The sequence below is a fragment of the Panthera pardus genome, unplaced genomic scaffold, assembly GCF_024362965.1.
Source record: "Panthera pardus isolate Hobbes unplaced genomic scaffold, ASM2436296v1 HiC_scaffold_6, whole genome shotgun sequence".
Taxonomy (NCBI): domain Eukaryota; kingdom Metazoa; phylum Chordata; class Mammalia; order Carnivora; family Felidae; genus Panthera; species Panthera pardus.
Genome location: NW_026526991.1, coordinates 53,604,972 through 53,893,329, shown reverse-complemented (window position 1 = coordinate 53,893,329; position 288,358 = coordinate 53,604,972). Strand labels below are relative to the sequence as shown.

Genomic DNA, 288,358 nt, shown 5'->3' with positions numbered 1-288,358 from the left:
ATAAAATTAAGCAATACTCAAAACAAGATTTAACTACAAAATAAAAAGGCAGATGTCCTTTTAACATGTATTGAGTAATTGCAGCAGGGTTGAAATGTGTGCAGCCTCCAGGGGAAAAGATTTTCAAAGATATCAATCATGTTTATTATACATTCAGGAACTTTTGTGTTTTAAAAATTCCTTGCTATGGGTATTTGTAAATTTAGGTACCTAGGAGACAACTGTCCCCATATTTCTCAGGGTTATGTCTCCCAACTTGAAAAATATCCATGACTGGCATTACCACAAAAGAATTTTAGAAAGAAATTAGTTTACCTTTCAAAATTTCAAATAGCTACATAACATAGGAAAGAAAGAGAACAAATTTAAACTTGAATTTTAACCCTGATTTATCAATTTATTTTGACTAACACTGAATGTTTACTCTCTTCTAGAGACTGCTCTGAACACATTGAACCTATTAAAAAAATGCATCTTGGGGCCTGGGTGGCTCAGTCGGTTAAGCATCCAACTTCAGTTCAGGTCATGATCTCGTGGTTCATGAGTTCAAGTCCCATGTCAGGCTCTGTGCTGATAGCTCAGAGCCTGGAGCCTGCTTCAGATTCTGTGTCTCCCTCTCTCTGCCCCTCCCCCATTCATGCTCTGTTTCTCTTCCTCTCCCAAAAATAAACATTAAAAAAATTTTTAATAAAAAAATTTCATCTTTACAAGACTACTGTAAAATACATCCTCTGGTTAGCTTCATTTTTAAAATGAAGAAACTCAAAGTATAGAGATTTAGAAACCATGCATACTTGTGTTTATTGCAGCATTATTTACAATAGCCAAGATACAGAAGCAGCCCAAGCGTGCATCCACTGATGATTGCATAAAGAAGATGTGGTATATACATGCAATGGAATATTACTCAGCCAGAAAAAAATAATGAAATCTTGCCATTTGCAATGACATGGTTGGATCTAGAGTGTATAATGCTAAGTGAAATACGTCAGAGAATGACAAATACCATATGAATTTATTCCTAAGTGGAATTTAAGAAACAAATGAGCAAAGAGGAAAAAATAAGAGAGAGCACCAAATCAAGAAAGAGCCTCTTAATTATAGAGAACCGATAGTTACCAGAAGGAGGTGGGTGGGGGTGAGGGGATGGGTAAAACAGGTGATGGGGATGAAGGAGTGCACTTGTGATGAGCACAGGGTGATGTATTGAAGTGGTGAATAACTGACTACACCACACCCCTGAAACTAATATAACACCGTATGCTAACTAACTTGAATTAAGATAAAAGTTAAAAAAGAAAAAAAAAAACACTAAAAATCACACAGATCAAAAGAGGTAGAGCCGGGACAGGAACACAGGCAATTCAATCTAGATCCTGTTCTCTGAACTACGGTGATATAATTGCTTAGAATATTGGCCAAATTACTACAACAAATTAGAAGAACATGTGTTTCAAAGGTATTAAAATTTGCAGGAATGAGGAGAAATAACAATAAAAAAAAAACCCAGCCATTGACAGGTTTTTCTCAATTGCCCAGGTTTCCAAATGCTGTGGATGGTTTTAAAAGTACCATCTATACATGCCTACCTACCCCCGGATCCCAGGCCCCAGACCTTGTAGGCCAGACTTTGCCAAGGTATCTCAGGGGCATACTGAAAGTGTGCGGCTTGCACACATGTAGAAAACATTCTTACCTAATCATACCTACAACCACAAGAGTATCATATGCATGATTCTATGAGAGGAAGAAATACAAGGTATTTAGGTATCGGGCACTGGGTTAGGCACGGGACTGCACCTGAGAGATGGAATTACAATTGCCAGCCTGCTGGAGCTCACATCTTGAGGGGTAGATGGTCATGAAACAGGCAAACAAATTAAATGCTATTTGACTTATGAGGGAAATAAACATGGCACTGTGGTAGAGAATAAAGGGAACGGCTAGGAAAGGTCTAGAAGACCAGGGTCAGGCCCTTTAAGGCCAAATATCACAGCAGTAAATCAAATGTCATGGCACAGCAAGAAATTACGGACCTAGCATCCACATGTGAGTGGCACAGCTCAAATGAATTTTTTTTAATGTTTATTTATTTTTGAGAAAGAGTATGAGTGGGAGAGGGGCACAGAGAGAGAGAGAGAGGGAGAGGGATACACAGAATCAGAAGCAGGATCCAGGCTCTGAGCTGTCAGAACAAAGCACAATGTGGGGCTTGAATCCCCAATCCGTGAGATCATGACCTGAGCCGAACTGGGACGCTTATCCACCTGAGCCACCCAGGCGCCCCCAAATGAAATTCTTTTAATAAGGCAGAACCTCACCCTAAGTTGGTATGTCCAACTCTCACACTAGCCTAAAAATGGTTAGAAGGCAAAAAACCCTTCTGCCCTGTAGGATCCGTCACAGCTGATTCTACTAAATTTTGGGTGTGCCTCTGAAAAACACAGGAGGTTGAGGAATCTGTTCCCTCCTTGCCATTGTGTTTGTTGCTAAACTCACATGTACCCTTGCACTGTTTATTTTCCGATTCATAGTAATATACAAGAACACTAACAGTACTCAAAGATCAAGAATTCTTTTTTGCAAATCCTCAAGCTTGAACCAGTCTTTGCAAACTGGCCTACCCCAGAAAGCCTCTCTAAGGATGTGATGTTAAAAACTGACATCTAAAAGGTGAGAAGGAACCCGTTATGCAAAGCCCCAAGAAAAAGAGCCTGACAGATCTGGTTCAAAGAGCAAACTTTACAAAGACTGGTATTAGGAAAATGTCTCCCTGTATTGCCATTGCCATATCTTTCTTAATACCTTTGTATGTGATCATTCCCCACCACCATTAAACCAGCATCCCATGATAAGTTGTGGAAGCTATTATCAAAAAAAAGCAGAGTGTGACTTTGGATTCCCTTCTTTGGGGATCTTATCTGTTCTTTGTACCTTTAGGTACAGCCCAACATCACAGATAGATCCAGGGACTCCTATCTGGATGCCAAAGATGTTGCTCAGACTGAGATGTGCTCCTTAAAAAGTCAAGCATCCACATATCACTGAAATTACAAACACTAAAATCATGCAAGTATCATCGAGAAAACAGGGGAAAGTGAAGAAGGCCTGCTTAACTATATCTGAACCCAAAGGAAAGGGGTTTTGAGGGGGAGGGGTTCGTTAAAGCTAAGATAAAAAGACATGTAGCTCATCACAATGTGATCAACTCATGGAAAAGAAAATGTAAAATATTACCTCTAAAAAAACAGGGAATAAAGTTCATTTAAAAAGAGTAAATTTGGTACAAAGGATTATAATCCCAACTACAACTGTCCCCCTTTGTGTATGTATTCCCAGAAGGTAAATGATCTTTAAATTATTTTTAGGGAAAATACTTCCCAAGTGTACAATGCAATTTACAGTATTTCGATAATGATAACTCAGTGTTACAAACAAAGCCAAGTCTACCAGCGGAGAGAGTGTTGAAACACAGCAGAAATGGCTTAGCTTGTCATTCACAGGCAGTGTGCAAAGCTTTCCCCAGGCTGCTAAGCGGTCCTGATTGCCAGGCCTCCCCAGCGTCACACCGATTCGCTCAGGGGCGGTTGAGCAGGAGGCACGCGTGCGTATGCGTGTCCTCAAGGGACACGTGCCTGCAATCACAGAGCCCCACGCCCCAGGCGGCAATGCTGCTCAGTGTGTGTTTTGCATGTGTATCTCTCTCTGGCTCCACCATCGGAGTATCTGCTATAGTTTATCACCCCCTTGCTCCTTCTGTGCTCTGCACTCAGCTGCTGCAGCTGCTTGGTAGCATCACTACTCTCTTCCGGTTTCTTCGCTGATTATTTAAAAAGCATTCATTAAAAATTACGTCCCAAGCACTGTGTTGGGCACCAAGTGAACAAAACAGACATGATACCTGACCGCACAGGGCTTATAATGTAAAAAGGAGATAGACATTAAACCAACAAATCCATCCTCACAACTTAAACCGATACAATACTACTGAGGGAATACCACAAAGTCCAAATATACTTAGGTTCCAGAAGGCCTTTCTGAAGTAGTAATAATTAAATCAAGGTCTATAGGACAAATAGGAGAGAGCTTCGGGGGGAAAAAAGCAAAAGTGAAGACGTTTAATGAATAAATCGCAACGTGGGGAAAGACTAAGAAACATAAGAGCTTGGCGCATGTGCAGAATAGAAACTCCAGTCAAAGGGGTGAAACTGGCATATGACCACGTGGGGAAAGGAGGCGGAGCCAGACCATAGCTTATAGATCATGTTAAATATTTTTACCACAGGGATTGGTCAATGGCCAGTACTCACAAATCTGCTTGGTTACATGTTGAATGATCGATCCGTCTGTTCTGTGGTAATAATTAAAAAAAAAAAAAAAAAAATGGGGTGGAGGAGGTGTGGCACCTGGGTGGCTCAGTCGGTTAAGCTTCCGACTTTAGCTCAGGTCATGATCTCACAGTTCCTGAGCTGGAGCCCCATGTCGGGCTCTGTGCTGACAGCTCAGAACCTGGAGCCTGCTTCAGATTCTGTGCCTCCCTCTCTCTCTCTGCCCCTTGCAGGCTCACACTCTGTCCCCTTTCTCTCTCAAAAATAAACATTAAAAACTTAAAAAAAAAAAAAACAACTAAGATGCAAGAGTGGAAGACAGGAGGCTTGTTTCAAGGGCATTGCAATAATCCAGGTGGACTCCATCTCTTTCAATTAGGTGAGTTTCTTCCTTCTCCACCAGTCACTTATACCCTATTCTGATTTTCGTGGAAAAGCTTGAGTTATTAAAGGCCCAGATCCCTCTTTTCCTCTGTGTGGTAAATCCAATAACTAGCATGAGAAAAGTTCTGGCCCTTCCCTTCTCAGCTGTGTTCACTCTTCATGGAAGCTGCTTTGTCGTTAAAGCTTAAAGATGTTTTAAGCTTGGGAAGTCAATCCCCCAATAATAAAATCTTTACATTTCCCCATATTACAAGGAGATATTACCTTGAATTCTATCAAAGATACACTCTTGTCTCTCTAATAAAAAGAATTTAGTATTTTAGAAGTAAAAATTCGATGGGGCGCCTGGGTGGCTCAGTCGGTTGGGCATCCGATTTCAGCTCTGGTCACTATCTCATACTCCATGAGTTCAAGCCCCGCATTGGGCTCTGGGCTGACAGCTCAGAGCCTGGAGCCTGCTTCAGATTCTGTGTCTCCACCTCTCTCTGCCCCTCCCCAACTCATGCTCTGTCTTTGTCTCAAAAATAAATAAAAACATTTAAAAAAAATTTTTTTAAAGAAGTAAAAATTTGATTTCACATTTGATTTCCAATTTGCCAACATTTGATTTCAACAATGAATTGCATTATCTTAACATTTTATCACAGGGGCCTTAATTTGAAGTCCAAACTTCTAAGACACCATGAAGCCGCTCCCTGAAAGAATTACAAACACTTAGAGCTGTTGGTACTTAGCAATTTTCCTGCAGAAGTCTCTAACACTCGCCAGATTTGCAGTAGGGTTCAAGAGTGAATGACTGAGGTTAACCTACCTGTGCCTAGCAAACCTTCCCATCACCACCATCTGATCAGCCTGGCCAATGGAAATCTTCCCCCAAACTGACAAATGTATAAGAAGAGAATGAAGTTGTTTTTCCATTGGCATTGCTAAGCTTGGGCTGCAATGGTCTTGTGTCCTGCCATATGGAAAAATCCTTTCGAAACAGAACAAATATGTAAATAAATAGACACATGGGTAAAAAATAGAGATAGACTTCTGCCATCATTGAGTCCCTGGTTCTACTCATTAAAGTCCTACTTCTTGCATCACTTCCTCCGGGTCTGAGATCTACTCCCAATATTCATTGAAGCTACTTAGCCAATCAATTCTTTTTAAGCAAGTTTGAGTTGGGGTTCTCTGTCACTTGCAACAGAGTTAGTCCTGGCTTAAAAAATATCCCCCCAAACCTTAAGAATCATCTCTTTCATGTAGTGGTCTGATATCAGAATTCAACAGAGACTTAAAGATATTAAAATTGACCCAAAATACAAATTCCTATTTGATCAGTTAACATTATGAAGTATTACTAGGACTTAGAGACCTAAGTATATTTTAGTGGATTTAATTCTAGTGGCAGAAATTAAAGCCTAATTAGAAAGCTGTGGGAATCTTATTAAATTATATTTACACATTAAATGTTTGCTTAATAAATGTAATAAACCACAAGATCACTTGAGGTTACAAAGCAGATGGTGTATCTTAGATAAATTTAAAGGAATTAGGCAGCTCTCATAAAATTATTTCATCCAGTACATGTCATAAAAGACTAAAACTTCTATGAGAGAAAAGGATCTGTATGTCTTTTCAATTTGATTCTACTGGTAATGATGATACAAGGAACAAAAACTGGTAAATCACAAAATATAGAAACACTCTGCCTAATCAATAGTGTAAGTCTCTAGAACATCCTCCAAATCAATAAGATATATAATAAGGACAAGAACCACCTAAGAGTAAATGAAAAAAAAAAAGTGAATTGTAACACAGCCCAGAAACATTACCCAAACTATATTAAAAGTGCATTTAACACAAGAACGTTATCAGTCTTCTTAACTTCAGTAGCACTGGCAACAAATAAAATTTATCTTTCCTTCTTCATACTAGAGACTCATAACATTCCCAAAACCTCACCAAACTACAAAACAAATAGTTTTAAAGTATTCAGACCACCTTACCACTTTGCTAGAGACTCCCCATCTGCAGGCTTTTTGCAAAGTTTATAATTACTAAAGTCAATGACCGGTTATTGTCAGAGATGTGCATTATGAATTTAATTTCTAGTCAGAGAAAAAGCAATGTAGGGAAACCTCATTGAGAATGGGGTGTTTTAGATAAATAAATTTTAGGGGGCGCTGGATGGCTCAGTCAGTTAAGCAGCCAAGGCCATTTGAGGTTACAAGATCAGCTTGATTTCAGCTCAGGCCATTATCTCAAGATGGTGAGGTCAAGCCCAGCATGGCACCCCATGTGCTGAGTGTGGAGCCTGCTTATGATTCTCTCCCCCGCCTCCTCCCCTCCCCCCACTTTGTGTCTGTCTCTATCTCTCAAAATAAAACATAAAAAAAATAGGTAAATTTTGCCAAATTGGTAAGAAGGAGGCAAATAATATATTGAGCCGCACATGCCAGGCCCTTGCTGGCTGTACTTCAATCACAAATATGATGTCATCCGAGCCTCACAGCACCCCTGCATGGTGGGAACTATCATCTCTGCCTTATACAGAAGAAAGCAAGCTGAAACTCACAGCATTAAGTACACTTAAGCATAAGTGGCAAATGTGGAATGAATTCAGTCCAATACCAAGTCCTATGTTTTTACCGTGTCATACTGTCTTCTCTTAGCTACCCAAGTTTTTCTTTTTTTTAACATACTTTTATTAATGTTTTTATTTGAGAGAGAGAAAGAGCATGAGCAGGGGAGGGGCAGAGAGAAAGGGAGACACAGAATCTGAAGCAGGCTTCATGAGTCAGCACAGAACCTGACATGGGGCCCGAACTCACAGACCATGAGAGATCATGACCTGAGCCAAAATCAAGAATTAGCCGCTTAACCCACTGAGCCCCCAGACACCCAAAGTTTTTTCATTTAGACCATGTTTTAGATAATAAATGATCATAAAATGGGAATGAATTTTAGAGGTAAATTTCCCTTTTAGCACAAAAAAATGGAACATATTTTCTTAATGTCTCAGAGATAATCATCAATATGGAGATTTTGTTTTGTTTTCTTTATTAGCCCTCTAGGTCAAACTTTTGATTATTCCACTTACATCATTGTGTATCCCACTAACACCTCCTAATAGTAGCTTTACACACACACCCACAGCCCTTCAAGTTTGGTCTTCCAGTCCGCTGTGGATGGGTAAACAACCAGGTTGTTTAAGAACTGTAGGTTTATTAAGAGTCATTAAAATTCCGGTAGAACTCAGAAAGTCAATTCCGTGTCTTTGCAGGAAGCTCTTTGAAATCACTGTTTCAGAGGCCTCCTCACTTTATTTCCTTACTTCTAGTAAAAGTTATATCCTAAAAAACTGACATTTCAGAAAGCAGGACTGCAGATAGAAAACCACCTTCAGATACATGAAATGTCGATATAATTATACATTTATACAGTTTGGTCTGGAGTTTCTCGCCAACAATCTGACTTCTAAATATAGACTCTAGCAATGATTTATGGAGATGACAATTGAATCCTTTACTTGCCCATTAGCATCACTTTAAAATATTGTTTGTTGTAACGATACTATACCTCATCCTATCCAGTCTTCTTAAGGGAACAGTGTGAACCTTCCGGTAACAATGAAGGTTATCACTTGTGCACATCCTGAATGCCAAGCATTCTATGTGCAGTGACTTGTTAATTCTCATAACCAAACAGGTATTCTAGTAGTGGCTGTACACATTCTGCTCTTTCAACTTTGGGGTGCCAGTCATATACATCATAATATGAATAATGCTCTTTAGGGATGGAACCCAATTATGAGTGGCCTAAAGGTCAGTACTATTTTGACTCCCCTATCATAGGAACTAAGGAATATAAGGTTTAGAAAGTTACACAAATGATGGAGATACTTCAGAAAAAGAGGTCTTAATCACTGTGACAAGCCGCATCCTACAATTTCCTACAGATAGGGGGTAGGGGGATGCGATAAGACATGCCGATTGTGCTAAATATCAATGTCCCCCCAAAATTCCTAGGTTGAAATCCTAACCCCCAATGTGATAGTATTCAAAGGTGAGGCCTTTAGGAGCTTATTAGGACCTGAAGGTGGAGCCCTAACAAATAGGTTTAGTACCCTGATGAGAAGAAAAAGGGCTTGCTCTCTCTCTGTTCTCTGCCATAAGAGGATACCACCAGAAGGTGGATCCTTATTAAGAACCAGACCATGCTAGAAACCCCATCTCAGCCTTCCAGGCCCCAGAGCTGTGAGGAATAAATGTATGCTGCTGAAGCCAGCCAGTCTATGATATTTTGTTATGGAAGCCCCAACTGACAAAGACCATATTCATAGATGCAGACACTTAGATACACACGCACCAAACACTCACAATGTAGAAATGGCCTAGGTTAGCTTCAGATTATCCAACAATAGCTATGAATCAGTCTGTTTTTCAAAAGTGCTCTAGAATAAACCAAGATCCAGGAAAGCCCTGAGCACTGTAAGAGCTCCCTCAAACCTAAGGGCAGCTTGAGGAGCCAGCACGCCACAGACTAGGTTCTTCGACAATAACCCTGCTCGTCTGAGATCCGTAGGAGTCAAAACATACTTAACTAATGGACTTGGCTGATACAGTGCTGTGGCTGATGCCAAATTACCAGCCTTCTAAATAAACTCCAAAGGTGAGAAGTGACCTATTTCAGATCTATAATCATGCCTATCATAAATTTATACTTACACTTGAAGGTTTTTGCATTTACCTGGAGATGCATATTCATCATGAAATATTTGGTTATCAAGTTTCCTTAGATTTAGTTCTTCTATAAACCCAGACCTGTCTTTTATCCTGAAAGACAAAGTGCTGCAAAATGCAAGTGACTTCCAAGGGAGATCTACAGCTAATGGTTTGAAGGACCCCATGTGCAACTTCTACAAGAACAATCCATCAGAGGACAGGCACCATCACCACCCTACATAGAGAGTTCTACTTCAACACAGTGAGGATCAACCATTTCTGAAGTCTAATTAAGAGCCCATTCATTTTTTTTTCATTTTTCACTAAGTATTTATTGAGTGCCTACTCTAGGTCTAACACTAGGGTTAGCATTAGACACTGAGATGAGTAAGGAATAGTCCTTGTCCTCAAGGAACGCACAGGCAAGTGAAGGAGGAAAATATAAAAATAAATGATAGAACACCCAGCAGTGCTAACAAAATTTGAACCAAGTGCTAAGAGAGTCATCAGCTCTGCCTATGGGTAGTGCAGAAGCTTAAGAAAAAATTCACACACATACAAAGCAACATTTCTAGTGATTTGTGAAGGACAACTAGGAATTTGCCTGGTTAAGAAGCTGAAGAAGACCGCTGGAATCAAGTTTCTTCTTGCTGTATCACTAACTGTAAGCATGTGAGAGAAAAATGTTCTTCCGGCTCTCACTATACAAGTGCTTTGTCCTCCCCTCGATTATATTTTCTCTGACTTTAAAGTGGGTAATCAGGGAAGATTTACTAGGTTGTTATTTGGATTGAAACAAAATATGCTGGAGTCAGGTAGAAACTACTGTTGTTTTTAAAATATTTTTCTGGGTCCATTTAAAATATCTGCCACAGTATCTTGACTTTTCAACAGCTCGCGTTGTGAAAACATGAGACATTTTTCTTCAAAAAGTATAACTGAAAGGTCACAATTAAATTAAACATCAACATCTATTAAGATCAAGTTAATACCCCTGAAAAATAGATGACTCTTCCAAGTGTGTATTTAAATTGGCAGCTGGTGACTAGTATAACGTGTTCCACATTGTTACACCACAGCAACATGCAAGCTATTACGTGAATGCAAAAATTGCTGATGTGATGATTCCTGAGATCGTTTCCAGTAAACTCTAAGAGCTAAGCTACCTATGAAACAATAGTATCAGATCAGTTCTACGATTACCATGACTTTAGAGAACTCCAGAGCTACCTCCAAAATCTAAGCAATTCCTTCATTATGGGACAATAATATACCCTGAACCCAACTGCCTCCTCAACTTAAAGATAAAGATCAAATGTATTCTGGTAGAGAAAAACTAAGGTAAGAACTCATGATATTTTGGCAGACCTATAGCTCCCATGTGTAATCTTCACAGTTTGTCGTTAAAGAAGTCTCTGAGGGTGTCTTGAGCAGGGTTGCTCCATCTCCTTGTCTCTATCAACAGTCCACCCCAGTTCATCCAATGAGGAAAGAAAAAGTACCCAATTCCTACACTGCTCATATATATATTCTGCATGGTATTAGCCTTGATTTCTCTGCCTACAGCACATCCTTATGCACATGCAACCTCTAGTTCTGTTGACAACAGATGTGCAAACTCTGTTACATGACTTCCACTCATCTGATCAGAGTTCCTACTCAGAAAGGTTGAAGACAAGCATCTGTCAACACTGCCATCTCACACTCGATTACAGCTGAAATCAGAGGCATCAAACCAGGGGAGACATTGACCAAAATATTTGCCATTCCTTGAGAAATGCTGCTTGCCCAGAACCGCTGACATTCACCTTGCTAACAGAAATACCTTCTTGGAATCTGTGGTATTTGTTTTATGTCCAGCTGGTCACTTTCATTTCTGACCTCATGCTGAGGTCAGAGTTGTACACTTACCCCATCAGAACCTAGCAGCAATGGTCTGTTATTGTCCGGTCCAATTTATGAAGGAGATTTTCAAATTAGGACAGCGACCAGAGATGTGCAGAATGGCTATTTACAGACCACGTGCTTCCTCGGAAGCACCTGGGAGCTGGCAGGGCACGATGGTATGCACTGATAGGAAATGATACAAATGACAAATGAGCAATGTCTAATTATTCCAGTGCTGCTCAGACACAGAGACAAAGACAAGAAAACTGAGAGTTAGGGATGAAACTCCATCCTCCTCTAACCCTATTGTGTGTATTGCACTACATATTAATGTAACATCAAGCCCTATTTTTAGATCTCTGCAATCCACAGGCATAAATCATTCCGGTGCCACAAGTCACCTCTGAGTTAGCAATGCCAAGTTTAACATTTTGCAGGATCCTACTAACAATATAATTGAAAGCAAGTGATATTTAAAATGAATAGTGGTAACTGTAATAGAATAGCATTATCCTATAAATAGATTTTTTGCGAGAATTTATTAAGTAATAATTAAAAGAAAAAGTGACAAACGTGCCACTTAGCTAATTCTATCTTCACAATAGCTCTCAGGGTTGAATTTGGAATGCCTTTCTTCTGCAAAAAAAAATGCAAATGGAACAGTCTTGTTTTCTTTTTACATAATACTGATTAATCCACAGTGGTTTCAGCCAAGAGGGTTGTCTCTGAATTGAACATCTGATTAAAGAAGGAAAGACACAGCACAACTAAAGCCATGAGCTGATCAAAGTGTTACTTTCTATGATAGTCCATGACCATTTTTGATGAAACAGAATTTAAAGCTAAATCTTCCCTCAACTCAGAAATCCTCCTCCCAGTTAGTAGAGGAAAAAAAAAACACTTTTACTTTTAAATTAATATTAAACCAGAATGTAATGTGCTTCACATGAAATCCACTAAGAAATGGCAAGAATGGAAGGGGATCTCACCGTTTTATATAGCCAAGCAGATACAATTCACTACATATTTTCAAGATAAACAATAACCAGTCCTCAAGTAAGAGGACATGATAGCACCATTTGTCACACATAATTCATCTTAAATTTACCTGGTATTTGAGGTGACCATGTGTGTTAGATAACTGGCTTTATCCAGAAGAGGAGAAACTCCTCCTATCTTTATGACCAGAGGTAGTTTTGCAGCAAGGTTCCCAATAAAGTGAGATTCCCACCCTCCCACATGTAACAGGAGTGAGGAACACTTTTTTCCTTAATGTTTACATTGCAGAGGGATGGCTCCCGGGTCCTTAAGGAAGATATTCCTGGGTCATAGAGGTGAGGAAACGTCCATAAGGTTTTCAGAAGGATTTATATACTTTTCAGAGGCAGGAAACAGTACTTACAAGTTTGCTAAAGGAAGTGTTAAGAAAAAGGGAAAAAACAAGTCTCTTCCCTTATTTTCAACAGGGAAAATTAAACCTCTTAATTTTTATTTGACCTTACACCATATAGGTTCAGTATGATAATCATAATGCAAACTCATTTACGGAAGATATGTGATTACTGCAAGTCCCCAGAAGAGAAAATCAACAAAATGGGTAAAACAAAAATGCTTTCTAGACCATTAAATCAGCACAAATTAATACATCATGCCAAACCACATGCATTATGGACTGCAATGATTATTGATAATATATTTCACCAAGGGAAAAGCAGACTCTTAATAACCCTTTGTCTTCCTGTCCATTTCTGACAAGGATGATGATTTCATTTTTAATTAGTTCAGAAGTAAATGTATAATGATAACCAAAGGGAAACATTTTTGCCCCTCTGCATGAGATTATCTATACAATCGTTAGCCATTAAAAATGTATTATACTGAGTACAAAGGGTAGCTTTGCATTCTTTTAAATAATGCATGTTACCCTACAAATGACAAAAAGTATAGCAGAGATTAGGTAAATGAATCAACTTAGCAAAATTCCCTATCAGTCCTATAGTCAAAACAGGTATTTGGCTGATATGATGTATCCCAGACATGTAGTTCAAACTACTTAATGAACTTTCTACCTTTATGTAGTAATTTTCCACTAAGTGCTCTTATACAACATCATCTAATGTTAGCATTAAGAGGGATGTGTAATACCAATCAATAGCCAAATAAAACAAAACCACCAGAAGTTAGAAGGGGATAATGCAGAGAGTAATGCTTTCTGATGAGACCTTTAGAGGGCAACATCAAAAGGAATCATCCAGAGGCTGCAGCCATTAGTAGATCACATGCACCATTGAAGATGTTGCTAACACAGCTCCTATTTGATGAAAAATGGGTGCAATCTTAGTTCTTGCTACATGTGCCTCAATTCCTCTAAAGAAATGCTTCAATAAAAAGGAATATCATAAAGAAAAGAATAAAGGTTTAACGAAAACACTAAGCAGAATCCTAAAATCAGACATCATCCAAAAAGTTTTCTGGTTTTTGGTGTTCGGGAAGGTGGAGAAAGGGGCAAAAAGGAAGGAATGCTCAGTGCTGTCAAATCTAAAATCTGCCCTCAGATCTGATGTGTTCGGCAAATTAAAAGGAAGCCTAAGAGAATCACTAAAGAGGACATCCTAGCCTGCTAGCCAAGAGAGACTCTGTAAAGCAACAGCTAACTTTTCTTTAGTCTGTTCTCCTTTAATTTACATGAAAAGAGACGCTGTTTCTCCAACACTCACCCCAAACTTCCTACTGTGAAGACAGCTGCCTTATTTGCCTTTCAGCAAATTAAAAGTTAAAATAGCCTCACTGTCAGGAGTAGCAGCAGCAATGGAGATGCTTGAAAAAGCTTCCTTTTACTGCAGTGTATTCCATTTCTCAGAGACCACCTCTACCTTTTGACTCCGAGAGAAATCTCTCAAATCGTAAAGGATACCCTTCCTTTACGAACTCAGGATCACACCCTCTGCTGCTCCCCTCATTGACAAAGATCAAGATAAAATCCCTAACAAGGAGGATTCTGCTTTCTTAATGCTCCTCGTGCACTGATTTTTGCTTTCGTATTCACCCTCTATCCATCACTGCTAATAAAAGTTATTAATAACATTAAAAGCAAAACAAAAGTTTAGGTCATGCTGCAGTTTGGGCAAAAGTGTAAAAATATCTCTAATATTTTCTTTACAAAAATGTTGAGAATGAGGAGCAATGAGAGCTCACAAAGCCAGTAGGAAAAAAAGAACAAAAAACAAAGACACCATTTCTTCCAAGCAGCAAAAGGGAACATCAAATAAATGCCATCTGAGTCCTAAGTTTGGTTTGCATGTGATTTTTCCAGACAAACCAAATTCTGTGTCCAAAATGAAAATCAAGTAGTGACTTCTGAAGAATCTTCAAAGCCATGTTTTCTTAATTTCAGTCTAGGGACCTCAACATTTTCAAGATTCTGACTCAATGAACTACAATTATTTTCTTAAGCAAGGCTTGCATCCACAGAGGAAATGGAAACAGGAGGCCTGGAAGAAGAATTAGTTCATTAGGATCATATTACTAGACATCTTAACTCTTCTGCATTTATATTTTCCTTGGTGTAAATTCGTAACAACAACCCCTTCTTTCCTCACTTAGCATACACAAGCTCACTGTTTCATTTTGTTAAAATCCCCTGGATGACTGAAATAAAAATGCTACTAAATAAAATATAAATTACTGTAGTATTTATTACAATATTATCATTACTATCAACCAGAGGCCATTAAAATTTGTTTTAATTTTGCCTAAGCCATAAAGAATATTGTCTAAAAAATCATTTTTTCATTCATAATCTTTTCATAGCTTTTTTTTTTTTTTTGCCATACATTAGGAAAAGCTACATGGAAGTTTTTGTCAAGTATCATTTCTAATGAATAACAATTATTTAGATAATGCAAAACTCATAAAGTCTCACTAATTAAAGATATGTTGTTAAACCAACAGAGAATATATTGGGTCAGACTGCTAAACCTCCAAGTAGTAAACTTTTAATAACAGTATAAATTATTACCATTACCAGGCCCATTAAATATGTGTTCAGATTTAATATTGATAATAATACTATGGAATTGAGCTTATATTCCCATTTTATAGAAAGGCAAAGTGCATTGCCCAGGCTGACACAGATACTAAGTTATAGAGCCAGCCTTTGAATCAGAATCTACTTGAATCTAAAGTCCAGGATTTTAACCACTACTTAATATTACAGGGTATATTTATATCAATTATCACTGTTGTAAATATATGGGTTTTATTGGTATGATTCATAACACTAACAGTCCCAAAAGATTCCTCCAAGAATTTTATTTTTATTAACAATTTTGGTCATAGTTCTTATTTGGGACATATTCTAATTCAAGGGCCTCACTCAACTGAACATGGGCTGATAATTATGGATTAGTTGAAGTGCAGTGTGATTTTGGTCATTTAGGCAAGGTCAATTTTTAAAACTATCAATTCCTTTCTTTTTAAATTTTTTTGGAATATTGACCTCCTTTTGAGTAATTCCTCACCTATAATTTGGCTAGCTTCCATTTTTATTTTAATCTCAAGCCTAAATGAGAAAGTAATTAATTCATCCAGATTAGACATCATCAAGCTAAAAACTAACAAGAGTTACCTTCTTACTGTACCAAGACTGTGTATGCCTCCCTCCCCAGGCCCCCATTTTCCAAGTTTATATAACAGATCATCTTTATGCTGTTGCAGAAGATCAGTATTTCACATTGTACTGATTTTTTTTTTCAATTTATGACAGCATATTACAAGAGCTGTGTATGATTTTTACAGTTCATGAGTCTCTAGCCTTGGATCAAGCCATGCTGCAGCTCAATCTTCTTCAGTCCTTGTTAGCAGAGGCCATTGTAACAAAACCAAAATATATGGAATACACAGTGTCAGCTCCAAATCCTAGACCATAAACTCAGGTGGGCAAGTAATACAACTTTTTTAATATTGATGTTTCTGTAACAGTGTGACAGAAACACCTCAGTAAATTTAAAGATGTAGCCCCTCATCTACACCCTCACCTGCCCTCCCCAAAGTCCTGGTTTCCTAAGGTTATATCCAATTTCCATCCTGAGGAGGAAGGTTAACTGTACCACATTCTAGAGTAGGGGGTGAATCTGACCTTCAAATGCCATTGATCTGCAGTGGTATTTTCTCAGATATCCAGCTTCCTTCCTTGTCCTTGGTCACTGGCCCAAGGAGGTTACTGCCCGGTGTTCCCTCATGCTCAGCCACAGTTGCCCCCTCACTTCTAGATGCCTCAACATTAAAATCATTTGACTCTATTCCTCTCAGCATCCCTCTGTGGTCTAACCTCCCAAATAAAGGGAAGTCAAAGGAATAACAAAAATAGAATGGAGAAAGGCTATATTAGCTAATCTTGGAAAGTAATATCCAACCGCATTTTAAAGTAAAAGTAAATATGAGTTTTTTCTGTGTATGAAAACAAATAAAAATAATTGATCGGACTTTCACAATACTTAGAGGGTATCCCAAATGGAATTTTTCAAAGAAATATAACAAACAATCCTAAAATATGTATGGAACCACAAAAGACCATTTCTTTCTTAAGAAAGAACAAAGCTGAAAGCATCACATCCCTGATTTCAAATGATATTACAAAGCTATGTAATTAAAGCATTATTTAGTATTGTGTTGGCATAAAATACAGACACATAGATCAATGCAACAGAATGCATAGCCCAGAAATAAACCTACTCATATATGGTCAATTAATTTATGACAAAGGAGACAAGAATATAAAATGGGGAAAAGACAGTCTCATCAAGACATGGTGATGGGAAAACTGGAAAGTAACCTGCACAAGAATGAAAGTGGACCACTAACCTACACCATAGACAGAAATTAAATCAAAATAGATTAAAGACTTGAATGTAATACCTAAAAACCATAAAACTCCCTGAAGAAAACCCAGGTGGTAAACTTCTTGACATAGGTCTTGGCAATGATTTTTGTGTGTCTGATCCCAAAAGCAAAAGCAACATTAATTCAGAAATATATATGCACTCCTCTATTTATTGGATTCTTTACGATAGCCAAGATATGGAAGTAACCTAAGAATCTACCGATAGATGAATGAATAAAGATGTGGTGTATAAACAGATAAATATTACTCGGCCATAAAAAGGAATGGGATCTTATTATTTGTGACAACATGGATGGTCCTACAGAGTATTAGGCTAAGTGAAAGAAGTCAGACAAGACAGATACCATATGATTTCACTTACATGTGGAATCTAATAAAAACCCACCAGAAACTGGTGGTTGCCAGATGGGAAGCAGGTAGGGAAGGGCCGAAATAGGCGGAAGCTATTAAGAGGTATAAACTTCCAGTTATAAAATAAATAAGTCATTAGAGTTCGGAGTTGAGGCCCTGGCTGGCCAATGAACGCACAAGTGTAGGGAGTATGCTACGTTAGGGGCAAGTCTTTCGCTAACACCACAAGGGTCCCGGCTTAACGACTGGAGTTTGATAGTAATTCTTGCTGCAAGCATAAAAAATTAGAAGGGGCGCCTGGGTGGCGCAGTCGGTTAAGCGTCCGACTTCAGCCAGGTCACAATCTCGCGGTCCGTGAGTTCGAGCCCCGCGTCAGGCTCTGGGCTGATGGCTCGGAGCCTGGAGCCTGTTTCAGGTTCTGTGTCTCCCTCTCTCTCTGCCCCTCCCCCGTTCATGCTCTGTCTCTCTCTGTCCCAAAAATAAATAAATAAAAAAAAAAACGTTGAAAAAAAAAATTAGAATAAATTAAGTCATGGAATTGCAAAGTACAGCATAGGAAATACAGTCAAAAATATTTTAATAACATTCTTTGGTGACGGATGGTAACTACACTTATGGTGAGCATTGTGCAAAATACAGGATTGTCAAATCACTATGTTGTATACCATAAACTCAGAAACCACTGTATGTCAACCCTACTTCCATAAAATGTTTTACTTAAAAATAGGACTACCATATGATCTAGCAATCCCATTTCTGCATATTTATCCAAAGAAAATGAAAACACTAACTTGAAAAGATATATGCACCCCCATGTTCACTGTAACATTATAAACAAGCTCAAAGATACAGAGAACAGATTGGTGACTGCCAGATGTGGAGGGTGGCAGATGGGAGAAATGGGTGAACTATTTTTGGTTTTTGTTTTTAGTTAAAATAATCTGATTTTTTTTAAAGCTGCAAGAAGAAGTTTTCTAAGGGGCTTCTAGGAAACTTTTGTTCTGAAAAGAAAAAGGAAAAAAAAGAGAAAAAAGAGGAAAGAAAGACACAAAAAGAAAAGGTCCCCCTCCCTCCTCTCCTGCCTCCCTGTTTGTGGCACTGATGTGAGGATATGATGTCTGGGACCATTTTTTAAACATAAATTGACAAGCTCAAGACTGAAACATTGATGTGATGAAGAAGGTCAAAGTAGAGTTGGGGTGGGGGGAAGCGGGGGGAAGAGCCAGGATTCTTTATGACCTCACAGATGCTGCCCCAACTCTGCCTATTCTTGGCAAAGGAGTCATTAAATATTTTGCTGAATGGCTTGGGCCATTTCAACCAAGCACTTGCAGCCCAGAATGAACCTTACTGATTGTGTTGGCCAAGGATGGGATTTATACCTAGGCTTCTGTGATGCTGAAAACTGTTCCCTTGGTTTTCTGGGGACAGGGGCAGGGGGTAGCAGGGTAGGGATAGGGGGAGAAGACTGCTCCCAGGGGCCCTCTGCTGAGGACCACCTTGCCAACCCTAGACTGCTGACACCTATTAGGTTTTGAGAAAAAAAATCCTATCTTGTCTAAGTCATTTGTCTCCATTTCTGCAACATCATGTTTCCTGCCTTAAAGCCACCTGTGTTGTCAAACAAGCACAATAAGGTATCAGTTTTTGGAATGTGACACAATACCACTAAAGTTCATCTTTTAAAAAAATGGGAACCTATTCTTGGGACTTCAAATGTGTGCTATGTGACTTCCCTAAATTTCTCCTTGAGGGACTGAGGAGCACCTCAAAAGAGATAGGTAGCCATCCCCTAGAGCAACTAACACTAGGGCGCAAGAGGCCCAGATGACCACATTTAGAGATGACACATCTAAAGCATGAAGCAAGATCTTGTCAGCAGAGAAAACATAGTCTTCCAAACATGAGTCCACAACCAACTGCACAGTGACAGAAGCTTCTAATTACTGGTGTTCTTTAAGCTGTTATCCTGTGCTCAAATACAAACGGCATGCTCTAGACTCTAGAGTCAGTAGCAACAGGGATTTCTTTATTGAAGTGGCTAATTCTCCCAAACAATTAAGGGGGGAGCCTACAGCCCTTGGTAAAAAATGACAGGGATGTGGGGATAATGGCATTTGCAAATTTAATATCATAAAAATTTTTCCTCTAATTTGGGGTCCTTGCTGCTTTTTCATGTCCACTGTGAGACATAAGTTATAAGCTTTATTGTTGTACTCCAATGCCTAAAACAGGGTCTGGCAAAGAGCAGGCAGTCTCTGGAACAATCACAGTCACAGAAAAGGATGTTGCTGGGGCGCCTGGGTGGCTCAGTCGGTTAAGCGGCCGACTTCGGCTCAGGTCATGATCTCTCGGTCCGTGAGTTCGAGCCCCGCGTCGGGCTCTGTGCTGACAGCTCAGAGCCTGGAGCCTGTTTCAGATTCTGTGTCGCCCTCTCTCTGACCCTCCCTGTTCATGCTCTGTCTCTCCATGTCTCAAAAATTAATTAAAAAGAAAAAGTTAAAAAAATTTTAAAAAAAAGAAAAGGATGTTGCTATGGGTTGAGCTGTGTTCCCCCAAAATCCGTATGTTCAAATCCCGACTTCCAATACCTTGCAAGGTAACCACATTTGGAGATAACTTCTTTGAAGTGGTGATGAAGTTTAACTGTGGCTGATAAGGTGGGGTCCTACTCTAATATGACAGGTGTCCTTATAAGAAAAAGAGATGCCTATGACCAGAGAAGAAGACCATATGAGGATATAGCAAGAAGGTTGGTCATCAAGCCAAGGAGAGAGGCTTCGAAACCAAACCTCCCAACATCTTGATCTTGGACTTCTGACCTCCAGAACTGTGGGAAAAGATTTATTCCCATTGTTTATGCAACCAGTATATTGTATTTTGCTATGGTAGCTCTAGCAGCTAATATAGATGGGAATATATATGTTTCACTACAAAATAGTATTGCCAAATTCTAAAAACTGCCCATTATTTTTGTAAGCTGAAATTCCTTTCCCTTTTATTGATTAGTTCTTGTGTTTTGGATGTGGTATACACTACATGATATTTGTATTGTATTTTTATTTACAATAATTCACAATAGATTTAATTTTGCTACTCTAAGATACTTCCAATTTTGTTTTCCAAATATAAACAAATGTGAATTATAGGAAGTGTATTTTTAGGAAAGCAGACATTTAAATCTCAAGTTCCACATACTGACACAGCAAATTCAATCCAGGTCCCCGTATCTTTTTTTTCTATTACCTCAAAGCCTGATGTGAGGCTCAAACCCATGAACTGTGAGATCATAATCTAGCCGAGATCAAGAGCCAGACGCTTAATGGATTGAGCCACCCAGGTGCCCCCCGCCCCACGTCTAACAGATATGTTTAGGTTGATGATTTAATGCTTACCATTCAAGTGTCTAATCTCAATGAGATTAGTACAATGATACACTAAAATATGGTTAAATACTAAATTTCCGTAATATTCATATATTTGGGGTACTATTTCCTTTTTTTCTCTTTGTACCTCTGGTGCACAAAGTTGCATTACTCAATTACTCATAATCTCTGGCTTATAACATATTCTTATTATTCATAATTGTATGACCCACTTTTATTCATTTATTTAGCCATTTTTCATAATATAAGTAGGAACCATGAATCTCCTCACCTGAAAGAAACAACAACACTCTAATCATAACCCATGTTCAGCTATGTGGTCACCTCATATGACATCCCTTTCGATTCCTGAGACAATAACCATACTGCATTCCATATTCATAATTCCCTTGACATCCTTGTTATACAGAACTACTACGTCTCCCAGTATTTAAGAGATATTTTAGTTGTTAACTTTATAAAAACAGTATGTTGTAAATGATTTTTTAGAACTTGAGTTTTTTAACTTACTATTATATTGCTAAGATTCATTCATATTTATAAACGCTGTACTTCATTCAACTGCTGTATATTATATTGTGAATATACATCACAATTTATTTATCTACTCTCCTACTGATATGCACTTGGATTATTTCCAGGTTACACCCTAAATAGCACTGACATGAACATCCTTGCACGTGTTTTCTGTTATACATGTAAACAAGTTTCACTTGATACCTAGTAGTGGAATTTCTGGAATAAAGGATATGTGAATCTGCAATTTTTTCTAAAATGTCAGTATTTTCCAAAATGATTGCACCAATTAGCTCCCTGATGAGCAATGAACATCTACCAGATCTATATTCTCTCCAACAATTGATATTATTAGGCTTTTAAATTTTTTGCCAAAAGAAGAGTATAAAATAATATTGTATAATTGTCTCTATTTGCATTTCCATCATCACTAAGGGATATGAGGCGATGGAATGAACATCTCTTCACATGTTTGTTAGTCATAAGAGTTTCTCTTCTATGAAATACCTATTAAGATCTTTTGCCCATGAGGCTCCTGGGTGGTTCAGTCGGTTGAGCATCTGACTCTTGACTTCAGCTCAGGTCATGGTCTCACAAACATGAGATAAAGCCCCATGTCCAGCTCTGTGTTGGGTGCAGAGCATGGTTAAGATTCTCTCTTTCAACCCCTCCACCCGTCCCCCACATGCAAGCATATCTCCCAAAATTTTTTTTTAAAAAAAGATCTTTGCCCATTTTTCTAATTCATTTGTAGGAGATGTTTCTGTGCTCTTGACGCCATTCTTTAGACAGTAGTGTATATTGTGAATAACTCCCCCTAGTTTGTTATAGGACTTTCAATTTAATGATCTCTTGAACTCAAGTTTCTACTCTTAATATAGTAAAAATTACGTTTTTTATAATCAACATGTTATATGCATTATTTAAGCAATATTTTCCTACCACTAGGTCTAAAACACATTCACCGACATTTTCTACTAAATGTTTAAAGATTTGTTTTTGGTATTGAAATCTTCATCTGAAGTCGATCTTTTTATATAGTGTGAGATAAGTATCTAATTTCATTTTTCTTGACCCTTAATGAAATTTTCAGGTTTTGATGTCCAGTTTTAGAAAACTATTACACAATTCTAAAATAAGCTATCCCAAAATTCTGATATTACTTACATAATACTTTCCTAAATGAAAGAAAATCTTGCATGGTAGAAATATACGTTGCTAATTCTTTCATATACACTAAAATGATAACAAAAAAAGAGAAACAGGAAGGTGATTTTCCTAACAACTAAGCATTCCCATTCCCTTCCTTAAGACATAGCTATAAATCTATCACGACTAACTGAAACACATATAAACATACACAAACCACACACAGAAAGCCACAGCAATGTGGAAAAGGCAAAAACACTCATAGCTTCACATAACAGCTTCCATTTCCACTTTTGCATTCATACTATGATTTGTTTTGCAGTCATTTTATATCAGTTATTTTCAAATCTACTCTAAAATTCAATTGAGTAAACCTGTTCTATGTATAAAATTAATTCACAAATAAAGAAATGGCATACTAAATAGTAAATCAATTGCCAAATATCAACTATCTCAGAGGAGCTCTTGTTTCTCCATTTCTCCACCAATTTACTCCGTAAAAGGGTTTAACTTTTAATCCATTTAACAAACGTCTATGATGAGCAAAGCAGTGCACTACAGAGTAAAAACAACACAAATTTGCTCCATGATATAATCAGGGAGCCATAAATAAATTTAAAATGGGACCAATTATGATAAGTTATATAATAGAAATGCCCACAAATGTTGATTGAGTTCAATTATGTTTGTATTTACTAAGCACCTAAGGATATGTCATTGTACGTTTCAACAATCTCATTGAATAGGCATTTTTTAAAATTTCTTTTTCAAGAAGCTACTTCATAATTTCATGATGTTGGAAATTCAGAATAGAAGTAATCAACAGGAGTGTAATTTGTTAGGCAAAATCTATTGGCAGGCACGTCTCGGACCATAAGATAAACACTGGCACAGAAGATGATAAATGTTACCAACATCTGATAAAGGCTTTTCTCCAAGCCCAAGAGAGAAGACGAAGAACTGAAGAATAAAGTCTTTTCAAACTCTCACCTCCTACAGTGTTTATAGTCAGACAGTTACAGGCAACTCAGTTACTTGGCTTTAGGTTTCCACCTGATCCAAGCACCGGACAAGTTCTACATAAAATTATTAGGCTTTTTAATGCCTAGTCCAGGTCCTCTATTTTCCAGTCTTCCCTATCTTGACCTTTGCTACACTCCCACTGCTTTTATTCAAAACCTCTACCAGAGCATCCCATCTGGGACTTCCAGTCACAATGGACTTATCATGATTTCTGTGACCTATCCAAGTGGAAATCTAATTCCGCCCTCTACTTCTCCTATCTCAAGGTTCTGTTTGGTATCACATCCCCTTTGGGCATGTTCCATGGCAATCCCAGCCTAATCTCACAAATTATGTACATAGATATGAGAAATTTGTCGAGGCTCCATCATTCCCTAGGGAATGAAGATAATCATGAAGCTCTCAATTCAGGTTACACACACATCTAAAGAAAACCCTCTGCACTTGTAGTCCAAGGACTTGATCAAGTCCAAAGTCCACAGTAATTCATATGTAAGATTGAGTCAGTCATTTAACTCTCCTGAGACTAGGTCAATTTATTAAATGGAAGAAACAATGAATTCACCTGAATGCTGTAGGAAATTACATGAAGAAAGCACTTGTAAACTATAAAGTGATCTAAACTATAAGTGATGTTCCCTTCATGGCAATGATAAACCACCAGGAGAGATATTTAATTAGCCTTCCCCCAAGACATCCTGTCGTGATGCTTACTTCACCTATACTAGGAATAAGACTGCCAAAAATTTTGTATTAGGGGAGAGGTTTCATTTTTAGAATCATGCCTTCATTTAATCATTGACCCATTCATTTTAAAAAAAAGAAAAGTGAAGGCCAGGCACTGGAGACAGAACAGTGACCAAGGTACACAATTCCTGCTCTCATGGAGTTTATATTCTGTGCGTGGTTCAAAGCAACTGCAAAGTGTGGAGACACTGCAGGCACAAAGGGGACCACCAAATTCCCAGGTGAGGACACTTACTGAAATGAGTGTCATCTTTGTTTTTCATTGAAACAAGGGAGGCCATGCTGATATACATCCACCAAGCAGCCTGCAAAACCAGCGTAATCTTGAACCACATGATGTGCTCCTTGATTCTCAACCAGCAAAAGACAAAGTAGTCTAGGTGAGACCCATAAATTTCATAACAGAAAGTCTAATGAAATAGTTCTGCACTTGAGAAAGGACATTTGCTTTCTGTTTCAGTAATACATTAATTCTTTGATAATAACAGCAAATACTCAGGGATCACTAGACTCTAGTACTGTTTTAAGCAGATGACATTCTATCCCATTTAACCATTACAACTTGATGCCATGGGCACTATTATTACCATGCCATTTTATAGAAGAGGGGGAAATAAGGCATAGAAAGGTTAAGAAATTTATCCTAGGTCACACATCTCTTTTTATTCAAATCCAGGCTGTCTGATTACACAGTCTAATCTATACCCACCATGTTATAGATTCCTCTCATTAGAGTGACTGATGATTATAATATACAAAGGGCAAAGAACCAGTGTTTAATGTAACCTGTCACTCCAGAACTCATTCATAAGAGACAGGATACCTCCAAGAACACCATTCCCTCAGGCTTGATGTGAATGGCACCCCATAGGAGTACACAATATACAAACAACATCACCTCACACAATGAACCTGTATCTCCATCATAAACCATTCTTTCTCAAGTTGCTTCTCTACCAAAGAAGGCCCGGTCCCCTCTTTTCTTTCCAGGCACAAAGTCAGTTATCATTCAGGCCTGGCCATATCCTCCCTGAAGCCTTTCTGGGCTCTTCCACCTACCTCAAAGATCTGTTGATCTCTTCTACACACACTTACTTTATGTTCAGTTTACTTTATGTACACTTTGAACTACTGCTTAACATTTGGTTATGTAATGTTTTGCAGTTTACCGAACATGTATTTACTCAGCTACATGTAAGTCTGTTGAGAACAGAAAAAGGTTTTGATTCCCTCTCCTGGTTGCACGGCACCCCCTCATGCCCACAGACACACACCTTCCATACCTCATATTGTACTAAAAGTTCAATAAATGCTGTTTGGATAGTTGGCAGACTAATTGATTAATCTATTGAATAAATATTCAGCTAAACTTAAACAGCCTCCATGATTTTCTGTACTCAGACATGGATACACACACGATGTGTGGGTCAGTGAGCTGATGAAATGAAGAAGGAAATAAAGCGTTCATTGGGAAATTACCCTAAATATAAAAATCACAAGAAATGGGAATGTATTAGGATTCAATCTAAAAAGTTTTAAGGGGAGAACCGGCTAATTGAAAAAGAAAAAGAAGTAGTTTTATACATTTAGCATTAAAGTAGCTTCTCAGGATCTGAAAATCAAATGCTTTAGTCCATCAAGTTTGCCATTTTCCCACTGGAGATGTAATACATCAACCACATTTCACGTACATCTTAAAATTCACATGACTTGCACCTTCTATTTTATTTCTTTCTTCTACTCTCTACCCACAGGCCCACACATGCGCACACATGTACTCTCTATCCTAACTAACCCCCTTGCCTTAAAAAAAAAAAAAAAAATCACCATCTGACCATGAATTACTAGTTCTGAGTCATCAAAACCGCACCAGAGAAAGTTTTGTTCATTACCTTGGGCTCCCTCTGCTGGGTCTGCAGGAGTAAAACATACAATTCTGTAGAATTGGAGGTTATGGAACTCCATTCCCCCACAGAACTTCTCCTGTTTTACCTAAAATTAAATTCACTATCTAACAAAACACAATCACTTGAAAACAGAAGAGATTTAGGACCTGGATAAACTAGTAACGATATATCAAGACAAGTGGCTTTTAAGAAACTACTAAACAAATCAGTGTTCCTTGCCCATGTTTATCTTCATTGGTAGTAGAATGGTGGAATTCAGCAGGGGAGCTCAGATATTAAAGAGACAGGGATATAAAACTGTACCGAAGAAAATAATCACAAGAAAAAAGATCTGGACTACACATGTGTTTGTCAGAAGCAAATGCAGATGAAGAGGACAAAGTCCAATTTAAAGCCTCTCAGTAAGGTTTCTAAGAAAGAAAAGACGGCATTGGCCAGGCAGTATCCCTAAAGCACTACAGATCAAAGCTGTTGTTAACATTACTGAAATATAGTAGCAAATCCGATAGTAAAGAGTATATTGAGCCTACGGTCACACCGCCTCCCCCAAACATCCTAAAATCACAAAGTACATTTGCATTTACTAAAGATAATAGCAGGGCGCCTGGGTGGCTCAGTCTGTTGAGCATCCGACTTCGGCTCAGGTCATGATCTCACTCACAGTCTGTGAGTTCGAGCCCTGCGTTGGGCTCTGTGCTGACAGCTCAGAGCCTGGAGCCTGTTTCGGATTCTGTGTCTCCCTCTCTCTGACCCTCCCCCATTCATGCTCTGTCTCTGTCTCAAAAAAATAAAGGTTAAAAAAATTTTTTTTAATAAATAAAGATAATAGCAATGTAATTTATGCATCAAAATGGAAATGGTAGATATTGATTTCTGTCAGAAGAAGTATTATTTCTCATTTAATTGATTTGGTGCTAATTATAAAAGAGAGTGGTTAAGTTGTACTAAAACAAACCATCATACCAGGAAAAAGAATGAAACTAGACCTGAGATCTCTAAAACTCTGGAAAATATGGTCTATATTTTTTTCCCTTTAGACAGATTTTCTGCAATGAAGATCTTAAACCAGTTCCAGGGTGATATTATAAAATCATCAAGTACTCAGAGAATTGTATACTCCACAGCCTTGAAATCTAGGACCTGAGCTTTTCTCTACAGAGTCCAGCACGGATCCTGGCATAACCTCAGGTTACTAAACACCTTTGGCAGTAGCTCTTCTGATGTTGCCAGTCTATCTCCTGTCTCCACTGTCCTATCATGAGCGGCGATAAAGGGTTAACCAAGACTCCAGCCCATGAGTAGCTACAAAATTTGAGACGCCCAGTGCAAAATGAAAATGCAGGGCCCCTTTTTCAAGAAGTATTAAGAACTTCAAGACAGTGACAGCAGAGCAGGAAGTCAACCAAGGAAACCCTTCTAGGCACAGCCTGTAAATATGGAATCCTATGCAACTGACTACAGGGGTCACAAGCCCATGAAGCTGGCCTTGCTGGAGCCCTAGGTTAGTTTAAGGTTAGCAATAACAGTGTCTTCATGGATCCTTCATCCCCAACATCGGACAAAGATGCCAACCTCATCTTATCATCCTCAAAGCATTACCTTTGCAAGAGAGATATCCTTGCTAAAACAAACACGGTTTGGTTTATTTCCCCAAATACATGCTGGAACCTGTTAATAGGGGATGTTTTTTATTCTGTCCACGTTTGGTTTGGGAAACAGAGCATCTGTTGAGAGAACCTAATTCATGCACATCTCTTTTTTTCCTTTCTTGTGAGGGGCTGTTCAATTTAAGTGCTTAAAAGCACAACCTCCAGGGTCAAACCACCAGGGTTCAAATCCCACCTTCACCACTGACCATCTATGCAAGTTTGAACAAGTCACATTACTTTGCTGAATCTGTTTCCACTAGCAACCAGTATTAGAACTGCTTCATTGGATTGCTTACCAGGATATAGTGAGGCATAATTTATAAAGAGTTTAACTCAATGCTTGGCACACAATAGTGATGGACTCGGCATTATCATTACATCATAATTACTTTTAAATGTATTGGAATATGGTTCATAGAAACCCAGCTGGTTGTCTACGAGCCACCTGGTATTTAAATTTCAGTTGTTCTCAGTGTGGTTTAAAGGACTGTCTTAAATAAAACTTTTGTTATAGCCCCAAGTTCTCCAGATTTTTAAAGGTCTTTATTTATTCATTTACTTCATAAACATATATTGATTCTCTAATCTGTCATAAGCACCATGCTGGATATTAGGGATATAAAAATTGACACGATTAAATCTCTGCTTTAAATGGACTCACTAACCAGACACGTAAATGGATAATTTTAATGTAATGTGCCAAGCACAACAATTGCTGGAAGAAAACTCTCCAAGAATGGCTCTTATTTCTACACTTTCTGCAAAGGCATTAACCAATATTTTGTTTCAGACTAGCTGTTCTAGAATGTTTGCATACCACACACCCTTGAAAGACACAGTGTCTCCCTCTCCAGGGCAGAGGGCAGATTTGTTTTCAGAACAGAATAATTAAGATAATGTGTCCTTCCAGGGTAAAGTTTGGGCAGATTTTCTAGCCACCGCCTTTAAAGGACTGGGGTTTCCAAAGTTTCCTCAATTGTGCCAAAAATCCATTGTGTGTGTGTAGAAGGGGATACTCCATGCGGAGGAAACAGAGGTATGGGACACCATCATATGGATGCATAACTATAAACAACACAGTCGTGTCGACAGGTATGAGATACAAAGTGGGGAAAATGAGGCCGGGAAGCAATGCAATGGCGGAATCTTAGGGAACTTCGTGTGCCAACTGTAAACTTATTTCATAATGACTTTAGGTAATGACCTGTATAGCTGTTAAAAAGTTATGCATTTTTAAATCAATTTTTTAATACAGCAACATTTTTCCCAATAATCCACTAAATAAATACACTGTAAGACATGATATACTGAAGTTACGGTTTTAGGGAGACACACTCACCAACTTACTTGACTTACTAGTTTTTAGTCAAAGTATCTTGGGGAATTCATTAAAAAAAAAAATTTTTAATGTTTATTTATTTTTGACAACGAGAGAGAGACAGAGCATGAGTGGGGGAGGGGGCAGAGAGAGAGAGGGAGACACAGAATCAGAAGCAGGCTCCAGGCTCTGAGCTGTCAGCACAGAGCCCGATGCAGGGCTCGAACTCACAGACTGCGAGATCATGACCTGAGCTGAAGTCCAACGCTCAACCAAGTGAGCCACCCAGGCGTCCCAGGGAAGTCATTTTAATTAAGTACCACATTTGGATGAACCCAAAACATTTTTTGAAAGAGAGAGAAAGAGAAAATACAGGTGTGCGTGCACACATCGTTTGTATTACGTGTACTCTTGTGTTTAACTTTTATTTTGCCCTGAAAGTGTTTTCCTGTGTGATCACTTATAAAGTGAAGCTTGAGTGCAGGATAATCTTAAGCCCAAAAAAGGGCCACGAATTGGTAAAGAAAAAAAAAAAAAGAATTGGTTAAAAAAAGAAAGGGGATCGTGTTTTCCAAAGAGGGTTTCCACTGTACTCTATTTCTAACATTTACTACCTGCTCCCAACAATCTTCTTCCTCCTTTCACAAGTAAAATAAACCTTCATTCCATGTAGATTCTATTTATTTACTTTTAAATTGTTCTTTATTGTTTACATAAACCTGCTTTTAGTGTTGAATTGCTATCTTTTTCTACCTGTGAAACCTGTTATCTTTAGATGGAATTAACTATAATTTTTAATTTTGGGTTAAAATTACTGGATTTTTCTTTCTTACTTTTAGTTTTTCATTTAGCAACAAGTTTTGCAAAAAATGAATTAAAAGTCATTAAATGAGAAGCGTGTTTGATTTTCTTGGTAGGCTCTGAGGGGACACTGATAATCTTAAGTAGAAGAGCATACCATGGCTGTTGTGACCCATTGATCCCAAATCAGAACACCAGGTAAAAATCTGGCTTTGTCACATACTAGATATGTCACTTATAGAAAGTTCTTCTTGTACCTAAGACTTATCATCCATACGATAAAGATAAGAATAGTTCTGATATTATACTGTTGTGAAAACCTGAAGGATTTACTATACACTGAATACTTAGAAGAACACCAAAGTACAGAGTAAGCACTCCATTAAATGTTATCTGCTAATATCGAACTGGAAGACATATTACAATTTATATGGCACCACAAAAGACCTCGAATACCCAAAGCAATCTTGAAAGAGAAGAACAAAACTGGAGGTATCACAATCCTAGGTTTCAAGATATACTACACAACTGTAGGAAACAAAATGCTATGGTACTGGCACAGAGAACAGACACATAGATGAATGGAAAAGAACAGAAAGTCTACAAGTAAACCCACAATTATATGGTCAATTACTCCCCGACAAAGGAGGCAAGAATATGCAATGGGGAAAAAACAGTGTCTTCAACAAATGGTATTGGGAAAACTGGACAGCTACATGCAAAAGAATAAAACTTTCTTACACCATACACAAAAAATAAACTCAAAACAGAATAGAGACCTAAATGTGAGACCGGAAACCATAAAACTCCTAAAAGAAAACACAGGCAGTAATTTCTCTGACATCAGCCATAACAACATCATTCTAGATAGGTCTCCTGAGGCGAGGGAAACAAAAGCAAATAAACCTTTGGGACTACAAGATAAAAAGCTTCTGCATAGCAAAGGAAATAGTCAATAAAACTAAAAGACAACCTACTGAATGGGAGAAGACGTGCAAATGACACGTCCAATAAAAGGTTAGTATGCAAAATATATAAAGAACTTATATAACTCAACACCAAAAAAAACCAATAATCCAATTAAATTGGGCAGAAGCAGGGGTGCCTGGGTGCCTCAGTCAGTTAAGCATCTGATTTCGACTCAGGTCACGGTCTTGCAGTTTGGAGTTCAAGCCCCACATAGGGCTCTCTGCTATCAGCACAGAGCCCATCTGGGATCCTCTAACCCCTTCTCTCTCTGCCCCTCCTCTGCTTGCATGCTTGCTCTCTTTCTCTCTCTCAAAAACGAATAAGCATTTTTTTAATGGGTATAAGTCATGAGCAGACATTCCTCCAAAGAAGACATACAGATAGCCAACACACACATGAAAAGATGTTCAACATCATTCATCATCAGGAAAATGAAAATCAAAACCACAATTAGGTATTACCTCACAGCTGTCAAAATGGCTAAGATCAAAAGCACAATAAACAACAGTGTTGCTGAGGACGTGGAGAAAAAGAAACCCTCGTATACTGTTGGGAAAGCAAACTGGTACAGACACTGTGGAAAACAGTATGGAGGTTGTTCAAAAAATTAAAAATGGAATTACCATATGATCCAGTAACTCCACTACTGAATATTTACCCAACAAATACAGAAACACTAACTCAAAAAGATATATGCACCCCTATGTTTATTGCACAATTATTAAAATAGCCAAATTATGAAAACAGCACAAGTGTCTGTCAATTGATGAATGGATAAAGAAGATGAGGTATATATCTACAATGGAATATTATTCAGCCATAAAAAAGAATAAAATCTTGCCATTCACAACACCATGGATGGAGTTAAAAAGTAGAACACTAAGTGAAATAAGTCAAAGACAAATACCATATGATTTCATTCATGTATGGAATTTAAGAAACAAAATTTTTTTGTAAACAGACTTTTAACACAGAGAACAAACTGATGGTTACAGGTGGGGAGGTAGGTGGGGTAAAATAGGTGAGGGGGTTTAAGAATACACATATCATGATGAACACTGGCTAATGTATGGAATTGCTGAATCACTATACTGTATGCTGAAGCTAATAAAACACTGTATGTTAACTATACTGGCATTAAAAAAATATTATCTGTTAATATTATATTATTCCCTTCATACTTATGGTTTCTGTAGATCAGTATGACTGCTGTGGACAACAACTTTGAAGGTATCAAGACTGACATGAATGAAATCCACCGGAGCTACACTGAAGAACAGAAAAAATACAGGGTGCCTGGGTGGCTCAGTCGGTTGAGCGTCTGACTTCAGCTCAGGTCGTGATCTCACGGTTCATGGGTTCGAGCCTTGCATCAGGCTCTGTGCTGACAGCTCAGAGCCTGGAGGCTGCTTCAGATTCTGTGTGTCTCTCTCTCTGCCCCTCCCCTGCTTGCTTTCTTTCTCTCTCTCCTCTCTCTCTCTCTCTCTCTCTCTCAAAAATAAATAAACTTTTTTTAATTAAAAAAAAGAACAGAAAAAATGCACAGGGATTAAGAAGCACAAGGATGTTGGAAAACAATGCATTCAATTTTAGACATGTTGAGATTAAGTTGCCCGCATCACTTCTGTCTTCTCTCTCTCTCTCTCAGCAGTGTGTTCAGGTCAATTTTATCACACTAAGACAAAACAAAAAACATTTAAAAGTTGAATTAGGACTTGTTTTGAAATAGAAACTGCAGAATATATAGGCTCAAGAATTTTCATTGTTTATTCAATGTTAATCTATTCAGAGAAAAGGCCCTGAAAGCCACAGGCTTGTTATGAAGTGTGATGAAATCACTGCACGGAATTTGTGCTTAGAGAACTCATTTCCTTGGAAACTCAGAGTCTGTGAAACAGACATAAATTATGCTTGTGTGTACCCTGCCTTTTCCAAGGCTAATTATTCAATGTAGTGGAGAGTTAAAAGTATCCAATATAAAGGGTTAAGAGTAATCAAAGCCAGGTTAAAAAAAAAAAAAAAAGAGGTCAACACAGGTATAAGTGACAAATTGCTCCTTTCACGCTTTATCATCTTTTACCACTTATGACACATTACTATTCACATAACTCTATCTCCTCAGTGCTCCTATCCCACTCAACATTCTCAACACCCGTTTCTCCAACTTTCTCTCCTCCTGCAGCGTCTCAGGAAGGCAGGGACTATTCCTGATTCATGTTTCTGTCCCTTCTTGACAGAATGGCATAGTACATATCAGGTGTTTAATGTGTGCTTAGTGAAAAGGAATAATTGCATAAACCCACTTAAGGATGGTAAGTATTTAATGAACTCATATTCAGAGTGGTTCAAGGGATAAGATTAGGGTCACAAAATGGGCCGCTTCTATTATTGAAGTCTTGATAGCTGTAAATATCATACATTATATCTGAATCCATGTGTGTAAGAAGCTACTATAGACATAAAATTAATTTCAGTTTCATGCTTTAAACTTTTATTATTTTCCAAATAATTCAGTAAACGACATCATAAAAAGTTCTATTTACCACGTTAGACCCAAAATGTGAATGAGACAGTCCTCAATAAATATTTAATTGAGTGACTAATAAATAAACAGATTCCTTTGTTTTTCTACCCAGAAACACACAGTTTTCATTTCCATTTTCTTGAATTGTGCACAGAAATAAACTTTATCCTACAGTAGGAGGAAAATTTTTCTTTCTTATTTTCCCTCAGTACACTTAAAATAAAAGCATGGGATATTCTAACAACAGCTGTGTTGACATAAGTATTCCTCCAAGACCACATCACCTATTATTTTTAAAGTACATTTAAGAACAAATTAACAGGAGTGCCTGGTTGGCTCAGATGGTTAAGCGTCCGATTTTGGCTCAGGTAATGATCTCACGGTTCATGAGTTCAAGCCCCACATCGGGCTCTGCGCTGACACCTCAAAGCCTGGAGCCTGCTTCGGATTCTGTGTCTCCCTCTCTCTCTGCCCCTCCCCTGCTCACACTCTGTCTTCTCTGTCTCTCAAAAATAAATAAAACATTTTTTAAAAAATTTAAAAACACACTAACGAAGTTAAGTTATATTTCACTTCTGTTATAACGTGAAATGTAAATAATCCTCCCTATAAGGAAGAAGTTGCAATTCCAACTATTATGACACAAGAATTAATTGAGCCTCTTCAAATAATTGTGCCACAGCATAACATCCTTATCCATCTAGCAACTGGGAAGCCTCATAAACTCTTGTACACTTCGCCAATACAGGAGTAAAGACACAGAAGCACTGTAGACACTAAACTATCATCTAAATCATCGAAAATACTTGCTGCCATCTTGTACTATAGCTCAATTTTGCTGAATATAATTTGATAAAAAGTGCTCATCTGCAGAGGACTGTTTCTCAAACTCAACGCTACCAACATCTTGGACCACATCATTCTTTGTCGTGAGGATGGTTTTTCTGCCTGGATGTTTAGCAGCATCCCTGGACTTTACCCACTCAGTGATAGTTGGTGCTTCTTCCTCTTGCCACCCTGACAATCAGAAAGGTCTCCAGACATTGTCAAATGTCACCTAAGGAGCAAAATTGCCCCCAGTTGAGAACCACTGCTATAGAAGATGTAGTATTTGTAACAACTCTTAGAGATCCAAAGTACATAATAATCCATTTCTCAGTCATCCTGGATAAATGAGTAGTCTCTATGTTACGCATTAGTAACATTTCATTAACCAGCATATTAAGTCACCATAAACCCCATTTCTTTGTTACAACAGATGATAAACATAAATCCAAGGTATTTATTCATTACTCAATTCTAATACTCTAGGAACTTAACCTTCTTACATTTTAGCAGCTATTTTCAACCATAAACTAGAAGAGAGAGTTCTGATAAATTGCCTCCACTATTCCAAGTAAAAGTTGAGGAGGGAGAGAGTTGAGGGACTTTACAACCATAGTTGTAGTCTTGTACATAATGTCTCCTCAGCTTTTTCTTTTACTCCTTATAATCAAGAGTTTACAACAGCTATCAGGAGGCCTTCAGAATTTTTCCTGCTGTTGCTGAAACTCACACAAAGGAAAAAAAATTATCTTAGCTCAAAATTAAAGTGGCTGAAATGAAATACACAATTCAAAGGAATAAGGAATATATGAATATATAAACTAATAGTATAAATCCAGTAAGACCGGTTCATGACATGTTTATTGGCTAACCCATTCCCCAGGATGTACTGTAGCAAGAAAATGAATTAAAGTTAGAATTCTTTATTACTTAAACTTAGAAAGTGATCATTTACATGTATTCTTCATTTTGCTTCATTTGACATTTCCTGAGCACCCACTAAGGGGCAGGAACTGTGCTAGGGACATTCACAGCTAAATAAAAACATTTAAAAACATTTCTGCACATAAATGTATGCCATGCTCCACATAACGGTCTTCTTTGTAAGTAGCAATTGAAATCTACTGACCCATATTTGGTATGTTTTAATTGTTCAGACTTTCAAACACAATATGTTTCTTTGAGAAGGAGATACCTATTTTATAGGCACGGTCAACAAGAGGAAAGAGAGGGGAGAGAAAATTACATGTTTGGTAACATTTTATTAAACTGCAAAAACCATTTTCTGAACACGAAAATGACAATCATGTCAGCAGTTAGCAAACTGAAAACCTGACAAGTGATAAGCACCAATAAATCGCTTAACAAAATGTTAGCTACTGATTACAATGTTGATGTAAAACCAAAACAGCCAACTGACATAAAATAATATGTTAAAACTGAAAACCTCACTAAGGGACAATGCTGTATAGTTCATGGGCTTTGTGAAAAAGTGTCACATACAAAACAATGCAAAAACATATACTGCAGTTCGCTGGAGAAGCTAGAAATTTGGGGCACAAAAGCAAAAGGTCAGAGCCATTCTCTGCTAAGGAATTACAAAATAAATAGATCAACTACTACCCCTGAAATTGTAAAGACTCTGTGGGTCGCATCCACACACAAGGAGTAAGAAAAAAGTGGTAACATTTGCACTTTCTCTATGCATTTAAGATTATCCAAGAGCAAGTAGTTAATTCCTGCATATTTACAGGTGGTTTGGTATATAAAAAAATTATTTTATAGGAACTTAGAAAGTCCTAGAAGTAAAAAGCTTTAGAAGTATGACCTAGGAGCACTCCATAAATCCCTCTTTAAAATTCAAATGACTCTCAATTGTGCTCCTCGAACACCCTAGAGGGCTATATGCGCACTGCACCAAATATGTATGACCAAAGGAATAGGCATACCTTTTTGGTTTGTAATTTAATTCAAGGCAGCATAGAAGGTCTTCACTTGGGTGTGAATTTTATAGCAGTAGAAAAAAAAAAAAATCTAAACTCCCACTATCTAAAATGGCGATTTTCAAATGTTTGTTCTTAAACCCTGTTTAAAAGGAACCAGATATGTTTGTATAACTCTAGTCTATGAGTTGTCTCAACTATTTAGCATATAAAATAAACCAACCATTATTCATGTTTTATACTTGCTGCCTTCCATTTCTATCCTTCTACTGATTCCCTGATGATTCTTTTACTAGAAATTAGTATTTCAGTCATTCCTTTTCATGACTTCATGGCCAGGTCAGGCTTTACATTTGAGAACCCTTCTAGATGCTGAAATTGTGCATTTAGTTCACAACAGTAAAATGGAAAATGGTGTGTTAAAACAACAAACAAATGAAAGGTGACTAAGCAGAGATGAATTAAGTCAAGAGAGAATCTGAAATCTATGTTGATAAAATCTTCAATGTAAAATAAAATTTATATCACATTTAATCCCAGATGAACTTGCTTTTTAAAGTAAACAATTGGTGCGTATCTTCAAAACGAGAAGTCACCTTAATCTGGATTTTCCCCAAGAATGCATTTAACATTAAAATATTAAACTCCATGGGGCACCTGGGTGGCTCAGTCGGTTGAGCGTCCGACTTTGGCTCAGGTCATGTTCTCACAGTCTGTGAGTTCGAGCCCTGCAACGGGCTCTGTGCTGACAGCTCAGAGCCTGGAGCCTGCTGTGGATTCTGTGTCTCCCTCTCTTTTTCTACCTCTCCCCTGCACACTCTGTCTCTCAAAAATAAATAAAAACATTTTTTAAAAAAATTTTTTTAATTAAACTCCAGGGTCACCTGGGTGGCTCAGTCGATTAAGTGGCCTACTTCAGCTCATGTCGTGATCTCACCATCTGTGAGTTCAAGCCCTGCATCAGGCTCTGTGTCTACAGCTCTGAGCCTGTATCCTGCTTCTGATTCTGTGTCTCCCTCTCTCTCTCTCTGCCCCTCCCCTGCTCAGCTCTGTCTCTCTCTCTCTCTCAAAAATAAAGATTAAACAGTTTTTTTAAAATATTAAACTCCAATTCTATCTTGCAAAAGGTTCACATTTAACAATAAAATGAGCATTTAATGGACAGTGTGGATATCTCTCCAATACCCACTTCTATGAGTGTATATTAATGAGGTTGTACAGGTATTGACCCTACCCCCAACTCCAGGCCTGGTCTCTGATGGGTCTAAACCAGTGACTTCAACATGATCAAACCTAATAATCCTTTATATAATATTTTGTGATGTCTTCATTCTATACTAAAATTAAATTCTCAAATATAATTATCGCCATACATAATTTCAAAAATCAATATAATTTTCAAAATAAAACAAAGCAGAATTTTTAAATTTATAAAACAAATGTATTCCAATATATAAACCAGCATGAAATGAGACACCTACAAATGCAGGTCAGAAGATATACTAAACAGATTAACTCCAATACCAGGGCAACATCCCAACCATGATGAGATTTTTTTCAAATGGGTCAATAAATCTTAGAAAAATTCTGAACAAAGCACAATATTCTCACAATATACCCAGTAGCTGTACTTCTAGAAAACTCAGTATATACTCAAACAGTACCACCAAAACTACACTTCATGTTTAAATGTGAAACAGCTAAGTTCTAGGTTCAGATAATTATACAAAATTTTTCAGGAATTCAAACTGATGCAGCAGCTCTGGGGAATAGTATGGAGGTTCCTGAAAAAACTAAAAATAGAACTACCCTACAATCCAGCAATTCCACTATTAGCTATTTACCTAAAGGATACAAAAATATAGATTTGAAGGAGTACATGCATCCCAATGTTTATAGCAGCATTATTAACAATAGCCAAACTATGGAGAGAGCCCAAATGTCCATCAATGGATGAATGAATAAAGAAGATGTGGTGTGTATGTATGTATGTATATGTGTGTGTGTATGTGTATATATATACACACATATATAATGGAATATTACTCAGCCATCAAAAAGAACAAAATCTTGCCATTTGCAATGACATGGATGGAGCTAGAATGTATCATGCTAAGAGAAATAAGTCATTCAGAGAAAGACATCCCACTCTTATGTGGCATTTAAGAAACAAAACAGATGAAAATATGGGAGGGGGGTGAAGAGTGAGGGAAGTAAACCATAAGAGACTCTTAAAGATAGAGAACAAACTGAAGGCTGATGGATGGAGGTGGGTGGGGGGATGGCTAGATGGGTGATGGTTGGAGGGAACTTGTGATGAGTACTGGATGTTGTATGTAAGTGAGGAATCACTGAATTCTACTCCTGAAACCAATATTGCACTGTATATTAAACTAAAATTTAAAATTTTTTAAAAAAGGGAAAAAAGAATACTTAAAATAAACTGAAATATTCTACTTACTAAATAAGTAATTAATAACAGGAAAAAAAAACGTTCGTTCTCATTACCACTATTACTTTATATTTTTTTAATGTTTATTTACTTTTGAGAGAGACAGTGTAAGTGGGGGAGGGGCAGAGAGAGAGAGGGAGACACAGAATCCAAAGCAGGTTCCAAGTTCTGAGCTGTCAGCACAGAGCCCCACGCAGGGCTCGAACCCACGAGCCATGAGATCATGACCTGAGCTAAAGTCGGCCACTTAACTGACTTAGCCACCCAGGAGCCCATCATTATTAATATTACTTAAAATAGCAATTCAAATTTGCCAAGTCCAGTGTCCATACCCAAGAAAGCTAAAAAGATAAACAACTACAATAAAATTTGAAAGCCAAATACATTTTAACAATGCAAATTCCTTTCCAGCTATAGATATTTGGGGGGAAAAATCTGATGCATGAAAAACCATGGTTTTGATGGTATTGTACACAGTAAAGATTAAAATAAATGAAAAAAGGAACAGTCTTAATTTATTCATTAAATAAATATTTACCTGTTTATATTATACGCCAGGCTCTTTTCTAAATATTACCTAAGGTAGGTAATAATAAAAAATAAAAATAATAAAAATAAACTCAACCTCTTTGAAAATGTGTTAAGCATTTTAAAAGAAAAGTCAAATAACTTGTGTATTAAATTTAAAAACTCATAATTGGTAAAATTATATAAAATTGTTTACCTATATATATAGTCCAGAAGCACATCCAAAAGTTATGCAATTCTTTGTGGTGCAGACCTATCTTACGCATTAAAGTACCTCTAGAATCCCTAGCCCCTGTCCACTAAATGTCAGTTTTGACTCCCCCTTCATTGTGACAACACAACACTCGTCAAAAGTTTCTGCGCACACTTTTCCTTATGCTACCATGCACATACAACTTGACATCACACCCTACTAAGAATTTCTGGGAATATTTTTATCGCGATAATTCATTCAGGAATAAATATGGAACCTGGGGTTAAGCTGGTTCTGTCAAGATCAACTCAATCAGCACAAAGCTTAGGACTTATAACAGAAATTCTGGGACCCTTTCTCCTTTTGGACAGAGTGGTATGTGCATACGAACTCTGGAACTGGGCAAAACTGAATTACACAAGAGTAAAGAACTAAAAGAAGGACAGAAAAAATTAGAGATGGAGATTTAATCATCCTGGAAGTTTTATTCCAATTACATAAGCAAACAATTCCCCTTTAATTCCTTAGATATATTAATCTTTGTTTTTCCATTACTTACAGATCGAAGTCCCTATGTCTTCCTCTTGCCCTACAAGGATGCAACATAACTCAGGGAAAAGATGGAACCCTAGCCCCATGGAGGCAAGGATCTTGTTTATCGCTTATAATATGGAGCATATAGCATGATGCCTGGCTGCCAATAAATATTAATTAATTTAGTGAGTAAACAAACATATGATTGGACAAAGATATAGTATATAGGCATGTACTATTTTCATAGCTTTACTATTTTGTACTAGAAATAACCTTGGGCAAATAGCCTCTCAGATTCCTTACCTGTAAAACTCAGAAGAGTTACCTCTTCATCTCACAATACTTTGCTCCTAGATTGATAATGCTTTAGCCACATTAGCCTCCTTGTAAAACCTCTAACATCCCCCTCTCTTTCCTGATGATTATTTGCTCTGTTGCAATGTTCTTTCTCTTCCCCCTATGGTTAGCTTTTCCTGGTCCTTCATGATTCAATCTAAATGTCACTTCCTCCACTGCGTCATCCGGGACAACTCTGCAGCCATGTCCACCTTGCTATCGTGCACTGTTAATTTCTTTCACTGCACTTATCACAAATCTATACTAATTTTGGGTTTTGTTTCCTTGCTTACCTAGTCTCTTTTTCACTAGAAACTAAAGTTGATGGGGGCAGATATTACCAACACCTAGCACATAACCTTCAGTACATAACTGTCAAATGAATGGTCCCTACTTCTCCAGCTCACCTCATACCACTCAAACTCTATATTCTGTTGCTACCTGGACTCATTTTAATTCCTCAGATATGCTTTGCGTATGCTATTCCTCCTGCCAGAAGTCATCTTCTTCCATCCCAGCATTGCAACACTATCTACCCTCACCCCCAATCCCATCATTCTTTACCCATCTCATTTCTACTGTTCTTTCAGGTCTTACCTTAACACCCTCCTTTTCCAGAAGGCTTTCTCTGACCCAAAATGCTGTGTCCACTGCCATAATGCCCTATTATAATACCAATCACATGTACTATCATAATTATTTAATTACTTCTTTTCCCTGGTAAACTGTAACCTCTATGGAGGTAAGGAGTATATCTTGGTCACAGCCATAGGCACATAGTAGGGGCTCAACAGAAACTATTCCATTCCCTCTTCCAATAAGACTGGTACTTAGGTTTGAGGTTGTGAACAAGAGCCTTCTGCCCAAAAAAAATAAATAAATAAATAAATAAAGCCAGGTTTTTTTTGGTTTTGTTTTTTGTTGTTTGTTTGTTTGTTTTGCCAATGACCCAAGCAAAGCCACATTCTTAGCAAAATCTGATTCCTCTAACGTCCTATCAAGCAAAATGCCACTTCTGAAGGATTGGATAGTTCAATAAATTGCTCAGCGCTCCAGTGACAAGCATCACAAGATTGCCACCAGATTTATGATTTGGAAACTCAACTACTCAACAAAAGTAAAAATCTCTTCATCACAAGGTCAGAGAGCTAGCAGAGTGTTACTCCTACAAGGTGAGAAAGATTTGGAAATCATTACATATAGAAAGCAAAGGGTTATTTGAAAATGAGAATAAACATTAGGGAGAAAAAAAACTAATGAAAAACAGATTTTCTATATCGTGGTAAAACAACCAAATTAAATAACAAAATAAGCTTTCCTTTCAGAAAGCAAATTTAGTGGCTGATTTACCACCTCTGAATTTTTCCACTCATGGATATCATCAGCTCAATTAAGTTAATAACAAAGCTTACATTATACAATAAAGTGAATATCATATAAAGTACTATTAGAAAAGCTTATCTTTTGACTGGTCTGTAGCTCAAGAATGAGGATTTACTTTTTCTGTGATGTGAACTGATAAACAATGTATATCTCAGGAGAAGTCACATATACGTAGAAGGAATGCATGGCTTCTTCACCCTGATTGACTTTTCTCTGCTCTCCATGTGTCTCAGGAGAAGAATGCTCTTTTTCATGCCAGAGGCTCCATGATGAATGCTGATGGGTCATATTTGACTCATCACTGCCTCGACCCTTATTTTGCATGCAATTTTTCAACTTTGTAAATTCAATGGCTTGCATACACAGCAGTGTTTGTGGTGTCATTCCTCATTAACAAGTGGGCATGTTTTTGTTTTTGAATTGTAGAGATTTTAATTAGGAGGAAAAGTATATTCCTTTTCATTAATTCAGAAGAGCCAAGAATCTTAAAAGTTATTTTATTTAATACAGGGATCCTAACAAATATTAGAAGTCATTTAACGGAAATATGGATACAAATGGGTTAGACAGAATCAAACCCAGAATCAGACAGGATGTGGCAGTTTTCATCTCCTTTGTGACTCTTCTGTCAACTCCGATAATTTTCAAGGAAGGGAAGTGCTTTCCCCGTCTACGAAACTCTATCATTCCAATATTCAACAAATATAAATGGCAGAGGACAAACCTTTTCAGAACAGGATTCCTACCCACACAGGTTTTTGGTACAGAAAAAGTAAGAATAAATAAGCTGTCATTGTAATTCATGACAAAAAGCATAAGTTATAAAGACGTCCTAAGCTTTTTCTGTAAACAGCTATAGGCAGAGAAGTTTATAATTAGCAGTGGTTGGGGAGTCAAAGACAGAAGATATTGACAGACTGAGAAATATAAGAAACCAGGATAACATCTTCTAACCACAAAGTGTTTTGTGGTTAAATATTTGTTAACAGAATTAGCAAGAGTAGGCAACAATTTCTCTCGGGGGGGGGGGGGGGGGCGGTAATTTAGAACACAGCCATTGGCTAGGTAAAGTTTTATAGAACAGTGGTTGGTAACGTTTTGGGCTTTGTGGGTCTCTTTGCGAATCTCATAATCTTTGATTTCTTATTCCCAGGAAAAAAATAGACATATGCACAAAATTTTAATAAAATCTGAGAGGATTTCCTGAGCCCCTTAAGTCTATCCTTGGAAATCCTTCTCCATCTCCCTCCCTAAAAAAACCTCTGCTTTGAAGAGGGCCCTCACCTTAAATATGAAGGTGGGACTGAAACTTAAAGAAAAAAAAAAAAAAAAAACATCTTATTAGGAATTTGTCTTCAATACAGTTGCGCTCTTTGGCCAGGAAAATCTCCTATATCTCACCCCTGCCACCTGAGGGTCAGATGCACTGGAAGAAGCCCTAAACAGATACTGCCCAAAAAAGTAAAAGGAATATACTTATAGTTTAGGAGCAAATAAGCCATGATCTACTGAATTTGCACCATAAATGGCCATATCTAAACTACTGAAGAATTGAAGAAAACTAATACTTATGAAGCATTTAGGTAAGCTAACCCCTCTACAAGTTGTTATTAGCGCCTACCACAGTAAATCTTCCTTAACAACCCTAGGAGTTAGTTACTATTCCATCTTAGTCCATTCAAGCCACTATGACGAAGTACCAGACACTGGGTGGTTTATAAACAACAGAAATTTATTTCTTATAGTTCTGGATCCTAGAAGGCTGAGATCAAGGTGCCAGAACATTGAGACATTCAAATCAAGACATGTCACATCAAGACATCAAACATGACTGTGTTCTGATGAGCGCTCTCTTCCTGTTCATAATGTCACCTTGTCACTGTGGTGGAAGGGGTGAGGGATCTCTCTGGAGCCTCTTTTCTAAGGACATTAAGCATACTCATGAGGGCTCCACTCTCAAGACTCAATCACCTTCCAAAAGACCCTCTTCCTAATATCCTCTCTTTAGAGGTTAAGCTTCAACATAATGAATTTGGGGGAAACACAAACATTCAGACCACAGAATTCACATTCAAACACAGTGGTTCCATGAGAGAGGCAAACCAAGAAACAGACTCTTAACTATAGAAAACAAAGTAATAGCTACAGGGCAGTGGGAGGGAGGATGAAATAGGTGATGGGGATTAAAGAGTACACTTATCATAATAAAAACAACAACAGTGGCTCCATGAGGTAAGTAACCTATCCAAGGTCACACTGCCAGTAGCTGATGGAAATTGGATTCTAACTCTGTTAATTCCAAAGCCCACATTCTATTATATTGTATCTCCCCACAGCTGAGGGCATGGCGTGGTCATCTACAGTGCTTAGAACACAGAACCCAGGACTGCTTTCTTGAAGCACATACTTAATCTAGTCAAAAGAATCCCAGCCCTTTCTCACCACCTCTACCACAACCCCCCTGGTATGAGTCAGCATTATCTCCATATGGATTCTTATAATGGCCCCTTCACCAGTTTCCCAGCTCCCATCCTTGCCCCCATACATTCTATTCTCAACCCAGCAGCCAAAGGGATCCTTCTAGAGTATAAGTTAGATCACAGCATTACTCCCTTGCTCAAACCCTATGGTGGCTCCCCAAGAGAATCAGATTAAACACAACATGACTTACAAAAGCCTACAAGGTCCAACTCTGTCAGGTCCCATCCCTGCCTCTCTGACTTCACTTCAGGATCTTTGAAATGTCTCCCTATGGATTACTCCAATCTAATTATACTGGCCTCTTTGACGTACTTCTTGACTTTTGTACTGTTCATTCCCTGTGCCTGCAATGTTCTTCCCTAGATTTCCCATCACAAACTCCCACACATCTTTTAAGACTCTGCTTCAAATACTCTCTCCTCTGTGAGGTCTTCCCTGACCATGCCATTTAAGATTGCATACCAACTCCTACCCCAACATCCCTTTTCCCCCTCCCCTTCTTTATTTTTCCCCATATACTTATCATTTGATATACCATTAACATTACTTATTTGATTATGTTCTATTTTCTGCCCCCTGTGAATGTAAGTTTCAGAAGAGCAGGAATTTTTGCCCAATAGTTCACTGTCATAGCTCCAGATCCTAGAACAATGGCAGGCACACAGTAGGTATACAATCAACATGTGATGAATTAATTAATTACGAAATGGTCACTGGCACTTCAAGTCTCAGTTGACAGACCAACAGAAGACACTGAATTGTAAGGTTTCCCAGAGCCTATTTGGATGATAGCCACTATAATAGGAGGGTTGCCTTGATACACTCCACTGCACGTCAATTAAATGCAGCTTTTGAGTGCATATGCAATGCTCAGCAAAGTTTGGCTTCCCCTGGTACAACCAAATGTCTGCTTCACGTCCTCTTTTCAGTTCAGTGCACCATTTAAGACATCTAAAACAATGGAAACAGAAACATTCATTTTAATTTAAAATAACCTTTTTTCAGAAGAGGTGTGAGCTTCCCATTTTAAACAGGCTTGCCAACTGAATCCTTAATTCAATAATGAGTTCCACAAGAATTAATAGATTTCATGCTATCCAAAGACCAGCAATAGGTTAAAAAAGTAATTTCCATCCTTGCCCACAGAGAAACTAGATATATAAAAGACAAAATCTTAAGATTTTATGAAATTGTTAAATGTGGGTAAATGGATAGAAAGACTGTCCCAAAGCTGATTACTTTTAACACCAATGTAGGAAGAGGTCTTATCGGTCACTTGTTAAAAAGGGGGCTTAGGGAAAATAAAATAAATACAAGTAAGTCCACCAACGTATTTCAATACTCCTGAAGAAATAGAGCATAATCATTATTGTAATTCCTTGGTACTATCACAACTAATGCACCCAACACTGTAAAATGAGTACTCTTTGCTGAACTACAGAGTGTTATAAAATTCTTAAGTATTTCATAGAATTCATTTCCCCCATTTAGGGACTGAGATTTACAAAGAAGTAAGATAAACTGAAACATTCTACCCTAGAGTATCAGTGCTGTAAGTTGTTCTTACTGAAAAAGCAAAATACAGTATTTTGCCCCTTATCTTCAGGAAATACATTCCAAGACCCCCAGTGGATTCCTGAAACTGCAAATACTACAAAACCCTGTTCTGTGTTTTTTTTTTGCTACATATACATACCTATGGTAAAGTCCAATTTTAAGTTAGGCACAGTACAAGATTAATAATAACATAGAACAATTATAACAATATACCATAATAAAATTTATGTGAATGTGAGGCGCTTGGGTGGGTCAGTCGATTAAGCATCCAATTCTGCATTTTGGTTCAGGTCATGATCTCACGGCTCTTAAGACCAAGCCCCGCATTGGTCTCTGTACGGACAGGGCAGAGCCTGCTTGAGATTCTCTCGCTCCCTCTCTCTGCCCCTCCCACCTCGTGCACACTCTCTCAGAATAAATAAACATTGAAAAAGTTATGTGAGTATGGTCTCTCTCAAAATATCTTATTGTACTGTAGTCACTCTTCCTGGAGTGATATAAGATTAAAAAAATGCCTACATGAGGAGACGAAGTGAAACAAATGGCACAGGCATGGTGACATGGCATTAGGCCACCACCGACCTTCTGACAATAGGTCAGAGGAGTATCTTCTTCTTCCAGACCACAGTTGACCACAGGTAAGTGATACAGCAGATAAAGGGGGGGGGGGGCTACTGTACACAGTTTTATTATAGAGTATGAAGACTAGGCCTACTTTTTATAGTGTACACATTGATTTAATATAAGACTACAGCAATTCTAAGAAATCATTAATGTCTTCTCTTGCTTGGGGATGGGAGAAGGAACACATGAGTCAACATCTATACTAGAGAAACACTTTCTCCAGTTAGTAGGCTTATGTGACCAATGCCATACATCTCAGTAACAAGCATTGCTTGAAACCATGCCATGTCATAAAAAGACTAAGGAGGCTACACTTTGGGGACAGGCTTTCTTATCCCAAAGTCATAACATATGAGAGCTGGAAGGTATCGAGTCCAATTTCCTCATTATACCAACAAGATAACCGAGGTTTGAATTTGAAAACTGACTTGCCCAGGGTCACACAATGACTGAGCCAAGGACTAAAATAGTCTCCTAACCCCTAATCCAATCATTTTTTCCACTACATCATGGGTACTTGATAAATCATTGTTTTCTTTTAAGCAGCAGGAGGAAAGGCAGAGGGAGAGAGGACATTCTCATTTATTATTGTTTATTTGTATTTTGTAATATAAAGACTTTAGAAAGACAATACCAGAGCGGCAATGTGTATCTTATTTCCCCAGAGCACAATGTGCTCTTGGGTAAATGTGTTTTATGAAGAGATTTGTCCTGGGAACTTGGCACATTTTACTGTAAATATTTTAGCAGTTTCCTTTTATTTAGTTATAGGATTAAATTTTTATCCCAGCCTCCCCAGATCAATGTCTACAGATTATCAGTGGTCTTGTGAGGGAGTACCTGAACAGGGATGATGTCTTTCGTCATTAAAGAATGTTATGGTAGACATTCAAAGAAAGACCTTCTCAGGGTGCTTGGGTGGCTCAGTCAGTTAAGTGTCTGACCTGGGCTGAGGTCATGATCTCTTGGTTCGTGAGTTTAAGCCCCACATGGCGCTCTGTGCTGACAGCTCAGAGCCTGGAGCCTGCTCTGGATTCTGTGTCTCCCTCTCTTCTCTCTGCCTCTCCCCAACTCACACTGTCTTCTCTCTCTCAAAAATAAACATTAAAAAAAATTTTTTAATCAAAGAAGGACATTCTCCTGGTCAACAAGGAAGAACAGCTTCAGATATCGGTTCCTTCAGCTTCCCATAAGCTGCAGCAAACTACCTTTCAGAAGCTCAAGCCCTCTGATACCACCCAAATCTGGTGTCCAAGCAAGGTGGGAGTATAAACTTAGAGAGTCTGGCTAATGCAGGGCAAATATGAGGGACAATATTTACTCCCAGAGCTCGCTGCCAAGAGGAACAAAGCTTTGTTGGACCTGCCTCCATCCACCCAATCCTGCTTCCTCCTCTCTTCCTTCACAAGCAGTCAATCCCAAATAAATATCTTTCACACCAAGCTCTGCCCCAATGTCTGCTTCCACTCAATCCAACCTACAACAAATGTCTACTGTGTTTCCTAGGCAGATACCCTAATCAGAGCTAAGAGGATGCACAGTTCACACTACAACCAACTTCCCCAGTGCTGACTATGTATCAGTGCTGTCAGAAATAGGGTATTTCCTGTAGGAACAGGACAGTTTGAGAGACTACCTGGTCGAAAACCATAGGCACTACTCCCATCAGATCAAAAAGTCAGCACATAGGGCGGACTGAAAAGAACCTGGACTGTAGAGAGAGCAGACAGGCCGCTGGTGGCAGGGATATCCGGGAAGGACCCTCTGTTCATATTTCGTGACCGGCTTGTCTGGGCCAGGGACTGTGCTGGCTGCTTTATATATGCTGTCCGTCCAAGTTCTCACAACCACACTCTTCTCTGAGGTAGGTTTTGTTGTCCCTGTCTACAGTTTCGGAAGTAGACTCAGGCTAAATAAATTGTTTGAGGTCACCAACTCAATCACAGACACCGGAGATTCCTTTGACAATGAACAACATTCTTCATTCCATACACAGAAGTTAGATTTAAAGCCGGTAAGGATCTCTGGGGATGGAAAAGTCAGAAAGAATGATGCCTGGTTCTGGGGGTTGTGTGTTCCATGCTGCCTGACCAGGAACACCACAGACAAGAAGGCTTACCTCAGCTGATAGGGATGCTTTTCTCTGATGTGGTTTAAGGTGGTTGGTGCCTGCCTGGAAGGTTCCAGTTCCTGGCCCTGTTGGATGGGCTCTCGTCAGCCTCCACCTTCAGAAGCTTTACCTGAAATCGTCATTAGCTCTGCTCCTGCCTTGGGGATATACCTCACACTTGTATTCGAACAAAGAACTTTGGCCCTTTGACTGTTATTTCAATGCTTAAATCTGAATGTATGTCGCAGTTTAATGGTTTTGTCTTTTTTCGTCAGTCATCTTTTGATTTGGCTTCATACTGTTAGTTGCTTTTTGAAAACTTTTAAACTGTGAACAGTAAGAGACAAGGTATGCAAAGCAATTATGAGGACAGTCATATCCCCAACAGGGGAAACTGAATGCTCATCTTCTATAGTTAGCTCTGCATAGATAGGCCTTTCCTAGATCCCGAAGTGGGACTCCTACACAAACCTCAATAAACACTCCACTCGGTCAACTAAGAGAGATTGACAAAGTCATGCTCATCACTGATCCTAGTGATTTAGGAGACTCCTAAACTAGATCTTCCTACAAAATGCGTTGAAACTAAACTTCACCGATTACGGTTGCTTCTGTTATCCACTACTTATTGAATGCAACGAATGCCCAGTTTCCTGTGTTATCCAACCAACAAGGGAAGCATTTTCATCTCCATGTATACTAGCTACTGGCAGATATCATCCCTCCTTTTTATAAAAAAAAAAAAAATAACAAACTGAGGCTCATAAAGATTAAATAACTTGCCACGTTATAAGCTTGTGATTTTAGAGAAGCTATTTCATTGATCTGAGCCAGTTCTCAGATGTGTAAAATGGGGAAAATACTAACTACCAGAGTCTCGTGCTGTCCCCATTTCCCTAGTGCTCTGCCTGACACTAGGCCCTCAATTATCATTTGTTAAATAAATCAAAGTCTCAACAATGGAATGTGAGCAGAATTAGAAATACTATATGAAAACTGATAAAGTCATTATATGGCAAATGGTGGCTCCGGTGTTGATATTCAGAATTACATGCTGGTCAGGAGCAGACCAGAAATTCCAACTTTGTCTCTCACTCTCCAAATGCCTAAATTCCTTTCACTACATTATATCATGCTTCAGATCACAGCACTGTTATGTTCCCAGAATAATTTGCAGCCTAACTAAAGATATGCCACAACAAAAATTCATAGTGTCTCCCATACTTAACTTCCCAATGTTGATCAATATTCCATAGCATCTGAGAAGGAGAAAAGCTCTACCCAAGTCAGACTTCTCAATAAAATTCCTCAGCTCTCCCTCAAATAAAATTCACCATGACACTTGCTAGAAGAAGGTACAGCCTATAATAAAATTATTAGGATCCCCTTTAAATTTAGGTGGATTCTCAAAGAAAGCCAACTAAACAGATCCAACCTTTTGTCAAAGCAGAGTGTCTGAGATAATTTTTAAGTGGTTAATATTTTTTGAATTGTAACTCTTTTCCAGATAATGTTTTAACCACTTCATGTGGGTCAACATCTTTAATCCTTATGACAACGCTATTATATAAGCACCTCTAGTATCCCCATTTTCCAGGGGAGAAAAGTGAAGCACACAGAGGTCGAGGAACATGCTCAAAGTTGTACTGTGAATAAAGGCTTACCTTAAACCCAGGCATTCCAGTGCCAGAGACCATAAGGCTACACAATCCCTTTATTTCTGCCTTGCCAGACTCCTTTGCTTTGAAAGACACCTAAGAAGTGGCTAGGTTTAAAACTGTGCCTAACAAGGTTTTTCAACACAGAGGCGGCTACAATGTGTTGTTACTTCCCACCCTCCTCGGCATAATTCCATGGTCTTCCAACACTCACAGCCTTCTTTACTTCCCAGAAAATACTCAGCCCCATTCACAGAAGGATCTCCCTCACATGACTAGTCATCTAAAGAAAGTCTCCTACTTGCATCTGAAAAATAGCAGTTATTGCTAAAGGCATGCCTGACTTTCTATAAAGTCAAGTGATCAAGGGGCACCTGGGTGGCTCAGTTGGTTAAGCATTCTACTCTGATTTTGGCTCAAGTCATGATCCCACAGTTCCTGAGTTCAAGCCCCCGACTGGGTTCTGCACTGACAGTATGGAGCCTGCTTGGGATTCTCTCTCCCTTTCTCTTTGTCCCTCCCCCCTCCCTCCCTCTCTCTCTCTCTCTCTTTCTCTCTAACACTCACGCACACGTGCACTCTCCCTCCCTCTCAAAATAAATAAACGAACTTTAAAAAGATAATAATAAAATAAGTTCAAGTGATCAGTATACAGAGTTTAAACCTCACAGCTAATAGTACAAGGTATAACATCCCTGGAGCTACCACATTACTCAATTCCAACATATGCCATTCACCCGATCTACATGAAATGAGCTACCTGGATCAGTGCGGTGTACAACCTGAGCCACTGCGAGCAGCAGTGCTGACACATCTTATGGCAATGTAGTAACAATTTTCTCTGCCTCCAACCACAATCTTATTCACCCAGTCTCCTCTGGATAGTATCTGTTTCTTCAAGACCTTTAGTCAAATTATCCTCTGAAGTTCAAAAACTCCCTTACGTTTACCATGTGGATGATTTTTTTTTTTCCTGTGGGAAAGAAATGGAATTAGCAAAATGTTACTGCTGCCTATTGTTCTTAAATAAGATATATGTCCTTCTCTAGAAGGTATATTTCAATATAGAGAGAAGGAGATGTTAGCCAAGCTCCTCTAAGAAACATCTCTATCCAAAATTATGCCAGCTTCATGTTTCATATTGCTACTAAAAAGCACAGAGATGCCCTGCTCCTGGTTACACCCCAACGGAGGCATGCAGTCATGACTGAATATTCTTCTGTCCATCATGTCTGTGCAGGGGAACTCCACAAAAATCACTGAAGCCCTAATGAAGGCATGGCCTTATCCCTCCTCCCAACCAAAAAAAGGAAAGGTCAAGATCTGGTTGAACATTTGCAGAAAAAGAATTATAAAAAGAAATGCACAAGGTAGGGAGCCTGGGTGACTCTGTCAGTTAAATGTCCAACTTCAACTCAGGTCATGATCTTATAGTTTGTGAGTTCGAACCCCATGTCAGGCTCTGTGCTGACAGCTCAGAGCCTGGAGCCTGCTTCGGATTCTGTGTCTCCTTCTCTCTCTCTGCCCCTCCCCTACTTGTGCTCTGTCTCTGTCTCTCAAAAATAAATAAATAAACGTAAAAAAAATACACAAGGAGAGCCAGTGGGAATACATAAATGTTGTGTCACATTGTTTTAGATACAGAACAAAGAATCTTCACTGATTTATGTCTCTAAGTGTCCTGGATTTTTCTCTTTAATTTAAAATACACATTAAGATTAGCCTGAAAGGAAACAGTCCGAATATTTCGCATCACCTAAAGCAACATCCCAGACCCACAAGCAGAGCCCTAATGATACCCGATACCATAGGATGTCACCTCCTTGCAGGCTGGCTGTTTTTTCATTGAGCCGCTATCCTCCCAAGATGGACTAGTGAAGAAGGCCTGTATTCTCACTTCAAAGGAATTGGTCTTGTAGTTATGCCTTAGCCAGATGGACTTGGCCTTGATGTCTAACCTGGAAGTGTCAGTAAATCATCAACTACATGTAACAGTTTATTTAAAGGCGTCTTCTCACTGGGGTTGAAGCATGAGGTTGGGTGTTTTTTTTCCCTCTCCAAAGCCTCCTAAGTGGCCCCTCCCTCCCTGTAGCAGATCATTTAACAATATCCTGGGCAGGCTCCCTAACTTCTTAGCCACCTTTTGGTTTTAATAGTTTGTGCAGTCTGATTTCCCATCTCCTACCGTATTCAAAGCTTTTCCCCTCTCCCGACATTGCTCAGTCTGTGGTAGAAAGGACTGAAGGAAGTGGAGGACATTTTTTGTCTTCCTTCTTTACCATAGAGTGAACATCCATACTGTCCATCTAGGACATCCTCCTCCCCTACTGAGTGGCTCCCTTTTCAGGTCAAAGGGACCCAAGTCTCCTACTTGAATGGCATTACTGGCTACCACTGGTAGGCCACAGATGCCCAATCTGGAGGAAGTGTCCAACTCTTCGCTCTCTCAGGAGGCCCACTTGTGGCCTCTTTAGCTGACTTTGCAGGTATCCTCACTGTTCCCTGACATGATGAAATCTAGTTCCAGCCTGAGCTGTCTGCTGGCCTGCTCTCAGTTCCTACCTCAAAGCCCATGGCTGTGGGGATGCCCCTCATACTCAGGGGTGGGGCAGGGAAGGTGGAAGCCATCAGCTTCAGTCCAGCCATCTAGGACACCAATGACAAACTGACGCTTCCTCCTTGCTGTGCCACAGAGTGGAAAGGCAGGCTAGTCCCCCTCTCTGACTCCTCTCTGTCCTATTTCACTCCAGCTCTCCTTTCTCCTGTTGAGATAAGCACAGCGATAGTCCAGGTCATTTGCCATATCCACCCTCTATCCTGCAGCGCTGTCTTCACCGCCTTGCAGGCACCTGCAGTCCCGAAGAAGAGCACTCTCTTAGAGTCCCCCTCATTTCGTCTTGAGAAGCCGAAGCACCCTCCTTCTGATTGGCATCATTCCCCCATGCAAGATCACAGCGCTGCACTCCTGATGCTGCTATTCTGCACGGCTGCAAGTCTCCCCAGTCCTCTCCCCCTTCTTCTTTTACAGACTGGAATTAGGGGTGGGTGTTGGGGGTAATGACTGGAGGTAACAAGGCTACCACCCTTAGCCTGAGTGAAGTGGCTCCCAATCAGGGTGGCTTTCTTCAGAAAGGGAGGCTTAACCTCTCTGTCCCTAGCTTTAAGATCTAGTCTCCGGAACCCAGGCAACAGAAAAACTGCCACTCAACATCCTGTTACGTGTAGAAACATCGTCCGAGGCTTTAGGAAGCAAAAAGCTGCCTTTTCGATGATCCTGAGAGTTCTCTGGAATACATCTGATAAAGACTGAAAGTCTTCAGGATGTGACAAGATTAGAAAATCAAGCGCAGACTCTGACCTGATAATGTCTTCAGGGAGTTTTAAAACAATTTGTTTCTACTGAGGCTGCGATCTTGAAAGTGACTCCACCTGGGCTAAAGTTTGGGTTCTTTATTAAACTACGAGCACTATGCAATGAAGATATAAGAGAGGCTTATCTCACCAATCCTGATTAACATTAAAAGGGACATTTTTCTTAGTTACTGGATATAACCAATTAGAAACCATTCCTTCTAATGCCAGTATGACCCATTCCCCAACACAAGATCATATATGTTATAATATATATGTCGGGCTCCCCTTTTTGAGGTGTTTGTGGATTTTTATTTTTTTTAATTTTTTTTAACGTTTATTTATTTTTGAGACAGAGAGAGACAGAGCATGAATGGGGGAGGGTCAGAGAGAGAGGGAGACACAGAATCTGAAACAGGCTCCAGGCTCTGAGCTGTCAGCACAGTGCCCGACGCGGGGCTCGAACTCACAGACTGCGAGATCATGACCTGAGCCGAAGTCGGACGCTTAACCGACAGAGCCACCCAGGCGCCCCTGTGGATTTTTTTAGATATCCCAACTTAACAGTCTTTCAAAATTTTTATTTCTTATGATCCCATTACCTGGGGATCCCATTATTATCTTAGGATCACTTAGAATTCTTTTCTAAACCACGCCAAATTGGTGGTGGAGTAGACACGCCCTCAGCCTGACCCTGAGCTAGGACTTAGCACAGACTTACAGAATTTGTTAATGTAACATTTGCTTTTGATTCCACAACAAAAACATTCGTGAATCCACTATGTGTTCTTGATATAAATCCCAGTAATATTTCTTCTTTACTATAATTTGTTAAGAATCAACATGAATAGGAAGTGGCTCTTTAAAGTTCAAGTCCTACAAATGTTGGAAAGTAAGACATAAGACACAGATCTAGGCAATCATCTAAAGCTTTTAGAAAGAGGTTTTCAAACCAGGTTCTACAGAACCCTGGGATTGCATGGAGGCATCCCAGGAGCCTTGCCAGTGGTGGGAAATTCAGGAGTGTGGGTCTCCCAGCACTGTCGTTCCACACATGTTGCCAACCCAAGTAGACAAGATTTCATTTGCTTTGTATATTAGGCTTAAGGTGTTGTATGGGGAAAATGGTTTTGTCACCAGAAAAAATAAACATTTCCTTTATGAACTCCTTCAGAGAAAATGAATACAGATCCTCTTGCCTTATCAAATAAGAATAAAAGCTTCCTGCGGGAACAACTGGACTTTTTACTAATTACCACCATAAGAAACAGAATGTTAGTAACTATGCCAAAACACAATCATTATTTTTGAGATTCACTGTTCTGTGTCCCTCTACACAAATAGTTTCCTTCAATGCTCACAGAAATGCCTTTACAGAACTCTAATTTACTACTATGCCTTAGCCTTTATCAGGGGTCGATCTAAGGAAGAGCAATATGACAAACACTTCTGCCCTGTGTGTGAAATTGCTATTGAAGATACTGTCCATGTCCCTTATATAAAGACACATGTAATGAACTCCCCTTAGAGCTGAGAGCTAGAGAAATCTTCTAGGTTTCTTTTTTCTTTTTCTTTTTTTTTTTTTAAGATACCCAGGAACTTGTAATTTGGTTTGCCTTTAGCTGCTAGTAAACTGAAACTGATATTCAGTGTTTAAAGGCACAGGGTCAGAGGAAAAAAAACCAAAGGCATGGCGTCAGGGAGAGGACCCATATTCAAGATGTGGTGTTTTCTGACCCAATTATCAATTTTCTCCTGACTTTCCAGGAACTCAGCCAATGTTAATGGAGTACTCAGGTGCCAAGCACTGTGGCAGGTGTCGACAGCCAAAGATTGTTAAAACAGGATGCTTTCCTCAAAATAGACCTCAGTTAGGTGGTTCTTATTCTTATCTTTATGATATTTCTGTGTATCTACCATTATTTGTATCCAGTCTCATATTTGATAACAGATATGGTATTACAGTTAAGTACATTGAATTAGCATATTACATAAAGAGAAGGCCCTGATTTCCATTTCTCTAGAGGGGCAGGTAACAGACATGATATTCTCTCTTAGCTTCCTAAATCATCTCACAGACTGAACCTCTCTTCCAACCCATCCTATAATCATCAGATTAATTTTCCTAATAGGTTTGTTCTGATCAACTCACTCATCCACTCCCAAATATTAAGTGCTACCCCATACACATTGTCCTCAAAATCAACCAACAGTATCAAGTCAGAGGCAGTCTTGGCACAGAGAATATAGAACCCACCTAAATGCATTGTCCCATATATGTGCTTACGACTGGATGGGACTGAGTAACACACTTCTAGAATGAAATGGGCACATCCAAGTGCTAAAGGCCTTGTCATTTAAAAAGAAAAAAAAGACAGTCACACCAGATACATGTGTACTTTCACCTAAAAACCCACTTATGTTTTATCCATTTGGGATCTTATATAACTACCATGTAAGTTGTTTACTTTTTTTTTTTCCACAGATTTGCTCACATTTGTATCACCACCACCACCCCCTGGGGGAGGCGGGTAGGACTGATCTGCAGTTTTTAATTTGTAGTTTCAAATGTGTCTAAAACCTGACTTCTGGAGCCAGAGGGGCTCCAAGAGGTTCCTTGATATGCACACCCATTTTCCTCTTTTAGACAGAGAGAAAGGCATTCTTTTTGCCCTTTCCAAATCCAACCACCTGGGCGAATCCAGGTCCAAGGGCACCCAGCAAATGAGCCCCGATCATGCTCACTCCAGCTTCCTCCCACAGAGCCTCCACGCAGCAGGAAGCCCACCCATGAGCCCCTGGCTGAGAGCAGTCCACATGTCTGCCCCCCCCCTCCGCCCATCAGCGCATTCCTCCTACCCACCGCCTTCAGTTTCATTCTTAGCTGAAAGTCTATGTGGAGAAAGATAGCGCTCCTAGATTTTGTTACTTGCAGAAAAGCCCAAGACATGCTTTCTATGGAAAGGAAGGTCTTCTCTTCTTTTTATGCAGAAGATTGCCCGGAATGACAATATATATGGCCCATTTGCAATATCTGAGGTGTGTATACTTATTTAGTGTCCTATAGAAAAGACTGGGTACCTAATAAGACTTTAGTAACAATTTCAAACACAATTATATATTTTCCCAGAAAAGAAGATCCTTTAGCCAGTTTGCTCTGATTTCAACTGTCATTTTCCCAATTTTCAGAAAAGTGTTCATAAGCTCATTTCTTTCTCCTCCAGATTTAAGTATCTTGTACATAGAAATCGCTTCTACACACCCATGAGCCCAAGAGGGCTTCTATGCCATACATTAAAATAGACTATTATTTAGAAAAGTATATTTATGGGGTTAGGAATATTAACAAGACTCAAGAAATAAATTCTTCAGTTATGTCTCATTTAGTTATCAGATACAGTTACCCAGTGAACTAGTGAAACACAGTGATGTTAGCCTTTAGATGTTTATGGTTCTGGAGAGCAATAGGAAACATAATACAAGGCTGTAGTGCAAAATATTTTCAATAAAGTAGGCATTTCTGATTTAGTACATTCCTCTGGAACAGCAGGCCTACCCTATAATACACAGCAGAATGATATTGCTTTGGAAAGTGTGCAAACATCTTACACTGCAGTCAACTGTATCCAGAGAAGGAAAAAAAAAAAAAAGATGATGTCTGGAAGATTTTTTTTTGCCATGCTCATTAGAGAGCATTTTTTAATTACATTCACATTCCCAGATTACTGATTTGTATGCACAGTGAACAATGTAGAGAAAAGAACATAGAGGGGATATGATTTGCTGTAAACTACCAGGGAAAATGTGAACTTAGTGTCAGTTCCTTATACAGATAAAGCAGCTTTGGGGTACAGAGACCCACCAGGAAGATGAAGCATCCTGACACTCCTCAAGCTCAGGAACTCACTCTTGACCCAAAGGATAGAAAATGTGACCAATAATTCAATGTTGAGAAATTTTACTTATTGATTGATTGATCACTGGTAGCATAAAGATGTTCCAAGTTCTCTGCCAAGTTGGAGTCCATAATTGTCTAATCCATATATGAAGGATAGATATAAACATTCTGACAATGTTCTCCTTTGCATGTAATTCATCTCCTGTTTAAAGATCTGTGTTATGCTATTCTGAAATTCAGGGTCACTCTCCCACAGAAGTGAAGCACAGAGCCCTGATGGGGGCAGTGAATAATTTCAGGCTATTTGGACACAGCTGCGGCTACTTGCATGGGTAATTGCTTTTGCCCAAATCACCAGCATAATTGTGGCTCTAAAGACATAGATTTAAAAGCCATTGAAGTGTCAAATTATATTACAACAATAGAGCCAGTTCTCCAGAAAAATATTCATGTTTTAATTTTCATCAAGCTCCAAGAATGTGTTGAACCCTTGCTATAGGGCAAAAATGTCCAAGTGTTGTGATATGTTGATGTCAAGCATGATAAACAGAGGAGGGAGGCTAACTGCATATACTATAGTAAGAACCTATCCATCATTCAGTACCACTATCTCGCCCAGGGCTTGGCTTTCAATAATTTTGTTTTAATGAATGACTACAATACCTAACTTCTACAATTTAAACTGGAAATTTGGGGCTTGAAGATCGAAGGTGGGTGTCCAAACCAGTGATGACCCCAACAAAAACTGATTTAGCTGTTACCTCTGGCTTATGTTTAGCACAGTGACCCCTCACCTTTCACATCCCATTATTTTAACAGGTAAGAAGGAAGATGAGTGCCTGCTCTGGAAAATATTCCAATCTCATTAGACAAGATCTCTGAGAAAAACAATCATCAATATGCTAATTCCATGGTGTGATAGAAATCAATTAACATTCTCAGTTTCAGTGATTTGACTAAGAATACACATCACGTAAGGGGCAGTCTTTGGGACTTGAATGCAAGTCTTCAGACTCTGTATCCTATATTCTGTCTCACTCTATTCCATTGGCTGATTTGTATTAATAATGGATTGCATGCAGACCAACACATGTGGAGGCTGTTCTCACACAACAAGTCCAAGAGTATAGAGTTGCTGGAGTTGGTTTGGTGATTTAAGGATGCCACAGTCACTACAGTTCCCTTGGTCTTTCCCTCTGGTCCCCAGAAATGTGTGAGCACTCTAACAATTTTGCCTGTGATAGAAGAAGGAAGGAAACAAGTGTGGAGGAGAATGGAGCAGAGGCTTTAATGGAAGAGACAAAGCTCTCCAGATCCCAGGAAGACTTCCATCTATAGTTTGTTGGCTAGAATTGTGTCATATGCCACTGGTAGCAAGGGAAGTGAGGAAGTGTACATTTTTTAGGTTAGACATGTTTCCAGTCCAGTCAAAACTGGGGTTATATTAGAGTGGAATGAATCGGTAACTGGCATGGTCTGCCTCAATATTCTTTACGGAGCTGGTGTTAAGAATCATGTGAGAACATATTTGAAAATGTTTTGTTGACCATGAAGCTTAACAAAGTTGATTTATTTAAGTTGAATAAATGTGATACTATTTGCATGTATATGCAATATCATGAAAATGGACATAGATAAAATACTTATTTTAACTATAGATAGGCATATTACCGAATATACAGTATATTAGGTTCCACACACATACACCTAGGAAACGGGAAGGATGTATTTTTCCTTGTATATTTGGGACACTGTACATTAAAAATATATGTAAAAACATGTGCTAAATTAAAAACATATAGCCTATGATATTAAGGCAAAGTATAAAAGTTTTTTACTTCTTTTTTATTTAAGTATATCATTTACTTTGATGACCCAATTTTTTGTCTAAAAATGAAGTATAAGAGAACAAACTGATGGCTATCAGAAGGGAGGTCGGTGAGGGAATGGGTGAAGGGGACCAAGAGTGCCCTTGTCATGATGAGCACTGAGTAATGTATAGAATTGCTGAATCACTATAATGTACACCTGAAACTAATACAATACCGTATGGTAACTATACTGGAATTCAAAATAGTAATAAAATAAAAATTAAAACAGGGTATATATGCCTTTCCCTCATTTACATGTGATAAAACTAAACAGCAATTATTCAGTTTGTGAATTAAAATGCCTTGAAGCACTACCCTCTCCTTCGAAAAAATAAATAAAAGGAAAGACAACCGCAAGAAAAAATTTAAGCATAAAATTTTATATAATTCATCTTCTCTATCCAAGCACATATGATAGACACTGAATTTTTTTTTCAGGAAGTCTATTAATTTTTTCACATCCTAGAAAATGGTTTGAGAAAAAAGTCATTGCGGGAAAGAAGAAATAAGGAAAATATTCTGTCTCAGTGACAATATAATTACAGTGCCCTGTGAAGAAGCAGTTGGCACCGTAACATGATTTTTAGTGAATATTGGAGCACAGACCGACATGAACATGCAATTTGAACATGCATGATGTTAAAGTAACATATCAAGGAGCAAATTGTTTGGAAAGCCTGAAAAACACCTTACCTACTGCTCCTATCCCTACACCTACAGCATACGCCATGGCCAGCAGGACGTCTGCGGTCAAGCCCACCCTCCCTCATGACATCTCTGCCTCCCTGAATCACACCCATTCACCCCCACCACCTCAGGGCATTGGCACTTGCTGTCACCTCCTCAATTTTCCACGTTACTGGCTCCTTCTCACCGTTCCACTGCTGATTCAAATGTTACCTCCATAAAGCTGTCTTCTCTGAACATCCTGACTTAAAAGCTGACCCCCTTCAGCCATTCTCCCCTGAAAAAGTCACTCACCATCACCTTGCTCTCATTTCTTCATGGCATTTACAATTATCTGATATGCTTTATTTGGTCCATTTGTTTATCTTATGCATCCCCACCAGGCTGGAATGTAAGTTCCACCAAAGCCAGGGGCACTGTCTGTCTTGTTTATAGCTCTATCTCCAGTAGCTAGAACAGGGTTCATCACAAAGTAAGTGCTCCATAAATATCTGTTGAGTGAAAAAAAAATTTATATATATAGTGGCTCTGATGGTCTGGTAGGTTAAATTGTGTTCCCTATAAACTTTACTGAAAAAAAAATCAATACCTTTATGGTTTATCCAAAATAAGTTGTTTAAAACACAGGCAGCATTCAATACTTAGTATAATCTCGACAGACAGAACGTGACACAAATAATTATAGGCTGAATTGCATTAATTCAACTATTATTTATACTTAATCTACAAATATGACAAAATAACAAAGTATTTGAAAGGACTAAAGCTGCTGCATAGAGGTGTACATAATAGGTAGTATCTCAGATCACAAATATAATTCTTTTTTCTTAATTTTTTTAATGTTTATTTTTGAGAGAGAGAGAGAGAGAGCAAGCATGCTACTGGGGAAGGGGCAGAGAGGGAGACACAGAATCCAAAGCAGGATCTGTGCTATCAGTGCAAAGCCTGGACACAGGGACGAACCCATGAACTGTGAGATCATGACCTGAGCCAAAGTTGTACACTCAACCGACTGAGCCACCCAGGCACCCACACAAATATAATTCTTAACATAATGCTTCATTAAAACATTTCTATTGGTTTCTAATTACCTCAAGAAAACTACAGAGAGACACAGACAAAAAGAAATTAAAATATTAAAATTAAAAAAAGAGTGATCCAAACATTCTCCTGGTGAGTTCTTCACAACTTATTAGCATAAGAGAACATATTTTTCCAGATACTGTCAACTGTCCATGGGAAAGAATAAAGTACGTCTTCTCAAATCTATAAGCTAGATTCCTTAAATTGAAGACTACTAAACTGTTATGTCCCCTCAAGTCTGCATCTTGTATCTTAGACCTAGGTCTCTGGTCTCTGTTTTTCAGATTCAGTTCCTTCCTACCCAACTATTAAGACATAGTTGTGAAAATACAGCTGGTTCCATTTTGGATGTTTATTTCCCACCCCACAGCCCCACCCACTCCTGACCCCAGCAAATGGATATTCTCTCCCCCCTTAGTTCCCAAGATAGGATGTTAGAGGTACCTAGTTAAAAGCAAATCAGAATGCTCATGTCCTCTACTGTCGCCATCACTTAAGCTTGTGTACTTCCTTCCCACCCTAAGGACCCAGTACTAATGAAAAGGAAAAGCCCTTGGAAAATAAGAAGCATTAGATTCCTTCTTCAATTTATTTAAGAAAAAAGGAAACGTTTGTCTTGAATTCAAATACTCCAGTTTAGAAGTAAAATGTAGTACCTTCACATATTATACAGGTATGCCAACAAACTTCCTTAATTCAGTAGAGTTCTAAAAAAACTATTAGAGTTCAGGCTGTCAAAAGACTCATTATAAAAGAGACATAATTTCTTCCTGTCCCATGGTGTAACTTGACCTAGCACTGAAGGACTCTTCTGTTTCTGTAAACGCATCAGATATGGCTAAATGACATTTTTTTAATGACACTTTTTAAATGCTCAAGTTGTTTCCTTAAAATACTGGCTCATGCAGTGATATAGTCAATCACTCGCCAAAAGGTGGGTTCAGGGGAGAACAAAATGAAAAAATAACTAAGCAAAGGATTTTTAATGATACTGAAGAAACAAGCACTCCATGGATTGGTCATTAATAAAAATATTCAAACTATAACTAAAGCAGAACTGCTACCATAAACTGAGTAGACTATGGTGAATTACTAAGAACCATAAAATTCTTAAGTATCTTGTAGATGCATTTCCCCCATTTAGGAATTATAACTCAGAAAGAAATATTCTGAAAGGAACAGTCTGCTCCTCTGAGTGTCAGAACTCTAATTTGTTTTAATAGAAGGCCACAATAAATATTTTTTATGGCAGAAACTGAATAATATGCCTGTGTATTCTATCAAGTCCCAGCTTTTGAACTAAGCTCAGTGTGATCAATTAGCAGAAGACTGATGCTCTTAGCTTCCCCCATGATACGCCAGTTCCTACACCCTTGGGTTCCCTGCCCCTGGAGTTCCATGACTTCAAGTTTCTTCTCTCACCCCTCTACCTTTACCCAAGCCATTCAGTTCAAGAACTAAGTACTGCAATACTCTGTGTAACAGGTCCTGTGTTTTTAGAGCTCCGAAAGGCAAAGTGGTTGATGGTGAGGCGATAGTTGAAGTCCTTGAAAAATATCTTGGGAAGCCAGACGTGCAGCTGTCTCAGTTGTCTCTCCACCCCAAGGATGTCTCTCCTGGCCTTTCTTCTCTCCCTAACAGCTCTATGATCTCAGAAGACAATTAGGTAACAAGAAAAAGTCAGTACGTCTGAGTGTGCATGTAGGCAGCTGACAGGAGAGATTTCTACCAAGGTTCATTGTCACTTCCTGTATTAGTCAGTGTTCTCCAGAGAAACAGAACCAACAGGATAGGAGAAGAGATTATGAGAAATTGGCTCATGTGATTACGGAAGCAAAGAAGTCCCACAATTTACTCTCTGTTTGACACCTAGTGGTACAATTAGGCTACATCCAAAGGCCTGAGAACAAGGGAGACGTTGAGGTAACCTCCAGTCCCAGGGCAGAGAAAGAGATCAGATGAGGTGTCCCAGTTCAGGCAATGAGGTAGGAAAGGGGGCATATTCCTCCTTCCTCTGTCTTTTATTCTGTTAGTTCCCAAAAGGTTAGCTGATGTCCCCACCCTTGTGAGTCACTGATTCAAATGTTAGTCTCACCTAGAGCACCCTCACACACCCAGATACACCCAGAAACAGCACTGAATCTGGGCACCCCATAGCCCACTTACACTGACATATGAAATTAACCATCACACCTTCTAAGGGAATCTTTCCAGAATCCTCCAGGTGGTTATTCCTTCCTTTGAGCCCTCGGAGCATTCTGTTCTGAATTCTCTGAAAGGCCAGATGCATCATAATTACTTGCTGTCTCTGGTTTCTCCATATTCATCGTTGTTACCCTATCCTATCACAATATCTGTCACAGTAAATTTTGAATAAATATTGCCAAACATGAAGAAGCTAGAGAATAAGAAATTGTTTTCTGCTTGCCATCCAGGGGCTCCAAGTCATGCAAAGGAGATGAAACATGCAGAGAAATATCTAATATATGACAGAAAGTAATGATTAACTCAAAGTACTTGTGAACAGGGAGGCAGGTCTGACCCTGACCAATTCTATGGTCCTTACCTGTGAGAGGGGTCAGAATTGAGTAACAGGGTGCCTGGGTGACTCAGTCAGTTATCTGTCTGACTTCAGCTCAGCTCATGATCCCACGGTTCGTGGGTTCTGTGCTGACAGCTCAGAGCCTGGAGCCTGCTTCAGATTCTGGATCTCCCTCTCTCTCTGCCCCTCGTCTGCTCATGCTCTGTCTCTCTCTCCAAAGTAAATAAAAACAAAAAAGATTTTTGGGGGGTGCCAGTGTGGCTCAGTCAGTTAAGCGTCCAACTTCAGCTCAGGTCATGATCTCACGGTTGGGTAGTTTGAGCCCCACTACGGGTCTGTGCTGACAGCTCAGAACCTGGAGCCTGCTTCAGATTCTGTGTCTCCCTCCCTCTCTCTCTCTGCCCCTCCCCCCACTTGTGCTCTCTCTCAAAAATAAACACGAAAAAAATCTTTTTAATACAAAAATTTTAAAAAAATTTTAATGAGTCTTGTTGCTCTCAGGTGGCACTGTAAGAGAAATTATCAATTCAAAATAAGAGGCTTAATTACTATCTGGAAGAGACATCTGCACTCCCATGGTCATTGAAGCATTATTCACAACAGCCAAGGTATGAAAAAAAAAAAAAAGAAAACAAAAAAGAATAGAAAAAGGTATATTGGTGGCTTGCCAGGGGTTGAGTAGAAGAGGTCACGGAATTATTGTTTAATAGATGTAGTTTTAGGTTTTGCAAGATGGAAAGAATTCTGGAGATGGATGGTGGTGACATGGTTAAACAACATGAACGTACTTAAAATCACTGAACTGGACGCTTAAAAATGGTTGACACAGTATGTTTTATGTTATGTGAATTTTACCACAATAAAAAAAAAAATAGCATTCTGATGCATCAAATACTACCGGAAAAGAAAATTACTTTAGAGTGGAGAATGTCTGGATTTGTATCTACAGCAGCACAATGAATGAGAAGATCACTCTCCTATATATAATGCTTTAAAAATCTTGGAATCATTTTAAAAAAAAAAAGGAAGAAAATAAGCAAAGAGACATCTTCCCTCCACATCGTCTTTTTTCTTATTTACTTTAGAAAACTTGTCATTTTAATTTCTTTCTCTCTTTGAAATACATGTAAATCATTTTAAACACCACCTAAGCCTCTTGCTAGGCTCAGAACCCAGGAAGGTCTTTCTCAAGGACCTCTCTCTCTGCAATGTAAACATCAAGGAAGATCCCACAGACACTGGGAGACAGGGGCACTAACTTTGGCGGAAGCCTAGCACCATTTGCAAAACTCTCTCTCAGCATAAATAAAGGAGAAGTTTGTTTCTCCTCTGAAGGAAACCAATCAGCTAACACACAGAGACACTCTGAATTGCTAGGTAAATATTGGATGGACTATTCTTGAGAAGCAGTGCTATGAAGTCCTCATAAAGGCTAGTTATTGTTTATCTGGAGAGCGGGTATATAACAATTTGTGTCTTCTTGGCTATACACAAGAGTGAGATTTCTGCTTTTCCATCTCTTGGAGGGCCTATGATTCACTTCACATTCTGGTTTAATCATTTTTCAATAATAAAGCGATTCTCTTCCTCTTCTACGTTTGGGCAGAGGTTTTCTAAATTGGGAGGACAGGTTTCTATTTCCGCAACAGTATTCTGCATCACCTCTGGGCACTGAAATGCCTGATACATGGTAGCTTTTGTCTGGTTCCCAGCAAACATGTCCCTTTGACTGATATACCGTCTTGGTTTCAGACCTCATATGATAGTGAAATCTTGTAATGTGAACGAAATTTTGAGTCAATAAAGAGATTTCTGTATCTACTGTATGAATGTCTCTGTGGCATTACACACACACGAAAGAAAGAAAGAAAGAAAGAAAGAAAGAAAGAAAGAAAGAAAGAAAGAAAGAAAGAAAAAGAAAAAGTCGAGCTTTTATTTAAGGTCTAAGGAAAGAGAAGATTTCTCCAAAGGTAGAAATAAAGGAAGATGGCATTGCAAGAGAAGGCACAGCATGAACAAAGTGCACAGAAGGAAAAACTGAGCTTTTGAAGAACACAGAGACGTCTAATCACATAAAAAATGTCAAGGGTAGGTAGGAGCTTGGAAGACAAAACCAGTAACGGAAGTTAGGACAACAGTGCAGATATCTGAATGCCAGGAAAAAGATTTAAAATATTCAAAAAGACTATTGAAATACAACCCAGTTTGTCTCTGAAGGGAGCAGTTTATGACTTAACAAGGATCTTTCGTGAAAAATATGAACAAGTATGTTCAGTGCTATCCTTCCTTTATAGTTCTGTAAAAATGAGCTCCCAGATTCTGGACAACAATCTCCAAACGCTAGAAGAAAATACAAACAAGTCGCAGCTTTTCATTGCTCTTAGGACTTGGTCTTTTGTCTGTCCACAATTATCTGTTTTATATCCATAATAGCTAACAGCAGTCTGGGATGTTGATATTAAAATGGCAGGACTGTTTAAAAGAACAATTTCTTTGTTCTCAACTCATCATCTGGGCCAGAAGCAGCCACTGCTCTCACTTTTCCTATGCTGTCTCTCACAGTGGCTAAGGCCAGTGGTTCTAGTTTTTCTTTGACCTTCCTTCTCATTTTCAGGGAGGTGTCTTGCCTATTTAAAGATGATTTGTTGAAACCCAGAGGAGCAGTCACGGAAATGTAAGAACCCACAGAATGTCCTCTTTCATTTGCAAAATCTGCATTCAAAGACAGATGCTTTCAGAAAGTGGCTCTTATTTAAGTATGGCAAATATACCTGTTTGTTTTCCAAGTAACATAAATCTCTCGCTGGCCTAACGTAAATGCAATGGACCTTCAACAAGCTGGGCACAGTGACGAATGGATACAGGCAACAGCCATTTGTATTAACAAGTCCAACTTCTTTTGATGCGTGTATTAAAAGCACATAGATTGGGGGTGAGGAGAAGTTGGGGGAAAGCTGTATTTTAACTCTTTCCCATGACTTCATTAAGAGGATTTTCCCCTCAACAAAGGCTTCTATAATCAGAGCGGAGATCTAATTTATTTTTGGAAAACAGAGAAAATGAAAATGTTATGAATAGTCTTATTTCAGGCAATCAAAGAGAGTGGCACAAGAAATCTAGTATTTGATTTGTTTTCCACAAGTACAGTTCAAAGAACATCTGTGCTTAAATCATGGATCCTTCTGTATAGGGTTCTCCCTTAGAAGTTTTAATAAGAATGGAGTCCATTGACCTGCAATTTGGTAAACTTGAGGTTTTTGAAGGGCAGCCAAAGTTTCACTTAGTTTTTCAGTCTCTCTCTCTCTCTCTCTCTCTCTCTCACCTATCTTGTTCCTAGAGAACTTAAGATATGTTTTTATACTCAAGACATCACTGTGCTAAAACCTGCAGACAAAAGCCAGCCAGCCTTTATTGAGACACTGAGTTCTTTCTAAAGAAATATTTCATTTACCTTCTTAACGAACATGTCTGTCTTTAGTGAAGAAATATGCCTAAAAATATACTTCCCATGAGAGTTTACAAGTTTTAAATCTAGACAGGATTCAGGTCTTAGACACTAATACACACATGATTCAAGATTTTGGATAATTATTATTTTTAAAAATCCACCCAGCAATTAATCAATTGGAAAAATTAATCAGCTAGAATGTTTTTCAGACATAATCTTGGTTAATTCAGAGCTGCTTCCAAGTGTTAGCGCTTCTGAGGCATTTCAGATTAAATCATGTCATTTTTCATGAAATAGCACCTAAATGAAAGAATACGCATAAAGTAGTCAGTACAGGGTCTTGCACAGGGCTCAGTAAGCAATAGCTGGCAATTCAGCAGCACAGTAGTGGCCATAATAGTACCAGTCACACAACCCTCTCTGGCCCCAGCAGTTCATTTCACAGATGAGGCCCAAAGAAATTCACGGATCTGCCCAAGGTTACAAAGCTAACTAGAGGTAGAGCTGAAATTGGAACGCAGGCCCCCTGACAAGTCTAATACTGCTTCCCCAATACCTTAAGGGAAATGATTTTTTTCCATTATAATGAGCCATTTTGTCATATAAACTATCCTTAGAGAGAAGGGCTAAGCGTTACTTCTATCCTCTAGTAGGAAGTCTTCTCAGTTTCTATCCTGTACAACTTATAATTTCAGAATGTGATAGCCTTTTTCTCAGCCTTCACCTTCCTTTAACCTCTCTGCTACATTTAACACCATCACCTACACTGTCCTTTGGCCTAAGGACACCACACTGAATGAACTCCTATCTCTTCTATTTATTCCTTCCGTTTACTTTCTCCTCCTTCCTCATGTACTGGAAGTATGGGCATTTCCAAAGTTGAACACTTCAATCTCTGTACTGTCTCCTTCAGACATCACACATATTCCCCAGTACTCTGTGCTGGTAACTCCAAAACATTTATCTGCAGCCCTAATGTCTTCCTTGAAATCTAGCACCAGATTTCCAGCTTCCTACTGGATGTTGCCATTAGGTGTTCTAATGTTATGTCAAAATTACCAGGACAAAAATCAAAATCATCTTCCCCTTAAAAATAGCTCAAAACCCAAACTTCCGCAGTTTATTAACAGTTCCATAATTCTCCAGTCTTGAAACCAAGAAGAAGAAGACACCTTTGAGTCTCCTCACCCTTCATAAGTAATCCAGCATACATTCTATGTCTTTTCTTTATTCCTTCCTTCCCTTTCCCACTGAAATCACATTAGTCTAGTTCCTCATTCCCAGAACCTCTTAAATGATAGGTGTGCTTTTACTTCTAGCCATCTTAAAAACTACCCAAGGGTAATTGATCCTCCTGAGTCACATTCTATCACATTGTTCCCTAGATCACATCTGTCCACAATGCCTACTAGATAGGATCTAAATGCTTTGGTCTTGTAACCAAGACTCTCCGCCATCTTGTCCAGCCCTGTTATCCACTATGTTCAATCAATTTCTCAGCAAAATACAAACACTACATGTGTTTGCTCAATGTTTGAGACCGAGGCAATGAGAAAAGGCACTCAGTGCTCAAAAGTACAGTGATTGTTTTTCTCTTAGGAGAGCAAAAATTAAATGTAAACAGCCTAATACACTTTTAGAGGTGATGTCACTCACTATGAACACTTCTGAAACTAAGACTTGCACTCTCTCAGAAGGTTTTATAACCATGGTCTTCCACACATATTTCAGGCTAAAATACATTCTCAATGATAATAGTACTGAAGAAAATCAGGAAGTCTATTTCATTTTTCTTTAAGAAAAGGTTAAGGAAGTCTGTCCAAAAATTACTGTGTAAGGACTCAAAATTTAACACTTTGCTAGCTGGACTATTTTTGGTTTGGGTTTTTGTTGTTTTTTTTTTTTTTTAATTGGTGGTTACTTAAGCTTATTATAGTCACTCTTTCTCTTTCTTCCATAGTATTAACGAAAATTGTCTAGACTCTGACTTCTCAGAATGTTTAGGGGACTGGTACCATGAATTCTCCCCTGGGAAGTCTATTGACTCTTCACAAAGAAACACCTCTACAATACCATTTCTTTGATTTTGTCACATTCTATTTCTTGTTTTTATGTATCCTTTGCTTTTAAAAAGTTTTTTCTCTAATATAAATTAAACAGAAACACCTGTTCTCATCTATCATATTAGCCTAAGTCCCAAAATTTGACAATATGTTCTTTCAGCAATTTGGTAGAACAATGGGCACTTTATACATTGCTGGTGTTAATGCAAAATGGTATAAACCCTAGGGAGGGAAATTTGGTAAAATTACATGTACTTTTAACCTGCAATCCAGCAATTTCACTTTAGCAATACATCCCAAAGTAATATTGGCAAAAAGACAAAGGCCCACTTTTATAGCGCTATTTAATAAGAGCAAAGGAACAGAAATAATTTATAAATGGATTAAAACAAACCCCAGTTGCCCTTGCTCAACCTTTGCTTCTTTTTTTTTCTCTTTTTTCCCCTTTCTCCTTTGTTTATACCCCCACTCCTCCCCAGCATCCCCAAATCTTGAAAAACTACAAGGATTGCAAAAGAGTTCTACAATTTCCAGGAGGGAATTATCCCCATGATCCCAAACAAGAGGCATGAAGAACCAAAACAATCTCCAAATGTTCCAATTACAAGTTCCTCCACAGTAAGAGGTGAAATCACAGGACCATAACACAAGGACACGCCTTTTTTCCAGTTCTATAAAATTCCTATAAAACTCCAGTTGTGATGCAGCTCAGGGCATTACTTGGTCTTCAGGTAATGCACAGCAGCTGAATGAAGTCTTTAGTATCTACTTAAATCATTTAAATCTTATTTTTCTTTGACAAACCCAATATCCATCAATAGCAACTGATTAAATAAACTAGGTTACATCACCCATTGAAGTGTTACTCAACTATAAAAGGTCCAAGAAATGTCTACATACTACAATGGGATGATTTCCAGAAATAATAACTGAAAAAAAAATCATTGGAGAAAAAAAATGTATGGACTATGCAACCATTTTATCTAAGAGGGGAGGATGTACATACACATATGTATTTACCTAGTTTTTAAGGTAAACAAAATTTTTAAACCATGACCTACAAGGGGAAGAAAGGACAGAGAGAAAAGTTAAACTTTTCTGAATAGGCCTTGTTTTTTACATTTAAATATTTTACATAAGAATTCAATTTTTAAAAACAAGCTCTAAAAGCTAAAAGTAATATGAAAGAATGAATCTATCAAGCTGGTAGTATAACCACAGTGAGGGGAGCTAGTTACCAATATTACAGGTTTTCAGTAATCATTTGTTGGTGGTAGCGTTAGTATTGTGATCCTTACACCATTCTATGTGCGTTGTTGAATAAAACAAATGAACAATTACATTGGCATCATTAGTAACAAGGATTTCCGGCACAGAAAAAGATACAGACAAAAATCAAAGAAATTACGTAAAAACTCTATAGTCCTAAACTTTAATTGGAGATATTATGAATTTATAATAGAATTACCTTAAAGTTCCTATTTCCTAGTATTAGTACACTGGAAAAACTTTGAAACAGCTTTCAATCCAACAGTAATGGGCATTGCTTGTTCCCAGATTATACTTCAAAATGTCACTTCCTACTAAAATGAACCAGGGCTTTTCAGGAAAATAGCTTGTCCCAGGTTTATGGCAGGCAAATATAAGACAAGGTTGACATACCTTGTTACACTGAAAATAGGGTTGTTTAGAAACACTAATGAGACAACTCGGAAAGGTTCTCACTGACCAAAGATAAGGCAATTTGAACCTCAGGATAATAAAGTTCATAATTCTAATTTTTAGAAAACTCATTCACCTTTGAAAGAGGCTAAATATATATATCTGAAAATGTGTAAATAAAAACAATCAAGCTTTTCTCCTGCCATTCGGAACCTGGAGCCCACTTCAGATTCTGTGTCTCCACCTCTCTCTCTGCCCCTCCCCCACTCACACTCTGTCTCTCTCTCAAAACTAAACATTAAAAAAAATTTAATATTCAAGAGCTATCATCATCAACGAATAAATGTATAGACTTCTTTTGAATCCTGATTTAAACTATATATCAATCAATCCATCCATCACACTCCTCTCTCTCTCTCTTACATATATATATATATATATGTATGTATGTATGTATGTATGTATGTATGTATATTATTGCGATTATATGAAATTGTGACCAAATTTTTGGCGTGTAACAATGTATTAGTTTAAACTGTACAAAGGGCACCTGGGTGGCTCAGTCAGTTGAGCATCTGCTTTGGCTCACTCAGGTCATGATCTCACAGTTCATGGGATGGAGCCCTGCGTCAGGCTCCATGCTGACAATGTGGAGCCTGTGGGGTTCTTTCTCTCTCCCTCTCTTTCTGCCCCAACCCTGCTCACTCACTCTCTCTCTCTCAAAAATAAATAAATAAGCTTAATAAAAGTAATAAAATAAACTGTACAACATAATGATTTGACATATGTATGCATTGTTTTAATGATTAACACAATAATATTGATCATCTCACTTTACAAAATTTCTTGCAATGAGAACTTTTAAGATTTATTCTTTTATGAATTTTCAAATATACAATCCAGTATTGTTAACTAGAGCCACTATGCTGTACATTACATCCCTAGGACTTATTTATCTCATAAGCTGAAGTTTGCATCTTTGATCACCTCCACCCATTTCTTCCCACTGTCCACACTCCACCTGGCAAATACCAGAGGTGTTTTGTTTCCATGAGTTTGGTTTTTTTAGATTTCACCTTTAAGTGTGATCATATAGTTTTTCTCTGACTTATTTTACTTACTATCATGCCCTCAAATTCCATCCATGTTGCCAAATACTGCAGGATTTCTTCTTTTTATGGCTGAATAATACTCCACTGTGTGTGTTTCACATTGTGTATGTGTGTAGGTGTGTGTGCGTGTGTGTGTGTGTGTGTGTATATATATATATATTTCCCATTATTAATTTATTCATTGATGAACCTGTAGGTTGTTTGCAGGTCTTCGCCATTATAAATAACCCCTCAATGAACATAAAGGTGCAGATATCTCTTCAAGACAGTCATTTCAAATTCTGCAGATATAAGGAACCGCTAGATCATAAGGTAGTTCTTTTTTCAATTTTTGAGGAACTTCCATACTCTTTTCCATCATGACTGTATCAATTTACATTCTCACCAACAGTGCACAAGGGTTCCATTTTCTCCATATTCTCTCCAACTCATGTTATCTCTTATCTTTTTGATGATAGCCATTCTAACAGATGTCAGGGGATATCTCACTGTGCTTTTGATTTGCATTTCCCTGATGATGAGTGATGTTGAGTACCTTTTCAGGTTCCTGTTTGCCCTTTGTATACTTTCTTTGGAAAAATGTCTACTCAAGTTCCTCTGCCCACTTTGTAATCAGATTGTTTATCTCTTTGCTGTTGTTTGAGTTCTTTATATTTTTATATATGGCTACATATATATTTTATATGTGTAAACATATACCTATAAACATTTATATGTATACATGTACAAATAATATACATTCATATACATACATTATATAAAGTTTCATATACTATAAGACATTGATAAAAGATTTTCAAGATGATACAAATAAGTGAAAAGATATTCAATGCTCCCTGGTTGGAAGAACCAATAGTGTTAAAATGTCCATACTACCCAAAGCAATCCACAGATTCAATGTAATCCCTGTCAAAATCCTAATGGGATTTTTCACAGAAATAGAATAATCTTAAAGTTTATATAAAACCACAGAAGACTCCAAATAGCCCAATCAATCTTTAGAAAGAAGAATAAAACTAGAGGCATCATACTTCCTGATTTCTAGCTACACTATAAAGTTGTATAATCAAAACAGCATGGTATTAGGACAAAAACAGACACATAGGTCAAGAGAACAGAATAGAGAGCCCAGAAACAAACCCATGCATATATGATCTAGTGATTTGTAACAAAGGAGCCGATAAATAGCATAAGGAAAACTAGACAGCCACATGCAGAACAAAACTGGAACTCGATCTTACGCCTTATCCAAAACCAACCTGAAAATGTATTAAAGACTTAAATATAAGACCTGAAACCATAAACTGGAAGAAAACAGGCAGTAAGCTCCTTGATATCCTTCTTCACAACTGTTTTTTTATATATGTATTTGACACCTAAAGCAAAGACAACAAAGGCAAAAACAAATAAGTGGAATTACATCAAAATAAAAAGCTTCTGTATACAGCAAAGGAACATCAACAAAAGAAAAAGGCAGCCTACAGAGAGAAAATATTTGCAAACTGTATCTGGTAAGGACTTCATATCCAAAATATATAAATACTTTTAAAAAGTCATTATCTTTTAGGAAAAATACAGAAATATTTTCAGAAAAAAAAATGATAGCTATCTTCAACCTTCTAATCTGGGGGTAGAGGAGTGGGTGGAGGTAAAAATGAAACAAAACTGGGTTTTGTGGAAGCTGGGTGATTTGGCCAGTATCATACAACTAGTAAGCAATAAAGCCAGAACTCTAATCTTGTTTGTCTGATTCCAAAGCCTATGATCTATTAGATACTCTGAGATACCTCTCAAATGCACCACACAGACACCTGCACACAGCCACTTGTAAATTATTACCACCTGTATTACTTATCTTTGCAGGGTTTTCTATGCCTTAAATATGCATTTAGTAACAGTTTAACAAGTATATATTGGTTATAATAAAGAGAAAAACCAACTAAGAGTGGCAAATTAGACTTAGAAAACAGCACAAGAAATAGGCACTTTAAAATAAATGACATGTATTTTTAATAAATGCTTTTGTTAATCCATTCCACTCATAACTGATTAGCACTTGTATAATAGAAATGAGTCTGTGATATATAATAGGAATGGGATTACAATATAAGCACATATCTAAAAAATACATTAAGATTCTAAGTGCATATAGTACATGGCTTTCCAAGTTCTTTATAAGCACCATAACTGTCCTCTTCTTCGTCTTGTTGTTCCAGTGATTTATGGAAGCCAGAAAAGAAACTTGTAGTCTCCAGGACCAGAGGGCAAAACTTAATAGTACCCTCACAGCCTGAAATAATTGGTACCTCTTTTTTAAATGCTAAAGGAAACTATGTGTCAGAGTCCAGTGTTACCATCATCATAAGGCTAAGATATTTAAGCAGGTGAATCTGATATTAAGCGATTAGCATCACACTGGATACTTTAGACAATCTCTTTGAGGAAAGAAATTTCCTAGTGATGCAGCTCATGTCAAGATACACCTTCTTCTGAAATGTTGCCAAGACATAAAAGAAATACTAGTTTTGAAACTTGTCCAACATGTACATCAAGTCAGCCAGGTTCCTGAGATAGATCACTCTGCTTTTATGTTCTTCCATTTCTACATTTGCTCTCCTAGAGTTATGTATTTGTTTATTACTTTTCTATAGGATTTACTAAATAGAGAACACAAAGAGCTATAAACCCCAACTGAAAAATGGGTTTTATCAGATAACAGACTTGGCTGTTGACCTATTCTACCCAGAACGTTTTATACTCTGAGTTTTCAAAACTGTTTATTCTTAGTTTTACACTTAGGCTGCTGTAACATTTCTTGACTGACCCATGTTTTAGGACCAGTAAGTAGTATGAAACCTAGTAACATTGAATTATTCACTTTGCTATGACCCACCACACTTAAGGTGTCACATAGTCTTTCTATACATCAGATCGTTGCTGTTATTATTTTAGTTTTAGTTACTGATTTTATTAATCATCCCCTTTCTTCCAATGGTTGACCCACACAGATGATCTATAGCATTCGGAGAGAAAAAAAGAACAGAGAACATAAGTAAGCAAATCCCCTCTGCATAATTTTTTGGCTCCACTCTGCTACAATTTTACATTAGGGAACAATTCTAAATCCTGAAACACAGGCCCCATACTTTGACGGTATTGTAAGACAACTATAGCTGTGGCTAGAACAACGTTGGAGCAGTAACAAGAAATTTCTGCTCCATGACATTCCCTTGGTAATAAATTGTCAAGAAAAGACACCCCCCCCCCACCGCAAGTTTCTGTTCTTTCCTTCTGATGCATTACATATTGATAGTAGTGAAATCAAGTAAGAATAAATACATAAATTGGTATGTCTGCATGGCTCAGGTCAGGATCTCCTAGTTCCTGAGTTCAAGCCCCACATTGGGCTCCGTGCTGCTGGTGAGGAGCCTGCTTAGGATTCTAGTTCTCTCCTCTCTCTCTGCCCCTTCCCCACTCGCTTTTGCTGCTCTCAAAATAAATAAGACTTTTTTTAAAAAAAGAACATATAAATCTCTTTTAATACTAAGAAATTAACCACAGGCCCATATCTATCATTCTTTTAAAATTCACGGAGGTTTAGGAAGAACCTCAGAATGTAACTGTATATCTATATATTTTAAATGTAACTGGAAACTTACTGAAGCAAATCATCACAAAATTCTTTATCAAAAAATAAACAGTATTGATCATGCAGTAAAACCCTTCTTTTGAAGAAGAAAACATTTCAGACAGATTTAATATTCTTACTTGACAATATTATAGGCCCAGAAGATAGAAAACAAGGATACTTTCCTTCCTCCCTTCCTTTCTTTCTCCCCTCATCTTCCAACAAACGTTTGCTAAGGGACAGTATCATGCCAAGAAATAGACAAAGATCAGTCTCTGCCCTCAAGAATCACATAATCTACTGGTTAAGGCAAACAAACAATTATATTTTAATAAGGTGGATGCATTAATAGATGTAAATCAAAATTGCATAAATGCCCAAAAGAGAGCCCCAATAGCTCCATCCAGGTAGAAGACTGTCTTGATATTATTTGAATGATATATTCATCAATATACCAAAGAGACTCTCCAAGATCAGGTAACTAGAACAATCCAGCAGGAAAAAAAGAAGTGTGGGGGGAGGGATGGGCTAAATGGATAAGGGGCATAAGGAACACACTTGTTGGGATAAGCACTGGGTGTTATACATAGGGGATGAATCACTGGAATCTACTCCTGAAATCATTATTGCACTATATGCTAATTAACTTAGATATAAATTAAAAAATTAAAAAACAGAAAATAAAAAGTTCTTTCAAGACAAGGGCTGACTTCTGCCTCTTTGTATTTAATGCTCAGTATAAAACACAAGGCAGGTGCTTTAATACATCGTAATTGCACACTCAAAGCTAGAAAAATATGCCAAGTATTTTCACCATAAAGAGAATTAAAATGCCAGTGATCTTGGTGAGTTAAAAATATAAGCAGAAAATAAATGAAAACTAGAGCAAGCCTTTGACTTAAAACTCAAATAACCTGGGTTCAAATTCAATTTCAATCATTTAATAAGCCTACTGGCCTTAAGCAGGGTACCTAATAACCTCTTTGACCCTTAATTATTTAGCTATAAAATGAAGATGAGGATACTGATACTAATCCTTTAGGTCATTTTGAGGCATCAATGAACTAATATATCTATGAACTTATGGCCCATGTAGAGTATTCAATAAATTAGTCTCCTGTCTTTACTATTTACATGGAAAAAAAGATTTCCCAACTATAAAAGACCTTGAAGGATCTCCTCATCATTCTCTTTTAAGATGTTCTAAGCTGAATGTATGTGGAAAAGGTTATTCTACAACCTTCCTTATCAAAAGGTTAAATCTCCCTTGAGAGCAATCAAACAGTGCTATCAATATCAAGCATAAACTCCACCTATTAATTTATTTGACAACTACTGCATATCTACCCTCTGTCATGGATTGTGTTCCAGACCAGTGTCTTGTAAACCTGAGTCTAAGTTTCTGTTCTAGATAATCTGATGGATGATTAGTATCCCCAACAAACACCAGTGTTGGAATTCACCACTTTCTGAAACAACTTTCAGTCTTTGGACAGAAGGAAGTATTACCCACTGTCAAAGAAAAACAGAAGAAGAGCTTTGAGGAAATTGAAAAGGAGTTGAATCTCAGATGTGTAGAGTGTAAGATTCCTGAGACATCCAGGTGGAACGGTCTAGTATACAATTGGATAGTCAGATCAACAAGGTCTTGCCAGGCCCCAAATTTGGCAATTGTCAATACAAGGGCACTAGATAAGTGATGAGAGAAGATGAGATCAACAAGGAAATAAGAATATGTTGATAAGAGAGACATGCCAAGGACAAAGACCAAGGAACATCAATATTTTGTGGAAAGGCTAAGGAAGAAAAGCCCACAAAGGAGGTTCTAAAGAAATGGTCATAGAAGTAACTTCCTACAAATACTGTTTAACAAGACCATAGGGGAGAAGAGTTGAGCAGAAAAAGAAGGGAGCAGTCATCTAGAACAAAGGTCAAAGAGATCAAATAAAATGAAGCCCAAATAAAATCCATTGGATAAACAATTTACTCATTAAAATGTTCAAAGGAAGATAACAATAAAGGGTCCACTTAATGTTTGAATGCCTACAAAATAATGCTCTCCAGGGAACTGTCCACTTGCACTTAACACTCCCAGTGTTAGAAATTTACCACTTTCTAAAACTCTTTATCTTTGGACAGCTCTAAATACTATAAACTTTCTCATTATGAATCAATATATTTCTCCATATATGTATATAGATATATGTATATATCCATATATATATATCTGTCCACTGATACAACAGTAGACAATAGTTTTCTAAATATTTGAAGATCAATTTTCTGATACAGCACTTACCCTAATTTTCAAACACGTGTATATACATAAATATATATTTATTGGTTCACTCTCCTACTAAACTCCAAGGATACTCTCTGTTTTACACACTAAGTACCTGCAGCACATATCACAGTGCTTGAAACATAGTAAGTGCTTCATAAACAATGATTAAAAAATGACTACATTGACAAATAAGATTTAAACTCTAGAATTACTGACTGAGCTTTTAGCATTCCTTTTTTTTTTTTTTTTTTGAGAGAGAGAGAGAGAGAGAAAGAGAGCAAGCACACAGGAGTACAAGCATGAACAAGGGAAGGGCAGAGGAAGAGGGAGAGAGAGAATCTTAAGCAGACTCCACATCCAGCACAGAGCCCTACTCAGGGCTCAATCTCACAACTAGGAGACCATGACCTGAGAGGAAATCAAGAGGCAGACACTCCACTGACTGAGCCCCCCAGCCACTCCTGGTGTTTTTTTCCTTAATTAATGTTCATATAACTTTCCTAATCAGTATGAGAAAGCAATATAGACTAGGTGCCTCTTCAACTCCTTCCAGAATGCTGATCATACAAAATTCTTACAAACATTATTTATAGTGGAAACATCCCACTGGGAAATCAGGAAACCTGGATCCCAGACCTGGTCTGCCACTATTTCTGTGTCCTTCAGCACATCTGGCTACTTTTCTGGACTGTGGGGTCTCATTTATAAAGTGAAACTTTTGGATTATATATACTCCAAGGTTTTCTCCTGGTTCAAAACTCTAAGATTATGGGGGAGGAGGAGCAGAATCACATGTAAATGTTATAATAAAATGTGTAAAAGAAATATTTGAAGTGTCTACTCATTGCTCTGATCATATCATTTTCTCAAACTTCACATTTTTCTTCTTTTCTAAAGTTATCATGTGTCTACGGTAAGCTCCTTTTATACCACATTTTCATTTTGCCATATCCCCAGTCATTTGAAATAAAACTTCCCTGTCATCTTCGACAAAGAGGCTCTTCAGGTGGAATTATATTGTTGTTTGTTATGATTTTAAATCCTCTCTGTAACAAGGGGCTTTTCTCTTGGCCCCAGCTAGAAAGTTTTGTTGTTACTTATAATTTTAGAGCACAATCTATAGTGATATTTATTGGCAATTAAGACAAATTATCACCAACTACTGCTCCCATTCTTTAAGCCACAGCTATAATTCAGACCAAAAAAGTGATTCAAGTATACAAAGAGCATATTATATATATTCTAAAAATAAATATGTTTTATACACACACACACACACACACACACACACACACACACACAGGTATTGCATAATACTTCCCATTAAAAAAAAAAAAAAGAGCCAGTATGTCCCCATTCTTTTCCTTCAAAGAGTCAAAAGAAAATACAACATAGCAGTAATACAGTACTTCTCCTTTGATGTTGTCATCATATTAAAAACACCCATAACCTTCCAGAATAGGAACTTATTATTCTATATTACCATAGAATGTCTGCTGCCTGCATTATCATATCATTAGGGGGAAAAGTCCATTTACAGTTATCTTTTCTGTTTTACTCCAAAAGGAATTGTCTGAATTCTTCCAAAATAATTAATGTTTTCATGAGGCTTTGTCATTAATCCGAAAATTAGAAGATTGCATTGTTCAATACTCAGCAAGCATTTAACATCTAATTAGCCTTATATTGATGTTCTAAAGAATCAACTGAGTTCTGCAACCAGGGACTCTGCATAAGGCTATTCCCACCCTACCCAGAAGAAACCCATTTCTTACACAGCAAAAAGCCCAAGAGAGATTTTTGTAAGATAGACGTAGTAGGCTATTTCTGTCTGAATTTAAATTCCAGGGGCGCCTGGGTGGCTCAGTTGGTTAAGCATCCAACTCTTGATTTCAGCTCAGGTCATGATCTCAGAGTTTGTGAAACTGAGCCCCACGTCTGGCTCTGCGCTGACAGCATGGAGCCTGCTTGAGATTCTCTTTCTTCCTCCCTCTCTGCCCCTCCCCCACTCACATGTGCACTCTCTCCCTCTCTCTCAAAATATAAATTCCAGAAAAAGACATACTTTACCTCACATTTCTTTAAGAGGTGGAGTTTTGGGGGATGTTTTGCAATTCAAAAGAATAAATATTTGAGTATATAAATGAATTTTTCAATTTTTCTTGAACACCAGTACTGTATCTCATTACTTAAAGTTTTTCATCAAATGAAATTAGGGAATCATAGAAAGTTACTTATGGGATATTTGAGGCATATTCAAAGAATGCTATGCATGTTAGTGTAATTTTAATGCTACAATTCTAAACCTAAAGGAATAGAATCTACTTAGGAGGTCTAAATATAAATCATTTGAACCAAGACAATTCTCTGACCAGCACCGCATTAAGCAAAAGGAGTTTCATTTTCCAACAAGTATGATTGAGATGTGTGTTGTATGATTAAAAACTCAGCTCTGAAGGCAGGCTGTGTGTTTCAAGATTCATTTCTTCTTACAATCTGTGTGGCCTTGGTCAAGCCACTTATTTATAAAATTGGGATAACTGCAGTTCTTTCCTCTGGAATTTCTGTGTGAATTAAGTGAGATAATTCATGTAAAGTGTTTAGCACATGGCTGGTCATTGTAAATGCTCAGGTTTTAAATGTTAAAAATGTCTATAGATCTCTACAGCAAGTAATGACCACAGGGGAGATGTCTTTGTCCCCTCCCATCATTCTTGTCCATGACAGCGATGCAGGGAACCAGTCAGTACACAATGATACTCAGGGGGTGGCAGAGCCAAAATGGAAACAGGCGACTCTGGACATGCTCCCCACTTTCCTCCATTGCTCTCTTTTCTTCTCTAGGCAGCAGGTCACTGCAGGAAAGGTAGATTCCATGATGTATGAGGTTTACTTGCTGTAAGCTGAGCAAAATCCCTGAGAGAAAACAATGGAGAGAAGGGTGGCTCTTCCTGCTGACATTAAAAAAAAAAAAAAAAAGCTACGATTCTCTTATATCCTAGTGTTCTCCAGGACTCTCCTCTTGGTGATTTTTAAGCACTCTTCTTGGAGACCTCATCCGGTTAGAAAGTTTCAACGGTTACATGTACACTGGTGACTTCCCAAACCTCTAGCTCTAAACCGTAATTCTGTCGTCAACACCAGACCCAAATTTACGAGTATTTGGATTTTCTTTTGAGTATCCCAAGGATGCCTCAAACTCCAAATGCTTAAAATTAAACCAATTATCTTCATCTATAAAGACTACAGTTGGCTCTGAGATCTTACTGTACAAACAGCATGCGTCACCTAAGCTAGAATCTGTACAAACAGCATGCGTCACCTAAGCTAGAATCTATTCTGGTCTCTTTTCTCTCCCTGTCCCACACATTCAGTCTCCAAGACCAGTTGGTTCCACCTCTAATTTATGTCTTCTTTTCCTCCTTTATTCCAACTCTTTTCTTCAAACTCTTGCCAGTTTCCACAATCACTGAAATCACGATCACTGAAATAGGTCTCTAGTTGGTTTCCCCGGCTTCCTAGCCTCTACCCTCCATGGAAATTATCCTCTATGCTGCCACCAAAGAATCTAATTACAAGAGAAGGGTGGGCTTCAAGAGGGACCCCAGTAGATAAGTACTAAAATCCTGGCAGTATAATAGATCACTCATTTTTGCTACAGTTTTACTTAGAGTAGCTACAAAAGTAGACATAAACTGGGCAAAGAAAAGGATTTCCTTTGATGTGACAGAAAGATATACTGTCAAGAACTGTGAAGGGTCTGAGATTTTTACCCTCCTTGTAGGCTTACAAGTTAGTCTACCATATATTATGGATACTGGCAAAAGACCTAAGACTCCTGAGTCAGAGACAGAGGGCTATTTCTCACACACAGCAAAGCAGCATGAACATCACATTTGAATTGGTTTCCTTTGCCCCCAAATCTCTCAGGTGTGATGCAAGGCTTCCCACGTGGATGCTGCACACACATTGATTTGTGGAGCCCCAAACTTAAGGAACCCAATTGGACAAATAATGGACTGCAAAGAGATCTACCCTTTGCTCTAGAGGGAAACACTGTATTTATTATGTTGGACATTGAGTAAATCTGCCATTACCTTCCAAGCCTATTCACTTCTTAAACATCCTTAAAAAGGTATTATGAGAAGTTAGCATCTTGAGAGACCCATGGAAAATTGTTCCCAACACCTAAGCCTTGAATTCAAACCAGACTCTTGGCACCCACTGGCTGTATCATATTTGCCACTGTCAGTTTCCTCACCTAAAATTAAGGATAGCACTCATCCCTACTCACTTTACAAAATCAAATGAAATCACATGCATGAAAGAGTTTTATAAAGCAATATAGCACTAACGATGCAAATGTAGTCACTTATGCCTCTGGAAATTTGTTGTTTATTACAGAAATGAAAGATGAAAATAATTCAGAATTTTATAATAAGAAATTAAATCTCAATTAATAAAATTATTATTAATGCCTTACTAAATGCCTGAATGTGTTCTAGGTTAGGTGTGGGTAGTACAAGGTGAAGAATAAGACACATTCCTTGTCCTCAAGAATTCCAGTGTAGGAAAGAAGCAGATAGGACAGCATCTAAGATGTATTCATGTGACAAAATAAAAGCATAAAAGGATGACCTATGGTCATCATTGACTTATAGAGCTTGGAGGAAGTTAAGTAATCATTAAACCTAACCATTTCATTTACCAATAAGAAAACCAATAGATATATATTAACTTTTTTTAGAAGTTGACAACTAACTGGTGGCAGGGTCAGCATTAGACCCATTCTTTCCGACTTTTAATTTGATAAAAAGCCTTGACAGAAATTTCATATTCCTGATAGAGTTTTTCCAAGACCAAGAGGAAAATGTGGTTTGGCACTACCATTTTTCTCTCCTCTATGGTCTTATTTCAGTTCAATGCCATTTTACCTCTTTGCTACCCAAGAATAACAATGGTTTTATTTATTCTTTGTCTAACTACTACTACTTCTTCTTCTTCTTCTTCTTCTTCTTCCTCTTCTTCTTCTCTCTCTCTCTCTCTCTCTTCCCCCCCCCCCCACCAAAGGTCAAGGGTTTCCTCTTTTATTTGTATAAAAATGCTAGCCAGAACAAATTCCCTTCTGACCTCTATTTTCTCCCTTTTGTTTCATCTGGGCCCCTACCTAATTCTTCCCCTTCATAGCCCACAAAATGCTAACTAACCCTACCACCTTCTCAATCTCTGACTGCCAGTTAATCAATCTGCTTCTTTCTTTCATCTCACTCCAGTCTGCCATACCATATACACAGTCAACTTGAAGCAGACTTCTCAAAATACAAAGTGAAACATTAACCACAAACTCTTAAATCCACCTTGAAGATTGAATGTAATCAGCTGCCAGGAGAAGATACAAGGCAAGGAAAACCATAGCTCACCTACCCTTCCTAGAAGCACAGCTGGACTTAACAACAGGGGAATTAAGTGTGCCAACTCCTGGCACAGATGAAAAATCTGTGTCTATCTTCTGACTCCCCCCAAAACTTAACTACTATTGACCATGACCAGAAGTCTTACCTGTAACATAAACAGTCAATTAATGCATATTTTCCATGTTATATTATATACTCTACTCTTAGAATAAAGCTAGAGAAAAAATATTATCAAGAAAATCATAGGGAAAAGCATTTATAGTACTATACTGTATTTATCAAAAAAAACCAAAACAAAACAAAACAAAAAACGTATAAGTGGACCCACACAGTTCAAACCCGTGTTGTGCAAGGGTCAACTGTTTAACATGGACTTTGCCCCACAGCAAAATTCACCAAAGTACAATAAGCTCAATTTTAATTCTACTTACTGATTTTGAAAATTTTTCAGTACTATACAGTACCTAAATTTTTCACTCATCTCTTATTTGGGATTGAGGTGGGGAAAAGGAATAGATCTATTTTTCAGTAAGTTCCAGAGTAGCACTAGCTCCATAACCTTAGAGGTTGTATATTAATTACGCAAGTATGAATGTTTAGGGACAATACAGGGAAAAACCAGATCCATTCAACTTAAAGCCTGTCTTTTGACTCATTTAAGAGTTCCAAAAATACTTGCAAGAGTAAATACATCACACTTAAGGGTTCTGAGAAACTTTCTAAGTATATAGTTTATATGTGTGTAGGTATGTACATAAGTATATGCTAATATATGCAGTTTAGTGCAATTTTTTAAAATAAAAGCAATGCAAAAAATTCAAATTAAAGTTTCCAGTAATTCAATCAGTTGACTTTTTTTGGTTTTATAATACATAAAGGTTTCCTTAATAATTAAATATAGTGGAAGAGTTTTAATTTTGTGGAATTCTCCATGGCAGCAAGCATTTGAAAGTTTATTTAACACAGAAGGACTAAAATAAAAATCAATAAATATTTGAATGCATACTATCCACACTAAATAGCATTTAAAATTAGAATACCAATAATTTTCAATATCACTGAAGCCAAGAACAATGGTATCACAGCTAATAGTGTTCCTGAAGGTGAAAAAAGTAAATCTGGTTCATGATAAATTATAAAAATGGTAATTATGTAGATAAGAATAAATGGCTTTAAGTTCCCTAATGAATGATGAGTCAAGTCACTGACAAGAGCAATCAAAATATACTCCATATGTGATTAACATTTAAATTTGACATTGACAGGGGCGCCTGGGTGGCGCAGTCGGTTAAGCGTCCGACTTCAGCCAGGTCACGATCTCGCGGTCCGTGAGTTCGAGCCCCGCGTCAGGCTCTGGGCTGATGGCTCAGAGCCTGGAGCCTGTTTCCGATTCTGTGTCTCCCTCTCTCTCTGCCCCTCCCCCGTTCATGCTCTGTCTCTCTCTGTCCCAAAAATAAATAAAATACGTTGAAAAAAAAAAAAAAAATTTAAATTTGACATTGACAAATATTATTTAATTTATACAACAGTAGAATCACAAGCATACGTAGTCTCTAAACCTCCAGGTTATAATAAATTGTGGAAAGAATGGAATTATCTATCAGCATGTTTTTGTCCTTTATGATTTGCCTAAAATGTATGTATTTTTTGAGGGCTAAAATATCTTTCATGTTAGAGATGGAAAGTATAGGTCAAAATAAATGGCTCTCCCTCTCCTTTTTCTCTCACATGCCCTCAATTAGACAGGATAAAAGACAATTCTTCACAGAATACTTCTCACCCATTGAAGAAACTTACAAAAAGACATTCTATCAATATGAACTATTAATCTTCTTCCCATTAAATGTATTAAGTACCTATTATGTGCTACACATTACGCTAAGCACTGAGAATCAACAGAAACATGATATACATGGTTTTGCCTCACAGAGCTTACAGTCTAACAGACTCAATAAAATTCACATGATTACTCACCTATAAGCAAAGATATTCTATATAATAGAAACTCCTAAGCCCTTAAAAGAAATTGAGTAAGAAATAATAGCATTATTATTGTAAACTATATTAATCATACAACTTGCAAGAAAACAGATTGCTTCTCTCCCTCAGACTGACATACTGAAATCTAATGTCAGTTTATAATTAATATACCAGCATAAGGAAACTTAAGAATTCCCAGGGCATTGATAAAACTGACAACAAAATAGTCTACCCAGTGAGCTGAACCTGTGACATGAGACCCAGGTCAGACTTCTGTAGAATAGTCACACACCTGAGCTATGATACCTTCTGGCATTAGTAAAATGGTTTTAGGGGGGAAAAATTAGTAATATATGAAGGAGTCAAATTCCCTAAACAGTAAGTTACTATGTCCTCAATCCTAAAGAGACCTCTTCTGGAAAGGTATTTAGGGTCAAGCAGAGCAAAAACAAAAAAGAGATTCAGTTAAAAGTGGTAAGCCCAGTAAACACACAAAACCATCATTTTTAAATCCCTCTTCTCACCTACTCATAATGACCACTCAAGTAGAACAAAAATCTAGACATTGTGGCCAAAATTTTGACATTTAAGCCCTAAGAGGAAGCAACTGCTGTTGAAATTCCAAAAACCAATGATTTGGAGAGCTAAAATTGACCTTGTATGCTAGAATACAGCCATGTATAACGTGATGCTGTAGTTATGAAATAAATACATTTACTTCTTCAAACTATAAGAAGTAAACCAAACTTGCATTAGTATGTGAAAAGCAGACAGTGAAAAGCAGAAAGATCTACGCTTTGGGATAAAATATATCCTCTAAATAGAAAACTAGTAAATAAAGCAAACACTTATAAATTCTACACTCAGATTGGAAAGCCTTTGAGGCAAGGGTTTTGAGTCAGTGGCCAGGTTTGGGCTACTCACTATGGGGAGAAACCTGTCAGAGAGGTAAGAGTGGGAGACCTCCCCAGATTCTTACACGCAGGGAATGAAATTCAGTGGTGAAAAAGCTCTCTAAAGCCTTGAAGCTTAAAGTGTAGTCCATGGGCCAACAGCAATAGCTTCACCTGGGAGCTTGTTAAAAATCTCAGGCCCCCCCCTCAGAACCTCCATTTTGGCAAATTTCCCCCACGTGATTTGTGTGCAAATACAAGTTTAACAAGCACTGATCTAAAGGAATAAGGCATTACAGAACGATACAGCCCATTCCAAATATTGGGCATAGATTTAAACTTCTGCATTTCCAGCACATCCCTTAAGCCTTCCAAGATACCACCACCTTTAAGGTGAGCTCAGCATCAAGTGTACAATGAGTCAATAAGAAGAAACAACACTAAATGCAGAGGTTAGAATGACCCACTCCTCATTATCATTCAGCTCCTCCAGCTGAGCCCTAAACTGGAAACCACCCTGGCTCCAAATGCCAGGGGGTTGGAGGATTATGGGTAGAGATGACAGAAGGGCAGGCACATGCATATCTTCCTAACTAGCTGTCCCCACACCTCCATCTGTCAACAGTGGCACATTCATGCCCCTTAGCCTGCAAATGGCCTGCAGATATGTCTGTTGGCCCACACAACAGTTCAAATTTGAATTCATTCCCAACATTCATAAATCTGGAACTTTCACATTAAAAAAATCTAAACACCTAATTCTCTTCCACAAATCAGAAAATCTGGCAACACCAGACCCACATTCCAGCACGGGGCAAAGACTCAGCTGTCTCACTTAGATGTTGACCAGAACCTCCTACACTCCCTAGGGTCTCCCCAACACTATAGCTGAGGTTGCGTGTCACTTGCAATTTGTTACCTTCCATTTGGTCTGCTTCACTCATTCACATTCCCAGCCTGACCCCTATTGGCTTTTGAATTTTTGACCCCTTTATTGATCTCAAGTCATTCAACCTATCTGAATTTATTCTTTCATATGTGTAATTCAGGAAAAGGGGCTATGGCTTATATCACCTTCAGTTGGATCAGAAACCTTTTGATCTGGAATCAATCCACTGAATTACACAGTACCTCACCTTAAATTAATACTATGATTTTTTTCTACATAATTCATTCCAATTCTGACATTTTAGCTATTTTAACTATTTCTTTTCAAAACTGTGAATCATAGTCATAAACAAGAATTAATAGCAAGAGCAGCCACAGCAAAATCCATTGTTGAATCATTCTTCCAGATTCATTTCAAAACTTGTATATACTGAAATGGCAAACTGGGCACCTGGGTGGCTCAGTTGGTTGAGGGTCCAACTTCAACTCAGGTCATGACCTCCTGAGTTTGAGCCCCACACCTGGCTCACTGCTGTCAGCACAGAGCCCCCTTCAGATTCCTTGAAACTTTTTCTGCCCCTCTACCAATCGCAGTCTCTCTCTCTCAAAAATAAACACAAACATTAAAAAAAAAAAGAAGTGGTAAATTCTATGAGGGCAAGTACCTTTGTCTTTGTTTACTGACATACCTCAAGCACCTAGAGCATGCTCAATAAATACTTACTGAATAAATGAAGGAACTTTCCCAAGAATGATAAATTCTCAAAAATTCATACACAGATTTTGAATGAATGCCTTTAATTGCCAACAAGTATATGAAGATTGATTTGCTAGCCTAACTCTATTTGGGTTCATCAAACAAACCTTTCTATTTCAGTGACTATAAAAACCAGCAGTAGAGAGAAGACATGTTAACAAGCCTAAGCCTAGTGACCTATCACAACTTGTTTTGCAACAAAACAATGTCATGTAAACTAGGCAAAATGGCTACACTGAATTATGAGATTTCATCTGATTCAATTCTATGTACCCACATCTAGAATCTTGGGTCATCATCATAATCACCATCATCATCATCATCCCAGTCTTATAAAGCTGGACAACTGTCACAGATCACTTATCGAAAAGCATTTATGGAACATTTACTGGCGTGCCAGGAATTAAGCGCTAGATGTCTGACTTCCTAACTAAAAGATATGTCCTATAATACTATTGTATGTATCTCCAAAACCATGATGTTTATTAGATCTGTACACAAGAAAAAATTTTCCACTTTTAATTGTCTTGAAAACTTGGTCAAAAAAATACATTCCTAAGAAACTGAGGCACAGAGAAATGAAGTGATTTTCTTGTGGTTATGGGTTATTTAATGGGAGGGCTACAAAAGCATCTCCAGAGTTCTCACCACTGCCCTACACTGGTTTTATAATAGTCATTTTCAAAATTTAGCCGCTAACCAAAATGCAAGCCAATGAATTTTAGCCACTCAACAAATGATATGATGAGCAAATGTATCTTCAAATAGCAAAGTCTAAATTTTGACCAAATTCTGGTATATTTATAAACATACCAACAATCAATCTAAAAAGAGCTTGCAATAAAGTACATGCATCTTAGCAGAAAACTACTGTGATACAGTATTTCAAGAACTAAACCTAAAATAAAATTGTTAGAAATTTTCCTTCAACTTAAAGCTGCCCCAAATGGGGCCTGTTTTATGGAGTATGAGATTTCAACGCCCTTTCACTCTCCTCTTTGCTTTTGGATTGCCTGACTGAAGAAATGTGGATCTTCCACCTCCTTTCTCTTTGTACACTGTACAATAACTAATTTGACTCACCTTTCTGTAGAAAATACAAACAAAAGCAAGACCAGGTCACTGCTACTCACATGTCTGATGGCCATTCTAAGAAAGAATTTACCAAACTCTTCAGCACCAACAAATGTGAGTATGCTTTTCACCATACATCTAGAGCAAGGTAAAACTAAACTAAGAAGGAAATGGTAACAATAACCAGATTCTCCCACCTTAAATACCTTTGGAACTGCCCATAAACTAATACAAATAAGAAATATAAGTGTGTATGTTGCTTTCCTCAAATGATCTGCATTGGTCATTTCTGAATTCTTGACTTATTTGAGTAGTCACAAATTCACTGCATTGGTACACAAAGCTCCACCGTTCAAGGAGACCAAATTTTAGAGCTGTGGAAAGCCTGCCCTCCAGAATAATGTATTCTAACAAAAATCTCTGTGTTCTATTACTAGGTTGAAGCTTTGTTAGTAAGATTCCTATGACCACATAAGCCTTTTTCAGTTGCCTGCTTTTGTTTAGGGTGATTCTTAATGACAAACAACATGAAGACAGGAAAAAAAGGGACAACTAACCCAACCTACTTTTCCTTATAGGCTTTTCCCTAAGAGAGCAAGCATATTTAGTTCCTCCAATATTTAAATACAATTCTCATTGGAATCTCAAAGAAGGAGGTTAAAAAACAGAAATGCTGATCCAAAATCAAATAAAACCATGGCGCAGCTTCTTACCTATAGGTAATAATTGTGAAAGATCAGCTTTTTTGTACCAGAAAGCATTTGTATCCTCATAGCCCAGGCCATTTGGACTTGAAAACTTTAACTGTAAAGCACAAATGCACTTTTCCAAAAATCTTCCATCATAGTGCCTACTACAGATACCTTCATAAATTTCCTTACAGAAGCTGCATAATCCACCACAGAAAACCAAAGTGTTATTCTCTATTATTAAACTCAGCAGAAAGCTCTATATGCAGCAACAGGAGGCCAGAGCAATTAACTCTGTAAATTGAAAGGTTTAAAATTTTTGCATGACCTTTAAAGGTCAACACAGTTGCCCATTCACATGCATGCAATTATACAGCGACTAGTTCATAACAGCAAAAAAAAAAACCAAAAAACAAAAAACAAAAATATTTAGTGAAACAAACCTTGCATTCATTAAAAGCTACTGTGCACTGCCCAGCTTTATGTCAAGAGTTAGTTTTACATAGCCCACAGAGGCAAAAAAGTAAGACACTTGTCGGCTTGTCCCCATTTTGCCAAAGTACTAAATTCAGCCCCACCACCATAATTGCTCAGAATGCAACACTGTCCCATTAACCAAAATACTCTGTGAATAATTTCAAAAATTTACTGTATAAAACAATATAAATATAAATTGAATTAAATTAGTATGTTTGTGCTTTGCCTACATAGCACAGGGAAAGGGAGCTATACCTTTGCTAATTGGCCATTCAGAGGAAATCACAAAATTACAGCACCTATGGAATAATCTAGGAAATTGAAGGAAGTGATTAAAAGGGCTTTATTATAAGCATGTACACACTGATTCCTTAGTTATAGCTCATACCTCATTCATATGGATCGCTGTGAATAAGATAGAATATTCTCCTTATAGCTTATATATTGTTTTCATCTGAATCACAAAAGTGACCTGAAAGTCTTCTATTTTCCAAAGGCAGTATCGATAAATTGGCAAAATAGGCCAGAATTTCACGGATTCCAGTTACTAGCTTGCCTATCATCGCAACATAGGATGAAATCCAACATATACATGTGGTACACACATTGGGAAGTGGGTGAGTTTTGGAAATCGAACAAATGTGGAATCAATATGTTTCTAGAAAATATGTAGATACCATGTGTAAACCAGAGTAGCATGCTCCAATGTAACACATGGTTTGTTTTAACTGTGGAGGTGCATAGTTAAGAAAGATCACATACAAACATATAAGTGTTTTAAATGTGTTGAAATTCCCAGTCATAGGCTCAATAAACACAACCCAAGCAACTCTACGTAAAGGACAAAGCTGTTTGGTTTTTTTTTTTTTTTTTTTTTTTGCATTTGTAACCTAACAAAAATATCTCCAAAAGAAAAACTAAAAACATTTGTAACCTAACAAATAAAAGTGCCTCCAAAAGAAAAACTAAAGAGAAAAACATACTACATGCAACAGTGGTCCAAATAGCAAAACTCAATTATAAATGACCTTGTGAAACCATGGATGCAGTTACACTGTAGGTCAAATCATGTAAAATAGTGAAAAACTATGTACCTAAAAATGTAGACTTTTTAAAAAGTCATTCTTTCCTCTTTAACACAAAACCAGTATAATACATGGGTGCCATTAAATGAATACACATATATGTATATGGACATACAGAGATATAAAGATTACATAGATAATACAGAGAAATATATTTAAATACTACTTTTCTTCACATTCCAACAAGTCTAACCACACTTCTTAAATTTCTGTTAAAAATAAGAAAATAAGAATTGCTTGCTATATTTCATTGACAAGGACACGTGAATCACTGTGCCAAACGAATAGAATCAGATTTTCCAAGAATGGCCAAATAAATCAGTGGTCGATGACAACTAAAAAACAAAAAATGAACGGGGCCCACCTTTCCATCTCCCCTGTATCACACTATGCTCCAGATCTAAGCAAACCAGATCTAAAGCAAAACTTTTCTCTAAAAAGACTTATGATAACCCCCTTGTGAAATTATTCCTATTCTTCCAGTGGTATAGTAGTATAGTTCTCCGAGTAGTTTAGAATAAAGTTAACCAAAGAATTTTGGAACAAAATGGCTAATATACCATATTATGTATCATTAAAAAAAAAAAAAAAAACAATGGTTTGTAAGAGAGATATATGTCAAATACTGTGCAAGCATGGGAACCAGATAGGAAGTTGATTCAGTTAGTTTGGCCTTCATACCCAGCAGCAGCCGGTGTTAATGCATTTCTTCTCTTTGTTTTGATGGAGCCCTACTAATGACAAGTTGATGAATTACATGTGTAAATGTCAGGCATAGATCAAAGGGGACTATGTTAGATGCTTATTTTACTTCAACTTAGTGTTTTTCACCAAGAAAACAAAACTGCATTGCACAGTAAAGTTCCTTATTTTTACTTGAATCTTCAATGAACAAAACAGCTGCAGAATAATACGACTTAATGAGGCATCCCTAATAAAACACTGGAGAAGTAAAAGCAAGCACACTGAACTGTTTGCACTCTGGTTGTTTCATCTTCTCAAATCTATTAGAGGTAACTGATGACACTTTGGAACATTCCTAGTTTGGAGAATACATCAGAGAAGCAAATGGTCATCAGTTTGGAGCCACAGCTGAACTTCGGCAGAATCTAACAATACCTTTTACTACAACCCATGATGATGCCTGGAAAACGCTGGAAAGGCACATCTCACCCTACGTGTATAGGTTAATCCATAGCTGCAATTAGTGATAAATCAACCCTAAAATGCACTTTCAACATACCAATATCCAAAAACACCTTGTAAAAGAATCATCATTAAATACTATAATGGAGATACTAGATCCAGGACCACTAAAATTTTTGATAATATATAAAATAATTTTTAGAAAATCATTTATCACCCCCTAAGTTTCATCACTTTATAAATTTTTAAAAAGGTAAATGGCCATGTCTAAAAACAGATCATTTTACAGCTGTGTCATCACATTTTATAACTTGGTGGTTAGTAAATACTATAATGCAGTATCTAAGCAATATGTATCTTTTTTGACACAGATCCATGGGCGTTTCAATGAATCTTCATTCTTGGTTAAAACAGCTAACATTTTTCAGATTCAAAAGCACATATACTCAGAAACCTTAGATTCCCCTTTGGCACAACTTGTAGCATCATAGGTGTTTGCTTTACATCGAGGTTTTTGGTTCTTCTTTAAGAGGTATTAGCATGGCACTATGCATAATGTGTAAGTTCAAGTATCCTCAACTACACAATTTTATTAAAGGCAAGAAAAGAATCAAGATTTTAGTCTCAAAAAATGCCACACTGAAACTGTGCTCTTCCTCTTAAGTCACCGGTGTCTAAGTGTTCCATCGGTAGTGACACTGCTCCCATAGCATCACATCTACAAATGTAACCCAATCTTTTCACTGAAAATTAAGAAAATAATCAAATAAGCTCCAGTGTGATAACTGATGGCCTCTCAATGACTACTGATGGCTTTAAAAAATTAGGACTCTAAAAAAGTCAGCATGCAAACAATTGACTCAAGATGAGATCCAAAACAGATAAAGTAGGCAAAGAGAAATATGAATGTGTCTGATGATTTTTAAGGAGGTTAGGTACCAATTCTGAAATTGTAAAAGGTTCAACCAGTCTTGAGAACACATGTGCAAACATGGAAAGGCTGGAGTAAATACAAGGAATCTTAATGCTTTGTTTTTTTAAGGTTTTAGAAGTGTTTTTTAATCTCCTTTGCTAGTTATTGCCATTTAGCACTTTACACAGAAATCTTAAATTAATTACTCATTTGTCTTAACTTACATTGCCTAATAGAGCAGTTTTAAAGTGTTAATTGATAACAGTCTGATTATTGATGTCTCCAACAATCTAGTTGGGAAGACAGGAACCAGATAATTACCATCCAGTCAATAGTCATTGAAATTCATCCTGTCCTGAGTGAAGGACCCTTACACACTAACTGCTTCGGGGGTACTTTTCAGAGTTAAGATTGCATATAGGGTTTGTTTGTTGTTGTTGTTTTTCCAAGAATGATTTTTGCACAATTCAAGAGGGGATTTACACTCACAAAAGGAAGATATTTTCTTTTCTTACTGCCACAAGTCAAAGTCAGCCAGCACGAGGGGGAAGAGAGGCTAGCTAACCACTACAGTAAGTACACATTTGATTCCATACCCTTCAGGCAATTGTTTTAACACTTGGTCAGGAAGTGGAATACTGAGTAGAAAAGCGACGCGTCTACCCGAGGGCTCAGCGAGCGCCTGCAGTTCCTCCTTTTCAAGTAGAGACGAGATAGCTCAGACTGCAGTTCTAGGAGAAATAGGGCGACGAATATCAAACTTTCCTTTGCAAAGGCAGTTTCTGGAAATAACACGTTCCCCACTGACAAGTGCAGATCAGTAGCCTAAAGAAAACACCTCTTAGTAGGAACCCGGCCTTTTGGAACAGAAGGGGGAAGGGACAGCAAAGCAGCAGGGCAGAAAAGCCACGTACCATTAACAAGATTTGGGGAGGCACCTATCAGGAAAGAAAAGTATTTTAAAAAATCGTTTCTTGAAGCTGTTTTTTTTTTTCTGAACGCTGTTGGTGAAACGATCCTTTCCCTAAAGCTGTCCTGTAGAATCCTTTACCGAAGCTTTGCTTCATTCAGTCATGAAGTGTCCGTTCCCAAATCTAAGAATATCTTTAAAACACGCGAGGCTCCAGAACTTACCAAGATGATTCTTTATGAAAAGAGTTAGAGGTGGGAAAATCAATAGCCTCATTGAAACGCCCACCCTCTGCAGACAGGCCCGAGAATTAACTAATCAGAAGTGGACGGAAAGTAGGGATTTCAGAAAGGCGACCCGACACGTCCCACCGATCCTCCCTTGAACGCGACCCCCAACTCCTTACGAAGAGTCCAAAATGGTTACCAGGCGGGATGGGCTTGTGTGAGGAATGGCATTAAACCCACTGCAACCCTCGGCCGGGCCGCTCGCTGTGTTAAGAGAAATGGGGCAGAGGAGAGAGGGAGGGCACCGCTCCCCGAGCCTCCTCCTTCGCGTGCTCTGAGCCCCTCTCGGCGTCCCTCCACCCCCGCCCCTACCCTGACCGCCCGCGAGGGAGGTGCCGGGCGCCCGGCCCGCACCTGCTCTCACCCCTCGCCGTCCCGGGGCGGGCCCCCTACGGCCCGCGACCCCCGGGTCCTCCAGCTGCCGCCCGCTCCCCGGCGCCGGCGGGGAGGGGAGGCGGGAGACGCGGCTCGCACCTACCTGCAGCCCGGCTTCCTGGTGGCGGCAACACCTAGCGACGCTCCTGCAGCTTCCGCGGGCCCGCGCCAGCCTTATCGCTCTTGCATCGCTTCCAAGATGCCAATCCGCCGTCGCCGTTCAGGGGCATAGGGAACCCACGTCTGGTGTGGTGTGTGCTCGTGGAGGGCGTGTGAGGGTGGCCCTGAGCGCGCGTGTGTGCGCGCGCGTGTTTCCTCCTGCGATGGCAAAGAGGGCTCAGGAATCTCTTGACATCCACACTGGAGTCCCCCTGAAAGCGGGTGCAAGGTGGCGCGCGTGAACCTCGCCTCTCTTCCCGGCTCTTTCTTCCGCGGTGTCAAAGTAATCAAAAGACGTGTTTCCTGAGGCAAAAGCCCGAGCCCCGCAGACCTGGCCAGCGCCCGCGGTCGCCCGCGGTCCTCAGCGGGTGCGTGGGGTGCGCTCTGCTCCCCCGAATGCGAGAATCGAGGCGGTCTTGCAGCAAGTAGCTCTTATTCCATCTCTGATCCGTTTGCTCTCGACGCCGAGTAGACTTTTCCTCTCGCCTGCGTCGCCTCTCCCTCTCACAGACACACACACTCACACATCCTCCGTCCCTCTCTCCCGCCCTCCCTTTGGCTCTCGAGGGAAAGGCAATTGGACGGAACGATTCACCTTCAGGAGAGCAGGCAGGCTACTCCCGTTCCCTGGCTCTCGCGGGTCCCAGGTCTCCAGCGCGGAGGAGTTGCCGGCGAGGCTCGGGGCAGCAAAGAGCGGCTCTGCGCTCGGCGGTCCTCGGCCCTCAAAACGCCGGCCTCCTCGGATCAGCTGCCCCTTGTTCCCGCTCTTAGCACACAGGTCCCAGCTGGTGCCCTCTCTCTCGGACGCTTTGCGCCCAGGCCACTTAGCAGCAACTCCTGGCCAGCTGCAGCCCCTCAATCCCGCCTCGAAGTGCTGCGGGCAGAGCCCCACGCAGCCCCGCCGCTGCCCCCCTGGGCATCGTGGGCTGGAAGGAAGGCAAATCCGCCGCTGTCCCCTGCCCCCAGCACGCGGCCGCCGTCACCACCGACAAGGTGCGACTTCCAACATCGAACACGAGCGAGCAGCTGTTGCCCGTGTCACTTCGCTAAAGGCGGGAGGGAAGAGAGGAGGGGCGGGGGAGGGGGCCCAGGAAACAAATCCGGATGACCAGGCGGAAAAAAAGTAAGCGGTTTAGTAACCGAAACCCGCTCCCCGCCTGCCACCCCAGGCGCTGTACTGTCGAGACACCGGTGGTGTCTTTCAGAAAGTCACCGTAAAGGGCAGGACCCCCTGGGTCCACCCAGACCCCTTATTCCAACCAGGCTGGCTGTCCTGAGAGTACGGAGTGAGGGCCTCCTTGGATGGTGCAAGGACCACGCGGAGAGAGAAGAGGTCCCGACACCGCAGGTTGAATTAAGCATTAAAGTGGGATGGCAGAACCCGGCGGCGTGGCCTCCCTCCGGTCCCTGCCAATAGCCTGTTCTGTTAGCAGCCGCGGCTGCTGCGAAGAGCGAACTGCGGTCCTGCAGGAAAGGAGACAGTAAAGGATGAGAGGGCGGCAATCGGTATAAAAGCTGGACTATGTCTCCCTCTAGAGGGAGAAGCGGGTTAGAAAGCTTGACTGGAGGTAAGTAGGACTCCCAGTTTCTCCACAAAGAAAAAAAAACAGCATCTGGTTCCTGAGAATTTTGCATTTTTACAAATTCCAGCCTCTAATGGATTTAGAGACAAAATTTGCACTGTCACCCTATGTAAGCAGAGTCCTTGCTAAAGGAACATCGAGATATTTACAGAAATATAATAGCAAGAGCCTGGAAGGTCATGTCCTTACAGGTTTGGTCAAATTGGCTGTTGGTTTAGAATGCGTATGAACTCAAATGAAGGGTCTTCTTAGGCTCGCTGTGATCAAGTTTGGGATGAGCAAAACTTAATCTAACGATTAGAACATCATAAAAAATGAATGAGTAGCCATACTAGATTTAGAAAAAGATAAGAAAATCTGAAGCAAAGAAGATGCTGATCCACAAAATCTTACATACAAGTCCCTTACAAACTGGGAATGTCTCAAAGATCTTGTTTCAGAGCCAACATTTATACCTCTTATTCAACTAACTGGTAATTTCCAAGGTGACTGAATTCCTCCCAGCTCTAAGTGTTGTGCTTTGATAACTCCGATTTGCTGAAATCATCGACAAACTAGGCATCGCATGCTCCCTTCACCAGCTATAAAATAAAGGTAACACTAGTCACCATATTTACAAACAAATATGGAATATATGTTTCACTTGTTAGTGATTTTAACATGCTTTGTAATTCAAACATATTTTATATCTGAAAGGCGTCAAGTAATTTAGGTTGGCGTGGTTGTTTTAATAAAAGCGCTACAGATTTTGTTTCGTTACTTCAGTCAGATTCAAGCGAGCTTCTATCTGTAACCTTAATATTTAAGTGTTGTGAACTTGCTAATTGAAGGCTTGCTTTCGAAATGTTTCTGCATGTCTGACTTACAAAATATGTACTTATGTTATGATTAAATTCCTTCCCATTCACCATTCACTCTGAATTTTTGAAGCGATTCTATTTTAACTTGATAATTGAATTTAATATAAGCCTAAAGAAAGAAAAGAACTTATAAGAAAATACCTTAGACTGACAAGGAGCCAAAACCAAACCAGGTGAGGATTGCTATTTTAGCTAATTTTCCTGTGGTACATTTGAATCAGCCTAGCACCTGACAACCATTTCAGGTACCCTCAAATGGTCTCTTTCAAAAGACTCATGTCACATGTGCCAAAGATTTTTATTTTATTCCTCTTGCCTGGCTACTTATTTCCCCAGGGATCAAAGTTTTCCTCTTAAAACAACTGGCACTGTTTTATTGCAAATCTTATAGTAATTCTGTGTCTGCTACGTTAAGAAGTAGGATGGAATCCAAGTAGGAATGGCAGTGGAAATCGGGGCCCTGTGCTGGGAGGAATAGCCATTTATAAAATCACTTTAGAACATTGGCCTTCCTTTCCCACAAGAAATAAAAAGCATACATCATAATCCTTCAGTTTCTAATTCATTAGTTCTGTGTGGTTGTAGGAAAATCTATAATTTTATCATATTGCTGAAACTATTTTTTGTTAAAATGGCATTTTCATCCTTATTTTCCCAATTAAGCCTGTCTTTATAAAAATATGAAAAAAGTAAAGAGAACAAATGTATGAATTAACTACGAAATACAACAGAGAATTTCTTATCCAGCGTCATATGATACTGGAATTCTATAACAACATTCGTACTATTTGTCAGTATCCAGATAATTCCTAGTGATTTTTAGATCAAGGTATTCCTATTTCCAGCACCTCCTAGACTTTAAAACCAAATCTTTTGTTTTCTCCCCAGAATAAAATAGCAAATACATTCCTAGTTTGATAGAAATCTTGAGATGATGCTTATCATCTATTTGTTTAAACTGTCCACTTCCTCCTGTGTAAGCAATAAAAAATCATTGCTTGGAATGCTGAACTTCACCAATTGTAACTGTGTATAGCTCTTCATATTCTGAGGGAGTACTAAAATGTCACTTTGGGGCACTTTAAGCTTTCTGCCAGAGGTTTAATACGTTATCTCAAATCTTTATCTCAAGTCCTCACAACATCCCTTAAAATAGATGATATTACCCCCATTATACATATGAAAAAAAATTGAGACTTAATTTCACTGTCATGAAATGGCAGAGCTGGGATTCAAACCAGATCTACCTAAATCTAAAGCCATTTTTTGGTTTCGGTTCGGTTTGGCCTAGGCTTTGATTTTTCTCTATGTTCCCAAGCACCACCACTAAAACGTGCTATCTCCTGTGTTACAGAGAAATAAAAATCATTTGGATTTTTGGATATGGAAAAGCCTTAGCCAAGGAACTTGGCTTCATTAATGAGAACAGAAAGGAGTGATGGAAAAGAGAGGAAAACTTAGCACCAGCCCCTCTCCGTAGTCAGCCCGGGGCAGGGAGTATTAGAACAGATGAACACAAAGTTCTGATTCCCAGTACATACATGAAAAGGAATATCACAAGCCTCTCATTGCTGCTTGTCTCCTCTTGTTTTGTTTCTTTGGCGCTAACCGCCTTATTTCTATCTTTCCCAATACCTCTCCCACTCATCTTTTAGGTGTTTTTGTCTACTTAGGTGAACAGAAGAAGCACCGAATCCATTCCATACAATCCAAGGTGGCATGCATATGTTATTAACTTTTAGACTCCCCATCACCTAGCATACTACCTAACACAATAAATACTCTTTAAATACTTTCTGGTCGGTAATCAAGACACCAAAGATCAAATAAGCAGACAGATGCCATGAAAAGAAATCAAGAGAACTACTCCATGGAGTGGTGTGAGAAAGAACTGAGGCGGGAAAACTGTCCTATATGTAGCAAATGGAATAATCCACTCCAAAATTGTAGTGACTTAAAGAACAAATATTTTTTTTTATTTTTTTTTAACGTTTACTTATTTTTGAGACAGAGAGAGACAGAGCATGAACAGGGGAGGGGCAGAGAGAGAGGGAGAAACAGAATCCAAAACAGGCTCCAGGCTCTGAGCTGTCAGCACAGAGCCCGACGCGGGGCTCGAACTCACGGACCGTGAGATCATGACCTGAGCCGAAGTCAGACACTTAACCGACCGAGCCACCCAGGCGCCCCAGAACAAATATTTATTGAGTTCACATTTCTGTGAATTAGCAATTTGGGTTGAGCTCAGCTAGGCTCAGCTGTGTAGTTTCTCTGGACTCAGCTTAGGTATCTGTGGTGACCTGAAAGTCTAGTGCCTCATTCCTTATCTGACAATCGGCTGACCATACCCTGGAGTATCAGGGAGTAACTAGGCCACGTGTCTCTCACCGTCTAGTAGGCCAGCCTGGCTGTTTAACACAGGCTTCTAAGAGTAGCGATAGGGGAAGCCTCAGTACTTAAGCACCTTCCAAGTCTCGGCTTGCATCGTGTTTACTACGGTCTCCTTGACTAAGCAGCTCATCAGGCCAGCCTCGTAATGGATAGAGCTACAATAACACATTCAAGAACCTGGTACAGGGAAAGGAAGAACTTGTTTTGATCTTTACAATCTGGTACAATAGCTATCCCAGAAGGTTAGCATTTTGCATGGTAGCTTAATCCACTAGATGTCTTGTGGACTGATCTGTGAAAAGCAGAATATTCCCAGCACAGTATAAAGGACGCCTATCTTGAGTAAGAATGAGAAGTTTGTCCAGATTATCAAGTCTCCAGATTTGCTGACATTATCAGATAGTCTGTGCAACAGCTTTCACCAATACAATGGAACATGCCTCTGTAATTCTTTCTCACTAGAAAGCACAAATTTTCCAAGACTTAGTGTACTTTCCACATTAGCCATTGAATCAATCCCAAGGCTTTAATGGACAATTAAGATTTATCAACAGTATTATAAAATCTGACTTGTTAGTTAGAAATCACTAGCAACCTTTACATGGCAGTAATTATTTCATTGTTGGTAAATGGACCCCACATAATCTGTTTTGGTTAAAGACTTTGTTTACTTCCTGATTTCTTAACGTGTTCCAAAGAGTTAAGAGGAAAAATACCTATCATAAATAACTTCCCAAATGGGCTTAATTGAAACCCTTGGCCCTACCACATCTATAAATAATCTCACCTAGTTAACTCCAACTCATTCATTATGGCTCAGGACCAAGGTTAGCCCCTCTAGAAAATCATCTGATACTTCCCTCCATCTTCACACTCACTACATTGTGTTATAATTGACTCATTTTTATAAATTTCATAAATTATCCCACATTAGTACATTTGTATTTCACCTCGTGAAGCTTTAGACATGGATAGATGGATGGGTAATGAACATATGTCAATGGACAAGATTTTGGAATAACATATGATCACACTTACCTTAATATCCAATAATAATGATTTCATGCTTTCATCGTGCTGATCACATGAATTACATTCATCTAGAGATTAGATCTTCAAGTGACTTCTGGAAATCTTGAACAATGCTGACATGGTCTATGAAATTAGCCTTTTTCATTGCTGTACAAATACACACACACACACACACACACACACACATCTCCAGAGACAAGGATCTCAAACTCACTCCTTAAGGTCTATCTTGGCCTGCTGACCTCCAGAGTCCCACCTACTTGTTTCTATTTCCTACATTCAGCTGTTTCCATGCACATTTGAGCACTAAGCCTTGTTTTAGAATAGTAACTGAAGTCCAGTTTGCTCCAACAGCTGAACTACAGTGGCTCCTACGGTTCACAGGAAGTTCCGCTTCTCCACAGTTTTATATTCAACCAAGGATCAAAGAAGAATAGCCCTAGACTCCGAACCCTGGCTTTCCATGATCAACTCATTTAAATTACAAGCACATAAACCTTTTTCCCATGTTGCCAGAGTAACTAGGTAAGGAAGAAACCCAGCATTAGCTTCCTGTTGAACTCAGTAAGAGCCCTTCCCTTTGACAACTTAGATGCTGGTGTTTTGCCTGGGTCTCTAATGTCTAGGTATCCTCATCCCTTGTAATCACTGAGGTCTGCCACAAGGAGGGATAAGGTGAGATGGGCCTTCTTGGTTTCTTTGCCTGCCTGGATGCTTGCTGAGCTGCAGAGACCAGAGAGAAAAAGAGCCTTGGGAGAATCTAACGTTTGTTTCCCCAGTAGTTTGGGAGCAAATGTGAAATTTGCCTGCTTATTGCCTGAAATTTCTAAGGGGAGAAATGTGGCTGAAGTGGCCAAGAACAGCAGTCCAAAATAGAGAGATCATCTGAGAGTCAAGAGTCAAATCTATTCAACTGGTCAAAGACATATTCGTTTTATGGAGCAAGTGACCATCACAAAAGGCTATATATAGCCTGAGACATCAAGGCATTGGGAGAAGAATAAAGCAATGCCTTGACTGCACTTAATAGTTTGTGCCCACTTATTAATGAGCTTAATGTTAAGTTATATGAATAATGGCCTTTTGGACATTTTAGTTCTATAGGATAAAGCAGCACACACAAAAAAAACTATTTTACAGACAACACTTGTTCACAGAAAGGAGCTATTAATATCACAGTAGTATGAGATCTCATGACTTCTGGAACTAGGTAGGAAGCAAGTAAACAGCTATAGAATGATTATGAACATCTCACATGGATTGAGGATTGGGAAGAAACTGACAAACCCCAGATATATGAGAAATTAGTGGTCCATATAATGAACATACCAGTCTCAACAACATAAATTTGGAGGGCAGGATCATTGGCTTTGTAGGTGTTGTCTTACTAACTGTTCTCTTGCTCCATCAGAAACAAAAATTTCCATTGGTTTGAGGAAAGAAGTCCAGGCTCTTTAACCACTGTTCCTCATTTAATTCATTGGCTGTCTTCTTTCATAAGATTTTTGTAACAGTTACCCAGAGCGGTCTTTCTTCTGTCTTCACTTAAGGAGCGATACAACCTCCTACAGCCTATAGCTCCAGATGGCCCATCTCTTGATTTATCGTGCTTGTAGTAATCATGGCCATTTGATATTTCTTCTAAACCTCATTCTTCCTGCCTGGTTTACTGCATTAATTAGATTGCCTTTGGCCTCTCGCCCCCTTTGCAACCACTTTCCTCTCCCCACTTACCCTACGTAAGGTTATGGAAGCAGACAGACTGTCGCTTCAACAGGGAACCAAAGATTTCACACAGAAAAGGTACATTCTGGAGGAACAGACCAAGACGAAAGTCAATTTTCAGTACCATACTTAAGAGGCTGGGTCGTCCTAACCTTTAGCTCAAAGTCTCATTTCCCTCTATTATTTGCTGACTAAATAGATTAATAATCCACAGTTTTGTTCATTCACAGAATGTGGCTAAGAATGGAGAGAAGGGGGATGAAATCCACTAAACTAAATGACCACACAATAAAGACTGTTTTTAACTGAAACTAAGTAGAGAGCAATGTTCACAAATTTTCCATCAAAAATAAGAAAGAAAACTAACTTCTCTCTTTCTTCTCATAATAGTTCTCTAAAATAGATATCATCTCATTTTATGATTTATAAACTAAGGCTCAGAGGTTAGATAACTTGTTCAAGTAATTCAGGTAAAAAGTGAGGGCAGCCAGAATTGTAATTCGATTTTTATTGACTCAGGAACATAAACAAGAACTCCGTCTCCCAGTTTCCAGTCCGGCGTACTTTTCACCCTACGTATTGTTCTGATCTAATTATTTCCAGAGAGCTCAAGCTCGAGCTCTGAAATTTCTCCATGCAAGCTCTCTTTGAATCCCTATACAAAATTTCCTCCCTTTTTAGTATGATAGAGAATGATTTCTGTCACCCAAAAGGATCAGAATGTTGCCCAGGCAAGTTTTAGTTTCAATTTTTTTGTACATTTTGGCCACCCAGTGTCAAAACAGCGCAACTGCAGGCAAATACTAATGTTTCTGAACAAGCATGATAGTGTATATACACTGTTGCTTTATAGCAACAAAAATAAATCATGACAGAGGTTCTGGAGTCTCTGAACGGTAACGTTTATACATTTAGAAGATACTCCCACCACAGAAAGATGTGCATGAAACTGAGGAGACAAATCTTTAAAAATGAAAAATTTAAATAGCATAAGTGAAGATGTGCCTGTTCCAAAATGCTAGAAAAAATAAAGGAGTAAAAGGAAATGAGATAATAAAATTTAATTGTATGTGAGGAGGCAGTAAAAATAAGAGGAGTTGTATTCAGGTTTTGTTTCACACATTTTTTAATGTAGAGGTTAATTAGACAGCGTAATGAGCCACACAAAGAATTAGTGGAATTGCCAATATTAGAGGTATTCAGTGAAATCTCTAGTTAGACAACTGATGGGAAACCTATAGAAATCAAGTTCCACCAAGGTGTAATGACAAACACAAGTGAACACCACGCAACAAGAGATCCATTAGGACTAACATTAAAACATCATCATCTAAGTGGACTCACTACACATTTAATTGTACATAGATAGCACCTGCCCTTTGGAAAGCACAATCTAATTAAGCGGAGATGATGACATCATCACAAAATGAAGGTATTAGCTCATTGATCCAATTACATGAATGACAAAGCAGATTAGGTATAGAGCATATGTTTGTTTTAAATTTAAAAAGCAGAGGGGCGACCAGGGTGGCTCAGTTGGTTGAATGTCTGACTCTTGATTTCAGCTCAGGGCACGATCCCAGGGTCCTAGGATCAAGTCCCACTTTGGGTCCCATGGTGAGCATGGAGCCGGCTTAAGATTCTCTCTCTCTCTCCCCCTCTGCCACTCCCCCCCCCAACTCATGCACTCTCTTTCTTTAAAATTAATTAAGTAATTTTAAAATTAATTAAATTTTAAATTTAGAAAATATAGCCATAGAACTCTGAGTATAATAAGAAAAGGATTTTTAATGATAATACGTCTTCTTTTGTAATTATTCAGGATTTGTGCTTGGGTTCTCTGGGTCAACCTCTATTATGAAATCCTACCTCTATTGGAGTATTGGCCCTAACACCGTGCAAACGTGTACAAGGCTATGGATTAGACCAGTGGCTCTCACATTTTGATTATTTCCTTATGTGAGACAGAAAGCATTCTCATAAATGTACCAGGGTTATTCAAAATTCTTGGCTTCTTTCCTGTAAGTCCTTTCTCTTCTGCTGACAAAGCACAGCTAATACAAGTGAGTGAAAAGGACAATTACAGGGATAACATTTCCAGTTTACCTTTCAAAATAAATTCTTCCCAAAGTTCAGTGCTTTATTAGTGCTTCCCAAAGTTCAGTGCTTTATTAGTAGTAACTTTATTATTAACAACTAACTTCACAACAAATCACCAGATTTTATGAAGCTTGTAATCAAGCAATAAATACTGTTAAAAATCATAATATAATTATCCCTTTGTGGTTCAAGGCATATAGCAAATCAGGAAAAAGTGGGTAGGAAGAGATTCAGTCTATACTTATCATCAACTCATAGGATTGGAAAGGAAACTTCCAAAAGCACTCAGTTTTCCTTCAAACTATCCTAGACCCAAAATCTCTTTCTCATTTTAATAACGTTCAATACTCAGCAATGGAAACTCAACAGCCTCTCCAAGAACGTACTTGTAAGGAGATGCTTCACAGAGTGCTCTATTTCACAATGTACCTGTTCCAGTTTTGTCTTTGTGGGTTTTGAATAAAGGTCTCCCTCTTTTTATGATCAAGTTTCAAATTCTCCAAGGATATCCTCTAGGAAAACTCCTCTCAGTCACCATTAGATGTTTTGCAAGTTGACAAGGTATTATAGCTGAGCCTACCAAAGTCCTCTGGCATCTATAGAGGAAAAGTCACCCTACTCCTCTCTCCTTAATAACATTATGGGATGCCTGGGTGGCTTGGTCAGTTATGCATCTTCTTAATCTCAGCTCAGGTCTTGATCTTAAGGTCATGAATTCAAGCCCTGCATTGGGCATAGAGCTAAATAAATAAATAAATAAATAAACATTGTCTAAGCTTCAGTTCTTTCCTTGACAGACTTCACTGTTTCCTTTAAAAGACTGTTAGAATCATTGAGATTGTAATACGCTCTATCCCTCCAAAAAAGTACTAATACAAATGAAATATTTGAAAACATTTGTTTTTTTTATTCACTCAGCATTCTGAATTACCAAAGGTGTAATCCAACCCTTGAGAGAAAAAAATATAAATTGCAACTGTGCTGCTACAATAAGTTTCTTAACTATTTCATTATTCTGAGAATAAAAAATATACCTCATTTAGTCCAAGAGATGTAAATTCCAAGGTAAAAATTATTTACAGAAGATTAAAACTTAATATGAGGGTGCCAGAAGATGCCCCAAAATAAGCTCAAACAATGATTACTACTTGAAATATTTGCCTCATATTCTAGGGTTTTTTTTAATACAACTATGAAATTTTATAAAACACAGGCCACAAGTAATGTATTTTGTTCTCTTTGGTGGAAATAATTATAGTCAAGATGTGAAGTAACTGTAGCATTTATACCAGCAACCCAGGAAGTTTTAAGACCACAAATTTTGCCCCGTTTCTCTAATGAATTTATATCCAGGAGTCACTATAAATGTCTGTCTTTCTCTTCTGGACTTAGACTGGGTAGCTGCTAATATACCAAACAGTTTTCAATCCCTCCTATTTGAGCAAGAAAGGAGGGATTGAATAGGTCTAAAGCCATACTTTAGAATTCAGAGGAAAAATCCCTCTGCTTATGGATTATCTGCCTAGGTTTAAGGGTAATTACCTGAAAATTTAGGTAAGTTCAGGGGTGCTTGGGTGGCTCAGTTGGTTGAGCATCCACTCTTGATTTTGGCTCAGGTCATGATCTCATGGTCATGAGATTCAGCCCTGTGTCAGGCTCCACGCTGGCCTTGGAACCTGCTTGGGATTCTCTCTCTCCCTTCTCTCTCTCTCTCTCTCTCTCTCTCTCTCTCTCTCAAAAATAAATAAGTAAAAATTATTGAAAGAAAAGAAAATTTAAGTAAATTCAATTTGTTTGATAATTACTTAAAGTACAAGTTGCTATTAAGTACTCCTGTGTGTGGTAGTGTGCTTCGTAAATATACATACTCTGGTCTTGTAGAAGTTATAATCCAAGCTAAAGCATAAAAATGTTTCTCAACCACTGAAGTCCTTTAAAATCAATTATTTTTTATCCCAGTTATAGGTAGCTGCAACTAACAAATGGGATGTCTTGCAAAACTTTGTTATTTGGAACTCAGATTGTCCCCATCCCATGGAAACAGTGATTAAAATGGGTAGTAGGTGCCCAGAAATGTGAACCAAGATAAAAAAAAAATTCTGAAAAAGGTGTTAAACACAAAGAAGTTGAACCAAATTCCCAGTTGACACCAATACCAGCACATAAACACCGTTTGGCCTCCTCACTTTTCAGAGAGCCATTGAGAACCTGATGAAAACACATACTTCTCTAAAATTTTCATAAACTCTTTCAAGGAGTCCAACAATTCCTGACCCATTCAAGCACCCCAGGCTAAGAAGAGCTGATTTAAGAACGCGTGGGTGACTCTGTGGGTTGAGCATCCGACTATTGGCTTCGGCTCAGGTCATGATCCCAGGGTTGTGGGATGGAGCCCCACATCAGGCTCCATGCTGAGCATGGAACTGCTTAAGATTCTCTCTCTCTCTCTCTCTCTCTCACTCTCTCTCTCTCTCTCCTTCTGCCCCTCTCCTCTGCTCGCTCTCTCTCTTTCTCTGTCTTTCTCTAAAATACAATGAAGGGGCACCTGGGTGACTCAGTCATTTAAACATCCCACTTCGGCTCAGGTCATGATCTCATGGTTTGTGAGTTCAAGTCCCACAATGGGCTCTGTGCTGACAGTGCAGAGCCTGCTTTTGGATCCTCTGTCTCCCTCTCTTTCTGCCCCTCTCCAGATTGTGCTCTCTCTCTCTCTCTCTCCCTCTCTCTCAAAAATAAATAACCATTTAAAAATAATAATAAAATAAAATAAAATAAAATAAAATAAAATAAAATAAAATAAAATAAAACAGAAGAGCTGCTTTAGACATTTGAGCGATACCAGCAAGATGATAGAATAGGAAGTTCCAGCCCTGGTCTCCCAGCAGAGACACTGGTAAAACAACAATTCTTGAGCCAAAATACTTTTATGCAACCTCCAGAATCCTGTTGAGAATTTGCAACACCCCAGGGGATCATAAAGTTAAGAATTTTGCTTTGAAGTGGGTAACAGAAACAGTTTCACTTTATCTGTGTCAGACCCTCCCTCAAGCCACCCAGGTCAGGCTGAGAGAGATCCACTCAGCCTGTAATTTCTCCCTCAGAGAAAAGGCAGCCCCAGGCTTTCAGGGCACTGCCCACAAAGGCCTACTACCTTCTCACCTCACCCAGAGTGTTGAGGCAATGAGTGTAATTAGAACACCTGGGGGCAGCTGAGAACAGAGAAAAGATGGCTTCTCTAGTGAATTCTACTAAACACTGAAGAAGAATTACTACCAATCCTTCTCAAGTTATTCCACAAAATTGAAGAGGAGGGAACAGTTTAAGCTCATTTTATGAGGTCAGAATTACCCTGATGCTAAAGAGGGTACTACAAGAGAAGAAAATCACATGCCAATATGCCTGATGAATGTAGATGCAAAAATCCTCAATAAAATACAAGCCAACTGAATTCAACAGCACATTGAATGGGTCATATGTCATAATCAGGATGGATTTATCCCTGGGGTGAAAGGATGGTACAACAGAAGAATATCAATAAATGTGATGCCACATTAACAGAATGAAGGGTAAAAATCATATGATCATCTTAATAGAAACAGAAAATGCGTTTGACAAAATTCAACCTCTTTTCAGGATTAAAAACTCTCAAAAAATGAGTTATAGAAGGAATGTACCTTCACACAATAAAGGCCACATATAACAAGCTAGCATCCTGCTCAACAGTGAAAAGTCAAAACCTTTACTAGAAGATGGGAAAGTTCAGCACTAAGACCTACCCTCCTGATTCAAAACAAAAGGAACATGTCTAGAAAGGAAAGAAACTTGTAGAATTCTCACTTGAGAGACATAAAGTTAAATCATTATTTTTAGGTAAGACATCTTTGTATATGAACATAGGAGACTGAAACTTTCCCAAAATACTCATACCCTCCAGTTTCTGAACAAGGCAACAAAAGGCAGTTTCCATCCACTTGTTCACATTTGGGGTTATTGATAATAGGTTAACAATTTCCTTAGTCCCTCCCCAGATGGATTTGACCTAATTCATTTACTCAGCTAAGAAAATACTCAAACATTTCAAGGGCTTTGGGACACAGGGTTTGAGTTGATACTGAAGCATCATCATGTTTCCTCTGTTAGAGTACCAGCATATATGAGTAAAGTAATAAATGGAGTCTTGGCCAAGTTTCTGCTAACAGTGGATCCACAGACCATCCAGTGGTCACCTCTCTTGCTCTTAAATGCATAGTTATAATGGATATACCTGGTAACTTGCAGAACTCCCATATTGGTTCCTTAGACTGTAGAATCGTCTGAAACTTTACCCTCCCTGAAGATTATAAATTTTTATGAAGTATTCTATCCCTGGATGGAGGGTGAGGGAGTAGCAGAGATCAGTGCCCCCCTTAAAAACCTAAAGGATGCATGGCTGCTGGTTCTCATCATTTATTTAGCTAGCTTGGACCCTACAAAAAATAGACATATCCCGGAGAATTACCTCAATTAGAAAGTAATCCCAAATGCAACTGCGGGCCCCATGTGGCCTCTCTGCTAAAACAGATTATCATGGCCTCTGCTGCTTGTTATGCCATTACTGATCTGATGAAAGTATCATTTTCTCCATCCCTATCGGAAAGATCAGAAATTGTTTGAATTTACTTGAAGCAGCTATGTATGTATATTTGTAGTCTTACCCATAACTAGGTTAATACTTTTGCTCTCTGACATAACATAGTTAGAAGAGACCTGACCTGGTCATTTGGTAGAACATTGCGTTGGTCGCTGTATTGATGGTACTGTGCTAATCAGATTGGATAAACAAGAAGTAGCATACAAATAACGGGCCTTGGTATAACATGCCTTACAGAGTGGAAGTTAGACCCTGTAAGGATTCAGGGAAATGCCATGTAAGTAATATGTAGGTGTTAAGTGATCTGGGATACTCTATGACATTCTTTCTAAATCAAGAAACAAGTAATTGCATCTTGTATCTTCCTGCACAAAAAAAGGAAATATAATGCCTTGTATTCCTCTTTGGATTCTAGAAGCAGCATGTTACATACAAGGAAATACCAGTCTGACACACTTACCAGGTAACATGAAAGTCTGAGCGAGACCCAAAGCAGGAAGGAGACTTGCCGCAGGTTCGGGTTATAATGCTTGGGCCATATGATCTGACAGACCCTTCAGAATTAAAGGTGGCAATGACGAGAAAGGATATCATGTGGTATTTATGCCGGGTCCCTCCACTGAAATCACAGCATAGATCCCTAAGGTTCTGGATCAAACTATGCCAACTGCAGCAGTGAGTTACACACTATTGAGAGGGAGACGGTGTGTGTGAGAGAGAAGCTGTCTATAGTGCTGCTGTACCTTGGTGGCGACAGAGAGCCTGACCGCGGGAGATCAAGTAATCAGTGGGCCAGAGCTAATCATTATGAGGTGGGTTCTGTCAGACTTCTCCTAAGTCAGCTCAAGAGAGCCATTTCTCCCAAGACTAAGCCCTTTTCTTGGGGGCACCCCACTTTCAGTGACTAATCTAGATGTAAGAGTATAAAAGTCTAGCACTCCATTCAAAGTTGAACTCTGAAGGGGTATACTAATTCCAGAGCTCCTCTGGAGATGGCCAAGGCCGTTGTCACAGCTGCCTCACAGCTTAACGCTCCATCTTGCCATTCTTACTTCCCTTGATCCCTATTGATTCCAAGGGCATTCTTCAGTAAACTTCTTGCAAACAAATCTGCATCTGAGAATCTTTTTCCAAAAAAAAAAAAAACAAAAAAACAAAAAAAAAACCTACCTAAAAATACGTACCAAAATTCTACTGAATTAGATGGATGAAAATAAGAGAAGGGAAAGAGAAGCTTTACTTCTGGATTTTTGTTTTAGTGAATCTGAATTAAATTGCTAATTTATAAAGACAAAGAGTGGAAGAAAGGAAGAGAGGGAAGGAAAGGAAAGGTAGAAGAGATTCCCCTCCCATGTTTAACATATCTCTCCCATTCCTTAAAATGCTATGCGTAAACTTTCACTTCCAAAGTTACTAAAGTGAGGAATAAGGTTAGTCGAAAGAAATACTACCATTTGTGGGGCGCCTGGGTGGCTCAGTAGGTTAAGCGTCCGACTTCGGCTCAGGTCATGATCTCACGGTCTGTGAGTTTGAGCCCCGCGTCGGGCTCTGTGCTGACAGCTCAGAGCCTGAAACCTGCTTTGGATTCTGTGTCTCCCTCTCTCTGACCCTCCCCCATTCATGCTCTGTCTCAAAAATAAACATTAAAAAAAAAAATTTTTTTAAAGAAATACTACCATTTGCTATTCAGCAAAGAACTAAACATTTTAACCCAAACCATACTTGTGAAAAGTCTGAATTTCATTCATTCACTTAGTAAAAACGTATTTACTACCTATAACATACCAAATACTGCTCCATATGCTATAATGTAGTGCTACTTTTTCTATGTACACTCTTAAATCTATGAATCAAATAGATTTTCTGAATATTCTTGGATAAAGAGTTGTTCCTAGCCACTTATTTTCCTATTTTATATTTTGTTGATTCCTCATTGTAAGTCACAAAGTCAATAAAGCAATGATAATCAGAGTAGATATCAAAGGACATTTAAATTGGAATCGTTTTCTATTTACCAAAGATATTCTGAAGGACATTTTTTCAAGCAGTTACACATTTACATAGGACATTGAATAATATCATACTTGCAAAGTAGGTAGACATTTTGGCATTTAAGATTTGAGATGATGGGATTAAAGTGGCAATATGTGAAACCTGTGATTTGGACTGATTGAGAAAAGATGAGGACAAAATTATATTTTAATTAATAAGAATAAATATGTCAAGGTGAGCATAGTAAAAGAAAAGTTTTAAAGAAAACACATTTTTAAAAAATACAATTTAGAAGTTCTTCTTATTAATATTTTATCTCCATAAATTGATGAATTAAAACATGCTCCACATCCAGCTCTGAAAATAAGAACCTAGGTTGACTTCTAAGAATTCAAACACACAACTAAAAGAAATTAATTTGGTTATTTAAGTGTAAAAATGAAAAATTAGCTTTGGTTAAAATTATAAATGAAACCAATTTAATTATAAACAAAATACAATTTTATTTGTATTTAATAGAAAACAAAATAAGTTGCTAACGTAAGTGCTTTTGGAAATGCAAAGCATTGGTAGATACGGGAGAAGTTTAGAGAATATTTACATACAGTAACCACAAAATAAATTAAATCTACCTTAATCTAAATCAATATAAAACTAAATTTCTGTATACCAAGGACAAAGAGTTGTTCTAAAATATTCACAAGTTGATTTCAGTAGTAAAATTCCCAGGACTGTTGACTTAGAACATCTGAGAGTTGCTAATGAGACTTTTCACTTCAAATTGTAAGCAAAATGTTTCATGAGGGGTTGAATTTGTTCACCAAACTTAAGATAATTAAATCACTAACTATAACCTCACAGTTCACCCAGTCCATGAAAACTTTGCCACCTTCTATCATGTCAGAACTGTAACGGTGAGTCTTCCTTTTGAATGGGTTATTAAAATAAATAAATAATTCTAAATATTAACTTTAAACAGTGCAAAATCTCATTTCTTTAAGTCTCCATTTTTCATAGGGATGTCAACAAGCTAACATACAGACTTGGAATTTTTTTTAGAGCAACTGATGAGCAGATCAGAGAGAATATGAAATGAAAACTGAAAATACTTACGGAAAGTAGAAAAATCTAGGACAAATTATGGAGTATTTTTTAATTATGGAATATTTTAAAATAGCTAATTATTGAAATGTCACCAAAAAGAAAATTTTTTCAGAGTGTCTTTACTAAAGGTAAAAGCTAACTAGAGGCACTAACAAACTGCCCCCTGCCCCAGAAGAAAAACAAAAACAAACAAACAAACAAAGCTGATTAAGTTAGAACTAGGGGCATCTGGTCTGGGTGGCTCAGTCGGTTGAGTGACCAACTTTGGCTCAAGTCATGATCTTGCAGTTTGTGAGTTCGAGCCCTGTGTTGGGCTCTGTGCTGATGGCTCAGAGCCTGGAGCCTGCCTCGGATTCTGTGTCTCCCTCTCTCTGCCCCTTCCCTGCTCATGCTCTCTCTCTGTCTCTCAAAAATGAATAAACGTTAAAAAAATTTTTTTTTTAAAAAAGAACTAGAAAAAAGTATGAGTCGTAGGAAAGTAAGTAGAAAAACAGATACAACAATGAAAAACACTGATAGTTATTTTGAAAAGAAATTATAAAACTGAGCCCACTTAGTGAAAAAAATACAAATTAACAAAGGGAGAAATGAAATATAAGAACAAAGATAAAAGATTTTTGAAAAATACCTGATTGAAAAAATGAGATACCACCACACGTGTGAGAATGGCCAGTCCAAAACACTGACAATGCCCACATTCGAGGATGTGGAGGAACAGGAATTCTCACTCACTGCTGGAAGGAATGCAAAACGGTACAGCCACTTTCAAAGACTGTTTGGCAGTTTCTTACCAAATTAAATACATTTGTAACACACAATCCAACAATTATGCTCCTTGGTACTAATCCAAATGAGTTGAAAACTTATCTCCACACAAAAACCTGAGCGCAGAGGTTAATAAAAGCTTGACTCATAACTGCCAAAACTTGAAAGCAACTAAGACATCCTTCGGTAGGTGAGTGGATAAATAATGGGATATTACTCAGCACTAAAAATAAATAAGCTATCAAGCCATGAAAAGGCCTGGAGGATATTTAAATGGATATTACTGAGTGAAAAAGGCCAACCTAAAAAGGCCATGTACTGTATGACATTCTTAAAAAAGGCAAAATTGTGGAGATAGTAAGGGAAAAAATAAAGAAAAGATCATGATTGCCAAGGGTTCTTGGTGGAAGGGGTGAATAGGCAGAGCACAGAGTATTTTCAGTCCAGGGGATCTATTCTGTATGATACTGCAATAGTGGCTGCACAATGCATTTGTCAAAACCTGTAGAATACACAACACCAAGAGTGAACCCTGATGTGGACTAGGGACTTTGGATGATGATGATGTGTCAATGTAGGCTCATCAGTTCTAACAAGTGTCCACTCTAGTGGGGGTGTTGATAATGAAAGAGGCTATGCATGTACAGGAGCAGGGGATATATGGGAAATCTCTGTCCTTCATCTAAATCTTGCTATAAACACTGAAGTCCATTAAGAAAGAAAGGAAAAAGAGGAAGTAAGAGAAAAAATGTTTGAAAACAAAGAAACCAAAATTTAACAAAATAATCCTCTCTGAGTAGCTGAAATATTGGTCATTTTTATTTTCCTTATCATACTTTTCTATATTTTCTATGATATACATGTAATACTATTATATGTTATAGCCAGATATTAACTACACTATTTTAAAAGACTTGGAAATTAGTGAAAATATTTTCTAAGGTGTAACAATAAAGGTGATATCAAAGGGAAGTGAATAGTCACAAAACACTAAAAATATATTTTTAAAAATAGGGAGTATTCATAGTCAATATGATCAAAACAGACCAGTATGAAAAAGAATTTATCTTAATAAAGTTTTAGACCACAGATAATTCACTGAAAAAAAATAACTTATTATTTTTTAAATGAGCATTATTTAATATACACTGTCCAAAAATATTGAAAATATTGAAAGAGCACCCAGCTTATTTTAGTAGGCATCCGAGTTGGTAACAAATACTAAGGTTCATTATTAAGATATGATAACGACGAGTGAGTGTTAGTAGCACAGAGATAAATAATTAGGTCAATAACTAAGAAACAACAAAAAACCAAGAAAAATCTATTCATATATGAACATTTGATATATGACAGGAGTAGCATGAGGGATTGGTGGGTAGAGGATAGACTTTTATTAAACGGACCTGAGATAATTGAGGAAAATGACATTGGGCCTCACCCTCACTGCATTTATGAACATCAATTGCAAGAGGATTAGAGAAGCAAATATAAAGACAAAATGATAAAGATTTTAGAAAATAATGTTACAGAATATGTTTATGGCCTTAGAGAAAGAATTTTTTAAAACAAGATGCAGGGGCGCCTGGGTGGCTTGGTCGGTTAAGCGTCCAACTTCAGCTCAGGTCACGATCTCGCGGTCCGTGAGTTTGAGCCCCGCGTCGGGCTCTGTGCTGACAGCTCAGAGCCTGGAGCCTGTTTCACATTCTGTGTCTCCCTCTCTCTCTGCTCCTCCCCTGTTCATGCTCTGTCTCTCTCTGTCTCAAAAATAAATAAACGTTAAAAAAATTTTTTTTTTAAATAATAAAACAAGATGCAGAAAAACTATAACTATAAAAGATTGAAAAATTCTAATACATTAAAATGAAGAATTAAATGACAGCATAAAAGGGTTAATTAAAAAACAAAACAAAACAAAACAAAACAAAGAAAGCTACAGGGGCCCCTGCGTGGCTCAATCGGCTAAGCATTGGACTCTTGGTTTCCCCTCAGGTCACTATCTCACAGTTCATGGGTTCAAGCCCTGCATCTGGCTCAGTACTGACAGTGCAGAGCCTGCTCAGGATTCTCTTTCTCCCTCTCTCTCTCTCTGCCCCTCCCCTGCTCACTCTCGATTTCTCTCTTTTGAAATAAATAAACATTAAAAAAAAAGAAAGCTATAGAGAGGAGAAAATATATTTTCAATATAGTATCCAAAATATATAAAGACTTACAAATCAAAATGTTGCAGAATATTTCCAGATTAAATTTCTAAACCATGTTAAACAAAGAATTTGAATTCAATAAACTGATGGAGTAGGGCTAAATAAGGATCAAAGCAAGCAAGCCTTATTCTAGGAGGCAGTCTGTGTCTGTGACAGAAGGCTGAACAGAGATAGTGCATTGTGAGACCCCCTACCCCATTGATCATGGATGCCTATCTCCATTGAGTAGAGAAAAGTAAAGGTTTGAAAACACACACCAGAAAATCCTGAGTCATAAGGAAATTTCATTTAGCCTCAGTATGGCCCCAGCTCCGCTCCAACATGAGGTATCCACAGGTACCTTGCCCTGGAAAAACTGACTTCCCTCAAGATGAGTAGTCAAAAAAGAACCAGTATACGATCTGTACAAAGATACTGCCAGAGTAAATGAATAGGAAAAGCTAATGTAGATAAAGAACATTCTCAAGAAAATAATGCTGAAAAATAAATAAAAGTTGTAACCCACACATTTCATCATAATGATTTATGATTAAATAAATTTAAAAAATTTATTTTTTAAAAATAAAAATAAAAACAAAAATTAAATGATTTAAATATTCAAAGATGTTATTTTGCCTCCATGAACTGAAAACAAAAGAATTCAGAAAGTCTTCATATAAAAACAATGTGACCAGTTAAAAGATACAAAGAAAAGATCTCACTTATAATAACAACAGAAAACATAAAAACACTTGAGAATGTATTAAAAGTATGTGACACCTACACAAAGGCTATCTTAAAACAATATTAAAGGACTTGAAGAAGACAAAACAAATGAAAAAGTATACCACATTCTTGATTAGGAAGACTCATTATTAAGATACAAATTCTCCTTAGGCTGATCTTAAATTTCGTGTGATTCCAGTAAGTATACTAAGATTTTTTAATTAGGCAAGCTGATTCTAAACTCTACATATTCAAAACTTAACATGTAATATATGATCCAATGATTTTTGACAAAGGAACCGAGACCATTCAATCGGGAAAGGACCGTCTTTTCAACAAATGGTACTGGGAAAACTGGATATCCACACACACACAAAAATGAAGTTGGACCCTCACCTTACACCACATAGAAAAATTAACCCACAATGGGTTAAGACCTAAATAGAAGAGCTAAAATTACAAGAGTTTTAGAGGAAAACACTGGGGAAAAGTTTATGACATTAGGTTTGGCAATTTCTTAGATATGACACCAAAAGCACAGACAACAAAAGGGAAAAAAAATAAATTGGACTTGATCAAAATGAAAATTTCTATGCATCAAAGAACATTATCCACAGAGTGAAAAGAGAATGTAAAATAGTGCAGTCACTGTGGAAAACAGTATAGTGGTTCCTGGAAAATGGAACATAGCTACTGTAAGATCCAGCAATTTCACTTCTGAGGATATTCCCAAAAGAGATGAAAATAAATACGTGAACAGATATCTGTACACCCATATTCACAACAGCATTATTCACCACAGCTACAAGGTAAAAGCAACCCAAGTGTCCAACCACAGATGAATACAGAAACAAAATGTCACACACACACACACACACACACACACACACACACACACTGAAATATTCAGCCTTATAAAGAAACAAAATTCTGAAACATGCTAGAAAATGTTGAACCTTGAGAACATTGTGCTGATTGAAGTAGGTTAGTCACAAAAAGACAAATACTGTGCGATTCCACCTATACGTGGTACTGACAGTGGTTAAATTACAGACACAGAAAGTACAATTGTAGTTGCTAGGGGAAGGTAGGAATGGAGAGCTGTTATTTAATGGGCCCAGAGTTTCATTTTGGGAAGATAAAAACGTTCTGGATGCACAACAATGGGATGTACTTAATATCACTGAACTGTATACTTAAAAATGGCTAAAATAGGGGCGCCTGGGTGGCTCAGTCGGTTAAGCGTCCGACTTCGGCTCAGGTCATGATCTCGCGACCCGTGGGTTCAAGCGCCGCGTCGGGCTCTGTGCTGATGGCTCAGAGCCTGGAGCCTGTTTCGGATTCTGTGTCTCCCTCTTTCTCTGACCCTCCCCTGTTCATGCTCTCTCTCTGTGTCAAAAATAAATAAATGTTATTTTTTAAAAAATGGCTAAAATATTAAATTTTATAGTGTGTATATTTTACCCCAATTTTTAAATTAAAATTAAGATTAAAAAACAAGTAATATCCAGTACATTTCTGAAAAAAATATTAAAAGGGAATTAGTTCAGCCAATTAATTAAAGTACTAAGATAATCGTAGACCAATGGTGGAAGAAATGAACTAGCATATCCAGAAATAAATCAAATATGGCAAGAATTTAGATGTTTCAAGTCACTGGAGAAAGACGAATTATTATTCCTTTTTATTGAAGGACACACAATGTTACACACTGACATACAATGTGTTGTGTTGACACACAGTGTTACTAGTTTCAGGTGTAAAAGTAGTGATTGGACAGCTGTACACATTACACTATGCTCACCACAACTGTAGGTACCAGGAAGATGGATTATTTAATAAGTGGTGTTGGGACAATGAGCAGCCTTTTAGAGAATAATGAGATTGGGATTCATATTTCCCATCTTATAATAAAAAAAACAAAATTAAGCAAAAACTCAAATTTAAATAAATCATAAAGGAACTTGAAGAATTATGTGGAAAAAATCCTGATCTGAAAGGAGGAATTTCTAAGTGTGTTTCCAAACTGAAAAGTCATAAAAGAAAAGACTGATTAGTTTGGCTGCAATTATTTTAAAAAAACAAAAAAACAAAAATGTGGAAAACCCACTAAAGTTTTCTTTAAAAGAAGAAAGTTGGGGAAAATTATTACAACTTAATCATGAGAAGATGATTAATTTTCCTTATGGAGTAAAAGTTTCTCCAAATCAGTATTATAAAGAAAATATGGAAAATGGGGAATAATCTAAAAAGACATTTCATGGGCTCTTGGTCATATAAAAAGATGCACAGACTTTCTCACAAGAAGAGAAACATATATACAGATACGCCAAAATACCAATTTATACCTATAAGTTTGGCAAAGATCAGAAAGTTTAACAACACACTCTTGGGAAAAGCATAGAGAAGCAGGCATTTTTATACATTGCTAGCTGGTGTGTCAATGAATTTAAAATCGTTGGAGGACAACTTGGCAAAATTTATCAAAATTTCCAAGTTTCATGCATTTGGATCCAATCTCACTTCTAGCAATTTACCCTACCAATGGTCTCGCACAACCAATATGTACACCTTTCCCAAACAAATTACTTAGATTTTGCTCCCCAGACTATACCTATTGACTTCAAAAAGTTTCCTTTTCTGGCTCTTTGGGAGATGTTCATAATAATGTGTTCTCTCTGGTCCCTCCTACAAATATCTTTGCTTAATTTCTAAGGATTTGCTAACATTTCTACCCATTTTATGCAATGGAGTTTTAGCAGTCTCCTGGTTTGTGTTGTTTTATTTTCTCATTCTCCTAGTTGCTTTTAGATGATTTTTAGCAAAGGGAAAGACAAATGCCAACCACTTATCCCACCATCTTCAAACCGCAAGTCCTCCTGATTACTTGAATCCTCTAATCCCTTGGTGTCTGAAACCGGAATCTCTCCTACTTCTTCTTGTCCTGTATGACCTACCATTCCCATTCACAGTCATGAATTCTTCTTCCTACGCCCATCCTTTAAACACTGTTGTGTTTTAGGATTCTATATCTTTCTCTTGATATACTTTCTTAGCAATTCCACCTACTCTCGTGACCTTAACTACCACCAGTATATTAATGGCCCCCAGATCTTTAGCATTGACCCCCATCTTCAGACTTGTATATCAAATCACCTTTGTGGTACCTACACCCTTCAATGGAAACCTAAGATTAAATTTATCCCACTTTCCCACCCAAAAACATTCTTCCTCTCATATTTCCAAAAATCAATTAATGATTACACTATTCACCAAGTTACTGAAGACAAAAATATATATATAAGAATCATCCCTCTTCTTCACTTTTCACTCATGATCAATCATCAAGTGGTACCGATTTTACCTCTTAAATGTTTTCCAAATCTCACTCCTCCACTGCATCCTTGCTACTGCTGCTTTAGTAAAGGTCCTCATCTTTTTTGGTCCTGAAATATTGCAACAGCTTAACACCTTCTCTTTCTGTATCCAGCCTTGCCCCCATTAAGTTAAAGCCTTAACAATCCATCTAAAATCCAGATCCAAACACGTAGGCCCTATGCTTAACATCCATCAGTGGATCCCCACTGCCTTCAGGTTAAAGCCCAGACTATTTGCCATGACACAAGGCTTTTGTAACACATTCCTGTCACCTATTTTTCCCATTGCATACCTTGAATTAATGTTCAGGTAGTGCAGAATTTGTGTGGTAGTTTGGCTCTGATATCAAGATGTTTCTTACTTCTGTCCTCTCTGTTTATCTTCCGTATCTTCCTTCTTTTTGGCTAAACCTTGTTTATCTTTCAAGACAGCAGTCTAATCATATCTTCCAAGAAGGCTACTCTGAAACTCTTGGTTGGGATAAGTGTCCAATCCTACTCTGTACAGTTGTGCAGTTTATACACTTCGCTAAAGTACCTGGTTGAGGGGACAGGTGGGGGCAAACAGCGGCATGGCAAAAGTGTGCCTTTTTCTTTCACAAAGGTACCATGGGGGCAGAACCAGCTTCATGGGAATATGACCTATGTCATCTCATGAGGCCCCAGTCTTAGAAGGTTCCCACACCTGGTTTAATACTCTGATGTCACCTTCTTTAATTCATAATAATTTTTAACAATGGCCCCACATTTTCACTGGTATTGAGCCTGTGTATGGACTATCTCAGCCCTATAAATACTCCAATCCTCAATGTCCTCATGGACATCTCTTGTGTATATCTTAACCTTTATTAGTTTTACTATATTATATAATAATCGTCCATTTTATCAGCACTTTCCATGTGCTGGGCATTGTGCTAAGTATCTTACATGCATTATCTTATTTAACCCTCCCAACCCAGCTCACTGTGGTAGGAACTATTACCTTCTCATTTTGTAGATGATGAACCTATGGCTTAGATACGTAGCTTACCCAGCATTAGGCATATTGACTCTAGAATCCTGTTAAACCTTCAATCCCTAAGGATTTTAAGCGAAACTTCTAATCTATAAATCTGGTCATCCCACTAGATTTAGAATGACAAATTATGTTTTATTCATCTTTATAGCCCTGGCAACTAGCATTGTCTGAACATTTTAAGTATCTGTTAAATGTGTATTGATCTAAACGCAAATCTAATCTGCAATGAGTTGTATTTGGAAGTTATCAGCAGAACTATAGTATAGAGCATTCCTAATGTAGGTGTATTCTTGGTGTATTTATATATATCCTGAATATGACTGGGTACCCTGGGCCATTCTTGCACTGTCTTTTAGCTTCCTTTAAACCAATTAGAATGTATCTTTGCTATCACAAAAAAACAAGAGTCCAATTCCAGGGACAGTGAAAAATACGTAGATTTTTACAAAACAGAATAGCAAAACCTCTTTCTAATTCCCTTTGAAAACCTCAGGAATTTTCTTAGAGCTTTTCTTTCCACAGCAACTGACCTGTCTTTCCTTTTTTCTCCTACTGTGTCAATTGCAGTCATCTTCTCCTTCCAGAGTCTTCTCTCTGAGTGTTAAATCTACAGAGTGGAGAAGCAATTTAGCTCTTTAGGCTTCTTCAATTTCCATCCTCACTGTGGCAAAGTGTATTTTCCAAGGGTTAGCATCACAATATGTCTCATCTCACAAAGCCCACCCCTTAAAATACTGTTGTGTTTTAGGGATTCATTCTTGATCCACATCTTTCACCTGGTATACTCTTCTAAAGCAATCCCATCTACTCTCTGGGCCATATTAGTATGCTAATGGCCCCCAAGTGTTCCGCACTGATCCTCACCTTCAAACTTTCACTCACTTCTACACATGTCTTATTACAAGATGACACTGACATTCCTGTCATCAAGAAACAGCTCTTCTCTTGAATCTGAGTAGACACTTGTGATTACTTCAACCAACAGAGTATGGTGGGAGTGATACTATATGACTTCCACAGCTAAGCCATAAAAATGATCTGCATTCTACCTTGCCTTCTTGAAATGCTCTCTTTTTGAAGCTAGCCGTCACGCTGCGAGGAGGCCAAGCAGCCACATAGAGAAGCTATGTGTAAATGATCCACCTAAGGTACCAGACGACAGCCAGTATCAACTGTCAGATATATGAGTGAGTGCATCTTTCGGGTGATTCCAAACTCCTGCCTTTGAGTTACTCAAGGCAGCCCAGATGATACTGCATGAAGTAGAAATGAGCTCTCCCCGCTGCACCCTCCCAAATTGCAGATTCATAAGTAAAATAAATGGTTGTTGTTTTAAGCCACTAAATTTGGAGTGGTTTGTTATACAAAGAAAGATAACTGAGACAGTTACCTAATGCTTGTCTCAATAGCACTAAAGATTTAAGACAGAAATTATTTCAAAAGTTTTAAGTTGCATATATATGTATAAGTTTACTTACTATGCAGTCGCTTAGTCCATAGTTTTTTTTAAGGTTCATTTATTTTGAGAGAGAGCACATGCATAAGTGGGGGGAGGAGGGAGAGAGAGAGAGAGAGAGAGAGAGAGAATGAGAGAGAATCCCAAGAAGGCTACATCCACGCTGTCAGCACAGAGCCAGATGCAGGGCTCAATCCCATGAACCATAAGATCATGACCTGAGCCAAAATCAAGAGTCAGATGCTGAATCAACTGAGCCACCCAAGCACCCCTATTCCATTGTTTAAAATGATAATGCTTGCATAAGCTTTTAAGTAACTACAATATATCACCACTATTAGTATTATCTTTGTTATCATTAAATCCTGAAATAAAGCTCTTATGAATTATGATAAATAGAAAAGTGAATTGAATAGGTATCATTTAACCATTTTAATCAAATTTTGACATCCACCATAGAATAGGTGGACCAGGGAAGCAGCATCCATTACAAAATGTGTCCCATAAAAATTATTTCTGTCTACTTACAGTACATGTTATATAAACTCCTTGAGGAAGTATATCTGATTTTTTTCTGGTCTTCATCAGCACCAAATAGTAAGGTAACACAGATTCATCTCTGGGCACAGGCACTCCCTCTGCAGCACATGATGATGGAGAGCTGAGGGCCCAGAACCAAAAATGGTTAAGAAAGTGGTAATGATGGAGAATACCAGTGATTGTTATTTGGACAATAACTGTCCTTATTTTTCTTTTGATGCCATAAGACTGATTTTTCTTGACTGCTAATCAAAGAAAAGCTTAGCCATTATAGCAGCCAAGCCTTTCTCCAGTAGAGACCAACCATAGTTCTTAGATTCAGGAAGTTTTTTTATCTTAACTTCAGCCTGAGTGGACTCACCAGACAAAGTCTGGTTATTATTCAAGCAGTTTGAATAATAAGTACTATTGTTTTGCTATATTGCAGTATAATCTCCTTTTTCCTATATTGTGTAATTTTTTAGTCAGCAAATTCTACTTAATTGGCTCTCTAATTATTGGGGTGTGGAGATCTATAATAATTCAAGGTGGCTCTCATTGCAGAGTTGTTCTGACACAGGAAATTAGAAATTGTAGACTTATGTAAGCTCCTGAAGATTTGTCTGTTACTGTGTTAGAAACATCATAGCTAGGAGCACCTAGATGGCTCAGTCATTTGAGCGTCAGATTTCAGCTCAGGTCATGGTCTCATGGTTTGTGAGTTCGAGCCCCACGTTGAGTTCTCTGCTGTCAGTGAAGAGCCTGCTTTGGAGGCCTCTCTCTCTCTTTCTCTCTGTCTGCACCTCCCCCACTTGTGCTCCCTCTCAAAAAGAAATAAACATAACAAAAGAAAAGAAACATCATAGCTATCCAGGCTTTTAATATTTTATAGCAAATATACTCAAACATAGAATTCACTAATCTGACCTGCTACTGATTACACCCTTATTATCACATCCCATAGACTTCCAATCTCAGTTTTCTCAGTTAAAAACAAGCACCTCATCAAAAGGTTTTGAATTATTCAATGTAACAAATGTTTATTGAGTACCCACTTACATGCAAGTCCCTGTGCTAAATGCTTTGAAAGATGTAAATATAAATAGAGACTTGATTCTTCCAGGGATTTACAGCCTAGGGATGACAAAAACAAATAGTAAATACAAGTCTTCCATGTGAAAGAATATAGTGCGTGCCATAAAAAGTATATAAATAAAGAGCTACAAAGGATCAGTGGAAAAAGAAATAACAGGGTAGGGAAATGGAGAGTGAACAAGGTCAGTAAGAGATGAGGTTGTCCTTGAGATACCAGAAATACTGGGTAGAATTTTACTACAAAGAAGCCTGAGGGCAGAAGAGAAAAGGGGTGATAAGGACATTCTAGATCCATGGGTTTAAATCCTGAGTGCATTCTAGATCACTAGACGAATATCTAATTCTCCACACCTCTATCCAACACACACAAGCCAAGGTTGGAACCATTTTTCTATGAGGACAGAATAGCATGGGTTTCTGTGTACCAAGAAGATATGAAATACAGATATGTTCTAGGAAACTGAAGTGTCCATTTTGGTTTTAAACATGAAGTACGTGTAAGAAAACAATGAAAGATAGATTTGTAAAAGTTAGATTGGAATCATATCCTACAGCAAACTTGCCTCACAGTGCACTTCCACTGTAAGCACTTAGATCTGGCCCACTTCCTTTCTGACTTCATTTACTGTGGTTTAGAATTTAAAATGTCTTCTAGTTTTATCAAAGATAAGGAGTGGGTTTCCTAGTTTTCTTCTCTTTATTGTATTGACATTATTTTCCAAAAGAGGACTCAAAAATACTTTGCTATCTTTAAAAGGGACTACTCTTAATTTTTCAATTTAATTTCCCAATGAAGTCCTTATCCTGACATACAGGAATTTTAACTAGTTATTTTCCCCCCGCAGGTGATCTTTTTCCAAGTTAGTGATGTGTCAGTGAACTTCCTAATTTGGTTCCAGCAACTGCTACCATGGTAGTTAGTGGGACGGTGGAAGTCTAATTTCTGGATCTTCTGAAGAAATAGTGTACCATAGCAGAAGCGAGGAAGATGTTTCCAACTGCCTCCCCATTTGAAAATTACCTCAAGCAACAAGGAAAACAAGAAACAAAAACACAAAGTACACCTTTGCCTATACTGGGAAAAGCAAAGGGAAACAAGCTGCCTTAGCCCTCAGAACCCTACAAGGACTTGGGAATGGGAGGCAGTGATGCAGAGAAGGGACTGATAACACAGGGATTGTTTGTAAGATGACACGGTTAGTAATTAGACTCCCAAGTTTTCATCTTCAAGAAAGCCAAGCAACTGTCCTGTCCCCATCCCCATAGGAAAACACATGCTTGTTCTTGAAATACAGAGGTGCCAGTCTGAAGGTTATCAGACATAGGGGAAGGTGGTGAAAGAGTTCATACTGAGCAATAAGACCTCTCTCTTCTCTGTCCAGATCCAGAAAGAAGACCAAGTAAAGCAATGAGAATTCCAAAAATAGTGACAGCGGGAAGTTCCAAGACAACAGTGAACATCAAGGAGAGACACCAACCTATTAAGACTGGCAGGACATCACATATGTCCAGTGTTGATGTTTCTAAGAGGGAAATTAGAACAAATAAACTTAAAGTTCACACCTGATGAAGATGATATTGAGATATATTTTAAGGAAATTTTGAAACCATGGGAAAAGTTTAGCCAAATTTCCAAAGAAATTCAATGAATGAAAATGAAAAATAAAGCAATTATCAACTTCAGAAAAAGAAAAAAAAGAACAAGATAGTAAACACCTGACTCATCAGCGATCAATATTCACATAGTCAAAAGATGCAGACACAAGATAGAGATTTAATAATCAAAACTTGTGATACAGAATGTGTAAAAGAATAGAAGGAAGGAGTAAGAAGCTATAAATTACCTTAAGTCTTTACGTCCCAAAGCAGAAAGACTATAGATGTCTATGATTAATAATCAGGCAATACCAGTATAAGCATATTATGTGTAATGGAGGTAAACACCAAAGTCAACTTTTAAAATAATTGAAAGTGGTGGCTTCCAGGGAGGAACATGAGAGAAGGTAGAAAAAGAGACTTTAATTTTTATGATATATTCTTTATAGTGTCTACTGAATTTTAAGCTACTTGAGTAGAATACTTTGGCAAGAAGTAAAGAAAGGACATAGATGTTGACATGAACATTTTGCATATGTCAACATTTCTATTTCTAGATACACACTCTATAGAAACTCTCATACGTGTTTACAAGGGGATGAATGTAAGGATGTTCATTTCAGACTTGTTTGTAATAGTAAAATATTAGCCCAAATTGAAAGGTCCACTAGGAGAATAAATAAATAAAATGTGGTATATTTGAAGGACAAAATATTATACAGCAAGTAAAAGCAATGCACTAACTTTATATAATATATATATATATATATGCATGTGTGTGTGTGTGTGTATATATATATATATATATATATATATATATATATGAAAAACAATGCTGTTGAAAAAAAGGAGTTGAAAAGTGATTTATGCAGGATGAATTCATTTAAGTAAGGTTTAAAACATAAAACGATACTATATATTTTGTCTGATACTATAATGTGTATAAAACCATAAAATTTGAATGGAAGGACACACATTAAATTTATGGAAAAGGGGAAAGGAAATTGGACTGAATTGGGGGAACAAAGACTTCAATTTATCCTTACTGTTTTAGTTACTATGTTATAAAAAGATAAAGCAAATATGACAAAATGTTAACTATTGAGTATTGTGTGCTCATTTCACAGGTGTATGTTTTATCACTTTGTGTAATTTCCTACACTTTTTAAATATTTCCAATTTTAATATTTAATGTCACACATATACAGTCTGTGACTGCATCTACAAAGCAGAGTCTTCTTGTTCTGAGAAAATATAGTACTTTGACCAAAGTAAAGTTCACAGAGATTGAAATTTACATGCCTTATAAGAACACAATCTACAAGTAATAGGAACTAACCAGCTTGTAAAATTCTCATCAAAAATTTTCTTCCCACCTTTCTGCCCAAAAGTTGGATTCGTTTAAAAGGACTTTGAGGGGTGCCTGGGTGGCTCAGTCAGTTAAGCATCCGACTTCAGCTCAGGTCATAATCTCATGGTTTGTGAGTTTGAGCCACCTCATCAGGCTCTGTGCTGACAGCTCAGAGCCTGGAGCCTGCTTGGGATCCTGTGTCTCCCTCTCTCTCTGCCCCTCCCCTGCTCACGCTCTGTCTCTCTCTCTCAAATATAAATACACATTTAAAAAATAAGTTTTATAAAAAGGACTTTGAAATGAGTTCTAACCTGAAAAGTAGATATGAAATATGTGTTTAACATAAAATTTGTGTTGAAACCTATAGGCTAACCTACTAAGATTTTAACCTAAGTTATTAAGATTTTAAATATTAAGATAGTTAAGATACTGAGAAAATGAGGGGCACCTGTTGAGTTACTAAAATGTTAGTTAAGAAAATGAGAGCCTCAGTCAGTTAAGGGTCCGACTCTTGGTTTAGGTTCAGGTCACTATCTCAGGGTCATGGGATCAAGCCCCACAAAGGACTCCAGCCCCACATAAGGCTCCATGCTGGGCATGGAACCTGCTTAGGATTCTCTTTCCCACTCTCTTTCTCCCCTTCCCGCATTTGCACTCTCTCTTTCTAAGACAGAAAGAAAGAGAGAGAGAGAGAGAGGGAGGGAGGGAGGGAGAAAATGAAAACACCTTTAGTTACGAAGATTTGCATAAAAAGGACTATCAAGATGCAAGTTTTCCATTACATATTTCGTATAGCGACTACGTTTCAATGTCAAGCTGCTCCACTTAGTAATATTGATATAGGAAGTGTGGCAGGGAGAAGCTTTAGTACTTATGATGCTGGACATGCAATGTAGCACTAGCAAATTTGGCTTTAAGAACTGCCTAATTACATATTTATAAATGCATATCATGTACCTTTAGGATGGAATGAAGCCCCATAGCCATTTCAGTTTATCAAGTAGATGATGTAATTTTTTAAAAATATTATGCAGTCGATTAAACCAAGCAACAATATACACTCATGGTTACTTGTGAAGGCTACCACTTATGGAATGATTGTCTATTTCATTGTGTGGTTAAATGCCAGGGACTGGAGCAAGCAAAAACGAAATAACCTGGGTAAATGCAGAAATCTGAAATGATGGCTCAGTAGCACCCTCCTGTCAATCAGCACAACCATTATCTTTAACAGTCACTGTGCATGGGCAATATTCTACTCATTTTATCAAATATCCCTGCCTCTTCAAAGACCAGCTTTTGGCTTTGGGGGATCCTTCTTTTTGTTTCTTTTTTTTTTTTAATTCTTTTTTATGTCTGTCTATTTTCGAGAGACAGAGACAGAACATGAGCCGGGGAGGGGCAGAGAGAGGGGGAGACACAGAACCTGAAGCAGAAGCCAGGCTCTGGGCTGTCAGCACAGAGCCTGATGCGCAGCTCGAACCCATGAACCGTGAGATCATGACCTGAGCCGAAGTTGGATGCTCAACTGACTGAGCCACACAGGCACTCCTGTTTCTTTCTTTCTTTTTTTTTTTTTAATATTTATTTATTTTTGAGAGAAAAGAGTGCTAGCGGGGAAGGGTCAGAGAGACAGCAGGACAGAGGATCTGAATTGGGCTCTGTGCTGACAGCTGACATCCCAGTGAGGGGCTCACAAACGGGGAGATCGTGACCTGAGCTGAAGTTGGCGCTTAACCAACTGAGTCACCCTAGCGTCCCCTGTTTCTGTTTTCTATTTTATTTACTTCTGTGGCTTATTCTGTTGTATTTTTCCCAACATCTTAAAATAAAATTTTAGCTCACTAATTTTCATTTTTTCTTGTATATACATGAAAGACCTTAAGTGTCACCCTTGGTTCTCTTTTAGCACCAAATTATTTTCATTGTCATTCCTTTATCAATCTTATATAATTTCCAATTATGATTTATTTTAGCCATGAGCTATTTAGTTTCATTTTTCAAACACAAAGGACTTTGGAACAACCATTTTTTTCTTAAAGATTTCTAATTTTGTACAGAAATGGAGATCTTTACAACATGGATTGTTTGATACATTTTTAAAATTTTTTACCACTTCAAACTGCAATTTTTATGAATGTTTTATCCTTGTTTGAAATAATCTGTATTCTCTAGTTGGGCAGAAGAATCTGATTATGTTGTCCTAATTTTCTATATCTTTAATGATTTTTGCTTGATCTATCAAGCTTTTTTAAAGTTTCTCAATTTCTATATATAATTCTTGAGTCTTTCCATGTTATATACTTTGAGGTGATGCATTCAGATACAAAAAGATTCGAGACGTTACATTTTCCTTATAAGCCATTCTTTTCATCATTTGACAGTGTCTTTTTCTAATAAGGTTTTGTTTTGTTTTGTTTGCTTCAGAGTCCACATTGATATTTAATTAATAACATGGTAAGATAACTCAAAACAGATTTTGATATGTCAGCAAAACCAACTTTCCTTGATATTTTTCTGCCATGTTTTTTTTCATCCTTTTACACTCAACGTTTCTGTATGTCTTTGTGTTTTAGCTACCTCTTATGATAAAATAGCTTAAAGCTGCTCTTTTTGTTTTTGTTTTTAGGTATAAGAACCTGTTTTTTAACAAGTCAAATTAGTCTACTCACATGTATTGCAATTGCATTTGATGCAATCACATGATGCAATTGCAAATGCAAATAAATTGCATTTATTTCTACTATTGTAGATATGTTATGTTTTCTATATGCTATGCTTTTCATTGCTTTCCCTCCCACCCCCACCCCCCATTTGCTATTATTGTTATCATTGTTGTCTTCATCTGCCTTCTACTGGATTGGCTTAATTTACTGTATTATTTTCCCTTCTTCTACTCATTTGGAAATTGTTCGTTTTCCTTTCCTTTTTTTTTTTAAATGTTTACTTTTTTTCTTTTGAGAGAAAGAGAGATAGAAAGAGAGCACGGGGAAGGGACAGAGACAGAGGGAGAGAGACCGTGAGAACATGACCTGAGCCAAAGTCAAGAATCGGATGTTCAACTAACTCAGCCACCAGGTGCTCCATTCTTTTTCTTTTCTTTTTTTTTTTAAATAGTGACTCTTAAATCTTTAACATAGTTGTCTTAAAAATGTCTAAAGTTAATTGATATTTCTATACTTCTGTCATTTATTGTATTTGTTAAAATTATTTCGCTTCAACTTCTTTTTTTTCTTAATTTTAACTGTGGTAAAATATACACCAAAAATCTACTATCTTATCCATTTTTTAGTGTATAGTTCAATAATGTTACATACACTCACATCATTATGTACCCAATCTCCAGAACTCTTTTCATCTTATAAAATTAAAACTCTATACTAATTAAACAGCAAATCCTCATTCCCTGCTTTCCCCCCCGCCTTTTGCAACTACCAGTACATTTTCTGTCTCTATGAATTTGACCACTCTAGGCACCTTGTGTACGTGGAATCCTATAGTATATATGTCTTTTTGTGACTGGCCTTTTTCACTTAGCATGAAGTCCTAAGGTTCATTCAAACAACTTCTTTTTAAAACACCCCTCCCTCAAGTCAGTCTATTGTTTTTATTTCCTCGCTCACCAGTGCTCCTTATATTCCTCTCACTTCTAGGTTCAAATTTCATCTTCCTGAAGTACATGTGTGAGAAACTGCGAGAAGTCAGTATGTTGTAAATTCAATCCTTTCCTATAAATCTCTTTATTTCCTTTCATCTTGAATAGTTTAACTGAGTACAGAATTTTAAGATGGTTTTAATTTTTCCCTCAGCACTTTGAAGATATTATTCCAATGTCTCCTTGCACATACTGTAACTGACAAGTTTCCATCTAAACGGCATTTCTTTAACAGAGAAATCTTCTTTTTTGTATTTAAGGTTTTCTATGAGATCCATATTTTTATGTTCATGAAAATGGGTCTACGTACTTATAGGTATGCATGTATGTGCATTGATTTTTTTTATTTTTATCATTCCCATCAAACTCATTGTAATTTCTGTGTGTATGGGTATGTATGTGCGTGTATAGAGAGTGTGTGTGTGTGTGTATATAGAGAATTATTTTTTGTTTTATTTTTTTTTCATGAAATTCGTTTTAATTTCCAAATCTGAACCTGAAGATTTCTGAGTCTTTTGAGGGGGAGGGGGAAGTATAGGCATTATTACTTTGAATATTGCTTATTTTTCATTCTGGAACTCCTAATAGAAATATGTTGGGTTTTGTCCACTCTCCACGTGTCTTAATCATTCTTTCTGATTTTTCATACTTTTATCTCTATCCTGCATTCTGGTAATACAGTAGATTAAAGGATTTTTTTTAGCAAATGATCCCTCCCTTCACCTCTCCCTATAGGAGGAATATGCTTTCTCTGCCACAGATTTTAAGCTTGCAAAGTTGGGCTTCTCTCTCCATCACCTGCTTTTTGCATGAGAACGTGACTCAAGTGTCTTCTGGCTTGAGGAGCATGAGATGTATGTGGAACACACTTTAGTCCACCCTGCAGGTGGCAGGCCAGCTGAGCCTGCCAGGATCAGCTAAACTTCAGCCAACCCAGAAGGGCATGACTAAGAAATATATGTATATTATCATATGCCACTAGGATCTGAGGTGTTTTGCAGGGCAGAAAAATTTGACTGATACAGAATTTTATATTTAATTTTTTTAATGTTTATTTATTTTTTGAGAGAAAGAGATAGAGCACAAGTAGGGAAGGGGCAGAGAGAGAGGGGGAGACACAGAATCCAAAGCAGGCTCCAGGCTCCAGGCAGTCAGCACAGAGCCCAACGCGGGGTTCGAACCCACGAACTTTGAGATCATAACCTGAGCCTAGGTCGGATGCTTTACCGATTGAGCCACCTAGGTGCCCCTATAGAATTTTGTATTTAGAGTGGAGTGCTGTCATAACAAAAACTTAAAATATGTGGAATTGGCCGTGGGAATGGGGAGTAGGCAGCGATGCAATTATCATAAGAGAGTGGGAAAATGGCAGCAGTCTTATGTAGTAGCAAAACATTTGGGAAAATTGTTACCTGCGATAACACAAAAGTCAGAGTATGTACTTAATATACTTATTAAGTTGGGTGAGGTGATTTCAAAGCAGAATGTTAATTTAAAAAAAAGCTAGCTGCTGCTTAGCTACACTGCATTTAAAAAGGGTAAGCTGTGATGAACACCGGGTGTTGCATGTAAGTGTTGAATCACTAAATTCTACACCTGAAACTAATATTACACTGTATGTTAACTAACTGGAATTTAAATAAAAACTTAAAAGAAAAAATGAGACAGAAGAGGTGAACTCAAAAAGAACTGCCTGGATTGCAAACAGAATTGAGAAGGAATTTAAGAGTCCAGAAATTCTGAAATTTGTAGGGTTGAAAATGAAACTATTTATCATGAAATCCCAACCTAAGAGAGAAGGCAAATCTAGGTTGCTACCAGTAACACATGACCCTTGGGTAAAGGCAAAATCAAGGCTGTAACTGCAACATCCTTTAGTAAAACCTCAGAAAAGATAAAGGTGGTACTGCAGGTCAGAGTACCATGAAAGCAAAGCTTGACATGGAAATTAGCCTGCACAAAAATGTTCTCAGAATCAACACCTCTGAAAGAAAAGGAAGCAAGCAAGACTGGGCAGAGAAAGAAGGTGAGCTCTACTACATTTACAAAAAGTCTTCACTCCGCTGAATTTAGATGGCTCCTCAGAGTTGTTCCAAACTGAGGCAAAGGTGTCAAGCCTTTATAATCCCACATCAACCAGTCATTACATACTGATTGTCCCCTGGAAGTGAGCATGACCTACGCATGGTAGCTCCTTGTTTGATATTTTATGAAAGATCCTATGTCATGAGATCAAACCCTCTGTAAGTCCTTTGATGGTAGAAATGGTTGAGGCACTGTTGGCAGGAAAGGAAAATAATACCTGTAATGTCAATTCCAATCAAGATGAATCACTGCCTTCTTCCAGGGTAGGACCCAATGTATTTAACTTACCACCATTTGTTTCTCTTCTGGGGTTGATTCCATATCACAGGCTCACCATTGGTCTCTGTTCCTGGCAGGGGACACATGTGGTAGCAGTAAGGGTTAGATCAGCCTTGATAAAAGGGAACCCATTCTTTGGTGCTGTTATATAGACACCATGGTTATGCATTCATGTGCTCATTGCTATGGCTCTGGGGATGGAGGCTATTTGATGTCAACTGTTGGTGTCATTCAGTCTGTTTGTTCAATACCTGTAGTGGTGTATCCTTTATGATTGGTGTTCACAGGTAACACTAAAATCTTGACACTTTTACCCACTCCTCTAGGTCCAGCCACATAACTTTTCCTTAAATTTCCTGGTGCTCAATCTAACAATATTTCTCTTTTCAGGACCCTGACCAAATTTGTCTTTTCATGCAAAGTGGATGACCAAGTGTACCATCCAAAGCTCTGTTCACTGGGAGAACTTCCCCTCACTACTTGCTTTCAAGTCCACTCATGAATGGATCTATAGTGCAGACGCCATCATTTTTTGGCTTATACCCACATACTGAGCTGAACCATTTCTAAATAAAACCTCAACTTGTCCCCTTTATTATAAACTAGTCATAAGGTAGCCATCATGCAGTCAGAGGTATGAGCTTAGGTGGACTGTCTACTACATATATTATCTACTAGATCTCTTCAGCTGGGGTGGGGGGAAGGGGGAAGGGAACTAAGAAAGATTAAGAATATGGCATAACAGAATATTGATGGAGGTATCTGTAATTAAGGCTATAAAGTGAGGTGATATCTCAAAGAGAATTGTGGATGTAGCTTTTGGCATGTAGCATTGACTAGCATCAAATACACAGAAAATCCACAACAACTGAAAGTATCACAGGCTTGGACTAAAAGTCACTGAGACTCTTCAGATATAAAAAGAACCTTGCGCGCCAGTGTTCTACACACAGGGGACAGACCACGAGTCTCTTAGCCACCAAGAAGAACCCTCCTCAGAAGTGGCTAAGGAGGGTGATGGAAAAGGATAAATTCTCCCTCCTCACCAGAGGAGCAGAGCAAAGTGCCCTGAAGAAGCATAGAGGGAAGTGTTTTTCAAGAAACAGAAGTAAGACTTCATCAAGGAATATTCCACATCCCCAAGGTGGAGGGACTTGGAAATAGTTGCCTAGCAAGATTTAAGAATTGCTGTGGACCAGTGACTCCCATACATATCTCATTCTTCTTCTTGTCAAACATAACTGTTGACTATAGTTATCCTACCTTGTTCTACCATCATGTATTGAATGTGTGAGAGCAGATACCTTATCTTTTAAGTATTCAGGGCTTTGAATCACAAGGAGATACTCTACACCTTATATAAATCATGTGATCCTAGACTTTAAGCCTAATGTCATGCTTGAATGAGATTTTTGGGGTGTTTTGAAATTACTGAGTACATATGGTTAGTGAATGAATATTTGTGACTAAAAGGGCAGACTGTAGTAAAGTAGATTTAAAACACTGTCCAACATATAGTCATTCCTTCCCTTCTCTTCCAGGCAGGAGTATACTTTCCCACTATTTGATTTATGGCTTAGTCATATAACATCCTCTGGCCAATGAGATATTAATGAACACAACAGGACCAAAGGCTTACAATATGCTTGTGTGGCTGGACTTTCTCTCTTGCCCTCCAGCTTTTCCCATCAGAAGAACATGCCTCAGGTAGCCACAAGTCCTTATGATGACAGAAATGTACAACATACTTGGGCTCAACTTGCAGCTTAGAGCCAAGGTCACTTGAGTCTAAACTAGATTTGCCAAATCCTAATGGTAGTAAATGTATGGGAAGTAAATGAAAGTATATTTGTTGTATGCCACTGAGTATGTGGGTGGTTGGTTACAAAGCAGAAGCCAATTAATACAGGGAAATTTTCTCAGATTAAGAATTTATGAACTGTTTCCTCGTTTGCATCATATTGGTAACTTAACCTGTTACTATGAATATTTGTTGGGGGGGGAGTGAGGGGCACCCCCACCCTCACCCCAATTCATATGTTGAAACCCTAATCCCCCATACCATGGTATTTGGAGGTGGGCCTTTGGGAGGTAGTTACGATTAAATTAGGTTATGAGGGTGGGGCCCTCATAATGGAATTAATGGCCCTATAAAAAGAGGAAGAGACATAAAATGGCTCTCTGATTGACTGCTTGGACAGAAACATCTGTCTTCCCCTGTCTTTGGCCTGGGACTGATCTCATCTGAACCTTCTGCTAGGTCTCAGGTCTTCAGACTAGAAATTAAACCAGGGGCTTTCCTGGATCTCTAGCTTCCAGACAGCAGATTGTGAGACTTCTCAGCTTCTATAAATTGTATGAATAAATAAATATATATATATATGTGTATATATATATATATACACATATATATATACACATTTGTACACATATATACACATATATATATACACATATATATACACATTTGTATGTGTATGTATATGTATATATGTATATCTATGTATATATGTATATGTATATATATGTATATTTGTTTCTCTGGAGAATACAGAATTTGGTACTGAGAAGTAGGGTGCTGCTGCAACAAATACCTAAAAATGAGGAAGTAGTTTTAGAACTGGGTAATGGGTAAAAGCTGGAAGAATTTTGAAGCACATTCTAGAAAAATCTGGTATTGCTATGAAGGTGATTCTAGTGAGAGCTCAGGAAGAAAAGAAGAGAGCTGAAGAGAGAGTGCCTCTGTCTTCCTCGAAAACACATGAATAATCCTGAATGGAATGGTAGTAGAAATGTGGATGGTACCAGCCATCTGATGAGATCACAGGAAACTGGAGAAAAGCGGCAAAGAATTTGGCTGAATTGTGTTTGTGTCGTAGTGTTTTGTGGAAGGTAGAACTTCCAAGTGATGAAAGGGGATATTTAGCTGAGAAGTTTTCTAAACAAAATGCTGAAGGAAAAGCTAGGTTCCCCCTGAATACATAAAGTAAATTTCAAAAAAGAAATTAATTAAAATAGAACTGTTGAGCAAAAAAGAGACCAGATCTTAAATATTGTGGAAATTTTCAGCCTGTCCATACCAAATAGGAGAAACTGTGTTGGGAAAAGAATGCTAAGGGTGTGGCTGACTTGCCATTTAATTAAGAGATTAATATGGGTGTGAACCACAGACCTAATCGATGACCCCAGCAGGGGCGTTGCCACTTTGAACTGAAAGGAACAGAGATAGGACACAATAAAGGAAGGCTTTTGGGTTTCTTAGATCCTAGAGGACCCAGACCATTGAGTCTTAGGCTACAAATATGTGACATTCTTCAAGACAAGGGAAGCATGACCCTGCTGCTGATTCGGAGATCATGAGAGTCGCCAACTCACATTCAGCAGGCCAGACAGCTCTTAATCCAAACTATGGGGGTGAAGCTGCCAGGAGCTGTGGGGGATTCACAGTCACTGGCTGATCTATGAGGTAGACTGCAGCTTCCCACTGAGCCATGGGGATGAAGCTGCCAGCCCAGTGGATCTGGACGGCAGAGCACCAAACGAAAGAAGACTATTCTCCCACTTTAAGGTCAAATGGGATTTGCCTTGCTAGATTTCGGACTTACTTGGGACCCCCTCCTCTCCCGATTTCTCCCTTTTGGAATAGAATTGTCTACCCTATGTCTAAAATACCGTTGTATTTTAGATGCAAGCACACAACGTGTCTGGTTTCACAGGTTCACAGCTAGAGAGGAGTTTTGTCTTGGGATGAATTATACTTCAAGTCTCATCCATATCTGACTTAGGTAATAGCTACATGAGACTTTGGCCTTTGGGGTTTAGAGTTGGTGGTGGAAACAATGGAGACTTTAAGGGATGTTCAGATGGAATGAATATACTTTGCAATGTAAGGATATACATTTGGGAAGGAACGATGGCAGAATGCTATGGACTGAATGTTTGTGCCCCACCCCCCAAATTCAAATGTTGAAGCCCTAATCCCCAATGTGATGGTATTTAGAGGTGAAGCCTTTAGGAAATAATTAGGGTTAGATTAGGTCATGAAGGTGGCTCTCTCATGATGGGATGAATGCCCTTATAAAAAGAGGAGGAAACAGGAGATCTATCTCCACCAAGTGAGCACACTGCCTGGAAGGCAGTCACCTGCAAACCTAAAAAGGGCTCTCACCAGAACACAATCATGTCCACACCCCGATCTTACACTTCTAGCCTCCAGAACTGTAAGAAATAAATTTCCATTGTTTAAGCCACCCAGTCTGAGGTATTTTTGTTATAGCAACCCAAGGTGACTAAGATCCCTATCCATTTAGATTTTAATTTCAATAACCATCTTATATATTCATAGAAGGTCTAACTGGTTCATTTTTCAATTTGCCTTTTCGTTTTTGCACATTTTACTGTTCTTTCCTTAGTTTCTATTTTTTATGTTTATGACCATATGAAATTTACTTATTTTTAACACAGATTTTTCCATTACTTACGGTTTTTTAATTTTCTCTTTTTGGTGCATATGTTGACACTTAAATGGTAGTTGGTTTTCTAGTGCATCTTGTAAATTTTTATGTTATCTTCTGTGTATGATACTTTTCTATGGTAGTCCATGAAACCTAAAATAGAATAATGTTTCTACTGGGAAGTGTTCATTTGATTCTTTCCCATATCGAGGGGTTTCAACATCCTTGGATCAATAGCCTCTATTCAGCAAGTTCTACATTCTGAATGTATTCTTTCCCCATACACGTATCATAGTAATGTTTGGTGAGAGTTTATACCTACTATTCTTTAAATCTTGTTTTTGTTTTTATCTATGATACCTGGAGAATTTTTTTAATTCTTGATTAATTTTTGATATAATATCTACCATTTCTATAGGTTCAAGAGGGATTAGATAAACCATGTTGACAAGTTTCCAGATTCCCAAATTCTTGTAAAAGAATCATGTTTATTTCATCAGATGTTTTATGCCTTATGGTACTGCACCCACACTGTGATTTAAAAGATTGCTTTAACTCTATAAATGAGTGTTTTGAAGATAATAGACCTTCTCTAGAATGACTGATTGAAAAAAAAAAGTTGACTTAGTTACTTGCAAACAGATAACTGGTGATCTAAGCATAAATTACAAGTATAAAGATCTATTAAAGTGGTCTAATTGAAAAGTAAAGTTAACACTGCAGAGGTAACAAATACTAAGATCACTGTAGAATAGATTATACTGCAGATTACTTTAATATTACTTTGGGGGTCTGGGGTGCCTGGGAGGCTTAGGTGGTTAAGCATCCGACTTTGGCTCAGGTTATGATCTCACAGTTCATGAGTTCGAGCCCCGCATCAGGCTTTGTGTGGACAGCTCAGAGCCTGGAGTCTACTTCAGATTCTGTATCTCCCCTCTCTCTGCCCTTCCCCGCTCATGCTCTTGCTCTCTCTGCCTCTCTCTCTCTCTCTCACACACACACTCTCTCTCAAAAATAAAATAAACATTAAAAAATATTTTTTAAAAATATTACTTTGGGGTCTGGGGGGTTGGCTTTAATTATTTTATTTTCTCTTATTTTTGTTTTGCTTTGTTTTCTTTCAAGTTTTTATTTAAATTCCAGTTAGCTAACATATAGTGTAATATCAGTTTCTGGAGTAGAATTAGTGATTCATTACCCACATACAACACCCATTGCTCATCACAAGTGCCCTCCTTAATACTCATCACCCATTTAACCTATCCCCTCTGCCCATCTCCTTTCCAGCAACCCTCAGTTTGTTCCCTATAGTTTAGAGTCTGTTTCATGGTTTGCCTGTCACTTCCCCACCCCCACCCCCATGTTCATCTACTTCAATATTACTTTGGAATTCTGTATCTGAGGAATTTTACCTAAGAGCATACTAGCATGTCCTATGTGGTTGACTTGGGACTCAAAGTGAGTATTAGGTATTCAGAAATATTTGTTGATTGAATTAGTGAATGAATAAATGTTTCTTTTTTGTATGTAATATAGGTGTTATGTAAAAGCAAATCAGTATGGTGGGGTCAGAGTGCACTGAAATAGTAGAAAATGTAGATTCTATTGCTCTGCATGTAATGCCTTTATGATTAGAGGAGGACACTTACCCTCTCTGCACCCCATTTTCCTCATACATAAGGCAAAAAAATCTTTACACTTTACAAAGTTACAGTTGAAATAAAATCAGATGAATATACACGAAAGCATTTTGAAAATCATAAACTACTTACTATGCTGTTAAAAAATATTATTTGCACTGAAATAAGAAAATATGAAAATGAGACCCTCTTACAGCAAAGACTTTTCCTTTAAAGGTTAAGCTATGGTAACGAAGTGACCCAAAAGTACAGTATCTTAAGCAAGATAGAAATTTCTCTCTCACCTAGAAGTCGATATAGACAGTCCAAGGCTGATATAATGGCTTAATGATGGAGTACCAGACTGTATCTTTTTGCTCTGCCATCCTCAATAGATGGCTTCCAATATGTGGGGAAAGGTGGTAACTCTAGCTCCCACTAACATCTCTGATTTTCAGCCAGCAGAAAGGAAGAAAGGAAAGGGGGGAGTGATAAACAAGACCCTTTTTTGAAAGAGCATATATGAGAAGTTTCACACATCACTTGTGCTCATGTCCCATTGAACACAACCTAGAATATAACCACATGTATTTGCAAGGGAGACTTAAAGCCCATGATGTGATCACATGTTCATAAATTGGAAGACAATATCGTTAACATGATAATCCCCAAATTGATCTGCAGATTCCGAGCAATATTTATCAAAATCCCAACTGACTTCTCTATAAGAATTGAAAAGTGAATCCTACTATTCATAGGGAATTTCAAGGGACTCAGAATAACCACAGCAATGTTGAGAGAGAAGAACAAAGTTGGTGGACTCACACTTCTTAATTTCACAACTTTTTACAGAGCTATATTAATCAAGGCAATGTGTTACTGCCATAAGGATAGACATAGAGATGAATGGAATAGAACTGAGCCTTCACAGTTATGGTCAGTTAGAAAAAGGGTTCCAAGACAGTTAAAAGGGGGAAAGAATAATAGTTATAACAAATGGCGATAGGACAATTAGATATCCACATGTAAAAGAACTAAATTGGGGAGGGGGGGGCACCTGGGCGGTTCAGTCAGTTAAGCGGCTGACTTCAGCTCAGGTCATGATCTCATGGCTCGGCTCGTGGGTTCAAGCCCCATGTCGGGCTCTGTGCTGACAGCTCAGAGCCAGATCCTGCTTCAGATTCTGTGTCTCCGTCTCTCTCTGCCCCTCCCCTGCTCGTGCTCTCTCTCTCTCTTTCTCTCTCTCAAAAATAAATAAGTAAATTTTTAAAAAATTTAAAAAAGAACTAAATTGGACCCTTTCCTCATACCACATACAAAAAGTAACTTAAAATGGATCCAGAGATGAAATGTAAGTTCACTAACTATAAAAATCTAAGAATAAAACAAATGTGTAAGTCTTTAGGACATTGGATTAAGCAACAATTTCTTAGAACACCAAAAGGATAAGAAACAAAAGAAAAAAAAAGAGAAAAAACAGATAAAACTTAACATGACAAAAATCAAAACTCTTTTGCTTCAAAGGAACCAACAAAAAAAAAGTGAAAAGATAACCGATGGGAGAAATTTGAGGGAAATTATCTATCCAATAAAGGTCTAGTATGTATAATATTTAAAGAACACTTACAACTCCATAATAAAAAGACGAATTACCTGACTAAAAAATGGGCAAAGGATCGATTTGGATAGATATTTCTCCAAAGACGATATACAAATGACCAATAAGCAAATGAAAAGATTCTCCACATCATTAGCCTTTAAAGAAATAGAAATCAAGGGGAACCTGGGTGGCTCAGTCAGTTAAGCCTCCAACTCTTGATTTCGACTCCAGTCATGATCTCAAGGTCTGTGAGTTCTAGCCCCACATGGAGCTCTGCCTCAAAGCATGGAGCCTGCTTGGGATTCTCTTCTCCCTCTCTCTGCCCCTCCTTTGCTTGTGTTCTCTCTCTCTCTCTGTCTCTGTCTCTGTCTCTGTCTCTCTCTCTCTCAAAAATAAATAAATAGAAATCAAAACCCGAGTAAGATAACACCTCACACCCACTAGGGTGTCAATAACAAAAAAAGACACATAATAACAAGTATTGCTAAGGATGTGCAGAAATTGGATTACTAGTAGCAAATGTAAAATGATGCAGCCACTTTGGAAAACAGTCTGACTTTCTTTAAACGCTGAGTGGCCATTTGACCCAGCAATCCCACTTTTAGGTACTTACCCAAAAAAATGAAAACGTACATTCACACAAATACTTATATGTGAATGTTCATAGCAGCATTATTCATGGTAGTCCAAAAAAGGAAATCCAATTGTCCATCAACTATTAATGGATAAATTAATGTGTATATCCATACAACGGAATATTATTCAGCAATAAAATAATGAACTACCAATACATGCTACAACATAGATAAACCTTGAAAACATTATGCTAAATCGAAGAGGCCAGTCACAAAGGTACACATATTGTTTGGTTTTATGAGAAGTGTCCAGAATAAGCAAATCTATAAACACAGAAAATAGATTCGTGGATGCTTAGGGCTGAAGGATGAGGAGTTGAAGTGACAGCTAAAGGATATGGGGTTTCGGCAGAAGGTAATGACAATATTTTAAAATTGATTTGGTGTTAGATGTACAACTCTGTGAATATACTAAAAACTATTGCATTGTACTTTAAATGGGTCCAATGTATAGCATGGGAATTATGTGTCAGTGTTTTAAAAAAAAAAAATCCATAGTTTCTTTGTGTGGCCATATGTTCAGTTGAAACTTCTATTGCTATGGAAGAAAAGCAGAATATATATGTGTATACTAGTGGACAGTAAGCAATCTCTGACATAGGGAGTATCGTGACTTTCGGCATTGTTGGTAAGTTTCCAATTTAGTGTCGAGTCATATTATATTAGGAATGCCCAGCAAAGGAGCGGCGCCTGGGTGGCTCAGTCAGTTGAGCGTCTGACTTCGGCTCAGGTCATGATCTCAGGGTCAGTGAGTTCAAGCCCTGCATTGGGCTCTGAGCTGACAGCTTAGAGCCTGGAGCCTGCTTTGGATTCTGTTTCCCTTGCTCTCTGCCCCTCCCCCGCTCACACTCTGTTCTCTCCGTCTCTCAAAAATAAATGAACTTGAAAAAAAAAAATTTAAGAATCCCCAGCACCAACACAGTGATTTATTGAATTATTGTGATACTACAGCAAGGGGATTGAAGTAAGCAGTTATTTGGATGCTAGTCCTGGCTCTACATTCACTAGCTTTATTATCTTGATAAGTCACAACCTCTCTCACTGAAAAGGTAAAAATTAAACCAGATGATTGCTACAGGTCCATTAAGTTCTAAGATCATTTGGTTCCAACTGTACAAATTGACCTTTTCACAGATTGTTTCCTCCCCATGTGTCATTTTGAGGCACGCACTTGTTTAGAGTGTTCCCTTGAGTGACCTTCATGTATATTGCCCACTTTAAATATTGTTTAAATAATATTTACTTCTCATTCTCAAATAGTTGATCTTGAATTTTCTTTGTCCTTTCCAAGTTTGTATTTTACTCTTTGAGGTACTAATGTACCTCAAGTTTTTGCCTCAATATTTATTATAGATTCCTAGGGCTGAATTTGACATCAGGGTAACAAATCCAAAGGACTGACTTTATTCTTTTTTAATTTTTTAAAGTTGCTTTATTTATTTTGAGAGAGACAGAGAGAGAGTACAAGCAGGGGAGGGGTGGGGGGACAAAAGATCTGGAGAGTGCTGATCTGCGCTAAGAGCAGAGAGCTCAACGTGGGGCTTGAACTCGTGAGCTGTGAGATCGTGGTGAAGTCAGATGCTTAAGCCACTGAGCCACCCAGGTGCCCCCAAAGTCCTGACTTTAAACAGGGAAACACTCAACTACAGTTTTAAATATCATTAATAAAGGAGATTCCCCAAATTATTCAGCAGTAATTTCTAAATAAGGAATCTCTGTTGTAATTAACACAAATCCTTCAATTCCATCTGTTTCCAATTAAGGAAAGTACATCTCTAAATAATATTTTTCTAGATGTTTTGCTCCTAAACTTAATTATATTTAATTATTCTTATTTTAAAAGCCATGTTTACACTGTCATCGTCTCTGTGTGTTATCTAATAACTGGTTTTTTATTCAAGACTCCTTTGGTTCTCATTTTGTGTTCCTTCTTACCTGTTAAAATAGGAGAGTCCGAAGGAAGGAGTTAGTTCCATAAACCAATACATAGGAACGTTCAGTACTTTTTAGGGAAGTCATGTTCCCTAAACTGCTCCTAAGTATGCTGTACTCATGAGAAGAGAAATGGGCCCAGGAAGAAAAGATCACTTAAGCTCATTTTGAGGTAGGGTGGGTAGGATAGGGGTGAGGTATCCACTGCCACAATATAAAATGGAGAATGTTTATCAATAAAAAGAATAATTGCTCATTTTTCATTTTTGTTGCACTCTTTTTCTGTAGAAATCAAGTACTAAAGTACTAAAGAATGTGTCATTTTTACATATCCCCTACATGATTCTTAGGTCAAGAAGAATCTAAAGTTTTGGGATGACAGCAGCCTATAGAAAAGTCTCTTTTCAGTGCTTCCAGAATGAAATCACCTTTTAATAATAAGAGTTTCTACTGTGGTAATCCTTATGCAGTAACAAAGACTATGACCCTTAAAAATGTAAAGCTACCAAGGTTTTGGTACAGAATCTATAACTTATTACACATTTAAATTGTCATAGAGAAAAATGTGTGGTTCACTATACAAGTATTTCATTCCCTCTGCTAAAAATGATCTCTAATTATAAATATCTATGTGGTATAGTATATTTGTATTATGTTTTTATTTAACCATTTATGGCCTAAATCTTAAGTTAGGTCTTTTTATACAGTACTTCTCTTTTACTATAAAAACTAATTACTTTTACATTTTTACTGAAAATATTTGTCACCAACTGAATACACAATTCTTAACAGTTTATTGTGTTTTAACTGATAGGGACTATACATGGTTAATGTAGAGACATCAAATAGAAGAAATTATTGAATATTAAATCAGTCCACTGAGATAAGCCAACATCTTTATTGAAAATATATTTTAAAAAAGAAAAAAATCCTATTTGAAACGATAACAGTTACAGTATGTGAGTTATACTAGAGCTGTTCATTTAATTTACCGAGATTAAATAATCCTAGAGGGCTAGGGAGAGATCATTCTATCAAGAATGAACAATCCAGCCCCACAGCTACGATACAATTTCACTCTTGTCACAGGCCATTGCCTGAATCTGGGCAAAATTAATTGAAGAAGCCAACTTATCTCCTTAGACTAATGCTTCCCAAACTTTGGAAGGCACAAGAGTCACCAGTGAACTTGTTAAAATGCAGAATTCTAAACTTTATCTACCAGAGATTCTGATTCAGCTCTGGAGTTGAGCCGAATAATCCGCTTATTAAAATGCACCTCAACTCTTTGTGATACAGCTTATCTAGAGATTCCACTTTTAGAAACACTACCTTAGAAACACTACCTTAGGCTAAGATGATTTCCTTTTTTAACCCTCCAGCCATTAACAGTCCATTGGATAAGTGATACCTCTAGGCAGCCAAAAGGAAGAGAAAATTCCAACTGAGTTCCATCATCCTTTTAAGTTCAGATGAAGAGTAGCATTCTCTTGCTAGATACACTGCTTCCCAATTTAAGAGTTCTCTTTTTTGAGGCAAAGAGCACTAGAATTTAATTTGGGGTGCCCAAGTCTATTCTTAATCAGAGAATACTATTTCTCTAGCTTTTAAGGAAATATCTTAAAAAATTCCTCAATTGATTTTATCATAAATTTTCTTGGATGTCATGATAGCAAATATGTAATAGACTCAACATTGGTAAAAATTTCCTTCCTACAGTTTCCCATTGAAGAATCTTTCTGCATTTTTAAAAACTGACTGATTCTCTTTAACATAGTTTTAAACTTCTTTCAAACTTGGAAAAAGTGTTCACATCTCTATAAAATTTTATTGTTTTCTGAATTAATTTGCACAACATGAAAATAGAAAGCTAGAAAATGCAAACCTTTTTAACAGTAGAAGCATTTGGGGGGAAATTATTTTAGAAGGCTGACAGTTCTGAAGTTTTAATTTTCTAATTTCCTTTAATTTACTTCAAGAAAAAAAAGTTTGAAATTCATTTTTCTCTGAAAAGGCTGAAAACTCACGGTACAATGCCATTTACATGAGCCATTGAAAAGCAGTTACAGGATATAGAGTCTAAAGGGCATTACTTAAAAGCACTCAGCCCTTGCCCTACTAAAAGCAAGGTTTTTGTCTTCTTACCTTGATCTACTTCTATTTCCTATCAACCACTTTAAGTAGTCAGTAGAGCTGAGGGTTACTCTTAGTTTTAACCTGCCCACAAAGACATTTCATTCAGTAAGTACTTACAAGGGAACCACTGTCCACATAAGGTTTTATAAATGCCTGAGGACACAGGCAGAAAGAAAGGGAGGGAGCAACTGAAGGAGAGAGAGGAGAAAGGAAGTAAGGGAGGAAGGGGGAAGGAAAGGAGGGAGGGAGAAAAGAAGGAAGGAAGGAAAGAAGGGAGGAAGGAAGGAAACTTTTGGCTATATGTATTGATTTGTAGTTTGGCTAGTAGTCATAAGTACTATCTAGCTCTATATATACTTACAGCTCTATTTCTCATAAGTCAGCTTGACTCAATTTCCTCTGATTGTAATCATGAAGTTGGCTAACAGCTGCTTTAGCTTCCCTGAACTGATTCAGTCTCTATTAGTAAGTCTGGATAGCATTTCTTTTGCATAGTCAATAATTATTCCACTGCAACATGTCTAGAAGCTGTTTGAGGATCTACTATTTTCTATCCTTGGCTGATATCTGGCCAGTTGAAGTGTAATCCGCACATTTATAAGCTCCAGGTCCTCACCTTTGATGGGTATTTATTATAATTTGATGTTAAGAATTTGGTGACATTACCTGAAGAGTTAAAATAATCTCATAATTGCTGACGACTTTGGTATGGCTATTATTTTATGTATTGTATCAGTTTTATTATTATTTTTAAATGCTTATTTGAGGGGGTGGGGAGGGGAAGAGAGCTAGGAAGGAAAGAATCCCAAGCAGGCTCCCCACTGTCAGGGCAGAGCCCAACACGGTGCTCAATCTTGTGAATCCCGAGATCATGACCTGAGCCTAAATCAAATGGGCCACTTAACTGAGTGAGCCACCCAGGTGCTCACTGTATTGTATCAGTTTTAGAGCTCATCTCTAAAAATGTCTTCCATACTTTTGTCAACTAGCAGTTCGGATAATATATCTTATTGAGCCCAATTTCTTATAATTGTTATCCAAGACATATCTGTGTACTGCTATAGTAGACAGACAAATTGGTCATTTTGGGTCTAAAATGATTTTGTCTCAACTTCCTTAGGGTAGGCTGATCTACTACCTGTTTTAGTTTTCTATTACTACTATAACAAATTACCATAACTTAGTGATTTGAGACATTATAAATGTATAATCTTATATATTTCTATAGGTTACAAGTTCAATACAGGTCTCACAGGACTGAAATCAAGGCATTGGCAACACTGTTCCTTTTTGGAGGGTTTAGAAGAGAATTCATCCATTTCTAGAAGCCATTCACATTCCTCAGCTCATGGCCCCTTTATTTTATCTTCAAAGCGATTTCTCTGTTGTCATATTTACCTTTGACCGCAGCCAGGAAAGTTTCTCCACTTTTAAAGATTCTTGGGATTATATTAATGGATAATGGATAATGGAAGATAATTTTCCCATCTCAAGGTCCTGAACCTAAATCAAATCTGCAAAGTCCTTTGTGTCATGTAAGGTAACATACTCACAGGTTCTGGGATTAGGACACTGACATCTTTGGGGAGCCGTTATTCTGCCTTCGGTGTTGTCAGTCCATGGGTAAGATGACTGTGACACATGTCTTTGATATGTTATGTACCTATTTTGTAATTAGAGATCTTCATAACAATAGTAATATTTTTCTGTTATATTGCTTCCAAGTACATTGTTTTATCCTTCAGAATACCTTCACGGAAAAGACTGTGAGTAAAGCTGGAATTTTAATATTATCTTTCTTACCCCTTTAGTGATTAGGTTTCTTTGATATGGGGTACTATTAATTTTAACACAACTGCCTAATCATTTTAATTATTGCATAGCAGCTTTGTGATCTTAATGAACTTGTTTAGACATTTGTCTTACTAGACAAACTGTCCCAGTCAAAGAGGGACAAATATTTCATGTGTAAATGGTACTATACACTGAGCACTATTAAGAGTTTCACATTCAAGGGGCTTCTGGGTGGCTCAGTCAGTTAAGCACCCGACTTCGGCTCAGGTCATGATCTCGCTGTTACCGAGTTTAAGCGCCATGTTGGGCTCTGTACTGACAGCTCAGAGCCTGAATCCTGTTTCAGATTCTGTGTCTCCCTCTTGCTCTTTGTCCCTCCCCAACTCACACTCTGTCGCTCTCTCGCTCAAAAATAATAAAATAAACATTAAAAAATTTTTTAAAGTTTCACATTTGTGATTTCATTACCATTTTACTGAATCCTATGAAATAAGTCTATTATTCCCATTTTACAGATGAGGAAACTAAAGTTTTCAGTGTTACAGAACTAGCAAGTGGCAGAGTGGGCCATTCACATATAGGTCTTTCCAATTCCAAAATGTATAATCTTTCCACTCTATTCTATAAACATTTCCATAAACATTAAGTTCAAATGTGTATGGAGGTGTATTACTATTTCCTACACATCTCATGAAAAGGAAAAGTTTTCCTTTCCTCCATACTATAGAAATCATGTCAAACATATTATATAGTAGCATTCAGCCACTAATAATTTTAGAAATCCATAACTGACATAGTTCAAAAGGGCCTAGACAGAAGTATACTGGCTAGCAACAAAAAGCAATGGTAAATATTTTATAAAATCACTAGACTTGTTTTATCTTCCTCATTGAGGTCTTCTAACAGACCCTTAATAGGGTCTGTAGTGCCCTATTGCTTAGAGACCTGGAAGACAACATCATGAAAAATGCCTCATTTAATGTTTACATCACTCCTGGAACATAGATGCATTCTTTAAGACCTGCCATTATATTGTTCTAAGATTCTTTGTAAGCAGTTTAAATCTTTTTGCTATCTAAGCCAAAATGAAGAGAAGAATTGACCAAATAGAAAATCTGAATAATTCAGTCCTCTCATGGGAGAAAACAAAGTTAATCTCTCTGGAATCTATATACTTACAGAATCAGTAGATCATTACACAACTATCTCCTTCACTTTGGATGTGTAGACTTCCAAAATCCATAAGCATTAAAGAAAACATTTTTAAACTCTTGCACAAAACTGATATAAAGTAAAAACAATCAAGTATATAAAGATCAATATTTTGTTGTGATTTAACTTGTCTTTTAAGACAAAAAAATCAGCATGTCTAAAATAATTTTGCTTTCTAAAGTTCATTCATTATTATGAAGTTGGGGAAAGGACTCAGAGGCTGTTTAATGTTTCTTTTTTTTTTTTTTTTTCATGAAGTGGTTCTTTATCAACCTTGAAATCTGTCAGTAAATATAAATAACAAAGTATAAAACAGGCAGATTATCCCTACTAGCAACCTTGATTCGATCTATATCACTCTTGCTTGGATAGGATAACCCAATTCTTTCTTGGAATAGTTTCCCACCATGCAAGTACATTTCATTTAAAAATTCCTACAAACCATAGAATGTACTATGTGTATTAAGGATTTTTTGTTGTTGATGATAGAATTCTAGACTGATTAGACTATCTGATTTGTTTATTGATTTCATTCAGTTTAGTTCTATTACCATTCAGTGAGTATCTACTATGGAGTAGACTGACATCAACCTTCAGGGTAGTGTCAGCTTTCAGAGCATTTTGTGTGTGCTTCCAAAAAGAGAATATCAAGCAGCAACTCAGATAATCAAATTCCTAGACTTCATGCTGATGTTAAAATGTGACTTTCCAGATCTTTTAGGGTAGGAGATATAATTTTGTTTTTTCTAATTTTTTTAATTTAAATAACTTTCATTGGAGCAGACAGTTCATTAGAATTCCCACAACTTCATACCATCTTACAACAGATTTGCTTCACCCATTTATAGTTACATAGTCTAACCCTTGAAAGCATTTGAGTTTTAGTCCTGGAAGAGTCTAATCACCTTATTCTATAATGAGAAAACTAATGTTTACAGAGATTAAATGACTTGACCAGGGTTACCCAGCTAATTAGTGGCACTGAGCCAAACTCAAAATTCATGTATACTAGTCCTTTGTACAAGACGGTGTATTCATTTCACTACTTTCTCTTTCTCTTTATCAGGACCTAACGTTTATCTGAAATAAGGAGACTTTTTTTTTTTAAGTTTTAAAAACTATAATGGCACTTAACAATTTTTACTCATATCTCGTTTCACATCATTAACAGATTAAGCACTTTACTACATGCTGTTTTGGTGTTTGCACTACTCCCCCGCCTTTCCACTGCCTTTTAGCTATTTAGAGAGCCAGTAAAGGGAGAAGGGAACTATAAAATTACAAAAGAGAAAAGAATAAAGGGTTTAGAGTAGTGAATAAAATTGGAGGGAAAGGGAGTTATCAGAGGAAATAACTGTAGAGGAAGAACAAGGTAGAAAGAAAAAGTGAAACACTGCTTATTGAAGACTAAAGATAGTAAGACTTGAGAAATAAAGACAGCAAGGTATCAATCACTGTTCTCTTCAGGGATGTGCTCATTCTGGAAGATTCTTCCTTAGGCTCATGTAGCCAGCACCAAACAATACTGTGAAGTAGGCAAAACTTGTCTTGGACTTCTCAGTATTTTCTTCCATTCCACTTTATTTAAAAACACAGTGTTTTTTCTTCTTTCTCTGGTGCATCCCAGGCTGAAAACTGGTTCTCACTTGAAACCTCAGGTTTAAACCTCACTCTCTCCCAAAGGTTTACATTTGAAGTCCTATCTCTTAATCGGCGTGTATAAGAAACTCTCTGAAAGGGATCATATAAACATCAGTGAGTAGAGAGGGGAATTATTCAGAAGATCAAGGAACCTTTCCTACAGTATCTCTAATTTCAAAGCCTACTCTGCCTTTATGTAAGGTACACTTGGTTTGTATCAAGCCTCATTTCTTAAGTTCTCAGCATACTCCTCTCCCCTTCTCAAAGCCCTAGGTTAAGGTTTTAGTGGACAAGAAAAGTGCAGAGAGTCTGAAAATGTAATGATAATCACCAAGCAAATAGTACACTCTTACAAAGTTGACTAAGGGAAACATCAAGACACTGATTCCAAATAAGCAATGTAAGTCCTGGCTTATATTCATTTATCTGTATGATTCAAGAGAAAGTTACATTTCTCATCAATTACTACTCATTCAGAAAGGAAGTGGACTTTAACCAATTCAATGTTTATGAATAATATCTTATCTCTCTTCATAATTTAAAATAGAAGCATAAGTAAAACAAGCAGAATTTCCATAAATTAGTAAACTGAGGTGTTAGAAAGTTGACTGCTATAATTAAGATCATCATTTCACAATACGTGTAAGTCAACCATCATGCTATACTCCTTAAACTTACACAGTGATACAAGTCAATTGTTTCTCAATAAAAAGCGGGGGGGGGGGGGAGATTGTAAAGATTGGTAGAAAAATTAAAACTTACCCAAAACTTCTAGATTTTGGAGCTAGACTGGTTTCAAATTTTAGTTCTGTCAATTGCCTCAATTCCTTCTCTACAGAATGGAAATAATAATAATACCTATGTCACAGGGTTGCTATGAGGAATGAGTTAATATTTTAAAGTGCTTAGAACTGGTCTTGGAACTCTATAAGTGCTTATTAAATAAAATACTGTAATTGTTATTTCTTTCCTGCCTCCAAAGGCAACTAATTAGGGCTACAAAATGACCTCATAAATCTGATGTATAATTCAAATTAACATTTAACTTACATATGTATGTTCCAGTTAACTCATTGCCTTGAACATGGTGCAAATGGAAAGATTATTTTACTTTGCTGCATGGTTATAGGCTTCAATATTTCAAATATGCATTTTCTTTGAAAGAAAACTGAATAGTGTGCATGAGGCATCACTTCTCAATTATGCTATGTTTATAAAATACCATTCATGCTGTCTCTGTCTCTCAAAAATAAATAAACAATAGAAATAATAATCAATGGAAGCTATGTTTATAACATGATAGCATGGTTTTGATTTCGAAGTCTGTGAAATTTTTTTCAACAGCTTTATTGAGATATAACTTATATACTACACAATTCATCCTGTCACTGGTAAACATTAGTGTTTACTGATTAGCTATTATGTCCCAGGCAATAAAAATGTTCCATTTAATCTTCATAAAAATCCTTTAAGATAGGTATTATTATTCCTAATTTTATGATTAAATGAAAAGTTAAGTACTTTGGAGCTAGAGGTTGAGGTGAGGTTTTAACTCCTATTCATGACTCCAATATTCCTATATCATGCTGCTTCCCCCTTGGAAAATTACTTTGTTGTCTTTTAGGGGTTGGCGGGGAGGCGGGAAATGTGACCCTTTGATGGTACTCATGGGTAGGGAAAGTTTTTTTTTAACCTTCATAAAGAAAGTCAAATAATATAAGAAATAGCAGTAACTGGAAGCTTCAAAGTCTGAAGACTCTCAAATCAAGGATGCCATGATAATGCAAAATAGTATTATGAAGAAAATAAGCAATCATAATGCTGATACACACACATCATAATGCCAGTATACACTACGTTAATTTAGAAGGGCTCAGTACTTCTTATGAGCATAACTGCATTCATCTTTATTACATTCCCACCAAATGAGTTAGGGTAGACATTAAGAATGGGAAAGGGGAGATCATGCAGGAATTCTTATCCATCTTCTAGACTTTTCAGATCATTTACATTATCCTAAAGCCAAATTTCTGGACCTCATGCTTGGAAACACTCAAGCAGTTTTGCCACAATTCATTTGAAACAAATATTTAGGTGGTTCTTACATGTTAGGTAGCACTATGCTAGCCACTAGGTGTTCAGAGGTTTAAAATACACACACACACACACACACACACACACACACACACACACGAACCCAGCGCAGCTCAGTTTATATTTCAGGTCGGGATTTCAAAAAAAGAGGTAATCAGTGTGCTCTGGTGGACAGATAGCACGTGGGCCTTGGAACCTGGGTTATGAACTTACCTCTCCACGTACCGTGTGACCTTGGCATTTGATTTTTGATACTCGATTTCCCCATTTGTAACATAATTGGCTATAATTAAAGCTGCTATTACTATATATTTCAGATATACACACATTGGGAAGGTGTGGTCAAGAAAATATTACTTTATAACATCGAAGATACAGGCTTTCTTGCACGTTTTCTTCCTCTGTAGTATCTGGCATTATTTGATACATATTTCACACCCTGTTCACCGAGGAATCGGAACGTGTTTTTCACTGCAGTTTGGCGTCTGGGTGTGCCTGGGGAGGCGTCACAAAGAGCCTATAAAAGGTTTCCACCTACAACAGGAGTAGGAGGGCAGGAAGGAGTCCAAGAAGGGCACTGAGGCCAAGTGTTCGGTTTCGGATTGCTCTTTGTTTGGGCCAAACTTCACCGAGCTTAGGTTCTGCGACTAGCAACCTAAAGACTGGTGTCTCAGAATGGTTAAAATTCTCTGCCTGCCGTATCTTAGCCGTCCCCACGCCCCCCGCCCCACCCCACCCTCCAGCGTGATTGAATGCGCAAATAAGGGTTTTTAGCCGTCTGTGAGAAAGAGGGAGGGAAAGGCAGAAGTCGAGGATGGACGGGGCGGTGGCACCGCTCTAGAGACAGAGGACCCAGGGTCCCACAGAGAAGATCTAAAACCTGGCGGTCCCGGGCCACAGGAGGCCAAGACGAGATGCTGAACGGGCGGGGGCCGATGGGGGGCAGCAGACCACGGCGGCGCACTCGGTCCGCCCCCGGGACCGACTCTTGTCCCGAGGTGCCTCCCCCCATTACGTCTCTTTTGGTTTCGACCTGCCGACTGGGCGGGGCCGCGGGACGCCATTCCCACAATGCTCTGGGGCGTGCCGCCGCCGTCGCTGCCGCCTCCGCTACCGCTAGTGGAAGAAGATGGCGGAAGGCGGAGCGGCGGATCTGGACATCCAGCGGTCTGACATCGCGACGCTGCTCAAAACCTCTCTCCGGAAAGGGGACACCTGGTGAGAGAAAGGCGTTGAGGTGGCCGTGGTTGCGGGAGGATGGGGGAGAACTGGGCGGGAACTGCGGGCCGGTGTCTTTCGCTAGTGACAGGTGCGGGTAGGTCCGGCGGCCGCCGCGCTGGGCAGCAAGAATTGGGCTGCTCCCGAAATGCTGGGGCAAAGATTGGACCCGAGATGAGGGCCAGGGTTCGTGGCTTGTCGGGGCGCGCTGAGAGGTGTGAGAGGAGGGGCGACGGCGACTCACTCAGTTCTTTTCCTTTCCGTCCTCCTTCCTTCCGTAGTGCCGCTCCCACCTCAGGCCTTCCCGAATGATAGGTTACAGTCCTTTGGCGTAAGTCTCCGAATTTTTGACAGGTCCGGGTCCCGCGGCTGATCAAGAGCTCACCCTCTTTCCTCCTCCAGTCGTTTCCTTTTCCCGGCATTGTCGGCATTCAAGTTCCTCGTTATTCTGTTGCTCGTATTCTTCCGGGAGGCGGGCTGCAGGATGTTTGCGGTTCCTACTACACAGGTGGCATGTGTCAGGGCGCCACTTAAGAGAAAGAAACCCTAGTTTCCAGGTCCTTGTCAAAAGGAGGGATAGGAGTACAGATCCTTAGGCTAATGAGGAGTACCACGTGGTCTTGTGCTTTCGGGGAGGCTTGGTAGAAACCGGCAGCATTTCTCTTAGAAGCGCAGCCCTCTCCTCGTTTGAAGGATAACGCAGGCCTGCAAAAAGTAGATAAGTCCACTTGAGGCTTAAGTCGCTTGCTAATAGTCAGACTTATGAAATCCCAAAGGATATCCTTAAAACAACTGAAGGAAGTGTGTATACATTCTAATACTTGTCGGCCATTGCAAGCGGCGTTCAGAATCACTTAGATACGGGAATGTGTAGCGTGAAGAGCAAGTGCTCTGTTTATTAAGAAGGATGATGTTCCCCTTCACAGTGGTAACCATTATTTTCGTGTCCCATTGTCACCATATCGCTGGTATATAATTTAGAGTGTTTTTTCACCTCCTCTATGACTTATTGGAAGGAACATACGATTTAGACCTAGTTAGGTCACTGTTTTCACCACTTAACCTGCGGTGTGACTTTGAGGAAAGTTAATTTAAATCGTTGTACCTCAGTATCTTCATCTATGAAAAATGGGCAATAATAATGTCATTATGGGGTTTTTGTCCTGATTCAATGAAATGCTCTGAAATATTATCTGTTTATGCGATAGCATTAAATTTTAGTTACTTTCTTGTCACCGCCATTTACTTCTAATAAAATGCTGTAGTATTAGGACATTTTCAAGTTAAGCTAGTAGATGGCAGTCTTGGGACTTGAATGTTAGTACTTTGATCTAAGTCTTGGTACTGTTTTCCTACTTTGTGAGGCTACATTCTGTGCTTATATGATAAAAATCCCTGAGGGTGTAAACATACACTTGTTGCAGTACAACAGAAAATACGCTCTTTGGATGATTTAATCGTCATTATTGTTCATATTGGAGTGCTTGTAACATGTTTATTCTTGTGTGGAAATTGGGTATTTCCTGAGACACAAGTTTACCTTAGTCTGTGGATTATTGAAGGTAATTCTTGCTTCCTACGCTTAAAAATTCTTGATTCACCTAGCCTATTACCACCTCATAGGAAGATAAATGTGGACTTCCATGAAATAGAAATCTAAAATTTAAATGTGCCTCTTATTCATGTGGCTATTACTTCTCTTTAATGTGTGTTTTTGGTATACTGAGTAATAATTGGTGGTGTTGACACCATAGGGTGATAGGAACAGTATGTGTATTGTGGGCATTAAACTTTTTAAAGTTTAATGTTTCTCAAATAAAAGTATTTTTGCTTTTTGGCAAAGTTATTATAAAACATTTTAAAGATCTAAAAGAATATGGGAAGTCCAAAATTTGCGTCTTTTCAAAGCTTTCATTTTAAAGAAAAGGAAACTGATGCCTGTATTTTTAGGTAACAGCAGAATGTGAAAAAAATTATTCTCAAATTCATTACCCTCCTTAGTTAAAGGGAAAAAGAATGCAGGAACAGGATAGTACTGGGGATTTGCAAAGACCAGTTTGGTTTATATGTAAGGCAGTTAATTTGCAATTAGGTGAAACCTGTCAAAAAAGGAAATAGTTTAGATTCAGTTTGATTCAGAGCTTCAAGGAGAATAATTTGGTAAGTACAAATTTGATTATGTACACATAATTACAGAACTGGTAAAGATATTTAATAATTTAGTTGTTACTTGGGCTGTTTTTGGGACTCTTTCAAACTTATTTTTAACTTGTTAAAAAGTTATTTCTTTTTAATGTCTTTTTAAAAGATCTTTGGGTTAGTCATTTTTGCTTATTGGGGCAAATCCAGTCTGGTATTTTATAACTGAGATGGATTATATATAGATGGAACGTTGTCTTCATATATGTGTGGAACCATCTTGGAAAAACTGGGTTAATGAGAAAAAATGGAAGATTTACCATAAGTTTATTCTTAAAAGTTTAATACTAATGTTTGATGTTATGGTCAAGGGAATTAAAATGAATAAATTTCATTAAGTAGTTTGTGAGCACTTTTGGATAAGGACGGGTTTCATAGTAGTCTGTTCGGTAACTAACACTTAAGCATGGGTACAGATTTGATTCTGCTTGAAAACTAGAGTTTCTGTTTATTTGTAAATAGTGAATGATTTTTTTAATCTGCAGACTGACTTTCTATAGATGAAAATAAGTTGCACGAGTCTGAGATGAGGAAGAACAAATTCTGTAACTTTGATACTAGATTTTATAGTGACAACTCAAAATTGATGCAGAATTATACCTCTTAAAAAAGTGAGGTATAAAAGTGACACTGATCTGCATTAGAAGGAGTAAAGAAGTAGTCTTATAATGCTATTTCTTAATCTGTATTTTAGCTCAAAGGAGATATTCAGAAAACCATGAACAAGGTTAGAATTTAATAACTATAGAACTAAGGATAAAGAAACTAAAATTGTTTAGTTTAGATTGAATGAAAGATAATCTTCAGATACTTGGTGGCTTCTCATGACATGGAGAGAAGAGGAAATTTTGTTTAAAGTATGTTACATGTTAAGTATATTAGGGATAAAGGAACCTATTCAAGGGGGATAGGTAGTTAAATGACTTACTAAGACAATTTGTGGGGTATGGACTACTCTCTTTGGAGATATAAGTAAATAAACAGATAACTACATATCAAAATCATCGCATTATTTCCCCATTTTTATGAAATTTTATTTCTCTACCAGTCGTATTCACTAATTTTTATGTGTGATTTTAACTTTTATGTACAGTCTATGGTAATGCATAGCTAACTTACAAATATAAATTTTGCGTCTTTTTTTTAATTAATTTTTCTTATTTTACTTTAATGAGAGAGAGTGTGGGCAAGCCAGGGGAGAGAGGGTAGGAGGGGGAGATAGAGAACCTTTAGCAGGCATGGAGCCTGACTCAGGGCTTGATCCCAGGACACTGGGATCATGACCTGAGCCTAAATTAGGAGTCACCAGCTGAGCCACCCAGGTGTCCCTGTGTGTCACTCTTGTATACACCCTAAGAACTATAGTAGGTTTAAGATACTTCAGAGAGTAACTTTAATTTGTATTTGGAGTCATTGCACATGATATGTATGATATTTTTGTTTAAATACGCTGGCAGGGAGTGGCCCATCAGATCAAGGTTTTCACATTAGGAGACATTCAGTTTTAGAGTTTTCCTTGCATTCCTACTCTTTTTACGTAGAAATCTTTGAGGCTTTATTTTATATGGTCTCTTATGTTTGTGAAACTTTGACACTGACAGAAAATACCTTAAAATGACAAATCAGTTTATAATGTAGAAGAGCACTATTAATCAGTGTAACCTCCAGATTGTTTACTAAATGCTTGCTAAAAATTTCTTTTCATTACTATTACTGTAAATGTTAATTTTAGTTGTGCCAAAGTGTTAACCACTAAATTAGGGTACATGTCACATCATTTTCAGGAAATGAAACCAGAAAGCAAAACTGTTTTTTTAGTGTTGGTAAATTGGTGAAAATAAGGGCAGAAATAGTGACATTATTAAAGCATATTTTTTACATTTTGGTTGCTTAAAATCCAGAAAGGGAATTTTTCCTAATTTAAGCCTTCTTATAAGTTTTTAAATCATTTCTAAGTTATTAGTCCAAAATTAATGTACCTTATTTGCCAGGAAGATCCAGAGCTTTTTAGTCAGTGATTTCATTTATCTGTTTAGTGACATTTAGGCTTTTCCCCCCAAATCCTATCCTTTTTGCCCCATTAGCACATGTAAAATATTAAATGTTCTTTTTACAAAATAGTTTTGTGACAAGTATTAATCTTGCTTGTACATAAGTATAATAAGAAATTAGTGTCAGGCCACGATGTATAATATTACATTTTTAAAAAAAATTTTTAATGTTTATTTTTGAAAGAGACAGAGCACGAGTGGGGGGAGGGGCAGAGAGAACCAGAAACAGACTCCAGGCTCTGAGCTGTCTGCACAGATCCCAACACAGGGCTCAAACCCACTAACTGTGAGATCATGACCAGAGCTGCAGTCAGTTGCTTAACTGTGATTGAGCTACCCAGGTGCCCCTAATATTACATTTAAAAACCACCTGCTAGGTACTGTTTTAAGTACTTACATATGTTAACTTGTTTACTCTGCTACAATTCCAGGGCACTAGAATGTGAAAGTGCTGTAGGAATCTTAGGCTCAGAGTATTCACACAGAGATATATTTGGGATTTGTTTGTTTTTTTTTTTTTTTAAATATAATTTATTGTCAAATTGGCTTATATACAACACCCAGTGCTCATCCCAACAAGTGCCCACCTCAGTGCCCATCACCCACTTTCCCTCTCCCCCACCCCCATCCACCCTCAGTTTGTTCTCTGTATTTAAGAGTCTCTTGTGGTTTGCCTCCCTCCCTCTCTGTTTGTAACTATTTTTTCCCCTTTCCTTTCCCCCATGGTCTTTTGTTAAAGTTCTCAAGATCCACATATGAGTAAAAGCATATGATATCTGTCCTTCTCTGGCTGACTTATTTCATTCAGCATAATACCTTTCAGTTTGGGATTTGAACCCAAGTGGTCTGGGGCTTTAACTCAGGCCCTAAAATCACTGTACTATACTGCCTCTTATTTTGAAGATGCATTTTAAAATGTTCCACTTTAAAAAGGCAAAAAAAAAAAAAAATGGACATGTTTTCTTTTTAAATGGAATCTATTTTATATTTAGTAGCAGAATTCTACCATTTTATTGCCAACTTGTCTTTTCCGACTGTTCAGTTTAGATATGATGTAGTATTTAGAAAAATCGTAATGTCTTTCTCCTGGAAATTGAAAATTTAATTCATTTAAAGTTTAATGGGTGATTAACTCAGTATGTAGAATAAATGTTATTTTGATCCAGAAGTTTATTTAAAATAAAGAAATTGAGATGATTTACTGTTGAAACTTTGAATTTAAATTGTTTATCAGTAATTGTAACATTTTATTAGAGGCTGTATGGCTCCTTCTCATACAGTTTTACAGAAATAACACATCAAGCAGACAGGAGAACTTGTAGGATATTTTTGTTTTAGTTACCTTGCCTGTATTTTAAAAGTGTTGGCTTATAGTAAACCACAAACACATAAGGATCCCTTTTTGGACTATGAATCCATAGGAAGAGCCCAGCCCAGAAATGCAAATATGAAAGTTTGGTATTTTATGTTCCATGTTTACCAAGTGATTTTGTTTTTCAAAAACAACTCTTCATGAATTTTCAAAGTCAAAAGACTTTTGAATTAAGACAGTGAAAATATTGATACCTCTTTAACATCTTCCTGAAAACTGATGGTTCAAGTAGCATTACTGCAAAGAGAACAATCAGTTTTGCCATATTAGTCATTAGATATATCCATTTTATTATATGAGTTTAATGTCACTTTTCTATTCCTCACTTTGAGAATCACTTCATTAATAAGCCATGATTATTGATAAAAGTGAATTGAAGCCATCAGACATATTAACAAGGAGATAATGGGAAGGTTAAGAGCAACCAATGAAGGTGTTTACTTGCATTATCTGATTTAGTCCTTAAAATAAGGATCAGGTATGTATTTATATTCCTTTCTTATAGGTAAGGAAACTGAGCTCAGAGAAACCAATTGATTTGCATGTGGTTCACAGTTGGTAATGCCACCACTAGCGAACATTTATTGAATGCTAACACTGTGTCGTTCACTGTTGTACATGCTTTATACTTAGAGTAAGTTTTCTTATTTACCTCGTTTTATAGATGCTTTGAAGAGTTCAGAGCTGCTTTAAATACCTGGTTTATAATGATTTAAAATACTAGGTATTATCAGTATCTCTTTAGTATTAGAAACGTCCTCATGCTGTCACTACTCAAATATATTGCAAATAGTATTTCATTAAATCATTATTCCCCTTAGCTCCTTTATAGAGTTTTTCAACAGTTACTAAAACAGTTGTTTTTCTTCTTGACTCAGTTCAGTTTGTGCCTTTTATTTTCATTTCCCTAGTTTCCACTGCAATTCATACTCTATATCTTATATTTTTTCCATCGAAGTCATCTCTCCACCCTCTTTTCCCATCTATTCTTTAAACAAGGGAAAGGAAGGAGCTCCTTTCAGTTTTATCATCCAGTTTACACAGAAGTCACTACTAAAGAAACATAGAATAAGACTGGTAGTAAGTAACCTCAGTTTTGGATACAGTTTAAATGACATATCTGAAGGCCTAATGAAGAATAACTCCTCAAAAAGAAGAAAAGAAGGTGAGATTTTAATAGGAGGCAGAAAACCTCTGTATGATTAACCTGTATTTGGTTATGCCTACAACACTCTTTACTACCTCCGTCAGTAAGATTCTGCATGGTTTCTTTATAGCCCTCCTCCCTGAAAAGGAGGGTAATAACTACCTTTTCTTCTCCCTGAGGAGGAGAGCTAGCTGTCCCTTCTCTCCTTTTAGTTTTGAGAAGACCCAAATAGTAATGTGATAATTCCTTACTGTTAGGAAAAATCATGTAGCAGAAGCAGCCATAGAAAGGACCTCCTTCGTGAAAGAAGTCAAAGACTTTCACAAGCAAGTCCAAGAGTGGCTCAGGCTATTCTAAATTTTAGAGAGCCAGTTAAATCAAAACCTGGAGCATTAAAGACCAAATTAATTACCCGAGTCAAAAGAGCATGAAGTTCCTTGAGTAAAATGTTACAAAAAAAAGATTAAAAATGATGAGGGTGAAATGATCATAGTAAAAGAAATATGAAAATTTGGGTTGTCTTATATTATTTATGTTTAAAAAGCTTGACCAAGTTTAACAGTTTAATCACAGGAGATTTATGTTTGATATAGATGGAAAATTTATATTCATAAATTTGAACGGGTTTCAAGCCGTAGAAGCTTAATTCTCTGGAGAAGTACAGCTGAATAGTTACATGTATCATATAGTTATGGTGATGGTTACAAAAATTATCACTCATTTACCGTGTTAAGAGCTTTATACCTGTTCTCATTTTGCAGATAGAGAAACTGAGGTACAGAGTTATATGTACACAGTCACACTTGGATCAGTGGTAGAGCAAAGATTCCCAAGCTAGATAGTCAACTCGAAAGCCCATATTTTAAACTGAGTGCATGATGCTCATTTAAAACTGAGCCATATACTCATATTATGGAAGCAGCTTTTTGAAAGAAGAATACTTTCAAGTTTTAAAATCAGGAAGTGATAGCTTTATCATATCAAAATAGCACTTTCATCTGTTTTCCATCTGAGGAACCTGTAGGATATTCTGTGGCTCTCTCCTTGGTTTAGCTTTCTAGTCTCTTAGCAGTCTCATTTCTAACTTATATAGCTCTGCTTTGGTACTGATGGTGTTTCCCATTTCCTGCAAATTACTTACTGATTTCTGCATCATAGGGCTTTACACATCATTCATATTGTTTCAAGTACATTTTACTAATTCTTGACATTGACTTTCTTCAAAACCTAGCTCAACACCAATTTCTGTAGAATCATCCCTAATAATCCTATCCACATATATGACCCTTCCACTCTTAGAAAGAAAGAAAGAAAGAAAGAAAGAAAGAAAGAAAGAAAGAAAGAAAGAAAGAAAAAGAAAAGAAAGAAAAGGGTGCCTTGTTGGCTCAGTCCATTGAGCATCCAACTTTGGCTCTGGTCATGATCTCATGGTTCGTGAGTTCAAGCCCATGTCGGGCTCTCTCCTGGCAGCTCAGAACCTGGAGCATGCTTCCAGTTCTGTGTCTCCCTCTCTCTCAGCCCCTCCACCACTTGCGCTCTCTCTTTCTCAAAAAAAAAAAAAAAAAAAAATTTAAAAACGTTTTTTAATAGTAAATAACAGCTTTATTGTGATGTAATTCACATATCATACAGTTTGCCCACTTAAAACTTACATTTTACTGGGTTTCAGTATTCTCATAGAATTGTGCAACCATTACCTTAATTAGTGTTGGAATATCACCCCTCCCCAAATCCTCCGTAACTGTTAGCAGCTCCCTTCTTCCCTGCCCCCCCCCCCCCATTTCTCCTCAAATCCCCCTGCTCTAGGCAGCTACTAATGTGCTTTTTGTTCTATAGATTTGCCTATTTTGGATATTTTGGAATCATATACATGATATTTGTGTCTGGCTTCTTCCGTGAAGTATTAGTACTTCATTTCCTTTTATTACTGAATAGTATTTCACTGTATAGATAATATACCACATTGAACTTATTGCTTCATCAGTTGATGAAATTTGAGTTGTTCATATTTTTGACTCTTATGAGTAATCCTGCTGTGAACATTCATGTGTAAGTTTTTGGGTAGATATAACTGATTTCTCTTGAGTATAGACCTAGAAGTGGAATTGCTGGGTGTCTATGTTTAATTTTTGAGGAACTGACAGGCTCTTTTCCAAAGTGGATGCTGCATTTTACATTGCCATCAGCAGTATATGAGGGTTCCAATTTTTCCACATCATTGTCAGCACTTGTTAATGTCTTTTTTTGATTACAGCCATCTTAGTGGATATAAAGTGGTATCTCATTGTAGTTTTGATTTGCATTTTCCTAATGATTAATGATTTTGCACATCTTTTCATATGGATATTGACCATTTGTATACCTTCTTTGGCAAAATGTTTATCTAGATCCTTTGCCCATTTTTAAATTAGATTGTTTGTATTACTGAGTTTTGAGAATTTATGTATTATAGATACAAATCCCTCATTAGAGAAATGATTTGCAAAATTTTCTTCCATTCTCTGGGTTTTCTTTTCACTTTCACAATTTTACTTGGCCTCTTTCCTGAGTTCCTTTTTTAATCTTAGTTTAGATGTAAAAAGAGGTCATAAAAATTAGTTCTTGCTAACTGATGAATTTAATGTGCAAAGCAGAAAATCAGTTGGAAATGCTTGAAATTTAAAATGAAGATATAAAGAGATTAATCAAGCCATTGTTTTATTTGAAAGGACTTCATAGCTTTCTTTGGTTAAGTTTAACTGAAACAATGAAATCCTGAGTTATAGTTTGGTACTTTTTTTAAAAGCCTGTATATTATCTGGTTTATAATGGCTTAAAATGCTAGATATTATCGATATCTCCTTTAGTCTTAAAAATGGTTTTATGTTCTTGCTATGTAAATGTAATCTAAATAGTATATCATTAAGTTAGAGAATGAATCTTAGAGTGAATTAGCATCGAGAATTGTTTATTCTGCTAATTGTGCATAAATAGTTATACATGTTTTTTTCTGAAATTGTGTGCTACGTTGAATTAGGCTGAAATATTTGTGTGTTTTCTAAGTGGTAAAAGAATTACTATTTTATGTATACGTTGCAGAGAAAAAGGTGGGTTTTTTAGGAAATAAATGACATATTTATGTCAGTATTAGACAAAGAGGAACTGCTTATCTAAAAGTTGTAAGTATAAACATACTAATGGAGAAAAGAAAAGAAAGAACTATGCATTCATTAGCTCTATGATTTTCTAAATGCAGCTACTGAGATTCCCTCATTGCCCCATACTGCTTTTAAACTTCTTTGTGTCTAAAACTATTTCTCATTTATTGGCCCCTATATATCTTTCCTTAAATTTGCTTCCAGCGTGCATAAAAACACTAAACAACTTATAGAATTCTATCTTTACCCTGCCACCACCAAAAAAAGAAATAAGAAGAAGAAGAAAGAAACTTGGCCTTTTTAGTTCTTATGGTAGGTTTTCAGCATTTGACGACTGTCTTAAAATTAACTTTATTTTGGGTCCTAAAACTGACCCAGCTACTTTGGAGCCATTGAAACCTATTCCGTCCAGACCACAATACAATTTGTTTTTCTTGACGCATTCAGATATTTAGCACGATATAATATAGACCTTTTTGAAGTACTTATAGCTTTATGTAAGTTTTTTACTCACTAAAGATTTGATTTGTATTTGATCCTCCCAGTAATCTTGTGAGGTATTTCCAGTGGTCTTCATGAAATGTAAATCAGATCATGTCTTTTCCCTGCTAAAAATCTTACAGCGGTTTTCTGTTACACTTAGGATAAAATCCTTATTATTACCCTAAAGGCATTGTACAGTCTGAGTCCATTCTACATCTCTAGCCTTGACTAGCATTTCTCTCCCCACCCCTCCACCCCCTTATAAACTCCAATATCATTTAGTCAGTTCCTCCAACATACCAGACTCCCAAAGTTCTGGTCCTAGCACATGCTGTTCCTCTTGTCTAGATAGCTTTTTTTCTTACTCTTTCTGAAATAACTTCTATTCATATGCTAAAATGTTACTTTTTCAAAGAGGCTTTCCTTTGATCTGAATAGGGAGCCCTTATATATTTTCATAATTTCCAGTACTTTCCCTTCACAGCACTTATAGTATTTTACTACATATGTTAATTACTTAATTAGTGTCCTCCACTGGACTCTGAATTCTGTGAATATAGGGACCTTGGCTATTTTGCTAGCTGTCTGTTCAATATTGAATAGTATATATGTAGTAGACCTTCAGTATTTATTGAGTGAATAAATGAATTGCCATTTCTAAGTTGAACAATCTAAAGGTTTTAGCACTAACCTCTTTAAGATCTCACAGCAAAGACTTTGGCCTAGTCCTTTTTCTTTCGAGTATGGTTGACAACTCTGTACATGATGCTCTGCTTACCACAAGTGTGGCTAACATCTGTCACCATACAACACTATTGTGATGTTATTGACTATATTCCCTCTGCTGTACCTTTTATTCCCAGGATTTATTTATTCCATAACTGGAAGCCTGTATCTCCCACTTACCTTCACCCATTTTCCTCATCATACAACCTCCAGATATTATCAATAGTATGTCATTAAACGAGATAATTAATCTTAGTACTTCCCTCTGGCAACCATCACTTTATTCTCTGAATTTATATGTCTGATTCTGCATTTTGTTTGTTTTTTAATTCATGTTTTGTTTTTTAGATTCCACATGTAAGTGACATCATACCGTATTTGTCTTTCTTAGTCTGACTTATTTCACCTAACATAATACCCTCTATAGCCTAGTTCTTTCTCTGTTCTAAATTTAGAAATTATATATATTCCAGTCTGATTTCGGGAGGTAGGAAAATTTGTAAGCAAAACTAAGCATGAAAACAAATTGAGATTAGATGTGAAAAAAAAAATTTACCCATGATTTAGTATTCACCTACCATTCTGGAAAACCTCCTAAAAGAAAGATGGTGTTCACTTTTTGTGTAGCCTTAATTGACATGAAAGTGTGACTCTCATATAGGCATAGTGTGAACACTCAGGCTTTCTCTACTAAATTCTTGATAGGCAAAGATCTAACATTTACCAAAGATGCCGCACTTTGAAAATTCTTATTTTCTTCATACGTAAAATGGCTAATAGTTGTTAAACTATGCCTTTTGAATAAGTATTTCACTTTTTATTTATAGCTTGGTAATAACATTATGATGTCCCTCTACTATTTCCGTTTTTAGGAGAACGCTTACTGTTTCATAAAGAGGGGAATGGTACGTGGTTTTACTAAGCATCTATTACATCTTTAGGTCTTTATTAAATGGGACTTGTAATCAAGTTTAATGTATTAAAAAAAAAGCATTGAACTTTAGAGTTTGAAAACTAGAGTGCTTAATGAAAAACAGGCCTTGGGGCGCCTGGGTGGCTCAGTCGGTTAAGCGTACGACTTCGGCTCAGGTCACGATCTCGCGGTATATGAGTTCGAGCCCCGCGTGGGGCTCTGTGCTGACAGCTCAGAGCCTGGAGCCTGTTTCAGATTCTTTGTCTCCCTCTCTCTCTGACCCTCCCCCATTCATGCTCTGTCTCAAAAATAAATAAACGTTAAAAAGAAAAAATTAAAAAAAAAAATAGGACTTGCATTACTCATGTATGCAAGTAGAGTTGTATTTCATTAGTAAGTCACATTTTCTGAGTTTTGGTTTCCCCATCAACTAAATAAAAAAAGAAAGGAAAGGTTACTCTAACTATAAACTAATTAACATGAAAGCACTTTATACAAAACTTTTTATAAATATAAGGCTTTTATATTTTGTTATGTGGTAGAATTCTGATTTAAGCAATGAGCAACGTGATCATATTTGTGTCTTTAAAATGTCTGTGGTAGCAGAATGGAAGGGAAATTGGAAGCAGTAAACTTAAAGTGGAAAGACAAGTTGGGCAGCCATTGCAATAATCTGTGCCACTCAAAAATGATAGGGGAGGGGAGGTACAGAAATAAGGTACTTTTCTGAAGTTACTTGGTTACTAGATGTTATAGGGTAAGGAAAGGAGGAATACAGGGTAGTATTCTGGTTTCTGGCTTGGGAAATTAAATTATTGATGACATTTATTAAAGGACCCTTAGTGAAGGAGTAAACATGAAGGTGTGAAAATGATTAATGACTGGAGGTTGAAATGTATGAAAAAACCAAGTTGACATGGACTAGTAGGAATTGGAAATATGACTTAAGGATGTGAGGACTGGCCCTGGGATGCAGATTTTGGAATCATTGGTATGAAGTACAATATCATTGGAGAGTATGAACAGTGAGTGAAGAAGAAATTAGCAACTCTGTGAAGTAGTAACATTTGAGCAGAGGAAGCGAAAGTCGCAAAAAACAAAAGGTAGTATCACATAGTTTAACTTAAAATTTTTTTTGCTTATTTTTGAGAAGGCGAGACAGAATCCAAAGCAGGCTCCAGACTCTAAGCTGTCAGCACAGAGCCCAACGTAGGGCTCGAACTCACAAATCGTGAGATCATGACCTTAGCCAAAGTCAGAAGCTTAACTGACTGAGCCACCTGGGTGCCCCTCACATAGTTTAACTTTAGAAAGGCTTGATAAGGTACATAATACTATGAATCCTTTGAATTTGTAAGAAACTTTTTGAGGGCTCTTTGGGGTAGGAAGACTTCTTGTACAAGGGTGAAGAGTAAGTGAGGATTGAGGAGTAGAAACTTAAGCTTGATTGCAAGGACAAATCAGAAGAATGGAAGTAGATACAGAAGGAAATGAGTGTAAAAGTTGGGAGGTGATGTGGGGGAAAAGGGTGAAAGAATTGGCCCTTTTTACATGCTGAGTGGGAAAAAAAAAAGGTAAGATACAAGGAGAAACGAGAGTAGGGGTTCTTAATGGGGTAAGTCTCCAACAAGGCAGAAGGAAATTAAATCCAAAGCTTAGGATCGAAAATAATTACCTTGGATTTAAAGAGGGTTACATCCTTCACCAAACTGTAACAGAATCAGATAAGAATAAAGATGTGAAGCGAGAGAGTTGGACAGAAAGTAGAGGCATCTAACTTCCTCAGAAAGTAGGGAAGCAAGATTGTCTGTTCAGCCTAATGGATGAGAGAGTTAGACTGGCAAAGTTGAAATTTTTGGAAATAGAGAAGGCTATCTGAAGATATGCTGGAGGATTGTGGGTTATCTCTGAAGGATTTGAGAGACTGAAGACCATAGATCTTTAATCTCCACGAGATTTTCTTTACTAATTTTTGAACCCAGATAATATTAACATAATGATAAAAATATTTTCATATTAGCGTACTAGTGTGGAGAATCATGGGTAGTGCAAGGGTGAGACACTCATGAAGTTCCTTGTAACCCACTGAAACAGAGGGAAATGGTAGTGATTAAGCTACAGCCAGAGGCCTCAATCATAAATAAAGTGATTTTGATCATATTTTGGTGCATGTTCCTCATGGCATTTTATATGGGAGCACAGCCAGATGTCTTCAGATTATTAAAAAAAGGACTCTATAGATTTCACCTTTGGTCTCATCTATAAGATATAGAGTCTGTTGTGCAAGAAACTTAAATTAGTGCATTCATCACAAAGCAATTTATTATTACCCTTCTACACTTTGGACTCTCTGGATATTTGCAGATTGGTATTTAGATGAATTTTAGATGGTTGCAAATCTATAAAGTAATACTTCGTACTAAAACTTGAACCAGCTTAAAATCAGTATATGTGTCAATTTTGGGATTTTTGATTGTTTTGCTTATATCATCTTCCCAGATATCAAGGGTTATAATCTGTACTTTCTATATTTTATGTGCTTTTCTTTTCTTTTGAGATATCACCCAATATCTCAAAGTAGAAAAATATTCTACTTTTCTGGCTTACTTACTGGTTGCTTTAGTTACCAAAGGAAATAATTTCTTGAGAATGAATACATTAATGTGTGTCAGAAGCATAATTTGATAAATTTAGAAATAATCAAGTAAATCATGCTTTTTCCAAAGAAAATTCTCCAAAACTTATGTAAACTTTTTATTAAAATTCAAATGTGAATTTATCTATTTGGAAAAGATCATATAAGATATGAGATTAGTATAAGAGATAACATAAACCTACAATTTCAAAAATAAATACTAAAACAAACTGCATTTTATACATTTTGTTGTACATATTTCTATCCCAATTTAAAAAAAAAAACCTAAGTTGTATTTATAATTTTCTTATTTTTATGGTGGAAATGTCTTTTCATTTATTGACTGTCACTTAACTCTTACCAGTTTTGACCTCAAAATTATTCAGTCTATACATTTGACTCCATTTTTGTGTGTGTATATGTATACCGTATATATAAACTGTTATTCTATCTTAAATAGAAAATATTAGCCATGTTTAATGTCCTATTTCAGGAAGACAGAAGAGTATAAAGGAAAATATAACAAAACACTTGTGTACACATCTCTTAGTTTAAAAAAATAAAACCTCAGGTGGCTCAGTTGGTTAAGCATCTGACTTCAGCTTCTTTTGTGAGGTCGAGCCCCGCATTGAGCTCTGCACCCTCAGTGCAGAGCCTGCCTGGGATTCTCTCTACTCCTCCCCCACTTGTTGATGCACATGCTCTCTTTCAAAATAAATAAACTTTAAAAATAAATAAGCAAGTAAGTAAAACATTACAGAAACAGTTGAATGTCCCTGTGTATGTTTCCCTAGTCCCATCCCCTTCCCTCCCTTGTCAGAGGGAGCCACTGTCCTGAATTAGGTTATTGTTATTACTTTAAATTCTATATTTAGTTTTATAATTATTAAAATTATCTTATGTATATATTTTAATATATGCATGGATCATTAAATAGTATGTACTGTTTGTGGCATGTTTTTAAGTTTTCTGTAGTTCTGTGTGTGCATATCTGTTATCTTTATGTATTTGTGTTATATTACATGTGTCTTATTTTTTTGGTTTAACATTGTAGTTTTGAGATTTATCCTTATTAATACATGTAGTTGTATTTTTCATTAGAATTCTTGTGTAATATATTTGGTATGAAAAGTGGATATTAGGTTTTTTCCCCCTTTTTCATTCTTGACAAATTATGCTGCAGTATATATTCTTACAGTTGTATTTTTGTAAATATGTGCCAGAGTTTCTGTAGGGTAAAACTTAGTAATGACACTACATGATCATGTGGTATATACATCTTCATCTTTAGTAGATATTGCCAAACTACCATCCAAACTAGTTGGAAGGAACTAGCAGGTTCTAGTTTACTCCCCTGTGGCAGTATACAAGTTCCTGTTACCCTACATGTTCTCCACAACTTAATATTGTTGACACATGTGCACATGCTTGTGTTCACCAGCTTCATGATATGGTTCAGAACGATATGGTACGGTGTTAGTTTCTTTTTTTTTCCATTGCTGATGAAATTGAGTATCTTCTCATATGTGTAGAGGCCATTATGACTTTCTCTTCTGTGAGTTGCTTTTTTTTCCTTTTTCTGTTAAAAGAATTTTTTTTATTTACTAACTTAAAGGACTTTTTCATGTATTGTAATCCTTGGTCGGTTATGTGGAGTATAAGTATCTTCCCCAGTCTGTATGTTATCTCTTTACTTAATGGTGTCTTTGTTGTTGAAGCTTTTCATTTTAACCTTGGCAAGTTTATCAGTCTTTTTTTGCTTTTTGTCTTAACTCTTCTATATTCTAAGGTAATGAGGATTTTCTCCTATCTTTTTTTTTAAATTATACTTTTACTTTCACATTTACATTTTTAATCCAACTATAACTTATTTTTGTACAGTTAGTTCTGTTGTAACACGGCATGTGTTCCTAAAAATCACTGTGTAATATGCAAAATCATGCAATAAACACAGCATATGGGAAAAATGGGTCTGGGACACAGCACTCAGAAAATTTTTGTCAGTGACACATTAAAAAATATAATAGGTGCGCCTGGGTGGCTCAGTTGGTTGAGAGTCCGACTTCAGCTCAGGTTATGATCTCACGGTTTGTGGGTTCAAGCCCCATGTCGGGCTCTGTGCTGACAGCTCAGAGCCTGGAGCCTGCTTTGGATTCTGTGTCTCCCCCACTCTCTGCCCATTCCCTGCTCATGCTCTGTCTCTCAATAATAAATAAACGTTAAAGTTAAAAATATATATATATAATAAAAGTGATAGCACAGTTTTACATATGTTAAATTGTTAAGAAATATAGAACTACCATAATAAATATGACATTTTTCTTTTGAAAATGATGAAGTTGACTTGCGGAAGTAGGATTTAAAGGGTTGCAGCTTGTGAGTTATTGTGGAGAGTTGGAAGGAAAGTTTTCTGAAACCTGCCAAGAAGTTGTGGGATTTTTTGTTTTTGTTTTTTAATTTTATTTATTTAAGTAATCTCTACACCCAACATGGGGCTAGAACTCACGACCCTGAGATCAAGAGTCACATATTCTTCCAACTGAGCCAGCCAGGTGCCCCTGGAATCTGCCAAGAAGTTTTAACAGCAGATGTGGCAAATGTGACTCATAACACACATGAAGGTTTGAAGTGTGTGTGCTTTGTGCATTCCTAAGCCGTTCAGTGCAGCTGAGTAGTTTGCTACATCACCTTGTGTGTGTGTCAGTGTTAGGACTATGGTAAAGCAATCTAGGCATTTATGGGGCAGAATTGAAGAAGCTTCCTATTAGGGTTTCTAGGCATCTTACCTGCCTTACCCTAGTCCCAGCTCTGCTTGTGTATTAAAGTAGTGCTTTAACATATACTGAAATTTGTGCTATTGTCCTCAAATATATTAATCATGTTTAGTATATAAATACATTTAACATTTTCAAGTTTTCAAAACAAACATTAGAGTAGAACAGACTGCATATGTGAGGTAGAGCTCTAATTTTTTCCCCCACACATTTAACCAGATCTTTCCCCACTATTCATAATCATGTTTTGGCATATATCATAGTTCCACATACACATGAGTCCAATTCTTGTTTCTTTGTGCTGTTTTCATTGGTCTCTTTGCTTCTCTCTATGCCATGATCACATTTTTTACCCACAGATCTGGCACTAACTTTGTAACCTTGGGCAAGTTATTTCTGTGTGCCTATGAAATTACAATAGTACCTACATTATTGGGTAAAGGAATAAATGAACCAATATATTAAAGTGCTTAGAAGTATGCACCTGGCCCAAGAATAAAACTCAGATGTTAATTATTTTGTTATTAAAAGTAATTTCTTTAACTTAATAAAGAGTCTTGATAACTAGTAGGCTGATATTGCCATCTTGTTTTTCCTAATCTAAACTGAGAGGAAATGGGAAAGGCTTATGGAAAGATTCCCTGAGAAAGTGACATGTAGAGTATCTGAAAGATGATAGGAACTAAATAGATGTTGGGAGCAATAGGAGAATATTCTAGGCAGATGGAGCTGTAAGGCAAAAAATGGAGTATCTAGCAACTGAAAGAAAGTTCTTGTAGTTAGATCTCAGCACAAAGAAAATTAGTACCAGTTGAGACCAGATAGGTAGGTAGGAGTAGATAGATCAGGCAAGCCCTAGTAGGCAATGTTAAGGATTTTAGACTTCATCTTAAAATCAAAGTTATAACAGTTTATAAAGATTATTATTTCATGACTTTTATTCTTTCTTAGCAGTCTAAGAATAAAAGTTATGAAAAAATCAATCTTTACAAATGGTTCTAGCTATTCAAAAAAAAAAAAAATCCTCAGAAACTGAAATTGGTCCATCTGGATCCTAATAGCACACCAAGGATTAAGAGTGCTGTTGAGAGAGGCACCTGGGTGGCTCAGTCAGTTAAGTATCCAACTTCGACTCAGGTCATGATCTCAAGACTGGTGAGTTAGAGCCCCATGTCGGGCTCTGTGCTGACAACTCAGAGCCTGGAGCCTGCTTCAAATTCTGTGTCTCTTCCTCTCTCTGCCCCTCCCCTGCTCATGCTCTTCCTCTCTCTCTCAAAAATAAATAAACATTAAAAAATTAAAAAAAAAAAAAAGAAAGAAAAATGAGTGCTGTTGAGAATGTCTAAGTCCTGTCTTTGTTCACTTATTTGTAATCGTTGAGAGGTACTGATTCTGTTGTAGGCTTTTATCAGTTCACATTGAGGAGTCTTACATTTTGGCAGATACGCAGATTAGGGGTTAAGTTTTTATAGTATAACAAATCTATGTATATGTCTTGAAATATTATTTTTTTTAGTTGTCAACTTCATCTAATACTATTATCTTTCTTGAGTATACTTGAGAAGTCTACATACTTTTTTTAAATTTTGAACTATTTCTTAATTTTTTTCAATTTATTTAAATCCAAGTTAACATATAGTGTAATAATGGTTTCAGGAACAGAATTTAGTGATTCATCACTTACATTTAATACCCCGTGCTCATCCCAATAAGTGCCCTCCTTTTTTTTTTTAATTAATTTTTTAATTTACATCCAAGTGAGTTAGCATATAGTGCAACAGTGATTTCAGGAGTAGATTCCTTAATGCCCCTTATTGGCCCATCCCCCCTCCCACAACCCCTCCAGCAACCCTCTGTTGTTTATATTTAAGAGGCTCTTACGCTTTGTCCTCCTCCCTGTTTTTATATTATTTTTGCTTTCCTTCCCTTATGTTCATCTGTTTTGTCTCTTAAAGTCCTCATATGAGTGAAGTCATATATTTGTCTTTCTCTGACTAATTTCACTCAGGATAATACCCTCCAGTTCCATCCACATAGTTGCAGATGGCAAGATTTCATTCTTTTTGATTGCCAAGTAATACTCAATTGTATGTATATATGTGTATATACAAGAAAGTATGTATGTGTGTATATATATATATATATATATATATATATATATATATAAATACACACACACACACACACACGCACATCTTCTTTATCCACTCATCCATCAATGGACATTTGGGCTCTTTCCATACTTTGGCTATTGTCAGTAGCACTGCTATGAACATTGGGGTACATGTGCCCCTTTGAAACAGCACACCTGTATCCCTTGGATAAATACCTGGTAGTGCAATTGCTGGGTTGTAGTGTTCTTCTATTTTTAATTTTTTGAGGAACCTTCTTACTCTTTTCCAGAGTGGAGAAGTCTACATATTATTTCTATAATAGATGTTCCTGTTTTTTCCTACATTTCCTTCATCTTTCATTACCACAAAATTCCACAAATAAGATATAGGTAGCCTATAATAGAAATATGATGGACTTTTTAATTGAAAGTAGTGTTGAAAGCAGGTAAATATCCATCAAATGAGAGAGTATCCTCTTACAGTAGTAGTAGTATACAGAAAGTAGTCACTTCATGATCTGAGAGTTGAACTAGAAATATTATGGCAAAAGACGAGATGAATACTACCCAGTACAAACTTATACTATAACAGTAAAGGATTTATTAAATACTTTGGCAGATAAAATGCCATCTTTTAGAAGTATCTTTTAAATATAAATAGAATTTGGTAATATTTCCCAAGTAGTTTTAATGTAAGTTTTATAAATCGCTTGTTATTTATAGTATTACTGTTAATCTATAAATTCAGTGTGATTCCAATCAAAATCTTAATCATAGTTTTTGTGGAACTTGGTAAACTGACTCAAAAATTCATGTGGAGGAGCAAATGGCCAAGGATAGTTTAGGCAATTTGCAAAATCAACAAGCTGAGGGAACTTGCCCTAAAAAAATAAAGATTAAGATTAAAGTAATAAAGATACTATGAAATTGGCACAATGATTAAAAAAATAGATGAAACAGAGGAAAGGCCATTTAGTGTGACATTAATTTGCAAAGAAAGCAAATGAAACATCTGAATAATTTTATTTAGATATAGGAGACACTCTAAAAGATGTTTAGTGAATGAGGTACAATTAAGTATAATTTTCTTTATTATTTAACATGTAAAGTTATTGCTAATCTATTTATTTTAGAAACAGGGTTTTCTTAGGACTTAGTCTCTGAACTTTTTCTCTACATAAGTCTCAAATTCTGCAGTTTGAGGACTTTCTGTTACATAGTCCTGACTATAGGTTTGGGGTACTAGTGTATAGATAATTCTACAAAACCCATTTTTAGGGAATTAAACTGCTGATGAATATTCTCTAGGAATTTGCTTCAGATATTTTCAGATATAACTGTAGGGTTTCATTCCTATACTTAGTGCTGCATGTGGTAAGCACAGATACATAATAATGATGGTCTCCAAATAAACTTGGCTTACCTGTGTTAGTACACTTGTGGGCTTTAAACATCTTGTTGACCTTTACTCCTGATTTTGTTTGTGATTAAACCTAGTTAAGTGTGGGGAAAATATTTCTGGTAAAGAATTTAAAATAATTATGAGTCCATGGCAAAGCGGTATTTCATAGTAGATATAAAATAATCAGAATTAATTTGTAAACTTTTTTACATTTATGATTTTTTTTATATTTTGTTTGCTAGAACACCATTATTTGACTTCTTCTGTCACTGGCCATCTGATGAGAAGCCAATTCTAGATATTTGAAAATAAGATGAATACAGTTTCAATAAAGTAAAGCTTATAGTGCTTGGGTACCACACTTTTGAAACCACCAAAAAAGAAAAAAGAAAAAGAAAAACAATTCTCCTTGCCCCAGCAGATTTTACTACTGTATGAAAAACAGATGGAGACAGTATTATTGTTATTAATTTTGTTAGTGAAGAAACTAATTGTTTTTATAGTTTTAAAAAATGTGTTATAGTTATTATAATCGATCTTGCATACTTTTAATAATCCATTTTCCTTATCCCCAAAAACATAGAGTAAAATATATAAAATTAACATACTGTGTGTGTAAGTTTTTTGCAGAAGAACCATTTTCATGTTTCTTTATAGTTTACCATGTTATATTTTAAAGTTTGTTTTGATTGATTCTTAAGATTACCATTTGAATTGGTTCAGTTGTCAAATATTTTATTGAATAGTTACTGCATTTTTTAAGAGGTACTGTTAAGGATTTTTTTTTAACATGTATGTCAATACTTGTCCTCAAATAGTAGATATTTATAGAACAGTAGAAATAACACTTTACACAAATGAAATATTCTTTTTCCAGATACTGAGTCACGTTACAGTTATTCTCAATAATCCTTTGAAGTAGGCATATACTGTAGTATAAAATGAAGTATCAAAAATAGCTTCTTTGCTGTTCCTATAGTTCCTTTACTGATTTCTTTTCTTTTTCAGGTACCTAGTCGATAGTCGCTGGTTCAAACAGTGGAAAAAATATGTTGGCTTTGACAGCTGGGACAAATACCAGATGGGAGATCAAAATGTATATCCTGGACCCATTGATAACTCTGGACTTCTCAAAGGTCATTATTTCTTTTCTTCAGTCAGGTTGTAAATGTGTTCATTTGAATATGTTATAGTAAATGTACATAATATGGAAAATGTTAATGTAAATAGATATATTAGAAATTTCTTTGGGGCTCAGTTGGTTAAGCTCAGCTCAGGTCATGATCTTGCAGTTCATGAGTTCGAGCCCCGTGTCAAGCTTTGTGTTGACTGTGCTGACAGCTCAGAGCCTGGAGCCTGCTTTGGATTCTCTCTCTCTCTCTCTCTCTCTCTCTCTCTCTCTCTCTCTCTCTCTCTTTCTCTGCCCCTCCCCTGCTCATGCTCTGTCTCTCAAAAAAATGAATAAATGTTAAAAAAAATTTCTTTGTATAATAGATTTGACCTAATGAACTCAGATTATTCTATCATAATTAGTTATTACTGTGTATTATGACAGATTGTTTTCATTTATTATGTAAGAAATGTTTATTATTCACATCTTTAAATGAAGAATGTAAGTTAGAAAGCACTATCTTAAAACACTATAGTGCTACATTATTCCTAATGGACGCATGATTATTTAGTTGGGGAGCACTGGTAAATGTTTACATTCTTGGATTTTTGCATCAATCTTCTCCAACCCTTGCTACTTACCAGTTTTCTGTACCTCTCATTACATTTAAAGGGTATAAAACACAAGTACCGGAGCTTCCATTTCTGGCTAAGATGGAGTAACAGGGACTAGATTTACTCTTCCACCTGAGCAAACTAAAACCTTGACAAAATATATAAATCAGTGGTTCTCAAAACATTGGATACCAGGCAGCAAAGAACAGTGATCCTTGAGATATAGGAAACAAATGCGGTAAGCCCTATGATTGCCTCAGCTTACTGCATTGATACCAGTTTTCAAAACAAGGCACAGAAGAGGAAACCCATGTAGAGCCTGGCACTCCCCCCAGTTGAGGAAAGAGTTTGGGATTCAGGGAGACCCAGGCCACCAGAGTTTTGAGTTTAGAGTACCAGATAGGAATGACCAGCAAAAAGAGACAGAGACCTAGAGATATACAGAGTCTCTCTCATATATATCTCCAACTGAGTGTTGATTAGCTCATGTATGTGAAGGGGGTACCCAAGGCCAAGGAAAGAAGCTCCCAAAAGAATTAGAGGGAACAATCATTGGGGCTCATATAGGACCAAGAATAAAGTGTTCATAACAGAGTGGAAAGCCTTATAATTCATGGAGTATACTACTGCGAACAGTTTTTCCACTGTAATAGGGCAAAATTAATCGTCCTGTCCTTTTATCCTGAAAGCATCAAACTTTATATCTTAGAACAAAATGCAAGAGTACTTAGAGAAATTCAAAAATATTCAGCATCCAACAGGATAAAATTTATAATGTCTTGGATCTAACAATATATTACCTGGTAGGCAAAGAAGCAGAAAAATATGCATAATGAGGAGAAGTATCAATGTTTAAAAAATTTTTAAGTAGAAAAAATTAACAAATGGAACATACAAAACAAATTAGCAACGTGGTAGATTCAAACTCTTCTCTATGAATAATCACATTAAATGTAAATACCCCTAATTAGAGGTAGAGATTGGATAAGAAATAAGACCTAACTATGTACTGTCTATAAGAAACCCCTCTTTTGATATAAAGATACAAATGGATTAAAAGAATTGAAAAAGTATGGCATGTTATGGTAAGCAGAATTCTAAGACTGACTCCCAGTGACTGCTCTCTCTCTTATATAATCAGCTCCCCTTTGAGTATGGGTAGAGCATGGGAATTAGGATGAGATACCATTCCCAGGATTATTTATGTTGTATGGCAAAAGGGAGATTATCCCACCAGGTTTAATCTAACAACAAGTGCTCTTTAAAAGCAGAGGCTTTTCTCTGGCTGGTAGAAGTCAGAGATTCAAAGCATGAGAATTACTCAGTACATCATTGCTGGTTAAAAATGGAAGGGGCCATGTGAGAAGGAAGGCAGGGGATCCTTTAGGAACAGAGAGAGACCCTGGCTCACAGCCAGCAAGGAAACAGACCACCTCAGTCCTGGCATCATGAAGAACTGAATACTGCCAACAGTCTGAATGGGCTTGGAAGCAAATTCTTCCCCAGAGTCTCTAGTTAGGAGATCAGCCCATCTGACATCTTGATTTCTGCCTTATGAGACCCTAAATAGAGAAGTCTGTTGAGCCCCCCGAACTTGTAACTCACAGAACTATGAGATAGTAAATGGGTTATGGTTTTCAGCCGCTGCATTAGTTTGTTATACAGCATATAGAAAAGTAATACCTGTGCTAACACTAATCCAAAGAAAGCTGGAGTGACTATATTAATATATAATTATATAATACATAAATAATATATCAGTAAAGAAAATGAGACTCTCAAATCAGTGACAGTTTTTAAGAAACTAAAAAAGAACAGATTAAACTTAGAAGAAAGTAATTTCAGAATAGAAATTAGAGAATAGAAAAATAGAGAAAAAAAATCAATGAACCAAAAATTGGTTCTTCTCAAAACAAATATAATATGATATGTCAGTTTTAAAAAAGGAAAAATAAACTCGTTCTTTGTGAAATAATAAAATGGGTCCATATCTAGTTTCTGACTAGCATCCGACTCTTAATTTCATCTCAGGTCATGGTCTCACAGTTCGTGAAATTGAGAGATCGAGCCCTGTGTCAGACTCTGTGCTGACAGCAGGAGCCTGCTTAGGATTCTCTGTCTCCCTCTCTCACTGCCCCTCTCCTACTCTTATGTATACACATGCACACTGTATCTCTCTCAAAATAAACAAACATAAAAAAAAAAAGAGAGAAAAAAGAAAAGACAAAATTGCCAATATCAGAACACGAGAGGTAACACCAGTTCGGAATCAACAACTATTAAAAGGGCAATAAAGAATTATTACGAACTTTATGCCATTAAATTCAACAAACCAGATGAAAAAAAGTGAAACTGCCAAAGCTCATTCCAAAAGAATAGATTGCCTGAATAGCCCTGTATCAATTACAGAAAATGAATTTGTAGCTTAAAATTTTTCACAGAAAAACCCATCAGATCCAAATGGTGCCACTGGTGAATTCCACCACATATTTACAGGAGAAATATATACCTGTTTTACAAAACTCTTCCAAAATTGGAAGCTAATACTTTCCCACTCATGCTATGAAACCATCATTACCCTGATACCAAAATCTTACAGACATCCAAAGAAAACTCTTGTCTACGTATGTTGTCTAAACAGAAGTTTAGTAAATAAAGTCCAACAATGAAATGGGTATGTATGTGTAAGATATATATATATATATATATATATATACACACACACACACACACATATATACATATATATATATTTTATATATATATGTATCATATAGAAAAATATATTTAAAAGTTAATACATCAGGGCTCCAGGGTGGCTCAGTTGGTTAAACGTCCAACTTAGCTCAGTTCATGATCTCACTTTGTGAGTTCAAGCCCCACATTGGGCTCTGTGCTGACAGCTCAGAGCCTGGAGCCTGCTTCAGATTGTGTCTCTCTCTCTCACTCAAAAATAAATAAACATTAAGAAAAATTAAAGATAATATGTAAGATAAAAGAATAAAATGAAGGAAGTGTCCTCAGCCTCAAAATGGGCTTCTACAAAAAACCTACAGGTAACATGAAAAAAGCAAGAGTGTCCATTTAGGTCTTCAGCTGAGGTTCCACCCAGTGCAGTAAGGCAAGAAAAAGAGGTAAAAAGCATACAGATTGTACAGGAAGAAGTAATAAATCTGCTTTTATTCACAGGTAACTATGCCTAGTTGTCCAGAAAATTTGATTGAATCTATAAAAAACAAAGTTTCTAAGGAGTAATAAATGAGATTGGTTTATAGGATATAAGACGATTATTTAAAAACCCAATTGTATCTTTTTAATTTTTATTTTATTTTAGACAGCGAGAGAGGCAGAGGGGGAGAGAGAGAAAATATCATGCTCAGCATGGAGCCTCACACGGCCCGATCCCATAACCTTGGATCATGACCTGAGCTGAAATCAAGAGTCAGACATATCCTTGCCAACACATTGTCCTTTTAATATAGCCGTCCTGCTGGGTGTGAAGTGATACCTCATTGTGATTTTGATTTGTATTTTTCTAGTGATTAATGATGTTAAGTATCTTATCTGTGCTGTCTATATATCTTTTTTGGAGAAATGTTAGTTCAGATCCTGTTCTTATTTTTTAATTGGGCTTCTTTTTATTTTTCTGTTTTAAGTGTTATTTATATATTCTGGATACTAGCTCCTTATCAGATATATGATCTCCAAAAATTGTCTCCCAATCTGTAAATTGTCTTTTACTTTCTTATGTCTTTGAAGCACAGTAGTTTTTAATTTTGATTAGATCCAATTTATATTTTTTTCTTGTTGTGGTTTTGGTGTCAGAATGCATTCCCTAATCCAGGGTCATGAAAGATTTATACCTATGTTGTCTTCTAAGAATTTTATAGTTTTAGCTGTTACATTTATGACTGATCAATTTTAAGTTAATATTCGTATACAGTGTGAGACAAGGATCAATTGAACAGATTAGAGAATCCAAAAGTAGATGCACACATATGTGGTCAATTGATTTTAAACAAAGATGTAAGAGGATTTCAGTAGAGAGGATAGTCTTTAAACATACTGCTTGAGCTTGAGCTTTAGGTATCTGTTCGCAAAAAAAAAAAAAAAAAAAAGCCAAGAAACTGAACTTGGATCCATACCTGGCATTATATACAAAATAAACTCAAAACAGATCATATAAATTGTAAAAAAATAGGAGAAAATCTTTGTGACATTGTGTTAGGTAGATTTCTTAAATGTGATATGAAAAGCAAACTGATAAAAGAAAAAAACCTGTGCTCAGTAATAAAATCTTCTTCAAATGATAAATGTTAAGAATGAAAAAACAAACCACAGTGTGGGAGAAGTATTTGCAGATCACCTAACTGATAAAAGACTTGTATGCAGAATAAAGAATTCTTGAAACTATATTAATACAACAAAACCTAGTGGAAAACATAGGCAAAAGATTTGAACAGATGATTCACAAAAGAAAATGGAGTTTTCAAAAACTGCATAATTGGATAGATTATCAGCATCATTAGTCATTAGAGAAATGAGGTTTCAAATGTGTATGTGTATGTTTGTTTGATACGTGTATCAAAATGATTAAAATTTAAAAGAATGATACCCAAGTGTTGACAAGGATGTGAAATAAGTGGAGCTTCTATACACTGTTTTTGGAAATAGGAAATTTCTTAAAAACCTAAACCCATGTTTACCGTAGAAACCAGTCATTCCACTCCTACATATTTACCCAAAAGAAATGAGAATATATATCCATATGAAAACTAATACACAGATGTGCATAGCAATGTTATTTGTAATAGAGAAAATTGGAAACAACCCCAAATGCCCATCAATAGCTAACTGGATAAACAAATTATAGTATATCCATATAATGAAATCCTACTCAACAATTAAAAGGAATGAAGTATAGGGACGCCTGGGTGGTTCAGTTGGTTAAGCGTCCAACTCTGGGTTTTGGCGCAGGTCATGATCTCACAGTTTCATGAGTTTGAGCCCCATGTCAGGCTCTGTGCTGGCAGTGAAGTATTAATATGTAGAAACATAGATGGCTCTCAAGATAATTACGCAGTGTAAAGAAAGCCAAACAAAAACACTATATATAATTTTTACATGAGATTCTAGAAAATGCCTGTAGTAACAAAAGACAATTTTCATATAAAACTACAAAGCGCACATTAGTCTATAGTTGCAAAATATGGAGAAACAGATAAGTGATTTTTGGGGGACAGGACAGTAGACTTAGATAAACGAAAGTAGAGATTACAAAGGACTGTTAGGAATCCTTTAATGGGGAGGAATCTATCCATCATTTTGGTCATGGTGGTGGTTTCACATTTGTATTGATCTGTCAAAATTGACCAAATAGTTCACCTTAAATATGTGCAATTTATTGTGTATCAGTTATGAGTCAGTAATTGCAGAAGTAACAAATATTGTTCACTACACATAAAGTTACTATTTGATTCTGGTACATAGTAAAATCATTTACTCAAACTCTTGAATTATTGTGGAAAACAGCTTAAAAGTCTTAATTTTTAAACTTTTCTTTCTTTCCCTAAGTTTTCTGGAGGGCAATCTGTCAATAGTAGAAAGAAAATGGATGTTTAAGTAAACCAATCTATTTGAGTCCAATTTGTACAGTCTTCTGTATGTGTCACCTTCGGCGAGTTAATCAGTACTGGAATCTGTTTACTCATTAATTTGGAGATATCTACCTCATGATACTGTTTTGAAAAGTCAGCTAACAGTGTTTTCTGTAGTAACACCTTTCATAGTACCTGCAGTTTTCTGTATGTATGATCTTGGGAAAGTTACTGAGTTTCCCTGAAAATATTTTCTAATCTAAAATGGAGATACCTATCTTACAGGATTGCTTTGAGAACTGAGATAACATGGTTGTCTCCTGTAGTATGTCTCATAGGATATGATGCATAGAGGTGTTTACAATGTGTAAGTCTCTTTCACCTTCAGCAGGTTCTGAAAATATGTTCCAAATGATCAGTTTCCATAAAGAATTTAGAATTACAACTAAGGTTTTAAAAAACTGAGTTTAAAAATTAATGCTTAGTTTGCATCTGCGATTGAAGTTTGTATTATAGAACTTAGAGTTTTACCATTTCTTCTCTACATGAAAGTTTTCTCAAAGTTCAGTGTGATTCTCTGACCATAGATTGATGCTAGATGGAATAAATAACTTTCTTTTAATCTTTTCAGAATTTTTCCTGCTTGTTTTATATTGTAATGTCTAATTAAGAATATGTGTTCTCACTGAGATACTACTAACAACAATTTTACTTTCCATGTTTGTTAGTTTAAGACTGGGTCAGATTGAGAAAATCTTTATGTTGTGTGTAATTCAATGAACTATATGTGTTTGTTTCTGCACTTTGAAAATTCAGGTAACAGGACCAGATAATAAAAAATGAGTCTAAGATTAGAACTGTCATACAGGTGTAACTCATGCTCTTGCTTCTAGATCTCTGGTCTGCCCTGCAGTAAGTTTTTAATTTAACCAGAATTTTGAAAATGATTATAGAATTAGAACCACATCAGAACAACTACCTCTACTTTAGATTTTGGGAGGAACGTAGATTATGGGCCTTCTGGAGTAATGATTTGGTTTTCAAGGTGCCCTTTTTTGATTTCCATCATGGTTCCCAGCCCATATGCTTTGGAGTCTTGTAAAAGGTTATTGATTTGCTTCTGAATTTCCTTCATCACCTAATGCTAGAATGATCACTTTTACCATGTGAGGAATATCTGCTACTTGAAATATTGGGGAAACACTTTTCTTTCAGATCCCTTGGTATTTTTTTAAGATTACACCTTAGTATTTTTTTTAAGAGCTTAATAAAAAAATTATGTCTTTAAACACTGTTCATTGACTACTGGTACACATTGAAACTTTTGAAAGCAACAGTTTATTTTGAAACATGTAGATTTATATGTGAATTTCTTCAGAGCTTTCTTCAGAACTCATTGGTTAAATATTTAAATTAGTCTCCATGAATTTAAGTAATCTATCATAGTTACACTATATAGTATTAAATATATGTACTATTGTTTCTTTTTACGTATCAAGTTTACTATTTTCTTTTGCAGATGGTGATGCCCAGTCACTTAAGGAACATCTTATTGATGAATTGGATTACATACTGTTGCCAACTGAGGGCTGGAATAAACTTGTCAGCTGGTACACGTTGATGGAAGGTCAGGAACCAATAGCACGAAAGGTATGTATTAAGCATAACTGAATAAAAATATTTTTCTCCAACAGTTCACATTTTTGTTTAGGAAGCTCTGTAGGGTACGTATTCTTACCTTCATTTTATAGATGAGGAAATGAGGACAGAGATAGATTCAGGGTCTTTTAGAAAGTCACATCAGTTTAAAAACTTAGGCAGCCTGTTTTCTTAACCACTATGCTACAAGTTTTACAGTTAGAGTTTAGAAACATTAAAAATGATGCATTATCAGGGTACCTGTGTGGCTCAGTTGGTTAAGCCTCCAGCTCTTGATTTCGGCTTAGGTCATGATTTTACATTCGTGAGATTGAACCCTGTGTCAGGTTCCATGCTGGGTATGGAGCCTGCTGAAAATTCTGTCCCTCTCCCTCTTCCCTTCCCTTTCTCTCTCTTAGTCTCTGTCAAAAAAAAAAACCAAAAAACAAAAAAACCATTGTTTTTACTTTTTGGAACTAAAAAGTCATTTATGAAAGTAACGGTGTTGTCATTTAACAGAATACCGAATGTTTAAAGTAGGTCTGCCAATCTTACACAAGTATTTAATAGTGTATCAGGCAGGGAGGGGGAAGAGAGGAAGGAAGAGTTTGGGGACCAGAATCTCTGAGCATATAATTATTTATCTTTTTTTTTTTTCAACCCAGAAACAATTAAAAAAACAAATTAGGTAACACAAGCGTATAGACCTGTAGTAGACCAAATCATACATGGATTTATTTGGAACTGCTACAGAGTTGCTATATTAACAATTTGTATGTGTATATTGGTGGTTTAGGTATAGAATTAAATCTTAGGGTGCCTGGGTGGCCTAGTTGGTTAACCGTCTGTCTCTTGATTTAGGCTCAGGTCATGATCTCATAGTTTGTGGGATCGGGCCCTGCGCTGACAGTACGGAGCCTGCTTGGGATTCTCCGTCTCTCTCTCTGTCCCTGGAATTATCAGACAGAAATTTTAAAATACTGTGCTTATGGGGAGCCTGGATGACTCAGTCACTTAAGCGTCTGACTCTTGATTTCAGCTCAGGTCATGATCTTATGGTCATGACAACGAGCCCGTAGTCCAGCTGTATGCTGGACGTGGAGCCTGCTTGAGATTCTCCACCCCCCCGCCATCCCTCCATCACTTGTGCATACATGCGCACACTCTCCCTCTAAAATAAATATGAATAAATAAATACTGTGCTTATTATGTTTAAAAATAAGACCGTTGAAGGACTTCAAGACTGTTAAGAATTAAATGTAATTCTAAAACTATTAACCAAATAAAATTTGTAATTCTAAAATAATATGAAAAAAATTAAGAAGGAAGTAATCAGTATTTGGGTAAAACAGTAAGCAGAACCAAAGAGAAAATTTGTAAACTAACTGATAACATCAGTAGAAATAAATAGACTTGGGGCACCTGGGTGGCTCAATTGGTTATGCGTCCAACTCTTGACTTCTGTCAGGTCATTATCTCAGGTTTTGTGAGATTGAGCCCTGCGTCGGGCTCTGTGCTAACAGCACAGAGCCTGCTTGACATTCTTTGTCTCTCTCTCTGCCCTGCCCCACTCATGCTCTTGCTTCCTCCCTCTCTCAAAATAAACTTTAAAAAATATATACAGATTGAAGCTTAGAGACACTGAATGATGGAATATACAGAAATAAGCAAAGGCACTTTGAGCAAAGTGCATTAGTTTAATATACATACAGGTGGACTCTTAGAAGGAGAGAAAAAGCAGAATAGCATAGAAGTAACATTGGAGGTGGGACACCTGGGTGGCTCAGTCAGTTGAGTGTCCCACTTCGGCTCGGGTCATGATCTCGTGGTTTGGGAGTTTGAGCTTCGCGTCGGTCTCACTGCTGTCAGTTTGGAGCTCACTTTGGATCCTCTGTCCACCCCCCCCGCCCCCTTCCTCTACTGCTCACACTCTCTCTCAAAAATAAATAACAACAACAAAATTTTAAGAAGTAATGCTGGAGATAATAGCTGAGAATTTTCTAAAACCAGTGGAAGGTAACATGCTACAGAATCAAATGCTGTGAAACAAACCCATCCTCAAAAAAATACAAACAAAACCATACCCAATAAAAATGTTCAATAGCAAAAGCAGAAAGATATTCCTCTTATAGCCAAAAAAGAGGTCTATTTACCTTCAAAGTAAGAATAAACAAAGAAATTATTTCTCAGAAGAAATCTGAAAAATAACAATAACCATCTTCAACATGATGAAAGAAAATCACTGCCAACCTAAAATGTGTATCCAAGGAAAGGATCCTTCAGAAAAGGATCCTTCGGATAGTGAAGAAAGCTATTTTCAGATAAACAAATTGATAGAATTTGTTACTAGCAGACCTGCACTAAAGGAAATACAAAGCAGTTTTCAGAATGGTAAGAAAATTATTCCGTATGGAAGCTTGGAGACCCAGGAAAAAATGTAGATTAACAAAAGTAAATATTGTGAATAAATCTTAAGGCAGACTATTTAAAATGGTAGTAATATCTTATTAGGATGAATATATACATAAACTTAAAATACATCATATTAGTATATAAGTTAAGGTAGTAGCCTCCAAGACAACCTCCTTGTATCCATATCCTTGGGTAGTCCCTTGTGGCAGTAACATGGCAGAAGTTAAAGTGGATGTGTCACTTTCAAGATTAGATTTTAGGGTAAAGGGAGTCAGAAGGTACAGACTTCCAGTTATAAAATCGGTAAGTCATGGGGTTGTAATGTATGGCACGGTGACTATAGTTAATAGTACTGTATTGCATTTTTGAAAGCTGCTAAGAGGGTAGATCTTAAAAGTTCTTGTCACAAGAGAAAAATGTTTCTAACTATATAGGGTGACAGACATTGACTAGACTTTTTGTAGTGATCCATTTCACAACATACACAAATATCAAATCATTGTTTTACATTTGAAACTAATGTTACATTTCAATAATACCTCATTAAAATAGAAAAGATGAGATTATAGAAGGTACCTCAGTTTCCATCTTGGGTGCACACACCCTCTTGCACTCTGTCATTTCTCGTTCTGGGAAGTTTAACTGCATACTCAGGCAGCCTGTGGAACGGCTCATATAGTAAGGAACTGAGATCTCTGGGCAATAGAGAGAAATGGAGACCTGTTAACAACCATGTGAGTGACCTCAGAAGTGAATCCTCCAGTGTCATTACAGCTTTCAGATAATTGAAGCCTTAGCCTACAGCTTGACCTTAATCTCATAAGAGACCCCAAGCAGACCAGCCTAGCTAAGCTGCTCCAGGTTCTTGACCCTCAGAAACTATGTGAACTAATGTTAAGTTGCTGAATTTTGGGATGATACATTATGCAGCACTAGAAAACTAGTAACTGGGATGCCTGCGTGGCTCAGTCAGTTGAACGTCTGACTCTTGATTTCTCCTCTGGTAGTGGTCCTGGGGTTGTGGTAGTCCTACAGTGGGCTCCCACTGAGCGTGGAGCCTGCTTGGGATTCTCTCTTTCTCCCTTTCTCAAAACAAAACAAAAAAGTATATAAAAGAAAACTAAGAACTAATTTTGGTAGTTCTGGAAATAGTGTGCTGCCTTATCAAAATTTGAAGTGTGGTGTGGCTTTAGAACCAGGCAGGGAGTAGAAGCTGTAAGAAATTATGAGTATTAATGAAAGCTTAAAGTGCCTTGAATAAATTGATAGCACAATTTTAGACTTTGAGGAGGCTGCCAGTGAGGGCTCACAGGAAAGTGAGGAAAATCTTAATGGAACCCAGAAGAAGTGATCTTTGTTGTAAGGTAGCAGAAAGTTTAGCAGCATTTGTCAACTGCAGTAAATTGAAAGGTAAAAAAATATCTAATGAGCTGAATGATATGCCAAAATATTGGAAGTACTGACTGGTTTCTTCTTGTGCTTCATATAGTCACATGTGAGAAGGGAGAGAGAAACTAAAGAAAGGGCTGTTAAAAAGGAGCCAAGACTTCCTGGTTTGGAAGATCAATGGCCTCTCCAGACGACAATGCTGAAACTCTGATGTGTTCCCAAGCAAAGATCAAACTTAAGTCACTCTCAGGAAAGCATGAACGAAAGTTGAAGCCAAGAGTACAACTGTAAAATTCTTTATTAAGACCTCAGAGAAGTCAAAGGTGGTACCTCACAATACTGTTCAGACAAAAGGCCCTTTAAAGAATTTCAGGGTGTACTTCACACTTCCTTTCAATATGTGGCTTCTAAGAACAGTAGAGCTTCTAAGAAGCTTAAGAGCATTGCCCTTCAGGCTTTCAGCGTAAACCCAAGATAGGACATATCTAGAGGACATTTGTGGATGTGACTTTTGTCTAATGGAATGAGACTCCAGTGAGATCCACTGGAGACCTGTGGTGTTTTCACGAACTGCTACCATCTTGGAGTACAGAAACAGTGTTAAGATCAAAGAGGCCTTTGATCTCTGAGACTTCTACAAGCAGAGGTCAGACTAAGAATTTACTCAACTGCACACATGTGCTAACTTTCATGAAAAAAAGGGTGATTCAGGAAACAAACAATGTTGTAAAGAGTCATTTTCAGGCCCTGATCAAGGAACTTTAAGTATTTGCCCAGGTGGATTTCAGAATTTCCATGGACCGTTGACTCCTTTGTTTCTCTCCCCACCCCATCCCCATCCCTTTTAAGAGGAATATCTAAAAAAATTGTCTTCTGTATGCCCCACCATTTTATTTAGGGTGTATGGTAGGCAGAAAACTTACATTGTAGTTCACAGGATTATAGATAAAGAGGAACTATACCCAAGATGTTTAAGAAACTATATCCAAGGCCTTATCCGTACCTGGATCCGATATAGATGACAAGTTTCTAAACTTGGAGTTGATATTATAATTGGGTGATACTAATGGGGGCTTTGCAGGGAGTAAATGTATTTTGCATGTTGTAGGGAGGGACTGTGACTTACTGGGAGCCAGAGAGTGGACTGTGGTAGCCAGCCTCAAAAAGCTTCCCAGTGACTGCCACCTCCTGTTACTTATATACTCTTGTGTAATCTCCCACATTGTACCAAAGTTAGTCTGTGTGACCAGTAAAATATGGCAGAAGTGATAGTATGTCACTTCTGGGATTAGTTTCTAAAAGAAAAGATAACTGGTGTTTCTAACTTGGGAAGTGCTCTTTTGTGTGTACACTCACGCGTGTGCTCTCTGTCACTCCCTCCCTCCCTCCTTCCCTCCCTCCTTCGCTCACTCACTCTCTCGGGTCAGTCACTCTGAGTGAAGCCATATTGCCATGCAGGCAGCCTATAGAGGCACTCACATAATGAGGAGTTAAATTCTCTGCCAGCAGCTGGAGAGGTTCTGAGAACTGCCAGCAACCACATGATTGAGCTTGGAAGCAGATTTGAACAACGTGGTTAAACAGCATGACCTAATTGACATGCATTGCACTTAGTGCAGAATACAGATTCTTCCTGAGTGGAATTTTTACCAAAATTGACCATATGCGGGGCCATCAAGCAAATTCCAATGCACTTCTAATGTTAGAAATTATTCAGTGACTTCTGTCCCCTGTGGAATTTAGAAGTTGGTAACAAAAAGGTAACTAGATAATCTCCTAGCTATCTAGAAATGGAACATTATACTTGTAAAGTAATCCTTAAGAAATACAATGTAAAATTAAACATTTTAAACTGAATAATAATAACACAACATGAAAGAATGACTAAAGCCATCCTTAGAATGTGCTAGCTTAAATACTTAGAAAAGAAGTCAAAATCTTTTGTCTCAAGGAGTTACGAAAAGGAAATTAAGCCTAATCAAGAAACAATAACATAAAATAGAAAAAAAAACTATATTAAATGAACAAAGTTGGCTCATAAAGAACAGTAAAATTAGATCAGTAAAATAAAGATGAGTCCGGGCAAGACTGATCAAAAATAAAATAATGCTTGGGGTGGGGGGTGGTGTCACCAAACTTTTTCTGTAAAGAGCAGATAGTAAATATTTGCAAGCCATGGTAGTCTCTGGAAGGTATTCATCTCTGCTGTTTTGGTTGCAGTCATAGATGATACATAAGTGAATGGGCATGACTGTGTTCTAGTAGAATGTTATACAAAAATAGATGGCAAGTCAGATGTAGATGTAGCCTGTGGGGTCATAGTTTCCCCATCCCTGATTTCAGCACTGGTTAATTAATGCCTACCAACATCACAAAAAGAGGGGCAACTAGATAACTATGCATCTTATTTAGAATGTATCTCATTGAAGTAGTTTTACTGAATATTGCAAGAATATGAAGTAGTTTTACTAAAAATTGCAAGAATAAAAAAATGCATGGTGAACTTGCAGTTAAAAGACATTTTAGAGACTTTTGTGTATGGACTTGATTTGGATCCTGATTCAAACAGTATATTAAAAACGAAACAGTAGGGGCAGTTTGAATATTGACTGGATATTTGATATGAAGGATTCGTTCTAAAGGTTTTTTTTTTTAATTTTTTTAATGTTTATTCATTTTGAGAGAGAGAGAGAGAGTGAAGCAGAGCCTAAGTAGAGGAGGGACAGAGAGAGGGAAACACAGAATTGGAAGCAGGCTCCAGACTGTGGGCTGTCAGCTCAAAGCCCAATGTGGGGCTCGAACTCATGAGCCATGAGATCATGACCTGAGCCAAAGTTGGAGGCTTAACCAACTGAGCCACCCAGGCGCCCCTAGTTTTAAAGTTTTTTTTAGGTGTGATGTGGTATTATGGTCCTGAGTCCTTGTTTTCTTGTTTTTGAAGAAATAAGTCCTGAAATATTTGTGGATGGAATATCATATGTAGGATTTTTTTATGTATTAACACCTATGATTTTGAAATTTTGTTAGACTTCACTACTTGTCTGTTTTTACCACTAGGATAAGCATAGTACTCAGTAAGTGCTACAAAAATGAATGCAGCTAACTCCTCAAAAATAGTAAATGTGTCCATTAGGCCGTATTATCAACTTGTTTTAGATACCAGATTTCCTTAGAAATCACTTGCTGTTTCCAAAGGGGGGAAAATGCTAATATTCACAGCAAAATGAACAAATAGAAATTATATTTATTTTAATTCAATATAAATTTTTATTTCCCTCACTAGTAAAGAGATTTTACCTTTGTTGTGGATATCAATTAATGGAATTACTTTTATTTAGCCATAAGTTTTAAATTTTGGACAGGGAGCCAGACTTCATCTTGTATTTGCTTCTTATTCATATTAATATAATTCACTTAGAAAAAAATATTTCTGTGGTTATCTCTAATTCTGAAACATAACTACTGTTTTTGAATATTCACATTCCAGTCTTAATTTCAAATATATATTTCAATGTTTATAATAATTAGGTAAATATAACTTTATACCTTGTTTTTTATGAGCCTGTTTCTTCCTGTTGCACAGTCTTCATAGTCATTATTTTAAATGGTTATTTTCTGTGCATTTTTAATAAGGCAGTAGACTTTATATAAATACATATAAATAAGATGTTATATAAATAAATAATCTACATAAAACCGTAATAACACATACATAAATATGGTAATTATTTTTCTCTGCAGTGGAGCTACTGTATTCAAGCTTTAATTATTCATATAGTATGGTTCTTTCAAATAAAAACAGTTGAGAGGACAAACTCACATTTATTTAAAAGAACATCTTTTTATTACACTACTTTTGGAAGTAAAATATAACAGTAGTATTTTGAGTACTGATGATGAGGGTTTTAATAGTATAAGATAGTTTTGGAGAAAAGAAAAAAAATGAGAAAAATCCTGAAACCCAATAAAGTGGATTTTGAAATAATCTTGGTGTTTTGTTTTCATTGTTTACAATGAGTTTCTGATAGTTGAATCACCAGATTCTTTCCAGGAAAATATCTATTGGTATTATTAAAATTAATTCTCATTTTTTAAAGAATAGGCTTATTTAGAAGAAAATATATCTCAATATAAATCATAAAGAGGGATTTTCTTTTTTGTTATTTTATCCTGTTTTGTTATCCTATTACCCTATTCTATTATTGGTCATTCCATTTTTCCCTCTTAAAAATGAGGCCTATAGCCACCTCAGTTTTAGCAATCTGCCAATGGTTAGTATTAATACTATTTTAGGATTCTCACTCAGATACTAGAGTCCCAGAGTGGAAATTTATGATTTACAGGAATATTTGATTTCTAATTTTTCTTCTTAAATATAGCTACCAGTAATCCTATAAAATTAAATGATATGGTATCTTTTGTTACATTCTTAACCTCAAAATAAATAAGCAAAAGGAATTTAAAACAAATTTCATTAGTTAAGAGACTAAGTTTGTAAAATTAAAAGATGGAGAGATGCAGGCTGTTGGCCTGTTTTAGAAATATGAATATAACAAGTATAATTAAGAGAATATAAATGAAAGAGTATCATAAAAATTAGTGTTGGATTGGACATTAAATATTAGCTAAGCTACATTTGAATTTGTTGATCTAAAACAACTTCCCTGCAAGTGAAAGACAAATTTGTAAGTCCTTTACTGAACTGATGCTAAGCTTGTGAGTACAACAGTCTTTTGGAGCCTCCCTTTTGCCATATTTGTCTAATGTATCACATATCAGGCCGATTACTATTTTCAGAAACAGTATTCATGACTGAAATCCTACAGTTAACCTTTAGAAGATCAAAAGGAAATATACTTATTTAAAAGGTGACCCTAATATATATATATATATATTTTTTTTTTTTTACTCTTTTTTTGCTTTGTTGCTTGCATGTTTAGCAGCTTTTTTTTTTTTTTTTTTCCATTTGTTGAATAGAATTACTAAGGGCGTATATAAAGGTCAAACAAAGTCATCTTAGGATGGAAAACTAACGTATCAGTTACAGACCATAGCTGAATATTTTGGCAGCAGTAATTTGGAGTTATTTTAAAAGATTTAACATATAGAGTGAATTAACATATAGAGTTAGCTGTTGCTAACTGAGATTTTATAAAACTTACCACATTTAAAGGTTTTCTGCTAGAGCTCAAGTACTAAAAGCTAGAAGTAGGTCTGGATAATTAATCAGAGCTGTATTTACATTTGGGGTAAACTTTCTCATTATAAATATTGAATGTATTTGTTATTTATAGTATACCAAAGTATCTTCATAGATCAGTAGAATGCCTTTCCAAACTACTAGTTAATGTCTAAAATGATTATTCATATTCTGTTAAATATTAAAATTTCCAAATATGTTTCTTGCTTTTCAAACTATCTAGTATCTTTTATTTTATATTGACAGTTCTTAATAGATGTTTTTCATTGGAGATCCGTAGTTTTTTTCTAAAGCCTCTTTAGAGATATATATTGATTGCTGTTAGAGACAGTGAAATATATTGAGCTTTGGCTAACTGATTTCCTTTGGTTTTTAGGTGGTTGAACAGGGTATGTTTGTAAAGCACTGCAAAGTAGAAGTATATCTCACAGAATTGAAGCTCTGTGAAAATGGAAACATGAACAATGTTGTAACTCGAAGATTTAGCAAAGCTGACACAATAGGTATGCAACATCCTGTCCATTGCTATTAGAAATATAACTGTAATTCTATTTCTTATATGCTTCTAGGATGATAACTTTTTTAAGGTTTACACTTAAACATTACAGATTTCCAAGCTTGAGGCAACAAATCTTAGCCTAGAGTTGAATCATTTATCATATCTAGATCTAGTTTACATTATTAGATGAGTTTATTATTTGTGTTATTTTACTTAAAAAAATGAAATAATTACTGTTTTAATTTAGCATTTGAAAAAATACATATCATGTTTGTAACATGAGTATAAATTAAAGTAGAGAACTGTAAGTAACATGGAAACTGTTACTTACCATGGAAAATGACAACTGTTTATTTTCTTTTTTCCTGTTTATTCTTTGGACTTTAAATACAATTAAGTAGCTACTTAAATAAGGCAGTAGGCTTAGTAGAGTTAGCATTTTTATGATATGTTAATTTTTTTCTTGTTTAACAATGAGTGGATTAGGAAATTATAGTCGCAAGTGTACTCAACTCCCTCTGTATATTTATATATCTACATATCATTATATATTTATATATCTACACATATAAGTGCGTATTAAAATATATGCAATTTTTTATTGTATTTTAAAGTCACATTTTAATTTAAGGTCAGAATATGTTGAATAAGATATTTTTTAAATAAATGATTATGGATTTAATAACAAAATTGTAGTTCATAGAACACAGCTCAAAATAAAAATTATAGAAGGTAGTTATTTTATAATAAAGTTATTGGAAAACAAGATGAATGGTAATATTGATCTTGTTGGAAAATGTAGACAGACAGTGGAGACATAGCAATTAATGAACAGAACTTCTCAGCCAAAAAAAAAAAAAAAATTGCAAATTTATGTATAGCTTTCTTTGTTGAAACCAGTCATTAAGTATACTTTCGTTAAAAGCAAATAAAAATATTTCTGAATTTCACAAGTATATTTGACTTTCACCACTTACCCATTTCACAGCAGAAGATACTTTTAAAACTGTATTTTCCATGAAATAACACCATTCTTCAATACCTAGTGCTTGGTTAATCCTCATGTTTTTACAAATATAATATTATGTATGGATTTTCTGTTATTTACCTAGAACATTTATAAGCTTGTGATGCAAGTTAGTAAACTCATTAAGTCATCTTTCTGAAATGAATGCTTAAGGGGTGCCTGTGGCTCAGTTGGTTAAGCATCTGACTCTTGATTTTAGCTCAGGTCATGATCTTACGGTTTGCGAGATTGAGCCTTGCGTCAGGCTCTGTGCTGCAGTGCAGAGCCTGCTTGAGATTCTCTCTCTGCCCCTCCTTTGCTTGCATGTGCGTGTGCTCTCTCTCTCTCAAAATCAAACTTTAAAAAAATACAATGAATACTTAAAATAGTAAGAATTCCATATATAAATGTTGTTTTATTATATTAATATGTACAATTAGTTGACTTTTGAACTTCTAGACTTGTGGAACATATTCAGGAAAATAAAACATTTCTTCTGTATGTGAAAAACTGAAAGTTATCAAATATAGGGGCACCTGGGTGGCTCAGTCAGTTAAGCGACCAACTTCGGCTCAGGTCATGATCTCACAGTTCATGGGTTCAAGCCCTGCATTGGGCTCTGTGCTGACAGCTCAGAGCCTGGACCCTGCTTTGGATTCTGTGTCTCCCCTCTCTCTCTGCTCCTCCCCACTCACGCTCTGTCTCTCTCTCTCAAAAATAAAAACATTCAAAAAAAATTTTTTAAGTTATCAATATATATAAAATTGCATTAATCATGATATTAAAATATGCAGAGTAAGACTCTAAAGTCTAATAAGGGTAGTCTATTGAAATTAAATAATGTCTGAAATGTTCAGCTAGTTGGAATATAAATGAGAAGCTACTATACAGATAATGTTTTCTAGTTATTTTAAACTAGAGTTTGGTATTTCCTTTTCTCCTTAGCTTATTTCTGTAGAAAAATTATGTATAAATATGGGACAATCAGAAATCTTACTTTTAGAGAGGCACCTGGGTGGCTCAGTTGATTAAGCATCTGACTTCGGCTCAGGTCATGATCGTGGTTCATGAGTTAGAGCCCCATATCGGGCCCCTAGGCTGACTGCTCAGAGCCTGGAGCCTGCTTCAGGTTCTGTGTCTTCCTCTCTCTACCCCTTCCCTGCTCAAGCTCTGTCTCTCTCCCTCTCAAAAATAAATAAACATTTTAAAAATTAAAATTAAAAAAAATTTATAAAAGAAATCTTATTTTAGAACATTAGTTCACGGAATAATATTTTTAAGCTCATTATATGAAGATCAGCTGGTTTAATTTCTGATTTCAGTACAAGCAGTGTGGAGTTCTCATATTAAGTACTACATAAGAATTTGTCTTATGGAGTTAAATCATTTATAAAGAATCTGCTTCGAAAAGTTTATGATTTGTATAGATTTTAATCAACATACTAATACTTTAAAATGCTACATACATTGGATATATACCTTAAAATTGTACGTGAACTGAATTTTTGTACAGCCAAAGTTTCTTACTGTATTAGAGCATGTTTGTCAATACTCTGGGTGGTATAAGTAGTTTGGGAGTGAAAAGAATGGAACAGAAAATATCACAATAGAAAACAACACGTGTATATAGGGCCACGATTTCTTACTGTAGGTCTTAGTTTTTAAAGTTCAGTAATCTGTACTTGAGCAAGTTTGCTCTCTAAGCAAAAGGTTTTACAAAAACTGAAATTTTGTAAAACCTTCACAAAAATTAAAAATAAACTGGGAATTTTAGAGACCTGATAAAATAGTTATCATAGTAGTTAGCAGTTGTGGGACTATGTTTTTGGCACTTCGTAGGAAATTTCTTTTTAAACCTCAGCAATACTTTATCTTCATTGTATAGATGATGAAGTTGGGGCTTAGAAAGGTTGAAAGACTTACTTAGGATCACCCTGGTTCCAAGTGGAAATATTCTAACTGGACACAGTCTCATCTCTTAATTATTGCCTAATATAATCTGTGCAAGGGTTAATTGGGCTGATTTTGTTTTTCTAAAGGAAGTAAGTTTTGAAATGATAAAAAAATTTGGATAATAAGAAAGGAAATATGGGATGTATATTTTTTCCTTGTCGTCTCATCTTGATTAAAAATGATCCAAATATTTATGTCCATAAAATACAGCTATATGCTATGTAAATAGAATTAAGAAATAGAAGTATTTGTTTTCTGGTTTTGCCAAGTCAAAACTCATTTTCAGCTACTACTATTTACACTGACTTATAATAATAATAAGAGCCACAGGCAGGATCTAAATAATTTACCTCATTCAGAGCCAAAATGCCTTGCCTTTGAGTATTTTTCTCCTTAAATTGACATATTCGGATATAGAAAATGTTCCAATAAGAAATATAAAATTAGGTTTTTATTTTTTCTTTACAAATACACTGGAAAAAACAATGTTATAAAATTTATTGAAAAGTACTTTGTTTCTATAAAATTTATTAATAGAATTGCTTAACTTTTTTAAATATTCTTACTAGAAATGTTTGTCACAACAATTTTGTTTTTATTATATGAGGTAATAATTTTTCTACCTCTATGCTTTTTATTAACTGCCTGACACAGTCAGATTCGTATGTGGAAAAGTCTGCACACCCTCTCAATACCTTGACATTCTCAAGTGACCTTTAATCAGTATCCAATTTGAGGCATTAATTCCCTAGTTATACCCTAGATCGTCGTTATCTGTAGCTGCACCTGGTGAATCTCAATGTGAGCATCCTGCTTTCTAGCTACCACTTACTCTGTTCCCATTCTCACTTGACTCTGCTGCATCAGACCTTCAGACCTATCACTCCCTTGGCACTGCTGCTATGATGGTCTCTACTTCTACATTGATAAATCTGTTGGTAATATCAGTCTTCCATTTTCTTAACCTTCCAGCAAAAATTAATATACATACTCACTTTTCCATTTACAAATATTTCCTTTTTACATGGCTTCCAGGGCACAAGTTCTCACTGCCTGCATCTTCTCAGAGAATCTGAAAAGATCCTTCATATTTCTGATCTCAAAACATCAGGGTATTGCCATGCTTAGTCCTTGGATTTCCCCATTTCTTTGGTGATATCCTTCTGTGCCCTGACTTCACATACTTTCTGTGTATCGATATCTTTTGAATTTGTATCTCCTACCCAAAACTCTCCCAATTCCAGTTTTAATCATTCCCTAACTTCACTTCTGCCTGATAGGAATCTCAAGATATAACATGTACAAAACTAAAGTCTGTCCCTTCCCCCCAAAAAACCTGCTACCCTGTCATTCTTCCCCATCTAAGTAGTCCCCACTTGTATTCTTCCAATTGCTCAGGCTCAAAACCTTGGAATCATTCAGATTCTCTTTTGTTTCATGCCCTGCATGTAATCTAAGCAGTGTATCTTCTAAGCAGTTCCTTCAGAATCTGTTCTCATTCTGACCACTTAAGATTGCTTCTCCCTTGGTTTTGATTGCTTCAGTAGCCTAGTCTCCTACCCTTGACTCAGATAAAATAGTATATTCTCATAGCTCACAAGATTCTATATAATCCATTTCCACCTTGCTCATTTCACTTCAGCCACACTGCTGCACCACAGTATTCTGAAACATGCCAAATGCATTCCTATCTCAGGGCCTTTGCAGTCCTTTCTTCTGTCTTTAATGTTCTTCCCCTATATGTGAGTAGATTGCAGAACTCATTGAAGAGGAAATTCCCATATGTGTCTCCATGTATTGTATTACGTATCTGTGTATTAACAGATAAAGGTCTGAAAGAAGAAATAACAAAATGTTAACAGTGGTGTTTGTATTTCCTGAATTTTTGCAATGAGCAAGAATTATTTATGCAATCAGGAAAAAGAGTACTTAGTTTTATAGAAAGACGAAAATGACCTCCCTTCCTCAGCTTCTTCCTCTACCCTCCTTCCTAGGTAATGTTGTGTTTCTTGATATGGATGCTAGTTACGGGGTGTACCCACTTTGGAAATTTATCATTATATACTGATGACTTGTGAATTTTTCTGTTATATATTTATATTTCAATAAAAAGAACAAAAAGGAAAAAGACCAACCCACCAAAATAGAAAGCAGTACTGTTAGTATATTTATTTTGTGTAATTATTTAAATATTCTAGCTAATTTGCGCCAAGTTTTCAGATACACTGTAAGATTTCCTGTTTATTTAAAGCCTTAATCACAATCTCATTGACTATAAGACTATTAATGAATTTTAGCTAAGTAGAGCATAAACAATATTCTTAGACTAAAATTAATGAAGTAGGATAGGTATAGGTTTTTATATTTCTTCAGAGAACATGTATTAATAGGTTTAGTGTTTTATAAATAATTTCTTCCCAAAGCTAGCCAGGTACTCTAAAATGTAGAAGTATTATATATTTCTTCATATGTCATAAGATATTTTACACTTTTCATGAGTCTAAGGTAGGCAAGTTACTGACCAGAATTCAATAGTTTTAATGCTATTTTCTAATAATCTCTCATGTTTAAAAATTTTAAAGATTCATTTAACTGTATGGCACTGAAATTTAATTACATCTCTGCTCTCATATGTGGGGACTCCTGTTGTATAGCAGGTTAAGCTGCTCCAGGTTAAAAATACTTTTTCTACTCACATAATTGATTTAGAAATAAGGAAAATATATGGCTTTACTATGAAAACAAGATATTTTTACTAATACAGACATCCCTTCAAGAAGGCACTTTCCTTTGTGTCCATTTATTCTGTTTAATTTTAGTGAACTATTCAAACTGTAAGTTATATTCAATTTAATATAAATTATCCTAAAATTGGTTATGTTACAATTAAAAATAAAATTTTCTATCTGTAGCATATGTGACTCATACTTCTTCTGAGTCCATCATATCATCAGAAAAATACATTGAATTTATAATGTGTAAAAAGTTAAACTTCATCCTGTATAATATAAATTATACTGGAGTGTTACATGATTAAATTTTTCTACCTTGTGAGATCTTTGTTTTCCCAAGTAATTATCTGTCAGAATTATAATTACCGTTTTGTTTGTAAAAAAACACATCGGTCTTATCTTTTTTGTTCTTTATATATGTCCTACATATTTGTTCACCTATTCTTGCTATTATATCAGTATTTTAAATTTAGGATTTTTATGCTGGTGAGCACTTAGCTCTATGTGGTATATTTTAAAATATGTATTATATTTATATATCTTTCCTCCTTAAATCTAGATACAATTGAAAAAGAAATAAGAAAAATCTTCAATATTCCAGATGAAAAGGAGACCAGATTGTGGAACAAATACATGAGTAATACATTTGAACCACTGAATAAACCAGACAGCACCATTCAGGATGCTGGTTTATACCAAGGACAGGTATTGTTTAGCAGTACTGTTTATTTTAAGCATACTATACATGAAGCTTTTTGGAGTCACAAACTTTATGAGTATCTTGACAATCTATAGTTGGTTCTACTCTCTCTGGCTTCCTCTTTCTAATTCATCTCTTCCCGGTTCCTGCTGTTCATTGGCAATAGCTTTTGCTTCCCTCCTTGAGCTTGAGAATAACCTACTTTTTAAAAAGAAATGATTTTCCATCGAAAAACAGCTAAAAATATAGGTCAGCAAACTTTCTGTAAAGAATCAAATAGTAAATATTTTTGGCTGAGTAGGCCATATGGTCTCTATCACAACTACAACTTTGCCTTTGTAGTAACAAAGTAGTCATGGACTATATGTAAACAACAAGCTTCATTTACAAAAGCAGTCAGTGAGCTAAGTGAACTGTAGTTTGCCAGCCTCTGCTAAGGTATCAACCCCCAATTTGGTCCTTCTTTATGATACAATCCAAAGAAATGAATGTGTTGAAAAATGAAGATGTTCAGACACAATCAATAAGTCCTACTGCTTCTACCCTCTAAATATTTCTTGAATTAATCTCTCTATTCCATTCTCACCCCTATCAGTAGTGTCTTAACAGATCCCTCTGCATCCAATCTTTTGCATATCCACTCTCAGTCTTTCATATTTCTGTTAGAATACTCTTTCTGAAATGTAAAACGTCAGTGTTTCCCTTTTATAAACCTTTCCTGGTTCCTTAACAATTAAATAAAGTCCAGGCAACTTAACACGGCATGCAAGTCAAGGTTTGACCTTTTTGCTAGTCTTCCAGCATCTTACATTATCCTTGCCTTGTGATTTGTACTCTGACAAGTACCAAACCGAACTGCTTGTAGTTCTCTAAGCATACTATCCTATTCCAAACTCCTGTGTTTTCATTTGTGTTATTCCATCTGCCTGTTATACCCTTCTTCCCAGTGCCTGCATCCATCCAGCAAAAAGTCCTTTTAAACATCAAAATAGTCAAATTAACCATTCCATTTTGTCATGTAGTCTAACCAGATCAAATCTTTCATCCTTCAGATTCCAATTCAAATGTCACGTCATCTCTTCAGCCTTTCCTGGTCTATTTTTCTCAGTATCTATTTCAGGTATAGGAGTTTTCTACTTTGGAGAAAAAATTATTCCCTTAACTTTATAATGATTTATGTATAGGTCTTTTGTGTCATTCGTTATGTACTTTATATGTTGAGCTTACCAGCTAGACTATGAGTTCCTTGTTTTAGTTGGACTTTGTGTCTATTTATTTTTGTTTTTATTTTTAGTACCTAACACAGAGCCTGGTGCTCTGATATATGGAGGGTTTTATTTTGTTCTGTTTTATTAAAAATAAGTATTGACATTGGTATTTTGATCCAAGTTGTTAAAAAATTCAGAACAGAAGAAATTAATTTTTAGTAGAAGTCTACTGGATGTCATGTATTGGGCTATAAAAACATTAATTTTCAGACTTATTTTAGTTATAGTCTTAAGGGAAATCTTACAAAAACTAACGTATTATAATTAAAAGCAGAGTTAACCTGACTGAAGCTGGTATAAGGAATTTGGAACTCTGTTGGTTAGTCAACACTCCCCTCCTTGGCCAATTTCCTCTTTGACTCCTGAGTAACGTAACATCCATAAGTCTTGAGCTCCAAGAGTTCAATTTGAAACACATGGAATCATTTCTTTAAATGTTTTCTGGGATCGAGCCCATGTAATGGCTGTTATCCATCCATCACGTACACTAGAAAACTGAGACTTAGACAATTTAAATAATTTGATGTTCCTGATAGGAATGCACTTATCAGCTTGCAGCTGACGATAAATTATTTTAACAAGTTTAAATATCCTTAAGAACATTTGATCTTTTGAAATAATGATGTTTCAAACAACATGCTTTAAATTTTCCAGATTTTGTAAACAGTTATTTTCTGACTGATGATAAGTGAACTAACATTGTCCTGGACTTTTTAAAATTTTTACCGAAATTGAAAGTAAACTGAAACATCAGAAAGTGAAACAAAGATACATAATTGAAGAGTTTGCCTCCCAAAATGGGCGATTCTTATCTCTCTCCCTTAAAAGAGTGTGTACGTGTATGTGCACGTGTGCATGCACACATTCAGCTTAATTAAATTTTGAAATATTTCTGAAATAGTTTTCTTCTTGAAAGTTTTAACCATGAGTAAAACTTTATTCAGAAAATAATATATTTGAATAAAGGAGTGAACATTAACATTTCTGATGGCCTTCAAAATTAATATCTGATTGTAAAACATGAAATTTTAACTACACACACTATTAGGAATTAAAATATTATGGTTCACCTTTAAATATTTGTTTGATTCTTCAGTTGTAGGACCTTCCATTGGAAAGCAAACCATAAACAATGATAACTAAATGCATAATTTTGGAATTTTTATAACTAAAGTCTTTCATTTTATAACTAATTTAAGTCTTCCAAATGACTGAAGCTTACATATATATGTGTGTGTGTGCGTATGTGTATGTGTGTATATATATATGTGTGTGTGTATATATATATACATATATATATTCAAATTTGTAATGCCAAGACATGTTTTCTATGTGTAGTTCATATGTAGATGTCTGTAGAGTTATAAGTTGCAGTAAAGAAAAACTTCAGGAGTTCAAAATTACTAAATTCAGTTTTATAAATCTGTGAAAATATATGAATATATGATTATATCGGAATGATATCAGAAAATTGAGGAGAATGATTAATTGTATATGATAGGAAGGGAGAAAAGTATGATCAGGGAGAGATCAGGATAGTAGGTAGAGTGCTCTTATTCTTTATACACTACACATGTACTTCATACACGTTCCTTGAATGTAGGCAGTATTAACACTTAAAGATAACTTTTATATTTTAATTAGAATACTCTCAACAACCTGGTTCCATTAATTTTTTTTTATTGATGCTTTATTGTTTGTTGTATGTGCTCTGAAACAGGCTTACGTTTTATATGATTAGGATCCAAATGCCAACTTACAAATGGCCTGAAACATACAGTCCACAAAAGTATTTTACTGAGAGTATGTAGAGTAGGTTACAAAATTGCAATTTCAAGAAAAAGAGTTGAAGGTGATTATGTAGGATGTATTCACAATTTGTAATGCTTGAGTTTACTTGAAGACATGTTTTCTATGTTATAGTTCTCCCATGGAAATTTGGTTATTAACTTATTGATAAATCACATGTTTCTTTTGCTAATTTAGTTATTTTTGCTTAGTTTTTCTTCTTTGCACAGATTCACCCATAGCAAAAACTGGAAGAAAGGCTTTTTAGACTGGCAGATAAGGGGGAGGATTCTGACATGTTTTAGAATAAAGCATAGTTCCCTTGCCCTGTACTTTACATTTATTAGAATTGATTTCTGTCTGCCTTTACCATGCTGCAATAAAGAACTTGAGTCTGAATCTCACAAATGTGACTCTATCATTTATACATATAGAATTAAAAGATTCTATAACTTACATAGTGGTAACGTAAATAAAGACAAATTTTAAAGCCCCAAATAAATTACGTGTGATCTGTAATTTGGAATTATCTGTGGGGCTATTTTCCAGGATTTGCGTAATGATAGCTAAGTTTATATATCAGTATGTTTAACAACTTTGACCTTTTATTGAGCATCTGGGTTTTTTTGCATGGTACTTACTATGTCACAACCTATAAATAGAAAAGAAATAAAAAATATACTCCCTAAACTCAAGGAATTTATATTCTATTTATATTGCCCAGCTTTGGAATCAAAATTCAAATACCTCTTCACCTTGTCTACTGTGTCCTTTAATCCCCAGAGTTACTTTAGTTTCTTAGTGTACTCACCTAATCTTCTAAAGCTATCTTAACTTCAGAGTTAAGAAAAAAACACTCTTTTATTGTGTCATATTTACAGGTGTTAGTGATAGAACAGAAAAATGAAGATGGAACTTGGCCCAGGGGTCCTTCTGCTCCTAAGTAAGTGCTCCCACTTTTTATGGCTGATTGCATGATCTTAAAGCCTTTGATTTCAGATAACAAAATCCAGAATGATAGAAGATACCTAATTGTACATTGCAAGTATATATACCTACTTTATATTTAAATATTTTATTCCCATTATAGACGTTTTCTAAGTTTGCATTTAAATTAATATGCTATAATTAAAAAGCCTTCCATTTTGGATCTCTTTTAGAATAAGGTACAATATACATATGTTATAAATATTGTTACATTGTCTAATACATCAAATCACTATTAAACATTTTGTTTACTATTTTTCAAGCTTTTTGTGATTTCTTTTAAAAGTATCTGTTAAAGAACACTATCAAAATGAGTCTGACATAAAGTTAATATTTGTATTTAAATGTTTTAGAATATAAAAGCACAAGTAGAGATAGAGGAGTATAAGAATTGCTTTTGATGGTAAATGAAGGAAGGATGAAAGAATTAGAAATCGTTTTAACATTTGTTTGAACATGGTAAGAACCCTTAATTTGAGATCTACCCTCTTAACAAATTTTTTAAGTGCACAGTACAGTATTGTTAACTGTAGGCACATTGTTGTGTAGTAAATCTCTAGAATTTCTTAATCTTGTATAACTGAAACTTTATTTCTATTGCACAGTAATTTCCCATTTCTCCCTTCCCCCCAGCCCCTGGCAACCATCCTTGTACTCTCTGTTTCTATGAGTATTTGACCAAGTTTAGATATCGCATGTAAGTGGAATCATGCAGTTTTTGTCTTTCTGGGATTGGCTTATTTTACCTAACAGAATGTCCCCAGGTTCATCCAAGTTATCATATATGGCAGGATTTCCTTACTTAACACAGTCTTACTTCCTTAAAAAAGTCTGGATAATATTTCATTGCAGTATGTGCCACATTTTCTTTATCCATTCATCCATCTATAGACATTCAGGTTGTTTTCCTATCTTAGGAATTGTAGTGCAGTGAACAGGGGAATGGAGATATCTCTTTGAGATGATTTCGTTTCTTTTGGATATATACCCAGAAGTGAGATTTCTGGATCAGATTGTACTTCTATTTTTAATTTTTTGAGGAACCTTTGTACTGTTTTCCATTGCAGCTGTATCATTATATGTTTCTGCCAACACTGTACCAGTGTTTCAATTTCTGTACATCCTATGAGCACTTGTTATCATTTGTTCTTTTGATAGTAACCATCCTAATAGGTATGAGGTAATATCTCATTGTGGTTTTGATTTGCATTTCCCCAACAATTAGTGATGTTGCGCATCTGTACTTATTGACTATTTGTATGCCTTCTTTTTGAGAAATGTTTATGCAAGTCCTAGGCCCACTTTTTAATCTGGTTATTTGTTTTTTTGCCATGGAATTGTAGGAATTCCTTGTATATCTTGGATATTATCCCCTTATCAAATATGTGGTTTAAAGATTTAAAACTAAGACGTGAATCTATAAAACTCCAAGAAGATAATTTAGGGGGAAAGCATCATGACATCTGTCCAGGCAGTGATTTCTTGAATATGACAGCAAATCATAAGCAACAAACGCAATAATAGAGAAATGGGACTACATCAAACTAAAAAGTTTATGCACAGTAAGGGAAACAATAAACAGAGTGAAAACACAACAAACCGATTGGGAGAAAATATTTGTAAAGGTTTTAGAATGATCAGTTTTATACTACATTATCGAAAACACTTAGTGCCAGTTGTATTTCAATTTTAGACTTTTCAAACCTTTGAAAATAATATGGTGCCTATTATTTTAGTATATCTGTAGAATCCAAGGGGACTTTCTTAACCAAACACATTAATCTTAGCAAATATTCACACTAAGTAGGATAAAGGACTATAAATAGTTTAATATCAGTTTAGGTTAGGTTTCCCTCAAGTGAATTGTGAAATATTTTAAACATTTTCAGAGCTTTTGAAATTTCAGAATTTTCATAAGGGATTATAAACCTATAGTTTGAAATACTTAAAATAATGATTCTTAAGTAAATTAAAAATAATTTATTAAATGTTAACCTCGCAAATAAAAGAGAAAAATGATCTGGTACTTAATTTTTATCTTTAAAACTAAAATGCATCTTTAATGAGTGGCTCTCTGTCCTTTTTATCTTGTGAAGTTTTTTTATTTAAATTTTTTATGAGACCACTTAAGTATATTAATTAGATTTTATTATTACTCCCACTTAGTAGGGTGTAATATAAGATAAGAAGATATTGAAAGCACATGGTAGATAATTGTAAATTTCTTGATTGATGAAGCTTAGAAGTTAGAAAGGTTTTCTTTGTGAATATTTACTTTTAGTCTTTAGATCAAGATAAATGTTCTTTTTTCTAGCTTATTGTTAGATTGTTATGTATTTGTTAACAGCTTTAAATAATTTTTGAAATTTCAAAGTTGCTTGTGCCTTAAGAAATACCATGAGTTCTAAGGATTTAGAGATCTTTTCTACTTAAAATTATTGATTTTCACTTGAAAGATAAAACTATGTATTTTCTTTTCTTCCCTATTTGCTAGCACACAATACCATTTTTATTAAACAGCTGAAGTCCTTCTATAAGAGAAAACACAATTTCTCGTATATAATACCTAACAACATAGACATAAAAAATGTTGGTGAATGAAAGTACTGTACTAGAAATGTGCTTAGTTAAGAGTTCCATTCTTCACTGAATCACCCAGTATTTTAATACAGAACCCAAATGTTAAAGCATGAAAACATTATACATATATATATAGTATATATACATGATATATATATATTATAGTGTCTATTACTGTATGTTATATAGTATCCATTATATACTATAGCCTATGATCTAGTATCCATTTACTATAAAATATGCCTAATACCATATAACAGAATGTCCTAAATTGCCCAATGATAGTTAATTAGAATGCAAAAAAAAAAAAAAAATGTGTTTTTTGAAATTAGCATCAGTGTATGAAAAGACTCTCAGAAAACTAAGAATAAAAGGAAATTCTCCTAATTTAATAAAGTCTGTATACCCAAAGTCTGTAGCAAAAATTATATTGAGACATTTTGAACACAAACCAAGTAAGATTGAAAGTGAAAGAAAAAATTCACTATTTGCATATGATACAGTCATCTATGTAAAACCCAAAACCCATCAGCAGACTATTAGAACTGAGAAAATTCAGCAAGATTCTTTAAGATTAATTTGTAAAAATTAATGTGTTTTTTATACCCAGAGGTCAGCAATCTTTTTAATAAAGAACTAGATATTTTAGCTTGTGAGCCATATGGTCTCTGACTTAACTATAACTCTGCCAGTAGAGCTTGAAAGCAGCCATAGACATTATGTCAACAAACGGTTATGGCTGTATTCCAGTAAAACTTTATTTACAGAAAAATGTGGCAAACTGGAGTTAGCTTGTGAGCCATAGGTTCCTGACCCCTGCAAATATCATTAGTATATACTCCATAAGTAACCCAATCAGAAAATAGTATAACAAAAATTAACCTAATTAGGAATGCATAAAACCTTCATGGTAAATAACTAACCTATTAGAAGACAAAGGATTATCATGTACTGTGTGTTTTAATCTGATGATACCTGTTTCTTGAAATCTATTCTGTCACTGACTCCTGTTAAAAATTCTATCCTGAGTTTTGTTTTGTTTTGTTTTGTTTTTTGAGAAACTTCACAAACTCATTCTAAAATTAACATATCCCAGTAAAGGTCCAGGATTAGCTAAGTCACTTTTGACAAAGAAGAGGAAGGAAGCTCTGAGCCTACTACATAGTGAGAATTACTACAAAGCCATAATAATGAAAATAGTATGATGCTAACAAAAGAAAGGCAAATACACTGGAATAAATTAATGAGCTCAAAAAAAAACGCTCATGTAAATATGAGAACTTGGTAAGTGGCACCACTAGGCAATGAGAAACAGGTTGCTTAAAGCAGGTAGATGCTTAGATTTTATTAGGAAAACTAGCTGTTTGGAGAAAAACAGGATCACCAGCTTACACATTATTTATAAAGACCAACTCCAGAAGGAATACTCAAATATGAAATGTAAAACTTTAAAGCTAATAAGAAATTTCAGGAAATATCTATATTTTAAGAATCAGAGAACATAATGTGAAAATTAGTGGGTTTGATTACATCAAAATTAAGTATTTCTGTTAAAGGAACCATAAATGAAAGTAAAAAGTCAAGTGTCAGTTTTTTTAATATCTAAAACCTACATGAGAATAATACCTTAATGTACAAAGAACTTTTATAAATTAACAGAAACAAAGCAAAAGTCTTTTAAAAAATAACTGAAAGATATGAATAGTTTAAAGAAGGGGAAGCTCCATTGCTGACAGGCAGATGAAGAGATATGCAAACTCACTTGTAATCAGAAAGCTTGACGCACGAGGTACAACCTAACAGCCACCAAAATGACAAAAATGTAAAAGATAGCTAATACAGAGTTTTGAAGGGTTGTAGGAGAAGCGTTATGAACCAGTGGTGGGAGTGTTCACTAGAACTGCCATTCTATAAACCAGTCGGTGTCACCGAAATCAGGAATTGTTTAATCCCTCTGACCCAGCACTCAGGGGAATTTTTATGCAGGTCCCTGAAGATACAAGCTGTGTAGCTGCATTGTTGCTGGTAGTGGGGATTTGAAGGCAGCCTAGCTAAAACGAGTGATGGTATGCTGTGGAATACCAGAGCGGCAGGTAGAAGTACACAATGACAAGATCTTTAAAACTGGGTAAGTTTTAAAATAAATATACAGTTGAGAGAAAAGAAAAAACAAAATGAGATTTTAATTAAGTACCATTTACATAAATTTAAAACAAAGCAGAACATATTACATAAAATTATAATATTTAAGAGCATAGAGAAAGCACCTAGTATAGAGGAAAATAGGAGTACAGATTAGGAAGAAAAAAGATGAAGGAATTATCACTTCTTTTATATGTATAAGTAAAGTGAGGATGCACATTGTTTTTTCTGGGCAAATGCCAGCTTTGAAAAGTAGAATTCTTTGTGTTCATTGAAGTCACATTATAAGCACATATAACTTAAACAAATTCAGCTCCAGCAGAGAGCCTATAATCTTTAGGCCCTCAAGAGAAATTTCAGCATATTAATGTGTAGAACATTCTATTGCCATTATATCTGTCAGGAGACAACTCCTAGTCCTCAAGATGGTGTGAAGATGCTAGTTCTAATAAACATCACTAACCTGGATTTTTCTGGTGTTCATATTGCTTACCACATAACCGGTTCCTACATAGAGCATCAAAAGTCGAGGGGAAAACATTAAAGTTGTAATAGGGTGATAGAAGGAAGAATCATCTGTTAAATTTGTTAAAATATGGTTTCCTAGGCCCCATCCTCAGAATTTCTGATTTGGTAGAGCTGGGTGGAGCTCCTGAATTTAACATTTCTAATTAGCTCACAGGTGATTCTAATGCTGTTTGTCTAAGGATCACACTTTGAGATATTCTGTAGGTAATGTTTCTTAATATTTACTGTGTGGGACACCATAGGTGGCAGCTTCCAAGGTCTTCACCCCAGATAAGCAGAAGATAAATCTTTATGGTGGGCCCAGGAATCTTCATTTAGGTGCTGCTTATGAACAAGAAAATACCATTATAGTAAGCATATGTTTGTTGAGAGAAAGCATGTTAGTATCTAATTGTCTGACTTTACTACACCACTGAAAACAGGAACTAAAGTGCTCTGAATGTCCTAAAATTGTCCTGAGCCCATTTTTATCATAATTGAGCCTGTATATCCTCAGCTGAAGCTAAATTTTTATGCTACTTGATTGAGAAGAAATGCTAAATATTAAGAAATGTTAAGGGTAAAATATAATTTTGTTTAAAATATGTAGTCCTGCAGTTATAAAAATGCATATACCCTAAAATAACCCAAAATCCGTGTTAGAAATCTAAACCTACCTAAAAAATACTCAAGAGTTTTCCATCTGGATTTTTCTGCTAGATACCAGCATGTGATTTGAAATTTTCAACTTCATATTTATGTTATATTTTAAAAACTAAGTGCTTAGTTTTTTCAGAACTTGCACTTCTCATCTAGTTTTGCTGATTTCTTACAACCTCTAAAAACACAATCTTTTCTAATAATACCTTAGAGAAGTTTTAACCCACAGTTTTCTGTTCTGTTAAATTTGACCATTTATTTTCTAAAGATGTTGACATCAGGTACATAGTGTAATTATTCAGGTGAAGATATATAGTTAGTTAAATCTTGTATTTCTAAAAAATTATTTTACAGTAGATAAATTGTAAAAGTATAGAAGTTCCTAAAAAGAAGAGAAACCTGACCAACAGATGATCCCTCACTTTCCAGTTTGTTTAAACATAATACTTTTTTCCTTAGCCATAGCTTCTGAAGTACAACTTTATTAAATTTTGAATTCATTCAAAAATTATGCAAGTTTTTTCTGTATGGTTTTATTTAGGTATAGTTATTTCAAAGAATGGTTTTGAGATTATTATAGAAATGAAAAGATCCAAATTTTACAGTTTTACTGAAATAAAATTCTTGTGAGAGCAGCCCAAGAAACTGATTTAATTCAGGTATTTTCAGTAATTGCTCACAAATATTGATAAAAGGCATGTTGATTAAGTATTGGGTGAATAAAAGTTAAGTGTTATTGATGATTGTGAAAGCCAGTTTTCATGGGCTAAGAAAACATCCAGAGAAAGAATCCAAAATCAACTAGATAATGCATGAAAGGCCAAAAATACTCAAATGGAAAACTAAGTTAGTTCTCACTCATACATTGTCTTTCGGCCATCTGTTTTGTTCTAATTAACAAATTCCAAATTGGTGACCAAAACACTAAGTATAAACTTAATCTGGTGCCATATTAGTTTTTTTTTTTTTACAGCACTCTGTCCCTGAGTGCTCTGCTTGGCGAGAGGGAGCATTTTATAAATAAAACTATTGCATACTACTTTTTGCCCAAGATAAATAATAAAAACACCTACGTGACTCTGCAGTATTGTTTTTGTTTTTGTACACTATCGGTTTCAAATCTGTATTCGTTTAAATACATTCAAAAAATGCATAATTCTTTAGAACTTTTTAGAGAATGATTAAGCCCAATTTGCTTAATAATAGAACATTAACTGTATAAATGGATTCAGAAATGGTGCATAGACCTATTTGACTGAATATTATTAAAATAAATATTAGGAAACTCTTACCACGTAAAGTATTGGTTTCATTTTAACAAATTGTACTGAGACTTTTTTAAGTATTTGTACATGATAGGTTCTGCTTATTTGAAACAGATTTGGTTATTACAGTTCTGTTTGGGTACTAAACAAGCCATAGTTATTAGCATTCACAGAAAATGCACCCTCAAAGTTTCTATGAAAGTATACAAACTTGTTACCAATCTTAACCTTGTTCAAACACAAAGTACGGGGTTGAATGATTTGAGTTTGTGGGAGTTGAGAGAATGGCTCGTAAGCCAGCTTTCAATTCCTTGTCCATTCATTTATATTCACATATTTTAAATTAATAATGTGTCTTCTATTTAAAATGTAAGCTCTGAGCCAGAAATCTAGGGTAGTATTCCAAAATCTGCAGTTTGTTGTCAATTTTTAAGACGTTTTGAATTTTTGTAAGTTTTCTTGCATGCTTTATATCATTTTATTTTGTTCCTATTTTGTTCTCCTTCAGTAAGAGACATACAGTGACTTTTTCCAAGACTTTAAGTTGAGATAATGGAACAGCCAAACAAAACTGCCTAGTATGCAGTTAAAGATCAGGAACCAAAGCTTGGAGAGTAATAACTGCAGGTGCAGAGTTCTATTCCTGGAAGTGAGAAATATAAGCATATATGAATTATCTAATAAAAAATGTAAAGAACTAAATACTGAATTTTAAAGGAGGTCCTTAAGAAATGATATAAAACAAAAAGATCAAATAGAGTAATCCTGAACATTTAGGAAAACTGGGAACATATTATATCGAAGAGAACAAGGAGAAACACTTTCAGAAGGTAGCGAATGGTCAGCATTGCTAAGTGATGCAGAGACTGGGGAGAGGGATGGGGAACAAAAGAGATTTTCTGTGTATTTGACAAGTGGAAACAGTATGTTGGGAATAAGAAATAGATGATAGGGAAAGAGGAATTGAATAGTCAGAAAATGGAACAGCCTGTATAGATCAAATCACTCACCATGAAATGTACTGACAGAAGAAAGATAACTAAGAGGGTAAATTGGTTGGAAAGGCAGTGTTCCAAGAGAAACTATATATAAATCTTTTTGTTATTTGAATATATACATCTTTCTTAGGTATTTGTCACCTAAAGATAGGCATCATAATGATGTTAGAATGAAGTTCCTGTGTGCTGCTGGTTATCAATAAGCAGCTTTTTTCTGGTTATTTTAGATGTCCAAATTCTAAATTCTTTTTGGAAATGCTTGTGCCTACACATAAATACACTCCTCATAACTGTACTTTGAGGTTTCTCATTTTAATAAAACACCCATTAAGACCTTGAGTGTATATATACACTCCTTTGACATGCTGAAAATGCACATGGACTAAATAAATATTTCCTTCCTCTAAACACTGTACCAGCTTCCTGTTCTGGAAAAATAATATATAATCTAGTACCAATACCATGTCTCCCAAGTTTTGCCAAACAGCATGGTCACAGTCAAGTTTATGTTAACTAGTGTCCAGATATTTATTTATTTAAATTTTTAAAAGTTTTATTTATTTATTTTGAGAGAGAGACAGCATGAGTAAGGGAGGGGTAGATAGAGGGAGAGAATCCCCTCCATGCTGCCAGGGCAGAGCTTGGCATGAGGCTGGAACTCAGGAACCCTGAGATCATGACCTGAACAGAAATTAAGAGTCCATCGTTCACCCAACTGAGCTACCTGGGCGCCCCCTAGTGTCCAGTTATTTAAAAGCCATTAATTGAAGTTAGAAAATTTAGTGTATTTCATGCATAAATGAATATTAAGTTTACAGTTCTCGTATAGATGCTTAATATTCACAGGTACTCACATATAATTATTGGATATATTCTTTTTTGTTCCCTGGTTCCAAAAAAGATTTGAGCAATTTATGGTAACATGTATAAGTCAGTGTTAACTATATGAATAGATACAGAAATCACTCAAATGTAAACTAAACTTAGTCACAGTAAGGTGAAGCCAGAGGAGAAGTTAGCTGGTGGGAGCAAGTAAGGGCTTTTGAAGTTATCAAAATTGATCTGCAAATATATGGACTTGATTTGGGTCCCGATTCAAACTAACCAACTGGGGAGAAAAAAGGGAACATGAACTGACTGTTCAATTGGGACTGGCACTGGTATCGTATCTCTTGTGGGTTAGGGATCTATACTATAAATTTTTGTTTGTTTTAAGTTTGTATTTAAATTACAGTTATCATATAGTGTAATATTAGCTTCAGGAGTAGAATTTAGAGATTGATCACTTACATAGAACACCCAGTGCTCATCTCAACAAGTGCCCTCCTTGATATCCATCACTGCCCACCTCTCCTCCAGCAACCCTCAGTTTGTTCTCTATAGTTCTGTGTAGTTAAGAGTTTGTTTTATGGTTTGCCTCTCTTTTTTTCCCCTTATGTTCATCTGTTTTGTTTCTTAAATTCCACATATGAGTGAAATCATATAGTATTTGTCTTTCTGTGACTTTCTTTGTTTCGCATAAAACACTCCAGCTCCATTCATGTTGTTAGAAATGGCACGCTTTCGTTCTTCTTTATTGCTGAGTAATATTCCATTATATATATACAGGTGAAATTATAAATGTCTGGAATTTGCTTTAAAATAGTCCAGCAAAAACATGGGGAAAGGAGGCTGAGAGGATACAGATAAAAGTGGCAGAATGTTAATTTTTGAAGCTAAGATCTGATACTGGGCACATGAGGACTTGCATATATTTGGAAGTTTCTATAATAAGTTGAAAAAAATGGGTTGCAGTTTTGGTACTGGGATTCATAATGACTAAAGGAAAGTAACTGTAATTTTATTTTTAAGTGGAATGTTTTATGTTGTAAGTACCATTGGTAGTCAAAATAAGGAACAAAAATAAAGTCATGAGAACCAATTTATACATAAATTCCCTTAAACTTTCTTCCATTTATCTTTAAATATCTAATACCCTGCCTGTCATAGGAGAGGCACACAGCAAATGCTTGTTGAATTGAATTAATCTGTATCTTGCAGCAGTAAAAGTGTTTAATTTTTAGAGAGATTTAAACTTTTCTTTTTCTCCAAGAACTTATCTTTAGAAATGGGGAGGGGTGCCTGGGTGACTCAGTTGGGTTAAGCAGCCGACTTCAGCTCAGGTCATGATCTCACGAATCATGAGTTTGAGCCCCGCGTCGGGCTCTCTGCTGACAGCTTGGAGCCTGGAGCCTGCTTCGGATTCTGTGTCTGCCTCTTTCTCTGCCCCTCCCCTGCTGATGCTCTATCCCTCAAAAATAAATAAACACTAAAAAAGAAATTAAAAGAAATGGGGAAAGTTTAAAATTGGTCTTGTTTTTCTTAATAAGATAATTTTTGTTTTACAATGTTAGATTTTACAACATGGGGTTCTTTTATGTCAGATTTGAAAATAACTATAAAATCTTTCATTGTTTTGCAATGTCAGCGTTCAAACTTAACATCTCCATATTTTGGTTGCTCAAAATGGTTTTTTAAATTACATGGTTTTCATGTAATTTAATTATTAAGTTAATTTATCAAGAATATTCAGGTAATTTATCAAGTTGTATTTTTCTGTTGAAGGAAGAAGTTCAACTTAGCCTTGAATTGCATGCTTTTAGTTGAAACTCCAGTTTGAAGTAGGGCAGTTCAGATACTATATTTGTCAGGCATGAAGTTTGAATTTCTGTCTTCATGAAATAATTTCAGTTAAATTGATGTTTTACTGTTTTCTGTCTTGTTTAAGACTTGGATCCCTATTTTATATTATACCTAGCCCAAATTAGCCAAAGTTAGTTTAACACTAGGTTACTGGCTTAGTATCTAATCTATGAGTGATATTCTAAGCGCTTTTTTTTTCCTCTCTGTTCTCCTTAAAAATCCAACTAGAGCAGGGTTGCTGAGGAACGGTGTAATTTCTAAATTACTTAAAAGAAATAGATCTCAAGAGCTCTGGTTATAATCCACAGACTGACTAGTCAACCCCTAAATTAACTCCACAAATGTTAGCTAGATTGGGCTATGTATAATTTATGTCAGAAGCTGGAATCAGAATAAATAAGTGATCTGTTAACATTTATCAGTAATGTCTATAATGGCATTTTAAAAGTCTTGATATACTTTAGCTTTACCTGTGGACCACATCTATCCTTCTCTTTCTTCTGATCATTATGCTTTTTAAGAGCAATCTCTCTACCAATGCTATTTATCCCAAATAGAGCATATCCCAATGCTTCCTAGACCTTGCTTTTTCTTTCACTATCTCCTCCCTTCTACATATGTATAAATGCCTACCATACTACCACACATATAGTAGGCACTTAGTTAACAGTAATTCATTCTTATTTTTTTAATTTATTTGTTTAAATTCAATCTAGTTAGGGGTTCCTATGTGGCTCAGTCAGTTAAGCATCCAACTTCGGTTCAGGTCACCATCTCACAGTTGGGGAGTTCGAGATCCACATCAGGTTCTGTGCTGATAGCTAAGAGCCTGGAGCCTACTTCAAATTCTGTGTCTCCCTTTTTCTCTGCCCCTCCCCTACTCATACTCCCTCTCTCAAAAATAAACATTAAAACTTTTTTTTTTAATTCAAGTTAACATACAGTGTAGTATTGGTTTTAGGAGTAGACGTGCTCATCCCCAACAAGTGCCTTTCTTAATGCCCATCACCTATTTAGCCCATCCCCCCACAAACACCCCTCTAGCAAACCTCAGTTCTCTGTATTTAAGAGTCTCTTATCGTTCACCTCCCTCTCTGTTTTTATCTTATACTCCCTTCCTTATAAGTTCGTCTGTTTTGTTTCTTAAAGTCCACATATGAGTGAAATCATATGATATTTCTTTCTCTCACTGACTTATTTCACTTAGCATAATAGACTATTGCCATCACATTGTTGCAAAAAACGATTTCATTCTTTTTGATCACCAAGTAATATTCCATTATACACACACACACACACACACACACACACACACACACACACATCTTCTTTATCCATTCGTCAGTCGATGGACATTTGGGCTCTTTCCATAATTTGGCTGTGGTTGAGAGTGCTGCTGTAAACATTAGGGCACATGTGCCCTTTCAAATCAGCATTTTTGTAACCTTTGGATAAATACCTAGTAGTGCAATTGCTGGGTTGTAGGGTAGCTCTATTTTTAATTTTTTAATTTTTTTTTTACGTTTATTTATTTTTGAGAGATAGAGTGAGACAAAGTGAGAGTAGGGGTGGGGTAGAGAGAGAGGGAGACACAGAATGCGAAGTAGGCTCCAGGCTCTGAGCTGTCAGTATAGAGCCCAATGCAGAGCTCGAACCCACAAACAGTGAGATCATGACCTGAGCCGAAGTCGGATGCTTAACTGACTGAGCCACCCAGGCGCCTCTCTGTTTTTAATTTTTTGAGGACTCTCCATACTGTTTTCCAGAGTGGCTGCACCAGTTGCAGTCCATCAACAGTGCAAAAGGGTTCCCCTTTCTCTGAATCCTCACCAACATCTGTTGTTTCTTGAGTTGTTCATTTTAGCCATTCTGACAGGTATGAGGTGGTATCTCATTGTGGTTTTGATTTGTATTTCCCTGATGATGAGTGATGTTGAGCATCTTTTCATGTGTCTGTTAGCGATCTGGATGTCTTCTTTGGAAAAGTGTCTGTTCATGTCTTTTGCCCATTTCTGAACAGGAGTATTTGTTTTGGTGGTGTTGAGTTTGATAAGTTCTTTATGGATTTTATATATTAACCCTTTATCTTATGCGTCATTTGCAAATATCTTCCATTCTGTCAGTTACTTTTTTTGTTGATTGTTTCCTTCGCTGTGCAGAAGTTTTTTTCTTGATGAAGTACCAATAGTTCATTTTTGCTTTTATTTCCCTTGCCTCTGCAGACATGTATAGTAAGAAGTAACAGTAATTCATTCTTTTCTTTCTTTTCCAGTGTCATCTTCCCCCCAGCCTATAAATATAAATCTATCCTTTCTTTAAAAACAAAAATAAAAACAAAAACTGTAAACTTACTCCAAATACCATTCTTTATTTTTTTTTTCCTTTGTTGGTCAACTTTAAAAAACTAGTACTTACGGGATGCCTGGGTGGCTCAGTCGGTTAAGCATCCAACTTCAGCTCCAGTCACAATCTCATGGTCTGTGAGTTCGAGCCCCACATTGGGCTCTGTGCTGACAGCTCAGAGCCTGGAGCCTACTTCTGATTCTGTGTCTTCCTCTTTCTCTCTGCCCCCCCCCCCCCCCCCCCCCCCGCTCATGCTGTCTCTCTCTCTTTCCTCTCAAAAATAAATAAACATTAAAAAAAAATTTTTTTTTTTTTAGTTTTTTTTTTTTAACTTTTATTTATTTTTGAGACAGAGAGAGACAGAACATGAATGGGGGAGGGTCAGAGAGAGAGGGAGACACAGAATCAGAAGCAGGCTCCAGGCTCCGAGCTGTCAGCACAGAGCCCGATGCGGGGCTCGAACTCATGGACCGTGAGCTCGTGACCTGAGCCGAAGTCGGACGCTTAACCGACTGAGCCACCCAGGCGCCCCTAAAAAAAATTTTTTAAAGGTAGTACTTAATTATTCCTTGCCACTCATTTAAGAGTATAACAAAGTTCTCATTTGACTTTTTCTCATTTGTTTCATCTTATTTGACCTTTCTGTAATACTTCTTTTTGTTAACTATCTCCTAAAGAAATTCTCTTAATTTGAGTCTATGATTCAAGAGTGTTTTCACTTTTTCTAACCAATTCTCTGGCTGGCTGGTGCTCTTCCTTTCCATGACTGCCATGTTTGCTTGTGTGGGTTGTGTACTGCACAGTTTTTGGTCATTTTCCACATTGTAATCTCTCTGTGAAAGGACCTCCTTGGAATTGTGCAATGTACAGCTTCATTGTCTATATGCAGCAGCTCTGCTCACAACTTCAATGCATTGATACTTCACAAATTTCCATCAGATGATCCCTCCTTTCGTACCATAATAGATTCTCAAAATCAGTGGATAGACTACGCTAATTCTGTCCCTCAGCTCAAACCCACACAAACATCCCATTCTGTATTTCTAGCCTAGAGCTCTCTTCTGAATTCCAGACTTTTTCTAAATGTGGTATAGGTTTTGCCATATAAGATTCACCTACAATCTTTTTTATCCCACCTTCCCCCATTCCCTCAACCTAATCTATATCCATGTCCTGTATTCCCTACTTCAGGTACCATCTCAGAGCCATCTTGAATTCCTCCTTCAACTTCAATCTTTTCACCTAATTAGTTAGCAGTCTTGCACATTCTACCTCCTAAATCAGATATTTTGATCTTAATACCCCTTTACATTCTTAAAAATTATTAAGGACCCAAAGAACTTCTTTTATATGGGTTAGAAATAAAAAATAAATTTTTAAATATTTATTTAAAAATAATACTAAACTATTGTATCTTTACATAAGTAATATTTTTATGAAAAATAACTTTCAAAACAAAAAAATTGTACTGAGAAGAGTGGAATTGTTTTACATTTTTGCAAATTTATTTAATATCTGAATAGAGGACAGCTAAATTCTATGTGCTTCTGCATTCAGTTTATTGTGATACATTGTTTGGGTTGAAGTACATAGAGAATACTGAGCCTCACACAGATAGGTAGAACAGAGAGAAATATTTCAAATAATTGCTACCACATCTGAACTCAACCAGTGGTAGTTTAATGATCAAAGTTTAATCGGAATGTGGAATCTGAAACTGAAATCTTATCAGTGAACTTTTTATACTGTTATTTTAAAAATCTATCATGTGTAGGGGCGCCTGGGTGGCTCAGTCAGTTAAGCATCTGAGGCTCAGGTGATGATGTCACAATTCATGAGATCAAGCCCTACATTTGACTCTGTGCTGACATTGTGGAGCCTGTTTAGGATTCTCTCTCTCTCTCTCTCTCTCTCTCTCTCTCTCTCTCTCTCTCTCCCCCCCCTCTCCCCCCCCTCCCTCCCTCCCCCTCTCCCCCCATCCCTCCCCTGCTTATGATCTCTCTCTCTCCTCTCTCTCTAAATAAATACATAAACTTAAGAAATATATATCATGTGTAACTTGATGTAGTTGGAAAATACTAATTGAGTTATGCAGACCGTCCAAATTAATGACATATTTCATTCTACAATATTTTTAAATCACATTTGTTAAAACGTTACCAATCTTACAAGTAGTGGGAAGCTGTCAAGCCTCATGGTGGCAAAGTCAAGTTTTACAAAATTCTGTTTTTTATATGATCACTTGAACTTTATCATTGGCAACAAATACTTTGTTTTCCTTGAAGTGATAGGCTCTCTTCATTTATTTTTGAGAAGATGTTCTACCATATAGCCTTTTATGTGAAAGAATGTTGCTGTGAAAAGAGTTGCTAGTTCTGCTTGAAATTCAAATAATTATGCAAGTCTTTTTCTTCATGACAACCATGTTACTTCAGTATAGAACCTTTGTGCTTTCTGCAGACTTTCCAGTTGGTCGCATAATAGTAAAAAGAAGTGTATTTAAGGGTCAAGATTTAATAAAATCAGTATTTTCTATTTTTTCAACATGGATATTCTTAAGTGAAAATGACCATTTTCTACTGCAAGGGGCAGTGAAGAATACAATGACTCTATAATTTGGTGCTGCTGCCTTAACTCATGCTAAGGTGTCAGCAGTTGGTGGTAGTCAGTAGTTGGTGGTTTCACCACCATTGTTTTTGCGCTATCATTGCAAATATCCACCCATGAAAAAGGTCAAATAACACTTAAATAGCACCTTGAAGTTATTATGAAAATAGTTTTGACTTCATAGATGTACACTCTGAAAGAATTGTGCGACCCTCTAAGGGTCCATTGAGAACCACTTCCTAAACATCCAAGACATGTTGCCCTTGCCCACTCAATAGTCTTAGCCCCATTCTTTATTAATTTTATTAATCACCTCTGGTTTCCTAAATGATCTCTCAGTCTTCTTTCTTTTTCTCATGAATTAGCTATCTAAAATACAAATCTGATTGTGTAGATACACATTCTTCCAAACTTTTAACATGCCCAGCATAATGAAATAAAATAAATTCCTTCATAGAATATAAAAGTCTTTTATTATCATGCCTACCTTATTAACTTCTGTTCCTGTCACTACCTGCTTCCTGTTCTTTAAGCCAAACTGAATTTATTGATACTTCCCTAAGCACATCATGGTTTCTACAGTCCCATACATTTGCATGTGCTGTTCTTTCTACTGGAGGACTCTCACGTCCAGTTTCTACCTTTCCCTCCAACTCTGCACATCATTTTGAATCACTTCATTTTACTACCCACAAAATTTTATATTTTGTTATAATTTTGAAATTTGTGACAGGACTTGCACTATGTTATAGTTACTTTGCTTATGTGTCTTTTTCTCCCATTAGATTGTGAGCTATTTGAGGTCAAGAACTGTGTCTCTCCTTGTATTCCTAGTATTTACCAAGAGCAAGGCTTATAGTAGTCACTTAATAAATGTTTTGAGTGTTTCAGTGAATTTCATAGAAACTTCTAGTATTATCCTTGGATAGAGTTGCTAATGAATAATAAAAAGGGGGAGAGATGGGCAGAAAAAGGAAAAAAAAAATATGTGCCTCAGCCACTTTATTGGACACAGTAATGAGTCTTTATTTTCAAAAATTTTATTGCAAGTAAAATTTAAGAGAACATTTCAGTTTATTTCTGTGTTTCTGAAAAATTGAAGTGAATTAAACTAAAATGCAGTAAATGGATCACATTTTGAAAAATTAACTTCCTTTAATTCATTATAACTCAATCTCTAATAAACTCGGGGGTTTTTTTACTTAGCTAATTTAGCATTCTTAACATGAAAGCAAAAATGCCAGGATACTTCTATATTTCTATTAATATTTAAAAACTAGTACCTTAAAATATTAAATAACATTTTAGATGTGTTCTCTCTTTTATATTAAAACTTGGCTGATTGTGTTTTATGTTTTTAACTTAAGCACGGTAAAATAATATCTTGTAAGATCTTCTGTCAGAAAGGCTTCTAAATAGAAGTCTCACTTAATGTAATCTACCTATATACAACCTGTATCAACAAAAAGAAGCACCTTTAAAATGAGAAAAAAATCTTTACCAAGATTTCATAATATACAAAACCTCAAAAGATAAATGAAATTTTTGTGTGTAAGACATTTTTTTGCCCAAAATTTATTCTCCAAAATATGTTGCAAGTATATAGATTAGGTGAAATCCAAATGACCTAAAATTTATAGACTTCAAACAGATTCTGTAGATATACTTTCCTGCCCATTGACCATTTCATTGTTCATTAGCACCTAAGTAAAGGAAATAAAATAATTTTTTAAAACTACTCACTTTGGACCTCACTAATTTAGAATTTATGATGACTGAGATGCTGAACTGAAAGTTAGCTTTTTACAGCTCATAGACTAGATGTTACCTCATAAAATAAAATTATTAACAAAATTACAAGGGAAATTAAATCTTTAAGAAAGTAATCATTCCTATGTAATGGATTTGTGATTATAAGTTATGCCTTTAAAGCATATTGGTTGATTAAAAGCCATTAGTAATTGAGATTTCTCCAAAAAGATTCTGAATTAATGATGTGTGTAATATATAGTCAGATGTATGTCCTTTCAGTTTTTGCAGAGATAACTTTGGCCAAAAATTACTTCTTGGGATTTAGTTTTGAATTCTTTTATGCTATTCTGTCCCTATTGCCTTAGATGTTAAGGAATTGTTAAATTCTCAGATATCTGTATCATTGTTGTGTATAATTAGAATGCCATGGTACCCACTGGGACACAAATTGGATTGCTTTTATGTGCTTCCTTTAAAAAACTGATATTTTAATTCTACTCATTTAATGAAATTATTGATTGTAAAATATTAAAAATGGTTACTTGAACTCAGAAATGGGTGTACTGAGTCAATAGATATATAGGAATAATAAATATCAAGTTGTATATTTAATTTGGTAAATTTCTTTTGAAAATAGTTCCCTTTTGTACCATTATTTTTTATATGAAAGAGTACATAGGAAATAGAAAAACAAAGGATATACAGTGATTTTGCTCATGAATCTGTTTTCCAGCATTCATTTACTACATACATTGTCATCTGTCTTTTCTTTATTTCATAATTAATTTCAAAATTCAGCATTTTTTATCTAATTTAACATTTTCATATTTTTAAAGGTCCCCAGGTGCATCCAATTTTTCAGCTTTACCAAAGATCTCTCCTTCATCTCTGTCAAATAATTATAACAACATCAACAACAGAAAGTAAGCACTGAATCTTAAAAACTCTTTGTTTAATCGATCGCCCTATTGTGGTTGCAAAAAATCTCTTGTATCTAAAATTTAGGATAAAGTCTTAATGCACTAAAATTGATTTTTTTTTTTAAATTACGGATCACTTCTTCTAGGAGTAACTTTACAAGAAAGAAAGCACAGTTATAAACTTCTTTAATACATACACTATAGTAATTCACAAAAAGAGAAATAAAGTACTTTCATAATTTTACATTTTAAACGCTAATTATTGAAATTTATATAGAAGTCTGTTAGAACTCGATTTTTTAGGAAGTGTAAATTTCAGATGTCACTGACCTACAATATGTAGTATTTTTTAAAAGTGTGTATCAGTGATTCTCACCTGGAAAGCATACACAGATTTTCACGTTCATCAACAGGCAATCACTTTTTCTTTAAAAAGTTTAGAGAAACAATTCCTTTGCCCCATCATGAATAATATTCACAATCTTGGAATTTGTAAGAGTTGCGTGAAAGTGTGTGTTGTATGGCCATAAGAAAAAAGGTTAAAAATCACTTGGACTTCACTATAACATCTGACATGAGTGTATTACCTTGAAAACTGGCTTGGTTTCTGTTTTCTAGAAAAGGATAAAAAGAAACCTTTTATTGTTTGTGTTTCAGTCAAATTAGGGGAAAACCTTTAATCTAGACAATTTTATCCTTGTTTTATTTTTTGAATATATACATTACATTGTCGTTTATTTTTTAGGTTGACTGTATTTATGTAGTTAAATATTTGCATTGTTTGGCCAGTTCATAAAGGGCATCTGGTTTCCCAAAGAATTAATTTGAAAAGAATAGGCTATTTGTGAAATAATATTTAAAATAACATCATTAAATGAATTTACAGGTTAAATTCATTTGACCTTAAAATTCATATTTAAGGTGGGGAGAGGGCTTGACAAAAAGATTTTAATGTACATCTAGATTATAAATGTGTAAGAATACCCAAAGTAATTTTGGAAAGGAAAATGAGAAAGGATTAACCGTACTAAATAATGACAACCTGTTATAAAGATACAAGGTTTCAAGCAGCATAGTAGTGACCCAAGAATAACATCTACAAATCAATGAAATAGAAAAGACAGTCCAGAAACAGCCCTTTATACATAAAAGAATTTAATGTGATCAGAAAACATTGTAGACTAATGGGGAATGGGCAGATTATCCAGGAAATGTTGTTTGGAAAATTGGATCACGATTGAGAATTTCTTTGTAAAACTTTATATTAAATTGACTTAAATTGTTAAGCATATAAAAAATGAAAGGCAAATAAATGGCAAAAATACTTGCTACAAATAGCAGAGGATAAATATTCTTAATATATCAAAGCTGTAAAGATCAGTGAGAAATTTTCTAAGACATGTAGAAAACTGGGCAGTGATGCAGCTGGCAATAAAAGGAAAATAATTAAAATATATAAACATTTAGAGGTGCCTGGGTGGCTCAGTGGTTGAGCGTCCGATTTGAGCTCAGTTCGTCTCACTGCTGGTGAGTTCGAGCCCCACATCCGGCTCTGTGCTGACAGCTCAGAGCCTAGAGCCTGCTTCAGATTGTGTCTCCCTCTCTCTCTGCCCATCCCCTGCTCATTCTCATTCATATTCTCTCTCTCTCTCTCTCTCTCTCTCTCTCTCTCTCTCTCTCTCTCTCAAAAATCAATAGACATTAAATAAGATAAAGTAAAATATATAAACATTTAAATATTCAAATTCACAACTAACTAGAAATGTGCAAATGAAAACCATAAAAAACTCCATCCACTTCTTTCCATCTCAGTCTCACTGGGAAGCATTAAGTAATTATACTTATTCTTGCAAGGAGTGGTTGGAGTATCAAGATTTAAAACATTCATCCCCTTTAGTAGTTTATAAAAAGACACGTACCATAGTGTAATAACATTACATTGTATTGTAATAGTGAAATATCAGAGACTCTATGAATATCCAGTATTGCAGTTTAGTATGCTCTTTTCTGTTTAAAAATGTATGTCCACAGGCAAAAAAGTGAAAGGGAATACCCTTATAATCTGGTTTGTATTATTTTATATGGTATCTTTTAATTAAATTCATCAAAGTAATTTTTTCATAGGAGATAAAGTACTTCTTGTATTTCTACCAGTTGGAGATGCTCACACATTTACTGTAAAAGAAGCAGTTCCAGGTATAATGTGTTTATAGTTATTCTTTGGAGAGACTTTTAACATTGTATGTAGACTGTATTGAGCATAGACTGTATTTTGACCTTTTGACTGGAGTCGTCTTATTAGTATATGTGGTCTGGTGAGTCTCTGTTTTTGTCTTATCTCCCTCCTGTAGTAAAAATATGATGTTACAATCGGATCTTAAAACCTCTAACTGCAGAAGATACTGAGAGGAATTGGAGGATTTTCCTAAGTTTAAAATATGATTAACTAATGATTCTCCTCCCATGGATAGGTTATATTTTTAGGTATTTATAGTTGTTTAATTTAGACACTAAAATAGTCCTTCATATTAGGAAATTTTTATAGCAAATAGCTAATGAGTTACCACCACGCTTAAAAGTCAAGTTTACTTTTCTTAGGTGGAACAAAATTTATAAAATGGAAAAAAATGTTTTACATTAATTTGACTTAGTATTTTGATTATTTTAAATTAATATTTGAATTTAAATTAATATCGTCATAATTATCTAAATTATTTCACATAAAATTTCTTCCCATTCAGCTTGTAGAAATAAGTAGTGGCTTAAGGCTTCATATGGAAATAGCATGCTTTATTTAATTAAAAGTATGTAAAAAGGCTAATGACATTTTTTAGATAAATTGCATTTTTGAAAATTCAAGTATATGGAGATATTCTACAAGAACAAAGTATGTATGAAAATCAGTAGTTATGACTTACAAGTTTATATGAAACTATCTACAGTTTCAAGATTTGAATTAAATGGATACATTACTAAGATAAAATTTTTCACTACCAGAAATAAGGATATTGGTCATAAAGATAGTAACAAAGTATACTTGGAACTATTTCATATAAATTTAATAAAGCTTTTACTAAAGACTAATATTATGAAGAATCAGTTGTTCACCCTGATGTAGTAATTTTGCCTGATCGTACATACAGTATTTGGTTTTGCCTCGATTATAATTTAAGTACATTTTTAATATACACCAGTTTCTTTCTGTTCACTGCATTTTTCTGTCTTGCTGCATTTGCCTTGATAGAATACTGCCTTTAAAAAAATCTTTTTAATGTGTGTGTTGTTCCAACTCGTGGCATTCCACATCAGAGCACATTTCTATTTTTATGTTAATTCATTTAAAGCTCTTTTATTTGAAATGGAAATGACTCCCTGTAAGAGATTAAACTGTGAAAAAGAACTTGATTTTGGAGACTGCCAGAGCTAGCCAGCCATATGGCTCTTTACAAGTTACTTCTGGAAAGCATCGTTCATTAACTGCAAAATAGGTATCATTGTACTTATGAGGATTAAATTATAGATTTTTAATGCTCATAGTGTCAAGTGTAAATGCTAATTGAAAAGTCAGTCTTAAATTTGTATAGATAGAGCTCACTTTTACCAAAAAACAACTTACTTTTTTCAGTGTCTTCATTTAGGGTGATAAATTTATAATACAGAATTTATATAATATAGTAAGTACTAAAATTCCCATTAAGATTACAGGCATATTTATTTTTGCAAAATAGCATAGCCTTAGAGGATAAGGATTAGTTTACAATCTCTAGGAAAAAAATAGTCATGAAAGATAACAGAGGCTATCTTTAGGCCTAGGTTTCCAGGACTTTGTTGAAGTGTTTAAGAACTGCTAGTTTTGGTATTTTCCATGACTTTAATATTTGATTCACAAAGCACATAACATGTGGATTATAACTGGCTAATCTGTATAGTATTAACATATTTTAAATTTATCACTTTTCATTACTATCATTGAGCATCTAGACTGTTTCAGTTTTTGAGCAAGAATTATACTTATCCTGTCACTTAGTCTAAAATGTAGATATCCCTTAAGGATTCAAATTTTAAATGACAAAACAAAAGGGGTGCCTGGGTGGCTCAGTGGTTAAGCATCCGACTTCAGCTCAGGTCATGATCCCCTGGTTTGTGGGTTCGAGCCCGGCATCGGGCTCTGTGCTGACATCTCAGAGCCTGGAGCCTGCTTTGTATTCTGTGTCTCTCTCTCTCTCTCTCTCCCTCTCCCTCTCTCTCTCCCTCTCCCTCTCCCTCTCCCTCTCTCCCTCTCCCTCTCTCTCTCTCTCTCTCTCCCTCTCTCTCTCTCTCCCTCTCTCTCTCTCTCTCTGCCCCTCTCCTTCTCACACTCTGTCTCTCTCTCACTCTCTCTCGCTCTCTCAAAAGTAAACGTTAAAAAAAATTTTTTTTAAGACAAAACCAAAAAATTGTTCTGCAAGTAAGTTTTTTGTTCATTTCTCAGTAAATAAAAATCCCTATCCTAGCAAATTCCATCCTGTTGCCACAGGGATGGAGAGCTTCCAGCATCCATTCACATTACTTGTGGGCAGAGATAGATATCTGAATATATACTTAAGGAAGATGCATGTAAATGTGTTTTTAGTCTTTTCGTGTGTGTGTGTGTGTGTGTGTGTGTGTGTGTGTGTGTGTGTGCACGCACGCACGTCTAAGCATGAGCATGCATTTGAGCATACTTTCCCTATATACTCTGCTCAAATTCTATTATAGTTTTATATCTGGAACATGTAGAATGTATAGAAAATATAGACCTTTCATTTTTGTATGTAGAGACCTTGATTTTTAGCACTACTTATAGGACTAACAGAAAAACAGAATTTAGCTTTTTGTTACATGTCCTTGAAGAAGTTAGATTTGATAATCCAATCACCAGTCACTGACTGAAGAATTGCTAATAGGTGTCTTGTACTTTATTAGTTATTGGGCATATAAAATATGAATCATAAGGCTAGTGATCTGACAAAACCAAAAGATGCTTGTTTTTTGTTTTATACTTTTTTTTAGTTTAAAACAAGTAAATATAGTTATAAGTCTAGAAATTCTGAATTTGAATTAATCAAGGTTGCATTTCTTTGGGCCCTCTTTTTTTGTTTTGTTTTGTTTTGTTTTAATCTTAGGATATATTGCTTTTTTGAGTCTTGGAGTTGGTCTTTTTATTTGGTGGGGGGGGATATGCTCTTAAAATGCAAAAGTATTAGTTGGTTAGCATCGTATGTTTAGTTTTTGGTTGAGGTACTTTTGTTTAAACTGTTTAGCTTGGTGTGTGTGTGTGTGTGTGTGTGTGTGTGTGTGTGTGTGTGTGTCTTTACTAAAGGGTTTGTTAAAACAGGTAGTAGTATAGTTCACTTAAAGTGTTATAATAGAAAAGTGAGAATATAGAAGCTACAATAGAAAGTATTTGAAATCTTAAGTAAAAATTATTTTTAAAAAAGAATACCAGGAATAAAGTGTAGCCAATTGGGATTGTCAGGTTTACTGATTCATCATGTTTATTTGTAACACTGTATTCTTTTATTTGAATCATCATTTGCTTTTAGCAATGACCTTGATTCTCATTCAGGTTTGTTCTAATGAATAAAAAAAATTATGGTTGAAAGTATGCTTTTGAATAATAATCTAAAGTGTCCATTGTAAATATTTTATAAAATAACCTATTAAAAATTAAGGAAGAATCCATCCTTTTCCACAGAATTATTTTTTATTACATGTAAAAAGAAAGAGGACAATTTAACTTATTGATTGACTTTCCTTAGTTCTTTCTAAAATTACCCTGGTTCCCTAACGTTGAAGATGACTTGGCTCTTTGTTTTTAAGATTAATATTTATTCTACTGATAGTCCAAATTATCCTAAGGTTATATTCATCTAGTTGAATAAACTACATCATTCTAACAAGCCAGAAGAAAGAAAAGGCAAATAATACTGGAATGTACTTGCGTAGAATCATTTCATTTTGCAGCCTTGATCAGCCCAGGCTTTTTTCTGCATTTGAATACTAGATTTTGCTGGCCTAGCATAGAAACTATAAATAGAATCTTCAGTGCATCAGAACAGTGATGTCACAGAGGCCTTGGAAATCTCTTCTCTCACCTGTAACTAAAGCACAACTCCTGTTTCTACTGTTCTCATTCAATTACAGTAGCAGGATGTAAAAGGGACATAAATGAGATGATTTATTGCTGTGGGTGGTGTTTAAAATCTGAATGTTTTAAATTTGATGGAGCAATGAAGAATGGAGCAAGCTGTGGAGCTGCTCCGGCTAATCAAGGGTAGAAAGATATAACAGTGGTTTGTATTGGTTGGTGTGGCATAGTGTGCAGTGATTTTGTTGATGGGATGTATCTTGATTAGAGGGGTTCTTTTGATTTAGATTCATATCTTTAAAAGTACCTGAGTTAATTTTTTTATAAAGAATTTAATGACTGACCACCTATCCCAAGTTTAAAGTACTGTGTTCATATAACTATATTATAATCAGCTGCATTATGAAAAATATTCTTTGTTTTCTTCCAGTGTGAAAAATTCAAATTATTGTCTCCCATCATATACTGCTTATAAGAACTATGATTATTCAGAACCTGGCAGAAACAATGAACAGCCAGGCCTCTGCGGCCTAAGTAACTTGGGAAATACGTGTTTCATGAACTCAGCTATTCAGGTAGGTCCTTTCCAAAGTGAAACTCATGTGTTTCATGGAAATCAGCAATAAAAGAAGAGTAAACTTTTACATATCAAAACATAAGTATTATATATGTTTTGAAAGTTTCTGTTTTCGTGGAAGATTTAAGCATGTATATTTGAGTCACTCATTCTAGTGCTAGTATCATTATCATGTTCCTCAATTAGGTGGCATATGACTGATTACCACATGGTGGAAGATTAACTATCACTTCATGCAAAAATATAATTTCAAACAGAAAACCTAGACTCTTAAAAAAAAAGAAAGAAAAACACCACATGAGATCTCTCCTTTACATATTCAGTAGAAATTTCATGCGTTTTTTGGACATCTGTGGGAATGTTAGAGAATGAATCTTTTATGGTCACCAGTCCTCTAACTCTAAATAAATTTATTTTTAAATCTTTTTTTTTTAAACTTAATATGAAATTAAGATTTTTTTTAATGAGAAAATTCTGTGAACCTCCTTTTGCATACATATTTTAACAAATCACTTTCCCTTAAAGATCTTTTAATTTTGGGGATATAATTGATCACTGCCCCTTTTTTCCCTTTGTCTCTCCATGGAACTCCCCTTTTCTTCCTGCTCTGTCTATATCCTCTTCCAACTTGTTAAATATTTATGTCTTTGATCGACTTTGAAGTAATGACAATAATCTGTATATTTTTTAATATCTCACTGTTTATAAAATTAGAGCTGGTTGTTTCATTCCCCTTTGATAAAATTCTGTATTTCAAAAAGCCCAAAATAATGGTATACTATTTTTGATATTTCAATTTTAACCTTTTTTTTTTTTTTTTCTTTTGGTCCTTTGTTTTGGGGTGTTTTTTGTTTTTGTTTTGCAAATTCTGAAATTTTATTTTTAAATATGAATTTTTTGTTCTCTATTCATATTTTAATAGTAAATCTCCTATGCCCACGTGTCATCCTACAAAGATATAGATTACATATAGAGTATGGATTAATTAAGGACATTATTACAATTCTTTTTCACTAAGAATAGTATACGACTCTTAACCACCCAAATTTCTAAATAAATCCTTTTGTACTTTGGCATTAATCAATTTGTCTCCTAAATTAACCATTGCCTTTGCAGCATTCTTGGAAAATTAGAACTTAATTGTCATAATTCTCTAGATCAGGAATTGGAAATCTTTTAGAAATGCATAGAGGACATAAATATGCTTAATTTCTGATTTCTTGGTTTAGAGTTGAGCCACTCAGGAAATAGCCTTTCTGTTCAAGCATATACTGTGTAAGATTAATAAATTCTTCCTAAACCCTCTTTGATGAGTAATATTACTTATACTTTAATGTGAATTTTTTTATTCAAAATTATTTTTCTGGGATCCTAGCACTAAATAAGCAATTTTTTAAAACATTTACCTTTATTTTTCTGGGAGAGGAGAATGGGAACATCATCTGAGAACAAGTCAAAACATATTATTATCCTGACAGCTATTTAGATAAAGTGTGTGGGTGCTGAGCTTACAGAGACAGGAACAGGCCAGACAGGTTCTCATTTTATTTGGGTATCTGTTGGACTACTCTACCTGACCTCTGAACATCATCTTTAATACCATCTCTGGAAAATGTTTTATATAAATGGTGGTTTCATCAGTACCAGAAAACCCTGTTCTTGTGTCACCAGGTCATAATTTTTGTATAACTCCTATCCTTGCACTGCCAAAATTATTTTGGTTCTAGACACTTGATGAAAACTTGAGAAATTTTTTTTGTTTTCTTTTTAATCTAGTGTAGAAAACCAATCCTGATGCTTTCTCATAAGGATTAAGAAAATAATTTTAACACTATAGGCACTAAAAAATTTGAGTCTCTCAGAAGAGAACGAGTTCATGTTCATGCTAATCATTCAGAGAAAGCTCTGGCTTTCATTCAAACTGAGTTCCTTTGAAGGGATTATTACATTCTAATTACCTCTGCCTTTGATATAGTCTTTAGTGTTTTGTTTCCAGATGGTTATAATTTCTCAAAAATGAGTATTAAAATTAAATCTTCTAATCACTTATGTTGAGCTGAATTTGGCATTTGTTGAACTTTCTTGTATATGTTTAAGGTATCAGAAACTTCTATTAGTTTTTGCCTCACTTTAAAGCAGTGTTATTACAATAAGTTGGTAGGTCTATTGCTGACCGTCTCTTAATGTTATATCGCCTTCACATGTTTCATTTCAGTTGAAATTAGATTCATGAGGGTGAGGTTTGTTAGGGTGATAGTTTGTTACTTTCTTGTACTAGTCATAAAATAAGAAAAACTTTTGATGAAAACTTAAGGGATTTAAAATTTTTAAGCAGTGGATATTATTTCATGTCTGTGTCTTGGCTGGAAATTGTATTTTCTCTAAAATAAAAATCTCTACATCAGTTTGGGTAAGAGAAAAAGATGAGTTTTTATTTTTGCTACTTTTGACTTTTAATCTAAATCCACAGTTAGAAAAGCTAGTACTAGTTTCATTTTCTTAAAGCTTTTGTGATTTTTGAATGGTTAGATGTCCACTCTCAACCTGAAAACTCACCATTAAAGGGAATACAAAATGTTGGTAGCCTTTATCCCTATTTCATGAACATGTATGTAAGTTGTTAGGTCTACAGATGAAAGGGGTAAAAGATAACTAATAGAGTAGATTTTTTAAAATATTTTTTTTAGATACTATTTCCTCAATTATCCTTATTTTCCAGTTTTCTTGTAATACCTGTGAAGTTGAAGACGGTAAAACATAACTAATAGAGTAGATTTTTTAAAATATTTTTTTTAGATACTATTTCCTCAATTATCCTTATTTTCCAGTTTTCTTGTAATACCTGTGAAGTTGAAGACAATTCATGAGCTTCAGAAATATTCCAATATTTCTCCTGATAATTTGAATTTCAATGTAACTTCTTATATTTACCAATCCTAAAAAATGCATAGACATTTTAGTATCTCAGGCAGTATAATTACTGATATATTTTAAAAAATGTGAGTGGAAAGCGTACCTTTTTTTTTTTTTCTATGTGAGAATGGATTATGCTTATTAAGCTATCAGTAGCCTTGAGGTAATGAAATCTTTTGGCTTCTTATGATTAAAAACTAAGTGGCACCAATCTTATTACGAATTTAATATTATTAGTGTTATTTAATTATATTGGTATTCAAGATTTTGTCTGATGTAATGGTATGAATATTAAATTTTTTTGATAGTAGTACTGCCATATAGTTCTAATTTCTTAAGTTAATATTTATTGAATATCAAACATGTGAGATACTTTTGGACATAAATCCTGACCTCATGAAGATTATAGTCTAGATAATTTGATTTTCACACTTTCTGTATTTCATTATGAAAATCTTTTTTTTTTTAATTATTACTATGAAAAGTTTAATTCTATCCTCTTTTTAAACAGATGCAGTGAAGTTGTTTTGGGTAAAGGATGTGGAGTCCCATCTGCTTTCTCTTACTTTCTTTTCTTAATGGCCCCAGAAGCATTTTCATGGGATTCTAAGACTCTAAAGAACAGTCTAAAAACTATATTATAGCAAGAAAAAAAGAAAAGAACACATTAAAAACTAATAATATAGATTAGGAGCACAGACTATAGAGTTTCACTGTCTGGATTGAAAATAGGTCTCTCCTATTTATTAGCTGTGTTGCCCTGTTTACATTATTTCCACAACTCATTTTTCTCATGGGGAAAATAATAGTACCTGTATCTTAGGAATTTCATGAGGATTAAATGAGTTGAATATAAAGCTCTTAGAATAGTGACTGGCACATCATAAATGAGTAGGCATTAGGTTAATATTTTATCTTCTTTTTTTTTTCTTTCAATTCAGGGAGCTAAGCTGAGTGACTCTGGAAAAAAGTCTACCTTCAATAACCCCTGTATTTATTCCCCTTTCCTACAAGTCTTATTCCACTTGGGTTGAACCTAGTGAATGAAGAAAGAATTAATTATATTTTTAAATTATTTTTCACTCAGTATTATTGTAATAATGGTATTTATCATCTGCTCCATTTCTGAACTGTGTTTAACTCTCCCTACACAAACTGATAGGCAAGGAATATAATAATGAAGAACTCTTTGTGCATATTTAGTCTTCAGAGAGCTCAAAATTCTTGAGATCAGGTTATCCCTGGCCTCAGCCTCCTCAGTAGTTATGATTGTAGGCATATACCACCATGTCCCAGTGGTACAAATAAGTTAGCAAAATAGTTTTCTAATGTCCTAAATCTTTGAGAGAATGTTTAGTTATAAAAGTTTGCATTATTGGAGGTAATTTTAATTAGCATCAGCTGAGTAGATTCAGGAGCACTCCAACCCTTGTCTTTTTCATTGTCAAGGCCTAGGAGGCTCATGATTGGCTTCCTGGAAGAAGCACCTCTTCAGATGGATTTGAAGCAGGGAAGTGATATGGTCTTTTCCACTGGAAGGCAGCATGGCGTAAGATGGTTGTTTTCAAACTCTTTACTTGGAAGTAATAGGGCTCCTTACTGTAGGAAGTCATTGAAAAAAAAATAATCGAGGGTCTGTTCTGTCATATAGTGTAAAATCAGTTGTGATTCCAAGCATTTTTAAAGTCAACTTTTTTATCATCATTATTATTATTATTATCTGTTGGATTAGGAAAAAATCTATTCAATAAATTCAGAAGAATGTTAAATAGAAAGCTTAAAGTTTATTTTTCAAATAAACAGAATGAGTAATACACAGAAATAACATTTTTTTAAGAAACTAAAATCCTATAATACCGTGAAACACTGGAAAAGATATTACTGGAGGTATTATTTTTGTGTTGTAGTACTTTATAGCTTTGCATATGATGAAGTATAATGCTGTTCTTCTCTCATCCTGAGACATTCTTTTTGCATTAATTGGAACACCAATTCTTAGAAGCCTGGTTTAACATGAAGCTAATTTTGTTTAGCCAAATTTATAGTTAAATAAATGAAATGGTTTTCATCAAAAAAAGAATCATTTAACCCCTGAGACATAAGAATTTAAAAAAAAAACAGTTGAGGGGCGCCTGGGTGGCTCAGTCGGTTGGGCGGCCGACTTCGGCTCAGGTCATGATCTCGCGGTCTGTGAGTTCGAGCCTCGCGTCGGGCTCTGTGCTGACAGCTCAGAGCCTAGAGCCTGTTTCAGATTCTGTGTCTCCCTCTCGCTGACCCTCCCCTGTTCATGCTCTGTCTCTCTCTGTCTCAAAAATAAATAAAACGTTAAAAAAATTTTTTTTTTTAAAAACAGTTGAGGATCTTGAGGAAATGACTTCTTCTAATAAACAGAATATAGCTAAAAATTCAAATATTTCTTCATAGGGCAGATTTTTAAAAAATGATAAATGGCATACAATATTATGTTAGTTTCATGTGTACTACATAATGATTTGATATTTGTATATGTTACAAAATAATCGTCTGTCACCATGCAAAGTTATTACAAAATTATTAACTGTATTCGCTATGCTGTACTTGACGTATCTAATACAGGAAATTAAAATCAGTTATTTGTGTTCCTCCCATATTATGTGCCAAAAATTACATGGCACTATCATCAAAAATATGTTGAATCATCTATCAAATGGCAGCTCACTTGGGTCTTCTTTCCATTTTGATGTAAAATGGAAATGACCTTACTTATATTAGAACCATTCACTTTCTCAACACAGATACCAATGTTTTTACTTTTCTCTTTGTTTGAGCTAGGGTAAGAGAGAAGTCACCCCTTCTTTCAGAAAGAGAAAGGAGGATGCACCCGGGTGGCTCAGTCAGTTAAGTGTCTGACTCTTGATTTCAGTTTGGGTCATGATGTCACGGTTCGTGAGTTTGAGTTCCCGCTGTTAGCACAGAGCCTGCTTGGAATTCTCTCACTCAGCCCCTCCCCTGTTTGCACGTTCTCTCTCTCAGAATAAATAAACTTAAAAAATAAATAAACTTGGAAAAAAAAAAAGAGAAGGGGGTGGAAAAGGAAAACCTGATTTGTCAGGCATTTTATTTGGGGGAAGAATATATATAGCATAGTTCTGTAAGAATATAGTTTTCATGACTGGGGGAGAAATGGTATCTTTAAAAGAATGACTTGAACCTGTGTAACTTGGCTCATAGTGATTTTTTTGTCATGAAAACATGCCTTCTTAAAATTTAAAAAAATTTTTTTTTAGTTTTTAATTTACATCCGAGTTAGCTAGCAATAATGATTGCAGGAGTAGTTTCCTTAAGAAAAGATGCCTTTCTTAAAATCAGATACTGAAGCAATCAAACTTATTTGTCTGCTCTTCACATTTTCTGAATGAAAATACAAATTTCTCTAGGATTAATGCTTCAACTTCTGAATTAATATAGACTTAAATGTTTTATCTGCCCCTAATTCTATAATAGGAAATGACATTAAGTATAGATTGTGGAGAAATAGAGGGATGATTTCAAGGAGTTGTAAATAATTACACCTGATTCTAATACAGAATTGTTTCTACATTATTCTGGCTATAAAAAGATCAACACCAATTTACATATACTCACTAGGAAGGATTACTTACAGTGATCACACCTTGTAGCAGTGGTTAATACAGTCAGACTAAAATATCTTGTATTGATTTTTTTTTTTTTTTAATTTTTAAGTAATCTCTATACCCAACATGGGGCTCAAGCTCACAATCCCAGTTTCAAGGTCCACATGCTCCATGGAGTGAGCCAGCCAGGTGCCCTTCTTGTAATGATTTTAATAATTGTTGTAAGGATATTTATTTGTAGGGGCACCTGGGTGGCTCAGTCAGTTAAGCATCCAATTCTTGATTTTGGCTCAGGTGATGGTCTCAGTTTGTGAAATCGAGCCCCTGTTCCAGGCTATGTCCTGACAGCACAGAGCCTACTTGGGAGTCTCTGTCTCATCTCTCTGATCCTAATCCGCTCATGCTCGTGCTCTCTTTCTCTCGAAATAAACTAAGAAAAAAAAAAAAAAAAAAAAGGTATTTATGGGGTGCCTGGGTGGCTCAGTTGAGCGTCTAACTCTTGATTTTGGCTCAGGTCATGATCTCTCAGTTCATGAGTTTGAGACCCACGTCAGGCTTCATGCTGACAGCACGGAGCCTGCTTGAGATTCTCTCTGTCTTTCTCTCTCTGCCCCTCCTGCTCGCTCACTCACTCTCTCAAAAATAAACATTTTTTTAAAAAGGATGTTTATTTGTAATCAAAGGAAAATGTAAGAAATGTCAATCTATAATTTATAACAATAACTACAACTTTCCTCCCTTCTAAAAATAAAAACCAAAAAAAAAAAAACAAAGTGGAAGTGGTTCCAGATTTACTTCTATCACCTAAAAATCAAACAGTTGATTTTCTTGATGGCAGAATGTTTTCTAAGATCTATTTCCTCCTTTATTAAATATACACTAATATTCAACACTTTATAGTTGGAAGATTCTAAAATGTGTCAGGCTTATAGTCTAAATTCTAAATTGCTATTATGGAATAGTGTCACTAGAAAATATAGGATATTGGACTGATAGAGCCTTAAGAAAAGGAAAGGCACACTAGATCCCCTCTAAATCCCTCTTAAGGGCTTGTTTTGTTATCTTTTGTCTATTTGTTTTAATGTATACATATAAACTGGTCAACTGAAGCTGTGCTATATTTATTACTAAAACCTCCCTAATCTTCTGGACTCTTTTTCTTTTTAATGTCCTTTATCTTAAAATCACCTTTCTGTTTTAGTTTTTGCGTAGAAATAGTTTGTGAGTATGCTTATTGCTCATGAACCACTTCATTAGTCACTTTACAAATAATTGCTTAGTTACATATTCCTTTAGTAGTGTATACATATATGGAAACCAGTTGCTAAGTAATATCAATAAATTCTTAACAGTGATTTGTAAACTATGCTATATGGGGCAGGGAGAGGGTCAGTGAGTTGGTTACTGAAAACCATTACTTAATAATAATATTTGAAATAAATTATTCATTTCCCTAAACTCATATTAAAAATTAACAGCCCAGTAAAGAACCTGCAGCCTCTGAAAACAGTACCCTTCTTTGCAGAGTGCAGGTTTTTATATCATTGTCACTTTCTTAATTTCCTCTTCACAGAGGTCTGACAGGGCATAAGGTATCCTTATTTCACTGATGAAAAAATTGAGGCAAGGAAAGTTTAAGTGATTTTGTCTAGAACAAGTTAATAAGTGAGTTAAAACTCAGTTGTTATTCCAAACATTCTGAGATAATGTATCTGTCAAAATTATACTAATCAACTTGTAAGAAATGCATAAAAATACTTAATTGTGGTCAGGTATACATAACATAAAATTTACTATTTTAATCATTTTAATGTACAGTTCAGTGGCCTTAAGTATACATATTGTACAGCCATTAAAAATGTTTTTTATCTAGGCCAAGTATATGGTCCCCTTAATACAAGATGGTCCCCCAAAAGTAGTGTTACTTTTGTACAGATCAAAATAGTTTTGTAGGAGATTATATACACATTTACTCATTTGATAGAGTGTTCAGCACATTTTAAAAACTCCTTTTGGAATTGCTTTCCTTTTTCTTAATATCATTGATATTTCTCTTCTTTGATGATGAAGTTGATTTTCAAAAACCTGAAGTTTTTCAGAACATTATCTTCAGAATATTGTAGGTGATCAAGCTGGGTAATTCTTTTTAATCAAATATACTTATGAATTCATCCATTCATTTACTCAGCACATATTTATTGAGGGCCTACTAAGTTCCTTTCGTAGGGACTAATTGTAACATTGTGAACAAAACTGTATTTGTTTCCATGGAGCATAGTCTAGTAGAGAAGATAAACATTAAATAAATCATGAATTCTGATAAGCAGCATGAAGAAGAAAAATGGGGTGCTCTGAGAAAATAACAAGAACTTGGAGAATACCTGCTTGATCTGGGTGTCATACTGTCCATAAGTAACATTTGAGTTATGACCAAAGAACTCATGAATTAGGTGTGAATTAGGTGAGAGTTGAAGTTAGATGGAGAGCAGTAACGTGTGCAAAGCCTCTAGGACAGGCAAGTTTGAGGAGCCAAAAGATGAGTAGTAACCTGTGGAATAATATTTGAACGGGAGTGGTATAAAATGAGTCTGAAGAAGTAGGCAAAGCCAGATCATGTAGGGGGAATTTGGATTTTAATGTATTATGAAAGCATTAAAGATTCTTAGGCTACCGTAATTTCATCTGATTTATTGCAGTTATCTCCTAGCTGATTTATCTGCTTACATTCTTCATCCCCATGACCTTTTCTCAAAAGAGCAGCCAAAGCTATCCTGTTCAAACCTAAGGCATTTCCATTACTCCTTGTCTGTAATACTAAATGCTTTCGTATTTCACTCAACCAAGGTGAAGTTTTTAAAACAGATACAAGGCGCTGTATGATATTGGCTGCATGCTATCTTATTTCCTTCCACTTTCTTCCATGTTCCCTTTTCTCCATCCTTATTAGCCCTAGTCTTGTGATGCCAAGAATGTTCATGCCTCAGGATCTCTGAACTTAGAATTTCCTAGCCCTGGAATTTCTTCCTCCAGATACTTATATCCTTGTTCTCTCTCTTCCTTAGGTCTCTTATTATCAGTCAGAACCTTCACACTCACTTTATATGCAGTAGTAACCACCCTCTCCACATTCCATACATCAGCCATGACCACCTCATATGCTCTCTACATATTTGGGTTTTTTGTCTGTCTGCCTTTGCCTACTTCACACACACACACACACACACACACACACACACTCCATGAGCTCAGGGCCTTTGTTTTAGTCACTGCTATAGCCCCAAATATCTGTCTACCTCCTCCTACCTCTCTCTCACATACATCCTCCATGAACACAGGAGTCACTGCTGTACTTCTGTTACCTAGAACAATGTTTGATATGTAGAAGGAACTCGAGTTAATGAAAAGTGAAGAAAGTCACGTTTGTCTCTAGGTACTGGCTTGTGCATCATAATTATAGCCATTTAACGAAATTGGAGTGATGGGAGGAGGGGCACAGTAGCAGGAGCAAATTTCGGGTAGGGAGAAGAATATGAGTTAATTTTTTTAGGCATATTCAGTTTGTGACAACCATGAAACATCCCAAGTTAGATACATTATAGGCAGATAGATATTCTAACAAGGAATACAGACCAGAGGCTTAGGTTAGCAATGGAAATATGGCTGCTTATAGATGATATTTAATATCAGGTATAGTTGCATCTAAATGAGGGCATCTATGAAAAAGAGGTCCCAAGACTAAGCTTTAAAATGTAACATTTGAGTGGAGTAAAAACACTGCTGTTGCCAACAGGAGAAAAGAAGATTGTTTATAAGTAGTTTCTAGATTTTGTGTTGACTTTCATTATCCTAAAAATATGAGACCAGGTTATTTGCTAAGAATGAAAGAGTAAGATTGCTTGGCAGTATTGAAATCTCATTTCAGTCTGGAGATCAATTTAGAACGGTGTGGGTTTATTCACTTGAAATTTTCTCTAGCAGTATTTAGCTACATGGTGCATACAGTAGATGACTGGGTTCATATAGTAGGTAACTGGGTTTATCTAGGGTTGGAGAGAGAAAGGGCAAAGGAATTAAGAGCAGCTAAACTAGTTGTCTTGTTTTTATCGGGGTAATTTATTTAGCTAATCCAACAAACATCCACTGAGTCTCTGGGTACCAAACAGTATTCTAGCCATTAGTAATAGAATTGAAAAAGACTGCCTGTGCTCTTAGAAGTTCTTGGTGTTGTGAATGAAATAGACGTATAAATAAATAAGACACAGTATGGGATATGATAGAAAGCATGATCAGCCAAATGTTACAGAAGCAAAGAAAAATGAGCCCCTGGGAAATAAGTGAGGCTTCACCAAGGAGGTGACTTTTGAGTCAGGCCTTGATTTTATTTGATAAAGTACACTATTCATAATGACTTCCCTTTTATTCATCTGGTCATAAAAATAACACTGAATTACCAAAGGTACAAATACAACATTACAGCTCATGCTTGTTCCCATAATTTTCTACCACAAAAATCCCTACATTAGAAATCTATTTTACCATACCAGGGGGTGCCTGAGTGACTCATTCAGTTAGCGTCTGACTTGAGCTTGGGTTAGGATCTCACAGTTCATGGGTTTGAGCCCCATGTTGGCCTCTGTGCTGACAGCTCAGAGCCTGGGGCCTGCTTCAGATTCTGTATCTCCCTCCCCCCCCTCCCCCCCCCCCCCGCTCTGCGCCTCCCCTTCTCGCACTGTCTCAAAAATAAACATTAAAAAAATGAAAACAAATCTGTGTTACCATACAAAAAAGCTCATTGAGTATACACACATGAAACACATATTGGCACCCACTGTATGCTAGATATTAATGCTTTTTCATATGTGTGCCAGCTCTAACGAAAAGTACCTAAAATATTTTGAGCAATGACAGTATCAAGAAAACATACAGCCTTCTAAAGTGATTACATCAAAGATGATGTTCATTTGAACTTGAAGGGTTTACCAGAAAATCACTGCTTTATAACCATGTCGTGTATAATTAAAAATTGAAAGTCTGTCTCTGGCTTTCATTTAGAGAGATGTTGCTTTGAAAATAAACTGAATCACTGACACACATGCACTAATCTATATACACACGTATGTTCATTATGTATATATGAATGTAAATATATATCTATTTATATATGTAAATATAAATATATATATATAGTTGTTGTTACAGATTTGGTATGTAATTAAAGTATTATGAATGATTCTTCGGTAATTGCCCAGGACCTAATTATTATATACTTTGACAAGAAAAAGTTTTCAATAACTTTTTAAAAGAAATTATAAATTTTTAACCAAAATGTTACTAATTGTTTATAAGGAAATTCTTAATAGTAAGCTAGAACATTTTAAGATTCCTCTTATTCTCATTGTACCATACCTGAAGTGTCTGTGTCATCATGATTATACCACCATCTTCCTGGGACCTTTGCTATCTTCCCTGAGACTTGTTCCATTAATCATCATATCTTTGTTATGTACCTTTTACCTCACATTTTCACTGTGTTCCTTTCAGCATATATATATCGTCAAGTCTTTTTTCTTCTTCTTCTAAGTGAGGAGTGAAGAGGACTCTTAACCTTGAAAACTGAAAATAATGGTTTGTACTTTCTTCCTACTTTCTCATCTTCCATTCAGTAGTCCTCTGCAGCATAGCATAGTAGTTACAAGCATAGGTTTTGGAACCTGACTGCTTGGATTCAAAACCTAGTTCTGCCACTTGGTTGTGTGAAATAAGAAACTTTTTAGTTTCTTCATCTGTTAAATGAAGATAAATTGTTTAACAAGTGCTTGGTACCTGGTAAACAATATGCAGTTATCAACTATTGTTATGTCATCACTGTGACCATCATACCACCCCCAAAAAATTGCTTTTGATAAAGTCATTCTTGACCTTCTGTTTGCAGGGTTGTTTGTAGCCTCTTTACCTTTGAGATGTCACTCTTTACCTTTGAGATGTTGACATCCACTTTAACTGACAAATCTCAAATCTGTCTCTACTATAATTCTCCCTCCTGAGTTTCCTTCCAGTATATAACAATTAGATGGACATTTCTGCCTAGATAATATTACACTTAAACTAACCTTGGCTACTAAGACCAAACACTCTCCCAAGAAACCTGATCCTTTTATCTCATACTCCCCTAGTTGCAACTGTCCACCCACTAACCCAAGTCAAAAACTTGAGACTCTCCCCAGATCCTGTTCATTTCACTACCTCTTAGCATCACTTCCATCCATCTTCTCTTCTACTGTCAGTACAATATTTGAGTACTTGAGCATCTTTTATGTGACCTGTTGAAATATATCTCTAACTCCTATCTTTATTCCTTCATTTATCCTCTTCCTCTCCATTTAGTGCATTGCTTCCAGAGTCGTCGTTTTAAAATGCAAATATAATTATTTACCTCTTTGCTTAAAACTTGCTTCTCATCACCTAAAGGATAAAACCCAAATGGGGCTTTTCCTACCTCTTAAGCCAAAACTAAAGGTTCTTGGAATTTGTTATGTATCAAACTTGTTTGTGTATACTCCTTCCTTTTCCCTCGTTGCCTTTCCCACATCTCTATCTCTCCTCCCTTTTCTCTCTTTCTTCTGGATAAATACCTATTACACAGTGAGAGTCATGAAAGTAGAGACTGTCTTTGGTTTTCTTTTATATCCCCAATGTTTAGCATAATGCCAGATAATGATTAGAACAGTATTTCTCAGAGTCTGTCTATGGATGAGACAGTATGGTTGACAAATAAGCATAGAAATTAAGTATAAGTGATCTAAAACTTTTCTAGCAACTTAGTCAGGGTATTTTATATCTATTAAATCTCATAATAGAAGATGAGGCTTTGTTTTTTTGTATGTCATTTTTTATTTCATTTTTCTAGTGGTTCATTTTTACTGTACTTTATAAAAGTCTCAGTCTATGATGATTTGGAAATTGTTAAGAAATTAGTTCTTTCACATAAACAGAGAAATACTGCATTAGAAAATTTACCAGAAATGTTTAGAACTTCACCTGGACCAGATTAATGATCTTTCTGGAGCTGTCTAACTCCAAAAGAGCACATTAATTTTAAAAAGAATAATAGCACATTTTATATATATTTACTTCTTGCAACCGAGTAAGTCAGAAACCCAGCTATATATAAAGTTCAAGAAATAATACAGTGTTAGGTTCCACCGGTGTAACCAGTCTGATGGCACTTGCGTCGGGCTGCTATGTTAACCCCAGCCTGGCAGACCCCAGTCCCACGCAACTAGTTCCGTGAATGCACAGTGAATGATAGGAAAAAATCCTTTTGGAACATTATTTTTATATTACTAGAAACTCTTCAAATAATAATCTTCTGTTCCTAATAAATATCTGTTGAGTGATTATTTAGATAAATTTAAAGTTCTTTTGGATTATGAAAATAATCAGAAACCCTTCATAGTTCATGCTATTACATGGTCCTTAAACTTCTTTTTCAACTCAGCTGAAGTATTTATTGTCAGTTTGGGGTCTAGTGTAATGAAATAATGAAGAGAAGTACATGACTTGGTGATTTTCCTTAAAGAATGTAAAAATTCAGTTAAACTTTGTGAAAAATTTCTGCTATCCTTTCATGTATGCCTTCACAGGGAAACTAAAAGATCAGTGAATCAGAAATTTGTGATACTTATTTTTTCAAAAATGTTTCTATACTGAATATTATGTGCAAGGCACTGAACCACACACAAAATTATGAAGAACCATTGCTTTTTCTAAAGTCCTTCATCTTGCTTGCCTAAAATAGTGGCATTCATTTCATTGTGAGCCAGTTTTGAATTATTAACAGTGTAGAGCAGATAATAATACTAAATATTACAATTGAATTCATATGCTTTAGTTCTTTAAAATAAATACAATTTATACTAAAGTTTATTAATATTATTAGAACCATTTGATTTTAGCTTGCTTCCTATAAATAATATTAAACATAAAATCACTCATTAAATAGCCTCTTACCAAAAAAAAATTTTTTTCTAGACAATTGATGCTATAGCTGAGTAGTTTGAAAACCTCACTAAAATACATCTGCCTGAAACTTGCAGTATTGTTGTTGGTATAATCATCTCAGAAGCTTTCAAATTTACTTATATTAAAAATAGATCTTCCGTCTAGTTTCTGCTGATAGCTTTTAGTATGAAAATTAATGTCTTTACATAATCATGGCTTTTTTAACATTGAAATCTCTAGTTATAAGCTTTACTTACTGCCAGTAACAGGGTAGACCTTTTCACAAACTTAGAATTCTCCTTCCTCAATTTTATAGATTAGAGAAAAAAATAACACTATTTCTTTGTTAGCCCACAAAATGTTCCCCATTAGTTCTCCTATTTCCCAGAGCTTTCATAATAATTCTTTATTGAATTTAAGTATTGTATGAAGAAGAAATTTCATAGAATTTGAAAGAAAGGGTGACAGCAGGAACTTAAATTTAATTTATGTCTTAAGCATAGTGACCAGGTTAATAACATACATTACATTGTTAGAACATTATCTTTGTCCAATTCAAAAATGCAGCCTTTGAAACTATTTTATGTAAAGTTCCAATATTTTAAGTTGAGTGTATGTCAGTTCTCTCTTCTCTGACTAGTTGGGAGAGGGAAAAACAGAAGTTTTGGTTTTTTGGGGTTTTTTTAAATAAATAAATTTATTCCCACTTATATTTTACTTACCTGAATTTATTTTTTAAAGAAAGCTTGGAGGGAGATTGGAAATGAAAAGCAAAATAGAATGATTGTATATGCTTTCCCAAAATATGTGGAGAAGCTTCAGAATTGATCTCTCAAATGTAACGAGATTGGCCTTTCCTAAGGGAAAAAGTAACGAAGAATAAAATATCAGGTGTCTTAAAAATACTTCATTTTTAAAATTTACTTGATGAAGGGGCAGGCTTATATTTATACTTCTTCATTGTAAAAATCTACATCATACTTTCCTTTCTCATCCACTGTTTCATTACAGAACTAGAGCCAATGTCCCAGTATTTACAGAAATGCTTCAGAATTCAGACCTTTTTAGAATGTCTATACTGTTGTCATGACAAAGTGAAAAACGATAGCATGGCAAATCTGGAAATTCTTTATCCATCTAATATTAAAATCCAGGAAAAAAATATTGGATTATTCTAAGGTCACTTCAGGTGTAATTTTTTAAATTATAAGAAAAGAATATGGTTTCCTCATTTTAGATTGGGTTTTTATTTTTAGTATTGGTTAGTTTGAAGGTATAGCTACTTTTTTTTTAAAGGGTGTGAGTGGCATTACATTTTGATCAGTTACAGAATGAGTTACACAACTCAGAGCTTTAGGTAATCAAAAATTAAGTTTGTTTTCTTTCCTGTTCTAGTTACCGGTTTACTAAAATAGTGAGCATACATGATCACTTGAAAATTGGGCTTCTGGAGCACCTGAACAGAAAGGGAGTGGTTCATATTCAGCATTACAAAAGACAACTTTCTCTTTTTGAAGGGGATTACTTTGGCTATTTTCCAGGTACTGGGGAAATTCCAGATTCGTTACAAGTTATTGGGATGGCTATTAATTATTCATTTCCTAAAATATGTTGATTACAGACTTGAGATTTGGTTATATAGTAGAACTTTATTTCACTTCATCAATTAAAAAATGATATAGAAATTTATAGTGAAATACAAAATTGAGACTCTTATGAGTCATTAATTTTTTCCAGAGAACTCTAGAAACATCAGTCTTATTGATCAGAACATATTTAACGGAAGAACTTTTTGAAAATAATGTAAGAGCAATAGGATTTGTGCATGTGTGTATAAGGAAAACTTATGTACAGAGCATTGTAGCCTTTCCAGCTAATTAAATAATGAAAGAAAATCATAACCTCACATAATATTCCAATTTTAGATGTATGGAAATTTGTAACCAGAGAGTTTTTCATAGAGAATTATTACTTTATAAAATAGTTGAATGGTATATGCATTCTTTTTAAAAATAGTTCTTCATGGTGGCAGTGGTTAAAGTTCTATATACATTGAACCATATGGCAAAATGTCCACTGGTTGAGACATTCGATTATTTAGAAGAACTCTCTTCAGAATTTTTATACCTCATTCTAGGTTGAAGATTTAGTGAGGAGTCTTGATAAAAATATATTTCCAAATACTCTTCCTTCACATGTCTTTGACTTACATGGATTTATCCTGATAGCTTGGGGCATTCACAGTAGCTGTTTTTCTTCATAAGAAAAGCCTGCCTAGGCATTACTGGGACTTTTGTTTTTGAACTTACAGAACTTTTAGATACGTTATAGTTATATACCAGGGTGTAATTCAGTTCTCTTTAGTCTAGTGTTTTCCCACTGTTCTCAGTTTCTGTAAGGACAGCTTCCAGTCTTTCTGTCATACAAGTTTTCATTCATTCAACACACCTTTATTAAGGTATGTGTCAGGCATTGTGCTGTAGACCCTGAGGTACAAAGGTGAAATAGACATGGAGGCTGCTTTCAAAATAAGCACAGTGTAAGTGAGTTCAAGGTATAGAGTTTGCTCAGAAGAAGTAATATTAGTTCTTCCTTGAGGTGCTGAGCAAGATAAAATGTTGTAAGAGATACTGACATGAGTGTTAAAGAATAGGAATTTCTTACAGGGGAAGAACATTCTAAGAAAGGGAGGAAGAAGTACATGGCTAAGGTTCAATCTTAATACATTAAACTAAGGAGTAATATGTCTTAAGACTCCTAATTCAAATTCACATTCAAGAATACTCTTATTACTTGGGGTTTCTATTTTAAATGCATATGTAAGCACAGGTAGAGAACCACAGAGCCACTTTCAGGAACAGATACTTAGTAGTCATGTCTGCTCACAAAATGACTGGCTTGCACATACCCAGGCATTCTCATTCCTCATGGATAAACCAATTTTTCATACTAACTTATGTCCTGACCTTCCAGTTAACCAACTGGTTGTTTTATCACAAAGACTAATTTAAATTAATGAATACCAAAACTCTTTAACATCTACTAAATGTGAAATTTAGTTTTTTAACTAAAGCAATTTTGCTTGTTCATTACTGTAAGTTTTTACTTACTCCTTTTTACATTAAGAATTGAGACTACTGGTACAGAATCCTTCTCTTCATTCTGTTTATTGCTTTATTTTTAACATAGTGTTTGATAAAATTCTACCAATTGTAAAAACCACTGTAGGCACCATTTGATATAAGTAAAATGTGGCTTAAGATCTGTGTTTTATTATGAGTCACATCACTTCATACTTGAACTTCAGTTTTTTTGGTGGTGAGTTGTAAGAGGTAGCTCTCCTTGAAATACTGAAGTGTTGGTATCTGTCAATGTCAGGTAGTTGAAATCTGAATTAACAAAGGTGAAGCTCAAAATGGCATATGACTGGTAGAACATCACAAAACTCATAAGTAGCCATAAAATAACATACTAATACTATTTATGTAATCCCTTTTGTTTTTACAATAGATTTATATCTGTATTCCAGGTTTTGCTAGGAGAAACCGTTTATGTTAGGAAAGGATGAGTTCTGTTCTGCAGTTCAAGAATCATTGAGAGTGAGAAATATATCCACATAGGTGCATAAAACGTGTGATTTCAGGTCCATATTATGTCACTCAATAAAGTATCTTACATGTTAAAAGGAGAAATTCCCTTTGTCTGTATATGTCTTAAGAAAGGAATTATTTTGGGACAGTCCCAATCAGATGGAAAAGTGATACTTGTTATAGCAGAGGAATCTTTGAGAGAGATGCTTCAGAACTATGGTTATTGTTGTTTTTATTATTGAACTAACCAAAATCTTTATTCTTTAAAACACTGTATTTAGTGGCAACTAGTCCAAATGTCCAGTTTTCTTGTATTTGTCAAAGATGTTCATTCTTCTAAGATAGCCCCATGTTAAAAGATAGAATGAATTGTATAAATTATAACTCAAACTGCAGTATGACCAATATTAAGAAACTACCTTCTTACTTCTGCCACGGTGATGGCATTGAATACTGACAACACTTGAGGCATGGAAATACTTTAGTTGTTTGACCTGTATTCTAATTATACCTTGAAATTTATACCAAAAATTAAAAGAGAACTTTTAGTATTTTAGGTGGTCTTTATACTACTCCAAGAATATAATGATTCCCAGAATAATAATTTCAAGGTGAGGGAGAAAAGTATTGTATTTTACAATATGAGAAAGAAAAGTCTGACATCAGTTTCAGTTTTTAAACTACTATGATATGTGCATTAGTAGAACACTTAAACTGTCTATTGAATTTCTGTATTTATATATGTTTGTATAAATTTTTAGAAAAATGTAGCTTGTGAGTTTCTTAACACAGTATGTTCTGGTGTACATCTGAAACTAATGTAACATTGTGTGTCAACTATACTTAAATTTTTTAAAAATTATGTTTAACAAATAGAATGCTTTTTTTTAATTTAAACATAAGGGTTACCTCAAAATATATTGGTTATGATATCTTGATAAGTAATACAAGCACTTATTAAAACTGTGTTTTGTTTTTAGTTTGTTAATGTTCAATTATAGTCATCTTCAAAATGGCTTGTGTCACTTTGAAAATAATCATTGGTCTCTGTATCAACGACTTTAAAAAAAAATCCAAGCAGAGACCCACTACAAAGTAGATAGTGAATTGAATGAAAGTTAAAAGGATGGGAAAGTTTTTTGGTGTTTGCTTGTTTGTATGTTTCAGTTTATTTATTTTACATAATCTCTACTGTGGGGCTCAGGCTCACAACCCTGAGATCAAGAGTCACACAAAAGCATGGGCAAGTTTTTAATAGGTGCTGTCCTTCTTTTGGTTTATATAATTTAAACCAAGTGATTTAAACCATTAAATCAGGTAGAAGTGCTTGATGAAGTTTTTGAGATTATCCATTACCAGCTAATATATTTTTGCCTCCCTAAGTAATAATTCATTCAAGAAAAATTTGCTCTGTGCCAAACATTGAAGGAAAAGATTTAAAAAGCCAAAAGGATAAAAACATTTGTATATATAGGCAAAAACATGTTTTGTTAAACGTGTGTTTATTGTACACATACTGAGTGCTGGAGATATACATATAATTGATATTATGGTTCCTGCTCTCATGAAGGTCACAGTCCATTTGGCAAGACAGATAAACTAAAATTAAAGTTACAGTATATTAGGAGATAAGTGGTGTAGTACAAGTGAGCATTATGCAATATGGAAACATACCAAAGGAAACATTAGAAGGAAATCTAGGAATACTTCCCAGACAGGATACCTGAATCTTGATGGTTTAGTAGAAGTTAATAGAACAAAGAAGGTATATTTCACATAGATGGGATGGATTGATGTTGCAAATTTAAGAGTGAGAGAATACATGGAGGTCAATGAACCTCAAGTAATTAAGTGAGGCTAGGATAGAGTCACATAAAGGTATTAGCAAGATAAGAGGCCACATAGGTGGGCAAAAGACAGACTCTTCTCAAAAATTGAGATTTCAATCTGAAATTGCCATTATTTTTAGCATGAAAGTGATATACATTTTAGAAAAATCACTCCGGATGCTACTGGAAAGCTACAGATTTTAAATTATATTTGGAAGTTCTTTGCAAGATAAGGATACATAGAATTAAGTGAAAACAAAGTTCAAAAATTATTCACATCTGTACAACTTGGTTCTTAGTTTGGTAAAACCATAAATTAGGTTCTTTGTATAATTGTGTTACATTAGTAGAATATCATATTCTTAGTATAACCCTGAACTGATCAAATACAAGGATTTGAAAGCTGATAATTGTTGGAAATGCTGTCTGACTTCCCCTTTGCCTCATTGACTATGTAGTGTTCATCCTGTTTGTATTAAATCAGATGATACTACTAAGTGGTGGCATTTAGTGTAGCCATGGTGTATTCTGGGTTGCCTGACCCTACCTCTAGTGCTGGGTTTATAGTTAAAAGAACATATAATGCAAAAGGAAAAGAGAATGAATCTCAAAAGCTGTGTAAGATTTTGAGAGGTTGACATGTAAAAGGAGTTCAGAAGTTGGAAAGTATCCTTTCCTGAATCGCCTCCTACACTATAATCTACCTTTATCTTCCTCTTGCTCACATAAAATTTGATATCTGCTGAAAATGGCTTGTAAATGACACTAAGGTCTATATAGTCCACTCTAAACATTTTTATTTGCTTTCATTGCCTAAGAATTAATTATATAATACAAATTCCATGATATTATAAACAATTTCCCTTTTGCCTTATTATAGGTACTAGACTACCAATTTGAGCAGTATTATTTTTATTACATTGAAAATACCAAAATAGATGTTATGGTTACTTAAGTAAACCTAAATTAATTCATAATTGAAACCACAAAACAACATCATAATTTATTTCAAAAAATCAAATATGCTTAATTTTGAAGTTTTAGTCAAACAGTACATGGTATATAGACATAGTTTATGGCATGCCAGTTATTGGCATGAACCCAGCAGGTTGAACTTTTCATAGCTACCAAGACTGTTTAATCCCAGACTATTAACCTAAATGAGTGGTAAGCAAGCTGTGAAAAACTTTGACTCCCAAGACAAATGTCTTCCTGCAGTAAAAATAAAGAAAAGTATATGTCAGTCATTACATATTCTATTTAATGACTCTAGACATCTAATTCATAAAGTAATATTGGATTCTTAATAAAGAATAATAACACTGGGTTCAAATTATATGGTATTATCAACTTAAAATTATTCTATCTTGAGATAAAGTGTTACGGAAAAACTGTACTTCTGTCATCTATTTTATTTTAACTCCTAAATTATTTCATTCTGAATAGAAAGGAGATGGAGAATTAACTAATTCATAGTTTTAATCTTGCCAAAAAGGAAAATTGAATTGTCATGATACTGAAGAACTGGAGGAAGTAAGAACACACTTAGCCAGAGTTCACATAACTAAAGTTGTTTCCTCAGGCTCAGCGAATCTGTACTGTCCCTTCTAAAATTGGTTGACCAAATGGAAAATGTAAAGGCTGCTCTTTCATAAGGAATTGACAATGGAAGCAATAAATACCTCTTTAAAGTTAATTTCTTGCTTGCACTCTATCTCAGTTTTTACCTACTCAGGCTAATTTGCAGGTGCCTGGGATGAGTAGACAAACCATAATTTCTACCAATCAAGTAAAAGAAGGAAAGAAAACTCTGAGCTTCTCTCCCAGTTAACAGGTAGTTTGCTGTGGTTAAAATTAATGCAGATTTTACAGCAACAAATAATAGCATTTTCATTTATTATAAGTAATTGATTTGAAATTTGGGAAATGAATAGTTGAGTGCATCATTTGAGTGTTCATTTGACCAGTTATTTATTAGTTCATGAGGCCATCATTTAAATTTTTCTCTATATATTATGGCAAGTCCGTTTGTTTCTCTCTTCATTTTACATGTTTAACCTGTGATTACTTTTACTTGAAAATGTGTTTTATTCTTTGCAGTGTTTGAGCAACACTCCTCCACTTACTGAATATTTCCTCAATGATAAGTATCAAGAAGAACTCAATTTTGACAATCCCTTAGGAATGAGAGGTGAAATAGCTAAATCTTATGCTGAATTGATCAAACAAATGTGGTCTGGAAAATTTAGCTATGTCACGCCAAGAGCCTTTAAGGTTAGTATGGTTAATACATTTTCGTTAGGGCTATATGACCCCCAGAACAAAAATGTGTTCTTTGGGGGGAGCAGTGAAAAATCATAGCTGTTACATTGGCTTATGGCCCTCCATAGGGACCTAGCACAAATAGAAAGATACACAGTATATCAGTGCTGTTCAATTTTCTGGGTGGGAGGTGGGGTGGACGATTACTTTAAAATGTCTAAAAAATCTCTGGGAGATGGGGAGGGAAATATTGAAATAAAGATTGGAAAACACTGTTATGGTACAAAATGACAAGAAAGAGACAGCAGAGCATAGGCAGGTTGCTTTATAATAAATACATATATGAGAAACCTACATAAATTTATTTATACAAATGTAAAGGCTAAATTTGGGCATGTCATTGAAGTCTAAGCACTCAGGTTATTTTGAGAGTCCTTGTAAATTTGAAAAATTATTAAAATGAAACTAGTCTATATAACCAGCGCTAAATATGAATTACTTTCAATATAATCCTTACACTTTTAAGTTCATTCTTTTTTGTGAAGTGGTTTCTTAGAACCAATAAAACTTTAATTTGTCATTCAAATAAGAATGAAATTTAGTTTTATATAGTTAAAAGAGTTTTCCTATTTATTTACAGGTGAGATCTATGGGAAATTTTAAACTTAAAAGAGAATAAGAAGCTCTCAGCTTTCAGCCATTTTTTAATATACACAAATGACGCTCATATATAGGACATCTGCTAAGCAATATTTTATTAACTGTATACTATTCCTAAAACATAAAAACAACAAATCAAAATACTCCTGTATTTATCTTAACTTTCTAAGCTTTGAACAAGCTAGTTTAGACAAACTATTTCTCAATCCTTACCCAGGATTCTGGTTAGTTTCATTTTGCCAGCTATTCTCTTTTAAAATTATGTGTAAACAGGCTCTTGATATCTGACTTTTCCTTTCACATTTCTTTTCAGTCTTATAAAAAAATAGTACTGCAAAGACTAGGAAAATTATATATGAACACAAACATTCCTTTTACCTCTGGAATTTACCCTCTTTTTTATACACAGAAAGTAAAGGAAAGGGTTGTAATTTTTTCTAGTGACCCAGAAATATTATTGAATTTTAATAAGTTTGAGTATTTCCAAATCCTTTGTACAAAACTCTACCATATTTTCTCCTTGTTATTTCCTCAGGTCAACATTTCTACATTAGAGATTAGTTATAATTTTAAAAATGTTTTTAGATATGTAATTATCTGTATGTACTTATGTGTCTGTAGTTACCATATCTGCAAATGACTGCCAAAGTGCCACAAGTTGTTTTGAGGGTTACAAATAGATTGTAACAGAGTCAGTGAATTCACAAATATAAAATCCATAAATAATGAGAATCATATTTGTTTTAATCAATTTTGTCCCCGTAACTGATTTTGTATTTTTGCTTTTCTTGCAGACGCAAGTAGGACGTTTTGCACCTCAGTTCTCTGGATACCAGCAGCAGGACTGTCAAGAGCTATTAGCTTTCCTATTAGATGGACTGCATGAGGATTTGAATCGAATTAGGAAAAAACCATATATACAGTTAAAAGATGCTGATGGAAGGCCAGATAAGGTAAATTTAATAATATCATTGTCACCATTGTTACAATAATGTGATATTTCTGTGTAATATGTGTCTGTTTTTCTTACAGATAGTTGCTGAAGAAGCCTGGGAAAACCATTTAAAAAGAAATGATTCTATCATAGTAGATATATTTCACGGCCTTTTTAAATCAACTTTAGTTTGTCCTGAATGTGCTAAGATTTCAGTAACATTTGATCCTTTTTGTTACTTGACACTTCCATTGCCCATGAAAAAAGAACGTACTTTGGAAGTTTATTTGGTTAGAATGGATCCACTTACCAAACCTATGCAGGTAGGTCATGATTGTTTTCTTTGCCTTTGTTGCTTTTATTAAAACTTAGTGTCGAGGGGCGCCTATGTGGCTCGGTTGGTCTAGTGTCTGACTCTTGATTTCAGTTCAGGTCATGATCCCAGGGTCGTGGGATCAAGCCCCATGTCAGACTCCACACTAAGCTTGGAGCCTGATTAAGACTCTGTCTCTTTCTATCCTGCTCCTCTTCCACACTCGCATGCACTCTGTCTCTCTCTCTAAAATTAAAAAAACAAAACAAAAACTTAAGTGTTGAGACCTTGTGTCTCAAGCACAATTCAATAATTAAGTTTATATATGTAAGAGATTTTATAAGCTAAATACTTTGGAAATTAATACACCTTTTTAGAATCGTGAAAGGCTGAGGGATGTGTAAAGTATCATTATTTGTAAAAATAAAATTCTCAAAGGCTTTTTCTTACAAAAGAAAAAATGAGAGGTTCAATTTTGCAATGTTATGATAAATATTTTTCCTATTTTCCAACTTTAATGTTAATTGTAATTTTTTTTCTAGTGTCTTTTGAAAATAAAACTAATAGTACACCTTTTGATTCATGTTATGATAATGGTATATTTAAATACCTGTAATTTTTAGTCATCTTAACAACTTGGAGGAGAAATAGAAATTTAGTTGGGCTGGGATGCCTGGGTATGCCTGGGTGGCTCAGTCGGCTAAGCGTCCAACTCTTGATTTTGGCTCAAGTCATGATCTCACAGTCATGAGATTGAACACCACATCGAGCCCCATACTGGACATGGAGCCTGCTTAAGATTCTCTTTCTCTCCCTTCCCCTTTCACCCCTCTCCTTCTCTCTCTCAAAAAAAATAAATAAAAAATTTTTAAAAAGGGGGGCACCTGGCTGGCTCAGTTGGTTAAGCGTCCGACTTCAGCTCAGGTCCTGATGTCACCATTCACGAGTTCAGGCCCTGCATTGGGCTCTGTGCTGATAGCATGGAGCCTGGAACCTGCTTTGAGTTCTGTGTCTCTCTCTTTTTCTGCCCCTCCCCCACTCATGCTCTCTCTCAAAAATAAGTAAACATTAAAAAAAAATTAAAGTAATTTAGTTCAGCTATAAATACTTGCTTCAATAATGTTCTGATCTTCTAACAGTTTGGAGTATCAAACACTGGTTATTCAATTCAAGAGCCCTGAAAAAGGCCTTAATATCAGTTGTCAGCCTGATTCCATTGCCTAGTATTATAGGATTATTTTTAAAATTTGTGAAGCAAAGCACTATATTTCCGCCCTTTATTAATCCTTTTCTGACACATGACCCACCCTAACAAAAGTAGTTCCTTCCTCTTCTACCTTCAGTTCCCCTAAAATTCTCTTCCCGCACTTAACCAAATTTCCCTATAACTTTGGTTTACTTAACCATTTCTCTGCTAGACCATGAGTTCTACTGCAGAAATGCATTCCTAATGGAGAAATATTCAAAAATTCTATTCATTCAAATATGTGTTGGACGCCTAGTGAGAGTGTAAAGCTCTGTTGGGCAAACGGTTCTGGAGGCTAGAAGTCTTACGATCAAGAGTGCCAGCATGGTTGGTTTCTAGTGCAGACTCTGTCTTGTCCTCGCTGTGTTTACATAGAGAGACCACATGCATGCACATAATCTGTAAGGGCACCCACCTTTTTGATCTCATCTAAACTTTCTAAAAGCCCCATCTCCAAAGGCTATTACATTGGTGGTCAGGGCTTCAACATATAAATTTTAAGGGGACACAATTCAGCTAATAACAATGTCATGAAATCGATAGAAACATTTGCTTTTAACGCATTTACAATCTTACCATTAATTTAGTCAAAGTGTTTGGTTTTACTGTCGGCAAGGGCACAGTAAATGAAGTGTTCATCATAAAAGTACAGTCCTTTCATTCAAAGTAATTAAAGTGTGGTGGAGACTAGTCATGTATTCAGTTGTAGGAATTCCCCCTATTTCTTTTGCTGCTGCTTTTATGTTTCCTTCCTGAAGTCAGTGAGCCTGATGCCCTCGTGTCAATATTTCATTCAGTAGTACTAAGAATGTTAAGGAGGGCCAGTAAAGACCCGCTTTTATTTTTGACTGGGGGAGATGTGTTCACATTTCTAAAATCACATCCTTTAATAAGTATAAAATTAACATTCTTTTCAATGGAGGGAAACCATGACAATGCTAAACTACACCCTTACCTCTCTAGTTTGTAAGTTTACAAGTATATGCCAAAGAGTATAGTGGAATGAGAGAGCAGCATAAAACAATAAGTAAAAATTGATCACAACAAAAGAATATACTCTGTTTCTCCACAGTACATTTGTTAAAGACTGTACTCTCCCATGCCAATAATATAATCTATATTACGTAGAGACAGATTGCATTCAAATTACACAGTAGCCCAGAGGCATGTATTGGATATTCTTCCATGATTTGGATTTTAAATTATTTTTCCAGCAATATTAATTTCATTAGTATACCTCTTTTCTCACTTGATTTTTTTTCTCACCAAAAGTACAGATTTGTAGAGGTTGGAGTCATGGTCAGCACAGAAGAATTGGGAGGTTTTTTTCCAGTCGGAGGCTGTAACAACTCAAATACAAAATGATAGCCTCATTAACAATGTGCTTTAACCAGCTGAAGAGGAAAGGGAAATTAGCTGAGTTAACCTACTTGATGAGTTTTCCCATCACCGAAGTTGATTTAGGTCATAGAAGTTTATTAGTAATTGTATTGAACATGTATTATGTATTGGAACTTAAGATTCTGCAAAGTGCTAGAAATACAAAAGTGTTCCTGTTTCTTGTTCCCAAGAAGTTTGTCATGCAGTGTGAAAAGTGCTATGATAAGGTACTTTAGGAGTATATAGAAGGAGTGACATACCCAAACTGGTAATAATGCGGTGTTGAATCCTTAAGGATGATTAGGATTTAAACAAGTGAAAGCTGAAAATAAAGGTATTGTAGACCAAGAGATTGGCATATACAAAGAGCTAAAGGTGAAAGAGGATATGTCCCACTTCTGGAAATTATAAGTAGATAATATGGTAAGTGCTCACAAAGAATTTTGACACCATGATAGGAAGTTGGACTTCATCTTAAAAGCTAGGGCACCCATCGAAGGTTACTAAACAGATTTGTATTAGAGAAAGAAGATTCAAGCTAGTACAAAGATTGGATTGGAAAAGCTTAGGTCAGATGTACTAAGACCATGTAAGAGGTTTTTGCAGTGATCAGATGACAAATGAAAAGCGCTTGAACTCTTAATATTAGTGTCAGGATGGCAGTTTGAAGAACCAGTTGAGTATAAGAAACAAAAATGTTTACAGGTATACAAAGATGATGCCCAGCTTACTGGGTTGTAAAACTGAGGAAATAGTGGTGTTATTTATTTTAATGGGATATATAGGAAGAAAGATTTAGGAAGAAACCTGTTTTAATATTGGATATGTTGACCTAATAATGACTTAAATCATGTGTAGTCCTGGACGTGCTGAAATGCATGAAGAAAATTTAGGTAGAGTTTTCATTAGGTGTTGAGTTTATGTATCTAGACTAGAGAAGAGATGTCTGTTCTTGAGATAGAAATTGGGTAATGAGGTCTATGAAAATGATAGTGAATATCTTAGAAGGATGAGATCCCCAAAGCTAGGATGACCTTATAATCTATCACCTAAACCAGAACTCTTAAAAATAAAAGGGGCCATTATTAATAATTATACAAGGACAGCAGACTAAATCAGGACTGGCCAAAGTAAACTGGGATATATTATCACAGTCTCTAAAGAGAGCCTATAGAATTCAGAAGAGGGCTAGGGTCAAACTCTAACAGGGTTTGACAACCTTGGTTACAGTTTAAATAAAGAGATGAAGACAAAAGCCACGAATGGATTGATAAGTGAATGGGAAGTGAGGAAGTTAAGATAGTCCATGTAGACATTACTTTTAACAATGTTATTTAGAAAGCAGAGGAGAAAGATAATTAGAGGGGAATTTTTAGAGGGAAAGCAATGAGGGACTGGTTTCCTTTTTTTTTTTTTTTTTTTTTTTTTTTGAGAGAGATTTGTAAATTATATGGTAACTGAGAGAAAAAGCAAATAAGAGATGCACAGAATTTCTGGCAACTGTTGAAGGATCTGTTGAGAGTTGGACATTATGAATTTGTAGCAAACCAGTCTCTAAAGTTGGTCAGGTTCCTCCAGCATATCCAAACAGCTCTAAGAAAGTATAGCAAGAATAAAACTGAATAACAAAATAAAGGTTTTGCAATAGAGTAGTTGAAGTGATGAATCAATCATATGGGATCTGGATGGAAAGTGTATGAAGACAGTAGGAAGCTGGTAAACTTGGAGAAAATTGGGAATTAAAAGGACTAGAGCTCTAAATGCAAGCCAAGAATAGGAAAAAATGAATTTCCAGGAAAATTAAGTAGTGGTTGGTTAGTCAGTAGTATGAAAAGAGTTTAAGATATCAGAGGTGAAGCCAGTTTATGACAAGGTGCAAGAAGTGAACTCCAGTTGAAAGTAAGTGTGTGTCTTTGTATCAAAGAACCAAGAAACAGTAAGGCTAAGATAAATTATCCTAATGAAAAATGGTGGCGAGGATGACGGCAGGATTGGAGACAGACACTGTAAGCCAAATACCAGGCGAATGTGAGGAAGTCACATGAGGTCATTTCCAACTACTGAATATTTTTTCCAAAGTAATCAATTCATTATAATTTTTTGTTTTTTAGTACAAAGTGGTTGTCCCCAAAATTGGAAACATACTTGATCTTTGTACAGCATTGTCTGCTTTGTCAGGAGTACCTGCAGATAAGGTAAGATGTTTCTGGGTTTGAAGTATGTAAGTTGGAGTTGAGTTTTTCAGTGATGTAAAACCAGATTAATAGAAATTTATTTCCTTTTAGATGATAGTTACTGATATATACAATCATAGATTTCACAGAATATTCGCTATGGATGAAAACCTTAGTAGTATTATGGAACGGGATGATATTTATGTGTAAGTATAAAATTCATTGTGCAAAATATTACTTGGGAAAAATTCAGAGGAAATAACGTAAAAGTTTTCAGAGTTTATGGTCAGTTTTGTCCTTACAGGTTTGAAATTAATATCAATAGGACAGAAGATACAGAGCATGTGATTATTCCTGTTTGCCTAAGAGAAAAATTTAGACACTCAAGTTATACCCACCATACTGGTTCCTCACTTTTTGGTCAGCCTTTTCTTATGGCTGTACCACGAAACAACACTGAAGATAAACTCTATAATCTCCTGCTTTTGAGAATGTGGTAAGTGTCAGACAGTTCTTCATTGACAAAACAATAAAATAGTTAATAAAAAATATGCAGCATACTATCAGAATATAATTTGATAAACCTATATTATCTCAGCTTTGTTTAAACAGGTAGCAACTTAAAAAATCAAATTATAGTTTAATTTTGTCTCTTAATCATGTAAAACACATTACTGAGGTAATTTCAAACCCTGAAAGTGAATTCTTTTAGCTGTTTTACACTGCAAGTTTACAGTTGGAAGAAAATAGGAACTTGTCATATCAGCACTGTGAAATTAAAACAAATTTCAGATATTTCATTTTGTTGAACACATTGCTAGTTTAAGAACTCCTACTGATGGTTTTATTTAAAAGGATAAACGTTCATGCTTGATAGTATTTTAAGGCAACCCCTTTTTTGTCTTCCTAAAACCTTGATTTGAATTATAATATAATCAAGACTTCCATTTGATCCCTTTTATTTTATCATTTTTAACTGACATATATAGTATTCTTTCTTGCATACCTCTTTGAATTGTTACAATCCCAGAACCCATACGTAAAGATCATATTATAGAGTTATAAGTAATCTTGGCAATAATACATATCATCTAAATGTGGATATTTATATAATAATTTTTTTAAGTCAAGAAATTATTTGCCACAAACTTTTAAGATAGAAAGATGTTAAAACCCTAGAAGTAACAAATTGCTGTCTTTCTTTTTATATAGACAACCAAAACAGAAATGATTAGTCACTTGCACTTATGGTGCTAGATCCTGAGTTTGAATTTATCCTTGAATGTAGTATAAGACCAGCATTACTCCATTAAAAAGTTATGTTTCACTGAAGGAATGGAAAATGTTTTTTTAAGGTTTCTACCTTCATAGAACTTAAATTTGATTTCTGATTTTATTTAAGCCGATATGTCAAAATATCTACTGAAACCGAAGAAACCGAAGGATCCCTACACTGCTGTAAGGACCAAAATATTAATGGGAACGGCCCAAATGGGATACATGAAGAAGGCTCACCAAGTAAGACTTTCCTGTTAAATTATAACACCTTTCACTTGGATTATTGCCTCAGAAAAAAAGAAGATGGGGATTAAGGAACTGAAAAATATCTTCAAGCTGGGAAAAATAATGTTAATATTAATTTTGAAATGTAGCATTGGGTTTATTTAAAGACTTCTAATGTCTAAAATTAGGTGAGATGGAAACAGATGAACCAGATGATGAATCCAGCCAGGATCAAGAACTTCCCTCCGAGAATGAAAACAGTCAGTCTGAAGATTCAGTTGGAGGAGATAATGATTCTGAAAATGGATTATGTACTGAGGAAACTTGTAAAAGTCAACTCACGGGACACAAAAAAAGACTATTTACATTCCAGTTCAACAATTTAGGCAATACTGATATCAACTACATCAAAGATGACACCAGGCATATAAGATTTGACGAGAGGCAGCTTAGACTAGATGGTAAGTGTGAAAAATGGCTTGAACACTGAACTTGAGCAAACCATGTTTTTTTTTAGGTGAAAACTATGAAATTCAACAGTCATGGGAAATAACCTTTACCTATTTGTATAAAATCTTGAATGAAAAGTCTTAATTTCTAAGTATATTAAACACATCACTGTTTATTAAATGGGGGTTGGACTTATTCTTAAGTCTTGTATCTTTTTTCTTTAACTGCTTAAATATTTTAATGGCTTGGAAACAGCAATTTATCCTGATCACCTAGTGCAAGTAGAAAAGATGGCTATTTGTTTATTCTGGTATATATCTTAATATTAAAATATGTTGGTTTTAACATGAAAGCATATTAAGTTTTAAAGGAGAAATATGTTTTCCATCTTAGAAAGATCTTTTCTTGCTTTGGATTGGGATCCTGATTTGAAAAAAAGATATTTTGATGAAAATGCCGCTGAGGTAAGTCATCGTTCATTCCCATGTTGATCATACTGTTTTGTTACACTCTGCTGCTACCAGATATGTTTATTTTGCTGGTTATAGACTAGAAAAGGCTTGTTGGTTTCGAACATGCTTTCTATTAACAGTTTCAATCATCCATGTAGGTGTGTAATCATAAGTTTTTTAGACGTGTGTAAATCTCAGCTGAAAAAAGCTTTATAATTCTTCTGAGAAAGTTTAGGAGTTTTTCATTACTATTCATAGTAAGATGGTATCACTAAAATGAGTTTTGTTTCATTTGTTCTCTTAACTCAAGAAATACTTCTCTTTAGGATTTTGAAAAACATGAAAGTGTGGAATATAAACCTCCTAAAAAACCCTTTGTGAAATTAAAAGATTGCATTGAGCTTTTTACAACAAAAGAAAAGCTAGGTGCTGAAGATCCCTGGTAAGAGACAAAGTTAAAAAATGTTTCTAATTATGTTTTAAGGATTTATACTAAGGTATGTGCTATATATCAAGTTGAAAAAGTACTAAATTCCCTTTGATAATTTAAATAATAAGCATTTCTTTATATGATAATAGTCTGTTAAAAGTGATTAAAATGTCTTTAAAAATATTACAATGTTAAGCTCTAATCTCATTACTGTATTCTCTCTAATAGCTGTTTCACTATGGATAATTAATTTTAGTTACTTTTTCCCAAGAATTTTTTTGCTGTGCAGCCATTTTGATAGAAACCTTTTTTAGGAAAGTCATACGTTTTGTGGTGCTTTAATTCCATTAGAGCCCAGAAGTATTAAGATTTTCTAATGCTTATTTCTCAACATAGTTCTGTGTTCTTTTAGCATACTAAAATGTAAATAATCTAGCCTTCATCATTTCTTTGATACCTATTTACATACTAATTTATCTCATTATCTGATTTTTTTGAAGATAAAAATGATAAAGGAGTTTATCAGTCTGGTATATATTAGGTGTACTGAATAAAAGAACTTTCCAAGCATTTTTTAATTATTATTTTCATTACCTCTATCAAGCTTTAAAGATTTCTCTTTATTTTTAGGTATTGTCCAAATTGTAAAGAACATCAGCAAGCCACAAAGAAATTGGATTTATGGTCCCTGCCTCCAGTACTTGTGGTACATCTCAAACGATTTTCTTATAGTCGATACATGAGAGACAAATTGGATACATTAGTTGATTTTCCCATCAAGTAAGTTTTGATTGTGCTTTATCAGCATTGGACAGCTGTAGGTTTTTATAAACATAAGGTAGCATCAGATCCAGTATTTGTGAGTCATTCTAGCAGTTTGTAAGGATCAGTAACAATTTTATTCCTTTTTAGATATTTTTCAAAGTACAAAAAGAAAATACACCTTTTTGAACAATGAAATAAAAGTAATTTTATGTTACGTTATCATACGGGTTCATTGGCCCTGTTTATATATCTAAGATACTCTGTGGGATTTTAGTGATTTTGTTTTTCCTAGGAATTATTTCATCATTAATCATCAGTTATTCCTTGGTATGCTTTTTAAAGAAGACTGGAATAATGTGAAACAGAATAATGTAATTGCTTAAAAAGATGGCACAGTAGTGTAATCACTCATTCCTGTTGTGTCATACTTCAGTTTATTTATCGCATTGTCCAGAGTATTACATCACTTTTTTAAAAAGTCTGGAGACAGCATCTCTGTAGTCTTTTTTTTTTTTTTTTTTAAGCTTTCACTAAATTTAATAGAGCATTCACAAGGACAAAAATGAAATAGTGTATTCTCATTCACGTGGTCCAGGAAGGACTTCATCACATAACATTTTGCAGCAATAACTTGGCACTCTCCCATTTTGCTAAAAGAAAATCGATAGTATTCTTTTATATTTTATGATATTTATGCACCACAAGTTTGAGACAGTTAATAAGTAGACAACTGCCATAGGCAGGTGTATGTACTAGATGACTGGAAGTAAATAGATTATGTAATATTGAAAACATTCTTTGGATTGCTTATTCTGATTGTTGATTATAAAGTTAAAAATGTTTTGCAGCTTTTTACCAGAAACCAATGGCAATTTTGTCCTTAATTATGAATCATCAAAGTTTTCAAAAATATAACATTTTAACAGTGTGTAAGTATAAGAAGAACCAGCAGTAATGATAATCTAGAATCTATGAGAGAGATATTTGAAATTTAGGATCATTATTGCTTTTTGATGACACAAGTACCCAAAAATGAATAATGATAAGCTATAAAATGGTCATGTTACAGTTTTGTGCATGACAGATTACAAACAGTTGGGTGCATTTCAAAGAATGTTGCCTACTCGGGATATATAGATTATCAAAACCAGGAAAATAGAATAAATATTGGGTTTAGATATATCTACATTATTATAAGATTTCTGTGAAAGTTCGTTTTCACTATTGTTTTATTCTTCCTTAAATAAATAATTACTAAAAATGACTTCAAAAATCTAAAAAATTAAAAGGGTCCAGATGGTAAAGGGTGATGACTGTTTTACTAGTATACTGAAAGTTAAATGTATTAGCACAAAAACATTAATCTGAATAACAGCATTCAGTAGAGAATTTGGAAATTCCCAACCTTTTAAGAATAATTTTGCCAAAATGTTCACATCTCAGAGGGTGTGTGTTTGTGTGATTTGTTTTACAGTTCTTTGGTTCTTAGTGATTTCTTTAGTGAAAGAGCTATTTTTTATATAAATGAGAGTCAAGCAACATTGACAGAGAATAGAATTCATGACATTTAGAGAAAACAAAACTAATTTGATCTCTTTGTTAAACAGTGACCTGGATATGTCAGAATTCCTAATTAATCCAAATGCAGGTCCTTGCCGCTATAATTTGATTGCTGTTTCAAACCACTATGGAGGGATGGGAGGAGGACACTGTAAGTTGACAGTTACCATTTTGCTAAAATTATGATGCTTGATAACTGCAGACTTTTTTTCTTAAGATATTTACTACTAAAAGGGAAAATTTGGGGTGCTTAGCAGCTCAGTTGGTAGAGCATGTGATTCTTGATCTAGGATCATGAATTCAAGCTCCACATTGGACCTGGAGCCTCTAAAAAAAAGCGGGGGTGGGGGGGCGGTAGGCCAGGGTAGCTTAGTTGGTTAAGTGTCCAACTCTTGATACCGGCTCGGGGCATGATCTCTGCCCCCTGCTGTGCGCTGGGCATGAAGCCTGCTTAGGACTCTCTCTCTGTCTTTCCCCCACTCGTGTCCTTTCTCTCTCTAAAATAAAAATTTTTTAAAGAGGAAATATAAAACGTGTCTTACATACAGTAGTTGTTCAGTAAATTTGACTAATGAATGAATTAGCTTTTGAACCTTTTTTAACATCAGGAGTAAAGTATTGAGTTAATCATACTTTTCACTTTAATGTACAGGGACATCATGGTCAGGACTCGTGTCCATTTCCATTCTCCTTCCCTTTCCCTTTCTAAAATGCTTGATGTATGTGTTATAAATCATGTGTCATTGTTAGTTTTTACATGGTTGGTGCAGTATGTTACAGATCTTACATTTTTCTCTTAACACATAAGACATCTCTATGTTACTTTGTGTCCATTTAGTTAATTGCTTCTAACCACTTAGGACTTAGATCTACCATATTTTATCTCTGTGCTCATTTCATGGTCCACATCCAAATTGCCTTTAACTTTCTAACACCACAGGACAGATAAAAATCGTTGTTTATGGTCCCCTATGTGAGAATTTCTTTGAGCAACATACCCAGAAGTGAGATTGCTGAGTTACAGAGTATTTAGGTACTGCCAGATGGCTCTCCAGGACAGTTATACTAGTCCACACTCTCCAATTGATAGATTTTTCTGTTGGACCATCTTTGCATTCCTACTTAAACCTTTTAAGTTTTGTTTTGTTTTGTTTTGTTTAGAAATTAATTTTTGTTGGGGCGCCTGGGTGGCTCAGTCGGTTAAGCATCCGACTTCGGCTCAGGTCACGATCTCGCGGTCCGTGAGTTCGAGCCCCGCGTCGGGCTCTGGGCTGATGGCTCGGAGCCTGGAGCCTGTTTCCGATTCTGTGTCTCCCACTCTCTCTGACCCTCCCCCGTTCATGCTCTGTCTCTCTCTGTCTCAAAAATAAATAAACTTAAAAAAAAAAATTTAGAAATTAATTTTTGTTTACTTAAAATTGTGTTTAAATTCACAGTTGAATTTGGTTAACTAATTTTATTTAGAGTGGTTAAGATTTCATTCCTAAGTGAAATGGTCTTGTAATTTTTTTATATTCTTTCTTTGGAATCAAGATTACAGTCTGTCCTAATAAAACGGTCTGGGATAGTTTTTTTCTCCATCCTAAAGCAGATAGTATAGTATAGGAATTAACTATTCATGAAAGTCTAGTAGAATTCACCTGTAAAACCATCTGGTTTTATGTAGTTTTTACATAGCCATAGTTTTTTCTATTTATGTCATGATTATTGAAGTCTGTTCACTTTTCTTTTCCCCAAGATGTATGCATTATGGCATTTTCTACTTTTCTAAAAATGTATCTGTGTATTCCACTTTATTTGAGAATCGTTATATATAATACAGTTACGTGATGTCTTTGTCCCTTTTTCGTTCTTTTCTCTAGGTCCAGAGGTCTATCTTATTAATCTATTCAAAGAATTAGCTTTTCACTTTATTAAATTTTTCTTTTTGTTATGTGAATGTATTCTTTCTCACTGATTTCTTTGTTATATTTTCTTCTTCTTTTTTTAATGTTTATTTTTTTATTTATTTTGAGAGAGATGGAGAGCATGAGCAGAGGAGGGACAGAGAGGGAGATACAGAATCCGAAGCAGGCTTCATGCTCTTGAGTTGTCAGCACAGAGCCCAGTGAGGCACTCAAACCCACAAATCACGAGATCATGACCTGTGCCAAAGTTGGACACTTAACTGAGCCATCCAGGCACCCCACTTTGTTATATTTTCTTCTTGTTACTTTGAGTTTGCTCCATTCCTCTTTTTTTAACTTTTGGTTTGAATACTTTGTTACCTTTTGCTTCACTTTTTTCCATGCTCTCTTGAAGGCTATAATTAAAGGTCTAAATTTCCCTCTAAATACTGCTTTATTCCATAAATTTTGAGTTGTAGTATTTTCATTGACTTTAAATTCTATGTATCTTTTTAATTTCCTTTATGATTTCCAGTTAGTCTAAGGTCATTTAATCATCTGCTTTTCTTTTTACTTTTTTAATGTTTATTTATTTATTTTGAGAGAGAGAGAGAGAGAGAGCAAGAGCACAAGCAGGGGAGGGTCAGAGAGACAGGGTGAGAGAGGATCCCAAGCAGGTTCCACACCATGAATGCAGAGCCTGATACAGGGCTTGAACTCAGAAACCATGAGATCATGACCTGAGCCAGAATCAAGAGTCAGATGCTTACTGACTGAGCCATCCAGGCACCTCATATGATCTGCTTTTCAAAACATAGTTTTTTTAAAGCTCTCCTTTTGTCTTAATTTTATTACAGAACAATTGGTTATATTGCCTGTATTATATTAATCCTTAGTTTATTAAAGCTTCCATGTGCCTTAACTTAATACAGGGTCTGTTTCTTAAATGTTTGTGTGCTTGAAAAATTTATATATTTCTCATTCAGACATAGAATTCTGTATGTTTCTAATAACTTGTTTATCAGTTGTATTCAAATCATTACTATCTCTGGTTATTTTTGATATATTTGTTATATTTCTGGGAGGAATTTGTCAGGATTCTTACTAAAATGTTGATTTATCTATTTTACTTTATTAGTTGTTTTGCACTATTAGTTGCACTTATGTTTAAAATGGGTAGCTCTTTTTGTTTCGTTCCTTTTACCAGTATTTGACTTTTTTTATTTTGGTATCAGTTGGCTTGCAAACTCTGTGTGCCTTTTTGTTGGATTTGTCTCTTATAAACCATTTTATTCTTAGACCTTGTCTTTTTATTCAGCCTGGCAATATGTTTCTTTTAATTTGTGGGTGCATTGGTATTCAGTTCAGTTGACAAACTTACAACCCACATTAGGATCCACCCAAAAGAGCAGTAATTTTGTTTTGTGAGGTGTAGAATTATCCAGAAGATATAGCCTATAAGGTGTCACTTTTTAGAAGCTATGACAGCAGATAATTGTTTGGGGGACATTTTGTAACTTTGTTTCCTCAGTTATTAGATAGTTTATATAAAGCCTAGGATGTGAGAGGGAGCATTTCTTTTTTTTAACTTTTAAAGGTAAAGCAAATCTTTACTTTTTTTTAAGTTTATTTTAAGACAGAGAGTGTGAGTGAAGGAGGGGCAGAGAGGGAGAGAGAGAATCCCAAGCAAGCTCTTTGATGTTGGCACACAGCCTGACATGGGGCTTGATCTCACGAACTGTGAGATCATGACCTCAGCCGAAATCAAGAGTTGGATGCTTAAACAACTGAGTCAGCCAGGTGCCCTGATAAAGCGAATCTTTAAAAATTTTACAGATTAATCACTTTTTATTTTTCTCTTGCTTAGTACTTTTGTTTTTTGGTGTAAAAACTACAAATTACTGGGATAGTATTATTGAAAAAAAATTTGTAAATATTTATAAAAATAACTGAAATACAAAATTTAAATTATGTTTGAAATGTCAAACTCTGTAGTCAGGGACAGACCTGGCTTTAAATGTTAACTCAGCCAATTAACAGCTTTACCCTTGGACATTAAATTTCTCTTCATGCTTCACTTTCCCCATTTCTAAAACTAGAAAAAGAATAAGATAATACCTTCTCTATGAGATAATACATGTAAAGTACAGAGCTTTGTGCCTGATCCGCAATAAGCACTACATAAATGTTAATTCTCATTTATTGTCATTCATATTGTTATTCTGTGCACTAAAAAATAATAGATCTATTCTGTTGTCCTTGGGATTAAAAAAAAAAAGTCACAGATTTCAACTTCTTTGAAAACCATCTTAGGTGTTTAGATTTTAGGAAATTATGCTAAAACCTATAATCGATGGAATCAGTTGAATGTGTAAAATATAGGCCTTGTGTACATGATTATCATGCAGCTTTAGTATGTATTCCTTATATAGATGATTGTAAAGATTTGCAGGTTCCCCCCAGAAACCATAGATCATTCCAGTCACAGAAGTGATTATATTTTTCATTAGATACTGCTTTCGCAAAAAATAAAGATGATGGAAAATGGTACTACTTTGATGACAGTAGTGTCTCAACTGCATCTGAAGACCAGATTGTGGTAAGTGTGTCTTTTACTTCCTGAAAATTACAAGGTCCATTTTTTTTTTAAGGATGCCCATGGAATGGAACACTCTAGTCTGTATTCTAGCCATTCTAATAGTTAAGAGAGACTTGCTCTGATTTAAAGAAATGTAAAATTGTCCTCTAAATGGAAATTTGTCTTCTAAATCTGCCCACTAACAGAAACATAAATTGCAACATGAAATTTTTTCTGGTACTTTTCAACATGAAAACTGGAATTTAAAATTCTTCCTTTGGGAAATGAGCTCAGATATTTTGGGACATTGACTACTTAAAATCAGAGTACTAATATAGAAAACAAGAAAATCCTTTAAGGGTCTTCCTTACCATACCTGTGATTTTTAAAGTAAAGTCTTATCCTGTATGACAGTTAAACATTTAAACTCAAAATTACATGATTAGATAAAACAAATTAGAGATTTTTTTTTTAATTAACCTTGTGTATCTGTTACTTTGATATCTTCTGAATAGTAGAAAAATGAGGAAGTAACATCTATTCACATTTACATCAGTTAACCAGCTACAGCTGGAGCCAAAATATTGGCATTTGCTTTGCTTCCCATCAGAGCATATTTTTATTATCAAATATTGATTGGTGAAGGGATGATGAGTTGATTCTAAGAAGAAAGCTAACACTCACTTGATAAAGGTTTATTTTTCTATTAAAGTTTGCCTTCTATGAATTTTACGGTTTGACCACAATATTATGAAGAGTGAGAAATGTAGTATTTGCTCCTGTGAGCACGGAGCTCATATTTCCCAGATAGAGATTTTCTTTTGGTGTTCAGAGCACTGACTGCTTTATTTCCCAGTTTCAGTTGAGGGCAGAAACAAGCTTTTTCTTGAGTTCATAATGCCTTAAATGTCTTCAACTTATGTTGTTTAATTTAGTAAATTAATAAACTTCTGAGCTCTGTTATTGGCATAGTTTCAATTCATCATTGGGTGAAGAGATATGAAATAATTTTGAATTCTCTACAGATATTTTAAGTTTGTGTGTTTGTGTGTGTGTGTTATGTACTGTTGCTTATCTCCCTATAGCTATAACATAAAAGAAAGACTAGAACGCTAATATTTTTAAAATCTGTATGTGCCTAAGTTAATTACATTTCCAGTTTATATTTAGACTTCTAATTTCAGCTCTCATCTGTCACTTTTCAGTCGTGTTTTCCTCTTTAATCTCTCAGCCAGAACATCCTGAAATTACCTATATTCTCTTTCAACATGTCTTTGACAGTGCTTTCCTAATCTTGCCTTCAAATAAACAATATATCTTGTTTTTATACAATACATGTATTTAATGTTACCTTACATCTTAACAATGATGATACTTCATTTAGTCAACAAGTATTTGAGTACCTTCTTCATGTAGGACTCAGTTCTAAACAAGATTAAAAGACCGCTATCTCTAACTTAAAGAGGCTTACAGTCCAGAGATGAGAGAGAAGTAAATTACCAATTATATCATAAGTACTATTAAATATCTTGGCTATAAGGAGAAAGGACAGCTATCTCTGCTGATGTGGGGTGTAAGGAGATAGGACCAGTGTAGGGGAGTTTGCATAATAAAGTGGTGTTTGACCTGAGTCTGCAACTACAAATAGAAAAATTAAACAAAAGAAGCAAAGGAAACAGTACTACAAAAGCAAGGAGGCATGATAAAACATGGTATTTAGCAAAACAGCAAACAATGTAGTATTACTGAAAGGAAATACCTGTTAGGAATATGGGGCAGAAATTAGGCTAGAGCTAAACGTGGCAGTCAGATCAAGGAAAATGACATTCTTCACAGTTTAAAGCTTTTCTTAAAAACTGTGAGAATCCTAGGTGATTGTTAAGCAATAGAACATTATTAAATTTGGAATTTGAGACAAGAAGCAGGCTATTACAGCCTGCAGCAAAAACAAGGCTGTCATGTCACTTCAGCAAAACAGGTTTCTAAATTTAAAGCATGGTAGTAGTAATAAGTAAGCAAGTAAAAATAAAGTTGTTGGTAGTATTGTATACACAACAGGGAAATGGATTTATGAGATTATGAGTTCAGGAGTGAGTACCAGCCTAAGTTATAAATTTGCATTGTTGGTCTTATACTTGAAGCCATAGGTTTGAATGAGTCACCAGGTGAGAAGATACAGAGTAAGAAAGAGTGGTGGGCAGGGGACAGAACATGATTTTTTTTTTTTTTTTAAGTCGGGATTTACTAAGCCCACAAAAAAGTCAGACGCAACCTTGGAGATAGAAGATCTATGGTAAAGTAGTGTCATGAAAGCCAAAAATCGTTTGATGTAGGAAAGAAAAATAGTAAAGCATTAAATGCTACAGCGGGACTGAATAAAAGAACTTTAAACAGTATCCATTTAATTTGTTTACAGCAGGTTATTGCCCCTAGTGAAAGCCTGAAATTTCAGTAGAATGATGGGCGCAACAGATCATGCTGAATATAGGGGTTTGCATGAGAGTGAAAAATGGATATTATTTGGTGTCTCTGTCTATAGCCTGGCAGCTGGAGCAGGTAGTAGAGTGGAGAGGGATTTATAATGGGAAGAGACATGAGTGTTTTTTATGCCAAGAAGTCCAGTTGGAATCACTAAATATACGCAGTGATGACAAATGGAGCAGTACCCTGAAAGCAGCAGGAAAAGCTGGACTCTGGAGCAAACTGAGAGGGAAGGGATGAGTATTAGAAAGAAGCTTTCCTTTTTTCCTTAGACATAGGAGGGAAGCAGACATAGAACTGTTTCATGTGGCAGTAACTAGGTTAATCTGTGATAGAGTTGCATTTACTCCTCTGTTTAGCTAATTTAAAAGAATAAAAATATTCATTCTAGTGACTCTTCTTCCTTTATATATAGCAGTGATCTTGTATTTAACCAATTTAAATAAGTTCTGTTTGTCCATGTACAGTTTTTCTATTTGACTTATGCCCTGTCTCCAAAATCAGTTACCAGGTGAAAAATCCATACTGTGCTTAATATGATCTTTGAGACTTATGCCCATTTTGACATCCTTTGTTTGTTTCAACAGTCCAAAGCAGCATATGTACTGTTCTACCAGAGACAAGACACTTTCAGTGGAACTGGCTTTTTTCCTCTTGACCGAGAAACTAAAGGTGCTTCAGCTGCCACAGGCATCCCGTTAGAAAGTGATGAAGATAGCAATGATAATGACAATGATATAGAAAACGAAAACTGTATGCACACTAACTAATGAAAGTCCTAGAAGCCATAAAAGAGAGACTTTCCTGCTGGTGGTATGAAATGATGAGGTTACCCACCACATTAAACAAAAGTCTGAGATGGGGAGTTTCAGATAACCGAATGTAAATCCTTTATCAGATTTTAACTTGTGCAGTACTTGAAGTGAAACACAATGAAAACTTTAACAGAAATTGTCTCTTAATACATTTACAGTCTTGTAATTACAAGCTAAATATATATAGGAAATCACAAATAAATCCCTTTTAAGTTTGCTGCTGTTTTGATGAATTATGTTTTCTTTAATTTTTTGGATGTGAGTTAATTGATGACAGATGTTAAATTTGTGGATGTTGGTCATTTATTTTGCTCTAATAATACTGCAAGAAAACTATGGCTGAACTTAGTTTTTGGATAATCTAGTTCATGTGCATTAGGCTGCCACATGTATTACTATGATATTTAGCTGCGGTATCAATGTGGCATAAATACTGCAGTAGTATTCTTGGAAAACCAAATTTTCAAATCTGTCCCTGGTAATCAACATGGGCCTATTAAAAAAACAAATCATGATACAGGAAACAATCTTGGAAAAGTTATTTTCTTCTGTAGAATCATTAAAAATCCAGAATGTTATGTTCATAGTACTGCCGCTGTGAAAAACAGGTTCTAGATTTCACACTCCATCTAAAATCATTTTTCAGTTAAATGTAAGTATTTTTTACTGCTATTGAGATCTATTCCTTAAGTATTCAAATTTTGTTGACTTGCTTTAAAACGCATATCTTTAATCTGGTGTTGGTCCAAAATTAAAAATTTTGCTGTCTGTTTTTCTCTACCCCATTTTTTGGTAATTTGGCAACCTTTAGCCCTTCCAATTGCTATAATACATATAAGGACAGACTTATAGTATTCTGTGTCCATAGTAATAATTACATCAAGCTTAGATGAGAAATTTTTTTTCATATACTGGCCTTTAAATCACTAATGGACAATTGGCTTTAAAGGTAGGTCTGTTAACTTTCTTTGTGTGTTCCTGATGGAATTCACCATAGCCTTACAGCTTTTCTCAGAAGGTAACTTGTTATAAGAGAATTGGCATTTGCATGTTCTAGAGTCAGAACCTGTATAGTATATAAAGTATACAAACCTTGAATTTGATTTTTAGTTCACCACATTCAAGGATCCAGGATGCCAAAAATATGTGTGAACATTTGAAACATTTTTCATTTGCTGCTTTTTCCCTTTGATCTAGTTGAAAGAATGTATTGTCGATTGGCATACAATACTGCCTTTAATAGAAAAATCTAAATGCTGGGGCACATTTCACATATCGACTACCTGAGAAATTGCTTTGTGTCCCACTGTTATTAAAGCAAAAAGTATAATGTTCTTCACTTGAACTAATCAAATACAATAGATTATAAATTGTGTATTGTAAATAAAAGTTCACTCTGTGAGTGCACATTTTGGTAAATTATTTATTTATGTTAGCATTTAAAAGTAAAAAAGAAAAAAATGCATTTGACCAGGATAAATGAGGTATGTTGATCATGGCTTTGCTTTATACCTTGATATTAAAGCTGGTTTTTCATCCTGGTATTTTAAAAGCTGCTTTGGGTTTGTTTTTTGTTTTTGTTTTTTGTTTTCTTTCCTTTTTTCTTTTCTTTCTTTTCTCCTTTTTTTTTTTTTTTTTTTTTTTTTTTTTTTTTTAATGTAAACTAACCTCCTGCATGACAGAGGTTAAAATTTTGTCTGCACTTGAGTTCACTTGAGTTTACATTTGAAATGTGCATGTTTATTTATACAGATTTCAATAAAGCTATTTAAGGCCTTATTTAAGTCTTTTATTTCTTACTCTGAATCTTGATAAAAATTCTATGTGGGTAGGTGACTATATGATAGACTTTTTAGTTATCATATAGTTAAAAAATAGAAAGGAAAGCATGTCACAGCTAAACAAATCCTGTTAAGGATGTGTTTTAAAGTTGAGTTTTTAAAAATATGCATTAAACATATATTTGTGCACCTACTAATCACTATTCTGTAGTCTTGAGATATAGCAGTAAACAAACATCCCTCCACTCAGAGCTTGCAGTCTTTCTGCTGTCTACCACTTAATAGACTTTCCATTTTTCTGAGGTTTAAAGAAAAACCAAATTAACTTTTCCAGCCCTAAATTGTAGTCTCCACCCTAACTGTCCATAGAGACCATTCCTTTTTAATGCCTGCGATTAACTTTTATTCCCACTAAAAGAAGTGTTTTAAAATAGAAAAGGATGTTAATAATACCATGGAATTTGTCAAACTCAAATTACATTTTCAGCTGCAAAAAAAACCAAAGGCAGTGCAAAAGGCTAGTCCATGCACTAATTAAAAGTAGATATTCATAGGTAATAAAGGTGGTAATAATGCAGCCAATCTAGAATTCTACTGTTAGCTTTTCTACTTGGTAGTCATATGACTTTGAAGTTAATCTCCCCTACTATCTTTCTTCATCTGTAAAATTATAACAATGGTAGTAGTATTCATTGAGCATTTACTCCGGACCAGGTAGTGTATTAAAGTGTTATATGTATTATCTCATTCATGCCCACAGTAGCTATGAGACAGAGACATTGATCATCACCATTTTTCATTTGAAGAAACCAAGGTACAAAGCAGTTAAGTGATATTCCCAAGTTCATTCAATTACTTTGTGATAGAGCCAATATTCTGCCCTCAGATATGTGCACTGCCTCCCACTTTGTTACAGTGTCTGCCTCACAGGGTTGTTGAGATCCCAAATGAAATCATGTATTTTATGGAAAGGTGCTTTGTAAACTATGTGGTATACTCATTACTGATTTTAAGTGTAATATGGCATTTTTTTCCTTGTTTATCTGACTCAAGTACACCCTTCTGTATATTTCTGCAAATGCAGCCCTGATTTTCATGACTTTTTTCTTCACCTGTAGTTTAGTTTTAATCTCTGAGCAAAAGCAACAGTTTAATACTTTGCTTAAATATCTTGCTTTCTCCTATAGTCTATTCTTTTAGCGGTCCTATATTTATCCTTGCTTTCCTGGCAATGCACTATAAAACCACACAAAGCATTGATTTGGGCAAGAAGAAACCCAGTAACTACCAAAGCCAATGATTCTGTATATGGATAGTAGTTTGTCACCAACTAATTTCATTGAGATGAGGACATCTTAAAATAAGCCAGGAAACTATGGGAGAAGATGAAGGGAGTCCCAGTAGCTTACCAAAGGGGTAGCGATGGGGCATATTCAGGTTGGAACCTTCCACCCCCCAGAGGAATTGACACTACAGTCGTGTATGGTGAAAATAAAAAGCAAGTCAACTTTCAAGTTGCTTTTTATTTTTATGTTCTTTATAGACAGTGCACTTGATTACTGCCAGCTTCCCACCCTCCTTTCTTGGTATGCTTCTGATCTTTGTGCAGTGTACATTAGCACATTCTCTTTAACTCAGTTTTTAAAGTACAAATGTGGAAAATTCTTATATACTAGGGCATGGGACCAGACATCCTCTAAAATCTCAGAGGAGTAAGACTGTAAAGAAAATAATTGCATTTCTGGAGGCAAAGAAGAATAGTGGACACCTTTGTTTGTGTTTTTTACTCAATAAAATAAAATTTCTCTTTTTCTTTGAAATCACTTCTCTTGAAAACATAATTATGTGGATAATTCCCCAATAATTCTTTTAATGACACTTAAAGGGCCAGAGGATAGTAGAGAGGTGGGAAGGAGAGTACATGCATGTCCTTGACGACTTACATACTAAGATGCAGAACTATAGTAAATTGTTTTGTGACCAGATTTTTCCAATGAGAAATCTATATAATTTTCTTATAAGCATGTTAGGTTGTAGGACATTTCAATTAGATATGTATGTTTTTGATATGTTCAATTTATATTTACTATGTTTTAAAAATTTTTCCAAATAGCTCAGACAACAAAACTTTCATTTAAAAAGTGTATTTAAATTTTTATAAGCTACATGAGTAGGTTTTTAAATATTAGAATTGGGAAGATAAAATGTATATGGTAAAATTCAAATTATCAGTTAAAATTTATTTTCAGTAATGATGGGGTAAAGAATATTTTGATGGATAATATAAAACTACAAAAATCATTTTTGGCAAATATATGCATTGGGAAACATACTCCACATCATACCGTAGTCTAATGATATCCCAACTCTGCCTTTGAGAGCCTGGAAATTGCCAGGGTAATAAGAGGAAAAGAGCCTACATTATAAAGGGAATCCAGAAAGTTGGTAAACCATTCATGAAAATCAAGCCTTGACAACATTTTGGACTAGAGTCTCAAAGGACAGGAAGAAAATCAAATGGATTTTGAGGTTTTTGTTTTTTGTTTTTTGTTTTTTCCCTAGAAATGTTAAATGTGATTACACAAAGCAGCTGAAAATACAGCTATCTCTTTGGTAATTGTTCTTTTAAATGGAAATGCTGTAAAAATAAGACCAATATCTTCCAGTATGCACAAAATCAAATATTTTAAATGTTTAAACTGTTTTGGTAATTAACTGTATTCTGCAGAAAATCCTGGTTGAAGGTGGCACTCATTTTGCTCAAAATTTTCCTCCTATCAGGACCTTGTAGCTTGTTCTATATAGTTCGGTGAAACAAACCATAGTTTCATTTACTGTGATTTTCAAGTCCATTGCTAGCTGGAGTTAAAGCTCCATACATAAAAGTAAAAAGTATTGAACCATCCCAATAGTCTTTTCCCATAATGTATATTATTACATTTTTTTCAATAATTACATAATTTCTCAAACTTGTTTAAAAGCTTAAATATCACTTTGTTTTTTAATTCTTAAACTTTTAGGATTATTAAATTTTGTAACATCTCAAATCTCTTATTAAAACTTTTATTACAGTATTTGCCTTTCTTTCAAACTTTATAAGAGAACATTGTAGGTTCACAGACATTGTAACTCCTTTTTCCTCTTCTGCTCCTTGAGTCTTAGATACAATTTACATAATTTAGACTCCACTAAAATATTCTGCTTATGTCTGGCCTTCCATTTGTGCCTTCACTGTTTCATCTGGCCTGCTTTCTTCTGACCTTCAATTCTCCCCATGAGCAAATGAAAGTATTTCATTTTCTTTATAGTGAAAACCATCTTTCCATTATATCAAATGGTGAATTATCAGTGTCCTGAAAATAACTTAAAGCACCCTACAAATACAGATCATTTTAGAATTGCCCTCAATTGAGAGAAACAAAAACAATAAATTGTAAATATAGAGAAACTATTTGTAGTGTATTTTTTTGAGGGTGGATTCCTGTAGAACTTTTAAATATTGAGTGACTTTAATAAAATTAAACTCTTTAGTTTAAACTCAGAATTACATTCCATTTTGAGCCATGTGTCTATGCGTGATACTGCAGATTCAAACAATAAACATCAGTAATTACAGATACTTGGTTAGTATATTTGTTGGGATACCATGAGATTTGGTAGGGAACATTCTAAATTTAGAAACCATTTCCCCACAGCTAGCTCTAAACAAGTCATTAGCTGATGTTTCAGTTTTCTCAACCATAAAATCATATCAGTTTCTTGTGAGGAAGTAATGGACACGTAGGTGTGAACTTCCAGGTGTGCAAAATAAGACCATATTTTGTAGTATGGACAACGAGAATGTTGTAGCATCACTCATAAAAGACTTCTTAAATGGAAGGCTCAAATTCAACTTTGGAAATTATTGTTGAAGTATATATTCTTAGCAAAAGAATAACTAATGGGATGGGCCAAAATAAAATTTGTTTTTTGTTTTAAATCCTCCTGGCTCCTGTAAAAGAGCAAAAGTATCAGTGTGATGGTAAGCTTAAAAAATTTCATCATGGATACTAGAATCCAGTTGTATACTAACAATATGATTTTTAAAGCTTTTTGTGAGCATAATTTCATAGCTTTTAAATTTAGAACTTTTTCTCTGCCTTGGGCAGACATGGGTTGTGCTGGGTTTTCCCCCCAATTTCATTAATCATTGTCTATAATCATTTGAGTTAAAGATAATAGTCCAGACTCCAGAGTTTATGGCCTTTATTTTGTCTGAATATATTTAGTAACAATTATAATTAATTTAACCAGTACTAAATAACTGCATGTCATGGCAGACTAAAATGTTGCATCCTGTTTTGAAAATATAAATGTACAATCAGATCCACTCACCAGGATTATGCCTCCTCGCCACCAGCCTCTTCTTACTCCAGTTCATTCTTTATTCTGCCAGAGTGATCACCATTAAAAAAAAAAAAAAAAAAAGAAGGAAGGAAGAGAGAGAGAGAGAGAAAGAAAAAGAAAAAAGAAAGAAAGAAAAGAAAGAGAAAAAAGAAAAGGTCAGATTCTATTCCTCTGTCCAACTTAAAGTTCTCCTCTAACCCCTCCTTGGAGGAAAGACTGGTTTGGAGCATAGACTCAGGAATTAAACCACTTGAGTTCTGGGCCTGCCATTTTCCTGCAAGTCATGTCACTTTCTGCCTCTCACTCCTAGTTTACAAACTAGATCAGCTCTTGAACTCCCACCTAGGAGGGCTTGGGGTCTGATTAGAAGGAAGTGTGAGACTGTCAAAACTGCATATTTGCCTAGCAAGCACGTGATTTGTCTCGGGATGCACAGTTTTCTAGTGGACTACTAATTATTTGTGAGGAAACAGAACTCCCCATCAACCTAAGCCATCCATTTCTGGCACTGCAGTACCTACCTTTCAGAATTGTGAAGTTTATGTCTTGATCTTGATGAAGAATGTAGCAGGTATTATTACTAATAAAGTACCCACGTGTAGGAATGATTGTTCTCTTTATCATTCATTCTCAGTTTCTAATAAGCTTCTTTTAGCAAGAGAGCAAAGAGTAAGGTAACAATTAGTCTACCCAGATTGCCTGTTCAACTGGTGTTTAAGGGAAAAGGTTGAGAATTTGGCCCTTAACTCTTTACCTTTCTTCAAACATACCATACAATTTGACAATGCTGGGCTTCCCCATATATGATTCTAGTTTGCAGGGCTTGCCTTATCTTCTACCTGGCAAACTCCCATACACGTTCTTCAAGACGTGTCCCAGCATGCACCTGCTTAGTCTTCTTGACACATAAGTTGCCATAACTTTCTTTACCCCATTAAACTGAATTATCTGATGGAAGAATCCTGTTCAGTGTTCCTAAATGTGGTAATTACCAAATGAAATTTTCTTAAAACTCAAACATTGTATTGTGATGTTGTTTTATTCCTGACATATTAAAAAATATATATTTTAAAAGTAAATTTGTTCACGAGCAGGCACTAAAACATAAAAAATACAGTGAGAGTCTAAATTCAGTATCATTTATGAAATTTGGAATATTCAAAATTAAATGTAAATAAGAACTATAGTTTATATTTTCTTTTTTAATGTTTTTATTTATTTTTGAGAGAGAATGCAAGGAGGTGAGGAGCAGAGAGAGAGGCACACACAGTCCAAAGCAGGCTCCAAGGCTCTGAACTGTCAGCACAGAACCCGACACAGGGCTTGAACCCACAAACCGTGAGTACATGACCTGAGCTGAAGTCAGACATTTAACCTACTGAGCCACCCGGGTGCCCCTATAGTTTATATTTTCTAAAGATGTTTTTAAACATTGGGGCACATGTGCCCCTATGAATCATCACTCCTGTATTTTGGGGATTAATTCCTAATAGTGCAATTGCTGGGTTGTAGGGTAATTCTGTTTTTAATTTTTTGAGGAACCTCTACACTGCTTTCCAGTTTGCATTCCTACCAACAGTGCAATAGGGTTCCCACTTCTCCACATCCTTGTCAACATGTGTTGTTACCCCAATGTTTATAGCAGCGCTATCAACAATAGCCAAATTATGGAAAGAACCCAAATGTCCATCAACTGATGAATGAATAAAGAAGATATGATTTATATATACAATGGAATACTACTTGTCAATAAGAATTAAATCTTGCCATTTGCAACAATGTGGATGGAACTGGAGGGTATTATACTAAGTGAAATAAGTCAGAGAAAGACAAATGTTTTCACTCATAATGTGGAATTTGAGAAACTTTTAACAGGACCATTGGGGAAGGGAAGGAGAAAAAAATAGTTTCAAACAATACAGAGAACAAACTGAGGGTTGATTGGTGGGGGGGGGGGGGGGGGGCGGAGTACGGGTAGGGAAAATGGGTGATGAGCACTGAGGAGGAGGGCACTTGTTGGGGTGAGCACTGGGTGTTGTATGTAAGCGATGAATCATGGGAATCTATTCCCGAAGCCAAGAGCACACTGTATCTTAGCTAAATCAACAATAAATTATATTTTTAAAAATAAAACTACTTGTAAATTTTAAATAAATAATAAAGATTTTGTATTGTAAAGAATATCTTCCAACCCAGATCTTATCTGGTTTCTATGGCAAAGTAAAGCATGCTGTGACTAGGCTAATAGTTTCCTTCTGCCCAATATTACATGTTAAGTCTTAAGATTGTCCATTTTACTTGAAAAGAGTCCAAGGTTTTCCAGGAGAATAAACAACAACCAAAAAGATCTAGATTCTTTTTGCCTCTGCATTGACTGAAAATGTAGTCAACAAGTCTGTCTTCCTCCATCCTCTGAGAAGGCAGAGTTCTTAAATGCTAATGAGAGGCTTACCTAGCAATTGCTTCCAGGCAACCTGACAAGTGGTACTGCGTTTAAACAAATATTGCGTCCACAAACATTGTGTCGAGACCCCATCTCCATGAAAGGGCACAATTTTTATAGTATGAATCAGCCTGAGTGGTTACTGCTCTTACTATTTAGAAGTTCCTAATCACCCCCACCATTACCACCCAAAGCACACTGGAATAATAAAACATTAACTATTTGGTTGAAATACACAAAAATAGGTGTGCAAATTACTAATTTGGGGAGTGAAATAGTTTTCAGACTTGAATCCCCATTTTAAAAAGATCTCACTTTTAAGGCAAAAATTCTTATTGATGGCCAAGATCAAGACTCAGTTTCCCAACAGAGTAAGTTAATTTTGAAAACAAAAGGAACCAAATGTTGAGAAAGGAGAAAATAGTCAAGTTTGGTTGGAAAAGAGGTTTTATGTGGCTTTTTTTTTCTTTTGCAGGTGAGTTAAACTATAAAAATATTTTGACGGAAATATTCCCCAAAATTCCCTTTAAACAACTAGGTAAACTTGAAACATCCTGCATCTTCCCAATTTTGTAAAAAGGCATGTGAAAGATGAGCTGTTTAATGATACCAATTGTAGTTGTATAAAAATCAAACAGCCCAACCAGAATTACTTGCGTACATAACTCATTAACAAAACCTCCAAACCCTAGATAAATACACTCAGGAGGAAAATTAAATTGCTTAACTTGTTCAAAATATGTTTTCTGAAGCACATGGCAAATGATTTAATTGCTGTATATTCTAGAAGTAAGTAACAGAAATGTTTGTGCTATTTTAATAGGCTCACAATGAGCTGAAAGGTGCTAAAACCAGGTGTTTCTTTAGTGCTAGTGAAATTGTTAGAATTCTGAAAATTGCTTTCATACTAAAATTATTAACTAGTTCAAAACTTAGCTTCAGAGTTTAGGGTAGTCCTACCAGCCCTTTTTGCCCTCAAAGTGAGACAGCCTAAGACCAGAGCAGAGATAACTCCTTACCTTAGATAATAGCCATATTTTCCCTCTCCCATCAAGGGGACCACTTACCTTTCACAGATTCCGAGACACTTCTATTCACTTAAAACTTTTATGCCTGTATGTTTCTACCCCGATACTTGGCTGATATCTCTCTAAACCTGAATTTTGACCTAGACATTCTTCTGTAACTTTTGTCTGTTTCTACAACTACATTGTATATCCAAGGGCATGGGTTATCTGTCCAGACTCTGACGTTTGCTCATATTCTGCAGTTTTGGTTTGGTTTGTCAAAATGTGATGTTGGGATTTAACCCTAAAATTCAGTTACAGTTTCACCTTCTCTGTCTGTGTAGGTCTTCTCTTCTTTGACTGATCTGCCCTCCTCCTAAGCTGCCCATAATGAATAAGAAAACTATACTGACTGCACTGCCTATAACTAGACTGTTAACTTAAGGGATGAAGGAGGTCCTTCTATAGTAAACCATTTGCAACTGTATTTCCACAACTGTGACATCGTTGTTATTGTTGTTGTTTTCTTAATGTAATTTCAAATACAGAAAAACCAAGTTCTTGGACAAATGTCAGGATCAAAATCATTCCATGAAAATTTATCATAAAAAGAATTGGGAAGGGGTGCCTGGTAGGCTTAGTCAGTTGAGAGACCAAATCTTTTTTTTTATTTTTTAATTTAATTTTTTTTTAATTTTTTTTTTTTTTAATTTACATGTAAGTTAGCGTATAGTGCAACAATGATTTCAGGAGTAGATTCCTTAATGCTCCTTACCCATTTAGCCCATCCCCCCTCCCACAATGCCTCCAGTAACCCTCAGTTTGTTCTCCATATTTAAGAGTCTCTTATGTTTTTGTCCCCCTCCCTGTTTTTATATTATTTTTGCTTCCCTTCACTTATGTTCATCTGTTTTGTCTCTTAAAAGTCCTCACATGAGTGAAGTCATATGATATAGGTCTTTCTCTGACTAATTTCGCTTAGCGTAATACCCTCCAGTTCCATCCATGTAGTTGCAAATGGCAAGATTTCATTGTTTTTGATTGCCGAGTAATACTCCATTGTATATATATACCACATCTTCTTTATCCATTCATCCATCAATGGACATTTGGGCTCTTTCCATACTTTGGCTATTGTTGATAGTGCTGCTATAAACATCGGGGTACATGTGCCCCTACAAATCAGCACTCCTATATCCATTCAGTAAATTCCTAGTAGTCCTATTGCTGGGTCGTAGGGTAATTCTATTTTTAATTTTATGAGGAACCTCCACACTGTTTTCCAGAGCGGCTGCACCAGTTTGCATTCCCACCGACAGTGCAAGAGGGTTCCCATTTTTCCACATCCTTGTCAACATCTGTTGTTTAATGAGTTGTTAATTTTAGCCACACTGACCGGTGTGAGGTGGTATCTCAGTGTGCTTTTTGATTTGTATTTCCCTGATGATGAGTGATGTGGAGCATTTTTTCATGTGTCAGTTGGCCATCTGGATGTCTTCTTTGGAGAAGTGTCTATTCAATGTCTATTTCTTCACTGGATTTTTTGGGTGTTGAGTTTGAGAAGTTCTTTATAGATTTTGGATACTAACCCTTCATCTGATATATCATTTGCAAATATCTTCTCCCATTCTGTTGGTTGCCTTTTAGTTTTGCTGATTGTTTCCTTTGCTGTGCAGAAGCGTTTTATTTTGATGAGGTCCAGTAGTTCATTTTTGCTTTTGTTTCCGTTTGAGAGGCCAAATCTTGATTTCGGCTAAAGTCATGATCTCACAGTTCGTGAGATCCAGCCCAAGTCATACTTTGTGCTGACAGTGTGGAGCCTGCTTGGGACTCTTTCTTTCCCTCTCTCTCCCTTCCCCTCCCTTGCTTGCACACTCTCTCGCTCTCTCAAAATAAACAAACATTAAACAAAAAAAAAAAAGAATGAGAAAATACATTCCAAAGATATACATGAAAATGTTCTTTGATGAGGCATTGACATGCCTCATACTACATTACCTCCATATGTTGTTAAATAGAAAATAACATATTAACAATCACCAGAAATAGAAAGAAATCGGTAAATGGAAACAGATACAAAAATAACCAAGATGTTGGAAGTAGCAAACAAGAACTTTAAAATAACTATAATAAAGATGTGATATATATACACAATGAAAATTACTCATCCATCAGAAGAAATGAAATCTTGCCATTCACGATGGATGGAGCTAGAGTATATTATGCTAAAGGAAATAAGTAAGAGAAAGACAAATACCATATGATTTCACTCATGTGGAATTTAAGAAACAAAACAAATGAACATAGGGGAGATAAAGAGAGAGGGAAACAAACCATAATGACTCTTAAAGAACAAACTGGGGGTTGATGGAGGAAGGTGGGAGGGAGATGGGGTAGATGGGTGATGGGTATTAAGGAGGACACTTGTGAAGACCACTGGGTGTTAGGTAAGTGGTGAATCACTGAATTCTCCTGAAACCAATATTGCACTCTATGTTAACTAACTAGAATTTAAATAAAAATTTGAAGAAAATAAAAATAAAGAATCAACAGGAAAAGTTTAGAATGAATAAGAAATAAAGAATTTCAGGAACTATATGAAAATTATAGAAATAACCAAATGGAAATATTAAAACTAAAGAATATAATAACTGAAAGCAAAAACTGTTTTGGGTGGATTAATGCAGAACAGAAGAACTTAAAAATAAGTTGGGGGTGCCTGGGTGGCTCAGTCGGTTAAGCGTCCGACTGCGGCCCAGGTCATGATCTCGCCATCTGTGAGTTCAAGCCCCGCGTCGGGCTCTGTGCTGACTGCTCAGAGCCTGGAGCCTGTTTCAGATTCTGTGTCTCCCTCTCTCTGACCCTCCCCCGTTCATGCTCTGTCTCTCTCTGTCTCAAAAATAAATAAACATTAAAAAAAAAAATTAAAAATAAGTCAAAAATTTATCCAAACTAAAAGGTTTTTTACTTAATTAACAGGAACTCAAAAACCATGTGAGACAGAACCAAACAGAAGAGACAGAATGGAGCAAAAAAATGTAATTGAGGAAAGATGGCTGAAGTTTTTACAAATTTGATAATAAAAAAATCGACTCATTAAGACAGAAATGCAATAGGGAAACACTGGACTTAAAACCACGCATAGAAGAAAACAAAATGATACATTAGATCAGACGGACCTAACAGACATTTACAGCACATTCCGTCCAAAGGTAACACAACACACATTCTTCTCAAGCACGCATGAAATATTTCCAAGGATATATCGTACATTAGGCCACGAAATAGGATAAATAAGAAGAAAACCACATGCATACCCTTAATAGTCAAGCTGCTAAAATTCCAAGATAAAAATAAATTCTTAAAAGCAACCATAGGAAAAAAGTCACATTATTAGGAAATGATGTGACAAGTAACCATTTCATTAGAAATAATGAAGGCTGGAAGAAAATGGGATGACATCTTTGGGGAGCTAAGGGATGGGGTGGGGAGGGACTGTCAAAGTTAGGATTGATACACAAGAAAATACCTTTCAAAAGTGAAGGCAAATTAAACATTTTCAGAGAAAACCAATTTGTCCATTGGTAACCTATACTGAAGGCGTATTGAGGGAAATGCTGGAGGAATTTGCAGATGGAAATTCAGGTCTACGTACAGGAAGAAATGAGGGTTCTGGAGATGGTGAATAGAATATGTCGATAAATATAAAACAATGTATCTTTCTTAGAAAAATCAAATAGTTGTTCAAAGCAAAATGATAATGTGCAGTGAGATTTGTAATGTGGGAATAAAATATATGTATAACAATAGGATGAGTGGAGTGTGTGGGAAATTGTATTGTTATAAATTTCTTACGTGTGTGTGTGAATTAATGCAAAGAGATCATGATATATTAAGTACACATATTATAAGTCCTGGAGCAACCACATATGCAAAAAAAAGAAATGAGGCTTAACTAAAAGCCAATAAAAGAAGGGTGCACATGGGTGGTTCAGTCAGTGAAGCCTCTGACTCTTAATGTCAGCTCAGGCTGTGATCTCACGGTTCCTGAGATGGAGTCCCACACTGAGCTCTGCACCAGCAGTGCGGGGCCTGCTTGGGATTCTCTCCCTCTCTGCCCCTCCCCTGCTCACGCATGCTCGCTTGCTCACTCTTTCTCTCTCTCACTTTCTCTGATCTCTCAAAATAAACTTTTTCAAAGACCCAAAAAAGAGAAAATGGGAAAGTAATACTATTGTCACCCCTCCTTGCCCAGAAAAAGTAAAGGTAGGAAAGGAGAAAAAAGGAACAAAGAACAGAAAGAACAGGTAGAAAACAAAGGAAGATGGTAGATTTCAACCCAACCATATCAGTAAAGTTAAATGTAATGGGCTAAATTCTCTAAGGCAGAGAAATTGTAAGATAGGACAAAAAAAAAAAATCCAAGTATGAGCTTTTCCCAAGAGACACACTTTAAACATAAAGACAAGTTTTAAGTGAAAAGATGGAAAATGAAAAAAAAAGATGGAAAAATGATATACCATGCAAACACTTAGCATAAGAAATTTAGTGTGTCTACATTAATATAAGAGGAATGATACTTTTAGAGCACTATACACTACAAAAGCATTGTGGAATAGTCTACATAAACCAAATGCTGGCCCATAATTAAGTCAGCCAATTGTTAAGGATGGAAGTCATGGAAAATATGCTGTCTCACCACCAGATAATGATACTGGAAATAAATAATAAGCTATCTAGAAAATTAATGGGTCAAAGAAGAAAACTACATGAGAATTTGTGGGGTGAAGCGAAAACCTCTTCAAGGGAGATTTATGACTTAGAATGCTTATTTTAGAATTTTTAAATTTAAATTTTATTTTTTGAGAGAGAGAGCAGGGGAGGGGCAGAGAGACAGGGAGAGCGAGAATCCCAAGCAGGTTTGACACTTGTCAGTACAGAGCCTGATGTGGGGCTGAAACTCACAAACCATGAAATCATGACCTGAGCCAAAATCAAGTCAGACGCTTAACTGAGCCACCCAGATGCCCCTAAAAGGCTTATTTTAGAAAAGCAGCAGTTTTAAAATAAATTGTTTAAACATTCTTAAGAAACTCATAAAAGAAAAGCAAACTTAATGCAAAGAAATTAAAATAAGAAATCGGTAAAATAGAAAAAGAAAATCAAGGCAAAAGCTGGTTTTAGAAAAGTCTAATAGGGGCGCCTCAGTGGCTCAGTCGGTAAGTATCCGACTTTGGCTCAGGTCATGATCTTACCGTTGGTGAGTTCGAGCCCCACGTCGGGCTCTGTGCTGACAGCTCAGAGCCTGGAGCCCACTTCGGATATTGTGTCTCCCTCTCTCTCTGCTCCTCCCCCACTCACACTCTGTCTCTCTCTCAAAAATAAGTAAACATTAAAAAAATAAAATAAAGTCTAATAAAAGCAGTAAATTAGCAAGACTGTTTTAGTTTGCTGGGGTTCTGTAACAAAATGCCACAAATTGTATATTAAAAAACAAATTTATTTCTCTCTGTTTCCAACAAGACACTGAAGCCCACTACAGCTTATGTTTTGTGAATTACAGTAAGATCAAGAATATTCCTAGAGCAACCACCTGAAGGTCCTGAAAAGTACATGAAATTGTGGAAGGAAGTCAGAAGTTGGAAAAGCAACCCATAAAGGGGTGGGTTTCCTGAGTTTCTTTTGTCTCACAGCTATGCTCCTAAGACCAGGCCCACTTAAAGAAATCTAAATCATCTAGATGGCTAACCTCCAATGGAGCCTTGTTTTCCTTTCTAAATGAACTGTGAAAGGGGAACCTTGCAGGCTGGAAAATGTAACAGGAATTCTGGAAAGTAGAGATTTATGGAAGGTGATTAATTAACTCAGCATAACACTTAACATTCACCTCTGAGTTGTGCATGAACAGGAGAAATCTAAAACATCATAACCCTTAATATTTAGACCATTGCTCAAGTCTCATACTAACCCCTGAGAAACACATGTGCAGGACAGACCCAAAACAATATAGCCAAAACACTGGCTTGAACTGAGATTTAAACCATGGCCCAATTCTCAGACTAAATCTGAGCGGTGGATGTGTGGGAATGTCTGAAAGGAAAATAGAAAAGACTTTGAAAACAGAACTGAGATTGAAAGAACTGCCCATAGAAAGCAAGACAGAACTTTTGGTCTGAGCCTAGACTGGGTTGATTGGTTAAGGAAAAAAAAGTTAACATCTTCCATAGGATTATAAGAAAACTCACAGTCTCCATAGTATCACAGTCACAATTTCCAGGATAGAATCCAAAATTACTTGGCATACAAAGCATGAGGAATGTGTGACCAATTCACACAGGGAAAGAAAACAGATTTCAAGACATACAGCTATAGTAATAAGATTAGTATTGGCAGAGGGATAAACACACAGAGATCAATGCAACAGAAGAGAGATAAATAGTGTCACTCAAGGACAACCAATCAATCTTTGACAAGCTGCAAAAGCAATTCAGTGGAGACAGCATAATGTTCAACAGTGGTGCTGGAGTAACGGGACAGCCATAAGCGAAAGAATAAGCCCAGACTTAAACTCACACCTCAAACAAAAATCAACTCAAAGTGAATCATAGATTTAAATGCAAAGCATAACACTATAAAACTAAAAGAAGATAACATAAAAGAATCAAACTTAGTGAAATTGCAAATGCTGGTAAGGATACAGAAAAACTGGATCTCATTCATTACTGGTACAGCCATTCTGGTCAATATTTGGACATTTTCTTTTATAACAATATATGCAATCATCATGCAACCCAGAATCGCTCTTGATGTTTATTCTAGAGAAATGAAAACTTAGGTCTTCATAAAAACCTGAACATGATTGTTCATAGCTTTATTTGTAATAAGCCCAAACTAGAAACAACCAAAATGTCTCCCAATAGGTAAATGGTTAAATAAACTGATATATCCATATTATGGAATTCTATTCAGCAATAAAAAGGAAAAGGCCTTTTCCTTTATATATCCATAATTTATTTCCTTTATCCATAATATGGATATATCAGTTTATTTATATTTATTTATGTATGTATTTATACATACACACATATATATACACACACATATATACATATGACAACTTTATTGGATGTCAAGGGCATAGTACTGAGTGAAAAAAATCCAATTTCAAAAGGTCACATACTGTATGCTTCCATACACATAAAATTCTCAAAATGACAATATTATAGAAATGGGAAGCAAATTAGTGTTTTTCGGAGGTTAGGTGGTGGGCGCAAGAAGTGGTATGATTATAAAAAAGCATAAGAGGGGCGCCTGGGTGGCTTGGTCGGTTGAGTGTCTGACTTCAGCTCAGGTCATGATCTCGCAGTCCGTGAGTTTGAGCCCCACGTCGGGCTCTGTGCTGACAGCTCAGAGCCTGGGGCCTGTTTCGGATTCTGTGTCTCCCTCTCTCTGTGACCCTCCCCCGTTCATGCTCTGTCTCTCTCTGTCTCAAAAATAAATAAAAACGTTAAAAAAAAAAAAAACATAAGAGAGGTCTTTATGATGATGCAATAGTTTGGTATTTTTACTGCAGTGGTCATTACACAAATCTACACATGTGATTAAATGATACAGAACTATATACACACATTGTACCAATGTCATGTCTTGATTTTGATATTGTACTATAATTATATAAGATGTAGTCATTGGGGTAAACAGGGTGAAAGATACATAGTGCCTCTCTGTACTTTCTTGGCAACTTTTTATGAGTCTATAATTATTTCACAATGAAAAGGCTTTAAAAGTTAAATATCTAATTACTGGATGGTTTCAATAGCATAATAGCAATCTACGAGAAAAAAAAAGTGAACCTGAAGAGTGATAAATTATACAGTCTGAAGAACATGGTGGGGGGGGGGGACTTTTAAAAGAAAGAAAAAGAACAGAGCATCAAGGACCTGTGGAATAATATTTTTAAATTTTTAACATACTTTTTATTGGGATCCCAGAAGGAGAAGATAAGATTGGAGCTAGGAAAATTATTTGAAGAAATAATGCCCTCACACATCCCAAACTTAGTAAGACATAAATTCACAGATAAAGGAAACGTGATAAAACCCAAACAAGATAAACTCAAGGAAAAAAAACATTTAGTCACCTTGTAACAAAACCACTGAAAACTACTCAAAAAACTATTTTTTAAAAATCTTAATAGAAGGTGCCTGGGTGGCTTAGTTAAGTATGCGACTCTTGATTTTGGCTCGGGTCATGATCTCACCGTTTGTGAGTTCCAAGCCCTGAGTCAGGCTCCCCACTGACAGCATGGAGTCTGCTTAGTCTTTCTCCCTCCATCTCTGCCCTTCCCCCTCACACCTGTTCTCTTCAAAAATGTCAAGGTCATATAAAACAAGAAAAAACTAAGGACCTGTTCTAGATTAAAAGACAGTATAGCAACATGGAACTAAATTCAACATGTGATCCTGGAACATAATAATTTTTAAAAAGTTTCTTTTTTAACTTTTTTAACTTTAATTTATTTTTGAAGGAGAAAGAGAGAGACAGAGCGTGAGTGGGTAGGGGCAGAGAGAGAGAGGGAGACACAGAATCAGAAGCAGGCTCCAGGCTCTGAGCTGTGAGCACAGAGACTTATGCAGGGCTTGAACTCACAAGCTGTGAGATCTTGACCTGAGCTGAAGTAGGAGGCTTAACTGACTGAGCCCCCAGGTGCCCCATTATCCTGGAACATAATAGAACTCACTGGAGGGGATACCTGGGGGGCTCAGTCAGTTGAGCGTCCAACTTCAGCTCAGGTCATAAACCTCATAGTTTGTTGGTTTGAGCCCCACGTAGGGCTCTCTTCTGTCAGCACGGGGCCCACTTCAGATCCTCTATCTCCCTCTCTGCCCCTCACCCACTCACAGGCACATGTGGGTGCCTGATCTCTCTCTCTCAAAAATAAATAAACATTAAAATATATATACATATATATTTCCAAAAAATCTTAATAGAACTAGAGAAAAATGAAACTGCATATGGAAAAACAATGATTTGGATGAGCTTGGATTTCTCATCCGAAGCCATGAAACCCAAATAACAATGAAAGGACATCTTTAAAGTGCTAAAAGAAAAGAACTTTCAACCCAGACTTCTCTATGTAGCAAAATTATCTATCACAATAAAGGTGAAATAAAGACATTCTGCAAGAGATTTGAACAGGCATTTCAC

At 36.1% G+C, this 288,358-nt stretch overlaps 2 protein-coding genes and 1 non-coding gene across 12 annotated transcripts in view; 2 read left to right on the top strand and 1 right to left on the bottom strand.

The window, feature by feature from the left end:
- TAFA2 (TAFA chemokine like family member 2) overlaps positions 1 to 95,852 on the bottom strand; it is a 480,159-nt gene extending 384,307 nt beyond the window's left edge. Inside the window, exon 1 of one of the 4 annotated variants that reach the window (XR_002081513.2) lies at positions 94,459 to 94,558. Coding sequence is in view for 1 of the 4 variants with exons in the window: in XM_019454962.2 (XP_019310507.1) it covers positions 94,459 to 94,490 (32 nt within the window). In the remaining 3 variants the exon portion in view is untranslated. Of the gene's footprint in view, positions 1 to 94,458; positions 94,559 to 94,797 lie in introns of those variants that run through there. The other 3 variants (XM_053895994.1, XM_019454963.2, XM_019454962.2) reach the window with 3 other exon arrangements.
- On the top strand, positions 17,689 to 17,840 carry LOC128775183 (small nucleolar RNA SNORA62/SNORA6 family). Its single transcript, XR_008419826.1, has one exon. It is a non-coding gene; the product is annotated as a small nucleolar RNA SNORA62/SNORA6 family (small nucleolar RNA).
- A 56,691-nt stretch (positions 95,853 to 152,543) lies between the features above and the next one.
- USP15 (ubiquitin specific peptidase 15) lies at positions 152,544 to 269,751 on the top strand. 7 transcript variants are annotated; one of them, XM_019454965.2, is made up of 22 exons: positions 152,559 to 152,710; positions 174,671 to 174,798; positions 182,504 to 182,634; positions 192,000 to 192,126; positions 198,373 to 198,518; positions 202,451 to 202,512; positions 220,929 to 221,015; positions 227,552 to 227,696; positions 249,746 to 249,919; positions 251,362 to 251,520; positions 251,600 to 251,824; positions 256,552 to 256,635; positions 256,726 to 256,820; positions 256,919 to 257,110; positions 258,017 to 258,132; positions 258,306 to 258,578; positions 258,961 to 259,031; positions 259,346 to 259,461; positions 260,080 to 260,229; positions 261,822 to 261,925; positions 266,171 to 266,259; positions 269,307 to 269,751. In XM_019454965.2, exons 1-22 carry the CDS (start codon positions 152,622 to 152,624, stop codon positions 269,487 to 269,489), a joined length of 2,946 nt encoding a protein of 981 aa, XP_019310510.1. In that variant the 5' UTR covers positions 152,559 to 152,621; the 3' UTR covers positions 269,490 to 269,751. The 7 variants fall into 7 exon arrangements, 6 of the variants coding, with proteins under 6 accessions (XP_053751816.1, XP_053751817.1, XP_019310510.1 ...); XM_019454966.2 differs by lacking the exon at positions 220,929 to 221,015; XM_053895839.1 differs by lacking the exons at positions 152,559 to 152,710; positions 174,671 to 174,798; positions 182,504 to 182,634; ... (2 more) ...; positions 202,451 to 202,512; positions 220,929 to 221,015 and adding an exon at positions 226,877 to 227,326.
- The last annotated feature ends 18,607 nt before the right edge of the window (positions 269,752 to 288,358 follow it).

Bases quoted from the DNA above. Each gene is read 5' to 3' on its own strand.
- USP15 (XM_019454965.2), top strand. From the start codon at position 152,622: ATGGCGGAAGGCGGAGCGGCGGATCTGGACATCCAGCGGTCTGACATC. The intron at 258,579-258,960 runs GTAAGTGTGAAA...TTTCCATCTTAG, and splicing joins GAGGCAGCTTAGACTAGATG to AAAGATCTTTTCTTGCTTTG. The intron at 261,926-266,170 runs GTAAGTTGACAG...ATTTTTCATTAG, and splicing joins AGGGATGGGAGGAGGACACT to ATACTGCTTTCGCAAAAAAT.